The sequence below is a fragment of the Magnolia sinica genome, chromosome 13, assembly GCF_029962835.1.
Source record: "Magnolia sinica isolate HGM2019 chromosome 13, MsV1, whole genome shotgun sequence".
Classification (NCBI taxonomy): domain Eukaryota; kingdom Viridiplantae; phylum Streptophyta; class Magnoliopsida; order Magnoliales; family Magnoliaceae; genus Magnolia; species Magnolia sinica.
Window position 1 is genome coordinate 37,087,369 of NC_080585.1, and position 214,919 is coordinate 37,302,287.

A 214,919-nucleotide genomic window follows, 5' to 3' on the forward strand; every position below is an offset into this window, starting at 1 on the left:
GACCTCCCATTTTGGTGATGTATTATTCTTGTAAAACCATGATTTTATTTTAAGTCGCAACAGTGGCTAAGAGGGATTGATGGCCACGCCTTTTTCTATTCATGTATTTACAGCCTAATCTCAAAAATTATGGAGAACTCTTCGTTCTTTCCTTTCTTGTATTATAAGAAAACATATGATGTTTTTGTTTCATCTAAGCTGGCCTTTCTTAGGCTCCAATGCAAGGGTGTGAAAGTTCTTCCCGGAGTCTGTGGTTCAAGGACTGACAAATGGGGTATGGGCCTCCATTGACTTTTGAGTAGCCGGCTGCTGAACATGAGGTCCCGCTGCCTTCAAAGACCTTGTATGCATAAAAGAGAATCGAGGAAAGATTGTTCAGTGTGTGTTTTGGGTTTGTACAAGTGGGGCCCATGGATAATGGCCATTCCCACGGGCCCATGATATGAACAGTTTCCATCACTGAGATACGGGCCCCACCTATCCAAACTGAAAATTCTAGAGGTATTTTGAGCATTTCATAATACCTCAAAATAACAAGATAGTTGAGGCCTGAACTGGGACAAGACGTGCAGGGTGGTTTTTGTTTTGTTTTATTTTTTTAGTTTTTCCTGGTCTATAGCTTACTGTCTCTCAAGGCTACATTTGGTTTGAGTTCCCTGATTTCACTGACAATGGCGGAACCTAGAGCCAACGGGGTCTTTTTATTTTATTTTTTAAACACACACCCACGCATGCCACTGTGGGATTTCACCATCTATGGGTTTCGAATTCAAGACCTTGTGTTGAAACTCCTTAGAGTCCACCACTCAGGACCTCGTCTTGATTCCTAGTCCACAACCTTAAATGTAAATATGTAATTCAAAATGAAACAATCGAACAGACCGCCTTACTTTATATGGATCATAAACTAACAAGTAATTTGAAATTACATAATAAAATAGCAAAATTTGTGGACATCTAATTGGTGGTGTTTTTTTTATTTAATTTAAATTTTATAATGGTGAATTGTTTACCAAACAGGGTTCAAAATCAATATCTTGACGTGTTCAACATGCAGAACATTGCCTGCAATCTCATGCAAATTACCATACAAAATTTACTTTTATATATAACAATTTTGATCTTTTTATTTTCTTAACCGGGTCCAAAATTCTACTTGTATCCAAATAGCCAAACAGGGGAATTTCCTTGTCCACTTACTTGCCTGTGCACGTGCGAATATGCCAAATTGAATAAGATATGGGTAGTTCACTAGACGGACATCAAAATGTGACCCAACAAACAGGCAGTATCTATGCCAGCTGGGGGCCACCATGATGTTTGTGATAAATCCACTCTGTCCATCCGTTTTTCCGGATCATTTTAAGACATGGGCACAAAAATGAGGTAGATGCAAAAGTCAAGTGGGCTGCACGTGAGGAAACAGTGAGCATTGAATGTCCACCGTTGAAACATTCGCATGGCTATGTAAGTTTTGGATCAGGCAAATATTTTTGTATTTTCAGTTCAACCTTATGAATGGTTTGGATGGCATGCAAACATCACGGTGGGCCTCAGTGAGGTTTCAACTGTAGGCAATTCCCCACCTATTTTTTCGCGTGCGACCCACTTGAGTTTTCGATCTGTCTCATTTTTGGGCCTATGTCCTAACTTACCTTGAAAAACAGATGTGCGGGTGGATTCCTCACAAACATCACGGTAGGCCCCAGTTAGATGAATACGCGTCTGGAAATAGCCAAACTCGTGTCCCATGTATCCCTCATGAGTATTTCCAAAGCTGAAATGATCACATTGGTTCGAATGTAGGTGGTTATCATATGTACGAGCTGCGGGGGCCCACCTTGTTGCGAGTGCCATCCAACCCGTCTATTACATGTGTCCCCATGTTATGCTCAATACCAAATCAAGCCTTTTTCATAAGGGATTTTAACAAAAAAGGAAGGGAAACAAAAAAAAAAAAAAAAAAACAGAAAGAAAGAAAGAAGCAATGTGATATTTCTAAATGCCCCAAATATAAGAAAAGATTAAACAAATGTCCTGCCTAGCCACCTGACACATTACCCCCAGTAACTTAAGTTGAGCCAGCGTGACCACAAGAATTCAGATAGGATCACCGTTGTGTGGCCCACTATGGTGTTTGTGAGAAATTCACACCGCTCACATGTTTTGTCAAATCATTTTATGACATGAGCCCAAAAACTAGGTAAATCCAAATCTCAAGTAGGCCACATGATAGAAAATGGTAGAGATCATAAACCCATGGTTGAAACATTCACTGAGCTGCATAAGGTTTGGATCAAGCTAATATTTTTATTCTTTCCATCCATCCCCATGGTAAGGAGTTTATATGTATTTGGGCCACTTTAAGAACAGTTTGGATTGCATATAAATATAGCAGAGCCTAGAAAAGTTTGAATGGTAGACAATTCATTTCCACATTTCCAGTCATGTGGTCCACCAGAGTTTCAAATCTAACCAATTTTTTGTATAGTGTCTTGACATGATCTTCCAAAATGAATGCATGGAGTGGATTTCTCAAAAATATCATGGTGGGTGGAACATAACTTAAGTAAAAACTGCCTAAAAGGCTTTTTTACGGCGTCACGTAAGCAGATTGGGTAACCGGACCTATCTACATATAGATGGTTGTGTGGGACCCATTGTCATGTATATATTTCATCTACAATGTCTATCCATTTTGAAAGATTATTTTAGGGCATGAGCACAAGAACGAGGGATATCAAATGTTCATGTGGACCGCACCATAGAAAGTTGTGAGATTGAAAACCTACCGTTAAAAACTTACCCTTATAACATGACAATCTTAACCTTTAGCACATGAGATTATCCACCTTTCACATGACAACCTTAACTCTTACCACATTACAACCAGACCCCGAACTTTACCATGTTACAACCACGACCCGAATTACAACCACAACCCCAAACTTTATCACATTACAACTACAACTTTTACCACATTACAACCTCGACCCTTACCATGTTACAACCACAAACCTTGCCATATTACAACCTTGACCATTGCTATATTACAACCACAAACCTTGCCACATTACAACCTCGACTCTTGCTATATTACAACCACAATCCCGACCTTTATAATATAATGACCTCAACCCTTAACACATTACAACCATAACCTCGACCCTTAAAACATGAGAATATTGACCTTTCACATGACACCCGACCTTTATAACATGGCAACTTCGAACTTTAACACATTACAACCATAAGATCGACCCTAATAACATGACGAACTCGACCCTTATCATATCACAACCACAACCTTGGCCCTTAAAACATGACAACCTCGACCCTTTGCACGTGAAAATATCGACCTTTCACGTTACAATCATGACCCTTACCACGCTACAATCTCGACCCTTACTACATTACAACCACGACCTCAACCCTTATAACATGACAACCATAACCGTTAATACATTACAACCACGACCTTGACACTTGTAACATGAAGACCTCCACACTTAGCACATGACAATGTCAACCCTTCAAATGATAACTTATACCCTTAACACATGACTACGACCCAATCCCTTAATACATGACAACCTTGACCCTTAACACATGACAACCACAACCTAGACCCTTAATATATGAGAACCACAACCTAAACCCTTAACACACAATCTCAACCATTAAAAAGATATATATGCTCCTTTTCTTCCAAGATAATGCATTACAAAATTTAAATTTTATTTCTTTCATTGTGTTTCACATGATAACCACAACTATCCTTACTGTCACGCCTTAAACTCAGAAACCGGGCTCAAAATTTTCGATTGCCGAATTTGGTGCCGACAGCCTCCGTAGTACCCCATTATCAGTTCCTAGCGTCCATATGCCAGATTCCGATCTTGGGATCCTACAAGGAGGATTTTTTTTCAATATACGTTTAACTCGTAAGAAGCATAACCATAAGTATACCCAAATCACAAAGACAACATCATTATCACATATCCACTAATATAAAAATTTGAATACAATGCTGAAAGGGAAATACATATATCGAAAATTAAAACTTCAGAAGACCGATGCATGCTCCAAGCTCAACGCTGCTACAGCCTAATGCCACCTGCACGCATCTATCATTCATAAGCTTATAGAAAGCTTAAAGGGTGGTGTAAGTGTGTGAGAAGTATATGCGTGCTCAGAATATAATATCAGAGTAAACGGAAATACTAGTAAATCCATGAACCATACAATATCAGAGTACGCAGAAATACTGACAAGTCCATAAAAATATCATCATCCTCATTCAAGATCTGCGATGAAAAGACATAGTAAGGCAATGTCATATACTGAGAAAGTAATGTAAATTGGCTATGTAATGCAATTGCAATATGTGGTGCGAATGAAATGATTAAGCTGCAGTGTGAAGTCGGGATGATAGTACATGGTATTGCAAGCTATGAGGCCTATCACAAAGGACTTCTATCCAAACCAGTCTTATACCTAAATTTGGATATATTGACTCAATGTGGTAAGCTCCTGATCTCAGGTTAATCGCGCGTCCCAACCGAAATCCTAGCCATTGCGAAAGTACACATAATAATTAGTTGGGCACCACCAGCCCGAGTGGATAGTGAATGAATAAATGAATGAATATAATACTGAGTATGCAACTCCTGCTCCATAAATCAGTACTGTATATCTCTGGGATCATCACCGGGGTCTAGTATACTCTACGCCACTTGCCGCCCCATCAAGCGCATAACTGGGTAAATGGAAAAGACCTTATTATCGGCTTGTCAATATCAGACCCGACTCATCAATAGCGGACCCATTCCTCAAGCTGGTCAGACTCAGCCTAGTATTGCCTAATCCCTCAGGCGGATAAGGCCACACTCCTTTCCAACCGATTACGACACAGTAGGAGGCGCGGCTTATAGGTATAAGGCCCTCATGTAGTCATATATATCCACTCGGTCTCAACATTGATCGTCCTTTGGTACCAAGAGGGTTTAGGGAGTTTCACCCAGGGCCATTTATGGCGGCCCGATGCTAGTAACAGATTTTCGGTATCCCATCTGGCCATCCACGATATGCCTGTAGAGGCTACGGCCCTAATGTTGCTAGGGCGTACAGTAATCATGACACGCAATGCAAGATGCATGAATCATACAATTCAGTCATACATCAATCCCGCGCACACCATGCACTCATGTGAGACAATCTTCACCTATCAGGGAATCTCATAACGACCTGCTCAATGACATATGCAATAATCAACCACAACTCATAACAAACATGCAGATGATGCATATGGGCATGTATCATGATGTTATGCTGTCACATAGTCATAATCGGTATCGTCAATCGGCACCAATAATCGGTCTCGATAATCGGCCTATACAATTGGCCTCGACAATTAGAATCTGCCTCGACAATCAGAACATTTAACCATCATTGCCCATCAATGTGGACATTCAACCAACATCGCCCCTAAGCAGTAGCCCATATAGAGCCAAATGTAAAGTGGGCCCATGGCCTCACACAAAGGCCTAATATACATCACAATGGGCTTTATACAAGGGCTACATACACATCACTATGGGTCACATCACATGGTCCTAATACACATCACAGTGGGCTGCATCACATGGGCCTAATACGCATCATGATGGGCCACATCACATGGACCCCGAACACATCACAGTGGGCCTCACTCATGGGCCTCATATACCAAACGAGTGGGCCTTACACATGGGCCTTAGATACATCACACGGGCCACAACCCATGGGCCTAATACATCATAATAAGCCTCATTAAATGAGCTACAAAAACATCACAATGGCCACGCCATATGGGCCAGGAATACATCTCAATGGGCCACAACCCACGGGCCCCAGTACATCATAATGGGCCGCGACCCATGGGCCTAATACATCATAATAGGCCTCATTAAATGGGCTACAAAAACATCACAATGGCCACGTCATATGGGTCGGGAATACATCTCAACGGGCCACAACCCACGGGCCCCAGTACATCATAATGGGTCGCGACCCATGGGCCTTAAATACAATAAGTGAGCCGCATCAATGGGCCACACCAGTGGGCCTCATATACACAACAGCTGGGCCCTACACATGGGCCTCAAACACATAACATGTGGGCCCTACACATGGGTCTCATATGCATCGAATGGGCCACGTATCTGGGCCTCGAATACATCAAATGGGTCATGCGTCATGGGCCTAATATATATCACAATGGGGCTTACCTATAAGCCACGAATACATCACAATGGGCCTTGCCCATAGGCCTCAGATTCAAGCAGGTGGGCCCCATCATATGGGCCTTAAATATAGGGCAAGTGGGCCCTATCATATGGGCCTCAAATATACATCATGGTGGGCTGCATGGATGGGCCGCACCAATGGGCCTCAAGTGAACTTGGACCACACCAAAATCATTTCAATAGTTGAAGGTGTAATATGTGTATCACTGTACACTATCATTCTATGGGGTACATGACACTCTAATGATGATCAGCACTGCCCAAACATTGCCCATGTAAATCAACACTGCCCAAACATTGTCCAGCACGTCCAACCATTGTCCAGCACCGTCCGGCATAATCTGGACGGTGTGGATGAAGTAAATACATTAAGGTGGTGTGACCGGCTGGGATGGATGGTATTCATAAAACACATACACTAAGTGAAGCCACGTGGTGGCCCACCAATCCAACAGCTTTGGATGGACGGTGTTGATAAAACACATACACCGTGGTGCCCCAGCAGCACATAAGACACATACATCCCAGTGGGGTCCACACTGCCGTCCTGACAAGTGGACGGGGTGGTTATACAATATATACACCAAGGTCACGTGTCACATGTGTGGGGTGGCCCCATGTCCCAAATGCATGGACGGAAAGCATAAAACACATACATTACGCTGGCTCACTGCACCGTCCCAATGGACAATGCGGATGTAAAACAGATACATCGAGGTGGGGTCCCACCAACCCACACATGTCACATGTGTGGGGTGGGCCCCATGCGTCCAAATGGACGGACGGTACGGTAACTCATACCTCATGGTGGAGCTGCAGAACCTGTTGACGTCAATGCAGCTACATGCTGCAGGGACCCACCGTCCCCTAGACGGTCTGGATTTACGTCATAGGTGGGTCCAACGGATTGTTAATCACGGTGGAGTCCACACGTCCAGAGATTGGACAGTGTGGATATCTCACATGCATCATGTGGGACCCACGTGTCTGGACAACACACATCAGGTGGGGTGCATGACCGAGCGACCTGAATGGATTTGCATCGTCCAGTGGCCCCACCTCCCAAGTCTGGACGGATGGAAGGGATGTAAAACACCTACATCAAGGTGGGTCTGAGGACGGCAGAGATGAAACACATACTTCCTGGCGGTTCCATCGTCCAGTCCCTTGGACGGACGACCTGGATTTTCAACACGTGCATACAAGGTGGGCCCCACTAGAATTTGTTAACGTCAATCCCGCTAATATGAGGTGGGGTCCACATCAGCGTGACCCACCAGAATTTGAAACAGGCTGATAATTATGTTTTTCTTTTAATCAAGTCCGTCTAAACGAATTGTCGGGTGGGCCCACTCAGTAGACGGCATGGATAACATACATGTGTCATCAGGTGGGCCACACATAGAGAGAGAGAGAGAGATTGGTGAGGAAGGGAGGGACCCCGCTACTATGGGCCCTCCTTATATAATACATATATCTAGATGGATCCCACATATGTGGGCCCTCAAATCACAAAATCAAATAATAAAATCACCCACTTTTGATCTTGGACTTCTCCTTCCATCAATGCATTCTAGAGCTCCAATGGATGAGATTCAATAATCAAGATGAAGCTTGGATGGTGGAGATGGGGTGTAGGAATGTGGGCCATACCTAGCTTCTTTGGGGAGCTTGGACGTTGCTCTCATGGAGTTACTTGAAAATGGAGAGAGAGAATGAGAGAGAGAAAGAGAGGTGATGGGAGAGGTATGGTGAGTGATAGATGGGTGTACTTGGTTGTAAGAGAGAGAGTTAACTTTAGGGGAGGAGTGGTTGTACTTGGGGATGGGATATGATTGATTGATATGTACTCGATTGATGAGACATTTCTCTTGGGTTTTACAAAGCGTGGCGTTTTCCTCGAACTGAACGCGGGCCCACATCTCCTGGCCCGGGTATCGGATCGATGCGCGAGATGTGACATTGGAACCGCGGCAACGGCGTAGTCGCAAGGGTACAAGTCTCCGGTCGAGCCGACTTTGGAATACGGGATACGGCTCAGAATCGCGCGCAAATGCCAGTTACAGATTGCGGGTCGCTAAAATTCGACCGGGAGGACCACGGAAGCCTATGGAACGGTACGATATAGGATACAGGTCTTACACTTACCTACCTCAAATCCTTTTTGACAATCACTTCTCCCCATGACAACAACAACAACCACCACCATTCCTCTCTATCCACACCCAAAAGTAGCTTCCATCTATAAGAAAATGCTATTATAAGAAATAATAATAAAGAATTCATTTAAAATGTCTTTCCATATATTAGTGGCTTGCCCATATGCTAGAGAAGTTGATGGTGGTTGTTGAGTGAAAAATAGTTAAGTCATTAGGTTGACTTATGGAATGGACTAACTCTACTAAACAACACGAGCTCTTTGAGATCCAAGCCCTAAGGGGCATACACTTCCGAACACAGGCCGATCTTCAAGGAGGTCGGTGCAACTATAAGGACCCTCAAAGAGGATGCAACTATAAGTCCACTTAAATAGCCAATTGCCGACCTAACCTATAGGTCGACCATAACTCAGTTATAGGTCGGCCATAAGTCGACCAATAGCTCGGTCGTACCTCGACAAGAGCTCAATCATGGCTCGACCAGAGTTCGACTCTAGTTCGGGGTGACCTCTGAGAGAAGGCGAATGACGACTCCATGGAAAGCTCGATATACAACCTACCCAAGGGCCAATGGTCCAAAGATCTTTCCAACAGCCCGAAGATCCCTCTCAAGATCTTCGGGAGGATCGGATCAGATCCCGAGAACCTCGGATCGCGATAATCTTGCAAAGATCCTAGATCTGAACAGATTCATTTACAGCGTATTAGGAAAGACTCCTTACGCCACCGTCTTCTTTCCCCTATAAATAGAGGTATCCCAAACCAATGTGAGGTACGCACACTGACACCCTAATACTCAAGTGGTGACTCTTTTCTGAAGAGTTCTTACCCTACAAAAGACCCAAAGTCCTGACTTAGGCATCGGAGGGTCCCCTGTACAAGTCAAGGTCTCCTTTGTCTCTTGTTTCTCTCTGTGCAGGTCTTAATGAGTCGATCAGGGAGGGTTCGCCGGAAAATTGCATCAACAATTTGGTTCCGTCTATAGGAACGACGTCTTAAGTTGTTCCTGCTTTACTAGATAAACTTTAGGCAAACTATAATGGTGAGAGGGAAGAACCGAACTCGAGCCTCCCCAGTTGCAGCTCCAGTTGAACTTGGGCACACACCGCCGCCTTCAAAACCTGAGCAATCGAAAAATCACCAAGTTTCGTCCTCGCAACACTAAGCGAATTCCTGTTCTGGGAGATAGGGTCAACTGTCCTGTGTAAAGGGAGGTCGGCTGAACTCCCTCGAAAAGGAGGTCAAAATGCTCAGAGAAAATATGGGCTACATGAGACAGATGCTGGAAAACTTGCAGCCCCAGCATGTGCAAAGAGCCAATAGGGAAGATGAATAAACGGGAAATAACCCTATTCAACCTTCCTGCACGCGAGCAACCTCTCCGAGAAGTTGACCACTCTCTCAGAAGAGCCAACAACATAGCTTGACCAGGCCGATCCCCTCTCACATTTCGAAAACCGCGACCTTGCCCGCTTCCGACCTACGTCATGAGCTAGAACGGAAAAAGCGTGGACGTCTTTGTATGGTCTCATGAAGACATGCCTAGCATCAACTTCAAGATCATTGTACACTGGCTGAACGTCGACCCTTCATACCAACTAATTCGACAGAAGCATCATACACTTGGTCCCAGAGGGTACGAAGTGATCGACGGAGAAGTCGACAAACTCCTTAAGGTCGGGTTGACCAAGGAGGTTTACTATCCGGATTGGATAGCTAACATCGTGCTCGTAAAGAAAGCAAATGGAAAATGGCGGGTATGTGTGGACTATGCAGACCTGACCAAGGCTTGTCCCAAAGATAACTTTCCTCTCCCCCAGATCGACCAATTGGTCGATAGCATGGTTGGGCATGAGCTACTAAGTTTCATGGACGCATATTCTTGTCATAATCAAATTGTAATACATTCACATGATAAAACAAAAACCGCCTTTATTACCGACAAAGAGCTTTATTGTTACCAAGTCATGTCCTTTAGATTGAAAAATGAAAGTGCTACTTATCAGTGATTGGTCAACAAGATGTTTGCTCAACAGATAGGGTGAATATCAACGATATGCTCGTCAAGAGCATCAAAGCTATAGACCATATCGCTGACCTGGAGGAAATGTTCCTCATCGTTTGTAAGTACCAAATGAAGCTAAACCCGAGTAAATGTGCTTTCGGGGTTAGGTCGGAAAAGTTCCTCAGCTTCTTGGTCAGCCAACGAAGAATTGAAGCGAACCCTGAGAAGATCAAGGCTCTCCTTGATATGCAATCGCTAAAAACGACCAAAGATGTTCAACGTCTCACAGGGGAGAATCGCTGCCCTCAATCGCTTCGTGTCTCAAGCTACAGACAAGTATCTCCCCTTCTTCAAATAGTTGAAGGGGAAACAAGTAGTAGACTAGACAGAAGAATGCGAGGCAGCCTTCCAACAGCTTAAACAATATCTAAGGTTACCCCCATTGCTCTTTAAACCCAAGTAGGGGGGATCCCTACTGTTATACTTGGTTGTTTCTGATGCAGCGGTCAGCTCGGCTTTAATTAGGGAACATGAGGAAAAGCAACTCCCAGTATACTACGTCAACAAAGCCTTAGTTTCAGTCGAGACACGATATCCAACCCTAGAAAAACTAGCAGTGGCATTTGGTTGTCTCCTCTCGACGCTTACAGTCATACTTCCAAACTCACACCATCACTGCGCAACCAATCAGGGTCATCCACCCATTAGGAATCATCTGTCTCAGGGCCATATTTAGGAGGGCGAGCAATCGCCTCACCAAACCTTGTAGAGGAAGCCGTAGGCCGCACTGAAGGGCGACCTAGAAGATCACGATAGCTGCCTTTGGAGGCCGGTCTAGAAGCTCGTTCGGCGAAGGGAGCCGAAGAGTTACGGACTCAAGAATGTGATACTCGAGTCTGATCCAGGCCAGTTCCTCAGCTGTGAGAGGGCATAGGACCCCTCAGACCCTCCTCAGCAGACTCTTCCAGGTCATCTTCACCTAAAGGGTCATGTTCTATGCTCACCGGCCTCTCGACCGGGGATAGCTCCATCTCCCGGGACATCAGGAAGTCGACGTCCGCCATCATTACCAATGGAGATAGTGGGTTCAACATCACTCGGGGGCTATTGGCCCCATTTTCGCTACCAGAGGCGCCCTCTCGTGAACTACAAAAGTCTGACATTACGACTCTTTATGGATGTTGAGAGTCGCTGATTAAAAGAGAAAAAGAACGGAGGAGGGGGCAAGGAATTGGAGCTCACAGGGGAAAATGATAGACTTCCGAACGCCAGTGATTATAGTTGCCGAAAATCGCATCTCGACGCTAGGGAAGACGACTGGACGCAAAGGGCGAAATGCAAATGAAGGACGATGAAGGGTTAGGGCTTCCCTTATATAGGGTAGCCGCACGACGTCGCTTGAGTACGCCCATCAATGTTGGGCCGTACAACGTCCTTTCAACTACCACCTGCCAATACGTGGCGCGATGCGCTACTCGACACTAATATCGAGAAATAAGTCACGTGTTGCGCCTTCATTTGCTTGTCATCAAAACGACGGCCTGACGCCCCATGTGACCTCGAACTACGAAGCGACATGCCATGCTTAATTACTGACACGACTCGAGTAGTGTGCTGGCCATCATACTTGGCATTTATGACTCCACAACTCGACCTAATCCCGACCTAAACCACATTAGGCTTACTTTCTGAGCCACTATAGGTCAGCTCGAAAAGTAAGGGGGGCTTACCGTTTTGTGAAAAATAGTTAAGTCGGGCCCTTTGAGATTCGAGCCCTAAGGGGCATCCACTTCCAAACACAGGCTGATCTTTAAGGAGGTCGGCGCAACTGTAAGGACCCTCAAAGAGGATGCAACTATAAGTCCACTTAAATGGCCAATTGCCGACCTAACCTATACGTTGACCATAACTCGGTTATAGGTCGGCCATAGCTCAGTTATAGGTCAACCAAAACTCGACTATAGTTCAGGGCGACCTCTGAGAGAAGGCGAATGACGACTCCATGGAAAGCTCGATATACGACCTATCCTTAGGTCAACAGTCTGAAGATCTTTCCAACAGCCCGAAGATCTCTCCCAAGATCTTTGAAGGATCGGATCGGATCCGGAGAACCTCAGATTGCGATAATCTTACAAAGACCCTAGATCTGAACAGATTCATCTCCAGCGTATCAAGAAAGACTCCTTACGCCACCATCTCCTTTTTTGTATAAATAGAGGTATCACCAACCAATGAAAGGTACGCACACTCATACCCTAATACTCGACTGGTGACTCTTTTCCTAAAGAGATCATACCCTACAAAAGACCCAAGGTCCTGACTTAGGCATCAGAGGGTCCCTTGCACAAGTCAGTGACTCCTTTGTCTCTTGTTTCATCTCTCTGTGCAGGTCTTAACGGGTCAATCAGGGGGGGTCGGCTGGAAAATTGCATCAACTGTGGTGAACATATGCCAGAAAATGCATTCAAAAGGAGTGGTGGTGGGTCATGGGAAAACATTTTTTCAAAGAAAGAAGAAGTCCTAAGGAAAACTGTAAAGAAAGAAGAAAAAAAGCTGTGTACAAAGATCAAATTAAAAGGAGGAACATTTTAGTCCAAAACATTTTCAAATTTTGGTCGGATTACTGTCATGGGCTCCAAGTACCTGAAACTTCCAACCCTCTAAGTATCTGACACTTTCTATCCATTTACACATTCTTACCATACCTCAGTCCTGGCATGGTCAAAATCCCTTCCCATAGCGTAGGCGCGGCGCACCAGAGGGTACACTGGGAGGGGGACACCCACCGTATAAACCTACAGATGGAACATGAGGTCCGCAGTCTTGCGACGTATATATCATCCAACCCATGCATCAGGCCCGCCCTACCAGGATTAGAGGTGGGCATCGGTCCGGATCGGAGCGGATTAGGTTCAACCCGATCAGATCCGATATGACCATGGTTTGACCCGGACTCGATCAGATCCGGAATTAAATCCGGGTCACCTGACCCGAACAGATCCGATGCATAATTCGTCTGACCCGAACAGAGTCCAACTCGGTCAGAGAAACCGAGTCTGATCGAGTTAGGTACGATTCGGATCCGTATAAATTTAATTTAATTTTTCATATAATGTGGCCCACTTCAACTTTTAATATATGTTATTTTTTTCTCAATGCCTTAATTGATATGTCAAAATGGATAAATGGCTTAGATAAAACATATACATCAAGGTGGGCCCCACATGGCTATACAAAAACTATCTATTACTGTGCTTATGTTTTTACCGAACATGTATATTAACGTGCAGTGCACGAAAGAACTCTGACTTCTTTTTTTTATATATACAGTGGGTGAGGACTTGCTGTAATGAATTTAACAAGTTATGTGGGTCTTATCATGGGGTATGTGTTATATCTAAATCGTCCATCTATTTGGTAAGCTCGTCATAAGGCTTATGATGAAAAATAAGACAGATCTAACTATCAAGTGGACCACATGAAATATTTAATGGTGAAAATCATTCGCTGCTGCTACTTATGGTGTGGTCCACATGATCTTTGGATATTAATAATTTTTTAGATAATACCCTAAGATGATCTCTAAAAATATATGAACGGTGTCAATATAATAAATACATCATTGTGGGGCCCATATACCTTTAATCTCCTTTGAACCGTTCGTACAACTCGGAGCTTGAGGAGCGTCAGTCTCGTCCTTGCATGGAAACGGATTGCCTACTCCCCCTGCCACGATGCCACCGGCCATTGGCTGTTGGTCGGTGCTCTGTGGGCCCCACCATGATGTATGTGTTTCATCCATGCCTTCTATCTATTTTTATAGATCATTTTACGAAATGAAAAAAAAAAAAAAAGAGATATATCTAAATCTCAAGTGGATCACATTAAAGGAAACACTGTTAAATAAACGTTAACCATTAAAAACGTTTTGGGCTTAAAAGTTTTAGATCTAGCTGATATTTATTTTTTCCATCCATCTGGATCTTTATGACCTAATCAACAGATTGGATGTCAAATAAATAGTAGAGTGGACCTTAGAAGGATTTTAAATTTTTAATGGTAGATATTCAATTATTATTGTTTTCTTGTTATGTGGTCCACCTAAGATTTACATACCTATCATTTTTTTTATGAATCCATAAAATATTCTGTAAAAATGTATGAACGGAATGGATGAAACACATACATCATGGTGAGGCCCACAAAGCACTGACTAGGGGAGCAACCAATCCGTCCCTCGCACGGACTAGCCACCTAGCTTGAGGCTAGTGTAGCTGGCGTGTGGTAATACGGACTGGTTTACGTCCGACGAAAGGATGGGTTTGAGCGGAAAAAACGATAAATGCTACTCGACCTTTGCACATGCCAATCGGGCACGTGTATGCAAGCAGATGCAAGCAGATGGGCCTGATTATCATCTGAGTCAAAAGCAAGGTTACAGTCTACTATTTTTAGGCTTCGGGTCGGGTCTGATCGGTTCGGGTTGGATCCTTTTGGTTCGGGTATCTGGGTCGGATCTGTCCGGATCAACCTCTATCCGAACCTAACCCGAAATACTATCGGATCTGGGTTGACAGACTCGATCAAGCTGATTTAAGCCGTCGGTTCTGTTCGGAACGGTACCGAGTCGGGTCGGATCCATCGGATTGGGTTCAAAATGCCCACCTCTAACCAGGATGAAGGGACATACGGAAATTTAAGGTATTCCAAAACTTAGGTGGGCCACAACAAGTAAATATATAAGTTATAGAAATGACTGCACATTGCCGCTGTGGCGTGCCACACCTGAGTTTTGGAGCTGGACCAATCTTGGGATGTACAGTGAATGTGCCGAGGCTCATACGATGCACGATTTGGATTCCATATACACATCACAGGTGGGCCCCACACACCTCGAGCGCATCGTATGTATCCATTCACCTTTCCAAAATGGTGGTGAACAAGCACGGAGTCGTGTGATGTAGCAAGTAGATAAGAGAGAGAGAGAGAGAGAGAGAGAGAGAGATGGCAATGCGTGTAGACCAGTTATCTAGTTGCATATTCAAGCCTGGAAAATCTACACCACACGTCTCCGCCGTTCGTACGGTGAGAAGGAGTGGAGTGTATGCAGTTGCAGGTGGGATCCGAGAACTGTTACAATCGGGCACCGTTCGGGCCGTGCCGGCCAAGGATGCAGCCTCCACATTAAATGAGGAAGGCTTCCTACTCCTCGACATACGGCCCGTGTGGGAGAGGGAGAAGGCACGTGTGCCGGGATCACTGCACGTGCCGATGTTCGTGGAGGATACGGATGTGGGTCCCATCACACTTCTGAAGAAATGGGTCCATTTCGGATATATAGGGTTGTGGACGGGCCAAAAACTGACCACCATCAACGATCAGTTTTTAAGCCAGGTTGAGAGCTTGGTTCCTTCCAAGGATTCTAAGCTGCTTCTTGCCTGTGGAGAAGGCCTCAGGTCAATCTCTCTCTCTCTCTCTCTCTCTCTCTCTCTCTCTCTCTCTGAGTAAACTCTGTCGGGCCCACCGTGATGAATATGTCTTGTCCACGCCGTCCATCCTTTTTATCAGCTCGTTTTAGGGGAGCCCAAAATTGAATCATATCCAAAGGTAAGTGGACCACACCACATGAAAGAGTAATGACGTCCACCGTTGAAGCCTTCCTTGGGCCCGATTCATACCTTTTTCATGTGGTGTGGTCCACTTACCTTTGCATATGCTTCAATTTTGGGGCTGTTGCCCTGAAACGGAGTGGACAAGACATATACATAACGGTGGGCCCCACAGAGTTCACTCAGTACGCAATGGGCATCCACCCCAAAAGAGATGGGCCAATCTATTTAGGCCCGACCCTGGCCCTATGAAAAATTAGTCGAGCCCAAAGCAGGCTCAATTAGCAATGAGAAATGCTACAGTCCTTTTATACTTGTTACATTCGGACATTTAGTCCAATCCATTGATCTAGACTGTTCGTGAGGTTCGAAGAACATTTCAGGGGCTACCAGGAAAATATCGCATTAATCTAACAAATATTGACCATTTGATCTATGGCCCTAAATATGGACGGTCAAGATCATTTATATAAAAATATTTTGAAGCTAGAAATTGATCCTTCTATTTGTTAGGGGTCATCATCGATTGCTTATGATTCTAAAGCACCACCTTCGTTAGGCAATCGTAGCCATCCCATAAAAAATAGGAAGGATTTGTAAAGATGGATTGGATCACACGATCAGTGACTATGATAGCCCATGAAATGTGTTCCAAACTTAATGGACGGTTCAGATGGATCAATACGATCATCCAAGTGAACCGATACAACCAGGAGCACTTAACTTCTACGGCTCAGATCACTATAGTTATAGTGCTCCAACTTGCATCAGTTCACTTGGACAGTCTAATCGATGGTTAATCATTTTTTGTGTAATAATCTTGACCGTCTATGTTAAAGACCATTGATTGTCCCATGAAATGTGTGCTTGACCAAATGAACGGTCTTAATTGATTGTTTGAACTGTCCATGTGTCCCAATGCAACTAGGATTTTGCACTAAAACTTATGGTGCTCTGATATAACTGTAGCGTTTCTCCCCATAAAAACATGTGTAAATTGCTTAAGACATCTGAATACAGAGAAATGCTTCCGTGCTCCGGGGTAGTCTAAGTGATAGTGCTCCTAGTTGCATTGGGGCCACTTAAATAATCCAATCCGTTGATCTAGAATATTGGTTACATCCAGTGCACGTTTTACAGGCTACCATGCAAACATCATAGTGATATGAAAACTATAACCATTTGATCAATGGTCTTTAATATGGACGGTCAAGAATGTGTATAGGTCAAATCGATAATCTGATCCATCTATTCTTTAGGGGCCATCACATTTCGCGTATGATTCTAAATAATCACTTTTGTTAGGCAATTGTAACAATCCATCCATGGCTCGGAAAAGTCTGGCTGTAGAAAACAAGGCCAAATCAAAATCAAGGATGGATTGGATCATCCAACAAGTGAAATTTTTTCATAGAAATCTATGAAATATTTTCTACACTTAATGGACCGTTCAGATCAATTGATTGGACTGTAGGTGTTCCAATGCAACTAGCAGCAGTATAACTTATAATGCCCCCAGAGTGAAATGTATTTGTTACTGTCCGTCGAGCACCCATCTAGGGCAGAAAGTCGGGCGGGTTGGGTTGGGTCGGGTCGGTGCTCAGCCCTAGCCCAACCCATGGTTCCTGTACCTCAACCCTAACCCAATGCTAATATTTTTGTTATTATATATTCTATTATATGTCAATACATATTTCAATAGATGTCATATTTTTGGTACCTATGATTTTATTCATTATATATGTAGTTATTTATCGTAACAAATTTTATTTTTTCTAGACAAACTAACTAAAATACGGGACAATTACTCCTTTAAAAGTGGTGTTGTGTAGCACGCAATCCAATTAGGAGAGAGTAATCTAGCATATCTTGTTAGCTTTAGTCATTGAAAATGATGTAGACCAATGAGACTCGACGGCAATGGAATTTCCTTGTGCTTTCAACACAAACAATCCGCACTCAATTATAATTTATAAGTAACTTAAATATCGACTGGGTTTGGGTTGGGTCAAGCAACCCAAGACCTCAACCTGAGCCGGACCCAAGTTTTATCGGTTTGGTGTTTGTATAGCCCAAGCCTGAGACTGAACCCGATACATCCTGCCCGAGCTCAACCTAATGTCGGGTCGATCGGGTTGAACCCACCTAACTTTCGGCCCTACACCCATCCAAGAGCCAATGTGTTGGGCTTGCAACAGTGTGGGCCAAGTCTAAGCCAGCTTGCAAAAGAAAACCAAAATAAGAAATTTTACAAAATAATACCTAATTGATATGAAATTTACATTCTAGTACCTTTTGAAAAAGATTTTAAAAAATATACCTCATTAATCAATACCATTATCATTCCACTACCTTCCATTGCAGCAATAGATGTAGGTGTTTCAGGTGGGCCCCACTGGCGTTTACGTAAGATCTACCGAAAGGAACAAAATATGTGATATGTCACATATGTGCAGGATATATTATGAAAATGCCCTTCAAAGATCTAAACGAGCTGGTTGGGATTGTGCTAAGCAAGTGGGCCAACACACTAAATAAACGACCCACTTAATAAATGCCCTTCAACCTGAGTCAAGATCCTAGCTAACGTCTAAATCTATTTACCACATTTATAATTAAAATAATCATCTAAGATAATATTAATTACTATTGAAATTGGAATTAGAATAGTAATCTAAGAAATTATTATTTATTATTAATAAGGTGCTTAATCTAAACTAACCATTAAATATTTAAAAAAATACATTGAAAAACTAAAAAAAGGAGGTGTAACTTTTGAATTATCCATGAAAATGATGAAGAAGCCTGGCAAGGCTACAAGCCTTTTTACGCAACCTAATCTGGGCCTAGTTAATAAATGGGTTTTACTTTTAGGCCGAGGCCCAACTCTCAAGGCATGTATGCCAACCCAAATCCAGCCCAAATCGAACTCGGCCTAAGAGTCTGATGGGCCATCTCAGCCCATTGACAATCCTGCTAACTACACTACTACTAAGTTGACCCAGATGAAGATTGGTATGTTTGCTAGTTTTCTTCTAGATTAGAAACACAAACATAATAGAGAAAGACATAACTAAGAGTAAGAGAATTTTATACTTTTTCCAAACAATTTGGGAATCCAAAATGAAGTAGCTAACTTTCAAAACAATTCAACTTTATAATTTATAGAAATTGGTTTAAAATAATTTAGTAGGAAAAAATTAATTAGAAACTATTTTATTTTATTTTTATAAATAATAATTTAATTTGTAAAATAAATAAGGTGTGTGCAACATGACTCTCATTTTCGACCATCCTTATTTATAAAGTTGAAAATTTTCTTCTTCATGTCCAATGTAAAAAAATATAGGGGAATATTATTTTAAAAAACAAAAGTCAATATCCACATTACTACTTGAAAACCACACACTAGGGGCTGGTTTTGTGTGGTTTTGAAGCACATATGATAATTCTAGGATGCTATTATGATAAGATTAACTATATTATAAATACCACCCGCAATATGCCATCTTTAGAAACTTTCGTCGAAAGAGTGATGGTGGTCATTACTAGAATAGACGGTTTTATAATATTGGAAAAGAACATTCTCAATGTTCAACATTTAACGCCAAAAATTGAAACTTTAATAATTTTTGAAGTGTAATTATTAAAATATGTTTTTTATATGGAGGAATAGAGATGAATGACAATTTTAATTGTGTTATCATCTTATGTTGGCGATCCTGAGTCTCGAACATTTCTAATAGCTTTTCTCTTTTCTTTTCCTTTTCTTTTATTAGATCTATGATGGCCATCAAAAGGTTGCATGAGGGGGGCTATAAGAACTTGGGATGGTTAGCTGGAGGATTCAATCGCTCAAAAGACAATGATTTCCCAACCGTCGAAGGAACCACCAAGCTACGATATGCCACTATAGGTGGTGCATCCTACTACTTTCTCCAAGTGCTTCTACTCTTACAAGCTGTAGACAAATAGAGCAGTTGATTGCAGCTGAAGTAAATGATGTTTCATTGCATTTGTGTACTTGGGTTTTCTTCTCATTTTTAATTCTCTACTACCAATTATCAAAATATCAAGTTGTAATAATTATCGTTAATAGATAAAACTGTTTTATTTGTATCAGTAATGTTTGAATGTCATCACATTTGTATTGGAATTTTTCGAGAGGTTTGCAACAATGCATCCTAACATATTGTAATAGGATCCATTGTGATTATATCCATTGGACCTTGGTCATATTCAGTGATCCAAACAGTTTTTATAATGAGATGCACACGAATGGTGGTTGCTTCAAAACTTATAAAAATTATAAGATTTTAACTTTCAATTAACTATACACATAACAAAGGGTAAAGAAACAGTTCTTATTCAAAGGAATAAATAAATAAATGATCAAAGTCTTGAAATATTCTAATTTAAGAGTTTTTGGGTATCATCATTTATAGCAAACCCATAATATAAATGATTTAGATGATTGAAACATGATTTCAGAATCTTAGATTTAATGGCTATAGTCCCCACGTATTATATATATTGACTTCAATTTGATGATGTTATTAGCAACAAATAATCTCATGCCTTCGGGTTCTAGTCCTTGCCTCAGTGGTAGACTTTGAGGAGTTTCAACACGATGTCTTGGGTTTGAAACTCATAGGTGGTGAAATCCCACCACGGAGTGTGTGTATAAAAAAATAAAATAATAATAATAATAATAATAATAACAACAATAATAATAATCTCATGCCTCCTTAGTTTTCTATTTTACTATTTACTAGTATTATTAATAATGTATTATATAATAAAGTGTTGGGATGTATTGACTCTAATTTGATGATGTTGTTAGCGAAAAATGATCAAATATCTCTTTAATTTTCTACTTTACTATTATCTAGTATTAATAGTAACAAACAATAGCTATAGTGATAATAGTACTTATTAGTGATATCAACATTTCTTCTTCTTCTTCTTCATTTTTTATTGCCAATAGGACAATCAAACTACTTTCAGATCTATACAGAATCAATATTAGAGTACTCACACAAATTGACTTAATAATTATCATAATTAAATATATTTATACGAGTTGTGAATGTTTAAATAGTTATAGATTTAAGGCTGCTTGGGTCGTGTCATAAAATTGAGTGGACAATGTTGCCTGGATATAATTATTTTATAATGATTATAGTTGAACGATAGTAGCTACATTATGTGTTAGTGACAGTATAAATTAGCCTATTTGGATTGAAGGTAAATTAAGAAAATGCAAGGAAAGTAAAAAGTGACCTAAGTAGATGGTTAATTGACATTACTACTAGGAGAAGCAAACCCTTCACGTTGTTTGTTTTAATAAAAAGAAATGTTAAAAAATATTTTTTCTTTGAATTTGAAATGTTTGAATTGCAAAGTTAGAAAATAAAACATTATCTTTCTAAAATTACTATTTAAAATGTTAAATCAAAGACAAACTCATTTTTCCCTCCATTTAATTTTTTGTAAAAAAATATCAAATTTTCTTTATGAGGAGGGAAAAGTTTAAAAAAAATAAAAAAAGCTTTGCCTTTACATGGATGTTTCCCAAATAAGTGGAGATGTTTCGTCGATGTAAACTCTTTACCTTTTCCGGTTTACATTCTATCTAAATAGGTCAAAAAGGCCCTATCGCATGGATAGAGTAATGCATTTAATACTAGATACTTTTTTATTTCATCGTGTGCATGATGAATGAGTGCAAATTTTCAATTATGCTCCATCCATGGTTGAGTCAATAATTTGGATGGTCCAAAACACCATATAACCATGACACGTATAGTTTTCTAAGTGCTCTTCTTTTAATCATCATACTTCATCAACAATTGAAATCCCCTTCCCTTATCAACACATTAACCTGCACATGCATAGGGAACTTAAGTCCACATGAGAGGCATGACTTGTATACACATACGGAGGGACCAACTAATGTACATAAGATCTACATAGTCAATTGGATGTTTCATCTCATGTTTGGATGCAATCCAAAAATAGATTCAAATTAATCCAAAACTCAGGTGAGCCAAACCATAAGAACGGGGTAAATCATACTTAAAATGTCTAAATTCACATGGTGTGGCCCCACTTTAACTTTGAAATGGCCTAATATTTGGGGTGTCTTTTCATCATAGTAGGCTCATTACATGAATAGATTTGGCATCACACGAACAACAATCTAGATCCCACAAATAAGTAATGAAAGGAATCCCCATGTCAAATGTTCCCTATGGTGTGACCCACTTAGGTTTTGGATCAACCTTATTTTGGGATCCAGTGTGAATACAAGGTGTCTCGTGTCTGGTTAAGAAGTAGTAGCTTATTTATTTATTTGTAATCTATGTATTTGCATATCGTAATAATTATATTTGCTAACAATGTTGATAATAGTGTTATGGCATGCACTACACAGGCTCTTAAAGAATATAAGATAGTAAAACTAAGCAAGCAACGATGACAATTGTGACCAAAATTTATTTAGAATGTATTTTAACTAGCTAATACAAAATAGACATCGCATAAATTCTAGTACATAAATTTTCTTTTTAGGATGATCTATTAATTTGGAGACTTTTATATTTCTATTACTAATACACCATAAAGTTTTAACTACGTATCATGAAAAAATAATCTTTGACTTAAGATAAGCGTCAATATATTAGCTCATTCAAATGAAATGGCGAATTCATAATTTGTTCTCGTGTGAGAGATTTTGTAGTAAGATTTTCTTTGCATTACATACTGACTAAAGTTAAGTAAGCTTTAGTTATCTTCTATTTAAAGTGTAGTTCTTCAGCAACCTATTGAATAAATGTTAACCCTATTGATGATGTACGAGATAAAATCTTAACTTAGCGATTGGTAAATGAAATAAATCTTAACTTAGTGATTGGTAAATGAAATGAAAAATGAAGTCTCATTTATTCATATGATGAATGAGACAATATATGTATGAATAAAAAATTAAATAGAATTCCATCCTTGTGGAAAACAAATTAGACGTGCTTTCACTCTTACAAATAATTAATGTATTAAAATATCTAATTGTTCACGGTAATTTGTGATTGATATTAATTTTTCATAGACATTTATGGAACATTCACAGACATTGTTAACATACAAATTAAAAAAAAAAAAAAAAAAACGCACATAATCGAAAGGCTTTTATTAATGTAGATTCTCATTACATTCTAGACTATATAGTCTAGCACATGCTTTAATTATATTCAAATAAAAATATCCTTAATTCTAAGATAAAGCTTTAAAAAAATACTGTATGCATATAAAAAATGAGCATGCATGATACAATGGATGCATGTTATGCAAATATTCTTGTGTTGGAGGTCGTTTAACTTCAGTGTCAGATCATTCAACTAATTAGAATATGTTCACTACTTGGGCAAGTAATATCGAGTGCTACCTAGAAGACCAATGGTCACGTAATTTAAAGATTAGAGAGGTCATATATGACTTCCTGCATAATTGACTAGTATTAGATAATACTGATATATTTCAAGTGATGTTGGCATAGAGACATCACAATGGCAATGGAAAGGGTCAACGCATAACCTTGTCAGCATAAAAGACAAGGAGTATGTAGCTTTGTCATCTTGAATAGCATGGGACTTTGTGATAAGAAAGTCAAGGCACATATCTATTTGTTCATAGCCTGTCGAGTATTGTACCTTAATACATGAAAAAATTGTAGATTATTTTAAAGAGATTATGTAAAGATTATATGAGTGAATGCTAGCTTCCGAAGCTGTAGACTAGTCCAACAATGAGCATATAATGGCAAGCCAAGGTAGCGTAAGTCGTCTATCCAACATTGATAAAGTAAACATTTGTCACTCGAGCATTGTTGATGGTAAGCATTGTTGTTCAAATTCAAGGGAGATGGATCATCTAGGTCACGATGCTGATCCAAATGATTGCATTAGTTTCTTGATGAAGATTATTAAAAATGGAATATCATTTATCAAACTCTTTGATCAAATATACCGATGTATTTTATAGAAGTGTTATCTTTAGAGGAGCAATGACAATTACAAGTATTTTGCAAAGCAACCCACTATACAGTCTAACCATGGAGAAATGGGCATAAGCCTTTAGGGACATGAAAAGCACAAAGGAGGAAAGACATTATTCTTTGGGAGCCCAATCAACCTTAGAGGGTTATTGCCCTTGCACCCCATAAATGAGAATGGGAGGGGGCACCACTCCCTTGTATTTGACGAGTAAGAAAGAGAAGCGTTGCATCCTATAGCCTTAATATTGAGAAAGGAATGGTGTCATCCATAACAATCCCAAACGAGGGGAGATGAGAAGGGGGTTACACATATTTGCATTAATGGAAATGTAAGGATCTTCACTCCCTAGCTTCTGAAGACGCAATAGAAGGACGTCGTTCTCTGAAGGATGCCACTTCCTTGCAAACTTAGCGTGACAAGGAGGAGCTTTCCTTCCTCAAGTACTACAAGTTGTGCAAAAGGGAGAGAATTATCATGTTTTTATAATAAAAAATAAATTTCAAAAATAAAAATTTATTTTTAGTAAATAAATAAATATATTGATTATTAAAATTTTTCATAAATAGTTGTCTAGCTAGATGGTAAGAGTGAGTTTTTGCTTTTACAACCAGGGTTCAAATCTCCTTTAGGACTTCGCACTTCACACTTGTTTGTTATGCTACTCTTGAATCTGACATCTTGGTATGTTTTTTCTGAACGTCTTAAAGGCATACCGGTGTCAAAACTAAAGATCTATTCAACGCTTAAATGTGTGAATTTTTGTGTTGAAATTTGGATTAAAAGTTCATTGACTTAAAAGATAATTTGCAAATTTCTTTCGTTTGCACTTGCTGGAACTACCGGAAAAATGACAACAAATCTGTCTTGAGAAATTGACTATTCAAGTTGAGCAATGAACCTGATTGATCTGATTGTCTCATTATCTTTTTCCTTTATCCTCCATTGTGTACAAGATTCATCATTTTTTCAACAGGAATGTACCACCCTATTGGCCACATTGGGAGAGGAGGGGAGCAACACCCTATTGGCCAATACAATACCTTGAGGTGCCACTTTTTGAAAAACTGAAGCTATAGTGGGGCACAATATAGGGGCATTGCTCGCAGTTGTGAGAGAATGGGGGCTTTGACAGAGTGACGCCCCTTAAGTCCTGGAAAAGGGGCCATGTTGCCGACAGAGTCGTGCCTACATTTTCAAAGAATAGAGGGTGCCTATTAATTGGCGCATTAAAAATCCCAAGAATTAGGGAGTGTTAACAAAGTGGTGCCCCACTAGATTTGAATAATGAGGGTTGTAAGACAACTCCTTATTTTATAATTTTGAGAACTAAAGTGATGAAAAGTCCTGAATATTTCTCCCTTTGGGTTATTTATAGACAAAGTTGGAGGTAATCCGAAAGCTTCTAGGATCGGTAGTGCATCTCGATTGGCTGAAGGTGTGTGAAATAGCAGTAACACCCTAGTAGAGGGGTTGAGGTGGCAATTGTACTATAGTAAGGGAGGGCAGACATGTGGCGCACTTTGGTTGGTTGATTTCAGAGGACTACCTTGAAGTGGTCCCCATAACCCTTGACAACATCGTTCACAATAAGTTTTTTGTAGTTTTGGGAGAACATATCTCACTCGTTACAAGTCTGATCGAACTTGTTGGAAAGATAATTCGATAAGCTTTTAAACTAGTAATAAATCAATATTATTAGAGTTCATTTGACCTTTAAAATTTGGACCCAAAGTCTTTGATGATGCAACTCATGTTATTTGCTTGATTATATTTATGCACCTTTAGTGATCGGGCTAGATCTCCACCGATACTAATCGGATGGGAGTAATCTTGGACTTAGTTGAAAGACAGTTGGATAAACTTTTCAATGAGCCTAAGGTGCTCCCTTGCATCTCTCTACAATCGAAGAATCTTGACCCTTCTTTTGATCAATTGATTCAGTGCACTGACCAACTGCTAAGACTGCACGTTCTTGCAAAAACCTTAGTATCTGCTTCATTAAAACTTGGATTTGAATTATCTTGGATTCATCGAAAAAAAGGGCATTTGATAAGTTTTCCAACGAATTATTAGCCACTCCAATTGAAGATCAATAGGTCTACCATCATCCAACCTAATTCTGTAATGTCAACTTGCAATGAAAATGACAAACTTATTTTCCTAGTGTCAACACCAATCAAGACCTCTTCGAAGATGATTCAATCGATTTCCTCTATTTTAGCCTTCATCTTCAATCATTTATTGAGGTTTCGATCTTATTGATTTTACAAGTTGTTGGAATTCATACCTCATTCTAAGGGAGAAATGATAGTTTTGATGGGCAATGGGTGATAAACTCATTTCCATATATATACAATTCTTCTTTCATGTATATGCATATCTATTACATTTCATTTATTTCTTTTCTTGTATATATGATATAAATCCCTATATAAATCCTGTTGGGGGTAAAGCAGAGACATAAAAAACTATAGAAGAATTATCTAATTTCTCTTCTATTCGTTAGGTTATCATAGTATCATAGCGGTTCATTTATGCCTTTGTTACTTGAGTGAGATCTGTCATGGTCTTAATTGCCGCCTCCAGGGCCTTCCAAATGTTGTGGTCATCGGTCTGCTCCAACCCTACTGCCGCCCTGACCACCCTTACCCACAATCCATTCGGGTCTCTACTTCAAATCTACTCATCGAGGACCGTCTGACACGCCTGATCCAGCGGCCCCTTTCATTTATTTCTTTCTTTGTATACATAATGTAAATCCCCATATAAATTCCACTGGGGTAAAGCAAAGACATACATAAAACTAGAAATCTGTTGGAGAAGTCTCCAAATCCTCTTGCGTTCGTTAGGTTATAAATGGAAAAGTTAGTAATAACCAATTATTAAAATGCCAATTTCCATTAACCTATTCCTAAGCCCTATTTAAAATGTGATGTGATAGGCCTGTGGTTAAAAAACTAGAAGACTGGTTCAATCTTGAATAGAATCATGGTTAACCAAAACCAGTTTTTAATCCCTTCTCAAAGTAGAACATGGTTAAAAGTCTCAGCATCTAGGACCTACTCATTCAGTCCGGATTTGAGTTGGGACTGATTGGCCCTAATCGCTTGAGTCGAAGGTGACTTGGGTCATTGAACCGGACTGGTCCTAGCCAAGTCTGAGTCAACTCTACGAGTCACGTCAGACTCGTCCGAGTCTTGAAAACATGAGTATAATAAAAACCGGGGCTCAACTCAATCCACGGATCTCTTTCCTCAGGTGAAAATCCCAACTCACCTAACCCAGAAGTCCAGGTCTTGTGGACCAGGCCTGAAAGCCCAACTCAAGCCCAGCCCGTGAAAACACACACGTGGCCAACGTACAAATCGAATTGAAAGAGAGAGCTAACGGCAGCGGATTAGGTGTTGCCCGGACAACACGTTAGTGGGTGTTTCCCTGACCGTGGGGCCCACCTTTGTTTGTATATTGTATATCCACACTGTCCATCAGTTTTTCCAGATCAATTTAGTATATGGTTCCGAAAATGGAGCAGATCCAAATCTCAAGTGGACCACGCCATAGGAAAAAGTGATGATCGAACGACCACCATTAAAAACTTTCAAGGGCCCACCGTAATATTTATATGCCATCCAACGTGTTGATAAGGTGAGTCAACCCTAGATGAAGGTAAAACACAAATATCAACTTGATCCAAAACTTCTGTGATCCCCAACAATTTTTTAATGGTGAGAATTCAATCCCTACTTGTGGTTCATTGAGACTTGAATCTAATTCATTTTTGGAAAAATGTCCTAAAATCATCTGAAAAAACTTATGGTCGGCGTGGATGTAGAACATATACATCAAGGTGGGCCCCACGTTTAGAGAAAACACCCACTAACGTGTTACCCGAGTAACACATATTCCTCTCTTAGAGCGGGAGGTAACGGCAACGGCGGGAAAAAAGGGAGACGAAGAAGCTACTTCCACCACCAGACTCTCCCGCAAATGTCGCCCCTTTTATCCACCATTCCTCCTTGAATTCTCTCTCTTTCTCCTCAGAAAAGGAGAGAAGAACAGAAAATCAAGAAGAACATTCCCGTCTCTCTCTCTCTCTCTCTCTCTCTCTCTCTCTCTCTCTCTCTCTTCAGAAAACGAGAGAAAAAAAATCAGGAAGAAGAAGGTAAGAGAAAATGGGAGACTACACGATGTGCGTGTTCTTCACGAGGAAGTTCCGGAATAACGAGGCAGAGCCCCCACCTGACCTCAAGAAAGCATTCTTCGCCTTCTCCCGAGGCTATGACCAGATGACGGCACCTCAGTTCCAGCGCTTCCTTATTGAATTCCAGGGCGAGACCCAAGCCACCGTCGCTTATGCTGAGTGGGTCATTGAACAGATGCGCCGTCTCCGTCCCGTCCTCAATTTCGAAGATTTCATCCAATACCTCTTCTGTGACGACCTCAATGCTCCCATCATCTCTCAGGTCCTCATTTCCTATTTCTCGCATGCCTCTGCTCTTTTTCTTTGGGTGGGGCCTAATGTATGTGCATATTTGTTAGATCCAGTCCGTTCACTAGGTGGGGTCCATGATAGCCCAAAACTTAGGTTGGTCAATTGATCATGTGGGCCACATGCATATGTTGAGGATGGATCATAGATTGTAGTTTTCTAACCATCTTTTTTTTTTTTTTTCCTCCTACACATGTGTCCTACCTGATGAGTGGATTTGCTTGTTTTTGGTCTGGGGTATGTTTGGTGTGGACCTATCTTGTTGAGGGAAGGAGAGATTCTATTTGCAACCGCACGTCTTCCACAGGCCGGCATGAGTGTAGTGCTCATGTGGCATACACATGTGAGATCTGGGTTGTTTGATATGTGGCTCTCTAGTGAATGTGTCCTTGCCTAAAAATCAGGCTGGCCCACTCATCAGGTGGGACACAACATGCCTCATGTGGCGTATGTGCGGTAGACCCTGGTCATCCATTAGGTGGGGCAGATAATGAGCATGTGCGGGCCCGAAAATAAGGAGTCCGCTCATGTGCATGATGAAAATGGACAGTTAAGGTTTGTCCAATGGCCCATACACGATGGGTTGATTGATCTGATTTTAGAAGAGAGCATGTTTGATAACATGAAATGTGCTTCCCTGAAATTCCAAAATAAAAAATGCATATAAACAATGTGACATCAATCTCGATGTGTTTGATTTGCTTCTGGAAGACAATGTGCTGTAGCACTGTGATTGTCACAATTGTTGAATTGAAACAACAACCCCAATACCTAATTTGAATTTTGGGTTTGAAGTCGCATAAAACCTGGAACTCTTAGTTGAGTCACACCACTGATTGGAGATCGAATCCCCAAAGTTTGTCCGATACATGATTAGGGAAAAACAAAGAGAGCCTTTTCTTTTAATTCACTATTCATGGATCATTCATAAAAGAGTTTTTATATGTATGTATTTCCCAAAGCAAAAGAAACCCTAATCTATTCCTAACCATCTATGTTTCCAATCCCAACCATCTATTTTAATATAATATTAATAATGACTAAGATACCCTTAAATCCTATCACAAAATAGGGTGTTTATTATAAATTTTGAACTTTCTTGGAGCTATAAAAGAGGGTGGGCATAGAAAAAGCTCTTGCTTTCTTCTTTTTCCATATTCATGAGATTTGAAGAAACTTCCATGTGATTTGGAAGGGAGATTGGTGTGAGGCTAATCTTCATCAACAGAGATGCGAGGTCTCCATCTATCTCCACATCATCATCAATTTTCTCCTCCCTCAACGTATTTTCTTCAAGTTCTTCAATTCTCCCATCTTAAGCCATCATCTTCTCCTAAACCCATCTTTCCCTTATCTATCTACCATCCAAACCCTAACCGACCTAAACCCATCCATCCTACGCCACACGTGTGACTGTACGACCACACCTGTGAATCCTTCAGGTTGGTCGTACGGCTACACCTTGCCCCTTTTGGTTTTTCCATTATCTTTATATCAAAACCCCCTTCTTCCATTCCCAAAACCCTAACTCTAAATCTAAAATTTTATATATTTCCTACTTTCTTAAATTACACAAACCTTAATTTTTACTCTAGGTTGTATTAGGTCTTCTACTTTGAAATAGACTATACCCTATGCTAATTGGATGTCCCTACATCCATTAGATTCTAGTTTCCTTTTATTTAATGATCTTTTGTTACGATGTTGGTAGCTTAGGCTATGATTATGCATGGCGTTCTTTTGGTTTTCATGGGATTCATGATGACTATGGCAATGCTTTTTTTTCTTTCTATTAATTGTCTTAATTCAACTACTTGATCTCATATGTTATTTGGTTCATGGATCGGTCTTGCATCATAACTTAACAGGATTTCAAGTAGGACCAATTTTGTGTCATTTGAATGTCATTGGGTACCAAAAAGTGGTCTAGAAAATAAGGGTAGCTATAGATTATTTCCAAGTAAGCTAGTTTTTTCTATCAAAATAATATATGAAATAGTCCCACAACATGGACCATATGGGCTGATAAATCAAAGTGGACCATCATGTGGGTGAATTGAACCATCACATGGGCTGCACTAACTGATTGGAATATTTCATGGACCCAATCAATTATTAGATATCTTGGTCAGGACCACCCTTGGGTTGCATTAGGAGTTGGAGTGGATAATTGAAGCAAGCAATACGATTTTGCTTCTTGCTTTTCCATGAAATAAAAGATTACCAAGAAAAATTGAGAAGTCGATAGTAGATTATTGATCCATGACATCACCTGCCCAATCAACATCCACATAAGCTCATAACTAAAATCGAGAGGACGTGTAACAGTAAAAGCCTCCTAGATAGGGCTTCTTAAGTTGTGAATGATCTGGAGAATGGAAACATGATGAATTGAGGAACATAGTGTAATTGACTCATAATGCACATGACATAAACAATAGGGTCATCACCAACATGGTTCAAAATAATGGCCAATATGTTGCGTAGTGGACCATACTTATCGCATATTGGTACCTGCCTGTATGATATATTTATATGTGAACTGGCCATAGTCATACTTCATGCTGAATTGGTTTGATACAGATTGATATGGACCAATATTCAGTGTAAATACTTGTTGGGCCTTTTTTCCCCCCCCTTTTCTTCTTGTTTGGGATTTTATTTTCTGATGCAATCGAAAACCATCCAACTGAATTTGGAACCTTTCTTCAGCAGATCTTGTGCTAAGAATCCTTCACATTCTTCTGCATGTAGGAAATAGAAATAATGGATAACTAGGTGGTAGTGGTACTACTCTACCAATTCTATGGCATCACATGAACGGTTCCAATGACATCTCAGCAAAGATTAATAATTCTCATTGCATGAAAGGAAGAAGAAATACTCTACATTTACTAGTCAAAATGTTCATCAAATATCTTCTTACATATGGCCTTAGAGGACTTTATATGGGTCAAAATACAAAAGATAGAGACTTAAAGAGATCTTACACAAATTTAGACTTTATTATTTTGACATCCTCCAACATAATAAAATTACTAAAAGATTTGACACACGAACTGTTATTAAAATAGGGAAACAACTATTTAAAAGATATAAATCAAAAAGCGAAATAAGATAAACAAATAATGACTTGACTCTAAATCGGGAACTTTCCAAAATATATGGGTAAGTCCAAGTGAGATGTGTGTTTCATCAAGGCCTTGACTCGGGTTCACATATCATCCAACCCTTGATCTGGTCCACATTCCCCATCTGATCGGTTTGGACACTTGAAATAGACTGGATTAGTAATCTTTTTTTCTTTTTTTTTGAAAGGTAACACTACCAGGGACTAAACCCTGGATTACTCACACACACTACGCACTTGAAACAGTCCAAATTAGTCCAGATTAGTAATCCACATGGTTAAATGTTCCAGATCTTTAATCTGATTGTTGCATCAATCACATCAGTGACCTTGACCATTGAATGGGCTTGATTGGGCCTTGATATGTTTTCTGATGGCCTGGACTTTAATTGAATACCTTGTGTAGAGTGGACACATCCGTTAATTACTCATGTGTGTTCCCAGATCCATCAATTCTCCTTGGGCTTGAAAGAACTTGTCATCAAGTTGGAAACAATGTCAATCTTTGAATTTGTACCACCTCTTACCAAGTCTCCTTCCTCTTTGTTGGCAATTGGTGGTGTCACATCCAGTCAAAAGTATCAATTATCTAGTGGTTAATATCCAACACAAGTTCATACATCATTATTTAAAAGAAATAAATATAAAATGAAAAATTCTTTATTCTCGCAGTAAATTTTCAAGAGCACGCCTTTCGAAGTCATCACTCCACACATGGAGACTCCAGTTCATTTCCCTGTCTGGATGGTTTTCCAATAAACAAAATGAGCTAATAGCTCAGCAAGTAGTTGTACGCATGATTCACAACATAGGCATGATACAAGTGCATGTACAAGAATCTTAGCATGCCACATTACCACATAAATAATTTCTTTAATGAACAACCAGGGCCATAGCTGCGCAAAGCGTCCAGCCTGCCAACACCCATCCGACCGAGACCCATAGGAGCCCAACACGTGCAGGAGTTTACTCACATCCTGCACAAATGCTGGCTTGAGGTATCTCACGTATCGTGTGTAACTGTATAGTTTGACAATGAGTGGCCCACTCTAGAGATGGCCAAACTCCTTCCCCAGCCTCGACTGTAGTCTAAGGAAGAGGCCCTATTGGTACCAACTCGAGTTTCATTAGGAACTCTGCCCGAGAATTTAAGGGATAATTCGATCCCCAAGTTGTCTGGTGTTCTCAGAATGACACATTAAATATAAGCCAATTGTATACTTAATTAGATATCAACAAATTATAAAAGTTAAGCAAAAGTAAGCATGTAATGTTACGCAATGCGTGCGAGAAAATCCTTCCATGATAGTGACTACTTACCCAAAATGTTCATTCCTTATTTGACCATTTTAACCTTTTGATAATTTCTTCATGGATCTAATGACTGCATTCGGGTCTACGATCCATATAAAGTTTCCTTTTTTAGTCATGGTTAGAATATAAAGCATCAATTTAGTTTATTCTTTAGTGTCCATTTTCTTAAAAATCCTGTAAAAATGAGTAAGATCCTAAGATTGTTACATTAATCCATTAAATCAGTCAATCAAGTCCCCTAATTTCGTAGATCTAAGCCGTAGATAGTCCATTTACCATGTTTCTAACCATAGATCAAAGGTATTAATCTTTGTTTCGGATTGAGATCTACCTTAAAGACAATTGGATGTTTAGATCCATCATATCCGATCATTTATTTCTTTATTTTTCACGAATTTGGTCTAATGGTCTTGATTGATCTTTGATCAGATGATCTGATTTAACATTAGATCAAGTAGATTTTTAATTTTCTTAAATATAATCCCTTAATTAGTTTATTAAACCTTTGGTCAACGGTTGGATTGGACCCGATTGTCGATTTAACGATCTATATCATTATTATAATCTTTTCCTAATTTTAACAATCTGGATCTAGATTTATAAGGTCTTCAATCCATATTTACACTTAATGAATAAGATTTTTAAAGGTACAATTAATTTTATGTGGGGCCCACTTTTACACTAATGTCTATAATGGATTTTTCACTTATAGGATTCTAGCACAATATAAGATACGAGAAGCGCAAATGATTTATTATGATAGACATGATCTTGTGGTGGGGCCCACTTAGATTTGATCTAAAATATCTAAGATATATAGTATTAGAGCACTTGATAAATGGTTTGGATCAGAAGGTAAGCTCATAGAACTTATCTTTTAATCTCTTTCTCTCTCCCTCTTTCTTTGTGAGTGCTTACAAGAAGTGGTTTGGTATTCCTTATGTCATGCCCCAAACTCGGAAACCGGGCTCACAAAATTCTCGATTGCCGAATCTGGCACTGACAGCCTCCGTAGTGCCTCATTTTCGGCTCCCAGCACCCATATGCCAGATTCCGATCTTGGGACCCTACAAGGAGGATTTTCAATATGATTTTTTTTTTTTTGGATATAGGAGCGTAACCATAAGCATTACCAAGTCACAAAACAATATCACCACATATCTACTATATCAAAAACTTTGAGTACAATGCAGAAAGGGAAATACAAAGATAGACGAAAGCTCCAAAATGATCTGCCACATGCTCCTACCTCAGCACTGCTGCGATCCAACTTTACCTACATGCAACAGTCGTGCATAAGCTTATAGAAAGCTTAGAGGGTGGTGTAAGTATATGCGCAAGGTAAGTGTCAAGTATACAATATCAAAGCAATACGAAAACATGTTGGTAAGTCCATGAATGCAATCGGTCGTACCAAGGTTATACGATATAAGACATGAATGCTATCGGCCATACCGAGGCCATGCGATGCGAGGCCTACGTAGCCAAATGTTATATGCGAGATGCAATGCAAGCATGTCAATCCTCATCTGAATCCACATATCAATACAGCTCAACTTTGGAATATCACCGTGGTCTAGTACACTCCAAACCAGATTGCTGCCCTATCGCGTGCAACAAGGTGAGTGGAAGAGACCTCACTATCCGCCTGCCAATATTGGGCCCGACTCGTCGATAGTGACCCATTCCTCGAGCTGGTCAAACTCAGCCTAGCTTTACCCCATCATCTCAGGCAGGTAAGGCTGCACCCCCTTCCAACTGACCACGACACAGTGGGAAGCACGGCTTCCTGGTATTCGACACTTGGCGCTCATGCATCCACTCGTCTAGATGTTGGAGCAACCTCCTGGTACCATAAGGGTTTAGGGAATTTCACCCAGGGATATCTATCACACCCCATGTGGAGAAAGATTTCTGGTGTCCAATCCTGCTATCCACGATATACCTATAGAGGCTACGACCCTGATGTCGCTAGGGCGTACAGTAGTCATGTCACACAATGCGAGATGCATGAATCACACTATCCAGTCATGTAGCAATTTTACGCGTATCGCACGCTCATGTGGGTAACTCCTCCTATCAAGGAGTCCCATAATAATCCGCCCAATGGCATATGCTATGATCAATCACTCCTTATATTAAGCATACATATGATGCGCATGGGCATGGATCGTGGAGCTATACTAAGCATGTTATATGATGATGATGTACTCTCCTTATATCAAGGATGGGCCTAGACGGCCTACTCATATCAAGAATGGGCCTAGCACTTATGGGGGGGCCCAATGATTTGGGGTAGCCCAATAAGGTAAGGTAGTCATGGGCTTAACAACGGGCCCTAGAGAGACTTATGATGTGGTCATTTAACTACCATGGACATTTAACCACCGTTGCTCCCTAGAGAGTGTGTAACACCTCGGTCCCAACGGTAAGATATTGTCCGCTTTAGCTGGCACAATGTTCACCTTTACGGCTTTGTTCTCGCAGGTGGAAGCGGTTAGCAAATCACTCGTAAAAAGCGTCTTTCCAATTAAGGACAAAGGCTTACATTTGGCCCAGAGCTCTGATACCATTTGTAACACTCCGGTCCCAACGGTAAGATATTGTCTGCTTTGGCTACCACAATGTCCCCCTTCCTAAGTCAGAGTACGTCAGAGTGTGTCGTGTTACCATATCCCAGGTCCACTTTAATCCAAATCATGCTCTGATACCATTTGTAATACCCCGGTCCCAACGGTAAGATATTGTCCGCTTTGGCTGGCACAATGTCCACCTTCACGGCTTTGTTCTCCCGGGTGGAAGCGGTTAGCGAACCACTCGCAAAACGCGTCTTTCCAATTAAGGACAAAGGCCCACATTTGGCCCAGAGTTCTGATACAATTTGTAACACCCCGACTCCTCTGGTAAGATATTGTCCGCTTCGGGTTGGCACAATGTCCACCCTCACAGTTTTGTTCCTACATAGCCAAAGCGGACAATATCTTACCTTTGGGACCGGGGTGTTACAGTGCGGCCCATTAAGAAATCTAATATACAATGGGGCCCATGGCCTGAATACTACTTAAGAAACAAAGATGGGCATCACAAATAACATTTCATACATCATGGTGGGGTCACACATCACAATTGGGCCTCATCACCTAGGCCTCATATGCACCATAATAGGCCTCACACAAGGGCCTCATGTACATCACATTGGGCCTCATATAAGGGCCTCATATACATTTTAATGGGCCTCGCTTGAGGGCCTCATACACATCACGATGGGTCTCTCACACGGGCCTAATATACATCACAATGGGCCGCATACACGCGCCTCATGTACGCAATCAAGTGGGCCTCACACATACGGCCACAATGGGCCCTACACATAAAGTAGGTGGGCCCTGCGTGCACAGCAGGCGAGCCCTGCACGTCTAGCAATACGGACGAATGGCGTGGATATAAAACACATACATCATGTGAGTCCCATCGTCCATGGCTGGACGGTGCGGATTACAACACATACATCACGTTGGGACCCATGGTTGCTGAATGGCGTGGATGAAATACATAACGGTGGGTCCCACTTGAAATTTAGATCTATCTCTCTCTCTTTGTAATGCCACAAAATGATCTCTACAATGATTGGACGGTGAGGATATAGATCACCTGCATCAAGGTGGGCCGTTGCGGCTGCTAGACAGATGGTCCAGCAGTGTTCCACCTATTTGAACGGTGTGGATCAACGCATACATCATGGTGGGTCACACATAGATGGACGGTGTGGAGTAAAACATATACATCACAGTTGGGTCCTATGTCCTACCGACGGACGGTTAGGATGAAAACACATACCTCTTGATCAGACCCACAGAACTTGTTGACGTCAATACAACAACTATATTGCTGGGTGGTCCCCACCGTCCAGAGATGGACAGTGTGAATATACAATACAAATATTAAGGTGGGCCCACCCCCACATGTGCAGCACGTGTGGGGTGGGTCCCACGCCCTTAAAACGGACGGGCTATGTGGGCAAAACCCATAAATCAGGTGGAGTCCCACCAGATGGACGGTGTTGATGAAACACCTGCATCACGATGGATCCCACCGTCTAGCAGACTGGACGGTGTGCACATACACATATCATTAAGGTGGGTCCACGTGGTGGCCCACCAAAGCTTTGGGTCAGCTGATATTTGTGTTTTACCTTCGTCCAGGTCCGTCCAAATGGACAGCAAGGTGGGACTGTTGGATGGGGCTGGATGCTGGATACAACGCATGCATGGTGGGTCCCACTTGGGTGGACGGTGAGGATGAAAATACGTATGCATCGAGGTGGGCCATCAACAAGGAAAGGGGGAGAGAGAGAGAGAGAGAGAGAGAGAGAGAGAGAGAGAGAGAGAGAGAGAGAGAGAGAGAGACGTGTGGAGGGGAGGGGCTCCGCCACTATGAACCCTTCCTAGGTGGGCCATGTAATTACAATACATACATCAAAATGGGTCCCAAATCATGTGGGCCCTAAATCATAAAAATTAACGGTGGAGATCCTTTTCCACCAAAAGATGTAAGATCTAGATGACCTTTCCATAAATGGGAAAATAAACATCATGATAGGGTCCATGGAGAATGGCCCCATCATGGGATGATCATATGAATCATGGTGGGCCATCGGCCACACCTAGGGTCCAAAGTGAGATCCATACCATCAATCGGTAGGCCCCACTTGGCCCATCATAAAAAACACAATCTAACCTGCTAATCACCCACCGATTGCTAATCTTCTAGGCTCCTTGGAATGCTAAGCTCCTCGGCTTCGATTTTGACGGAGGATGATGGAGGTTAAAGGGCTAGGATGAGAGATGAGGGGGGTAGGAAGTGTGCCACACTTGGTTCTCTCTTTGGGAAGCTTGGACGTCCACTCTTGGTTGCTTGGAAAATGGTGGAGAGAATGAGAGGGAGAGAGAAGGTGATGGGATGAAAGGGATGGGATGGAGTGATGGGTGTGAGTAACATGAGGGTTGACTTTGGAGAGGGTTGCTTGTCTTGGGGAGAAAGAAATCATGGGTTGTGATGAGATGTGTACTTGACTAGTATTTGATTAATTAATGTGATGGATGGTAGAGATTCTCTCGGGATTTACAATGCGGGACGTTTCCTCAAAATAGATGCAGGCCCACAACTCCTGGCCTGGGTATCGCATCGGTACGCAAGACGTGGCGTTGGAACCGTGGCGAAGGCGCAGTCGCAATGGTACAAGTCTCGGGTCGAGTCGACTCAGATTTATGGAATGCGACTTAGGGTCGTGCATAAATGCCGATTATAGGTCGCGGGTTGCCGAAATTCGGCAGGGAGGATCGCAGGAGTCTAAGGAACGGCATGGACTAGGATATGGGCTTTACACCTTATATAGAGGCGCCAAAGCCCTCTTACATTAACATGTACATGTAACATGTGATAAACACATGTTAAGTGCATGTAACTCTTATCTTAATGGTGAGAGGTTTTAGGGTAAATGAGGGTACAACGAATGTGTGTATGTGCCATGGAGATGTAGGTCCCACAAGTACAGTCTTCTTAATCTAAGCGCATGATTAGATTTTTTATATCTTATGCCCTCTTGTAAGAATGATTTCTTGATCAAAATGATCATGGTTATTTATAAGGAAATCACAAGTGTTCATATAGGCAGCAGTGCACCAAAGATTGTACACATGCGTTCATATGAAGTAGGGTGTATTAATCGAGTGTGTACATGCCACGATCGTGTGGGCCAAACCAAAAGTTTTTATATCCAATCATTATATCAAAATGAAGCTTTTATTACAAAGATTATAGGAAAAATAATTTCAAGGTAAAAAAATTAATGTGTATAATACTATGGGCCATGCTCAAATGTATGGTTATAATATATCTGGATAATTTTTATGAATTTACATATACTAAAATATTTTAAAATCATGGTATTGAAGATCTACTAGGGTCATGAAATAAGAATCTAGTATACTCTACTATAGTCCACAAAATATGCTAAAATTAACAATTCAATAATTCTTGGCCTCAGATCTTAGCCTTTTATCCTTGTTTAAGTCAAGATTTTTATATGGCATTGTTGATATCGTGTCTAGGAACATATTTAACGATTGTCTATAGAAAGATCAAGTGATCCAATATGGGAAATTCTCAAAATCTTGATGATACATCTATTAAATGATAATTTTAACGGTAGATTTGAAAATTAATCAGTTTCTATTCAATTTGGATGGTTCGGATCGATAATTCATGGTTTGGATTGGTGATCAACAGACATATTATCAAAAATCTTGGTTAAAATGGTTAAAATGACCCACTTGATGATCAGTTGTGATTAAATAATTAGAAAGGAAAAAAAAATCCTCCCCCCGCCCCCCCCAAAAAAAAATAAAAAATAAAAAATAAAAAAAATTGTCATTATATTACAGGTGGTACAATTCTATGCATTGGCTAGGCACAACAATTGCCAGAGTCCTTTGTAGACGATATTGCTTCCACTAGTGCTTTGTGGGAGCCAACTCTTTTTTGCAACTTTAAATTCCTTCCTCGATCTTGAAACTTCTGCTCTATTGTTCGTGCCATACTCAATGTTCCCAAAGCTGCTTCAATTTAGATGTTGAGACCTATCTTCTTGTTTGCCAATGTAAATGTGGTTCTAACCATTCGTCCATTGATGTATCCATTATTGGTCCTGGTGAATTGAAGTATTGGTCCCAACATTACTATGTTGGTCAATCTAGTCATCAACTTTTCCTTTGACTCTGCAGGTCCATTGATTCATCTTCCAATCCATTTGATCCTTCAGTAGATCTATGTGGCTCTAAAGCGATTAAACGGTGGATTCCTCTTCTGATGGAAACACTTTCAAACTTGTTTCCCAATGATCTTTAGACCCATCCGATTGAGATCCAATGCTATCTTCCTTCTGATGTTGGTGATATATATTAAAATATTATCTTGATATGACCTGGCATCGCATGAGTCATATCGGTATCAATGGGAAACGGTCAAGAGTCAAGCCAATTTTGAATATATATATATATATATATATATATATATGGGAAACAGTACTATGCGCTTGACCTTACGAGTCCGTCCCATGAAGTCAAGCTGTGTGAGCTCCACCGTGATACGTTTCAAAAATCTACCCCATCAATCAGATGCACCATTCAATCGTGGGCCTAGGTGTCAAAAATCAAGTCAATCTATGACTTGTGGGGGCCACACCACATACAGAAAGTGGGGAGGGGCCGTGCACCATTAAAACATTAATAATCATTTTTTGGGCCCCCCGAGATGTGGTTTGAAAATCCAACCCATCCATTATGTGTGTCCCACTTGGATGAGGGTTCAGACCAAGTTTCAACAGCATTCAAAACTCAGGTGGGCTCCCACCAAGTGCTTTTATATGTTTTAACAGTGTCTTCACATGATTTTAGATGGTATGGCCCACCTGAGTTCCGTATACGGCTGATGTTTGGGATATCCCATAATTTAGAGGGGACCCATCAAATGCACGGTGTTGATGGTCGACATGCATCACGGTGGGGCCCACACAGCTCGACCTCACGGGAGCTTATCCTGAGGTCGAGTGCAAGCCAATTTTGAATATATATATATATATATTCAAGAGATTGTTTTTTAAAAGCCATCTCTCTCTCTCTCTCTCTCTCTCTCTCTCATTTTTGAGGGTTGATGAAGAGAAAAATACTTCAAGGGACTCTGTTGCCATCAATCACAAACCTGAGGGCACCTGCTACAAAAATCAAAAGGTAAGGGAGAGACGGAGGGTATCGACATATGTCACAAATAGAAAATTTCCCAATTATAAATTAATGTGATTCAGGTGATGGTAGTCACTTGCACTCTTGTAGATTTGTATACTTGTTTAGTGTGAGTGCATGCATGTGTGTGATAATCACTAGTCACTTACACTCTTGCAGACTTGTGTACTTGTGCACACGTGTGTGGACCTGTAGCTTATTAAAAGCATGCTAAAGACTTGAAAGGAGACTACTAAATCATGGACCCGAGATGTATGTAATCTTGTTCTCAGCAGACTAGCTCTGTTGTTGAGCATGACATTTCTATTCCTCTGTTATGAAATGTTTCTGAACCCTATCTCAGTGTGCCAATGGGTTGAGGGATATTATTGTGTGTTTCTAGGAGCTAAAACCTCAGGGTGCCACAATTCTTTTGATATTGAGTACTTCTCCTCCTTTTCTGCTCACTTTTTTACAAAATACATATCACTAACTCCTGTCAATTTTGGCTTTGCTGTCAGTTCTATTCATTATCTTGTTTATATTTTCATCTGATGCATGCACTCTACGTAATTGCTCCAATTGGATCTTTAGAAGTATTAGGAATCATTTTTGAGTGTCTCCTGATGGTTCCCTTTAGTGTATTCTCTGAGAATTGTTGTTTCATAGAATCTTTGTAAATAATAAAATAAAAACTCTTTTGTTGTTATCTTTGGAATCTTCAGAGATCTTACTCTTGTTGTCTATTCTCAATATTGCCATCACTTCTCTTGTCAGGCACCAATTGTTGAATGGAATGCTCATTCTGACAGTCTCCTCAATGATACTCGTCATCATGTATGTCTACACAAGCCAACTCCAGTGCTAGTGTATGGTTTGTACTCGAGAATGCTCTTTTTTCCAGATCACTATTAGAATTTTCTCTGTGGATAATTTCTCAATTAGGTGTATAGGTCTAGTTTGCTCATTTGTTGCTTTGTCTCACTTGTGTATTTGCATGTCATTGACACCCTCTTGTCTACCTGAGAATATCTGCATATTTTGATGTTTCGTTAATTTGGTTTTTATCCCTTCACGAGAAAGGTTATGTAGTACAAAAAATTGATTTAGGGTCACGTTTTGGTAGGAACATTTACTCGAAAGGTGCTGCTGTTACACTTTTTCCTCCGTTGGTTTTGTCCTTGAGGTATCAAACTATTGAGCCTTGAAAAGCGCACACACATGTGCAAGTTGGCTAATGCACACGCATCACATACGCTAGTGTTGCAGAGAGGTGAAATATCCAACCCATCCATCAAGTGGACCTCGTGTGCAGATGGTACTGCCCAAAGAGAAGGTAATGCAGGGGCATTTTCACACCGGGCTTGAGTGGAATGGCCTAGGGGATGCGAGGGCACACTCGGGGTGGGCGGCCCGTGTGAGGCGGGCCCCACCTGTGTGAGGCAAGTGGCTTGTATGAGGTGGAACCCATGTGAAGTGGGGCCCACGAGGGGGTTCAGCCGAGGACCTAACCCATGGGATGTTGGGCTTAGGCTATGAGATAAAGGGATTGATTCACCATGCACTATCAATTCAAGCTTTTAGATTAAGTGGTTAGTTTCCCGCGTCAAAGTGTTATCAGAGCAAGAGGTCTTGTGTTCAAGACTCCTCGCTGGGGGTGATTAATGCAAAGGCATTTTCACACCGAGTGGGTTAGCGTGTGGGATTCAGGTGGCTTGTGTGAGGCTGGGCTATGAGATAAAGGGATTGATTTGCCACGCTCTATCAGTTCGAGCTTTTAGAGCAAGTGATTAGTTATCCTGCGTCAGAAGGGTAGTCCTCTCAATAAGTGTGCCATGATAATAGAAATAAGTGGACAGGTTAGAAAACTTTGACCAATTTTTTCACAACCATACGTTTGTTCAGTTAATTGTGGACCGCCTGACTAGTCAACCGACTTGTTTATTGGGGTAGGGAATCTACATAGTGGTACCCTTCTGATGGATGGCTTGGATATTTCAACTGTGTGCCACACTGGCATATGTGGTGGCATGTGCATTAGCTGACTTGTATACATGTGTGGACTTAGCAAAGCTCCAAACTATAATATTACAAAAAAAATAACACTGAAAATTTCTCTATTTAATAGTTTTTCCATTTGTAACACTAAAATGCAATGAAGGGAAGACTAAACCTTTATTTTAAATTTTCTATTAAAATATACTTTATGCCCTACTACCACATAGACCCTTAGTTTGAAGGTGCACATGTTTGAAGCAACTTGATGTTGAATATTCAAAGATTAAATGTTGACATTGAGGGAGTGCTAGGCCTTTCTTTTCTTCCTTTCATGGCACTCGAAATTCTAGCTGCAAAATTGTGGAAGCCTGTGGGACAATTATATGAATGGATTTGCATTTGTAGTAGCCAACCCCAGTGAATGCATTTTCACCTTTGACTAGAATTGATCTTCACCATTGACTTGTGAAATGCCAAACCATCTTTTAGAGAGAGGAAAAAAACCCAATCTATTTTCTCTTAGTATACACTTATGTGAATTTAATGACCTGATTGCAAGTGAATAAACAGAAAGCATGACTAACAACACATACAACTTCCAAGGCCTTTCTTAGAGTAACACTTAAAGGTGGTTAATGTTTATCCTATGCCTAAGATTCCTCACTGTCTTCTACACTAACTTTTTAAGTTGGTTAATGATGATACTTGATTCCAAACATGTCAGTTGGAAGAGAGTTCGTCACTGTTCATGTAACTTCTATTGGTTCATCTACACTTATGAAATCACATCCTCCAAAAAACTAGAGCACCTGAATTGGATACTTGGATAATGATCCCCCTTCCTCTAGGTGTTAATTCCAAATCTACTGGGATTTTCAACTCTAGAGCTCTAGTTTAAATTTATTGGGTCACAACAAATTTGACTTGTTATGGAAGCATTTTAAGTTTTTAATATGATTTTATGAGCATTAATCCAATAAAGTCTTTGCCTGTGAATTTGGATTTGGAGGATATGCATAACCCATTTTTTTGTTTCTCAATACCCATACCCTAACTAGATAACATAGCTACATGTTAATCCTCACAAAGAATGAACATCTATTACAATAGTTCCCTATAAACCTTATTGACTAGGATTTTCAACTCCAGATCTCTATTTAGAATTTATCGTGAGTCACGTAGCATATGTCACTTTGATATTGTTTTGGAAGTATTTTAATATGATTTTATTTATGTGCAGTAATCCAATAACCAGTCTTTGCTTGAGAATTTGGATTTTGAGGATGATGCGGAGCCTGATTTTTGGGTACTCATACCCTTACTATTAACTATGATAGCATAGTTATACTTTAATCTTCAAGATTAAACAAATATTTCAATAGTCCTCTATAAACCTTTTACATGATGAAATGATTTTTAAAAAAAAATGTTTTGAGATGAAAGATTCATAGTAAGAGTCTAAGAGATTGGAAAGATGAAGTAAACAAAGAAAAGAGAAGGGAGAAGATAAGATAGAAGAAGAAAAGATTAGGATTTTAAAAATATCATTATTCTCTTATTGTAGGGACTAACCTTTTATTCTTTCACTAAATCTTTACATGAACAGAAATACCCTCAAAAGGAAACATTGTTACAGAAGTAACAATTTAGAACAAAAAGACTCTAATGCCTCTAATAAAAGAGAGCAAAAAAAAAAAAAAAAACCATTCTAACAACACTCCCCCTCAAGCTAGAGCATAAATCTATCATGCCTAGCTATTTAAGATTATTCTGAGTTCTGTTTCATATGACTGAATCAACAAGCTGGTCTTCACACTTAACATGAGGAATATGTATTGTGCATTATCTTGGCTGTCACCTTCTCCCTGATGAAATGGCAATCAACCTCAATATCTTTAGTCTGTTCATGGTGATTGCTACTTTATCGATTCTTGGTGTCACCTTCTTAGCATTATGAATTGCTACTTTATTATTACCATACAATTGTATAGGAAGTTTGACATCAATTCAATCAACAGGATGCAGGCCCACATGATTTCACACATTCCATGTGCAGAGCCCTATATTCTGCCTTTTCACCTAAATCTTGCCACAACAGTTTTTTTTTTTTTCTTTTACTCTTTAAAGAAACAAGATTTCCAACCCACAAAGGTGCAATAGCCCATTGTAGATCTTGAGATCCTATATTCTATTTGTGTTTTTTTTTTTTTCTAAAGAAATTGTTATTGGAACTTGGTAACTGTGGTCGTTATAACTATTTCTTACTTACTATATTACCATCATTCCAGGTGCACCATGATATGAATGCTCCGCTGTCCCATTATTACATATTTACAGGCCACAATTCATATTTGACTGGGAATCAACTCAGCAGTGACTGCAGCGATGTCCCAATCATAAAGGCATTGACGAGGGGAGTAAGAGTAATAGAATTGGATATGTGGCCAAACTCTACAAAAGATAATGTTCATATTCTTCATGGAAGGTATGGATTTAATGTGCCAAATCATCCTATTCATACCATAGTACTAAAACTCAGTGAAGTCAGTTGAGTCAACTTGACCCAGCCAGATTTTGAGTAGAGCCTCATAGAAACTTGCTGGCCAAACTCAACTTGACTTCTCAAGTCAGCATAAAAACTCACTGATTTGATACCAGTTAGTGTAACCTGACAGAGTCTCTGACCTGGTCAAAGGTTCTTTGTTTCAAAAAGAGAGTGCATGCAACAAGAATTGAACAGGCAATCTCTCAATCAAGGAACAAACATGTTACTGGCACACCATGCAATGTTGTTGCATACTACTAGGGTATTTTTATTATGTTATTAGTTCCAATGATTCTAAATGCACATTAAATACTAAATTATTAAAATATTGATTCAACTCAATTAAAGATTTGGTCGAGTCTTCAAGTTGACCCAACCAGGTTAGATATCAAACATAGTTGAGTTTTCAAACTATGATTCAAACATGGTGCTGTCCTCATCTAGTTGCATTTCCCTTAATAAATGAGATGCATAGTTACATTTTTATGTGCTTACCTTGAGATGGAAAGGAGCGCTCTAAGAAAAATGATAAACATTGACATTGGAATGTATAAACTTTACGCAGACAGTCAGGAGAGAGCCACTTATGTGAATAAGACTTGCCATTCATACACTCATGTCGTGCACAAGCTGAAGTCATTCTACACTTGATCTGAATCTATCAGCACTCCAGATGAACCTTGAATTCCTACCTAAAAATTAATCTTTAATACACAATATGTGATTAAATAAAATGAGATTAACTCATTTTAAGTTCACCTGAACAGGCCCTTAGGGTTGGAATATTTACTGAACAAGGCCTAAACCTAAAAGAGAACTTAACATGCTCATTAGTATAGCTTTGTTCCAGGCTTGTTCTGATTATGTATCATTGTCTTCTTCTTCATATGCTTTGTCCCAAACGGCTTTACAAATTTGATTTCAATAAGTACATATGAAACAAGATTTCTCATGATTACCAGGGCACCTTTTATCATCATCATCATCATCATAACCTTGTCCAAGCTATTGGATGCCTACTTTGCCAATCACAAGATTCAAAACAGGAATTCTCATGATTGATCAGCAAAAGTTTGGTGATCAGCTGCCACCTACATAGGGGAATGCTAAGGTCCCCAAGAAATGGGGATGTTAGTAACAACCCCAAACCCCAAAGCTTTTAATTGTCATGTGGGACAGCCACATCAATCCAGAATGTCTATTTGTTCCTTACCACCGTTGCAAGGTCACTGTACAAAAAACATGCTAATTGGATGATCCTAATCCTTGGAATGTTATTCAGTTTGTTACAACTGTCTGTTTTATATGAGCCATAGATCGGGTGGCTAGCATCATCCAACTAAATGCTTCTTGCGTAGGGCGTGTCACTCACGAGAACATGGCACACCTACATGAGATCTTAGACATCCTTTGGCATGGGCCAATCATTATATACCCTTCCTCTAAATAATAGGCTAACCTAATCATCAAGAGCCCCAGAAAAGTGGGCCTACTATTTTATTAATATATAAATAAAATGTAGAAAACGATATATGTTAATCAATGGGCTTACGTGTTGACGTGGTTTGACCATTCATGCCATCCATTTGGTGAACCTGTCAGGCTGTCACAATAAGCAGTTGAACAAACACCACATTGGCATGATGATTCTAGCCATCCCATTTTTGTTGTAGGCCATGATCCATTTTTTTTTAAAAAAAACCATCCATTGAAGCCGAGCATATTATGATATGATTTTCTAGCATTGGTGCATCATACATCCATGTTGGGGCCCACCGGAAGGATGCTCCAGATCACCGGACCTTGCACCTAAGTGCCTCAGCCTAGTCAAGCAATGGACCTCAACAGATCTTTCCAAAATGATGATTGCCTTGTTCTTTATGTTTGTCATTTCCCTGGTGAATTCGTCTTTGTAAAATGATACAAAGGAAAGGGACAACCATTCTTTCATACATCTACCTCAACAAAAGGGAAACAATTAAACCCTTTAGCACCACACCACTCAACACTTTGATATTTGGGTTTCTTCTCTCTTTATGTTCAGTTGCAGAAATTATCTACTATTTTAGTAGTATCAAGAGGGAAAAGCCAATCATATAAGGAAACTTAGTGGTTAAATGATGATGTATAGAAAGCTATTAATGAGAAACGTTCATATTTCAAAGCCTAGCAAGCGACTAGAAACAATGGAAACCTTAAACAATATAGAAATTTCAAAAAGATTGCTAAGATAGTAGTAAGTGAGGCTAAACTTGAGGCTTACGATGATCTTTACAATAGATTGGGGACAAGAAAAGGAATAATGCTTTCTAAAGGGGTTCACAAAGGTCTCTTCCAAGGTTTCAAGGTGGATAGGGGAGATTTCCAAGTGTCACATCTCCCGTTTGTGGGTGATACCATCCTCATTTGCGAGCCGGACGTGACTCAAATCGACAACTCAGGGAGGTGATCTTTTGGTTCAAAATGGTTTTAGGCTTACCAGTTTATTTTCAGAAATTGACGATTTTGGGTATTGGATAACCCAAGGAGGATGTGCAGTTTATCTCATTCGGGTGTTTGGTAGCAAGGTAGAATCGTTCCCATCCACTTATTTGGGCCTTCCCTTGTGCATTGGTAAGGTGAAAAAGTGCCTTTAGGATCTGGTTATTAAGTGTTTTGAAAGGTAATTGAGAATGGACATTTTATTGTTGGGAGGACGACTTACTCTTATCAAATAAACACTCTCCAACCTTCCCCTTTATTTCATGTCTCTTTTTAAGTGCCTTGAAGGGGTGCTAAATAGGTTAAAGAATTGAGACTGAACATTTTATTTTTTTATTTTATATATATATATATAAATATATATTTGGGGGGTGGGTATGAAAGTATCTTTGTTGGGGAAGTGGATTTGGAGATTTGGGGTGGAAGTCGACCACCTATGGAGGGAGGTCCTGGCTAGAAAATATGGGGTGGATCAGGATGAGTAGTGACCTAACGGTAGAGTTATGTATAGGGATTCGGGTGTGTGAAAGCAGGCTCGAAGATGTGATCCATATGGGTGTCGGATATAGGGTAGGTGACGGGGCAAGGATAAGGTATTGGAAGGATGTGTGGTTGGGGGATAAGCCCTTGTAAGAGCTATTCCCTAGGCTTGCTCAAGTGGCTTTGGATCCCAACTCTTTGGTGAAAAGTTACATCTCCATTCAAGATAACAAAGGATGTGGACTCTATGCCATAGAGATCTTAATGACGAGGAATATCAAGAGTTGTTTGCTCTTTTATCCCAGTTGGAGGGGTCTCTCTTATGGAGGGGGGGTGATGTGGCGCGTTGGCTCGAGGACAAATCTAGAATTTTCTCAGTTAAGTCTTTCTTCTCTATGCTCCTTGGAAGCTAGACCGAAGTCTTTAGTAATGACAGTATTGTCCACACTCTTTTCATTTGGTCTTATAGTCATCCAACTAAGGTAGCCACTTTTGCTTGGATAGTGAGCTGGAATAGGGCATTGACGATTGATCACTTGAGAAAGAGGGGCCTTATTATTGTCAATGCTTGCTTGTTATGCTGACAAGATGAGGAATCTGTTTGCCATCTCTTTTTTATGTGTCCTTTTTGGTTGGAGGTTTGGGTGCATATCCTGCAGTTTGTGGGTTCCTCTCGAGGTTTTCCTTCCTCGATTGAAGACCTCTTTAGACAATGGCACGATGATGGTCAAGGGAATGTGGGCAAGAAGAAGTGGAAGCTATTTCTCTTAGCTGGTTTTTGGGCCATTTGGAAGGAGAGGAATTCAAGATGCTTTCAGAATTCTAGCAGCAACCCACAAAGGGTATTCCTTGCAGCCAAATCCTTGGTTTTGGATTGGGCATTGGCTTCCCTTAGTGGTGGCTCATAGGAGTGGGCCATTTTTATGGCTCGTCTCTTGGGTGTTTTTTTATGTTCGTTTCTTTGTATTCTTTTGGCTTTGCTACTTTTTAATAAAATTGTCATCCCTAAAAAAAAAAGAGAGAGATCTCGTGGTGTATGTTGTTTATAGATGACCTAGTCAATGTTCAAAATATCGATATCGCGCAATGTATCGCACCCTTGGGATACAGATACGTATTGGTTATCACACAGGACAGATCGTTTCTATTGTTTAATTTATTGCACTTTTTGGGAAACATAGGGAAATATTAGGAAAATGGTTGAATTTTTCAATGAAACTTCAGGGATTATTAAAAAAGACCTTAATACACACTTTTAAATCATAAAATCTCAAAAAAGAAGTACAAAAAATAGGTTTCCTTTGTATAGAGTCCTAAGCTATGCGCTTTCCGATTGAACTAAAACAACTATATTCAAATATGACGCATAACATTTATAAATGTATCAAGACATGTATATCCACACCATCCATCTGTTTTGCCACCTTAATTTACGAAGACATCCCAAAAATGAAGCAGATCCAATTATCAAGTGGACCATGCCATAGGAAACAGTATTGATTGAAGGCCCTACCATTAAAACCTTCTTTGGGCTCACCTTAATGTTTTCATAGTGTTTATTTACCATCTAATCTGTTGATAAGTTCACATAAGCCTGGATGAAAGGAAAAAAACAAACATCAGATTGATTCATAACTTTTGTGGCCCATTAATAAATCACCACCTTTTCATTTGGTATGGTCCACTTGATAATTGGATGTGCCTCGTTTTTTGGATAATACACTAAAATGATTTGGAAAAACGGATGAACAACATGGATATGGAATACATATATTAAGGTGGGCCCCACATTAAGGGCCAAACCGTGTTGGGTGAGTATTGGGTCTCACCTAATCCACTCTCCAATTCCTAATGTTGACATCTTTACTTCCTTTTTTTTTTCTTTTTTTTTCTTTTTTTTATAGGTCTTGGCTCAAAAAATGAGGCAGATTGTGTGGGCCCCATGCATTGTGTCCATGTCATCCATTCATTTTTTCGGATCATTTTAAAGCTTACGAAAAAAATGGTGCAGATCGAGAGATCAAGTGGACCACATCAGAGAATGTACGTAATATGGTGGGACCTTGACTGTGGGGCCACCTCGACGTAATATGGTGTATCTACACCGTCAATTCATTTTGACAGATCATTTTAGGGAATGGGCCAAAAAATGAGGCAAATCCAAATATGAGGTGGACCACACTACATGAAAAAGTGGTCATTGAATGGCCACCATTAAATTTTTTTGGGGGGCTACAAAAGTTTTGGATCAAGCTAATATTCATGTTTTCCCTTCATCCAGGTCCGTTAGACCTTATGAACAGAATGGATGGCAAATGAACATCACGGTGGGCCCTAGGAAAGCTTCAATGGTGGATATTATTGCCACCACGACTTCCTGTCATGTGGTCCACTTGAGCCTTATATCTACCTACATTTTGGGCTTGTACCCTAAAATGACCTATCAAAATAGATGGACAGTGTGGATAAAACACATATATCATGGTGGGCCCTATAGTGCCCCTAACAGGACCGTCCGTTTCCAAGGCTCTCAATTTGCATCAAATGCGGATTTTCTACAAAACGCTTTCGTAGGAAGTTCTTGTGCGGGGATGCTAGGTGGGGCCCACTATGATGTTTGTGAGAAATCCACCCCATCCATCCATTTTGCAAGCTCATTTTAGGACATGCGACGAAAAATGAGGTGGATCCAAAACTCAATCGGGCCATACAAGAGGGACAACCAGGGAAAGAGTTTCCTACTATTGAAACTTTCTTGGGCTCCACCTTGATGTTTATATGCCATCCAAACCGTTTATGAGGTCATTCCCACTAGGATGAAGTGAAAACACGAAAAACTTATCCTGATACGAAACTTTCGTGGCCATAAAAATGTTTCAACGATGGTCATTGAATCCCTACTGTTTCCTCTTGTGCAGCCCACCTAAGTTTTGGATCCACCTCATTTTCGGTCGCATGTCCTAAAATGAGCTCGCAAAATAGATGGACGTGGCAGATTTTTCGCAAACATCACAGTGGGGCCCACTAGCATCCCATCGTAAAAAGCTTTTGCATGAAATCTGCGTTCGACCGCGCATGATAAAAAAGGCTCGGAAGCCTTATGGAAGCATAGAGGGTTCCGGCCTTTCAGAACCCTAAAACCCTAATTTCTTTCATATCCGGATTTCTCCGAATTTTTTCACATTATCTTTCGAAATCCATTCCATTTTCAAGCAATAATCTATTCGAAGAAAGAAGAAAAAAGGGAATTGGAGATTTTCTTTGCACTAACCTTTGAACAATGCACTTCAATTTGAATGGCCCACCAAATGCAACTTCAAATTAGGGCAATCTCTTCTACAGGTATGAAAATCCACCTTGTTGAAAGTTTCTCTCTTAAAAAAAAACAAAATTGATATTTAAGTACAATAAAAAATTGATTTTTTTTTTTTTTTGGATATTTATGTACAATAAAAAATTTCATAGTATCTTCTGACGGGTTTTGTATCGTTGGATTGCGATACCAATAATATTGACATTGTGAACGCTGGACCTAGTTTTGATTGACAAGATGAGGGGGGAAGGCATAAACATAAAGCTAAATTTTTGGAGGGGTGCTTTATAATGTAAAGGATTTAAAATTAGTAATAATAAAATGGAGTATATGGAGTGCAATTTTAGTGACAATATGAGTGGGAACAAGGAATTATTTAAAATTGTTGTCCAAGAAGTTCCGTTGACCACTTCTGATATCCTAGGTTTCATGAGAGTGGAGAGATCAAGAAGGATGTTGCCCGATATCTAGGGGGGTAGAAGAAATGGAGATATGCCTCTCAAGTTATATGTGATAATCATGTATCACTCAAATTGAAGGGAAATTTTATAGGATGACTATAAGACCAGCCATGCTTTATGGGACTGAGTGAGGATTCATCTTCCTCAAGATATGTACTATAGATCCGATCTTGATTGAAGATGAGACAACAAATATTACTCATCTTCCTCAAGTTCAATGTTCTAATTGTTAATAGTATCGGCCAATATATCAGCCGATATTATAGCTATAGGAGGTCATCGATACAAAATACTGGGGGAATTGTGAAATTACCCATATTGGTGGAATATCACATTGTTGGGATTTGTGCTGTGGAATCACACAGAGATGGATCTAGGATAGCAATCCAAGAGCACTAAGCAAATACAAGAGAACACACAGATTTAACTTGGAAAACCCTTTCAGGAAAAAAAACATGGCACAAAGCGACAGAAATCCACTATGAAAGCATAAATTACAAAGAGAGAGGACTTACCCGATTCGAACAACCTCGAATCTCACCCTTGCTACACCCTTTGCAAACCCTAAAACCCTTTTAGAAACCCTTAGAATACCTTTATTAAGCCTTAGAATGGCCCTAAGGACTCCTATTTCTAGTTTAGGAAACCCCACTTTCGCACCTTCCTGAAAACCGCCTCAAATTTACGCAGTCTGTGCACAATCCGTACACAATCTGCGTAACCTTTGACTAGTCGAGCTAGAGCTTCGACTGGTCGAAGGACCTTCAACTTGTCGAGCATGTCCTTCGACTCATCGAAGATCTCGGGAATTCCAAATACATAGTTGCTGGACTTCGATCCAAACTTTCTTAGGGCTAGTCAAACTTTTCCCGATTTAAGACATCTTTTAACAACACACATGTCTAGTACAATATATCATGATATATTGATATGTTACGAGATATATCACCCCATATAATGGAAGATATCGTCACCCTCCTTTATATAGATTCCCTAGTATTATCAATCCATGCAAAATGTATCCACAATACTTGGAAAAAGCAGGTAAAGGAGGAAAAAACCAAAAATATCGGGAAAAAAAAGCATATTTTCTCTCAATTTTCTAGGGAACTCATTCATGGTAGGATTTAGGAAACTCTATTTGAGTTGTTTTGGCTGAGATTGCAGTTTGGGTGGAGAAATCACGATCCAAGAGCATAAATGGGCCAAAAATCATTTTGTAAGAAATTTTTTATTTTGATTATTCATCTTCCATTTTTTAAAAAAAAATTATTATTATATGTATGGGTTGGGTAGAAACAGGTTAGAAACCCATTTCTGTGCATGTTTTGCATGCATTGACATGGATTTTATGCTAGTATTTCTTATTGGGATTTCTGCACATTAATAATTGGCATTTACAAATACCCACTTTAAAATTTATATTTTGCAAATAACCACACAATTACTTCCTTACTTTTGCAAAAATCCACATTTCTATTAACATTGCTAATGGTTGTTAACTCCCCCCCCCTTCTTTGTGATTATTTAAGGAGAGGAGTTCATTCTGTCTTGGGAAAATCTCAAATGTGTTTGGCTTATTTTACGATGATTTTGCTTTTGTTGGGATTTCTTGGGTATTGAAGATTGTTATTGCAAAGAAGATTTGGGTTTTCTGATTGGAATCTTAAAAATCTTCATTGGGTTTTGTTGTTTCTGTGATGAGTTTACTTTTAGTTAGCCTTTTTTTCCCCCCTTAGGTATAGATTGATGTTGCAGTGTTTTGATTGGCTTTTCTTTGCTATTTTGTGTTGGAATAATGGAAATGGGCTTTGTTTATTCATGATTTTGCTTTTCATTTGATATTTCTGGGGTCTTTTAGAGAGTTATTGTAAAGAAATGATTTGATATTTCTCCCCTCTACAATTCTTGTATAGTAGGATTGTTTTTACAAGTGTTTCACCTGTGTGTGAAAAGTTATTCAGATGCTTAGAAAAGTTATTCATGTGGCCTAGAGACCTATTCGCCTCCGTATTATCATGCTTATTGTGGGACCACTAGGTTGTGTGTATCCTATCCAACCATGCTCCAAAATTCAGGGCTATCTAATCATTAGGTGGGCTGCCATAGAAACAATTAACCACTACCCAAAAATCTGAAATTCATGTGGTGGGCCACATGATTGTTGGAATGGCCTGATTTTTGGGGCGTTCAAATTTAATGGTGGGACAACCCTTCTGGACAGGTTGGATGCTATATATGTTGTGGCTATCAATGGGTACCTGGACCCGTGGGCACCCAATGGACCCAAGCTGATTATAATGGGTCTGGGTCCAATTGTTGGACCCATCAAGAATAGGGTCGGGTCTGGACTCATCTTTTGGGGCTGATTAAATCCATGTCCAGTTAGGTTTAGGTCGGTTCCATCAAATAGGACCTGGTTAAAATCGGGCCAGGTTGGGTCAGATCAGGTCCAGATTGGGTCCGGTTAGTTTTAATAACGATCTGTGTCAAAGTGGCACATGTGTGTATGATCTAAATCCATCCATCAAGTGGGTGACCATGTAAATACTCCTTTTGACGTAAACCCAACTAGAAACCTATATCTAAAGACTTGATGGGTATTTAAACCCGATCAAATCTGGGTCCAGGTCTTCACGAACGAGACCCAAACCTAGCAAGATCTGAACCCATTTAACCTGGGTATCGGGTACTATAATACCCAACCTAGATCTGACCAGTTGACCACCTAATACACACACCACCCTTGTTGAATGAGCTTATTCTACTAGAGGGAACTTTGATACTCTGGTAGAGTGTGATGATGTTATGTTGTCACTTGGAAATTACTTAGAAATTACAGAAATGGCATACACAAATTTTCAAATTATGGTTCTACATTAGAAAGGGTGCCCCACCGTGGATTATCTAAGGATAAAACTTCACCTTGATTGGATGATCCTATCCATTTGATCGAGGGCATGCAAAATGGACAGTGATGGTGAATTGCCTATGTGCTAGTTATTTGGATAGGTTGATTCCTTAAAAAGGGGCACCCTATAATAGATCTTCCATGGTTTTTATTATTATTGGCTAATCATATCCATATGATCGTGAGCATGAAAATGGATGGTAAGAATGAACTGCCTATGGGCAATTAATTTGGACAAGATGATACGTTTGAAAGGAGCATTGCACCATGGATTATCTAAGACTAAACTTTCATCTCGATCTGATGATCTTATCATGTGATTGAGGGCATGCAAAATGGTTGGTGATGGTGGATTGCCTATGGTCCAATTATTTGGATGGGGTGATTTTCTAAAAAGGGGCTCCCCATAATGGATCGTCCATGGTTAAATTTTCATATCAAATGGATGACGGTATCAATAAGATTGAGGCCATGCAAAACGGATAGTAAGGATGAACTTTTATGGACCATTAATTTGGACAAGACAATATGTTATAAAGGGGGTGTCCCACCATGGATTATCTAAGGTTAAAATTTCATCTTGATTGGATGATGATCTTATCCACGTGATTGAGGGCATGCAAAATGGATTGTAAGGGTTGATATTCGTATCCACGTGATACGAATATCCCCTTACAGATAGCGACATCGTAACGCGCCTTAAGCATATCTTTAAGTGATTCAATTTTTCTATTTTCCGCCTTCAACAATAACATTGATAGTCTATGGGCAAGTTTTTTAGACTGGTTGATTAGTTAAAAAGGGGTTCCCCATAATGGATTGTTTTTAATTTCAATTAGATGATCATATCCATTGGATCGAGGGCATGCAAAATGGATGGTAGGGATGAACTGCCTATGGGCCATTTATCTGGATAGAATTGATACATTAGAAAGGGGTGTCTCACCATGCATTATCTAAGGTTGAAATTTCATCTAGATCGGATGATCCTATCCATGTAATTGATTGGGGGCATGCAAAATGGATGGTGATGGTGGATTGCCTATGGGCTAGTTATTTGGATAGGTTGATTTGTTAAAAAGGGTTGCTCCATAATGGATGATTGTATCCATGGTTGAAAAGGGGTGCCCCATGGTTAAATTTTTATTTCAACTGGATGATTGTATCCATATGATCAAGGGCATGCAAAATGGATGGAAAGGATGAACTGCCTTTGGGCCATTAATTTGGATAGGATGATATGTTCGAAAAGGTGTCCCACCATGGATTATTTAAGGTTGGAATTTCATCTTAATCGGATGATCCTATCCACCTGATTAGGCAATACAAAATGGATGGTGATGGTGGATTGCCTATGGGCTAGTTACTTGGGCAAGGTAATTCGTCAAAAAGGGGCACTCCATAATGTTAAGGATGAATTACATGTGGGCTATTAATTTGGATAGGATGATACATTAGAAAGGGATGTTACACTTGGATTATTTAAGGTTAAAATTCATCTCAATTGGATGATCCTATTCATGTGATCGAAGGGTTGCAAAATGATAGTTAGGGGACAACGAGACGGGGTTTTTCATTTTAAAATACTAAGGGGATATTTTGGTAATTTTCTAATAATATGGGCATTTTCATTATTTTCTAGTTGTACTTGACAAAAGTTTTGAAAAAGTAACAGAATGTGGTTATTTTTAATAATGAATGATTAATTATGTAGCTATTTGCAAATTTAATATTTCCATGTGGGTATTTGGCAAATACTCCATTATTGAAGTGGGGATATGTAAAAATAAATAAATTTAATAATAAATAAAATAAAAAATTTAAAAAAATCCCATTTAATTTAGAGAAAATGGAAGAATTTGGAGAAAACCCAATATTCCTCCATATTCACCTGCATAAAATGCAAGTATAGTGTCACAAAATTATATGACACTACTTGTAGGCCGATGATTGGCAACACTTTCTCGAATTCTCAACAAAATAATTTTAATTAAAATAGCAAAAATAATTCAGATTCAATTTTCTTTAAAAAATATAATGATCAACTATAGTTGGCTGATCTCTGTCTTTTGATGAGTGTAGTTTGATCTATAGACTGGCCACACTGTTTTGTTTTTGTTTTTTTTTTTTGGAAATAAAAATATTTTTTAAAATAATAAAAAATTTAGAAATTATTCTTTTAACAAAATGCACTGAAATCCAGATTCCAATTGTATCAATTAGTGTATTATTACTAATATATGATATCATTTTGAAACAATATTAGTTTTTAAAAATAGCCTAATAATTTGAAAACTTAAGAAAGAATATTGATTGATGTTTCTAACATTCTTATTGTTTTATTACTTGTATCGTAGGATATTTAGGATTTTGAATGATATGAACTCATTTTAAATACAACTGCATCACTTATGTTAGACGATGAGTAGTTTTGGCCCTATATATATTGAAATCTACTATGTGTACTTTTTTTCCCACATGTTTTGAGTTCTAAGTGTTTCATCATATATCTTTTAACATCTCTAGAAGTTGAAATTCCATCATTTTCCCAATGTTTCCCTTAGACAACTATACATCCCATAATACATGCGATGTGTTTCCATTTCCCAAGGGTGCAATGCATGCATCAATACCGATACATAAATCACTTCTCAGGATATCCATCAGAGATCAGATCTTGATCAACTTCAATATACTTCTTTATACATCTTGGACCTCAGCCCCCTTTTCCCTCAAATCAGATAAGAGGGTCCAGGCTTCTTTGATCTCCTCGTTAAGGCTCTCATGGGGATCCAAGTTATCTAGTCTTTTCCATTCCATAATTGAGATTGTGGAGATGGTGACTTCCTTGGTAGATCGATGGATTGAAGCCTCAAATAAGGATTCATCTAGTAGAAAGGCAAGAAAGAGAGAGAGAGAGAGAGAGAGAGGGAGAGGCAACACATGCACACTGAAAGATGCCTCGCCGGCCACATCCACGCCCTCCCTCTCCCCCATGTGGAAGCATATTCTGGCGCTATACCCGGTTCTTAATAGCCACATTCTATGGAAGGTGGGTCATGGCACCTTGAACCTATGGCATGAAAATTGGACAGGGAAGGGCTGACTAATTGATTTGATTGATCGTCCGATTCCCAACGACCTTCTATATATGTCAGTCAACAATCTGATCTCCAACGATGGCATTAATGACCGATCGCTGGCTTTCAACCTACTTCCATCAGGTATCAAGGAACACATTATCTACTCTGGTATTTGCACGTCGGACCAGCCAGATCGCCGTATATGGCCACTCGATCGGACCGGTTGTTACTCAGTTAAGTCAGGATGGACGGTATGTAGATCTGTTGGGCAGGTTTTTGACTGGGCCAAGCAAATCTGGCACCAAAATCTACCCAAAAAAATCTCTATTTTCACTTGGAGGTTGTTTCACCGGGCCGTCCCCACGGATGATAGGACTCAGGCGAAGGGTATCTCCCTGGCTTCTAAGTGCTGGTGCTGCGTCAGTGAGACAAATTACTCTCCTCAGCCGGAGACGTTGGACCATCTTTTCTACTCTGGGGCGATTGCCACCACCGTTTGGATAGAGTTCATGAATATTTTCGATATCCACCTGTCTTCCCCTTTTTCAACTGTAGATCTCTTCTTTTCATGGTGGAATTCCTCTTAGTCTGGTAGAATATCTCATCTTATTTATCGCTTAACTCTGTGCATCATTGTTTGGGAACTATGGAAGATGAGAAACTCAGCCAAGTTTGATGGGACCGTCCCTTCTAGCACTAAGGTTATCAACAATGTCAAATGGCTGCTAGGAAGGATGTTCCAGGGTACCCATGTTCCGAACTAGATCGCTCTCCACTCTCTGTCACAGACCCACTCCGCCTCCTTCAAGTCTTGTTGTTAAGTGGTCTAAACCACAAGCAGGCAGGGTGAAAGTTAACATTAATGGGGCTGCAGCTGGTAATCCCGGCCCGAGTGGGGGAGGGGGCATTGGCAGAAATGCCAATGGAAACCTTATTTTTGCGTTCTACTCGGGCTACGGTCAAGCTTCAAACAACAGAGCAGAATTTCGTGCTCTCCATGATGCGATGCAGCTTAGTATAGAACGGGGTCTGCAGGATGTGCACATTGAGTCAAATTCTTCCTTTGTGGTGGATGCCTTCAAGGGGAAGTCGGTCCTTCACTGGAAGTGGGATTACTGGATATCGAGAATAAATAATCTGTAAAAGGAAGGTCATTTCTCCATTTCTCTTATTCCCTGGGAAATCAATGGGCCGGCTGATGGGCTTGCTCGATTGGGAGCGACCAATCAGGGATCTTTCCAGGCGGATAGGCGGTCGGACCTTCCTAGGCTGATCAGGGGGCTCTGTTTCCTCAATAGAGTGGGTATTGGAGCTTTAAGGGAGATTTAATTTCTGACTTATCTCTCTTTGTTCTTTTGTATAGCCACACGATAGGCGGTACATGGCATCTTTTTGTCTGCCCGTGTGTGTCCGAAACCCTTTTCCTGTAACTTTGTTGATGATTATGAATGGATGATTTTCTTTTAAAAAAAAAAAAAAAAACACATGCAATTCAGATGGTGACAATTGGTGCCCTTTGTTAGCAATTTGGTAAATTTGTCAGTTGATTTCTGATAAGATAGTTGAACTTCGAGATCACCTTGTCACGGATGAAGTGGCAATCAAATTCGATATGCTTGGTGTGAGAATCATGATTTGAATTTTTAGATGGGGTGAGGAGTACCACTCATATTATTGGACCCCCTAAAAAATGAGTTTGTGTCGATGCAACCTGCAGACCTATAGCAATTTTGTGTACATTATTCTTCAAATGTCAAAATTCTTGAGATTTGTTATCATAGCTAGGGTAAAGTTTAAAAACCGCATCCTGATTTCTTGTTTATACATGAATCAAATTGATCGAAAATTTCCACTTCATTTTGGAATAAAAATTTCTGAAAACATTTGTATTTGATACTGAAAGCTATATACTTTGTACGAGTATCCTGATCTACATGCCTTCAATGCTTATTAGCTAGCCAATGAGTGGGCTGCTGTTGAAATCTGGATTTCAGAATTCTGAATGCAAATAACAGTTTTCATTGACTTTTACAAAATTTCTGAAAGCTTGAATAGACTTCACTGTTTTAGGTGTAATTTAGTTTGTCACCTCATTTTCAATTGAAGTGATTCAGATTTCTGACTAACTGTAGGACGCTGACTACTCCAGTGGAACTCATTAAATGTTTAAGGTCCATTAAGGAGCATGCATTTGTCACATCTCCATATCCCGTTGTAATTACTCTTGAAGACCACCTTACCCCATATCTTCAGGCTAAAGTGGCTGAGGTGAAAATTCATTTTTCTATGGATTTTTATCACCCATTTTATTTTGAGCTCACTTTTCTTTTATTATTACTATTATTGGCTTGAGTTCACCACCTAATTTTGTTGTAAATAAATTCATTTTTAGATGCTCACTCAAACATTTGGAGAAATGCTATTTTACCCCGGGGGAGATTGTTTAGCAGAACTCCCTTCACCAGAGGCATTGAAGAATCGGATAATTATTTCAACCAAACCACCAAAAGAATACCTTGAAACTAAGCCCTTTAAGGTGAAGTTGAAACAATCCCAAAAGGAAAAGGATATTTGGGATGAAGAAGAAATATGGGGGAGTGAGCCTCCGGACCTTGAAGCTGAATCTGATGCTGATGATAAGGTATCCTGTGAAATAACATTAATTGTGTAAATCTGTTGATAAACTTCAAAATTTACTCCATTTTCCAGAAACTGACCCCTAAGGTCCCACTTCATATTCTGCTCTATTTGTCTGGCAGAATGAGAACAGGAGTGAACAGGAAGAAGAAGATTTTGATGATAGTGACAACAAACTGCTTAAAAATTCTGCACCTCAGTACAAGCGTCTGATTGCTATTAGAGCTGGGAAAAAGAAGGGTGGATTGAAGAAATCACTGAAGACATGCACTGATGAAGTTAGGCGTTTGAGCTTGAGTGAGCAAGAGCTTGTAAAGGGTGCAGCGTCTCATGGAACTGATCTTGTCCGGTAATGTTATCGTTTCACAAAAGATTCACTTTACTGAGATTTGTTTGTGCACAAATTGGATCAATTACCTAATGCTTCATTCAGGAATAGTTTTTTACACTGAGCTAAATGGCCATTGAGATCAATTCTTAGAATATAAGAATTGAGCACAACTGGAGATAAAGTGCTGGTGCGGTGGCGAACTCCAGTGAGCTTGCTACCCAATTGGAAGTGGGGATTTCCTAAACACCAAGAAAAACTAAAGCCATGTTTAGAAACCATGAATTCCTTGTCAAACAATGGAAAAGAAAAAAAGGGTTTTCCTTTGATGTGACACTATGCTGTTTGGATAGCAAAGGAAAGGGTGGATTCCACCAAGCAATCATTACACTTTTCCAGAATTTGGATTCTTAGCACAAGAAACTAGGTGAGTTTGTGAGAGGAATATGAGATTTCCACTTACTACCCAAACATGAACTCAAAACTGGAATCCATGTTTCAATAGTTTCATGGAAATCATCATTGGATAATTATTGTGTTGCCTTGGATTCCGTGCATCCAAATGTGCCCTAAATCCATTAGGTGGCATTCAAATGGTCCACAAAAAGGATTTGTGTGTGTTTCCGAAATCATAGGCTAAGCTTTTAAAAGACATCACAACATGACATGTTAATGAAGATTCTAGTATAGTTATAGAGGAGCTTTCATTTGCTTTCTAAACCAATGCATGTTTCAGCTTCTATGTACTGTGAATGCATGTACTATATGGCTCTAGTCAACAATTTGTGCGTGTTCATCCAAGAGATTGCAATATGTATGTCAATAGATTGGTCTCATTTGTTATTTGTTTCTAGGTTCACCCAAAAGAATTTATTGAGGGTATATCCAAAGGGAACACGCTTTAACTCCTCAAACTACAATCCATTGGTCGCATGGGCGCATGGAGTGCAAATGGTCGCATTCAATATGCAGGTTAGCACCTGTGCTTCAGTATCCAAATTGTTACTTATTCTGAACATTTTTACAATGTACTTTTTGAGATGATCATAATCCGAGATGTCATTCATCACAATCTACACAATCAATGTTACACACAACAGTGCAGACTACTTGAAGTTTTAAGGGAAGTTGCATGTGGTCCTAACCAGTGTTCGAAATATCAGTATCACATTACATATCGCATCCTTGGGATACATATATGTATCGGTTATCACATGGGATATATCATTTGTATCGGTTAATTTATTGCACTTTTTTGGGAAACATGGGGAAATGGTTGAATTTTTTAATGAAACTTCAAGATTGTTAAAAAAAACCTTAAAACACTCTTTTAAATAGTAACATCTCAAAAAAGAAGTGCATATGGTAGGTTTCCTTTGTATAGGGTCCTAAGTATCTGATTGAACTAATACAAATCTATTTAAATTGAATGCATAACATTTAGAGTGTTTGTGTTGATCATTTCATCAAACCCTCCTAAATACTTCGAAATTGGTTTCAATTGACAGTTTGGTTGAATGCAAATTTTGAAAAATATATATTTTATTAGTATTTTATTAATTTTTAATTAAAAATGATTTTTATTTTCCGAAAATTGACAAGGACTTGAAAAATCAGTCGATCAGCCCTCATACATGCTTGATTTCATGTTTGGAAGCAATTTGGGAAATTTTGAATTTTCCCCAATTTCCCCAAATCTGACCACCTAAACTCAAAATTTAAACTTAGAGTCTATGTGATGATCATTTCATCAAATACTCCTAAACACTTCAAATTAATTTCAATTGATAGTTGGTTGAAGGAAAATTTCAAAAAAAAACATGGAGAACCAATGGATATCAAAATCAAAGCTCCAACTCCATGATTTTTCATGTTAAGCATGAAGAACCAATGAATTTGTAACCATTTGATGTCGTTTAGCATAATTTCAACAAAAAAGGGGTCGAAAATTGAAAATGCCCACCGAATCGAACATGTGGGATATATCGGCACTACATGTGCGTTTCGTATCGCATGGGTGGGATTAGTGTTCGAAATATCGATATCGCGTTACGTATTGCACCCTTGGGATACAAATACGTATCAGTTATCACGTGGGATATATCGGTTGTAGCGTATAATGTATCGTTGTTGTTGAAAACATGAGGAAACATTGGGAAATTAGTTGAATTTTTCAATGAAACTTCAATGATTGTTAAAAAAGACATCAATACACACTTATAAATCAGAAGATTACAAAAAAAAAGTGCATATAATAGGTTTTCTTTATATGGGGTATGATGGGGACATCACGTGCACACGCGCACTCATACCGCCCCCCCTACGCACGTACGTACGTAGGAGGACCCCACCATCGATCTAGCTCGATGATGACATTCAGGGAGGGCCTCCTAGCCAGAAGTCAAGTTTTGGTTCAGAAAAGTGGCCCGATAGTCAAGAAAAACCTACCATGGGATCTCATGATCGCGGCCCACTCGTCGGATTGGTTTTATATTTTAGGTTTTGCTTATTGTTATTATTTAGAACATCGTGAACGCTTTAGATTTCCTTGTTTGGTTTTTATTTTAGTTTACTTCATCGCCAAGTAATAGGTGTCGCACATGGTGCGAGTTTTTGGGTATAGGGTTCTCCCTATAAATAGGCACCCCTTGTAGTTCTTTTCATTGATTGAAGTTAATAAAAAAATTCCTGCTTTATTTTTCTGCTCTCTTCATGAGTTGTGGAAGAATTCAAAAGTGGGTGTGAAACCCTCCCTTTTCGAAGGGCTAACTACCGTGGTGCGAAGCCACATCGATCCCGATTCACCTCCATCCTCCATCATCTTTTTTTCCATCTTCCATCATCTTTTTTTCCATCTTCCTCCACCATCCGTACTTCGAATTTGTCCTTTTGTTGCATCAGATTTCTTCATTACAGCAGGTTTCCAGATTTCGGCTCGCAGGCGAGCTGAAACTTCGGCGGAGCATCACGCACAAACCGTACATTTGATTGAGCTGAAATTTGGGAGTTTTGGAGTCCATCCCTGGCCGACCAGGGCCAAGGTGGCCTTTTTTTGAATAGTGGGCCCCACACACGTGCGGCCGGGATCACACACACGTCCGACTGGGCCATTGTTGCTTTCCACACGCAGGATCATCTTTTGGCTCAGGTTTTTATCCTCTTTTATCCTCTCATAGCCGTTTTTCACGAATCCTAACCCTAGATTACATTATCCCTAATTAATTTGCCCCTTTTTATCACCTTAGGGTTCCTTGAATTGAACTTAGGGAATCCCTTGGATTAGGGATTGATTTTTATGCATGAGTAGTTGATTTTATTTCCCTTTAACATCGTTTGATTTATAATTTTTATTGGTCCAGTTCTAGCCTATGTCGGCTTGTACCCGCATAGATTCCCCTTTTTAATTGAGTGTTTGGATTTTCATGTGGGACGTGGAATTTGTGTGATTGTTTCTGAATTGGTAGGATCTAAGCCTGAAATCTTGCATATCATATTTAATTTTCCATGTCCTGCATCAGGGTACTAATCTATGCATTGTCTAATTGAATTGATGCAAGCACATTCAAAGTTTATTCATATAATTTATAAAAGTAAGAAGAAGTGTGGGAACACAAGAAATACATTCAAAAGCAAAAGAAGAATCACTAGATCAGGTTACATACATGTTTGATTTTATGTTTGGATGCAGATTGCAACTGATTTGCGAGAAATTGATTTTTTTTCAATTTTCCACAACCCGGCCCTTCTCCTCCAAATCTTGAAATTGAAGCTCCCAATCCATGATTTTTCATGCAAAATATGAAAAATCATGAATTTGTAACAATTTGACACTAATTTAACATGATTTATAGAAGAGAGAAAAAAAATGATCAAAAATCGAAAATGCTCATTGGATAAAAAATGTGGGATATATCGCACTACTTGTGCGTTTCGTTTCGCACAGGTGGGATACAAGATATATCGTGGGATATATCGGCTGATATCGTCGATATTTAAAACACCGGTTCGGATACAAGATATATCGTGAGATATATCAGCTGATATCGTCAATATTTAAAACATTTGTCCTTGCTAGACCAACTACCATTCAAACTGAGTTAAAACTTTGAGAGCCCCCATAGGAAGATTTTCAGTCTTTAGATACACATTTAAAAAGGTAAATGCATTTAAAGGATCAATGTGGGATGGATCTGAATGTGGACTATGCAATTAAATGGGGAAAACTAAGCTATCGAATGCCACTGCTATGAAGACATGTTTCCCATGATAAGAAATTGTTACAGAACTAGTCTATTGAGCAGTTCTTGAACTAGCCTCATTCAAATTATCCAAAATAATGCCTACTAAATAGATGATATGAGTTGGTATTCATAATGCCTTGTGTGACAGAGGGATGGTTTTACTGTCCAGTTCTTCTGGCTCTAACACATCATTTCACAGAGAAAGTAAGCTTCATTTCTTTTGGGGATAGAAGAGCAGGGAGTTGGCTTCTCACACAGGTTCACCTAAACAGTGTAATTTCACCTATATTACCCTTTTAACTGCCTAGAAAACCTTCTGTAATCCTATCATTTTGCATGATTTAGCTGTTTTAAAACTAATTGCCAAACAGGAAATCAACAAAAGCTTTTTATTTCATTGAAACTATAGTCGGTAAAAATTTCTCTACCATCAAAAGTATCACAGGCTTACAAGTCTAAAACTCTATTCAATTTAACATATTTTACTTGGCGGCAGCCCTTGTCTGGTATTATTTCACATTATTCATCTTCATACCATGTATTGATTTTGTTATAAAATGGACAAATATGGGTTCATTTGATCCCATGTTATAGGCAGATCATCTTTCTTGATGAGAAAAGTGAAAGAACAGTTCACTTTCCTTCTCCTGCATGTTGGTTTTGTGAGAAGAAATTTTGTTTCCTCATCCTCATCTTCAGTTGCGTGCATTTTTTTTAGGGAAATGTTTTTTGTTTGGATCTATGTTTTGCAGAAGTTTTGCTAACACACACCTTTTACATGCAACCTCATGCCAATCTGGGAGAAATCCAAATGGCGCATAAGGTGGCCCCCACCATCAAGATCACAACTTACAAAAAATCAGGCGAGTCCACTAATTAGGATTTGGCATTTTCTAGAACTTTGTTATTTCTGTTTAAGAGTGGCCCACCTACTTATTTGACCAAATCTCAATTTCTCGTATAGTCATCATCATATTTGGGGCCAACTTATGCATCAGTCAGATGTTGTCGGGCTGGCATATCTGCTGCATGTAAAAGCCTGTGCGCAGAGGTTGCACATGGGGCTAGAAAACATGTTTTCATAAAGATCAAAAGAAAAGAACACATTTTCCTGGCATAAGACTCCGCAGTTTGAATGTGTTTAAGTTTACTCATGATTAGGGAAAAGATTTTCCGATTGCTTAAAGCCTGGCTGTTAGGACCAAACTAGAAATTGCTCGCAAGGTCGGGAGTCTCACACAAGTTATTGACTTTGTTAAATAATTTGTTAAATTGCTCGCAAGGTCGGGAGTCTCACACAAGTTATTGATTTTGTTAAATAATTTGTTCTTAATAAGAAAATGTCTGTTATAAACAATTAACTGAAGCCTTCTTATCTTCACATGCTGAAATTAATTAGCTTAGAATAAATGCTTTTCTCAAAAATATGCTGGTGTTTAGAGTCCATATGGGTTTCGTCTGACAGGGATATGGCAAGTCACTCTGGTTGATGCATGGATTTTTCAGAGCTAATGGAGGGTGTGGTTATGTGAAAAAGCCTGATTTTTTGATGGAGAATGGTCCACATAATCAGGTCTTTGATCCTTCTGCGAAGCTACCAGTGAAGAAAACATTGAAGGTGAATCTACTGCCCACACATGACTGTGTCGAGTCGGCAGTTATTTCCTTTATCCAACACTGATTTGAGCTTTCCATGAGACTAAACAGGTGAGAGTGTATATGGGTGATGGGTGGCGTTTGGATTTCAGTAAAACACACTTTGATTCATACTCCCCACCAGACTTCTATACAAAGGTAAATTTCTAATAGTCAATACTCAATTGAAGATGGCTCAAGTGTCCACTTCTTAGTCCTTAGGTCTACATCTGGTTATCAACTGACACATGCATGCTTTCCTTGGTTAGTTGTGCATTTTTTGGTTGGTGTGGAAAAATTACATATACTTAAATCTCTCACGAATTTGTAGTTGGTGCCATGAAGAGGAAGTAGTTTGATAATGGGCCAGTTGGACATACCAAATATTGTGAATGGCCCCAGTCAGTGCATCAACTGCCCAGAATGAGAATGCAATGCCAGCGGTTCTAGGCCTTTATCATCACACCGCACTCTGGGGGTGGATTTTTCAGAGAGAACTGATCCCCTACAACCAATTGTAGGTTAACCTAAAACCATTTTTACAAGCATTTTGCCTTTGAAAATATATGAAATTTACAATAGAATAATTGGATAAGAAAATTTCTGAAGCATAAATATAGTTTGTAGCGGACAACTGCTTCTGGTTAATCAGTCCTTTTCAGATGCGAGCATTTTGCATCCTTTCATTGACACTCTGTGGGATACAACAAATTGCCCAAAAAAGCGCATCAGGTTTGGGCCTCATTCCATTCTATTTTCAATATGGGGTATATCCAAATGTCGATCCCTAATACTACAGGTGAGCAGCACTCACATATGAGAGATCAGAGCCACTCATCATGTAGGCCCCTGTGTATGTAACCTTGTCCAAGAATCAGGTCAATCAGATAATCGCACTAAGAAGCACTTTTTAATTGTCCTTTTTTTTTTTTTCAATCAAATCAAGTGGTTAGGATCATCCAACTAATCCATGTGATATCTGGACCGGGTAGCATCCCGGTGAGGCCCAGCTGATAAGCGGCTCAGAAGTCTTTGGGGTCGTTTGGATGCCTGTAATTTTTAGTTGTAAACACATTACACCTGAAAAGAGTTTCAGGTGTAATCGGTTTACATGCTATTCCGTCTGGCTTTATAAGTGGTAATCTGTTTACAGGTAAATAAATTGTGTGTTTGGCTAGCCTATAAAGTGTTTACTATAAATAAAGTAGGTATTCATACCATAGAACTTGGCAGGTGAACCCTCCAAAATCTGCAAATCACATAAGAAAGACTTGATTTTTTAGGGCCCTAAGAGAGCATTAAAGCATGCACACACTAAACGGATTAGATGTCTTCCCCCCATCACAGTGGGCCCCAAATGCAATCTAGAAATTTTTAACAGTGGACGTCCCATCCTTCCCTCGTGTATCCATTTGATAATGGACAAGCTGTTTTTTTAGGGCCACAGGAGAGCATCAAGGGACATACATGATGGATAGATTGGATGTACCATACTCATTACGGGGGGCCCCATGTATCATAAGTGTATATTAACCATTGTGTTTTAACATGTATAATGCCTTTTTAGCTGTAAAGACTTGTAATATGAAACATTTCATTTTACCAAGTTTCATATTACAGCTAAAAGCTATAATCTATTTATGGCCTATAAAGCTTTTACAGGCAAATGCATCCAAACACCTGTAATCCCTTTACAACTTAAGGACTTTACCGGCATCCAAACGACCCCTTATATGTGTACACTATCCAAATGTGTACCTGTATGTGGGTCCTAGTGCGGTATAAACAAACCTTCACAAGGAATATTTAAAATGTGAACTAAGATTGGACCTTCCGTATAAATAAATAAATAAATAGTAATAATAATAAAAAATTGTGAACATCTTGAAATGACATAAATTGAAAAGCTGGTAACCTGGAAGCCACTAATCATTCTGTCAACAGGTCGGGATAGCAGGAGTGCCTGCTGATTCGATAACGAAGAAAACACAAGTTATTGTGGACGACTGGGCTCCCGTTTGGGATGAAGAGTTTATATTCCCACTGACTGTTCCTGAACTAGCATTGCTTCGGATTGTAGTGTATGAGCATGATAGGTCTGACAAGGATGACTTTGGTGGCCAGACATGTTTGCCTGTGTCAGAGTTGAAATCGGGGATTCGGGCCATCCCAATTTATGACCACAAGGGAGAAAAGTACAATTCTGTAAAGCTTCTTATGCGTTTTGAATTTATTTGAGGTCTGCACGAAAATTTCAGTTGGTCAGACCTTGACATGATCCGCTAGAATGCTTGTCCTGTATCATAGTGTTCGCCTCAAGCTACCAAGGGTGCATGAATGTCATCACAATTCAAATACTGTAAGCCCGACATTGCAATTTTTATGACATGCGGATTCCAGTTTTGTAGTATGATTATTTTGCGACTCAAATGTACAAAAGGAATAGCTGCTATCTCAGTATTTGAAATTGATTCAAAGCTACCATTTGGTTTTTGTTAAAGACGTCTTGTTATCGATGCTGCCCCCTCATAACCCCCTTTGAGTATACATCTTCAAAATTTAGAAAACTCAACTCACTATCCAGCAGGCTTGGGTTGACTCGAAGACTCGGCCAGCTTCTCGATATTTAATAACCACATTAATAATATTTAAAGTAATATAAATCTGCTGTGTGTGTGTGTGCAAGTGTGTGCACGTGGCGCTGGCAGGTGTGATCCTCTTTCGGAGGGTCACAGGTTTGAAGCAGGTGGTTCCATCATGTACATCACTTCATTCAAAATTGAGCCAAGTCCGTTCATCAGGTGGACCACATTGTCAAAATTGCTGATGATCAGAGTCTTGACTCAATGTATAGGCGTGACCCACATAATGCTTGGATTGGCCTGATTTACATTGTAAAGCATTAGCAGGAAAGATAGGTTGCAGTGCTAAGTTAGCATGCGGCTAGCTATAGGTGGATCAGTTCTCATCTAATGTGATATTTCTAGCATCCACCACACCCTCCAACATAGTTTTGCCTTTTGGGTCAGAGCTAGTCCAAAATTCAAACTTAAAACTTCCGACCAATGTGTCTTCTGAATTGTAATCTCTTGAATAATAGCTTGCACTGCCGACCCATGTTTACTGCACAATACGATCATGTCCTCGCAGATCCGGACCATTCAACAAATTATTACTTGCCTCTTCGGTGGGCCAGGCCACCTTCTCAAAATGCCATCCATATGGCAACCCTAACGTCAAATCTATAGAAAAAAAATAAATAAATTATTATATGGACTATCAATAATGATTAAAAAGTTGCAACAGATCCAGTGGTTAGGATCATCCGATCATGAGATTTTTGAGCCATAGACAATTGAAGGACGTACATGGGTTAGCATGTTAAACAAGTGGGTCGTTAGAAAAGCCAGAATGTGTAGATACCATGTCAAGTGCAAAGGAATCTCAGATTTGAAATACAAGGTGAAAAAGTCTTCACTAGTTTTCCACCAGTGTTGTGGACATCTCAATATGAGATGTGGGTCCTCATTCTATGATTAGTAGGGCCCACACAACCAAAAGAGATTTACAGAGGGTTTTTGGCCTGAGAGCAAGCAAGGATTAAAAATCAAACGGTATCACCACTGAAACAGATTCGCATTGCTCTGTATTGCCATGTATCAGGCTGATACAACCACATCGTTCATGGATGAAACATGTATCTGGCTGATACTGATGATACTTCAAACCTTGATTGAGAAACACTAGCCAGAGATGCCAGTGCATCCTTCCTCCAAAGATACAGAAAATGCTTATCACCGATGATCATGTGACAGTGTAATCATCCATACATCCAATCCTAAGGTCCAACTGTCAACAATGAGTACTCTGATCAACCATCTAACCGTTTATCCAAATTACTTTCCACACTGTCAAGATATCTTAACAAATCCAATGGCTAGAAACCCTTCGCCGCTTTTGGTCTTAGCAGTGCATAGTGATCATTCAATGTGTGAGAAATGATGGTTCAAAAAATGATGGCTAAATATCTATACTAAACGAACACGGCCCACCTAATGAGTGGACCAGGTTGACCACCTGATAAATGCACAGAATTGATTTCTTGGACCAGGGCATGTTCGCCGTGGGACCCACCTCAATGAGTGGACAATTGAGTTTCTGGGCCAGGACATATTCATGGTGAGATCCACCTAATGGACGGAACAAACTTTCACAAATGCCTCATTAGCGTGCAAGCCTGACCGAATCACCTCTTTCATCTCTCAGCCTCCTGGTCCCATTCAGAGCCATCCTGCAGAAACAGGCAAATGCAGATCATGCCGGCCTGCTGAAACTGCTTTCGAAAAATTGCAGACGCCAACTGCTACAACCCATTGCCCTTGAGAAATCACCACTAAAATTCTGAATTATACCTTCACTTGGTCTGGGCTCATTAGAATATGTGAAGGAACAGTAAGTTCCGCAGCCATGCTGCTGCCGCCCCATACACTTAGCAGGCATTCACCATCAGTTCTCAACTTGAAATTTAAAGAAAATGCTATGAATTACCATTTCACTGAAAATAAATTTCTTTTTCCCTTGTCAAAACCATTTGTATTTGATACATTTGACAGCAAAATACAGACATCGACAAAACAAGATATGGGATACAATGGCCTTGAGAATCAAATAGAAAGATAATCACCTTTGGTAGTGGCTTTGAGAAGTTAACTATCATGAGTTTTGATAAGTTACACAAATTTACATTCTTGAAACAAACATTTCCAAACCCATCTGAACAGTACAAGCCATGAAACTACATTTGATTGCAGAATCGGAGAATAATCCATGGCCTTCACATAAATCTGAAGTGCGCGAGCAGAGGAACTGTAATTGAGGACCTGAATGGATACTCGTAAACAAACCCAGCCATTTGTAGATGATGCTGGCTTGTCATAGCTTCCACCATTTCCGAGCTTCCATGGTTTTGACAAGTTCATTTGCCATTGCTGCAAAGTTCTCTGCCCCACTTTCAAGCTCTGCAGTACGTCTGCTGATCCTCTGGTAGGAAAATATAAGGAATGATCGTCAATGGGTATTTTTATTATCAACTACTTGAATGAAATCTATATAATGGGTAGAGTACCAAAGAGGCTTTGCTGAATAAAAGATATTCTACAAATATCTTTCTTTAAGTAGCTTAGAAATATTTAAATAACTCATAATCTATAATTTACTCTCAACTTGTGAAAGAGAAGAATCAAATAATCCTTTGACCTGAGGCTATGAATATCATCCTTGGACCTTGAGTCTGTATAAGTGGGGCCAATGGTTTGCTGATCCAGAGTCTGATAGGCCCATAGTGGATAGACCATGTCAAAAAAAATCTCCCCCATGAGAGCTAATTCTCCCATTGATGATCACCACATAGAGGTGCTTTTAAGAAAATACAGCAACAGTTCACATTCAATTCAGAAAGGCCAATGATTGCATGCATGGCTCGGACCTTCCAATGAAGGAGACGTTGAGCATGGTCTATACACAATGGACCATCATATCAATGGTTTGGATTGCAAAAACATGGACAACTGACCAAAAAACGAATGAAGCTCCGGTAAAATATTAGGGAAATTTACATAGTTTTGTAGAAGCATGCGGATAAGCAAACTCTTCTGGAAAATAATTACAAATCTGAGAAGAGTGGAATGATTTCTCCTTTCAGAAAGCCTCCAAAAAAAAAAAATTTCTGGTAAGAAAAATCCCTAGTCTAATAATGCAAAAAATAGTATACCATCACTGGGAAATATTGTAAACTGAAAGTTCCGTGAGGAAAATCTGACTTCGAGGAAATTCCTGTTGAATTACACAATGGCAGTAACCAACAACTTTAAAGGAAATGTTCGTCAGTTTTTTATTTTTTCTTTTTCCTCAAATACTGAAGAATTAACTTTAGAAAGTTTCACAAAAACACATTGCACAAATTTCCCAAATAAATACACCAGTTGCTTGCTATAAATCTTGAAATAGCTTCATGAAAGGAAAAATATTTACAATACCATAGTGGGACCCACCTGAGTTTTGGATCAGCCTAGTTTTTTGGCTCAGGGCCAAACAAGGGAAGCACACCTGATGCACAGTTTGAATTCATGCACACATCACCGTGGTACCATAGAGCTTGACTCCATGATAAGTTAGCATGGCCTCAACTCCATGGACAAACATGAAAATGCTTTCCACACACACACACACACACACACAAAAATAAAAAAAAAAGGAGAGATGATGATGATGATGATTCTTCAGTCTTTGATATCACCATGGTCTCTAGTTTATTGGGACAACAAGATGTTTTTCTAGCGCTCACATTGAGTTTGCATGGCATCCAGCCTGTCCAACAGGTCGACCCCACCATGATGTGCAACCAGAATGCAAACACAGGCCAATTCAATCATAAGGTGGGCCAAATCATAGAAAACTATGGACAACCACCCAAAGGCCTCCAAATTAAAGTTTTGGGTCCAGATGGTATGTGCATGGCATTAAACTCGTCCATACCATTGCCCTACCATGAAGATTTGACTTCCCAAAAATCAGGCCAATCCAATGTACATCAGCCTAGTTTTCAGGTCATGACATGTACTTTTTGGGCACAACTGATTACCAGCCCAGATCCAGGACCCTTGCCAAGTTGACATGTGCTGGCAGAGTAGAGTTTGGGAACTCACCATTTTTGCAATTCTCTTCCAAGAAAGTAACCCAAATTCCACAAATTCTCTCTTTAAGAAATATCACGATGTAGACATCTCTGCTTATGGAAACTAAAAAGCATATTATTATACTTCTTTTTTAGAATATTACTATACTTACACAAGGGCATCATCTAATAATATTTAAAGGGTTGTTTTGGTATTTTGTAGCCAATTTCCGTAAATATGGTGACTTCAAAAAACCATCAGTCAGTCATTTTTAGCTGTTCTGTGTTTTCATGAAATATGGCAATGTTATCATCCTTCCAATCTAAAACATTCACCAAGATAAAACCCTACCTCAAGCTTTTCCTGACGCTGAACGAGCTTGTCTCTTGCATCTGCCGCCACAGAGGAGGCATCCTGGAATATATTATCATGTTAGACAACACAATGTGAAATAAACTGGCTTGATTGCTTACTGGATTACATATTATCTGATTTACCCCAGCCTTTCTATATTGGGCCCTGATTTCTTCAGCTGTTCTTAATCTGGGCTTCATGTCACTAGCTGTTCCATGGAACAATTTCTCTCTCTCCGTTTCCTCATCTGTAGCACAAAAGTAACAAGTCAGTTGAATTTGGAGTTGAAACAACATTTGGAAGAGGTAAAAAAGTGTTTGGTCTACCTCTTCTATCATGTTTTCCTATCGAAGATGAAGCTGGTGCAGTGGGTGAGGCTTCATCAATTTCAATGTCATCTACATGAAAGAAGAAGAAGAACAAGAAGAAAAAAAGATGTGATTAAAGTAATAAACTACATGAAAGGAATCTAGTGTTGTTGTGACTATGCTGCATATATAAAGAAACATATTTACACATGTAGGCAGAGTGAATGCATAAATACATGCATGGCAAGTGAGAGAGATTGAGAGAATTCTCATCAAAAGCAGAAATTGCATTTATATTACGAATCCCACCATTAATGATGGCAGTACCTATGTCAAGTTCCACACCACCTAGATCATCAGTGAGAGCCATGGATGGGACAGAGAATGGAACCCTTGAAAATATGCTCTCCAGATCCTCGATAGTACTATATTTAAGAAGACTTCCAGTAAGATCTGTCGTATGCCCCGCCTTTTCCCCTTTAAATCCCTTGATGATACCACCAAGAATCCCTGGGCTAGAACCCTGTAGCAACAGAAGTACGCTACAGAAGGGAACTCCTACAAAATTGCAACATCTGGCGATACAAACCTAAAAGTGTAAGAGAGTAAACCTGCTTTTTCTTCTGATATAAAGAGGCATTAATTGCAGCATCAGCAGCAGCTGCAAGAACTTTATCATGAAGGCAGGGCAGTGAATCTGGAATCCTAGAAGAAGCCATTCAGTTCTCTTAGAAACTACATGCCACAATTGACTTGCAGCTAAAGTCAGAACTAAACAACATAATGAAAGATACCTGAAGTCATTTTCAACAGCCAAAAGAGAGATGAAAGCCAATTCACACCCATTTACCTGTGAGTGCCTCAAGATTATATAAAGAAGAAGAAGAAGAAGAAGGAAGAAGAAGAAGAGTGTTAGAAGAATTTACATCTTAAGCAGGGAAGCCATACATTGTAGCTATGGACCAAATAAACAGTCACAGAATAATTTAGTAACACAAGTACATGTGCTTGTGTGTGAATACTCAGAATATTCTAGGGTATGGATCATGATTTCTTTTTTCTAAATTTCTCAAGAACTATGATAAAAATAATAAAGAAAAATATCCTTGGCTGACAACCAAGAAAAGATATTCCAGAACATATTATTTCACTTCTTTGGAAATAAGCATATGATGAAAATGAAAACCAAACAGATATGGCTGCTGTAATAGACCTTGGTTGCCTTCAAAATGTTCACTAAAAGATCAACCTTTTCATGTAGAAAAATCAGTTCATATATACATGGTAATAATTTATTTATTTTTTAATCTGAAAGAAAGATCTTTTTAAATCTGAAAGAAATATTGTGGACCACTCAAATATTTATCAATAACAGAAGTGGATGAAAATGGAGAGAATAAAAGCCAAGGAAAAAAAAAAAAACACTCTAGACATTATTTACCAGAAGACCAGTTTCCCCTAGCAAAAACCTAGGATTCTGGCTTTCCATTACCTCACACTTGTTTCATGATTCATGACAATCACTGTCATAAGTGTAGTTAAAAAGAGACATTTCATGCATTTGTTTCTCACATTGTTCCCAACATCTGTTTCTCACTCTGGGAACTATGTTCTAGACCAGCCCAAAGGTGAGAAAGAGAATTATCCACCCTAGTGCCTGTTTAAGTCAACAAACCAGTACATGTTTATGAAGGAGTTTTTTTGTATAGAAGATTTACCTGGATATTGGACAACAGTATGTCACTTTCACCAGCCCAAAAATAATATTAGTTTATGCATAAACCAATATTCCTTCAAAGTTGTTTGAAAGTGCACCGATTCTCAGATATTTGAAGGGCACTGTTAGAGGAAGTAAATATCGCCTTCACTGAGGAAGTCTTTTACTAGAGAACACAAGCTAGATTGTGGGATGAGTAAAGATTAGATGCGTTGTCATCAACAAATTTCGTAAGATTCTAATGATGTCAGTGTGGTAGAATCCTATCTCATTTAAGAGGGTTATTGATAATGATGGTAATTTTTTTTAGCTCCACAGCTTTTAAAGCGGATTGTCTTTACATTCATGTTTATCAAGGCATTTTGATCACAAAACCTTCATCCATTCTGCAAGCATTTCATTATTGGTCGATGGAAGATTGACTGAGAATTTTAGCAATTGTCTCAATCGTGGCATCCATCAACCTTTGACCATGGCCGCTCATGTTTTTGCCATCTTTGTCATCCTTAGGGAAATCAACCCAAGCCCAAATGTGTATAAGATTTATTTATTATTTTTTATTTTTTATTATTATTTATTTATTTTTATTTTTTTTGTGTGTGTGTGTATTTTTTCAGTTACAAGATAAAATGTCCAAGTCATTTTATTCAGAATCTACTATCCAGTCAAGTGAGTTTTGATTTTCAGCATTTCTAGGCTTACATTTAACTGAAATAGAAAAGCTTTACTCATACCAAGTTGCTCCTGGTCCTTTGTTTCAGGCTCTCCTTTACGGTGGGTTCGAGTCCTTACCTCAGCAGTAGACTTTGAGGAGGTCTTGGGTTCGATACCCATAGGTGGTGAAATCCAACTACGGCTTGCATGGGTTTGTGTTTCGGGTGCGTGTGTAAAAAAAAAAAGGCTCTCCTTTAGGGTGGATAAAACGCCGCTAGTATAACAAAAAGAGACGAGAGAAAATGTCAACATTTTTTTATTTTAAACATTGGGTATACATTAACAAAGATGGCCGAAGCCAGAAATTTACAAGAGAACTGAAACAGAAGAAAAACTGTTCAAATATTACATCCGAATAGATGAAGAAGCATTAAATTACAAGGCTGACCAACACTCCGGAAAACGACCCACCACCTTGGCCGCCAACGCCCACTCCATAACATTCCCTTTGGTCCTATTGAACACGTCTGAAAGTCGCCACGACCGATTCCGAAAATATCGGTTGTTCCTCTCTAACCATATCGACCAAATTCCACCCCCCCAGTAGACATAGCCGCCACACTTTCAAAGCTCTATTTCCATGAACTCCTTCATGCCTCATAAAGAAGAAATGCCCTGCCTCATAAAGAAGAAATGCCCAATTGAACTGGGCAGCGACGCAAGCAATTCCGAATAACTTAAAGAAAGACTCCCAAATTCCCCTTGTGAAATCGCAATGGATAAATAATTGATCCACTGATTCCTCACGCATACGCAACAAACAAACATTAGGAAGAATCATTTGACGCTTGTCAAAATTGTCCTCCGCAAGAAACTTGTTCCGGCCAACTAGCCATGCAAACGCCGCAACCTTTGTTGGAGCACCATATCACCATTCATGGGTCGTTTGATTAATCTCCTCGTACCTTGAACCTCCGGAAATCTTTTTAAAGAAAGATGAAACTGAAAATTTTCAGAACTTTTCTTCCCTCCAAGTGAGTGCGTTTGGCTCACTCAAAACTAGGCGAATATGAGCCAAAAGCTTTTGCAAGTTAACATACTCCTCAAATTCGACATCATCTAAATTCCCCCTGCACAAAGGGGACCAAACAATAACCTCGGCACTCGCTTCTCAACAATTCGCCACCCTTTCATTTATATTCACCACCACTCGACCTAGCCTTGGAAAAGCATCACTCAATTTATGCTCTCCCACCCATATATCCTTTAACCCATTTCCTAGCAGAAGACCTATACCTTCCCAAACCTTATTTTTTACAAGAGCTACAGATCTCCAAATAAAAGACGAGTCCTGAGTCCCTCCCTCCCCGTAGCCCATACTTCCACCCCACCACCTCCCTCCAAAGACTACCCTCCACCCCGATCTCTAAACCCACTTCCCTAATAATGCTACATTCATATCATCTAATTTCCACAACCCCGCCCTCCCTTGATCCCAAGGCTTAGATACCCCATCCCACTTTAACAGATGGAACTTGTGTCTATCCTCTGCCCCTTCCCACAAGAAATCCCTCCTAATTTTTTCTAACTTGTCCACCACAAATTTCAGGCATTTAAAAAGTGACAAAGTAAACTGGGAGGTTTGACATTGCCAACTTGATCAAGTTCAATCTACCACCCAAAGAAAGATGCTTGTTTCTCCATGAATATAGTTTGTACTGAAATCTTTCAATCACTTTTGTCCCACGAATGTTTTGGCAGTTTGCCCAAGCATAGAGGAAGCCATAGGTATGAAGTTGGGAAAGAGACTTCTCTACACCCGAACACCTCTACAAATAATCTCACGTCTTCTCTCGAAATGGCAACCCCCAAAAGCTCATTCTTAAAAATGTTTAAATTTAGCCTTGAAACTACCTCGAAACAGATTAATATCCTTCACAAGTTGTCTATCATTTCTTCATTGTCATCACAAAAAAGGAGGGTATTGTCCGCATACTAAAGATGAGTGATTTGAACGTCCAAATTGTCTATCGTAAAACCTTTCACTAAACCCAACTCTGCCCCTTTTCCGATCATTCTGCTTAACGCTTCCATCACTACCACAAACAAATAAGGAGACAATGGATTCCCTTGCCTAAAACCTCTTGAGGATGTAAAAAGAATATTTGGGGAACCATTTACCAATATTGAAAATCTAGGAGACTGAATACATGCTCGAATCCAACATCGCCATCTTTGGCCATATCCCAAATGATGTAACATATTGTCTAGAAACTCCCAATCAACATAATCGTAAGCCTTCTCAATATCTAGTTTGCAAACCACCCCTTTTAAGCCTCTTTTGTAACTTTCATTTATACATTCATGTGCCACTAGCGCGCTATCAACTATCTGCTTGCCTGAAACAAAATCCCCTTGAGATTTAGATATCACCGACCTGAATCTGGATGCTAGAATCTTAGTCATGATCTTATATGGCCCTCCTGACAAGCTTATAGGCCTAAAACCCTTCAAACTTTCTGCTCCTTTTTTTGGAATTAAAGCTTATAAATGTAGCACCCAACTGTGGTGCCATAGAACCTAGCTCATAAAATTCATTGACATATTCGATCACCTGTTTTTTCACCAACTCCTAAATTTTTTGATAGAATGCTACTGGAAATCCATCCGGCCCAAGAGCTTTGTCACCACCAATCATCAACTGCCCGCTTCACTTCCTCTTCTAAAAATGTTACCTCTAACAATTCAACCCCCCCCCCCCCCCCCCCCCCCAAGATAACCTATCAAATGACAAATTCTCTAACTTTTGGTCTTTTCAAATTTTCCTTTAGCAACAATTTCTTATAGAAACCCACAATCACCACACAAACTCTCTTCCTTCCATCATGCATTCCTCCACATCCGCTGAAGACATCTTATTAACCCTTACTCGCGCACTTGCTACTGCATGAAAAAACTTGTATTTTTGTCGCCTTCTTTTAGCCACAAGGCACGAGAGCGATGCCGCCATTTAATCTCTTCCTCCTGTAACCTTGCATTATGTTTCGCATTGTATATTTCTCTCCACCCTCTATCTTCTTCTGATAATTCCCAGCTTTCCTCTAGTATATCCAGCCTTTGAATTTACTATAGCAAATTGACTGACTCCTCTTCTCTGCTTCTGAAGACCTTCTGCCAGATTTTAATTTTGGCCTTTAACAACTTAAGCTTTTGAAACAATTTACTACCAGCATTACCTTGCACCAAAGATGACGACCACCACTCCCGAATCAATTATGGGAATCCCTCCATAATACAAGGGCATTTTCACACCGGGCTCGAGTGGGGTCGCCTGTGGGATGCCTGGGCACACTCGGGGTGGGCAAGGCCCACGGGGGAAGTCTCGTGTTCGAGACTCCTCACCGGGGGTATTAATGCGCATTTCACACCGGGCTCGGGTGGGGTAGCTCGTGGGATGTAGGGACACACTCAGGGTGGGCAACCCATGTGATTTGGGGCCCACGAAGGGGGTTCGGCTGAGGTCCTAACCCATGAGATGTGGGGCCTGGGCTATGAGATAAAGGGATTAATTCACCATACTCTAACAGTTCGAGCTTTTAGAGCAAGTGGTTCACTATCATGCATCAAATTGGTATCAGAGCGGAAGGTCTCGTGCTCGAGACTCCTCACCGAGGGGTGATTAATGTAGGGGCATTTTCACACCGGGCTCGAGTGGGGCCGGCTGGGGGATGCAGGGGCACACTCGGGGTGGGCAAGGCCCACGGGGGAGGCCTCGTGTTCGAGACTCTTCACCGAGGGTGATTAATGCGCGTTTCACACTAGGCTCGAGTGGGGTAGCCCGTGGGATGCAGGGACACACTCGGGGTGGGCAGCCCATGTGATTTGGGGCCCATGAGCCCACGAGGGGGGTTCGGTTGATGTCTTAACCCATGAGATGTGGGGCCTGGGCTATGAGATAAAGGGATTAATTCGTCATACTCTAACAGTTCGAGCTTTTAGACCAAGTGGTTAATTGTTCTGCATCACTCCACCTCCAACCAAGCAAGCTTGAATCTAAACGGATGCAGGCCCCACTTTTCTTCATCTATTTCCAACATGAACGGGCAATAATTAGATATGGGTCTAGGCAATGACCTTTGAGATAAAAAAGGGAACTTATCCATCATATCCGTTGATAGTAAGAAACGATCGAGCCTAGACTTTGTGGCACAGGCTTGACCATTTGACCATGTGAACCTTGCTTCCCCCATGGGTAAACCAAACCATTGCTTTCTATCCATTCTGAAAATGCCCTCATATTGCATGTGGTCTTACTCTCATTTGACTATTGAAATGGAAATCTTACCATATTGAAATCCCCTGCCACACACCAAGGGACCACCCATCGGCTATGACATGTGCTCAACTCATCCGAAAATTGAGGTCTTTGCCTTGTTCTATTTGTTTGGTATACTGGTGTGAAAGCCCACTGGAAACCTATGGAAATTTTTGTCAATAAAAGAGATATAGAATACTGCCCTTTGAAAGAGTCTGATATTTTCCAGATATTTGAATTCCATATCAGTAAAATTCCCCCTGCTTGGCCATCCACTGGAATATACTCCCATTCCTTCGTGTTACTACCCCACAACGCATCTACCACTGCCTTATCTATACTCTGCATTTTCGTTTCCTAGAAAGCAACCATCTTAATCTTATATTTTCTGCATAAATCCCTGATTTGAAGTCTCTTCTACACACACCCCAAGCCACGAATATTCCAACAGGCGATCTTCATTTAATTACTGGTCCCAAACTATCCTGCTTAATTGAATTGTAACATTATCCCCAAATTCAAATCGACTTGTCTTCCACCCCTGCCCTATCTTTATTTATTCCACTATCCTCATCCTTCCTTAATTGAAGCATGGTTTGTCTTCCTCTCTTCCACAAACAAGAACATGCCCACATAATCCTCTAGTTTGTCACCAAACAACATGCCTATCATTCTTGCAATCTCTTTGGTAACCCCTTTTATTCGTCGCATTCCTGGAGCCATTGACATCTTCTTTCCGTGCTTTCCAGACCCCCCGAATTTCGCAATTGAATCCCCAAATTTCTTGAGTCATGATTCGTCTTCCTTACTCATATATTTGGCCTGATCTTTGCTAATGGGCAAGAATCTTGGATTCCAACACATGCTATCAGGAAATCTGTTGATCCAAACTAGGCTATTCCCCCTTCCGAGTCCTAGCCCTAGCCCTGATTGAGCAGCTTCGATCATGCACATCTTCCTCACAAAATACCTCCATCATTCCCTCCGCATGTGACATCCTCGCGACTTGCCACTGCAGACTCTTATTATTTGGCATTGACGCTATCTCAGAGATATCCTTCACTCTAATGCCAGGACTGGTAGCACCTTTGGGACGTAAAGTCAAGAGAAGTATTTGCTTTCCGTCCCACGTGTTGCACCTTAGGGCCACATGTGCAAGAAAGATCACATCTTCCACTTACTTCGCATTCTTTGCACACGCACCTATGTTTGGAGATCATTCAAAATCTGCTTCGAGCATATATTCATTTTTGCATCAGAAACATCTTCTCCATTGACGAGCAATAATTCTCGCCTCCCTACCACAATGCTCTCTCTCCCACATGTCAAAAAGAAGAGTCGAAACATCCATCCGTTTCTCTGCCTCCCCTTTACCCTCATGACACATTTCTTTAAAAAGGATCGGTACTCCTCGGGCATGAACTCTGGTGTTCCATCTTCAACAACCGCCGCTTCCGCCCTTTGCATGTCTCCCGGAAACTCTTCAACCATGTCAGACTTCCCCTCTTACACCAAAGACACATGAAGTCTTATCTTCCCCACCCTAATACAGATGAAGCTCAATTGACAACAAGCATCCTTGCCCTAGAAGAGACACCAACTGCTAATTTGGAGAAATTGTCAAAACATCTAGCATTTCTTTCTTCCCACAACACCCGAAAATGACCACAGAAAACGGAAACAAGACAGGATGTCCACCCATATCGACCCCACAAACGGGCAATGCACAAACAGATGGTCCATCGTTTCCTCGTCATGTATACATAAAGATGCAAATATTGGGCAGCACCATACTTCTTATGTGAATATCATCGACTGTGAGACTTTCTTCCTCCCAACAAGCCAACCAAAAGCCGCACACCCTTACTATGCAAGTCGGCCCCATCCTGGAGGGGGATATTCCGAGTGTGAATAAGGGCATAAAAGGATCTAACCGAAAACCTCCCCAAACTCCCAACCTTCCAAAAGAGCTTATCCACCTCGTTAGGAGGAGCTAAGAGATGAATCCGGTCCAATCTAGTTCGGGCACCATGGCTCTAATATCATTAAGAATATAGTGCAGGCACCATGGCTCTTCACCATCTTTGGTCCAGCTAAAGAATCGAGATGCATGGCCTTCAACCACCGTCGGCATGATCTTGTGAAACAGTAAGACTCAAAGGGCTTCTCTCATACCTAGAGCCTCTGTTTTTGGCTGATTGCAATAGGGGACAGGACCATAGAACGTGAGTACCAACCTTCCTACTGTGTCCCTAAGTTTTCCCCCAATACTCACCTTGGATCCATCAGTACGTGAAAGGCCGCTGAAGTTCATTTTGAACATTCCAGGAGGTGGTGGACACCATGAAGATGAACTTCAAGCCGAGATACGATCACCAGTAACCAACTCCAACCAATCTTTCAGAATTTCAGATGTAGGCTACCCTTTAAATTTGGAAGAAAACACTGCCCGTTCAGAAATCGAGTCTCTAAAGAATCATTGAATATCTAATTGTTTCTTTCTTTCCATATTTCCCTACATATTTCAAAGGGAACCAGACTCCTAAGTACATGCTTCACGGTAAATGCCGTTATTCCAGCTAAAGAATTCCTCTTTTGCTGATTGTCTCATGGCCCACAACATGCAGAATTCTGAGATAAATTGGTTCCAAATGGAGGCCACAGAGCAATAAAGGAAGAGGTGAGATCCATCTTCCCCACTCACTGTACACATCAAACATTGAGTTAGAATGGCCATTGTCCTCTTTAATTGTTAACTATCGAGACCTCAAGAATCGGAAGCCATAGGAAAGCAACCACTCTGAAGAGCTGGGGATCTCCACAGAGGACCAGCAAATGGTTCTTTATCCTCTAATGTCAAAACATGTAAATGAGATTTCACCAAGAAGCCACCAGAAGGCTCGTGTTTCCAGATTCTGTAGTCTCCAACAGAGTAGTTGTTTCTGATTAAAGGCTCATGCTGACCTTTAACAACACTTGCAATCTCATGAATTTGCAGATAAAAATTCAAGCGGTTCATTATCAAATCAAGATGACCTAGCAATAGAGAACAATAAAGATGAATTGCTCTAGCATGTTGCATGCAACAAGACAAGGTAATATACTCACCAATGTAATCTGCCCGCTATCAGCAGAACTCATAGTTTTAACCATATTAGCCTTGAAACTCCATCTTAGAATTGACATTAAAGAGCTTTCTCCTACCACTTCTAAATCTGGCAAAGACCTGCTCAAAGACAGAAAATATTCATCATCTGCGAATAAATTATCACAAAATACTTCCATGGTCTCTCTTTTTTTTAAAAATTTTATTAATAAAAGACCAAGGCCAAAGCCGAAAGTTACAAATCAGGCTAACAAAGAGGAAAAGAAGAGATATCTCCCACTACTTGTGATGTTAAAGCCCATACCATAACATGAGACTTAGCCTTACTACAAATCTTTGTAGCCCTTTTGCTACGGTTCCTAAAAGAGTGATTGTCCCTCTCCCCCCAAATGAACCAAATTCCAGCCAGCAAAGAGAGCCACCAGATTGCCCTTCCAACTGTTCTCACTCCACCCCATGCCACGCTAGCAACAAATTCCCAATCGAGTCCGGCATCACCCATGACACACTGAATAAATCAAAGAAGCTTTCTCAAATTTCTTGGGTGAGCAATGGGTGAAGAGATGATCGACCGACTTCTCATTCTTGAAGCACATCACACAAATGTTTGGAAGCACCATCAACCTCTTTTGAAGATTAACAATGGTGAACACCTTATTCCATCCCATGAGCCAAGTGAGAGCAACAACCTTGGGTGGAGCCCCATAATGCCACAATGGGCGGTACATCGCCTCTTCCCTTTGGACGAAATATCGACCGTCAAGATTAAATTTTTCCCCACAGAAATCATATTGCGTCTTTCTCAATAAAAAAGCTTGTTGCTCATCAGTTGCTTCATCATGCCAATATCATTATTGCAAGCTGGGCAAGCAGAAGTGTTACTTAGTAAATTACCTTATTTCAAGCACTCCAGTCTGATACAGTAAAGCCAGTCCACATGCTTTCTCATTCTTCGTCTTAAAGGTTGTTGACCAACAACATGGCTTTACAAATTTCACTTTACGGATGGCTTTGCCGTCTCCCTTAAATGGAAAGAAATGATATTAGTTTGCAAAGTGAAAATATGTTGCCATTAATGATAAAATTACATCAGACAAATGAGGCACCTCCATCACTGATTTTAAAGTGTACAGGCGCAATGCATCCTCACAACAGAGTAAAATAAGTGTATTTGATAATCCCTCTGCTGAACATGTAGTTCCATCGGAGGAGTGTAGTTCAACTTCTTGTTGTTTATTTCCACCCGGACTCTTAGTTTGATCAGATCCCTTTTCGATGTCATGGTCCTGGGAAAACTGCTGTGGTTTCTTTTCACTTGTAACACCAGAGACTGAAATACTTCCATCTAGAATACACAAGGTTCCCAGTAAAGCACCGATCATAAGCCCGACATAAATATATAAACTTCAGCTACTATCCAGCAAATAAATTTCCATCACCAAGAGAAAATTTTACTTGCCTATGACATACATGGAAATTGCAGTTGACTCTTTCTTCGGGTGCAATGGTCGAGAGCAGGTCATTTTACCAGTAAGACTATCAATAGTGACAATACATGCATCCCTGAATAAAATAAACAGAACACCCTCAGCAGGGTCCCTTGGACTTTTGGGTTCCTGGTCCCTTGGACTTTTGGGTTCCTGGTCCCTTGGACTTTTGGGTTCCTTGTGCTTTGGACTGTTGACTAGGCTATCAATATGTGACAATTCTTTCGCAACAACAGAGATGACAGGGGAACTCGAGCCAGAACCACAGTCTGTATGAAACATAATGGAGAATGAACCCACATCAAGCATTGCTACCTGCAAGCAGGACCATCAAATTGTCGATCCTTATTAACAGTCTAGCTAGAATCACAACTAATCAACTCAAAATAACAAAGAATGAAGCAAAATTATGAAATAAGCTATGAGAAAAATTATTCAAACCTGACCACGTTCAAAACCCACAGCAAGTTTGGCTCCAGAATTTGCAAAGTGAAATGTTCGGATGGGCAAATTTAGGATCGAAATTACCGCCATGCAACAAAATCCTTTTCCATGATTCGTAATGTGAACTGCAAAACAAGTTGGGATGATAATCACCATGTTGACATAATATTGAGAATACTGACAATAAAAGCAGCACAAAACATGAACTTGCATGCAAGCGTAGAATAAACAACTTTTCAAGTGCAGTTATATTTGCAAACATTACTAATGTGATGTATTCATTTTGCCAATTAAAGAAGACTGACTGATGGGGTTTCTTGTAGTTTTCATATTTAGAAACAGTAGCTCGAAAATAATAAAGCAATTCTGTAAATAAATTTTTTTGAAAGATAATAATTCCATTAAAAGGCCGCGGCCAATATATACAAAAGAATAGAATAAGCAGAAAAACAGCAGTACTGCCACCCCAACAGTAATTGAAACAAAGTATTCGAACCCGACACCCGCTCTATTACAAAAATTTTAGCCCTCCTAAAAACATCTAACGCTTTCCCCTTTTTGTTTTTGAAGCATCGATCATTTCTCTCTAACCGTAATGCCCCCAAACCCGCTAGCATACTCAACCTCCATATCATTTTCCCTGTTTTCCCTAAACCCACTCCACGCCATGAGAGAAGAAAATTATCTATTGAACCCGGAAGCACCCAAACCACTCCAAAAAGCTGAAAGAAAAGGCCCCACACCTCCCTTGCGAAAGAGCAGTGAAGGAACAAATGATTCACTGATTCTGCATCTTGGTAACAGAGAAAGCACACATTTGGGAGAACCATGTTCTTCTTACAAAGGTCGTTGATTGTTAGCACCTTGTTCCTCTCGGCAAGCCATCCAAAAACTGCTACCTTCAACGAGGCACCATATCGCCATACATAGGATGTTGAAGGTATCCTTTCATTTGCCCCAGTTTTGGTTAGAGCCCAATACAATGATTTGACTGAAAATTTATCAGGTTTATCTTTTAACCATCTGAGAGAGACCGTACTTGAAACCGTTGGAGATACCTTCGCCAACACTTGTAGAAACCCTGTTAATTCATGAAATTCTTCTTCAATTAGAATCCTTCTGCACGGGGGAGCCCATATAACTTCCTCTCCCCTCCATGAGAAACAACTAATTACCTTCATATCTGCTTCCCTAGCTAACCCCGCTAATCTTGGAAACCTATCGCTCAACTTAGTATCTTCGAAACACCTATCCTCCTATAATCAAATGTTTTTTCTGTCCCCCAACTCAAAACCTATCCCTTCCCAAACCCTTTGTTTAAAGGACACCACTGACATCCATAAGTAAGAGGCTTGATACAAGGAAATAGATTTTGTCCACCACCCACTATCATCTACCCCGTATTTTCTTCCTATTATCATCTCCCTCCATCTAGCTCCCCCCTCCACCCCAAACCTCCATACTCATTTCCCTAGTAACGCTAAGTTCATCTCCTCTAACTTCCTCAATCCTACTCCTCGATCCCACAGTTTGCACACTTCTTCCCACTTCACAAGATGAAACTTATGTTTTTCTTCCGCTCCTTTCCAAAAATAAAAAATAAAAAAATCCCTCTTTTGCTTTTCCAAAACATTTAAAACCCACTTTGGACATTTGAAAAGAGAAAGTAAACTGGAAGATTCGACACTAACGCTTTTATCAAAATCATTCTCCCACCCATAGATAGATATCTCGATTTCCATTTGGATATCTTCCTCTCACAACGCTCGATGACTTTGTCCCACATGTCTTGTTGGTTTTCCGATACATAACGAAAGCCCAAGGTAAGTGGTCAAAAAGGACCCCTCCCTACAAAAAATCGACGCAAATTTTTGAATTTATTCTTTCAAAAGACCAACTCCAAGAATCTCGCTTTTGTTGATGTTGACCTTCAAACCGGAAACTGCTTCGAAACTAACAATAACTGAAAGAAGGTTTTGCACTTTGAAATATCAGCCTTACAAAAAGCAAAGCATCGTCCGTGTATTGAAGAAGAAAAATCGGAAAATTCAATCTGTCCACCCCACAAACTTCCACCAACCTAATCTTTTCTCCTTTCTCTATCATTTTGCCCAGGGCCTTAATACGAATAGATATGGGGATTGCCTTAACGCAACCCTCTTGAAGCTGAGAAGAAGCCATTCAACGAGCCATTAACAAGGATCTAAAATTTAGCTGTCCTAATGCACATTTGAATCCAAGCATGCCATTTGATCCCACATCTCGGCCTTCCTAACATATAGCCTAGGAAATCCCAATCCACATGGTTATATGCCTTTTTGATACCAAGTTCGCAAACAATGCCTTAGTCTCCTCCTCTCACACGAGTCAATACATTCATTGGCCAATAAGGAGCCATCGACAATCTATCTACCATCCACAAAGGCCCCTTGGGAAACTGAGATAACGTCCCCCAACATCATTCAAAATCTAGAAGCCAAGACCTTCGCCAATATCTTATATAGGCCACCTAGCAAGCTGATAGGACTAAAATATTTTAGGCTTTTGGCTCCCTTTTTGGGGATCAAAGCTACAAATGTGGCCCTTAATTCCACAATTATAGAATTTTTTCGTAAAATTCATTCATAAAGCGTAACACGACTCCCCTCACCACCTCCCAAAATTTTGTAAAGAACGCCAACGGAAAACCATCTGGACCCGTAGCTTTGTCACCACCCAATTCTACCATTGCTTTCTTGATTCTTCCTCTGAGAATGGTTGTTCCAAAGATATTGCCGCCTCTACCAATATAGAACGCAATTTTATAAATATAATTACATGATGCCCTTAAATGTGTTTCATTTTCCTTGAGTAGAGATGTCTCGCTCTTGAAAATAAAATAGCATAATGCACTTCAAGAAGACTGAGGTTCAAACATTGACATGGTTCGATAACATTATTGCTAGTGCACTTCATGGTGGAACCTTACTAATGAAATTTCATTAGTAGTGTACTTCCAAGCATTATGGGTTTCTACGAAGACTCACTAATGGTTTTGGGATCTAGGTAATATTGACATGACCAACCTGGTGACTGACATTTAGGCCATAGTTCGTGCATGGCATGGGTTGCCCAATGAACATGGATTCTACACCCTCACCACATGGGTAGGTGCAGGGAGAGTAGGAGTGAAAATCATCACAAGTAAACCCTGCAGAGGTCTTCATAAAAATCAACTTTCTTCGGGCGAAAAAAATCTCAAGATGAAAGTTTATGTGTTCTGTAAATATTTATCTTTCTATGAAACTATTTCAAGAATATCAGAAAGATATCTTTCCTTTTCCTTTTCCTCTTCTTATTTCGAGTTCAAAACCAAAATAAAAATAAAAATGTTTAGATGCATCTTCCCTTTTCCTTTTCTTATTTCGTGTGAGGATTTTGAGATTTTTTTTTTTTTTTTTTGAACTTTCATGTTGGAAGAAACTATAGTACGAAAGATGAATTTGTATGGAGTAAGAGATACAACAAAAGAGGCTTATTACAAAGAATGAACAATTTTCGGTGCACATATTTTTTAAAGCATTAGAAAATTGATTAATTCTTTTCATCCTATTTGATGGCCTCATAGTTACAGTTTAATGTGTATTTTTTTTAAGGGTAACAAAAATAAATAAAAATGCTTATTGATAAGCCGTTAAAGGAGGGAAAAAAAGAATACAACCCAAAAGAAGATATTACAATCTGAGCAAGGATTCCACTACTTCCAGCATTTACATCTTTAACCCCAAAAACCCAATCTATTACATTGCGTTTTGGTATCCACACTACCTCCTCCCAAGATCGCTGCTTAATCTGGAAGCACCACCTATTCCAATCACACCATACACTCTATAAGACTGCCATATGAATAAACACCAAGCCGCTAACTTGTCCATAGGGAGATTCATATCGTGCCAAGCCTTCGGTAATTCTTCAATTGATTGCAGCATTACCCAAAGCACTCTAAAACGTGCTAAAAAGGCACACCAAACTTTCCTCACAAAAACAGTGAATGAATAGGTGGTCAATCAATTCTGCCTCCCTCATACACATGAGACAGACATTAGGAAGAATCATAGCCCTTTTCTAAAGGTTGTCAATTGTTAAGATTCTCTTCTTCCCCACCAACCAAACAATAGTGGCTACCTTAGGAGGAACTCCATAAAACCAGAATTTTTGGAACTCTGACTAGGACGGCAAAAGGATGACTGAATCAACTTGTAGACGGATCGCATGGAAAATTTCCCAAATGAACAGCCTTTCTAAAACAAACAGTCTTTGGAGCCGGAGATTAGATGAAGGTTGTGAAGTTGATTCAACAAGTTGCAACTTCCACCACCTCTTCATCTGCAAGATCCCTTCGACATGGAAGGCACCACACACCACTATCCCCATTCCATGAAAAACAACTATCAAACATAATGTTTCTCGGCATAGCTAAATTTTCCATCAAAAGACAATCTGACATCAATGTTCTATCCCCCTACCAAATATCCTCCCAAAAACGAATCCAAGAACCGTCTCCAAGAGAAAATGCATATCTGAGCTTGAAAAGGGAGTTTCTGGCTCTCCAAATACCGAAGCCCTCCAATTTGGAAGCTATAAGATCTCTTCACATCTTGCCTTCTTCCAAACCAAATCTCCAATACCGTTTCCCATGCAAAGCCAAATTCAACGACTCCAATACTCTAATACCTGCACCTCCTTCATTGATCGATTTGCATACCTCTTCCCACTTAAGGAGATGGAACTTGTGTTTCTCTTTGGCCCCTCTCCCTAAGAAATCATGCCTTAATTTCTCTAACTTATCCGGAATTTATTTTGGACATTTGAACAAAGACATAAAATAGAGGGGAAGGTTAGAGAGGGCTGCTTTCATGAGTGTAGTTCACCCTCTTATTGACAGATGATGACTCTTCCATTTTGACAACTTCCTCTCAAATCTTTCCACCACCTTACTCCACAAGTGAGTTGCAGGCTTCCCCAAACACAAAGGTATAAGCGCAAGGAGAAGGTAAAGACCCTACTCCACAACCAAAAACATTTGCATATTCTTGAACTTCCTCCTTAGCCAAACCAACGCCTAACATTTCCCTCTTACTTATGTTTATTTTTAATTCAGAAACCTCCTCAAAAGCACCTCCAAGATTTTCCTCAAATTATCTACCTTTGGCACCTCTACATCACAGAATAATATAGTGACATCCGCATATTGTAAATAAGAAATCCTTACTTCCTCTTGGGATGTTTTGAAACCCGAGATAAAGCCCACCTCGGCCTAGAATTGTTTGATGTGTTAAGTTAATTGGTGGTTTCCATAGAATTGTTTGTTTTTCACTTGAAGCAACCTATACCTTTTCTTTAGATTCCATAGAAGGATAGTAGAAGTTTGAGTACAAAACTGCTTATCAAGAAATGAATGATCTTCTCCATAATATATATATATATATATATATATATATATATATATATATATATATATATAGGTTTCAAATTTGACAAGAATGGCAAAGTAGTTTACTGTTGCTAATTAACCTAACTGGTGGTTGAAGTACAGTTTGGAATGAAAACCCAAGCTTTTGAACACAAATGTTTGCTTGAAATATCAATGTAGCTGGCCGTCCAATTGACTGTGGGCTGCAGAGTTCAGTTGGACCATTGGATGGGCTATCCAATTGAACCTGTGGGCCTCTATCCAATCAAACAATGAATCATGCCAGATCTGAGCACAAGCAACAGTGGGGTCCATGTCCCAGTGTGAAGGATCAAACTGTCCATCAACAACAGTAGCCAGCAGAGCGAATGGGGTACTTCCAATATGAGAAAGATACCTTGAAAGAAGACATCCGGCTAAGAACTGCATGAAAACCTGCTGCATCCTTTGTCGACTATTGCACTAGATTTTAATGGACTTCATGAAGTAACATAGTTTCTTTCTCCTTTCCCCACGATATAAACATGTATGATAAAATATTTCCTCTTATAAAATAGAAGAAACTGTACTAGAAGATAAATCTCGACCATGATTCAAAGGTGTAGTACGAAGTGACAGCTTTTAAAAATAAATAAAGAAAGAAAGAAATTGAACCTCATGCCTTGCAGTAACAGCCATCAGGTGACAAATTATGAATACTATCTAGCATTTATATTTTTGTATCAGTTCCAGTTCAGTTAGCTAGCAATTACTTCTATCATTGTCATATTAGATTTTGACCATTTGTAAGTATGACAGATTTCCAGCTACTAGAGAGGCCTACTTCCATGCAGATCACCTTCGTGTTTAGCTTCAGTCACAAAGTGACAATTTTTTTCATTGGAACTCTCACAAAGTTTATAGACACAAACCTAAAAAAAAAAAACAACAGAAAATGATAGATGGTCAGATTTTACTAAGCCACCAAATCAGAAGAACGTAGCTATGGAAAGAACATCTCTCACCAGACCACATTCGTTTCCAACAGCCAAGCTCATAGTGATGGAACAGAAGTCCAGCGCTGATACTGGAGCACTTATGCCAGCCACGTTGATACCTGGTACCTGACAATCATATAATACATGTTGCTTTAACAGGCCATACTCCCAAATAACCTAACCATCACTTCTTTATCAACATTCATCAAAATCAAAAGAGAGCTATCCCTCTATTACATTTCAAAGATAAATATTTTATGGGTTGTCCATGATGAGGCTCTAACCTCCCCTCCCAATACAGATACAAGTGACAGGACTGGATATGTGGCATCCCATACTCGTACAGATCCATCTTGGTAGCCTGATATATATAGTCTCTTGACACCAATATCATCAGCAACGGACAAAGGGCTGGGAACGCCTCCAGTCAAAGGCCACTTCATTCCTGCAGAAAGAGTATGTGCTGCTACAGATTTCATAGCTGAGGACATCTACATGACAGGAGAAAACCAAAATCATGAATGGAGCTGAATAAAAAGATCAAGGACTTTGAAAGTCGAGACATGCTGAATCTTTAAGGACTGACTACATATCGAAATGAGGTACCTCTAAGAGAGCCTTTGAAGAGTTCCTATCTGAGGATAGTAAGATGAGCTTTGCCACAGTCATACATGGATCAACAGTAGGTATTGTCAATGGAAATTGCTCTGCACGAATGGAAGCCTTCTCCTCCTCAGATGTCACCTTAGATAACCTAGAACCATCATATACATTCAATTGTCCAGGGTTCGTCAATACAAAGAGAGCAGCGGTGGAATTATACTCCGTTCTCTCGGAATTTATTAAAATCATGTCTGCAAAAGATCCATTAAGAGTAAGGTCCACACGAGCAATGCATCTTAAAGTCTCTATCCCAGATGACCATTCCAGAGTCAAAACCTGTGACAGTCAGGTACAATATTAGTAGGCAACATTCAACGATAGAAGCAGAAATACTAAAAAAGAAAAAGATTGTGAACACTTTCAGCTCCACATCCACAGTATGCACTACTCATTCCAACTAAAAGAACAAATATTTTATTAGTGATGTTTCTAAAGTGTTGCTACTTGACAAAAAAAATAGCAGACCAAATGAACGCACCTTTAGGTTCTATAAATTTTAAGCTAAATAAAGGGGAAATTGCAGTTATGCATTTGCAATTTCCCAGAATGGCAGTTGTGCATCTACAACTCTGTTAATAGCACTCTTGCATTAACTCTTGTTCCGCAATTTCAGTTATGCATCTAGTCTAAAAGTCAAAGTAACTCAAATAAATCTTGGACATACTATTTCCGGCTCATTTGTTGCTTTTCTTTTGAAGTTCTATTGATTTTCCATCTTTGACTGTCCTTACTGCAAGCCCACAGTCTGGCTAGGATGTAGAGGAGGTTATCTGTTGTAGGATGGCATCTTACATGCAATCTTTGTAACAAGCAGTGTTCGAAATATCGGTATCGCACAATGTATCGCACGCTTGGGATACAGATACATATCGGTTATCGCACGGGATATATCATTTGTATTGCATAATTTATCGCACTTTTTGGGAAACATAGGGAAACATTGGGAAAATGGTTGAATTTTTCAATGAAACTTCAGAGATGGTTAAAAAAGACTTTAATACACACTTTTAAATCATAACATCTTTTTTTTTTTTTTTTAAAGTGCAAACAATAGGTTTCCTTTATATAGGGCCATGAGCCATACGCTGTTTGATTGAACTAAGTCAACTATATTCAAATATAATTTATAACATTTATAAATGTATCAAAACAAATGAAAACACAACTAAGTGGACCCACCACAAAAAACGGTGAGGATGGTGACACCCACCATTGAAACCTTCCTAGGGCCCACCATGAAACCTTCAATCACCACTATTTCTTTTAGTGTGGTCCACATGAGATTTTGATCAACCTCATTTTTGGGCTAATGCCCTAAATGATTTGACAAAATGGGTGGATGGCGCAGATAAAACACATACATTATTGGCTACTGGTACATAGCATTAGTAAGCCATCACATGAAACAGTGATTATTGAACGTTCATCATTAAAAATATATCAAGGCCTACTTTAAGTAGATCCTTAATGTTTATTTGTCATCCAAACGGTTGATAAGGTCAATCAAAGCTGAACGAAGGAAATATATAAAGATTAGTGTAAACCAAAACTTTTGTGGCCTATAAAATACTTTTAATTGTCATTCACCAGTTTCTCTGGTGTGGTTCACCTGAGATCTTGATCTGCTTAGTTTTTCATGCAACGTCCTTAAATTATATGAAAAGACGAATGGACAGCCTGAATAAAACATATACATCAATGTGGACCCCACAGAGCCCATGACAGCCGTTTGTTGGTCTCTGCGCATCCATTAAAAAAGTATCCAAATGGCATCCTACACAGCCTGTCTCCAACTTCGAACGGGCAACAGCTTTGATTGGGCACCGTGATGTATGGGTCTTATCCACACATTCCATCCATTCTTGGCATCATTTTAGGGTATAAGCCTAAAAATGAGGAAGATACAAGGCCCAGGTGGACCACACCACAGGAAGCAGCGGTGATAATGATTCTCACCGTTGAAACTTTTCTCGGGCCCACCGTGATGTTTATTTTCCATCCAACCTATTCATAAAGTTACGTAGATCTGGATGAATAGAAAACACAAATATCAGCTCCATCCAAAACTTTTGTGGCCCCAAGAAGTTTTCAACGGTAAGAGTTTAATCCCCATTGTGCAGTCCACTTGATCTTGGATCTGCCTATTTTTGGGTTTATATCCTAAAATGATATGAAAAAATGGATGGACGGTGTGGATAAGACCCATACATCACGTGGCCACTCAAAGCTGGGAAGCGGATTGGCTGGTGTACCACACATCGGCTATATAGCTAGTGTAGATACGTGTTGTGCGAAGACGAGCGTCAACGCTCCTCGAGCTCCGAGTTGTACGAACGGTTCAAAGGAGATCAAAGTTTCATGGCCCCACAATGATGTATTTATTATATCCACACCGTTCATCCATTTTTAGAGATCATTTTAGAGCATTACACAAAAAAAATGAATCATATCCAAAGCTCAAATGGACCACACCAAAAATAGTAGCGAGGATAATGATTTTCACTGTTAAAAATTTGTAGGGCCCACCATAACGTTTATTTTCCATCCAATCTATTAATATGGTCACAAATACATGGATGAAGAGGAAAAACAAATTTCATATTGATACGAAACTTCTATGACCCCCAAAAGGGTTTCAATGGTAGACATTCAATCACCCCCTTCTTTTTGCAGTGTGGTCCAACTGATCTTTAGATTTGTCTTATTTTTCGGCTCAAGCCTTAAGACGGGCTTGCCAAATGGATGGACGGTTAGGATATAACACATACCTCGTGATCGGACCCGCAGAACTTGCTGACGTCAATACACCAGCTATATAGCTGGTGTGTGGTACACCAACCAATCCGCTTCCTCAAAGCTGCGGCTCGTTTCAAGCTTCCGAAGATGGCATCCTCAACAGAGATAGGGTAAAATTCTAGAACTTTTCTAAAAAATCTCCCAAATCCCCAGAGTTTTGGCAGACAGCTACCTCTTGATCGAGTGGCCCCATGGTTCCAATCACGCAGGTACCGAAATCCCCTCTTATGAAAGATTTTCCCTCTTTTTTTTCTGATTTTTCGATAAATCTGCGGATACAACACGATAGTATCACTAATATCGGCGATTTCGCAAAAAAAACTGTGCGATATTATGCGATATATCGCACGATAAAAAGAATTTTGGTTTTTTTAAAAAAATAAAATTCCGAGGGTATCAGATGGGTTTCGTCTCGATGGGCAATGATAATAATAATATAAGCCGATATATCGGCCGATAGTATCGATATTAAGAACATTGGTAACAAGCAAACTGGGAAATTTGTAAAGATGGGTAGAGGTCAAGGAGTTATTCAATACTATGGAGACATGTAAGGCTCAGATCATATGCACATGTGCGAAGTTGGCACAAAGATGTGGTGTACGGGAGTACATTCCTACTGAGAAAACCTGTCCCCACCCCCCCAATTCAAGCCATGGAAACTCAAGTCTAAACATAATAGAACCTCACCATTCTTTATTCTAGCTGGGGATAACTGGGTGAAGATATGAAGGGACCTTGGAACCTCACATTGCAAAACCCCTGGATAATGCTCTTGCAACTCATCAGATATCGAAAATCTGTCCTATCTGGAGATAGAGGAGATCTCTTGAAAAAAAGAAGAAAATGGAAAATCAATAAAAATGTGATATGGATTTCAAAGACAGAAATGGCCTAGAAAAGAAGGGAAACATCAAACATCCCTACCTTATTTGGGATCTGAATTTGCTTAAGTATCTAGATTCTATGTTTGGAGCAATGAAAAGCTTTGGATCTGACACATGGCCACCACTACCTGGACCTTAAAAATCTGCATAAGATGGGTATGTGATTTATAGGAATAGAGATTTTGAGGGTCTGCAAGAGAGTTTAAGGGTACTTGAGCATCATTTTTTTCTTTCTGGCTTTTTCTCTACTTATTTATTTGAGGGAAGCGGAATGGATGAGAATCTACCGTCTTTTTTCTCCTTTCTTTGATTTTATGAGATGACATGTCCAGAAAGGAAGGGAGCTGAGATTTTGCAATTCATGAAGAATAAGATTAGGAATATCCACGGAATAGAAGACAGATCAGTAATAGAGTTCTGGGCAAAAGAAGATTCTTGGTTAAGCGCCATTGAGGTTGTGACGCCATTTCTCCACTGAAGAACTTCAGATCTGAAATTTGTGGAACTTTAGTTCTTCCATCGGAATCTCAAATCTTTCTTCTCTGGCACAAGTACTGCATAAGGAAATCAACAAATGTATATGAATTCCATCTATGTTTATTTTATTTTTTATTTTTTATTTTTGGAAAGGTAATGATACCAGGGCTTGAACCCTGGATCACTCACACGCACTACAGTCTCTACAAGCTCATTTACCCTGAATTCCATTTATGTATTGAACTATATGTACAATAAACATTTCACTTTTCCATAATTATGGAAGCTACTGTACTCTTCACTATCCTAATCATATTTAGAAACTAAACAATACTATTATTTTTTTGAAAAGTAACAACACTTGTACATAATATTTCTCTACCATCATAAGTTAATAATGGTTAACAGATTATTGTCTATTCGACAGGTTTCAGACACTCTGGTAAGTGACAAAATGAGCGAAATAGCTTAATCTTTGCATTAAAATGTACACTGAAATTCGAGTGCAAACCCTTTTTGTGGGTCAAAATATATAGTTCTATACTTATATTAAAGAACAATAGGAAATAGTAAACATGGTATATGCAAAGTAGCACAAGCAGCAGAAAGTCCATCTAGGCCATGCATTGAGGATATTAATTCAAAAACTGAAATGGAGATGGACGTTGTTGGAATTCAGCATAAAGTTTGATGAAAATTTGGGTGCCAAAATAGAAAAAATGGAACAATTAAATCAAGTAAAAGAACGCACTGTGAGGACTTCTTCTGATCCTATTTCATCACCACCATAAATAAAAAGTTGCCCCCCACGGTCATTATAAGATTTACTAATTGGAGACCAATGTAAGACAATGACAGGGAGCCTTCGCTCTCCAGAAGACAGTTGTAGCTTAACGACATTATTAGATGGTACTCCCACTTGTGGGCCTTTTGTGGATAAACTAGATGAAATGTTCCACAACAATACATCTCCATCTATGTAACCCACAGCAAGAATGGACCCACAAGTTGATGCCCAACAAAGTGAGCATATGACTTTCTCCTCTGCATAATCGGATGAATGGCCCCCGAGTTCGTCACCCACTTTGCTTGGTGAACCAACCATTCCCTCATCCTTCAATTGGAGATCCGTATAGCCTCTCATAAGTACAACCCGAGCCTCAGAAACATCCCACAGAACAATAAGCCCATTCTCATACGCAATTAGCACTCTGCACAAGGAAAATAATTTTCAAAAAGATGAGTAGCAGTATTTAAAAATTCTTCGTTATAAATGTTGGGCATTAAATGTGGTTGCAAACAGTGGCAAACCCAGCGATCATACGCACAGAACATATGTAATCCAGACTGTCTATATCATGAACCCATTGTGAATGGAGCATAAAGCCCAATAATCGAACTAATCCCGAGACATTAACCTTGCAAATAATAACCAAGGGACATCATAGAAGGATTAAAGGAAATGATCAACAATAAATCAGACAGTCAATTGCCCAATCAGTGTGACATTCGGGCTAAGTTCACCCACAATGGGGCCCACAGTTTTCCGTATTGCCGCCCATGCATACCACATACACAGTGGATGGGTTGCAAACGTTTAATAGATGGTTACAAATGCACGCCGTACAGATTCCTTTTTATTATGACCTATTTTCCTGTGGTAAACATTAAATTACATATACAGTCAAACCTACAAAAGCAAACTAAGGTTTAAATGGAGAGTCGTGAAGAGCTGTGAAATCCAAGAGACGAGACCGTGTATTACGACTACCTTGTTAGCAAGAAAAATGGCAATAGGTTATAGAAATCTAAATGGGTAACACTGGAAAGATAATTAAAGTTTCAACATAATAATCCGTATGCCTCCCAATGTAAACGGAATTTTAGGAAAAGAAAATAATTAAGGTTTAAATACAGTGATTAAAAAAATTTAAAGAATGGCGAAAATTTTCAAGACGAGAAAAGAGAACAGAACTAGAATAGCTTTTGTATCTTACCTATTCCCAGAGGTACAAGGTTGTGGGAGAATTCCAACAATAGATTGATTATTTGGCAACGAAATGCCAGCTGCTTCTGTCGAATAGTGAAGAAATGGCAGCAATAAGTATATGTCTAAACAAAATAAGATTTGCATCTGTATTTGATTTACAAAGAAAAAAGAAAAAAAAAAAAAAAAAAAAAGAATAAATGAGGTGGGCACATGAAATAAGAAGTAATCAGCTTCATAGGCCTCGAGAGGCAGCACCTATATCAACTTACACCATCACAGACTCTTTAACCCTTTAAAATCCACAGATTGACATTAATTAAAGTAAGATGTTGTATTGATGTTCACCCAAATATGAAAATAGCAACCATTAAACTTTTGGTACGTTTACCATAGCTTGGCTACCTAATATAAAAATAAAGTGAAAGAAACACAAAATTAACACAATGCAGCTCTTGAGCTTGGAACATTTTTAAACTCCATTTCACATAGATAAATGTACAGCATATTATAGGGGAGTCAAATGGTACATTGATTAAATAGCAAAATAAAAATAGGATACATTCAATTGATGTATCCTGGATAAGCACCATGTTGAATCATCAACTCTGCTACTCAAACACTCCAATGTTGGTATATTGCCTGCGTCTGTCACTTTAATTTCGAGTGTAAACTCATGTAACCCATGTTTCAAGACGGGAACCTAAAGTTACATACACAACTAACGAAACAAGGCACATTTCACAACATAAGAGACAAGGTTAGAGACACGGAACAACTAATTTGGCCCACGTGGAGAAATTTTAACAAATTGATTAAAAGAATAAAGTACATTATAATAATGTTACAACAATCTCAAGCAAGCGATCTCTTCAATGTTCAAGAAGGAAATATTATTGTGCAGAAATCCAAGGTGACTTGTCTCCAAGAAGATCACAAAGCCACTTTCTTCTATTGAATAAGTATCATTTAGGTTATAGATAAATTGTTGGACAATACTTGCTAGATGGCTAAAGATGATTTTATACAGACAGAGGCAAGACCAGTGACAATTATGGAGTTAACTGTCCTTTGGACTTAGAAAACTCATTTAAAATGTGCTCGAATTCCACCAGGCAGCTTTCTGGGTCCTTGGAGATGATCCCAAGCCTATTTTGTACATGTTCAGGACAGGATAGGACACCTTTCTGATGCTTCAGACTTTGCAAGGGCACGTAGGATCTGATTGAGTCAAGATTGGAATGGAATATTCAGCATGTGACAAAAACATGAGCGAATTAAATGGCACAGATAACTGAACGTGAGATCTAGAAATGATTGATGGCTTGATTACATATTGTGATGTCTTGATGACATCTTCCATTAGATGGGGAAGAGAGAGTTCATATTAAATGAATCAAATTTTCTATTTTAAAGTTTACTCTCATTAAAGCAACTCTTTCAAATTTGACTCTGTACTCTGTTCCTTTTCAAGTGCCCTAAATCAGTGTTGGTCAAGCTGGACAGATTAAGGCACAATTTCCTATGGCAGGGTAATGCAGGGGCATTTTCACACCAGGCTCAAGTGGGGTTGCCTGTGGAATGCAGGGGCACACTCAGGGTGGGCGGGGCACACGAGGGAGGTCTCGTATTCGAAACTCCTCACCGGGGGTGATTAATACGCATTTCACACCGGGCTCGAGTGGGGTAGCCTGTGGGATACGGGGACACACTCGGAGTGGGCGGCTCGTGTGAGGCGGTACCCATGTGATTTGGGGCCCACGAGGGGGGGTTCGGCCGAAGTCCTAACCCATGAAATGTGGGGCCTGGGCTATGAGATAAAAGGATTAATTCGTCATACTCTAACAGTTCGAGCTTTTAGAGCAAATGGTTAATTGTCTCACATCACAAGGACCAGAGGATAGGCAGAAATTCCATCTCTTGGGCTAGGGAGAGGTGTGCAAGCTGTGTGAAAATGGCATTCGGGACTTGGAGATGGCAAGTCTAGCACTGCTGGGAAAGTAGCTTTGGAGATATGGGGTGAAGGACTCCTAGTGGAAAGAGATCACCGCAAATAAGTATGGTTGTATGGTAGGGGGCCGGTGGACAACGGATTTTTCCTTATACCGGGCATTAGGGATTTGGAGGGGGGTGTCAAGCTTAAAGAAAAAGTTCAAAGAAGTAATCGGGTTCTCCCTTGGCAATGGGGAGAGAATCCGATTTTGGATCGATGTGGACAAGCAATACCACTCTTCTAGTTACTTCTTAAGTTCTGGAAATGCGGTGGTGTGGATGCCTCATTTGTCGTAGGAACTTGACTAGGAGGAAATCGGGGAGTTCGTGTCACTTCAAAATCAACCCCAAGGCTTCTTCCCATCCGTAGGGGATCGGGACAAGATGATATGATTTAAAAAAGGAAAAAATTGGGTCAGTTTTCGGTTTGGTCATTCTATTCGATGCTCTGGTCCCCTAGAGAGGAAAGGAGGATGCCCACGACTTTCGTGTGGCACTATAATGCCCCCCCAAAGGTAGCGGCCTTCACATGGCTTGTCGGCATAAAAAGGGTGTTGATCATTAACAACCTCAAAAAAGGTCAATGGTTTTGCCTAATGCATGTGTCATGTGCATGGAGGATGCATCATTAATTGATCACCTGTTTTTGCATTGTCCATTCACTCGCAAGCCATGGGCAAGGCTCTTTAGGATCTTCAACTCAGCGTGAGTGATGCCGAGGTCCATGGGAGACCTAACATGGGCTTGGCACGATGTCGGCTTTAGGAAGAAAGATGCGTGTGGAGGTTGTTATTGTTGGCGACCCTTTGGGTGATTTGGAGGGAGAGATGTTTCCGTAATTCTATCTCTTTAGAAAGGGAGGGGTTCAACAGCGCGAAGTTATTTACAAGAGATTGGGTTTCATGTGTTAAGTCTCCCATGGATTTTTATTTTCCTTTTTTGCTCCGTGAATAGTTTAGTGCACCATCTAGGCGCCTCTCTTAATAAAATTTCCTTTGCCTTTTAAATAAAATAAAAAATTTAAAAGGAAGGAATTTTGTGGTTAAATTTGACTTATTAAGCAGTGGGGGTACCTTTTCTATCAATACAGCAATTTCTATTAAGAAAGAAAACCTGAAACGGCACAATACAACCCACAAGAGGCAAAGCACTCACACAGATTAACAGCATGGACCAATCTCTAAAGAAGTCACCCTTACGTACCAGCCCAAAAAGAGGGAAAAAAAAAATCCAAAAATGAAAATGAAGCCTAAACAATGTAAGAAAGAAATTTCAAGGCTAATATGTTGTTCAATCAAGTTCAAATTTTCCGCTTCCAACATTGTGCGCCTTGTTTTGGTGCACCTTGTAGGAACTTTGATGGCAATGATTGAATGCGGTGATTCTTAGAAGGCCAAATCCTTGAACTATTTTTCTTGACAAAGAAAAAATAGTGAAAGAATTTTATGTTATTACAAGCATCGGACCACCATGTATCCAAATAACAAATGAAACTTACGCGCAATCTTGTTTATGCCAATTGCCGAGGATGCCAAAGATGATAATGCCGATGGTCATGATGTTAACCATTAATGAACGTGTTATTTTGAAACCATGATCTAGTTTCCTTGGGTGGATTGACTAGATTGCTTAACATACAATAAGTTTCTAATGAACACATTTTTTCTCGATTTTTCATAATTTTGTAGCTATTCTGAAGTAGTTTGAAAAAATATTGCCTAGATTTTATTGGACTCCCATGTTGATTTACAATCTGAATTCAATTTCTAAAACATGGCCACCAACCTAGATTTAAAGCTACACAAAAAATGCCCCTAAGGTCCTCCTAAGGAGTAACCACATGGATCTTTCACCAAAATTTCTTTGGTTTTTCTCATACTATACGCTAGAGGTGAAAACTGTAGAATCATGTTTGTTATTTCTATGTCCATTTTACTTTGACTTAATACTTTAAATTTTCTTAATTTCATATTTTAGCATCCATTGGACTCCTAATAAAGCATGAATTCAAAAATCATTTAACCCTATCCTTCCCATTTATAATCTTTGTATGTTCTGCATTCTAAATATTACTTTGTTCAGCACTTTTTTTATGACGTCAGGGTGTTCCCACCCCATTTTAAAGCAAGACTATCCTTCCAACTAGCGTTTTCAAAATCCTACAATTCGAGATTTACGATTTACGATTTGAGTCGAATCTCAAGCAAAACGATATGAGTCCCACCTTTGAATCCCTTTTTATATGAATCTTATGATTTTATGATTTGAATCCTACGATTTACGAATCAAATTATACCTATTTTCTTCTATTTTAGGCTATACTTGGCTTTCATTTTATGTTTTTAAATTGGAGGGGGCTTTAAGAATCATTTAGAAAAAAGCCTTTAAAAAAATGAATCATTTAGAAAAGGTAAATTATTTTATTTTGTTCTTTATAAGAGATTAGATGATATATATTCTCTTTAATGTTAAATCGTAGAACTTTTTTTTTTTTTTTTTTGAGATTTCTTACTTCTTAACTGCGACGCCGAAACACCAAATTGATTTATGACTTATCTGGAATGCTTTTATGGATGGTTACGATCATGTTGACTTATATGCATTGTGGAATGATGGTTAGAAGTCAAAATATCATAATCAAATGCTGCTATTCCAATATGATTCTATATTCAAGAAACATAACAAGAACATAAATTATTAAAGGATCCTTGACTGGTTTTTTAAGGAAATTTTCTTGAAAGACAAGAAAAAAAAAAGAAGGTAAGAATCCTTTAACACTATCTCAACATGGTATTACTTGGTGCATATTGATGGCAAAAGGATGATTGCTAAGTTTTTTTTTATTTCTTTTCTGATTTATTTATATTTTTCACATTTTTAAGAAAATCATTTTTTAAAAAATCTTACGATTTTCGATTCGATACGATTGAACCCCTATTACAATTTGCGATAAGATAACAATTTTGACAACACTGCTTCCCACTTTGTTCAGCACGTTTGTACTTATAAGATTGCTCAATCAATTGCCCTTGCAAATTACCACATTCAGAGTGACAGACTACAAATCTAGACGGCAAATGATGGGGACATCATGCGCACACGCATGCCCCTCACCCTACGCACATACTCAAGGAGGAGGAAGGCCCCACTATTGATCTGGATCGATGACAACATCTATGGAGGACCTCTTAGTTAGGGGGCTGTGCTATGAAGCATTGGAATGGACCTGATCATCATGTGGATTCCACCATTGGATCTCATGATCATGGCCCACTACCTTAGATGATCTAGGATTTTGAGTTTTGGTTATTATCATTATTAGAAACATCATAAACGATTTTGATTGCGTAAATTAGTTGTTATTTTTGTTACTTCATCTCTAAGTATTAGTGTGCGCACATGGCGCGGCTTTTGGGGTTTAGAGATTTCTTATAAATAGGCAACCCCATGTAGGTATTTTTCATTGAAGTTTATGAATAAAATTCTGCATTTTTTCTTCTTCTCTATCCCTCTGAGTTGAAGAAGCTATTTAGGTGCGAAACCCTCCCTTCCTCGAAGGGCTAACTACCGTGGTGCGAAGCCACAACCATCCCAAATCGTCTCCACCTCCTACACCCCACATCCATCATCTTCCACAACCCTCCCATCTTTAAATTCGCCTTTTTTGTACCCAAGTTCTCTTCCACAGCAGATTTTCAGATTCTAACCCTCCAAGGGGCTGAAACTTCGGCGGAGCACCACGCACACACCAGGCAGCAGATCGACACAAAAATTGTTGTGAGAGTGGGCCTCCACTGGCCAACCAAACCCTAGGAGTCGTTTTCCGATTCCGTGGGCCCCACACACGTGCGGACAGGGACTCACGCACGTGCACCTAGGCCAGGGTGCTGTCCACACATGTGGATCGTCTTAGGTTCTGGATTTCTTCTCTTTTTCTCCTCTCTCGCCTTAAATCCCCAACCCTAACCCTAGATAATTCCAAATTCTAAGTATTTTCAACTTATGCAAACCCTAGATTTTTCCCTAATTGAAACATGGTGAATCTCTTGAATTGGGGAACAATCCTTTGCAAGATTGGATAAATCTTACACTCCTTTGGGTATTGTTTGGTTTATAATTTTATTTGATCCAACCCTAAACTTGTGTAGGCTTGGACCCCCATAGATTCCCCTTGTTTCATGTTTGATCGCATGTGGGACGTGGAAATTTGTGATTGTTTAAAATTGGTATAATCTAAAGCTTGAAATCTTGCATGTCATATTTAATTTCATGTCCTGCATCAGCAAAACTCAATCCTCTATACCCTCACAGCACTTAATAAACATGATCTGGGAACCACAACTAACCTCATCAATAAAATCTGTGAAGCACAATTAACTATGAATAACAGAATATACAAATTGCACCATTTGTTTCATTTCGCAGCATTGATGGTTGCTATTACAAAAATGTTACCAAAGAAACTAGAAACACTTCAGTAAAGCAAAAGGAAATATTTTTTTAACCTATCAACCACAAATACACTAAAAGCTACCAGCAATAACATTTGCAGGAGCGTAATACGGCAACCGCAAAAGCTTTCCTTCTTCAGTATCATATTTCACTACAGACAGCAGCCCATACTCATCTCCAACATACCTATATGCAATTACATATAGTGTTATAATGGCATGTAGCAACTTCTTTTATCATTTCCAAGAAGCTAATAGATTAAAAGAGATGCAATAGACTTGTTTAATGTTGCTAGTACATGAAATAGGTTCCCTGAATTACGGAAAAAGCAGTTATGTTGGCATCCCACTCTAAACAATCAGCAGCACGCCTTTGTTCCAGATCCCAAACCTACCAAAAGTAAGAGCTGTTAAACCAATGGCTAAACATCATCAACAATAGGGGAAAAAACTATCACTACGATATGCTCAACATTTTTATTGAAGAAATAATTGTTAGATGGTTCTGATTATTATGAAATGCAAACCAGGAAAATGAGAATGCCCAGAGAAATTTTATGAAAAAATTGAAATTAAATTCAGATGAATAATGTTGTCAATTTAGAGGGCCATTCAAATGTCCCCAACTAGTCTCGAAATTCATGTAATGTATGATGGCATTCATCCCACTAATGCATATCCCTAAGCATTTGGCATCACTCCACCCAAGTAATTATAAGAAAAATAAAATAGAATAGAATTCAGATGAATATATTCGTCAATTTGGTGGGCCACTCAAATGCCCCCAAATCAGCCCCAAATTCATGCAAGCTATAGTAACCATCTCACTAATACATATCCCTAACAATCTGACATCATTTCCCCCAACAAATTTTAAGAAAAAATTGAAATTAAATTCAGATGAATAGCGTCGCTGATTTTGGGACGATTTGGGGGACCACTCGATGCCCCAAATCGGCCTCAAATTCATGCAATCTATTGGCACTCATCCCCCTAATGTAATTAGCCCCCTGATCGGTGGACATTTATTGGCCGGTGAAGAATGAAAATATCCAATGGTCCTATTTTGAAAAACAAGTGCCACAAATCAACTGTTAAAATCGTTCAAACAATTTGATTTTTGGGATTGTGACTTAGCAACAATGGGTCTCATAATTTAATTGGTTAATTTTCAGTTAATAAATGCCACATGTACAATTCTCTGAGTGCAAGTGTATCAAGTGTTATGCTCCACCAGAGTATCATATAATGAAAAAAGAAGCCTCAAGTGAAATAAGTTGGATGACAATGTACGGTCCACCCAACAAATAACTTCTAACTAGTTAAGTGCATGTGACATCCAACCTTTCCAATATATTGGCCCTAAAATGAGGGTCACTTGGTGCAAATTTCATTCGTATGTACTCATCAGGTAAGCCATACCATAGACAAAAAATTCTAGCCATTGATAAATTGCAAAATAAAAGTGTGGTCCACTCGATGAGTGGATATGCTTGAGTTTTGCAAAAGGCGGTCCTTGTGATTGGGCCCTGTTAGATGGATTGGATGTCTCACATACATAACCGATTGTACCTTGTTGACCATCCAAGACATAGGGCCAACTTTAATTGCTCATCCCACCTAAAAAGCATTGCGAGCTAATGACCCTAACCATCCTATCAACAGATGAGAAATGTACAATCCATATCCATTATACTAGAAAGGTTAGATCAGTGATTGGACTGTCCATCATGTGGCCACCTTTGACTGCCCATTCCTCTTAAATGTCACTTTGATTAGATGATCCTGACCTACCAATCATGGCTATGAAAAAGACAGTCCATACCATATACTAGAAAAGGTCTCATCAGTTACCTAAACTGTCATTCATGTGGAGCAACCTATGATTGCTGATCCCTCTTAAAATTTATTTCAATCTGATGATGCTCACATTCCTATCAATGGATAGGAAATACATAGTCAATATTTATTAAACTAGACATAAATATAGAGTATCCATCATGTCGGTGCGCACCATTGATTGTCACTTGATCGGATGATCATAACCATCCAATCAATGCTAGGAAAATGGACAATCCAAACTTATTATAATAGAGAATTTGGACTCGATGAGCTGGACCATCCATCATATAGAGCCTACATTTGATTGCTCATCCTACTAAAAGTGACTTTGACCATCTTAAGTGACTTTGATCAGATGGTCCTAATCATCTAATCAGTATCTAGGAGAATGGATGGTCCACAATCGATATTGATTATAATAAATGTCATCAATGATCAAGATCATCTTTCATGTGGGGCCCAATTTCAACTGTCCTCCCTCTTAAAAGTTACTTTGATCAGGTGATCCTAAACATTCCAACAAATGCAACCTAAAGTAATAGGATGGGGCAAAGTATAAAGGTAAGAAGAGCAATAAAACTGATTTAATATTGTTGCTTATATTATTTTACTACAAGCATTGAAAAGATTGACTAAGTTTTAGTGAAAATAGAAAAATGTAACAAACGATTGAAACATTAATTGATTTTAATGTTGCAATGAAAAATAGCTTGTAATGTGAGCCATGTAGCATGTAACGTAAGGCAACAGGCGACTTAAGCTACTTTCAAGAGCTATGTAACATTAAGGCTAAGCTACGCTATGTAGCATAAGCTACACGCTACATAGCATGGCTGTTTAAAACACTGATTATAATAGAGAAGGACCAGCCATTGATCTGGACTGGACCATCCATGATGTGGGCCCATCTATGATTACTACCTTAAAGAAAGCGAGGTCAATTATGATGGATATAGAGGAGGATGTATAGAAGAGAAAATAGAAAAGGGTAGAAAACGGTGTTGAGAGAATATATTTCCATAATGAGTTTAAATTACAATTTGAATTTGAATTAGGCTTCCAAAAGTAATAAATAAAATGCATTGTGACATGTATAATAGTAGAAATGGAGAGAGGAGAAAGGGGGAAAAAGGAAAAGCAGTGAAAGAGAAGAGAGAGAGAGAGGGAGAGAGAGAGAGTTTAGGCAAAAAGACTATTGTGTTAGCCCCAAATGACTAACACTACATAGTTTATGAGGAATAAAAACATATGGTACTTAACAGGATTACAATTGCAAACACACTCACGCACGCATGCACATATTTGTACGTACCCCTCCTAGAGCATGGATATCAATCATGCCCAACTTGGAAGTTGGAACACATGCGCAGCAAATGATGACAACCAATCCCCTCAGTTAAAAAGTCAGCAAGCTGATCATCAGATTTCTGATGCAAATATCCTTTTATGTCACCTTTTCATGAATAAAATGGCAATCAAACTTGAAATGCTTGGAGCATTCATGATAAACCGGATTAGAGATGTGAATCATGTGAGATTGTCACAATGAAGCTTCATAGGTGAAGAAACAGGGAGACCTAACTCTGTCAATAAGGTCATCAACAAAAGCAGTTCATATGCACCATAAGCCACAGCCTTACATTCAGCTTTAGCACTAGAGTGGGCCACAATAGATTTTTTTACTTTTCCACATGACTAGATTCTCTGTGCAATAACTACAAGTGGAGCAGTGATTGAAAAGAAAGCTGCCCAGTCCGCATCCTTATAGGCCTCAACATAAGGATGATTGTTCTTGGAATAGAGAATCCCCCGTCCAAGCTGGGCCTTTGAGGAACTTCAGGATGCAAAAAAAAACAGCATCTAAGTGACTAGTGCCAGGCACTTCAATGAACTAGCTTACTACGCTAACTACATAAGCCATATCTAGACGAGCAATGCTCAAATAGATGAGTTTGCCAACTAGTCATCGATACAAGCCAAAATCAGCCAAAGGTTCACCACTATCAAGCTCTAGAAGATGATTTTGCTCAATGTGAGTGTCAATAGGCTGAGCAACAAGGAGACCACTATCACAAAGGAGATCAAGAGTGTACTTCCTTTGGGAGATCACAATGCCATGCCTGGTCCTTGAGACTTCAATTCCCAAAAAATAGTGGAGAGATCCATGATCCTTAATATCAAATTGTGCACCACGGACTTTAAAGACTGGATGACAGCACGATCATCACCAGTTACAATGATCTTAACCACATATATAATGACAATAGAAAGGCCCATGGCATGCTTAAAGAAGAGGGTATGATCAGCACAGCTCTAAGTGTAGTCGAACTTCAGCAACGCATGACAAAAGTGCTCAAACCATGCCTGTGGAGATTGCTTGAGATCATAGATGGCTTTGTGGAGCTTTCACAGAACCCTTGCCAACAGTTGGGAGACAACCAAGAGGATGAGCCATATATACTTCTTCATGCAAATCTCCATGGAGGAAGGAGTTTTTTACTTTAAGCTGATGAAGAGGCCGTGAAAAATTGTCAGCTAAAGAGAGTGCCACAAGCACGTATTCGACTTGGCAACATGAGCAAAAGTCTCATAGAAATCACCACCTTGCGTGTTTGGGTAAACCCCTTGGCCACAAGATGAGCTTGTAGTGTTTGACCTCTCCAGTGGGTTCATATTTGACTATGAAAACCCACTTACATCCAATGGCCCTTTCTCTAGGAGGGAGCTGAACAGCATCACACAACTGATATTTTTTTCATCAGCACTCATTTCATCCAACATAGATTGCTTCAATTCAGGAAACATCAAAGCTTGGCAAACACTAGAAGGAATTAAGACAGAAGACTTGTTGGAGGGGAATGCACAATATGAAGGTGAAAGGAAACTACTCTTTCCTTTATGCAATGCAAATATATATATATATATATATATATATATATATATAGATATATCAGAATGTGAAGCGAAACTTAAGTCTGGAGCAGCAGATGATAGAGAGTTCAATGAGGGAAAGACCGGTATCCTATCTCTTCCATTGATATATGTTTCTAGGCCACCAGAGGGTTGAGTTAAAGGAGATTCACATGGAGGAGGATACAACATCAACGAAGGACAATGGAGAGGAAGATTCAAGTGGGAAGAGGTAAGCAAATAACCATAGAAAACTTCCCCTTGGAGAAACGAGAGACTTTCCTTGAGATGATAAAAATGGAATATCTTCAAAGAAGTTAACATTCATTAAGACAAACCTCTTTCCCAGGATTTTAGGAACCAAACATTTAACTTAAGAAGATACATTTGATTGCCTTGGCATTAAGCTTATCTTGATGGAATCCATGAACATGAACAGAGCACACACATCCAAAAACTTGAGGAATAGGAAAAAGAGGTCTTATCCAGTTCCAAAGCTTGAAGGAGTGCCTTGTGATAGCGGAAAACCAACCAGCGCACCAAAAGCTCCAGCGTTGATGGGGAAGGACTGATTTATCCCTATATCCAATCTCTCCCAGGCAAATCCAAGTGAGACCTCCCCGTGAGCAACCCTTGCGTCGCACGGGTCTCCGAATCACACGGTCCCACAGTGGGCCCCACCCTGTGGCCATTCTGCATCTCACAGACCCCACCTCGTGTGCCACCCACCCCAGTGTAGAGATACAGTGCATCATTGGATGTCCACACCAAGATGGCCATTAGATTCCTCGTGGGCATCTTATGAATTAAGTATGCAACACTTAGGACTACACCAACCCAAAGGATCTTGGGGACATTCATTTCTAGGAGGAGCTTTAACCACTTCAAGGAGGTGCCTATTCTTTCTCTTAGCACACCATTTTTTATTTTTATTTTTTATTATTATTATTTTTTTTTTTTTTGGTCAAGTATAAGAACATGTGGTTAGAAATTCAATACCATTTTCAAGATAAGTAGTGTTGAAATGCTGATGAAAGGTATTAACTGCTATTATCAAAACACAATATTATTATTTTGGCCTCCAATTGATTGGCAACCATCTTATGAAAAACCCAAAAGATGTAGAATACCTAATCCTTAGAGTTCATAAGATGGAGCCCAGAAGTGTAGTGCAGGTGCAATCATCGATGAAGGAAAAATAATATCGGTAACCAAAAGCAGAGGTAATTGGAAAGGGATCCCAAACATCGGAATGAATAATGGTAAAAGGCACATTATATTTACCATTAGTGCTACTGGGATAAGAAGAACAACAATGTTTAGCAAGTTGGCATGTTTCACAAAATATTTTACTCATAATGCTAGACCTTTAAAAAAAAAAAAAAAAAAAAGGAGCTTTACAGTCATCAGAGTATCATCAAGTGGACCATCAGATCCCATACTAATCATGAAGTGGACCATCAGATTTGGGTCATCAAATTATCATCAAGAGCAATCAAAGCAGCTTTAATGGATAAAAAGAAACTTCAAGATTGTTTTTGGACGCAATTCCGCTAAGCTTATACCCTAAGGACCCAATAGGCGGTATTAGAGCGGTCTCGTATCGCAATATCCGTTAGTTTTTGAATCAATCAAGCAATTCCATCGACATCTTGTCGCGATGGAAACCAATCAGATTGTAGTGCTCTGGATGAGGATCCCACCGGTTTTCGTTTCGTGTCAGTCGGATTTCTAGATTGGGATATCCAGCCTGTCAAAGTTGACACATTCGAGTGCATTCTTTTTAGATCCGATTTTTTGCATAGTTTGGATTATCATGTTTTTGTGGCCCATTTGAGATGGTTTTTGCATAGGATGTATTAAGTTGATTGCCCTATTTTGTGGTGTCCTTGGATTATATGGGTTGGCCCTGGATGGATGGTGATGATTGGTTCCCCTTTTTATGTTTCTCATCCACCTGATGAAATGAACCATTGTTTCTAACTATTTTGAATGTATATGTGCTAGATCTCATGTGGGCCATCATGGATGACCCGGAGTCAGCGGGATGCTATCACAAATATGAGATTTAAGATGGCGAAGTCCATACTATCCATAGGATCAAGGTCACATTGTTTTGAATGAGATTGACAAGAATTAGTGGAAGAGGTTTCTGACCGTGAGGAGAGTCTACAATATAGGTCTCGTCTATGGTGGCAAGGCTTCCCCTTCTCTGTTTCTGGTGGGGCCTACCATAAGGACAACACCGTACAATTCTTTTTGTGTGACTTGAATGGGTGACATATGGCACCCCCTTCCATATGTTTTCTACGAAGGAAACTTCTTGCACAAGGTTTCCCTCTGACCAGTTTCTGTTCTAATTAAAATAGGATTCCTTGCATATCCCAATTGATTAATGTCATAATTGTAACGGTTTCCTCTATTAATTAATTTAGATATTGCTATAAGTCCTCTTGTTTTGGGATCCCCTTGATTTAGGAATTTTTTATACCTTAGAGAGTGGAGATGAAGTCCCCCCGAACATCTTTTCCTTTGGTTGTTTCCTCTTTTGACTTGACTTCCTCCCTCTCTTACTTAATGCCTAAGCAACCACACTATTTAGAAATTTCTCAATATCCTAGTGCGATTAAAATATTTTAATAAATGAAAAAACTGGATTTTTTTTGGATATTTCCAATTTTGGGAAATTTTAGTTAAATTTATTAGACCATGTGCCCACCCTGCGATCACGACCGTTCATCTTGATATGCTAATGATGGCCCACTTTTGTGGGAGTTTTTATTGAACGCCATACATGATGGGGCGTGTCAAGCCCACCCACGAACAGTGGGTGTTGGCACCATGTGTCTAGCCCCGTGTGGCAATGTATGCCCCCCACTTTGTGGGCATGCCCTCATGATCACGAGATCTCGATCGTTGGCTGTTGGATAACCGTTGAAAATGTGGTTACAGGCTAGGCCAAAATTATGTGATCGATGGATGGATGATCCAACGCTAGATACCATGATGTGTGGACGCCCAATTAGTGTGTTGGACAAATATTGCACAATCCAACTCTTGTGATTCATCAGAACTTGATCGGGCCATAACTTGTTCGTTAGAGGTCTAATTAACCCTAAATTTCACGTGGTGCCTTAAATCCACTTGATGAAGAGAATTGACGGAATGGATCTGATCTTAGAGGTCTTGGTCCATCATGGATTAAATCTAGAAACAACTTTTGATAGATTTTAGCAACCCAAAAGTGTGTTGAACGGATTAAATCTAGTGACCACTTTTGACGAATTAAATCTAGAGAGAGGACGTCATCTCCACTCTCTAAGGTGTAACCCACCCCAGGATTTTGACGAAGCTAGTGCACCCACAAGCCTATTCAAGTCTAGGCCAAGGTGTTCCGTTGCGGTATTGGTGGGCGTAACGGTGGCCACCATTACCGATACGGATATGCCCCGTATTGGCAGATACGGGGCCGTAACAGCCAATACGGGGTGTGTAACGGTGTAATTTTTTATTTTTATTTTTTGGTCAAAAAATTATAGAAAAATATCCATTAAATCCGAAATATTCTAAATATCCCAAATATGCATTCATTTATAATTTGGAACATGTTTATGGTGGCATAACGGTCCTCTCTTTGGTGAGAAGTTGTATCAGATTGCCTAATGAATTTATGAACCTGACAACCTAGTATTGGCAATAGATCTTTTATATTTAATTAACTATATAATATCTATATGAATTGATTAGAATGAATCTACTACCAAAATATCTCATATTTGTAGGTATTGTTGTATTACATACCTTGTGACTTGTGTACATTTTATTTCAACATACAATCTAGGGACTGTATGTCCAATTATGTAATTCATATATCTAACAAATTAATATAATTTTTCCCAATAAATCTTAAGAAAAAAATTGAAATTATATTCCAGTAAATAGCGTTGTTGATTTAGAGTTGATTTGGTGGACCATTTGATGCCCCAAATCAACGTTAAATTCATGCAATCTATTGGCACTTATCTCACTAATAGATTGGTGGATATGTATTGAACAGTGAGGAATGAAAAATATCAAATGATCCTATTTCAAAAAAACAAGTATTTGCAAATTAACGGTGAAAATCATTTAAACCATTTAATCTTGGAATTGTGACTTGGCAACAATAGTGCCATAATTTAATTTATAAATTTTGAGTTAATGTATGCCTCATGGACAATTTTTACGGCCATGTACATAGGGCCCACCATGATGTATGTACTGTATATCAATGACATCCATCTGTTTTATCAAATCATTTTAAGGCATGGTCCAAAAATGAGGAAGATCCAGATCTAAGGTGGACCACTAGTGGGTGAGGCCTTGAAATTGGGGTCCACCTTGATGTATTTGTATATCCGTGCCGTCAATCTATTTTGCCAGCTCATTTTAAAGCATGATCCAAAAAACAAGCAAATTTAAACCTTAGGTGGACCACTAGTGAATGACGCCCTGAACATAGGACCCACCTTATGCATTTGTTGTATATCCATGTTGTCCATCCTTTTTGCCAACTCATTTAAGGGCATGGTCCAAAAAATGAGGCAAATCCAAATCTTTGGTGGACCACACAGTAGGGATTGAATTCCCTCAATTAAAACTTCTATTATTATTATTATTTTTTTATTTTATTTTTTATTTTTAAGTTGCGACCTATGTTTTCCTTGATCCAGGTCCATGCAACCTTATCAGCAGTTTTGATGATAAATAAACAGTACAGTGGGCCAAAATAAGTTTTTAACAGTGGGCATTCAATCCTACTGTGCGGTCCACTTGAGATATGGATCTACTTCATTTTAGGGACCATGCGTTGAAATGATCAGGAAAAACTGATGGGTGGCATGGATATATAATACAACACATAAATCAAGGTGGGTCGCATGTACTAAAATAATGCAACTGCACAGTGGACATTCAATCCTACTGTGTGGTTCACTTGAGATCTGGATCTGCTTCATTTTAGGGACCATGCCTTGAAATGATCAGGAAAAACTGATGGGTGGCATGGATAAAAAATACAACACATAAATCAAGGTGGGCCACACGCACTTAAACAATGCAAGTGCACAGTGGGCATTCAATCCTACTGTGCGGTCCACTTGAGATCTAGATCTGCTTCATTTTAGGGACCATACCTTGAAATGATCAGGAAAAGCTAATGGGTGGCATGGATATATAATACAACACATAAATCAAGGTGGGCTGCATGCACTAAAACAGTGCCAGTGCACTAAGCGGCATGCGCCGCGGACGACTTAACAAAATAAGATAGCCACGCCACCTGTTCATTTTTTTCGAAACAGAGAGAGGGGGAGAGAAATGAGAGGGAAAAAGAAAAAATGAGAGGGAAAGAGAGGGAAAAAGAGAGAAGGAGAAAACGAGAGGGAACAAGAGAGGGTGGAGAGGGAGCCGCACCAGAGGGGAAAGAAGAAGAAGAAGCAAGAGGAGTAGTTGCAGCAGCGCCGCGGGGAGTTGCAGCAAGAAGAAGAAGAAGAAGAAGCTGCAGCGGCGCTGTTCAGATTAGTTTTATTTATTTTTTCTTTCTTTCTTTTCTTTTTTCTATTTTCTTTTAGGGTTACTACCCGTAACAGATGTTACGGGCCCGTAACGGCCGTTATGCCTTGTAACGGCTGTTACGGTCCCCGTAACAACCGTTTCAATTCCATTTTCTGGACCTCCCTGATTCAGCCCCGTATTGCGTGACGGTAACTGCCGTTATCGTTAGACGTAACCGATTTGGGACACCCTGGTCTAGGCATGTCTCCCAATCTTGATACTTGTAAGTGATCCATGCCTATGCAAGTGACCAAATGTCGAATCCAGGGAACCATCCATGGGCCATTTACACACGTGGGGTAGGGATGGAGGCAATCCGACACCAAGTCGGCCCCAATGGGCGAAGACTGTCCATCCTAACACCAAGCCAGTCCCATCACATGAGATGACATCCAATGATGACACAGGTATGCTCTGGAACCTGTATGGTCATTACTAGGGCAATGAGATCCATGGCACACAACTCTCCCCTGGCTACCAAGCCATTGTCTAATCTCTAATGCCCAAGAGCATCAAAGGCGATGCCTCTCAACCCACACAAACATGTTTTATAAGAATTAATTAAGAATATTTTTTTAAAAAAGTGCATCATATCATATATCAAGGTCAAATAATATTGGTTTTTTAGGGCGCAACCCTAACAATCTCCCACTTGCCCTCAAACCAATTAACTTCCACACGTAGTCCCATACTATAAACATGGGCATTAAAAAGACGATTAGGTAAAGCCTTAGAGGGTCCGCAATATTATCTGTGAAAGCAATCCGCAAAACCTCTATCATCTTGTCCTCAACAAATTCTCGAATTATGTGGTACTTGTGGTCAACGTGGTTCACTCTGTTGTGATATCGTGGCTCCTTGCATTGTTCAACTGCACGTGTTGTCGCAAAAAAATAGGCAACGACCTATCTACCCTTGGGACAACACGAAGTTTTGAAGCAAACTTCTTGAGCCATGCGGCTTCCTTGGACATTTCGCTAGCAGCCAAATGCTCTACCTCCATAGTAGAATTCATGATGCACTTCTGCAGTTCTACTTGCTACGTTAGCTCACAGCACCACTTGTCATCGAGATGTACCCACTCGTTGAAAGCCTACCATCAGCATCTGCCAGAGAGTCTGCATCAGTGTATCTGACTTAAGACAAATCCTCATGCCCATAAACCAGGACAAGTTCCTCCATCCTTCTCAAGTACTTCATGATATGTTTCAATGTCGTCCAATTATTCATTTCAGGATTGCTTTGATATCGGCTCACGACTCCCACTACAAAAGCAATATTAGGCCTCATGTACAACATGAGATACATCAAGCTCCATGTATCAGATTTGCAGGGAACCCCAACCATGGCTTCTCGCACCTCTAGGATCTTTGGGCAGTCGTTCCCTGAGATAGAAATAGTGTGCCTGAAAGGCACATCACCTTTCTTAGAGTTGGTGATGAAGAATTTTGAGCACTTTCTCGATGTATGTCGCCCGGGAGAGGCCCAATAGGCGTGAAGCTCGGTTCTGATGGAGTCTAATACCAAGAATATGAGTCACCTCTCCTAAATCCTTCATATGAGAGCCATACCTTAGCCTCCATCATGAATCCAATATCATTCTCAATCAAAAGAATGTCGTCAACACAAAGGACTAGGAAACACAACTTCACTCCAGTAGATCTGAGGTAGACACATGGTTCTTCAAAATTCATTTCAAATTCGTAAGAATCAAAATGACGATTCTAGCTTCTAAATGCTTGCTTGAAGTCATATATCTATCTCTGGAGCTTGCACACCTTTGACTCCTGTCCAGGCTGGCAATATCCCTCGGGTTGCTCCATGTATATCTCTCCCTCTATGAAACCATTAAAGAAGGTTGTCTTCATGTCCATCTGTCAAATCTCGAAATCCAACTTGGTAGCTATGGTTAGTAGAATGCGGATAGACTTAATCAATCATTGGTCTCTTAATAAAGTATTTTAGGATGAAATTTGAAGACATGAATTTTGACAAATTTTGTAGACTTCAGTGGGATGAAATTATTCACCACAAAATTTTAGGATTTACTAATTCTCTAAAAGGGGGAAAAAAGATTCAAGTATGAATCCCCATAATTTGTGCATGTTTTGAATTTTAATACTACATAAATCTTAAGATTTCAGCATCATATCAAATAATTCAAAGGAAGATACATTCACATCCAAAAGCTCTTGGTTTGACATTACTTTTGCATTAATGAAAAAAGGAGGAATTAAAGACTTTCATGATGTTGGAAGCAAAAATACCAATTGTAGATCTAATACATGTACAAATACCTGGATATCATTTTCGTTTGAGACGCTTACAAGGTATCCTTCATTATGTAGGAACTGCCATAAAGATCAGACATGAAATAAAAATGAATTAAGCTTCATCCATAATAATGAAAAAGAGAGACACCACATGTTTGCATTGAACTAAATAGAATTTAAGTCTTTCTTTATGGGACCCGCAGAAATTCATTACTTCCATTACACTTGGTTTTATGCTTATTTATCAACTTACATGTAGCAATAATTATCTTTCCACATTCAGATTTATGGTCTCTCAAATTGGTTAAATTACATACTACAATTTATAATTGGAATTCAATGGTAAAGGAAGCTCAAGATAATTCGTTCAAAAATCTTCGATGTTAAACGGATACTTGACCTATTTGACATATCGGAGTATTGTAGCATAAAACATTTGAAACCCCAAAACTCAGAATTTTCTCAACAATGCTCGGGGTAATTAAGCTAAATTTTTGGGGAGATATTTATAGTAGAAATTGATGAAACTGTCCCACAACCAAGTTGAACTTTTCAGTTGGAGAAATGTAAAATAGTTTTCCCAGCGAGATAGAATAAATCACCCTTAAAAGATTTCTAGGAAATCGTAGAGCTTATCGTTAACCACAGTTTTGATTATTAAAAATATTGTATATAGCACCATGCAATCAATCACATCTACTTCAACATACTATATATAGAAGCACACAGCCAATCACATCTGGTTCTCAAATGCTTCAGAAAGATAGTTTAACACAATTATTGATTTGTCATTACATGTTATCTATTAGTTCACAGATGCATGACCACAATGGTCAATGAGCCTGTAAACCAAAGAAACACGAAGCGGGGATCAGGATTATAGTTGCATGAAGCATGAAGCATGAAGCATGAAGCAAAGCAGCAACGCGTTCAGGTGCAAGAGCAGGGAAGCATCTGATGCGGACATCAGGCCATTCAAAGTATATCAACACAAGAGGCGTGCGTTACCCGTGTCAATGTGGTTAGATGACGGATACGAGTCAGGTCTCTAGAGGTTGAAGACCTTACACGTGTTCGTGACATGTGTAAGTTGCTTAAAGGAGACATTTGAACCGTTGGATCGCGAGGATGGTGTGATCGGACCGTTGGATCGTCATGGCCCACCTTCATTACACCACCTTCACGGCACTATCATCGGGGCCCATCGAGATCTTAAATTTGAATTTAGTTTATGAACATTTGGTTTATTTTAGTTTTGAGACAGTTTGCGCACAATTTTTGTGCGAATTTCTTTTTTTTTAACTTTTTTTAATAGAGGTATTTTGGTAATTTCATGTAATTACGAATTTATAAAGGTTGCCCTAAGCCTAAAGCATGTGATGTTGTGTATATGAAAGAAAAAAAAAAAAAAAGCTTTTGGCTTCTGACGATTTCATCTTCGACTTCCAGTAATTGGAAGAGGGCGTAAGGCCCAGGCAGTGTTCAAATTGTCGCCGAAAAGTCAATAATATCGACGATATTATCGGTGTCGCCAGCCCTGCGACACCGAAAACCCCTTTTTTCGTTTCTCTCTTAGTTGTCGGCGAAATATCGGCGATTTTTTTTATATGGGCGATATTATCGAAATACGGGCGATATTATCGGGGCCGCGTGAATAAATCAGAAGAAAATTCGGAATATCGAGGCTGAAATTGCATGAATATGTAAAAATTGGGGAAAAATTCGAGTGATTTACGTACCTGGTTAATCGGAAGTCGGAACAGGAGGATCTTCTCGAATCTCGATCGACAGAGCTGATACAAATTTAGGGATTTGAAATCTCCCGCAAAACCCATCGCATCTCACCGTCTCCCCGCAAAACCCTCTTTCGGGTTTTTTTTTTTTTTTGCTTTTTCCCTCCAGCGAAAAACCCTCTGCAGTCGCACTGGCCTTTTCTAAGGTTTTCGTGGGAAATCGGTTACCAAGTACGCTCTTATCGTACTGACTAAACTCAGTTGGGCCCACCTTGGATGTATGTGGTCTATCTACACCGTCCATCTGTTTTTCCATCCACTTTATGGGGTTGAACCCAAAATTGAAGCAAATCCAAAGATCAAGTGGATCATACCATACGAAATGGTGGGTATAATGATTTCAACCGTTGAAACCTTTCTAGGCCCCACCATGATGTATGTATTTTATCCATTCTGTTCTTCCATTTTTACAGATCATTTTAGGGCTTTATCCCAAAATCGAGAGGGATACGAATCTCAGGTGGACCACACCACAAGAAAATAATAGTGATTGGATATCCACCATTTAAATCATCCTAAGGCCCACTGTGCTGTTTATTTGACATCCAATCTGTTAATTAGGCCATACAGACCCAGATGAAGGGAAAAAACAAAGATCAGCTTGATCCAAAACTTTTATGGCCCCCAAAAAGCTTTTAATGGTCTAAGTTCATTCAACATTGTTTCCTGTAATGTGGTCCAATTGAGATTAGTATATACCTCATTTTTTTTTATCATACCATAAAATGATCTATAAAAATAGATAGATGGCATGGATGAAAAACATAAATCGTGGTGGGGCCCACAGAGCACCGACCACCAACCATCCGCCAGTGGCAGTAGCCAATCTGTTTCAGCGGATGGGCGCGCGGATCAGGTACTACCCGGTCCATTCGAAGCTCGGTACAAGGGGAGGATCCAAGGGCCACTGAGGGACCACCGTGATGTATGAATCTTATCCACACCGTCCATCCATCTTTTCATATCATTCTAGAGTACTAGACCAAAAATAAAGCATATCAAAGGCTCAAGTGGACCACACCATAGGAAGCAATGATGCTAAGGATGCCCACCGTTGAAACCTTCCTAGGGCCCACTGTATTGTTTATTTTACATACAACCCCTTGATATGGTCATAGACACCTGGATGGAGAAAAAAACAAATATAAGCTTGATCTAAAACTTCTGTGGCTCCTAAGAATTTTTCAACGGTATTAATTTAATTACCATCGTGTGGCCCATTTGAGATTTAGATATTATATATTTGTTGGATATGTTTTAAAATAATATGAAGAAATGAATGGACGGTGTGAAAAAAGTTCATAAATCACGGTGGCCTTTCCATGGCCATCGGATCCTCCGCGCGCGTGGGATACGGTGAGATCCCGAACTCGAATGAAAGCGGTTGCGTATTGAGTTACTCAATACCCTCTTATGGTACTGAGTAAACTCTGTTGGGCCCACCGTGAATTCATGTGGTTTATCCACACCGTCCATACATTTTTACAGATCACTTTAGGGGTTGAGGCCAAAATTGAAGTATATCAAAAGCTCAACTAGACCATGCCACAGGAAACAGTGGAAGTATTGATTTCCACTGTTGAAACCTTTCTGAGGCTCCCAATGATGTTTATTTTTCATCCAAACTGTTAATAACATCAAAAAGATATGGATGAAAGGAAAACACAAATATCATCTTTACGTAAAACTTATGTAGCCACCAAGAACTTTTCAACGGTAGAATTCAATTCACACTGTTTCCGATGGTGTGTTCCACTTGAGATTTGGATATTCTTAATATTTGGTTTAAAGATATAAATTTATATGATAAAACGGATGGACGGCATTGATACCATGCATGAATGACGGTGGGCCCCACAGAGTTTATTCAGTACGCCTAGCATACTAAGTTACTCGGTACGCAATCCGCTTCCGAAGTGGATTGGCTGGTCTAACAGAAACCAGTGTGTTGACGTCACCAAGTTCTGTGGGTCCCATCATGAGGTATGAGTTATATCCAAACCGTCCTTCCACTTGGTGAGCTCTTCGTAAGTCTTGATCTGAAAAATAAGACAGATCCAAAAATCAAGTGGACCACACTGTAAAAAGCAGTGGAGGATTGAACGCCCTGCCATTGATACCTTTGTGGGGTTCACATAAATTTTGATGTGGGAGAGTTTTGGTGCATGAAGCATCGGTGATGAGGCCCATCAAATAAACATTTTGGATCACCGAATCATGGGACACCAAACAATTACAAACTAAAAGAAAAATAAAATAAAATCTGAAAATTGGTCAAAAGTACAAATTCAATGGGCAAAATCAAACAGTTAAGATCAACTGGATCTATGCACTTCCATCTGTAATTTGTGTACATTAAGGAGCTCAAATGGCACTATATGTACCAGCATGGCAAATTTAGATGAGATCCAATCCATCCATCATGTGGTCCACTTGAGCTTTGGACATCCTTTTGGCACCTATTAAATGGAAACTTATCATTTAATGCATTCTTTTGGTAATTTTTTTTATTCCTCAATATGTAAATATGTGTATTCAGGCATGTCCTGAAGTTTCACTGAAAAATTCCACCATTTTCTCTGCATTTCCGGTTATCGGCGATAACGATATTATATCTTTATCTCTGCCCAGCGAAACTTGTAGCGATACCGACAACTCGAACACTGGGCCCAAGGAAGTGATTTCTCATCCCCTACTTCCTTCTCCTTCTTTCTTTTCTCAAGGTACACTTTTTCTTTAACCCTATTCTCTTCTTTTTCTCCTAAAATCTTTAGATCTAGAAGCCAAGCTTGTTTCTTTTTATCTAAATCATTAGATATCAAAAGATTTTCAGCCCCACATAAAACCCATCACCCAAATCTAAATTTGAAGAACCACCAATTCTTTTCTGAATTTTTCAGATTTCCCAATCCAAGAAATTCCTATTTTTCTGGATTAGAAAATCCACTTGGATCGTTAGACGGACCTATTGCAAGACGAAGTTCTATCTTTCACAGGATCCAACTAAATTCCGATTTTAAGATTCAATACTTCGTGTTTATGATGGATGGCCATAATCAATGCTATATTAACCTTATTTCTTTCTTGTGTTTATGACGTATAAGGCTGATATTTTATTTGTTTTTTTTTAAGATTGCGTAAATCTGCCCCTTTCATATACCATGCTCATTTGAGGTTGGATTAGGCCGTCCTACATCAATTATTGGTATCAGAGCCAAGTTTCTTGCATTGGGTCGTCTTAGATCGAGTTATCAAGAGTCTAGATTTTTATTTTATTTTTTTCTAGGGTTTCATGCATTGCATATAGTCTCAATCTAAAATTTTCAGATTTGCATTGAAAAAAAAAAGTCTAGATCTGAATTTTTCCACAGTTGCATCATTCTAAAGGTTAGGATCATCGGTGTCCATAGTCTTGTGTCAAAACAATCTCTTAGAGTCGTGTTTTAGGAAACCTACGTTGAGTCTTATTGTGTATGCCCACTCGCACTGGTAGAGGATTTGGTCTACACCTGATTTTCAATATGGAACAGTTGACTGAGATGATGAACACGATCAACCAATGTTTGGCCGCCATTGAGGCGCAATCTAGGAACACGAATACCCGTATGAATCAGATAGAAGCGTCCCTAAGAGAAATCCCCGAAATTGGAGGGGATGAACAGTCTCAAGTAGGAGTAGTTGAGGAACAGGTAGGAAATCGTGGTAGAGGTCGTGGAGCACGTGGCCGAGGGGTAGGACGTGGAGGGGCGCGAAATCCGCAGCCCGCTGTCGAGTATCAAGACCGTTATGATGTCGATGAGAGAGTCTTAAAGAGTGTTAGAGTAGATGCTCCTAGTTTTGATGGGCGTCTTGACCCAAAAGCATTCCTTGATTGGTTAGCGGATATGGACCATTATTTCGAATGGTATGAGATGTCTGAGAACTGACAAGTGCGGTTTGCAAAGATGAAACTTGTGGGTCAAGCTAAATTATTTTGGACAAATACGGAGCGTAGGATCGAGAGATCAAGAGGTGTCCCAGTCGCGCATTGGGTAGAGATGGAGTTATTAAAGGAAAAATATTTTCCTCTCTCTTACCGTCAAAAGCTCCTAGATCAATGGCAAGCATTACGCTAATGATCTATGTCGGTTGCAGATTACATCGCAAAATTTGAGTATATGATGCACTGTGATATTCAGGAGGATCCCTTAGTAACACTGGCGCGTTTCAAGGTGGGTCTTCGCATGGATATACAGTATGAGCATATGACCCATGCAGTGAGTGACTTGGATCAAGCTTACCAAGTTGTACAAGAGTTAGAGCTTTACCTAAGTCTCTTGTCACGAGGCACTTTGAGTCCCGAGACTCTACTGTTAGATCTGGTTTTCAGGGAACCAAACCTAACATTGGAAGTCAGCGTAGGGTACAGGCTAGTACACCGCCTAAGCCTAAGGATGATAAGGGCAAAGGTGTCCTTGGTGCCAATCCTGGCAGTGGTAGTCACTTGAGATGTTATGAGTGCAGAGGTATAGGTCATTTCGCATACCAATGTATGGCAAAGACTCGCGGGAAAGCCTTAGTCATAGACGAGTCAAATGAAAATGCGGATGACATAAGTGATTATGAAGTTGAGGAATATCACCCATAGAGGTGCCAGTGATTATGAAGAAAAAGAACTAGAGACTGCACCACTAGCTGTAATTAGATGTGCTTTAGCGCAGGCCAAAGAGAGTGATGATTGGCACAGAAGCATAATTTTCTACATGTTTATCAAGAGCGGTGACAAAAATTGCAAAGTCGTCGTGGATAGTGGTAGTTGCACCAACGTGGCCTCAGCTAGCACAGTCACTCGTTTGGGTTTCAAGCCCATCCCTCACCCTCAACCCTACAAGGTTTCTTGGGTTGACACGTCTTCTATACCTGTGTCCCAGCAGTGTTTAGTCCCCATCCAAATCGGTTCATATAAAGACATGTTGTGGTGTGATGTTTTACCTATGGATGTAGGTCACATCATTTTAGGGAGGCCGTGGTTATACGATGGATATGTCACGATTTTTTATCGCTCGAACGTGTGTACATTCACGCATGAGGGCAAGAAAATCAAGATTAATCCGTTGCCACCCAAGAGCCACATGGACAAGGCTAGGGATGTGAAAACGAGTGAGTCAAGGAAGGATGTGAGGAAATCTATTCCGAAGTCTCTACATATCATAAATGCAAAAGAGTTTGAGAAAGAGACGGGATGATTCAACGGTGTACGCCCCAAAGGCTAGGGAAGTTACACCCGAGGTTCAAGTAGAATTACCCCCTGAGGTGACTTCGGTTCTTGAGGAGTACAGTGATGTATTCCCTGAGGATTTACCAGATGAGCTTCCACCTATGCGAGACATCCAGCATGCCATTGATCTCATCCCGGAGTCTTCTTTACTGAACCTTCCTCATTACAGGATGAACCCTGCAAAGCAAGCAGAGTTGCATAAGCAGGTAAATGATCTCCTGCAAAAGGGTTTCATCCGTTAGAGCATGAGTCCGTGTGCCGTTCTAGCGCTATTAAAGCCTAAGAAAGATGGTACGTGGCGGATGTGCGTGGATAGTAGGGCCATTAATAAGATCATGATCAAGTATCGATTTCCGATATCGAAGCTTGATGATATGTTAGACATGATGGCCAGATCCACCATTTTTTCCAAGATAGACCTCAAGAGCGGGTATCACCAGATACGCATACGCCCTGGAGATGAGTGGAAGACAGCCTTCAAGATGAAGAATGGGTTGTACGAGTAGTTGGTCATGCCCTCTGGCTTGACTAATGCACCCAGTACTTTTATGCGTATGATGACCCAGGTTTTGAGACCCTTTATGGGAAAGTTCCTAGTGGTTTATTTTGATGACATACTCATATATAGTACCACTAAAGAACTGCAACTCGACCACTTGAGGCGGGTCAATAGTGTCCTGAGGGCGGAGAGGTCATGTGCGAACCTTAAGAAATATTCGTTCTTGTCTGATAGGGTTGTCTTCTTAGGGTTCATAGTGTCGTCTGTAGAGATTTGAGCAGATCCAGAAAAAGTCAAGGCCATAGTTGACTGGCCTGAACCACAAAACATACATGAAGTGAGAAGCTTTCATGGCTTAGCCACATTTTATCGTCGGTTCATTCGAGAGTTTAGCACTATTATAGCTCCCATTACTGATTGCATTAAAAATGGAGAGTTCATATGATCTAAGGCCGCAGCTAAGGCATTCAAAGATATTAAGGGCAAGATGATAGAGGCTCCCGTCATGCGTCTTCCAAATTTTTCTAAAGTCTTTGAAATAGCATGTGATACTTCAGGCGTAGGTATGGGAGGAGTAATAAGCCAAGAGGGTCATCCAGTTGCCTATTTCAGTGAGAAACTGAATGAGGCAAAATGAAAGTATTCCACCTATGACAAAGAATTTTATGCGGTAGTGCAATCGCTACGTCATTGGCGTCATTATCTTCTACCGCAAGAACTTGTCTTATTTTCTGATCACGAGGCTTTGAGGTATTTGAATTCCCAAAAGAAGCTTAACCCAAGGCGTGCCAAGTGGGCAGTGTTTCTTCAGGAATATTCATTTGTCCTGAAACATAAAGTCGGGATCGAGAACAAACCAACCGATGCCCTTAGTAGGAGAGTGACATTGCTCAACTTCTTGAGTGTAGAAGTTGTCGAGTTCAAGCAATTGAAAGACGAGTATCCCATGTGTCCAGATTTTGGAGGAACATATGTGTCACTCTTAGGTGCCCAACATATTTCGAGTTCGTGCTGAAAGATGGTTTCCTTTTCAAAGGAGACTGACTTTGTATTCCCTGCACCTCCCTCTGGGATTTCCTTGTTTGGGAGCTTCATGCTGGAGGTATTGTTGGCCATTTTGGTCGAGATAAGACCATCGCCCTAGTGGAGGATCGATTTTATTGGCCAAGTCTCAAGCGAGACGTAGCCAAAATTTTAAGGCAATGTCGAACATGTCAATTGGCAAAACAGAAGAAGCAGAATACTGAATTGTACACGCCATTGCCAGTGCCACATGCACCGTGGCAAGACATTAGTATGGATTTCGTGCTCGGACTTCCCAAGAGAATTAAAAAGCACGATTCCATTTTTGTGGTCGTGGACCGTTTCTCAAAAAATGGCCCACTTTCTTCCTTGTTCTAAAACCTCAGATGCGTCCAACATAGCTAAGATTTTCTTTGAGGGGGTGGTTGGATTACATGGTTTGCCTAAGACCATAGTGTCTGACAGGGATGTCCGGTTTACTAGTTATTTTTGGAAGACATTATGGCATATGATGGGTACGAGACTTCAGTTCTCGTCTGCCTACCATCCTCAAACTGATGGCCAAACTGAGGTTGTGAATCGAAGTCTCGGAAATCTACTGCGATGTTTAGTGGGTGAACACATTAAAACTTGGGACTTAGTCCTGCCAGTCGCCGAGTTTGCACATAACAGTTCAGTTAATAGGTCTACGAGTATGAGTCCATTCGAGATTGTTAGTGGATATAAACCTAGACTACCCATAGATTTGTTACCTATGTCAGTCACCCAAACGACCTCAGAGTCAGCCGAGTTGCATGCAAAGATTAGGAGGCGGATAAATGCTGGTAATGAACAATACAAAATTTTAACTGACTTACATCGTAGAATTCAAGAATTTAATGAGGGTGATTATGTAATGGTTAGGATGAGGTCAGTGTTAAGCAGAAAACATCCGTAACTTTAACTGAGATCACTGATAAAGACAGTCAAATCCATTGATCTTCTCCAACAACCTTAACAAACCTGATCTACAATCTCTTTTGTATTTTAAATTTCAAATCAAATGTTTATTAGGGTTTTGTATTTTAAATTTCAAATCAAATGTTTGTTAGGGTTGTTATTATGTTGTTATTTTCCTCTTTGTTTGTAAATTCAAATCTCTTGTAACCTACAATATCCTAAGTGTATATATATACAATATACCTCTAGGATCTGGTCATGAAGCCAGAATTCCAAACAATTCAATCTCTGTCATGGTATCAGAGCCCTTGACTCACGTCTGATCCATATATTTTCTCTTATCCTATCCTCATGGCTTCCTCTTCTTCAAACTCTCATGTTGTTGCTTTTGTTGCTCCTAACCTGAGTCAACTTGTTTCGGCTAAGCTTGATGGGGAGAATTATCTCATGTGGTTATCACAAATTGTTCATGTACTCAAAAGTAATGATTTGATGGGCATCGTGGATGGTTCAGAACTGTGCCCAAATAAGTTCCTCTCAGATGATCAGCGAAGACAGACCTCTAATCTCAATCCAGCTTTTCTTTTATGGCACAAAAAGGATCAGTTTGTTCTTGGTTGGATTAATGTCACTCTTTCTCATAAGGTGGCACCCTCGGTTTATGGCATCACTTCTGCAAAGGCTGCTTGGACTACTTTATCCAACAAGTTTGCCTCTCAGTCCAAATCTTGGATTGGCCATCTGAAGAGAAGACTTCAGTCCCTATCTCAAGGCTTTAGAAACTGCTCCACCTCTCTAGATAATGCAAAGGAGATTGTAGCAGAACTTGGTGCAGCCAGGAAACACATTGATGATGATGATCTAATTAATTATATTGTCTCTGGTTTGAATCCTTCTTTCCTTCTTTTTATCACATCTCTTTCTATTGCTTCTCGAGATAGAACTATCTCTTTGAAGATTTTCAAGCTAAACTACTATCCAATGAACTCTTACTTGAGCACCAACTCAAAACCATTTCACCTGACACCAATAACTTTGCCTTCTTTGCCCGAAAACCTCAGCATCAAAATTCCCAGCAAAACAACTTTCCTCCACGCTCCAACCAAAATTCCCAGCACCAAAACTTCACTAACCGCAAGCCCAAATATCCTGGAAAATCAAACCGGCCCTCATTGCAAACACCTTACCACTCTCCAACTCCTCCTAAACAGTCCAACCAGCAGCCTTATCAGTTTCCAAAACCCAATCAGCAACAGCAGCAACCATTCAGCACCCCCAGATCACCCTGTCAGATCTGTGGCAAGTCTAATCATAGAGCTCTTGACTGCTTCCACCGCATGGACTATGCTTACCAAGGCCGACATCCTCCAGCTCAACTGGTTGCAATGGTTGCACACTCTAATGCCACACAAGAAGGTGAAGAGACCTGGTTTGCTGACAATGGAGCTAATCAGCACATCACGTCCAATCTTGAGCAGATGACACTCCATCAACCTTACACTGGTCAAGAGAATGTTGTTGTTGGTAATGGACAAGGTTTGAGTATCTATAACACTGGCTCTACCATTTTTCACACTCCTACTTCCAAACTTAAACTAGATCGTGTTCTTCATTGTCCTCAAGCCTGTGCAAATTTACTTTCCATCAATCAATTCTGTCTAGATAACCATTGCTTCTTTATACTCACTAGAACTCACTATTTTGTTAAGGACAATCACACGGGGCAGACATTGCTGGAAGGCAGGAGTAGTGGTGGACTTTATCCTCTCAAGTTGCAGAATTTAGATCTCAATAAGCCGCTTGCTATGGCAGCCATTGTAGAAGTTAAAGCACCTATTTGAGTTTGGCATTCTAAATTAGGGCATGCTTCCAATTCAGTTGTATCGTTTTTGTTGAACAAACACTCTCTTCTTTTTGTTGGTTCTTTAAATAACTCTGATGTTTGTGAACCTTGCCAATTTAGCAAAAGTAAACAACTTCCTTTCTCTAATTCTATGCGAACTTCTAACTCTCCTCTTGAGCTTATTCATTCTGATGTGTGGTCTTGTTCCACCAAATCTCTTGGTGGTTGTCGTTATTATGTTATATTTATTGATGATTTTTCTCGTTATTCTTGGCTTTATCCTATTCATAACAAATCAGATGTATATGTTTGCTTTGGTAAATTTAAACTCCTAATTGAGAATCAATTGTCCTGCAAAATTAAGCAACTTCAAACTGATGGAGGTAGGGAATACATGTCCAAACACTTTCAATTGTTCCTTCAAAACAATGGGATTCATCATAGAGTCACCTATCCACACAAACCTCAACAAAATGGAGTGGCTGAGAGAAAACATAGACATGTCACAGAAATGGGGTTATCTTTGTTGGCTCAATCTCACTTATCTACTACTTATTGGGTTGATGCTTTTCTTACAACCATTTTTCTCATTAATCGGCTACTTACAACTAGTGTTCGAAATATCGGTTATTCTAAGTTGTTTGGTACAGATCCTGATTATTCAACCTTGCGCTCTTTTGGCTGTGCATGTTATCCTCTACTACGGACTTACTCCTCTAACAAACTGATGTTTAGAACTAAGAGGTATATTTTCCTATGTTACAGCTCCAATCAAAAAGGGTATAGGTGTCTTGACCCTTCTTCTCACAGGATATGTGTCTCGGCATGTTGTGTTTAATGAATCTAAGTTTCCTACAGCTGAAGAAGTGCAATCCATCTCTACCTCTAACAACATGTCTTCCTCGATAGGTACATCTCCTCCCATTCCTTTTATTTCAAATTTTGATTCATCTCGTTCTCCTCCAATTTTTTCTCATCCTAATCCTTCTCCTACAGTCACTGAAACACCTTCCTCTACCGAATCAGATTCTCCTCCTACCAATACATCCACTTCTGACCCTCCATCTCAATCTATTCCTTTGTCCATTTCAGTTACCCCTGCACCTAGCATACCTTCATCGCCTCCTATAAACACTCAACCTCCAAAATTGCATCCTATGACTACTAGATCCCAAACGGGCACCCTCAGAACCCGTGAGTTCCCTAATTTCACCTCCTTCCACTCCACTAAACACCCACCTATTGCTCTAACCAGTACTATGGTACCTCTTGAACCTAGTTCTTACAAATAAGCATCTCTTGATCCGGCTTGGTGTCATGCCATGCAAGTGGAGTATGATGCTTTGATGGCCAATAAAACCTGGGTTCTCTGTTCTAGACCTGTTGACCATACTATTATTGATAACAAGTGGGTTTACAATGTGAAACAAACCTCAACGGGTGAGGTTGATCGATTTAAGGCAAGGCTGGTAGCTATTGGCTATCAACAAGAAAGTGGCATAGACTATATTGAGACTTTGTCCAGTCATCAAGCCTGCAACTATTCGGATTGTTCTTACTCTTGCCATTAAATTTGACTGGACTATCACTCGGCTGGATGTTTCTAATGCTTTCTTACATGGAGTGTTACAGGAGGAAGTATATATGGAGCAGCCTAGAGGTTTTGTTAACTCAGAATTTCCTGATTATGTCTGCAGACTTAAGAAATCGCTTTATGGCCTGAAACAGGCTCCTCGGGCCTGGTTTATGAAGCTGTCCCAATCACTCTTGGAATTTGGTTTTACCTCATCCACTGTGGATTCCTCTTTGTTTGTTTATCACAACAATGATGTTCATTTGTTCTTTCTCATTTATGTTGATGACATCTTATTGACCGGGACACATTAGACCATGATTTCTTCCCTCATCAGTCAGCTCCAGCTTCAGTTTAAGATGAAGAACCTTGGTGACTTGCATTTCTTTCTTGGCATTCAAGCTCACAGGGACTCTTATGGTTTACACTTAAGGCAGACTAAATATATTAATGATCTTCTCCATCGCACTAAAATGGCAGGAGCTAAACCTTTTCCCTCACCATGTTCATCAGGACTTCAGTTGTCCCTTACTATGAGCCACTTACTGCTGATCAAGTGACAGAATATAGGCAAACGGTTGGGGCATTACAATACTGCACCCTCACCCGTCCAGACATCTCATTCTCTGTCAACCAACTCTGCCAATTTATGCACTGTCCCACTTCCTCTCATTGATCTGCAACCAAAAGAGTACTAAGATATCTTAAGGGGACTATTCATCATGCCTTATGGTACACAAAAGGTCCTCTGTCTCTTCAGGCCTTTCGTGATTCCAACTGGGCAGGGAATCACAATGGACCCTGACTTACATCATAGAATTCAAGAATTTAATGAGGGTGATTATGTAATGGTTAGGATGAGGTCAGAACGGTTCCCACAAGGTACTGTTAAGAAGTTACAAGCACGCAGTGCTGGACCATTTAAGATTCTGAAAAAGATTGGGTCCAATGCGTATGTGATAGATCTTCCACCTCGCATGGGGATTAGTTCAACATTCAATGTGGAGGATCTAATGCCTTATTCAAGCCATCCCATAGACCCTAATTTTGTTCCAAACCATTGGCCAATTTCTGAATTTTCTTCCCAACCCACACCACGTATGCCTACTATACCTGAGAAAAGAGAAGAAATTAAAGGAATTATTGTTTCCACTCAAGACGGTGGATTTCAAAAGTACTGGGTGAAGTGAAAGAACAGACCATCATCCGACTGTACATGGTTAACGGAAGCAGAGTTGCAGGGACTGATGCAGATTTGTTAGAAAAGCACAAGAGTTTTATCTCACCGGAGTCAAGATCTTCTCAACCAAGGGGAGTTGATGCGGACATCAGGCCATTCAAAGTATATCAACGCCGGAGGCGTGCGTTATCCGTGTCAATGTGGTTAGATGACGGATACGAATCGGGTCTCTAGAGATTGAAGACCTTACACATGTGTTCGTAACATGTGCAAGTTGCTTAAAGGAGACATTTAGACCATTGGATCGTGAGGATGGTGTGATTGGACCGTTGGATCGTTACGGCCCACCTTCATTACGCCACCTTCATGGTGCTATCATCGGGGCCCATCGGACATCTTAAATTTGAATTTAGTTTATGAACATTTGGTTTATTTTAGTTTTGAGACAGTTTGCGCACAATTTTTGTGCAAATTTCTTTTTTTAAAAAAACTTTTTTTAATAGGGGTATTTTGGTAATTTCATGTAATTATGAATTTATAAAGGTTGCCCTAAGCCTAAAGCATATTATGTTATGTTTATGAAAGGGAAAAAAAAAAGAGTTTTTTGCTTCTGACGATTTCGTCTTCGACTTCCAATGATTGGAAGAGGGCGTGAGGCCCAGGGAAGTGATTTCTCATCCCCTACTTCCTTCTTCTTTTTTTTCTCAAAGTACTCTTTTTCTTTAACTTTATTCTCTTCTTTTTTTCCTAAAATCTTTAGATCTAGAAGTCGATCTTGTTTCTTTTTATCTAAATCATTAGATATCAAAAGATTTTCAACCCCACATAAAACCCACCACCCAAATCTAAATTTGAAGAACCACCAATTCTTTTCTGAATTTTTCAGATTTCCCAATCCAGGAAATTCCTATTTTTCTAGATCAGAAAATCCACTTGGATCGTTAGACGGACCTATTGCAAGACGAAAGTTCTATCTTTCATCGGATCCAACTAAAATCAGATTTTAAGATTCAATACTTCGTGTTTGTGATGAATGGCCATAATTAATGCTATATTAACCTTATTTCTTTCTTGTGTTTATGATGTATAAGGCTGATATTTTATTTGTTTTTTTTTTTTTTAAGATTGCATAAATCTGCCCCTTTCATATATCATGCATCTGTTCCAAAATGTAAAATTAAGTATAAATGGGCAGGGAGCATGAGCAGGAGAGGGAGTCCGAAGCATGATTCAAAGCAGGAGCAACGCTTATTTAGAAGGATCCTACAACTAAGATCAGGATGTTGGACTTGTCAACAATTTTAATTTTTACGACAACGTACCTTTGATTTTGTGGCTTGACCCCACAAGAATACATTCCTCCAATGGAAATCTAAGATAACCATATACTTGCAAAAGCTCAACTGACCAGGATAGACATGATACAGTGCCGATACTGGTACGGATACTCACGCAACATTTCTAGGGCGTGTTTTAACCAAAGCATGTTGTAGCGGATGTTACATTTTATCAGGAATGAAATTCGTTACAAAGGGGAAAATACAAAGCATTCATCCATCAAGACAACGGATAGATGCCATCACACCACAGAGGGTCCATGAAAACCCTCCTCAAGCAAAAAGGGCCTGTTTGATTTGTTGTATTAACATGGAATTTGACTGGAATTTAGCATTTATTACTTACCTTGGAAAATCGGATGTAAAATGTTGACATCTTTGGCAGGCCCTCACTCAAAAAACAAGACCCTCATAAAACAAGACCCTAAGATAATAGGTGGCAAAATTGTGGGCCCCACCATGATGTGTGTTTTATATCCATGTTGCCCATGCATTTTTTCGTATCATTTTACAACATGAGTGATGAGGACATCAGAGCACCATTCAGGGTCTACCAAAGGAGGAAATCATCACCAGTTTCCCTCTGGATGGATGACCACTACACGGGCCAAAGTGGGTCGAGTGGACCATTTAGAAGACCCCACATGCATTTGATGCATCTTTGAAGACCTTACACTAGGAAGATGCATGTGGGTTGCATTCTTGAGGAGTCAGAACCGTTGGATCAAGTGCACGCATCGATCAAACCATTGGATCGCGCGCAATGGACCGTCTTGATTTTGGATTACCCATTTGGCCACGAATAGTTTAGATTTATTTGTTTTGAGTATTTTTTTGTCATTTATTTTATTATCTTTGGAGTTTTACTTGAGATAGGGGTTTTTTATGAGAATTCTTTCCTGAGAGACATTTTTTGTAAAAGTCTCTTTCTAAGACTATAAAAGAGAAAGGGGGTGTGTAAACCTATCTATGTTGTTGTTTCATGATATTTTAACGTTCCTTTTATTTCTTCATGCGATTTGAAGGCTTCTCCATACGATTTAGAGATTAGGTGTGGTGTGATTCCATTCCCATTCAACGGAAGTGTGAGCCTTCCATCTATCATTTCCTTCTCTCTTTCTTTCTATCAAAAACAAGGTATTTCCTCAAAAACTTCATTTTTCTTCTTCTCTTCCCATCCAAAACCATACAAATCATCTCTTTCTTCAACTTTTCATCATCCAACTTCAGCCCCAACTGAACCCAACCATTAAGAACCCCAAAACCCTAGCCAACGACCCACACATGCGACCGTATGGCCACACGTGCGAGCCCCTAAGCTGGCCATACAGTCCAGGCCTTTTCCCTTTTGGATTCTCTCTTAACCCACATCAAAACCCCTAAATCCCTCTCTAAAACCCTAACCCTAGATCCCCTACCTACCAATTTTCCTCAAATCTTCCAAACCCTAGAATCCCAATTTCCCTAAATAACTTAAAACCCCAAACCTCCACCCACTCAAATCCCTAATTCTCTTCATTAATACCCAAAATCCCTTAGTTAATTAAGCCGTCAAAACCCTAATTTGTCTTTTTTCCCATTCCTTGAACCTAGGTTAGCCCACATTCTAATTGAGTAAGCCCTACATAGTAATAGTTCTACCCTTTTGAAATAAGCTTACTCCTATGTTATTTAGGTATCCTCACATCCATTAGATACTAATTTCTAGTATTCATTGATCATGTGTGGCGTAGTTTGTTAATTGTGGTCTAGACTATTCATAGTTTCATGTTGGATTCTTGAGATATTTGATGATTTTGGCATGATTTGTGATTTTGATTATTTAATATAATTTGTTAACTGATCTCACTTCACCATTTAGCCATATGCATGCATCCTACATCAATGAGCCCAAAAAAATCCAAAACTCAGGTGGACCAAACCACAAGAAACCGTGGGAATAATGACGCCCACCATTGAAACCTACGTAGGGCCCACCGTAATGTTTATTTGAGATCCAACATGTTCATAAGGTCACATAGACATGGATGAAGGGAAAACATAAATTCAGCATGATCCGAAACTTCCGCGGCCCCCAAGAAGTTTTCAATGGTTATCGCTCAATCCCCATTGTTTTTTGTGATGTGGTCCACTTAAGCTTTGGATATGCCTCATTTTTTGGGCTCATGCCCTAAAATGACATGAAAAAATGAATGGACGGCATGGATATAACAAATACATCATGGTGGGGCCCAGGGAGTTTTGACTTCGAAACATGTATTTCGAATTTGAATTTCACCTGATTTTCAAGGTGGAATTCCACCTCCCTTCCAACCTCTTTTGGAAAAACCATAATTATGTTTTTAATCCCAATTCACATGAATTATGGCAAATCAAACAGGCCCTAAATGGAATTGGCATCTCCAGAAAGATGCCTAAAAACTATTTGACACCCAATATGAGATTCTTGATCTCATGAACAAGAAAAGAGCACTTCCAAGGGGAAAAAATAGATCCAAAGTCCAAGAAATCACTTGAGACGAATCGCCTGACAACAATAGGCCAGGAGGATCTGTTAAGGACAATAGATAACCCAATTTTAATAGCGAGCAACTCGGCATTGGTAAACCTCTGCTTTAAATCAGCCCATGAAGGCGAGGGAATTATCGTCATTCATATCTCTGAGAACACATCCCACAATGGACGAGTGTCTTCGAGCCCAAAAAAAAAAGACCGTCTTCGAGCCCAAAAAAAAAAAAAGTCAAATTAGGGTTGGCTAGCATTCATATATCACCATATACTCTACAGTAACCACAATTAGATCTTAATAAATTGCCATACAAAAAGCAAATGCCCCATGATAAGCATCTTCTACGAAAAAAAAAAAAAAAATCAAAGAGAACAAATACTCAAATGAAACCTTTCAAATACAACAAAAGAGACAACAAAATGGATCTCAAAGGAAAATCAAGACTTTAAAAATAAAAATAAAAAGACAACCCCCCCGCCCCGCGCCCCCCCGGGGCTAAAAAGAAAAAAATAAAAATAAAAATTTGATGATAGGTTTCTGTCAATGAAGAAAATGATCTCAAGAAAATATTTTATATATATATATATATATATATATATATATATATATATATATATATATATATATATATATATATATATATATATATATATATATATATATATATAAACCTATGGCTTGCAAGAAAATAGAACACAAGCAGGATAGAAAAGAAAAGTCGTCATGTACCCTCCATAGCACTATATAAATTGAAAATTTACAATATGGACAATGCATCATTATGAATTCAATAGAGACCTAACAATATTTTGTAGTAAGAAAGGGGAAAAAAACGTGTCTGAGACATGCTACAACCATATCCTTATTCATGTTCTGGATTTATAGAAATGGGATTTGTAACATTTCTCTCCACATTGTGTTTGTATGAGCATCCACATCTGGGAATCATATGGGGCATTGATTACCGACAGACGGATTAAAGTGAACTAAAATACAATTAGATGATTGATAGTGAAGGGTGTCTTTCTATAGATATTTTGCATTCTTGAGCACTGAATCTCTTCAAGGACAATACATATATGCACAAGGTAAAAATTATAGCAATAATATTAAAAAATGGTGCAACCATGGAAGGGTCTAGGGTGCAGCATTAAAGGTGTTTATTCTCTCTTCCTTAAACCCTGCCTCTTATTTTGATGAATTCAAATCTTTAGGGCCCACTTGGATGTACCCATATATCAAGAAGGATGCCTTCTCAGCAGGATCAATCCACTTTTGTAGCTGGGGCCATCTCAAAAAAAATGAACTCGTACTAGGCAAGTTTCTATTCACCACTATGCAACAGGAATGGCTGTGAATCGTTCTTATCTCACTACTGATTTAGGAAAGCGAATCTCATCCACTGCCAAAAGCAAAAACATCCAAGTATGCCCTAAGACAGTAAAAGAAGTAATAAGTCTCTAAAGATATCGATAATGGAGATATGGTGTTTATAGTATCACTCATTAAGGCCTAGTTTGAGAGTGTTAAAATTCTTTTGTGAAAATTTTTGAAATCTCTAAAATAGTTTTTTTTTCCAGAAATACCTGGAAATAGAAATGGAAAGGATGTTTGGGAGATCATCGATTCCTAGGAAACTATGACGTTGCCGCATCAAATCATGATGGCATTTCCATTGCGCTCGTTGCAAGATTTCTTGCAGGCCATGTTTCAAAACCAGGAAAAAAATGTTGGAATACTTGTGGAAATGGAAATGTGTTTTCCATGGAATTGTGTGGAATGAAAACTATTACGACTATTTGTTTTCATAAGAAAATTTTCCATGAAAATTCGTTTTGCTTACTCCACTAGAAAGTCACCACAACACCCACCTGTCGCAAGCCCATAATTGCATTAGCCATGATTGTTGCCACGAAGCTCGCAACCAGTGTTCGAAATATTTGTATCGTGTTACATATCACATCCTTGGCATACAAATACGTATTGGTTATCTCACAGGATATATCGTTTGTATCGGGTAATTTATCGCACTTTTTGGAAAACATGGGGAGACATTGAGAAATGGTTGAATTTTTTAATTAAACCTTAGTGATTGTTTAAAAAAAGGCCTAAATACACACTTTTAAATCATAACATCTCAAAAAGAAGTACACATAATAGGTTTCCTTTGTATAGGGTCCTAAGCTACACGTTGTCTGACCGAACTAATGCAACAATATTTAAATTGAATGCATAACATTTAGAGTGTATGCGATGATCATTTCATCAAACACTCCTAAATACTTCGAAATTAGTCTCAATTGATAGCTGTTTAAGGAAATTTTCAAAAATAATTTTTTATTAATTTTTAATTAAAAAATGATTTTTATTTTTCAAAAATTGACAAGGACTAAACAAATTAGTAGGCCAGCCCTCATACACGCTTGATTTCATGTTTGGAGTGCAACACTACAAGCAATTTAGCATAAATTGGGGAAATTTCGAATTTTCCCCAATTTTCCCAAATTGGACCACCTACACTCAAATTTTGAAATTAGAGTGTTTGTGATGATCATTTAATCAAATACTCCTAAATACTTCGAAATTAGTCTCAACCAGTATTTTTATTATCGACAATATCAGCCGATATATCCACGATATATCTTGTATCCCACCTGTGCGATACAAAACGCACAAGGAGTGGGATATATCCCACATGTTCAATCCGATGAGCATTTTCGATTTTCAATCATTTCTCTCTGTAAATTATGTTAAATCCGTGTCAGATAAATCATGGTTTGGGAGCGCTTCGATTTCGAGATCTAGAGGAGATGGGCTGAGTTGCAAAAAATTGAAAAAAAAAAATCCAGTTTCTCGCAAATTGGTTGCAATCTTTGCATCCAAACATAAAATCAAACATGTATGTAACTTGATCTAGTGATTCTTCTTTTGCTTTTGAATGTATTGCTTGTGTTTCCACACGTCTTCATACATTTATAAACTATATGAATAGACTTTGAATATGCTTCAGTTAGAAAACGCATCGATTAGGACCTTATACAAAGAAAACCTATTATGTGCACTTGTTTTATGTAATATTTTGATTTTTAAGAGTGTGTTGATGTCTTTTTAAACAATCATTGAAGTTTCGTTGAAAATTTCAACGAATTTCCCAATGTCTCCCCATATTTCCAACAACAGGGATACATTACGCGATACAACCGATATATCCCATGCGATAACCGATACGTATCAGTATCCCAAGGGTGTGATACTTAACGCGATACAGATATTTCAAACACTGGCCTCAATTGACAGCTAGTCGAATGAAAATTTCGAGGAAAAAAAAAACATGGAGAACATGAAGAACCAATGGATATCGAAATCAAAGCTCCAACTCCATGATTTTTCATGCAAAACATGAAAAACCGATGGATTAGTAATCATTTGACATCAATTTAACATAATTTCAACAAAAAAAAAAAAAGGATCGGAAATTGAAAATGCCCATCGGATTGAACATGTGGGATATTTTGGCACTACCTCTATGTTTCGTACCGGACAGGTGGGATACAAGATATATCGTGGGATATATCAGTCGATATCATCAATATTTAAAACATTGTTCGCAACAGCCATGATCGATGCAACTTTGGGGGGTGGCAATCCTCAATGTATCAGTGGTAGTTGTCAAATTATTGGCTGATATTATTGGTATCACATGGGCAACGCAAAATTAAAAGTATTCACAAAATCCCATGTATCGACAACAATATCATCGGTACACACAGATACACCCCAATGTTTGCGATATTTTGCTGATGTATCGTCAATATTTGGGTGATATTTGCAGTATTTTGACTGAAACAAGCATAAATCAGCAAAAATAATAAATAAAGATAAGAAAAAACTATCGTTTGCCCAAAATTATCTATAAGGATACTGTTTATTAACTATTTATATCCAGAATGATAGAGTAGGTTGAACAAAACAACAGCAATTGTTAAACTTATGAACAAAATATTTACAAACCTCTAAACTTTTGTAGGGCAACTTCTTTGGAGATATGAGAAGACCTTCAATATTATCACCACCAATCACTTTTATTCTACCATCCCTGTAGTCAGCCAGCCAAGAAAATTGTCATACAACTACAAAATTAATGCAAGAAAGCTGCCAAGCAGTGATATATGTGCACATGTATGTGTGTGTGTGTGTGTTATTCGTTGACTCCAATATGTAGGAAATTTTATTTTGGTAGTCTTCTCAAAAAAGACGGAAATAAGATTCCGAAGTTTCAACTTCTCGTTCGCACAGTAAGCTCCGTATTAGTTCTATTAGAGTTTCTCTTTACGGCAATATGGTTCTATTAGAGTTTCTCTGACTTCAATTATATTTGACATTATTAACACCGCTGTAAACAAGATTTGCACCCAAATATCCTTTTCAACGGGAGCAGAACATTTTGATGCCTAGCGCACAAGGTCTAGCAACTAGTGCGGGCTAGTTGCCAAGGTTAGGACCATTGTATTCCGTAACAGTACTGTAATGACTGTTACGGCTTCTTTTTTTCTTTTTTCTTTTTGAAAAAAAAAAAAAATCCTGCATCGACCCCATAACGGACCATTATGGGGCAGTTACACCTGTTGTGGGGCCATTACAGGGCCATTATGGATCCTTTACAAGCTGTTTTTTTTTCAGTAACAGCCATTACAGCCATTACAACCCTGTAACGTGTAACGGTGACCACCGTTCCCTTCACATAATGTTTGTAACAGCCGTAACATAACCGTTTTTTGCATACCTTGGTTAAGGCCTCATGCAGTAACGAGGTTCCAAGGCTAAACTAAAGTCGTGACTCTTGATCGTCACTCATCACGTAAAGGTCTTTGTGCATGTGGATGCGAATGAAGAAGTGAAACGGAACATGTTCCAGTCGTAGCACCTGCTGTTGGTATCAGAACAGGGTTACCGCCTATTTCCAGGGCTTCTGCACCTGTTTTTCAGGGCCTCCGATGCAGAACAAGGTAGCGCTTGTTTTTAGGGCCTCTGTGGTAGAATGGGGTTAGCGCTTGTTTTTCAGTGCCTCTGCCGCAAAATAGGGTTAGCAACTATTTTCAGGGCCTCTACAGCTTGTTTTACAGAGCCTCAGCAGCAGACATTGAGCTTTCTTTTAGGTGAAGCTTGCAACTAACATGGAGAATGTTCTGGCTTAGCAAGGTTGTCCTTAGCAAAGGAGGAGAATATCACCGCCTAAGGTCCCCAAAACATCCACTCAAAGGAGACTCAAAAGGGGTATTTATAGGCTTATATGCTTGATTTCCAGCCAAAAAGGTAGTTAGGCGGTTACGCTGACGTGGTGCTCCCTGATTGGACTAGAGGAAGCCAATTACTCTCACTAGTGCTTTGCTCTGCTCCTGCGTGAGTTGCCCTGCATCTGTGGCTCTATAGCACTGCACTAGTGGTTCTGTGCCATTGACTTGGCACCAATGGCTCTGCGCCATTGGTTATGCCAACACTACGCAGTCTCAAAGAAATGCCCGAATATTCCTCGTTACAATTTGAATTCGAGTAATCTTGGGTTTGTTGCAAAGATAATTTGACAAGCTTTCAAATGAGATTAAAATCATTTCATTTTGATACCATTTGGTCCATTAAAAGTAGGCCCAAAGTCCCAAGTCACATGACCTACACTACTCACATAATTGGCCCTGCACACCTTTGGTAAATTGACCGGATCTCCCTTGTTACATCTCGGATTTGAGTGACCTTGAGTCTGTTGCAGATATCATTTGACAAGCTTTCCAATGACACCAAAATCACTACATTTAGACACCATTTGAACCCTTAAAGCTGGCCAACAGTCCCAAGTCATATTTTATTGTGCGACTTCGCTGTCAACAGTGCACGGGAGAGAGTAATGCTATGGCTATAGAGAGTCAAGGGGATAGGGACTAGTTTTTAGAGTCTTCTGAGCTCATTTGGCATGTGTGCAAATATGCATGCCAACAATGGGTGTATAAGTTTATAAACTTCCTGTTATATCCCTCCCTCTTTAAATATAAATCCTAAAGATGTGCAGGACAAAAGCTTCTTATAATAACAAAATATCAATCATGAATTGACACCTATGCTCCCTAACTTTACTCTAAAGTAACCCAGATTTAGACCCTTAATAGCAAAAAAAAAGTCTTTCTAAAATAGGATGCCCCATAAGTCACAGAAGACACTTGCTCTAATTCAATACTTCCTAATTAATGCAGGGGCATTTCATACCGGGCTCGAGTGGGGTAACCTATGGGATGCGGGGACACGCTCGGGATGGGTGACCCATGTGATTTGGGGCCCACGGGGGAGGTCTAGTGTTCGAGACTCCTCACCGAGGGTGATTAATGCAGGGACATTTCACACCGGGCTCGAGTGGGATAGCCCGTGGGATGCGAGGACACACTCAGTGTGGGCGGCCCAAGTGATTTGGGGCCTACGAGCCCATTAGGGGGGTTCAGCCGAGGTCCTAACCCATGAGATGTGAGGCCTGGGCTATGAGATAAAGGGATTAATTCGCCATACTCTAACAGTTCGAGCTTTTAGAGCAAGTGGTTAATTGTCCTGCATCACTAATTTCTCTCCTATAGCACTTGTCTCCAGCCTTTTTAGGCCTTATAGCTTCATACGGATGGATACAGAACCTAAGTCCCAAACAATAGCCTCTTTTCTTTTCTTTTTGAAAGATAACACCTAAACAACAGCATATACATCATCACCGTCATGGCGTCATCTGAGCCTCATCCCAATTGGGATCCTTTCGATACATACATACTAGTTTTAAATCTCTAAACAAAAAGCATTATGCCTCTTTTAAATCTAAAAACACTTGCAACAAACCTGTTTTTTATCGATACTTTTTTTTAGAAGATTGCAACAATTTATTAAAAATGCCAAGAGATGGAAGGCAGCACAAGACGTAAAGAAAAAGAAAACAATGAAACAAAAACAAAAGAAAACACAAAAACAAAATAGAACAAAGATAATGATAATAATAATAATTAGTTCAACTATACAACAAAAACAAAATCCTAGCAAAACTATACAACTCAAAACTGGGCATAACCCAACTATACAACTCAAGCTTGGACAGAATCCAAGCCCTGACCACAACTAGCAGGGGAGAGCAGGAGAATCTGAGTCTGGGAGGCTAGACATCCAATCGATCACATCACAGGAGATCGGCTTTTGGGGGGGGGGGGGCAGGCACCAGTATGCCTTAGAGATCGCACCTCCACATCTTCCATGCCAGAGAAAGAGGAGATCGCGAGCTTCATGGGCATCACCTAGGAGGTGCAATCTATTGAAGATAACAGACCAAATCTCGCCAGCATAAGAACAATGGACAACGAGGTGGCTGATAGATTCTGCAGTTTTCTAACAGAGGGAACAGATGTCTGGCAAAACCAAGCCCCGTCACTGCAGATTGTCGATAGTTAGGATTCTTCCCCTAGCCAAAAGCCAGACAAAGGGGGGGTTGCTAAATTCCAAGAAGGATGGATGTTCCTTAGCAGCTTTAGCAGCCCGATAAAGTCTCCCAACTCCAGCTCTGACATAGACATCCTTTTATATCGATACTAACAACATATTTCACAGTAGGTTTGCTCCCTATAGGTGAGGGTTCGATTCCCCTCTTCGGCTTTACCCGATACACGTGGTTGTGGGTGATTGCATGTATCTGCAAGGATTAGTCTCACTTAAAAAAAAAAAGAGGTGGGGACACCCTGTGTCTTCAAAAAAAAAAAAAAAAAACAGCATGTTTTGTTCATGACTTCCAAAAACTTTCCCACAACCTGTTGCACAAAACTATTTTAATTTGTTTCATCGCATGACTTGTATGAGGGCCTATTTTAACAGTCCAAACTTCCTCAAAACTCATACACAAGTCCTTGAAATCAGGTAATCAACCAAGTTTTTAAGACTTTTTTCGTTCATACAACTTTGCCCACTTTTGATTACAAACTCTTCAATGCATAGAGCAGGGGCCTTTTGGGCTTATTTCTTGTGTGCGAAGGCCTCTAGACTCTAGAGCCCACAGGAATGCGCCAAAGAACCATAGCCAAGTTTTTGGAGACCCATTCCATGGTCTTGAAGTTGCATCTCCCATGTACATTAATGAAGACTAAAAAATTTAGTGTGACTAAAATCTTCTATTAGACTCTCATCAATCAATTTAAAGCGTTAAATTTGAAGACCAAATGATGGAGGAGAGCATATTGCAAGTGAATTGGCTGGCTCATATATGCAACAAAAGGAGATCAGATCACGAGCTTGTCCTTATAGTCCTCAATACTGCAAGGTTATTGAAGGAATAATCCTCAAGTTCTAAAAGTCACACATACTTAGAAGAATGAATGCACCTAAATTCTACCAGTGTATTGCGTTATTTCCTGCAGGATTCTTTAATTGAATGCCACATGACCAGTACTTAATAAAGATCCAAACCAAAACTCTTATCTTCATTATACAACTCCTAGGGACTTTGGTAGTACTCCATTGGAGTGACATGTAATTTTCAAGAACTTCCGAGAGTATGGTGTGTGTAACTATGCCCAGCTACTTAAGTTTATGATATCCAAATATGACACACACACAATGGATGAGAATGGATATGAGGTGATGAAGATTTCACACATAAGACTGAAGCATCAGACATCATAATATGGTTACGTTGCCTATTAGAGCTGTCAATTGGTACCCAATCTTGGATACCCAAGTCATGACCCCGTTAATTGTTAAAGCTTCCATATCCGACCCACTTTAATCGTATTTGGGTCCAGATTTCATACCTAACAATTGGGTCAGATTTGGGTCCATAGACTCGAGTCCGATGACAAATCCAATCAGGATGGATATTGGACTCTAATCTGATTTTATTTTTTTAGGGTTGATTTCTCTTAGTATTATCCCTTATTTAATCATATTATCATTTAAAAATCATACAAAACGCAAGTTTATGGTATGGACCTGAATCCAGATTAAACCCAGTTCTAGACCCAATTTCAGATCTTAACCCCATTGCAAATCTTAATTTGTGTTCAAAATTAGACCTGCTTGGACCTGATAGAAAACCTGAATCTGATCATATTCGGATCGGTAGACATATTACAGTATTCAAACCTGATAGGACATGAACCTAATTCCCTTAGTTTAGGTCCACATACATGTACACTAGTATCCAACTCAAAACCAACCAGATGACAGGCCTATTACCAATCTTTGCGATGCTGGCATGATAGCCAAGGGAACATTGAAAAGTATGGAGCATGGTTATCAAAATACTACAATTTGCGACTTATGGTTTGAGTCAAATCTCAGGTAAAAAGATTTGAATCCCACCTTGAATCCCTTTTTATATGAATCCTACAATTCTACATTTGGCTTTACACCGATCCATAGCTCATATGGTATACTAAGTGAGAATAACTTTGTTTCAACACTGAGGTCTTGGCATCGATTCCCAAGTGGGGTGTGGCTAAAAGTGGGGTAAGTACTAACTGTGGGGTGTGTATTAACATGCTAACCCAAAAAAAAACACATTTGGCTTTCATTTTATGTTTTTAAATTGGTAGGGGATTCAAGAATCATTTTGAAAAGGTAAATGATTTTCTTTTGCTCTTTATAAGAGAATAAATGATATTAATTATATATTCTCTTCAACATTACATGATGGAGCTTTTTTTTATGAGTTCTTACTTCTTATTTGGTGAAACACTAAATCAATGTACGACTTATCTAGAATGTTTTCATGGGGATGGTGACGATCATGCTGACTTGTATGTATCATGGAATGATGGTTAGAAATCAAAATGTCTTTTCCCGTCGGTCTACAGAATCAATTGTTGCTTTTCTAATGTGATTCTACATTGAAGAAAGGTAACAAGAACATAAATTACTAAAAGATCCTTGTATGTTTTTTAAGGGAAATTTCTTGAAAGATAAAAAAAATAAAGGAAAGACGAGAGTCCTTTAACACTACTAGGATATGGTATTACTTGGTGCATATTAATGGCAAAAGGATGGTTGATGTGTTTTTTCATTTTTTTCTGATTTAATTATATTTTCGGATTTTTTTTCAACATTTTAAGAAAATCATTTAAAAAATAAAAAATAATAATAAAATTTAAAAAAACTAACAATTCACGACACAATTTGTGATTCGATACAATTCAACCCCTATTACGATTTGTGACACGACTACAAGATTCTTTCTAAGATCTTAGAGTTGCGATTTAGAGGGGTCTTTTCCAAGATCATTGTTGAAAACCGGGGGGCATTTGTTTCAGGAAGGCAAATTCTCGATGGTGCCTTAATCGCACACGAATACATAGATTCCCGCCACAGACAAAAGATTAGCAGAGTGGTGTGCAAATTGGACTTAGAAAAGATGTACGATCATGTCAATTGGAAATTCCTTGACTATATGCTAGAATGGGTAAAGTGTAGCAATAAGTGGAGGGGATGGATGAGAGAGTGTGTGTAGTCTGCTCACTTTTCAATTTTAGTTAGCGGGGTGTCTCAGGGCTTCTTCAAGGCTTCAAGAGGGTTAAGGCAAGGAGATCCCCTCTTCCCCTATCTCTATGTTATCAGTGGGGAAGCGATTAGAAAAATGTTACACAGGACGGAGGAAAACAGGCTCATAAAAGGTTTCAAAGTGGCGGAAAATGGTATTCAAGTCAGTCATCTTCAATACGCAGATGATACTCCTCTTATGTGATGTGGATCTTACCTTTGTAGACAATTTGCGCAAAATGTTGGTTTGTAGACAATTTGCGCAAAATGTTAGTTTGTTTCGAAGCTATCTCCGGGCTGAAGATTAACGAGTCTAAAAGCGAGCTGCTAGGTATTCATGTTCTAAATGAAGATTTATTGTATCTTACGGAAGTTTTCGGCTGTAAAAAAAGGTTTGTTGGAGTTAACCGGCTCTTCTCTCACACCACTATGATGTAATTCCAAGCCATAACAAACCCGGATCAACCCTAGGTATTAGAAATTTGGATCTAACACCATCGTTGATCCTATGCTTTATGGAAGCATGCTCAACGAAGATAGAACAATCAAAATAACCAAAATGACCAAACAATCAAGCAAGCAAACACATAGCACACCGATTTTACGTGGAAAACCCTTGCGGGAAAAAACCACGGCACAAAGCGACAGAGATCTCCACTATAATCAAAAGCTTTAGAGTTTGCACCACCCACCTTCTCCGATTACAGAATCACTCGATCTCCCCTTCCGATGCGCACCTAGGAAAACCCTAGCCCCTTGAGAAAATCTCTTCTCAAGCCCATATAAGTGGAGAGAACCCTCTCACCACGCAAAACCCTTGCCCTTAGAAAATAATCGTATTACTAAGCCCTAACTGCAATTAGGCTTAAATGCTCTGACTTCTGCAAAATCGCGTAACTAAACCGGAGCACGTTGGTCGAACCGACCGCACCATCAGTCAGACTAACAGAATATTGTTTTGAAAATGAGAAAACTCGCACTCTATGGGTTGGACCAACAAAGCCCTATATTGACTCTCAAATTGGCAGAATCCAAGGCATCCTGCACAACAAGGTTCCTTGCCCTCTTCGTACCTACGACTCCCTCTTTGCATAGGGAAACCTGCCAAACATATTTGGGATAAGGTCGTCGAAAGAATTGAGAGGAAGCTTTCTTGGTGAAAATGTCAGTACATGTCCTACGGGGGCAAATTGTTACTCATTAAGTCAGCTTTTTCCAATATGTCGATTTATTTCCTCTCCCTTTTCAAATGCCCTAAGTCAGTGCTGGATAAAATCGATAAGCTGCAACGAGACTTCTTCTGGAAGGGCGATAAGGATGGGCATAAGTTCCACCTTTTAAAATGGGGAGATGTTTGTCCACCAGTTTCAAAAGGGGTGCGAGGATTAAGGTCTTGGAACTTACTAATGTCGTTCTTTTGGGAAAATGGCATTGGAAGATGCAATCTTCTACGAGAGGGCTTTGGAAAGACATTATTGTTAACAAGTATGGGCAGCAGGAGGGAGGATGGTCAGTTAAGCCATCTTCTTTGTACCGAGCCTCGACTGTGTGGAAGGCTATAGTGGCGATAAAGCATCTTTTCTGTTGTGGTGTAGCATTTGATATGGCGAACGGTAATCGGATCCATCTGGATTGATGTTTGGTGTGGCGGCAGACCATTGCAAGAGGTGTTTCCAAGGATAGTAGCTTTGACTCCAATCTGAAATGTTCAAGCTCAGCAATGCTTTTCTATGTCTGGTAATGCAGTTGTGTGGAGTCACGCGTTCTAAAGGAACATGACAGAGGATGAGATTGTGGAATTTGCTGCCCTTCTGGACCTTCTCAAAGATGTGTCCCCCTCAGGCGAAGAAGTTGATAGTACGAAATGGTCGATCCATCCCTCTAGCAAATTCACGGTCCGATCTTTCTATACTCTTTTATCGTCAGGCCTTTGTAGTTCTACCCTTCCTCTTCCTCTCCAGCATTGGCTCTATGGCAATCCCCCGCAATTGGCAGTGTTTGTGAGGTTGGTGGCGAGAAAGAAAGTGTTGACTTTTGATAACCTTCAGCAAAGAGCTCTCGTGCTCCCAAACATTTGTCTCATTTGCAAGGAGAGCGCAAAGTTGATTGATCACTTATTCATTCATTGCTCCTTCGCGTATAAGGTGTGGAGTCGTGAACCTAATTTCTTAATATGGCCGACTTGCCTTGGGCGATGCCTCAATCGGTTGAGCACCTTTTTGTGGGCCTGGCACGGTAGAGTTGGGAACAAAGCAGAGAAAGCAATAGGGAGAATCCTTTTGACGGCTATCTTCTGGGCCATTTGGAAAGAACAGGGTCATTGGAAATATCAAGGGATTTCTTTTTGAATGGGCTCCATGTGTAAAAGCAATCAAGAAGGCATTGCCCTTGACGTCCTTTTTCCTTTAGAGTTGTTTTTATTCTTTTTCTCTTTTGCTAGTTTTAATGAATTATTTGTCATCTCTCAAAAAAAATAAAAAATAAAAAATAAATAACAACATTCGTCTAGAATATGAGACACGTCATGATATGGTTAAGTACTTACATTACCTATCTTAAGTATGTTGGTAAGTTTGGGACTAAAAAAAGGTACGGAAACTATGTAACCCATCTACTACAATGCATGGTGCAACTACTATGTATAATATTTTGTTTTTTAATAAAGTTATGAATTGCTCTAGAATATTCTCCCTACGGTATTTTTTTTTTGAACAAAGTAATGAATTGCTCTTGAACCTTGTTAAAAGAGAGAAATAAATGGACGGAGAAGCTCTCTGCAATATTATGAAGTCATAAACACCAATATTATATACTAAGCAGTAATCAATAAGAAAAAGCACCAAGAGATGATTTTTGAACTCACAATGTACCGATAGCCAAGAGGCGCTGGATGGGGTCAAAAGCCAAAACAGATGCAGTAGACGGTATACCATAGTGGTAAGCAATTCGTGGATCCAAGTCTGTTGGGGTCAGAAGCCCATGTTGCACATTATACTGGTTAAAGGATAAAAAGGAAGTATTTAATTCATCTTTGAAAAAAAGAGATAGAATCTATGTCAATGTAAATAAATATAGAGAAGAAAGACATATAAACTAATTAACATGTATCTAGACCATGTGAACGTTTTTGTTGTGAAGATAAATGGAATGGAATCCAGATGAAATATTGCTAGAAACAAGAAATGCATTTCCAAAAAAGTAAAGGGCCACCAAAAGAAGTCATAATCAACTCTTTTGTAATTTATAATGGTCACAGAATATTTTACAAAACATTTAAGCATATAAATTTATAGATATCATCTCTCATAATTAAAATAGCACAAGTATTAGGATATACAGGTTTTCCAGTTTTTTTCAATAAAAAAAGAGATTGTACCAGTTGTTACAGCCCGTATCATAAAGGTAACAGTGATGGCTGTTACGGCCACCATTACCATTACGAAATACCTTGACTCCAACACATCATCATCTAAGCCTCATTCGAAGTAACTGGGATCGGCTAAATTGATCCTATTCCTCTCTTCCACTCTATCAAAGGCCATAACTTCAGCTAGATAGTTAGTCATCAAAGTCTTTTCTTACTACCTTTGCCCACATCCTTTTGGGCATTCCCCTTGTTCTTTTAGAGCCTACAACTTGCACTAACTCACTCCTAATCAACATAGGTTTTGGTCTTCATTGCACATGACCAAACCATCTAAGTCCACTTTCCCGTATCTTATTACATATTGATGCTTCTCCTAAGTTCCCTCGAATGCATTCATTTCTAATTCTATCCTTCCTTATATTGCCACTCATCCATCTCAACATCCTCATTTCAGCTACACTCATCCTATGAAGATGTTGTTCCTTAACTGCCAACATTCTATCCCAAATAGCTATCCTTAAAATTTCCCCTTCAATTTGATTGTTACACAACGATCACCTAAAACTCCAAAAGCACATCTCTATTTCTTCAACCCAACTTGAATTCTATGGGGAACATCATTCTCAATCTCTCCGTTCTCATGAATTATAAACCCAAGACATCAAAAGTGATCATTTTAGGACACTTCTTGATGAGGACATCGTGCACACGCACGCCCGCACACCACCACCCCTACGCACGTACGTACGCAGAAGGAGGACCCCACCATCGATCTGGCTCGATGACGACGTCCAGGGAGGGCCTCCTACCTAGAAGGTAAGTTTTGGTTCAGAAAAGTAGCCCGATAGTCAAGAAAAGCCCACCATGGGATCTCATGATCGTGGCCCACTCGTCAGATTGGTTTTATATTTTAGGTTTTGCTTATTGTTATTATTTAGAACATCGTGAACGCTTTAGATTTCCTTGTTTGGTTTTTATTTTAGTTTACTTCATCGCCAAGTAATAGGTGTCGCACATGGTGCGAGTTTTTGGATATATGGTTCTCCCTATAAATAGGCACCCTTTGTAGTTATTTTCATTCATTGAAGTTAATAAAAAAATTCCTACTTTATTTTTCTGCTCTCTTCGTGAGTTGTGGAAGAATTCAAAAGTGGGTGCGAAGCCCTCCCTTTTCGAAGGGCTAACTACCGTGGTGCGAAGCCACATCGATCCCAATTCACCCCCATCTTCCATCATCTTTTTTTCCATCTTCCCCCACCATCCGTACTTCGAATTTGTCCTTTTGTTGCATCAGATTTCTTCATTACAGCAGGTTTCCAGATTTCGGCCCGCAGGCGAGCTGAAACTTCGGCGAAGCACCACGCACAAACCGTACATCGGATCGAGTTGAAATTTGGAGGTTTTGGAGTCCATCCCTGGCCGACCAGGGCCAAGGTGGCCTTTTTCTGAATAGTGGGCCCCACACACGTGCGGCCAGGATCACACGCACGTCCGTTTGGGCCATTGTTGTTGTCCACACGCGGGATCATCTTTTGGCTCAGGTTTTTATCCTCTTTTATCCTCTCATAGCCATTTTTTCATGAATCCTAACCATATATTACATGATCCCTAATTGATTTGCCCCTTTTTATCACCTTAGGGTTCCTTGAATTGAAATTAGGGAATCCCTTGGATTAGGGACTGATTTTTATGCATGAGTAGTTGATGTTATTTCCCTTTGACATTGTTTGGTTTATAATTTTATTGGTCCAGTCCTAGCCTGTGTCGGCTTGGACCCGCATAGATTCCCCTTTAATTGAATGTTTGGATTTTCATGTGAGATGTGGAATTTGTGTGATTGTTTCTGAATTGGTGTTATTTAAGCCTGCAATCTTGCATATCATATTTAATTTTCCATGTCCTGCATCAAATTTGGTATCAGAGCCTAGGGTTCTTATAGGGGAATTCACCACATATTTAGGGTTTAGTTTGTTTGAGTCCCTCATGCATTCAGTCCATCATATATAGCTGAATTTTAGTAACAGTGTGTAGTCTCCTTCATATAGAATCTCGTAGGGTCATTTAGTTTTTAGACGCATATAGTTGTCATAGCAAATCCTTAGGTTGAGCAAGTCAGTGTATGCCCACACGTACGGGTCGCAGCTTCGATTTGCACCCCACACTGAACATGGAGCAACTACAAGAAACAGTGGCCAAGTTAGCCCAGCAAGTTGAGTCCTTGAATAAGCATTTGGAACAACACATAGATAAACGCCTCAAAGAAATAGAGGCCTCCTTCAGGGCAAACCCCACCACTGGGGAGGATGCTCAATCTCAGGTGGTTGGCCAGGAGGTTAGACCAAGGAATGGAGGCGGCCAAGGAGCTAGTCATGGGCGCGTACCTGTGCACCCACCCCGTGAGGGACATCATGATCAATATGACCTAGATGCACAACTTCTCAAGGGAGTTAGGGTAGATGCTCCTACTTTTGATGGCCACTTGGACCCTAAAGCTTTTTTAAATTGGTTGGCGGATATGGACCACTATTTTGAGTGGTATGATATGTCGGATGCTCGACGAGTCCGATTCGCCAAGATGAAGCTTGTGGGTCAAGCAAAGAGGTTTTGGGCGACGGTTAAGCGAAAAAAAGAAAGAGCGAGGGAACTTCCAATAGTCCATTGGGGAGAAATGAAAGAAACGTTGAAAGAGAAGTACCTCCCTTTCTCTTATCGCATGCGGTTGATTGAGGAGTGGCAATCTCTTCGACAGGGTTCCATGAGTGTTGCTGACTATATTGAGAAATTCGAAGAGTACTCGACCCGCTGTGAGGTTGATGAGGACCCCGTACTCACCCTTGCTCGTTTTAAAATGGGCCTCCGTCCTGACATTAGGAGAGAATTGCTCGCCAAAGACATAGACACTATCGAACAGTTGTACTAACTAGTGTTAGATGTCGAGCAATACCTTAAAGCATCTGTGGGGAGGCGGTTTGACTTTCGCGAATCTGGTACTAAGGTCAACCCCTCTAGGGCTAGACCTAACACAGAATTCCAAAACAAACCTTCCCCTAATGTTCAACCCAGACCTAAGGATGATAAGGGTAAAGAGATTGTCGGGTCTAGTTCACGTGGAAGTGGGGCCACTAGGTGTTTTAGGTGTCAGGGGTTTGGTCACTTTGCTCACCAGTGCGGCACGAGAGAGGGCACCAAAGTACTCCTTATTGATGGGCAAGTAGAAGTAGTGCCCCCAGAGAGTGATAGTGAGGAGGAGGAATATGAGCCAGTCGGAACCCCTAGTGATGAGGAAGAGGGAGCACAAGAGTCTTTGACCCTCGCAATTGTGCGTTGCGCCCTAGCTCAAGCCAAGAACACTGATGACTGGCGCCGCACCACGATCTTCTACACTTATGCAAAATGTGGGGAAAAGAGCTGTAAGATGATCGTGGATAGTGGTAGTTGTGCCAACGTGGCATCGACTAGCACTGTGAGTCGTTTGGGCTTGAAGCTGGAAGCCCATCCTCAGCCCTATAGAGTCTCATGGGTTGATGAAACATCCATTCCAGTCTCGCACCGCTGTCTTCTCCCTATTCAGTTCAGATCTTATAAAGACACAATTTGGTGTGATGTTGTTCCTATGGATGTGAGCCATGTCATTCTGGGTAGGCCGTGGCTCTATGACAGGGATGTTACCATATTTGGTCGTTCAAATGTGTGTACATTCTGGTTTGAGGGCAAGAAGGTCAAGCTAAATCCTCTACCACCCAAGAATACAACTGGACAAGAGTTCACCACACAGAGTGGTGTGAGCGGCCCAAAAGAAGTGAAGGAGTCGAAGTCCAAGTCCAAACCGCTCCATATTTTGAATGCCAAAGACTTTGAGCGAGAGACGGAGGCGGACTCGATGATATACACCCTTGTGGCTAGGGAGAGTGTACCAGATACTAGCGTAGAATTACCCACTGAGGCCATTCAGGTAGTACATGAGTTTCATGATGTTTTTCCTGATGATTTACCGAATGAGCTTCCCCCTATGAGGGATATACAGCATGCCATTGATTTAATCCCTGGGGCAACTCTACCAAACCTCCCACATTACAGAATGAACCCGAAGGAGCACGCTGAGTTGAAGAGGCAGATTGATGAACTCCTAGAGGAGGGTTTCATTCGAGAGAGCATGAGTCCGTGTGCCGTGCCCGCCCTTCTTACACCTAAGAAGGATGGCACATGGAAGATGTGTGTTGATAGTAGGGCCATCAACAAAATTACAATCAAGTATCGATTTCCCATACCGCGTCTTGATGACATGCTAGATATGATGGCTAATGCTACTATCTTCTCAAAAATCGACCTCAAAAGTGAGTATCACCAAATCGGTATACGCCCTAGTGATGAGTGGAAGACGGCCTTCAAGACGAAGGATGGGCTATATGAGTGGCTAGTTATGCCTTTTGGGTTAACTAATGCCCCAAGCACTTTCATGCGTGTGATGACCCAAGTGTTGAGACCCTTCATGGGGAAGTTCCTGGTCGTATACTTTGATGATATCTTGATTTATAGCATGACTAAGGAGCAACACCTCAACCATTTGAGGCAGGTTTGTGGGATCCTTAGGGCCGAGAAGTTGTACGCCAACCTAAAGAAGTGCGCATTCTGGTCTAGTAGTGTGATCTTCTTAGGTTTTATTGTGTCAGCTGAGGGCGTATCGGCAGATCTCGAGAAGGTCGAGGCCATCGTTAATTGGCCTGAACCCCGTAATATTCATGAGGTGCGCAGCTTTCATGGCTTAGCCACCTTTTATAGGCGGTTCATTCGAGGCTTCAGTTCCATTGTGGCTCCCATCACGGACTGCATAAAAAAGGGAGAGTTTCAATGGACAAAGGCCGCCTCGAAGGCCTTCAAGGAGATAAAGGTCAAGATGACAGCAGCTCCAGTTACGCGACTTCCAGATTTTTCAAAAGCTTTTGAAGTCGCATGTGACGCGTCAGGAGTCGGCATAGGGGGAGTACTTAGCCAGGAAGGGCACCCTGTCGCCTTTTTTAGTGAGAAACTGAATAAGGCGAAGCAAAGATATTCCACCTATGACAAAGAATTCTACGCGGTAGTGCAATCACTACGCCATTGGCGACATTACCTGTTACCGCAAGAATTCGTCTTGTTCTCAGATCACGAGGCCTTAAAATACTTGAACTCTCAAAAGAAATTAAGCCCCAGGCATGCTAAGTGGGTTCAATTCCTTCAAGAGTACACTTTTGTGCTTAAGCACAAGGTCGGTGTAGAGAATAAGCCTGCCGACGCATTGAGTCGTCGAGTCGCATTACTCAACTCCATGAACGTTGAAGTTACGGGCCTTGAGCGCATCAAAGAAGAGTATTCTGAGTGTCCAGATTTTGGAGTTGTGTATACGTCTTTATTAGAGAGTCCATCAAGAGCTAACAGTGAGTGTTTGATTTTGGACGGATATTTGTTTAGGAGTGACCGCTTATGCATACCACGCACTTCCCTTTGCGATTTTCTTGTCTGGGAGTTACATCCAAGGGGGTTCGCGGGTCATTTCAGTCGTGACAAGACCATTGCCTTAGTGGAGGATAGATTTCATTGGCCAAGCCTCAAGTGGGACGTGGCCAAAATTATAGGGCAATGTCGTACTTGTCAATTGACAAAGCAGAGGAAACAGAATACAAGATTATATACACTTTTACCAGTCCCATTCATCCCTGGCAGGACATCAGTATGGACTTCGTGCTTGGACTTCCCAAGACTACTCGAAAGCATGACTCCATATTTGTTGTCGTGGACCGTTTCTCTAAAATGACCCACTTCATTTCTTGTTCTAAGACATCCAACGCATCTCATGTTGCCAAGCTGTTCTTTAGTGAGGTCGTCAAACTGCATGGGTTATCAAAAACCATAGTGTCTGACCGTGACGTGAGATTCATGGGTTACTTTTGGAAGACACTATGGCACATGATGAATACTAGGCTCCAGTTTTCTTCTGCCTACCACTCTCAGACTGAGGTGGTTAATAGGAGCCTAGGGAGTTTACTTCGATGTTTAGTGGGGGAGCATACCAGGACATGGGACGTCGTACTACCCATAGCCAAGTTTGCATACAATAGTTCTGTCAATAGGTCCACAGGTCTAAGTCCTTTTGAAGTCGTTACTGGTTATAAGCCTAGGAAACCTATTGATCTTATCCCCATGTCATTGTCTCATAGGCCATCAGAGTCTGCAGAGTCTTTTGCGCATCACATACATTCATTGCATCAAGAAATCAGGCGAAAGATCACTACTAGTAATGAGCATTACAAACTTTCTGCAGACCTACATAGACGTTTCAAAGAGTTCAATATTGGGGACTCTGTGATGGTCCGTATCAGGCCCGAGCGGTACCCTCCAGGGGCCGTTCGTAAGTTACACGCGCGTAGCGCTGGGCCCTTCAAAATTATAAAGCGAAACGGTCTCAATGCGTATGAGGTAGATCTTCCACCTTCCATGGGAATTAGTTCCACATTCAACGTGGAGGATCTAGTTGCTTTTCAGGGACCCACTGATACTTTGTCCAGCCCTTCGCCCACCCATCCTGATGTCCCAACCTTACCCTTTGATCCATGGCCTCTTCCCGACCTTTCATCCCAGCCTCTGCCTCCCATACCTAGCCTTCACACACCCAGAGAGGAAATAGAGGATATCTTGGACCATGAGATAATTTCCACGTCGGATGGCGGGTTTCAGAAATACCTAGTTAAATGGAAGTCACGCCCAACTTCGGACAGCGCGTGGCTCACTGAGGAGGAGCTTCAGAGACTTGATCCAGACATCCTAGAGCGGTTCAGGAGTTTTATTTCGCCAGTGGCGAAATCTTCGCAGCCGGGGAGAGTTGATGAGGACATCGTGCACACGCACGCCCGCACACCACCACCCCTACGCACGTACGTACGCAGAAGGAGGACCCCACCATCGATCTGGCTCGATGACGACGTCCAGGGAGGGCCTCCTATCTAGAAGACAAGTTTTGGTTCAGAAAAGTGGCCCGATAGTCAAGAAAAGCCCACCATGGGATCTCATGATCGTGGCCCACTCGTCGGATTGGTTTTATATTTTAGGTTTTGCTTATTGTTATTATTTAGAACATCGTGAACGCTTTAGATTTCCTTGTTTGGTTTTTATTTTAGTTTACTTCATCGCCAAGTAATAGGTGTTGCACATAGTGCGAGTTTTTGGATATATGGATCTCCCTATAAATAGGCACCCTTTGTAGTTATTTTCATTCATTGAAGTTAATAAAAAAATTCCTGCTTTATTTTTCTGCTCTCTTCGTGAGTTGTGGAAGAATTCAAAAGTGGGTGCGAAGCCCTCCCTTTTCGAAGGGCTAACTACCGTGGTGCGAAGCCACATCGATCCCAATTCACCCCCATCTTCCATCATCTTTTTTTTTTCCATCTTCCCCCACCATCCGTACTTTGAATTTGTCCTTTTGTTGCATCAGATTTCTTCATTGAAGCGCCGCAGGCGAGCTGAAACTTCGGCGGAGCACCACGCACAAACCGTACATCGGATCGAGCTGAAATTTGGAGGTTTTGGAGTCCATCCCTGGCTGACCAGGGCCAAGGTGGCCTTTTTCTGAATAGTGGGCCCCACACACGTGCGGCCGGGATCACACGCACGTCCGTTTGGGCCATTGTTGTTGTCCACACGCGGGATCATCTTTTGGCTCAGGTTTTTATCCTCTTTTATCCTCTCATAGCCATTTTTTCATGAATCCTAACCCTATATTACATGATCCCTAATTGATTTGCCCCTTTTTATCACCTTAGGGTTCCTTGAATTGAAATTAAGGAATCCCTTGGATTAGGGACTGATTTTTATGCATGAGTAGTTGATTTTATTTCCCTTTGACATTGTTTGGTTTATAATTTTATTGGTCCAGTCCTAGCCTGTGTCGGCTTGGACCCGCATAGATTCCCCTTTAATTGAATGTTTGGATTTTCATGTGGGATGTGGAATTTGTGTGATTGTTTCTGAATTGGTGTGATCTAAGCCTGCAATCTTGCATATCATATTTAATTTTCCATGTCCTGCATCACTTCTTGCCAAGACTCTTAACTAATTCTTCATTTTCACTACCATTGTCACTAAACTTGCACTTCATATACTCTATTTTAGTCTAACTAATTTTAAATCCTTTAGATTCTAAAGCACCCCTCCATAAACCTAGCTTTATGTTTACGCCCTCCTTCGTCTTGTTAACCAAAACTATGTCATTTGCAAACAACATACACCATGGGAACTCTACCTACAAATGCCTCATAAACTCGTCTATGACCAATGCAAAATGGTATAGGCTCAATGTCAACCCCTAGTGTAAGCCTATAGTAATTGGGAACTCACTTGTCATCTCTACAAGTAGTCTTCACATCTATTACTACTCCTTCATACATATCCTTAATCATATCAATATGCCCTCTTGAAACTCATCTCCTTCCCATCACCCACCATATTAACTCTCGAGGGACCCTATCGTATGTTTTCTCCAAGTAGATAAAGACCATGTGGAGATCCTCCTCTCCCTATATTTCTCCATCAATTGTCTAAGTAGGAGAATAAATTCAATAGTAGACCTCCCTTGCATGAAAACAAACTGATTTTCTGATATATTTGTCTCATACATTAGTCTTTGCTCAATCCCTCTCCCCCAAAGTTTCTTTGTATGGGTTAGAGCTGTACACGGGTCGAGTTAGCTCGGTTAGCTCGCTCAACTGGACTCGGAAAAGCTCAACTCACCTCTGCTCGAAACTAGATTCGAACCGAGTCGAACTGGTTTTTGGAGCTTGAAAAACTTTCGAGCTAAGTTAGAGCTTGCTCGAGCTCGACTCGAGTTGGCTCGAACCCCGACTCAATTTGACTCGGATCGAATCGGCTCGATGACTTAGTCATTTTGATCTTGATGTTGCTCGCCGAGTGTTTGATGAAATGCCTCAACGAAATGTTGTTTCTTGGACTGCCCTCATAACAGGGTACTCCCAAAATAGGTATTCGAGGGAAGATTGAAGAAACAAAAATAATAATAATAATAATAATAAATAAATAAATAAATAAACTTTACAGTATAGGATTGCCCTCGTATCTTAATCTTGATGCTGCTCGCTGAGTGTTTGATGAAATGCATGCAAAGTGTTATTACCGATTTGCATTCGAAGTGTGGGAGATGGAAGATGCAATCTATGTGTTTCAAAAAATGTCGCACAGGCTCGAACTCGGCTTGAGCTGGCCTAAGCTGTTGACCGAACCAAGCCAAGTTGGCCAGTCAGGCTTGAGGATGTTCGACTCGTGTACAGCTCTAGTATGGGTCATAAGGTTAATCCCAATATAGTTAGTGGTGCTCTGTATATTGCATTTATTATTATAAATAGATAGGTACCACAGCACTTTTCCACCATTTGTCTTCAATCTTACTAAACAGCATTGTTAACCAAAATAACCCAGTATCCCCCATGCACTAACGAACCTCTACAAGTATACCATTTGGTCCAAGTGCCTTTCCTGTTTCCATCTTCCGCAAAGCTTCTAGCAAATGCCAAAGTTCGTGGCCTAGTGCTTGCGGAAGGGTAAAAGGTGAAGATGCTATATGGATTGTCTGCTAGTATAGCATATGTTAACAAGACTTGTCGGCACAAGACGATAGATCTCTGGCATGCACAGTGGGTCCCCTTTTTTTTTTTTCAAAGTGACGATTTTATTAAGAAGTCGTTCCAAAGGAGATGGAAAAGAATACAAAAGCAAACAAACAAAAAGAATTACAACCCTAAAAGGGCTAGAAGGACAAAAGTGTCAAGATCTTTCATCCCAAAGGCCCAATCGACCACCCACGTCACAAACTTCCGAACAACCAAATCAGTAGATTCAGATTTGTTTTCAAAGTATCTTATATTTCTCCCACCCCAAATAGCCCATAAGACTCCCGTGGCTACAAGACGCCACACCATCTTCCCATCTTTAGTGACACCCCCTTTATGCCAAGCCACCAAGAAGTCTGCAATCAAGCCCTGCATCACCCAACATATGTTGAGCTTGAAAGTGAAGAAATCCCAAATCACCCTTGAGAGGGGGCAATGCATAAATAAATGATTTATCAACTCTACATCCCTCTCGCACAAGATACAAATATTTGGAAGCACTAGTTCCCCGTTTTATGAGATTGTCTACGGTTAACACCCTATTTCTCCCAACTGGCCAAACAATAGTTGCAAACGTTAGGGGAGCCCTGTACTTCCAAAATCTGAAGTTGTGACTTGGCGGCGAGGAGAGGAGGTAAGCTTCTTGTAGAAAGAGCAAACAATGAAACTTCCCAAAGTATGGCTCCGCGACACCATAGAATCCTCGAAAGATTCTTCAGACCAAGCTAGAGAGAGTCTTTCCAAAAGACTAATCAATGTCTTAGCTTCCTCATCCGAGAGGCCTCTTCAACAAAGGGGAGGAAACCATCGTCTCATCATATCTACTAAAGCACAGGGCCATATCAACTATAAACAACTAAAAGACTGTGTGCGTCGGGTGCCAATTTAGCAAGGTGCACAAGTTGTCGTTCAAAGAGTCGGAGGCATTCACTCAGATATATCTAAGAGAGTGTACTTCAGATATCCTAATCCTAAGAATGTATTTATGGTCTCTGAGTTTATGATTCCTTCTATCCCTATGTTTCTAAAGTGGTTGTCATTTAACAAGTTCTAAAAATAGCTTTCTCACCTTCAATTGATTCCACTATCCTTGACCAATACCCTCTACTCATCACTTATAATGCATCTAACATGATCCGCACCCCTCCTCTCTCATGTTTGCATGTTTTGAGACATCTTTATCACCTCTTGTCCCAAACAATTGTAACGATCGTCATAAGCCTTAAAGTTAGCCTCACTTACTACTTTATTAGCAAGCTTTTTGGCATTTCTATTTTGTTCTAAAATTTCCTCGTCTCAATTCTCTTTCCGGGCTTTGAAACTTGAACCTTTATCACTAATAGCTTTTTTTACATCATTACTCTACCACCAATTTTCCATATATCAGTGGTTTTTGCCTCTAGCTACTCCTAAAACATCTGTTGCTACTTCTTATTGCACTCAACCATCTTATTCCACAAAACATTACTTCTTCCTCGACATTCCACTTTCCTTCTTCCGTCAATTTATTGCTAAATAACATTTGTTTTCACTTCTTTTAAATTCCGTCACTTTGACACCTATTAATTTCACTCCTTTTCTTTCATCTCTTAATGTAAACATCCAAACCATTAACCTAGATTGAGGGGTCAAACTCTCTCATGGTATAGTTCTTACATATTAATCATACAAAGAAATCTATCTAGTTTGTATATGACCCACTTTTGGAAGGTATTAAATGTTCATCTCTCTTTTTAAAGTATTTGCTTGTTGGAACTAAATCGCATGCCATACTGAAACAAATGATCAAATCCCCCTTCTCATTCCTTTCCCAATACCATATTCCCCATGTTCATCTCTTTTTTCAAAGTACATGTTTATTAGAGCCAGATCATATGCCATAGCAAAATCGAGGATAGCATCCCCCATCTCATTCCTTCTCCCAAAACCACATTCTCCATACACCCTCTCATATTCCTTGCTCTTTTTCCTACATGACCATTTAAGTCTCCTCGTTTAAATATCCTCTATCCGTCTAAAATTCCTTTCATCAGTCCGTCCATAGCTCCCAGATTTGTTTCGTGATCCTATCCTCTTAACTCTACCTGCAGCGCACATACACTAAAAACATTGATCATCCCCTCTCCCAACACAAGTTTTATTAATAAAACCCAATCAATTACACTCTGAACATCTATAGCTTTATCTTTTAAATATTTGTCCACCATTATCCCTACCTTATTTCTATTATTGTCCTTTCATAGATACCAGAGTTTATAGCCATCAATTTCTCTAGTTTTTGCCCGTTTTCACTTAGTCTCCTAAATGCAAACTATGTTAACTCTCTGTTTCATTGCATCTACTAACTTCACACTCTTACTTGTCAATGTTCCTACATTTCTAGGTTGTAAATGTAAATTTGCATGACAACTTAATCTATCCTAGGAGTATAGAAACATAATTTCGGATCGGAAAAAAAAACCGATCCGAATTACAAATGACACATAACAGACTGCAAATAAACCATAATCCGATCATGGGATTTGGTACACAAAACGTAGGCAGGGTTGGCAATTTAAGTAAACATTAGTACAATCATGTTTCAAAATGTCTTTTTTCTTCTTCTTTTCTTCTTTTTTTCTTTTTTTTTTAGATGTGGTGGATGTTACCAGCACTATCTTTTCTATATGAGGAAAGGCCAATACAACTAGGAGGGGGACATCACAACCTTACCTCCACATAAAATCTCAGTTAACTCTTTCCACCGTGAGAGGAGATTTGTCAACAACACTACCAGTTTGGAGAAACTACTCATACAATCTTATTTTAACTCTTTGCGCCAAAAGTGACAAGTTTAAGACTACCAATGCATACGCACCCATAAGCCTCCTTTACATCATTAAGAAAACTATCTGATTATCCGTCCCCATTCCTCTGTAGTTGACCTCTCTCCCTCTTTATTTGGCGCCATCCCATTCAAGAGAAATGTGATGGCTACTCACAGGACAAGAGTAAAACCCTACACTCCACAAATGTGCCAATGTGAAACGCATGCCAATGGATCTGGACAGTTCATCATGTGGGCCCCACCATACATTTGTAATGGTTATCAGGCGGATCAAGTCATTCGGTGAAGCAGACGACGGGAAAGAATCAACCAACGGTCTACATTCAACATAAAAACAGCACCCCACCTGATGATCAAACCGCGGACACGTTCAAGCCATTTGACATACACAACACGGCCCACATGACGAACGATCCAGATATCCTACTATAAAGGTGCCCATCGGTTAGCCAATCCACATGCGAATGGGAAACAACCAACATGAATTTCATCGTCCTATAGCAAATTGATGATCGTTCCAGTTTAACTTGCGATCCAATCACGACATTCTTGGATTCATGTCCAGAAAAAGCAAATGAATTTATATCAGAAAATTCCCTCTTTTCGTCTTCCCCTCTCTTTTTTCCATTTTTTGTAGTAAATCAGGTATCAAAAGAAATTCCAAAAAGAAGATAGGAAGTGTCATGTAACTACGAATAGGAAAACATGAGGTAACTGCAGATCATGCCATCTACAAAAGGCAGGAGAAGGGACGGCTGAGATTGTTTACCTGATGGGGCATGGCCTTCTGCAGAAGGCGTTTGGCAAACATGGCCTCTCTCTCTCTCTCTCTCCTTCTTTCCCAAAAGGCAGTGGAGATTCAAATGGAGGGTGACTGTTGTTTTGTTTTGATGGTGGAAAGGAAAGGCGAGAAATGAGATGAACGGTGGATTTTGCGTTTTGTTCTTCTCGTTGAATACGGCGACTCTTTCTACTTCCAGAAAAAGCTTTGATACTCTGGTAGAGTGTGATGGTTGATACACATGCATTTAGAAATTAATGAGAAATTGCTTAGGTGGAATATTAAGTAAACTTTCCAAATTCTGGGTCTCAGCTTAGATGTATCAAAACCAATTACAGTTATTTGCTTCTCATATCATTGGATTGGAACATTTATTGGACGGTTAAAACTTAAATGCAGCCCACGGTCCTTTTTCAAAGTGTCCATAAATCGGAGGTTAGGATTGTTCCACCAATCTGATTTTGGACCTGTGACTTAGCAACACTGAGATTCAAAATTTATACGGTTCAAAATGATTTAATGAATGCTGAGTGTATAAAATCCAGGTGCCTGAGTATCAAGTGTCACGGAAGCCGGAGTATCAAATAACTACCCTTCTTCGGATGAATCATCAATTTCAGGGTGGACCATTACACCTGGTTAGTTTTTCACCGCTTAAAAAATGGTGGTGACTCTTCAACCGTACACATTGAATGGTTATAAGGAAACGCAGACCGTCCAAATCGATTATGCAACTATGGATGGATCATGATCGAAAAGAAAAATCTGATGAGAAAATCTCAACCGTAGATTTTCGCTTTGAATTCAGACCATTATTTTTTGCTACTTTAAACCATTCCACTAAATGGATGTTTAGAATCTCTTGGTCAGTGTGATTTCAGACATATGATCCATCTAAAATGGGACCCTCAATTTGGATGGTCTGGATATTTGTATATCCGTTCCACATGTGAGGAATATCAGACACCACTATTTTAAAAGTGGTGCTGATTTAACATTGGAGTTTCGTACTACCTTGCTCTTTTTCTTTTTCTTTTTCTTTCTTTTATTCATTTTATTGAGAAAATTAGTGTATGCGCTTGTAGAGTATAGAAATCGGTAATCACGCATCTACCACACTCCAGACCTTCTAAATCATGGATTCCATTGCAGATGGGTCTTGACCCAAAGTGATATAATGAAGGAATGACCGTAGGTTTCCTTTTGGTGTCCATCTGATGAATGTCTGAAATGAAGATATTAAGCAGCCCAAATTCGACAATAAATTTCAATTTTTTGGAGTTCTGATGAATCTTATTTTTTGGACCAACGCCATATGAAGTATTTTACATGACTTGGACAGTCTGGATTGAAGTATTCTTATGTTTCAATTACAAATCTGCGTGCGTGCAAATGGATCTTCGTACACTATCGGAGTATATGTAGTTTCAGGTTCGCGGGGACGGCCTAAGAGCGCCAGGTACGAAAGGTTGGATGGCCGGTCTCGTTCGGCAGGGAGCGGATTAGGTGCGGCCCAAGCCTCACCCAAGACAGTGCAGCCCTTACCGTGGGGCCCACTTCATTGTATATATATGATATCCACTCCGTCCATAAGTTTTTAAATATAAATTTATTATATTAAAAAAAATTGAAACAGATAAAAATCTCTAGTGGAGCACAACTTATGAAACAGTCTTGGTTGACCATTAAAAAATTCTTATGAGCCAAAAAAAAAATTTGGATCAAGATTACATTATTTTTTACCTTTATTCAGAATTTTTTTGCATCATCAACAAGTTGGATGGAAAATAAAAATTAAGAAAACATTATAGTTGTCCTTAGGAAGTTTTTAATGGTGGATCATTCAATAACAACTTTTTTGTTATAGTATGGTCCACATGAGGTTTGAATCTTCTTAATTTTATGGATCATGTATTAAAATGATCTTTAAAAACGGATGAACGGAGTGGATATAAAATAAATAAATCAAGTTGGGCCCCATGGTAAGGACCGCACTGTCATGGGTGAGGCCGGGCCGCATATAATCCGCTCCCTTTCGGCAGGCGAAAGTAATACGAGGAATGCTGGTGTGAATCGCGCGAGGAGAGCTCCAAGCGGCCATTCCTCGGAAGCGTGCGCAGCATCATACGCACGTGCAAGATACGTGCAGGTCATTAGGTGGGGACCCGGACTGCAGACTGACTATGAGTAAACTCTGTGGAGCCGTCGTGATGTATGTTTCTCATCCACGCCATTCATCCGCTTTAACGGCTCATTTTAAGGCATAAGCTTAAAATCGAAGCATGTCCATACCTCAAGTGGACCACACCACAAGAAAAAGTGAAGATAATGACATCCGCCGTAGAGATCCTCTTAGGCCCACAATGATATTTATTTGTCATCATCCAATTAGTTCATAAGGTCATGCAGACATAAATAAAAGGAAAATATTGATCCTAAACTTAGTCTGCAAAGAAGTTTTCAACTATAGCCATTTAATTCCTACTTAGACCAATATATATATATATATATAGATGATATATACAATATATATATATATATATATATATATATATATATATATATATATATATATATGATACCAGACTTAAGAATATACAATATAGGTAAACTCTGCTTCCATCTCTTTCAATTCCATTTTAAATAGCCCAAGTTTTGCTCATCCCTTAATCCAACTTGGTACCATTATTTTATTTTATTTTTTTCTCTGTTCCCATATATTCATGGTGTTTTTGTATTATAAAACTTAAGCTTTTATTCTCCATACCAAGCTAAATGTTTTATTTTTTGCTTGGATTCTGGCTGGGCCCAGAATAAACAAATCGGGCCGGGCTCAACCTAGACAATTTGGCCCACCACGGACAGGGGTCGGACATGGACTATGGTTCAAAATTGTGGGTTGGGCTTAGACAGAGCCTGGCCCAGCCCTACCCTAACCCGGCCCATTGACACCCAAATGTACTGCCCCATCGAGACTCGGATTCGATAGTGGCCCCTCAAAAACCCAAGTCTCAATAGTAAATAGTGCTTTGGGCCCTACCATGATTTATGTGTTTTATTCATATTATCGATCCATTTTTCCAATTCGTTTCAGGGCATGAGCCCAAAAATAGGGTAGATCCAAATCTCATGTGAACCATACCACAAGAAACAGTGGTGATTGAATGCTCGTTACTAAAAATGTATTAGGGCCCATGGTACTGTTTGTCGGTATCTAACCCGTTGATTATGTCACGTAGGCATAGATAAAGGGAAAGCACAGATATCAACTTAATCTAAAACTTTTATGGCCCCCGATAAGTTTTTAATGGTCGGAGTTCAATCACTTGTTTCTTGTGGTGTGTTGAGATTCAGATCTGCCTTGTTTTTGAGCTAGTATCATAAATGAGCTGAAAAAATAGATGAACAACATAGATAAAACACATACATCATGGTGGACCCCATAACACCGAGGAAGATCTAAAGCTCAAGTGGAATACACCACAAAAATGTGAGGATAATGATGCACAAAGTTGAAATCTCTCTAGGGCCCACAATGATTTTTATTTGCCATCCAACATGTTCATAAGGTCACACCCACCCGCATGAAAGGAAAACACAAATGTCAGCTTGATCCAAAACTTGTGTAGCCTCCGTGAAGTTTTCAATGGCTGCTGTTTAATCCCCATTGTTTCCCATGGTGTGGTCCCATCAAGCTTGGATCTGCCTTATTTTTTGGGCTTATGCTTGAAAATGAGCCGGCGAAATGAATGGATAGTGTAGATAAAACACATACATCACAGTGGGTCACCAGGTAATCTGCCTCCATGTGAATTGGTTTCCCATCAAATATCCTTTGAATCTCACAGCTCGCTTTAGTAATTGTGCTTTTTGAATCATGGATTACTAGGCCCATTATTTTGCATCTCTTTCATTATTACAAGCACTATCTTTTTTGCCTCCACATCTTACAATGCTCATGCATATTTGCAAGTGAAAATTCTCACCATTGGATAAAGCTTTTGAAACCTATTCCAAGCAGAAGAAAATGGGAAATGGATATGTATTACAAAATTTCTTATAAAATTGAATTTTACAAAATAATGTTTCTAAGAATAATTGTGGTAGGGAGGGTAAGTTTCAAAGAATGAAAATTGCTCTCATTTGTTTATTGAAGTGATGAAGTTAAAATTTGTGAGGCTCATGTTGTATGCGTGTGATATGCAACCACAACAATGGATCTGGAGCTCGGGCGCTTCGTTCCATAACTCCACACATAGATTGTTTCTACACATATCAATCTTGTGATGGTGGCATAATTTATATAGGTGATGCTAGCACATGTAAAATTGTGAGAATTAGAGATGTCATAATTAATGTGTTTGATAATATCATATGTATACTTTTTAGTATGCGACAGGTACCAAACCATTGGAAGAATATTCTATAATTGGGAAAGTTCAATGAAAATGGTTATAAAATTTCTGATGAAAAGAATGAACTGAAATTTATTAAAAGGGCGATGGTGGTGTCGAAAGGATGGTTAATAAGTGGTTTATATTGTTTGATTGGAGATATCGTGGTTAGTGATGTTATCGTTGCCGATGTCGTAATAGACTATGCTACAATCTGACATAGGTGGTTGGGCCACATGAGCAAGCAATGACTAAAATATTTATTGATTAAAATTTTCTTTTTGATTTAAAGTATATTAATTTAAATTTTTGTGAGAATTGTCTATTTGGAAAGCTCCATAGAATTCTTTTTCTTTCATCCATTACAAAAAATAAGGATATTTTAAATTTAATTTATTCTTATACTTAGGAAGCTTTAGTCGAATATTTAAGAATTTTGAAGTGCTTTGTTTTCTTTATTAACAATTTATATAGAAATGTATGTGTTTATATATTAAGAAAAAAATTTGATGCTTTTATTTGTTTATTCAAGTTTAAAGTAATAATTGAAAATCAAAATGAAAAGAAATTAAATATCTAAGAGTTAATAATGGAGGAGAATACACATTGAAGGATTTTACGCACACACACACACGCATTTGAGTATGGTATTGAGAGGCACTTCAAGGTCATTGGTACTCCACAACAAAATTGAGTTATAGAACGTATGAACTGTATAGTTAGCGACCGTGCTAGGAACATACTGAGTTTGAGTAGGCTCAAGCAATGTTTTTGGGTGGAAGATATTAATACGACTTATTACTTGGTAAATCATTCTCCTACAAATTGTACTAAATTATAAGATCCATAAAGAGGTATGGTTTGAAAAATCAATTAATTATTCGTTCACTCGTAGTTTTGGTCATGATGCTTATATATGGAATCCGAAATAAAACAGGACTAAGCTGGATGCGAGATATTAAAAGTGTGTTTTTCTTTGTTATGCATATGAAATAAAGTGGTACAGATTATGGGACCCTACTATTCACAAGTTAATGATTAGCCTAGATATGACTTTTAATAAAAGAAATTTATATGACTCAATCTAAAGGATTTATTGAAAAAAATAAGAATAATCTAGTTTGTCGGTTGAAAACATTGTTTTACAATTTGAAGTAGTGTCAAGGTAATGGTACAGGTGGTTTAATTCATTCATTATGAGCTTGAGATTTCAAATATATGAAGCAAACCATTGTGCCTGTATTTGTACTTTGATAATGGTGGCTTTATTATCTTGTTATTGTATATGGATGATATGTTGGTTGCAAGTACTAGTAGAGATACTATTGCAACATTAAAAGTTTATTTGACGAAGAAATTTAATATGAAAGATTTGTGTGTCATTAATCAGGTTATTGGAATCATCACAATTAGAGATAATAATAACATGAAAGTTTGGATAACTTAGAAGGGATTGCATTAAAAGAGTTTTTTGTTGTTTTAACATTCACAATTCTAACCTAATCAGTAAATACTCCATTGCGGCATGTTGGCTGAGATTAGTGTCTTGGCACAGAAGCGGGAAAGCAAATATGTATCAAGTACTATATTCATTAGTGGTGGGGAGCCTTATGTTTGCCATGATATGCACCATACTAGACATTGCACAATAGTGTGAAAATGTCCCTATATTAATCATCCCTAGTAAGGAGTCTCGAACACCAGACCTCATGCTCTGATACCACTTTGATGCAGGACAATTAACCACTTGCTCTAAAAGCTCGAATTGATAGAGCATGGCAAATTAAACTCTTTTATTTCATAGCTCAGACCCCATATCGCATGGGTTAGAACCTCTGTTGAACCCCCGTTGTGGGCCCTACATTACATGGGTACTACCTCACACAAGTAGAGCCCGTCTCATACGGGCAGCCCACCCCGAGTATGCCCATGCATCCCACAGGCCACCTCACTCGAGCCCTATATGAAAATACCTCTACATTATAACCAATGTAGAAATCATTAAACTGCTGTAAAGTGGATCTCTAGTTACTTGAATGGTACTTTTGGAATGATTATTTGTTATAGTAGCCAAAATTTAGAATTGGTTAAGTTTCTGAATACATATTTATGGGAGATTGTGATAAAAAAAAAGAACTACTTCATGTGATGTTTTTTCTCTAACCAGCGATGCAGTTAGATAGAGTTGGATATCAAGACCGCAGTTAGTGGTAGCCTTGTTTACTACAGAAGCAGAGTACATGTTACCTATATAAGCATGCAATGAAGCTATTTGGTTTAAGAGGTTATTAAAAGAATTTAAAATTCAAGTAGAAAATTATGGCGATTTATTATTGCAATCAAAGCGTATTACACTTGGTTAAAAAATCAGTATTTCATACTCAAACCAAACATATCGATGTTCAATATCACTTTTTTCGTGACGTGGTGGAAGATTCTCAGATCTCATTGCAGAAGATTCACATCGTCAACAATGTAACAAACACGCTGACAAATCCTACTGCAAGGAAAAAGTTTGTTTGGCGCACGACTTCTCTTGGGCTTGTTGTTACTTAGCTAATTGTAACGTTTGAGTAGTTGTTATTAGGAGTGTTTTATACACTTTTATAGAAACTAGCCTTCAAGTGGAAGAATATTATGGCGGTGATAATTTCTCATCATGACACATTTCTTAGTGAGAGATGTCTCACTCTCTTTCCCTCTTCTTCTCTCTTTCTATCACTTTATGTGTACAACCATACGTACGCCCATGTACTATGAAGCATAGTTGGAAGGGGCTTGGTTATATGCTCTCCTGAAGGTGTGGTTTATATATAGGAAACTATAGTTAGAGAGATGTATTCCATTATATCAATCTCTTAAGGTATTCCTTGGTGTGAGATTCTTTATACAAGTGGGAGAGAGGTAAACATAATATTTTTGTTTTTCTTGTTTCCAGTGAAGGAGAAAGCTCCATGTTCCTACCCTATGAAGTATGTATATTGTCGAACCATGTAAATCCTTTGTGCATCTTGTCTCTTATTTTAGTTTAAACTTTTTGACTTTTATTTAACCATTTTTTCTATTTTGGCTTTACTTATATTGATCACGTGCGGGCATTTTTTTCGCAATAATCTACTTCACAGTGGATAGATCATTTATGCCAAATATTTGATGGTATTATCTTTTAGTTCGGGGTTTCTTTCTTTTCTTTCACTACTAAGGTGATTTGTTGAGCTATTGCCCTTTCTTTTTTAGAATTAAAATATTTGTTGCAATCAATTACGACGTTCATTAAAAGAGCGTTATGTATTTCAATTATTACTAGTAGATATGGAATTTGAAATTGTCCATAAACTTGGATTATTCTATAAAATAAAAAACTATTATGCCAAATTAAGTATGAATTAAGAAAACAAATAGGGAAAGAAAGAAAAATCGAATTCAAATTATCTAAAATTGTAATTAGTCATTTATAAGGTGATGTTTACATGACATGAAGCTAACTTGTTGAGTTAGAAGATCTGAAACCTTGTATTCAAGAAGGTACTCATCAAGTGCAAATGATAAAATTTTCACTTTAAAGAAATTATGTTATTTAAAATATAATCCTTTGAACAAGATGTCAGAATCATGACCTACACATGACATTACCCATGTGGGTAGTGGAATGGACGATTTTGATGATTAGAATTGACATAAGGCGGGCCCCACATGAGTGAGTGTATGGTCTTTGGATACATCTATGGAGCATTGAAATGACTTGAACTTTTGAGTTTCTATATGGCCCAAAATCCTCTCTATGGGGAGAGGCACAGTGAAAGATTCTAGCGCCCATCAACCTTATAAATATAGGGGTTTCGGTCCCCTCTTCAATCATGTGATTCAAGTGTCAAAAACCCCCATCGATCATTAGTGAAACGAAGTGGAAGATTTTGAATCTCAAGTCTCAATCCATGTTCTTCATGCATTGCATGGATGGTGGTAAATGATTTACATTGTAAATGATTAACCAGTAAATCATTTAAAGGCTTTTACTTGGCTTTAAGTTGTAAATGATTTGCTAGTAAATTAATTTCAATGTTTGAATAGCCTATAAATGATCTATATCCTGTAATTGTATATTTACACTTGAGATAGTTTAGAGAGGTAATTGAGCAAATAATGATCAAATTACATATGAGAGTGAATGTTAGGGTGGATCATTTGGTTAAGCCCATCTTAGAAAATATTAGGGTTAATCCTCACATAAAACTAAAAATTAGGCGAGCCATCGAAGGGGGCCCATGAATTCAAGTGCTCTTTTATAAGGCTAAACAATTGCATAGCCAATTAAAAAAAAGAGCCATTGCACCCTCTTTGTTTGCAAAGCATTTACTGGCAAATGAAATCACGTATTTTTATTAACAAATGAAAAGGGGGCAAAGTTAGTAAATTATTACAAGTAGTAAATAATTTATTAGAAATTCAGGGCATCCAAGCACAAATAATACATCATTTACTACTTGCCCCATTTACCACTATCCAAACAATTCCTCTGTGAACTTCCACACAAAGTACATAGTGGATCAAGCACACACCATTAAATCCAAATCCCTATGGACATATGCATAGATTCAACTTCTACAAGTGGTATTAGAGTTCGAGTGTGCATTTGACATGGCGGACTTGGTATTTTTTTTTTTTTTCCAAAGCCCTATTTCTCTCCTCTCCATCTTTGGTAGCACCAACCATGGTGGGTATAGTCGTCCGTGGTTGCGACGCTAGGAAGTCAACTTCCATGTCTATGGCCTAAACCATAATCATGGTTACCTCAGCAGGCCTGACACAACGACAGTCAAGTTTACCGTCGTTGTTGGTGCTATTAATGTCAACAGTAATGGTAGATATTGTTATTGCAGTGAATAGAAGGAAAAAGAATAATGGAGGAAGATGAATAGTTGTGGACGCCGTATGCTTTGTGGTCCACCCATAGTGCTGGTGTCCCTCAATGGATGAATGAATACTGAACTTAGGAGGAATTGCAAGGCCCTTATTTGTTTGATGCACAGGATTCTGTACATGTGGGGCTGTGGTTTGGACCACCTAACTTTTGATTTGATGTGATGAATGCTGACTGGGGCTGCCTTAAAATCTAGGCATGGTGTCCAATCAGACCGAGCATAGGCTAATGATGAAAGGTTTGGCTCGGCCCTTTGGCCCAATCCAACCATCAAATAAGCGAGCATTATATAATAAAGATGGACAGTTTTAAGACTATTGGTAGTTACCATCCACCATACATGTGACAGTTGTTGGATTTGAGTCATATTTGAATGATCCAGTTCATTTATATGATGGGACTGTCCTTGATGGAGGATGCTCAAAAAAGAATTCTTTAACCAGGGCTGTCAACAAGATGGGCTTGGATTGGTCTCAGCCCAGATTTTGAACTGTTTTGGCCTGGCCTGTCGGAGTGGGCCTATTCAAAATTCTCATTTTGTGAGGCCAAGCTCAGCCCACTGACACCCCTACTTTTAGCTAGAATGCCTTTAAGCCATTGATCATTTAAATCCTTTTCCTTATAGGGCTGCCCTAAAAGGGACGCAGATTGCCTACGGATGATGCATATAGAGGTGGCTACTAGACAGTGCTCCGTGGCTCCACCATGATGTATGTGCTTTATTGTCTCTGTCCATCTTTTTTCCTGGATCATTTTAGGGCACGATCCAAAAAATGAGACAAATACAAATCTCAAGTGGACCACACCACAAGTAAACAATGGTGATTGAATGCCTACCATTAAAAAATCCTAGGGTCTTGTCAACTTGATTAGGGTTAGGGTGAGGTCAGGGAAAGAGTCAATGCAAAGGATCAACTAGGACTAGGCTAGCCCAATCGAGCTTGTCCTTACTAACCTTACTTGAAGGCGAGCTTGTCCTTACTAACCTTACTTGAAGGCGTTAAGGTCAGAAGAGGGTAAAGACGGCTTCAATAACAAAGGTGCTGAAAATATGAGATATCTTTTGGATAACACACATTGAAGGTAAGGCTGTCAGTTTGGATTATTGAAACATTTCCAAGAATATCAATGGGACAGATTTGGACCATTGGGTCTCTGGGCTTGACTTCCTTTACAACTCAGGCCAAGCCGGTGCCAATTTTTCGGGAGGTCTCCTAGTGCCAACTCATCTTGGCCTTAATCATTTTCCGATGGTTCGAGCTTTTAGAAAAAGTAATTACTTGATATGGTATTAGAGCAGAATATCTTATGTTTGATTTCAATAACAAAATAATAGAAATATTCCAATGATTGTTAAGTTCTTACGGCTGACCTACTTTGAAACCGGGCCTAATATTAAACCCTTTTGTTTAACTTTCTCATCTTAAGTTGCATCTAAGAGCCCATTGGCCTGGCCTGTTTATGGTTTCAAGGGCATTTCTATAATGTATTCTGAATGGTGGGGCATGAATAATGAACAGTCAGGATCTTGCACAAAAGTGGTAGGATAGGCTTAGGCTTGGGCTTGAGTGTGGGCAAGTTTGTGTTGTCCTTTTATGGGCCCCGGCCAAGCTCCGGCCTGACATTTACGTCGTGGGCCGGTTTAGATGGGCCTCAGCCCGACCCATTGACAACCCTAATCTCCCAAATATTACACGTCAGAAAATAGTACATTTGATAATAAGCATGGCCCTGTAATTCCTCTTGGACCATCACTACCTCTTGAATTGAATAGATCCTGGCCCAAAAGCAGCATCCTTTGGATTATCATGACCGGTACATCATTTAAATTTTGGGTTGGAGAATCCTCACGGTGGGACCCACTTGATGGATACGTTGGAAGTAGGAACTTTCAAACTTATGCCACATTGGCACATGGGTGGGGGTGTAGATGGGGCTTTCTTATACAACTGATTGGGCACACCAAACCTGAAATTGGATTGCGTACTAACTCAATAAGCTTTCATTCTACTGACTAGACTCTGTTGGGCCCACTGAATTTCTGTAGTTTATCCATGCCTTCCATCTGTTTTTCCACCTCATTTTATAACGTGAGACCAAAATTGAAGCATATCCAAAGTTCCAGTAGACCACACCACATGAAACAGTGGGAATAATGATTTCTACCGTCGAAACCTTCCTAGGGCCCACAATGATGTTTATTTGTCATCCAACCTCTTCATAAGATCACATAGACATGGATTAAGGGAAAACCCAAATATCAGTTTGATCCAAAACTTCTGTGGCCCCCAAAAAATTATCAACAGTAGACGTTCAATTCACACTATTTCCTATGGTGTGGTCCACTTGAGCACTGGATATTCTTCATTTTGACCTAAAATGGATGGATAGAGTGGATAAAATACATAAATCAAGGTGGACCCCACTGATTATACTCAAGTCCTTTCTAAGAGGCCACTTATAAACTGAACAATCACACGAATCTACACGTTGTAATACGAACGTTTAGGAAATCAGTACCGTAAAAACTATAGGTCGATTTTCTCTATAACAGTGTGGCCCACCTGATGAGTGGATTGCCTTGATTTTTGTACCAGGTAATATGCATGAAGCGGGTAGCTCATCACTTCAATGGTACAGATCTTCTAGAGAAGTAGAATTACAGCGGGGTAAGATGTTACCGTACCACACATTGTGGTACCTTGCCTGTAGGTATCATTCTGATAGAACATGGCCCATCTACCTGGGTCCCACAGCTATGTTTACGAGAAATCCACTCCTTTCATCTGTTTTTCCTGCTCATGTCAGGACTTTAGCCAAAAAATGAGGCAGATTCAAAACTCAAGTGGGCAACACTACAAGAAACATAGGGATGGAAATGACCACCGTTAAAACCTTCCCGGTCCATCCATGATGTTTATATGCCATCCAAACCGTTGGTCATTCCCACTGGGAGGAAGATCAGCAATATTACTCTGATCCATGACTTTTGACATCTGTGAATGTTTTAACGTTGGGTATTCAATCTCCACTGTTTCTTATCATGTGGCCCACTTGAGTTTTGAATGTGCTGCATTTTTGGGTTCATCTCCTGATATAAACTGAAAAAATAGATGGATGTGATGGATTTCTCACGAACAACGCAGTGGGCCATATGTAGCTTAACTGAATCTCACGTGTACACAAGTTCCTCTGCAACGTTTGCAGGAGGCCCCTCAGTCCGTGATGTATGAATTCTATCCAAACCGTTCATCCATTTTTTTCATATCATTTTAAAATACTGGACCAAAAATAAGGTAGATCAAAGGTTCAGGTGGACCACACCACAGGAAGTATCAGTGCTAAGGATGCCCAACATTGAAACCTTCGGGGTCCACCGTGTCATTTTTTTTCCATCCAATCTGTTGATATGGTCGTATGCACTTGGATGAAGTGACAAAATAAATATCATCTTGATCCATAACTTCTGTGGTCCCTTAGAATTTTTCAACGATAGGAATTTATTTCCCACTGTGTGGTCCATTTAAGCTTTTAATCTATCTTATTTTTGCTCCAATATTCTAAAATGATATGGAAAAATAGATTAACGGTGTGGATAGAAGTACTGTGATTTATGCATGACATCCAGTCCATCCATGATCATGTGCGACCCTCTAAAACTGACGTTGGAAACAACATGTAAAATCACGCCTAAAACCTCCAAGATCACTCGGTATGGCCCACCCAAATTTTACAATGTGTGTCCATCCTTCGTGCATCTCGGTGGGCCAACATACTGCTTGGAAAGTTTTTATATTGATCTGTCTCCATCCCAATTATTCCCTGTGGTGTGACCCACCTGTCTTTTGGATCAGCCTGATTTTTGGGCCAGAAAGTGAAATTTAGGGGACGCATCCAATGGATGGAGTGGATGTGGGTCATACATCAAAGTGGGCCCTACACACGTTCAATAAGCTTATTATACAAACAGAAAATCACCACACATGGAGTGGAAAACCGTTGATCAGACCATACACCTAATGCGCCTAACAAGTATGGCCCACTTTTAGAAACGTCAGCCAAAAATGATATTATCAAAGAATCGATTGGTGGGCTTCAAATGGACGGTGAAATGCAAACAAAATAGCTGAAGGTTGCAATTCAGGGATAAAAGATGGGAGAAAGGAATACTATAGGCCATCCAAGACAAAACTCTCATTTTGAACGGTCCTGATCCACCGTCAAACCTTCCAAGTGGACGGTGTAATGTGGGTCGGCTCTATCATGGGAGACACATGACTGTCCAACGCGTCGGTATCTTATTTATACGCACTTTCACTAAATTTCCTTTCTTAATTTGGATATAAGTATTAAATAATCTATACCTACCAAAATAAATTACTATAAACTGACTTAGAGATTGGATTATCTGACTTTTTGCAACGTGGTATGTGGACCGTTATCTTTGTTTCATATTGTCTACGTAAGATCCTCACCTAACACGGTGCGGCCCTGATCATGGGGCCCACCTTGATGTCTGTATTGTATATCCACACCATCTATTTATTTTTATAGATCATTTTAGGTCATGCGCCCAAAAATAAAGGAGGTCCAAATCTCAGGTGGACCACACCATAGGAAAAAGTAGTGATTGATCACTAAAAACTTATTATTGTAGGCAACAAAAGTTATTGATTAATCTGATATTTGTTTTTTTTACCTTTATTCAGGTTTGTGTGACCTTATCAACAGGTTGGATGGTAAATAAGCATTACTGTGGGCCTTAGGAAGTTTTTAATGGTGGGAGTTCAATCACTACTGCTTTCCTATGGTATGATCCACCCGAGATTTGGATTTACTTCATTTTTGGGTTCATGCCCTAAAAAGATATGGAAAAACGGATGAACGGCGTGGATATATAATACAAACATCAAGTAGGTCCCACGGTCAAGGCCACACCATTTTGGGTGAGGCCTAACCCGCTCCCCCAATCTACGGTTAAGATTTTCCCTGCAAAATCCTGGCTTATATTTAATCTGTTCCACGTCTTTCTCCGTGTGAGTAGGCCGCAACTTGCTAGTAAACCCTAGCTGTGGACTCCCATGCTAGTTTGCCACTATTAAAATACTCATAATGATCACGTGCGGCACGAACGCGTGGTTGATATTTTCTTCTCGATTATGTTCCCCTGTGAGTTGGCAAATTGAACTTTGAATTACATACAACCGTGCCATATGCCATGCCTGTTTGAAGAGTCATGGTATTTTTAAAATGGTGCAAAACTAACAGTCTAGCAGATAGGCGCTTATATACATTTTAAAAATCAGCCGTGCGGAAACGACGCCACCTCACAAAACTCACCTGTTTTTTCTCCCATTGCTCACTACATAACATCACTTTTAACTCCTCCAGCTTCCTTGACCTCAACTTAAGTTGCGTGTAACATGATACTGCAGTTATATACAAAAGATCGAAGGAATTAAGGGAAGCGGATTGCGTACTGAGTAACTCAGCACCCTTAGAGTACGGAGTAAACTGTGTGGGGTCCACTGCTATTTATTTATTTTATTCACTCCGTTAATCCATATCAACAGATAATTTTAGGACTAGATCCCAAAAATGAAGCAAATTAAAATCTCAAGTGGACCACACTACAGGAAACAGCTTGATTGAACCTCTACCATTGAAAATTTTTTGGAGGCCAAAGAAGTTTTGGATCAAGCTGATGTTTGTGGTTTCTCTTCATCCATGTCTTTGTGATCTTATGAACAGGTTGGATGACAAATAAAAATTAATTTGGACCCTAGGAAGATTTCAACGGTAGAAATCATTATTTCACACTATTTCCTGTGTAATGGTCCACTTGAGCTTTGGATTCACTTCAAATTTGGTATCAACCTCTAAAATTATCATTAAAAATGGATGGACGGTGTGGATAAACCATATACATTAACAGTGGGCCCAACTGAGTTTACTCAGTACGATAAAAGCGTACTGAGTAACTTGGTACGCAATTCGATTTCGGAATTAAGGAAGTATGACTATATCTTAAAATGGAGTAATTATGATCAAATAAAATTTTAACTAATTAAATACAATTATTTATTTAAAAAATATATAAATTAAATTAAGTAAGACAATTAATTATAAGACTTATAAGTTAATAGAGAGTTCAATCACATATATTACAAAATATGTGACATTTAAGCAACTAGTTTATATACGATGGTGCACATGTGTGTATGGGATGCATAATCTATTAACTCCTTACATTCATCTAATCATATATGCATATAATTAAACATTCAAGCATAATCAAATAATCACTCAAAGACAATCCCAAATATAAGCATATATAGTGGTTCGATTTCCTTACTCTTACTTCTGACGGACTCAATTAATGCATGAGTGTGATGGATTTCACTATCAGAGGTTTTAAATCAGGTTCACTTCAAACTTTTACAATCCCATATAAGGATTAGTTCCTACAGGAGACTTTACGTGGTTTTCTATATGCTTGCCACGAACCTTTATTTTACATAAAGACCTACTGACGTATATTCCTGTCGGAGGCTCCCACAAGAAACTTGAGTTGGTTTTCTATACGCTAACCAACAACATCGGTCCTAATATCCAAGGACTTACGTTTACTTTTGTTGGAGGCTTACACAGAGACTAATACGAACGCATCCGTGTCTAGTGAATTCTACCCTACACAAGAGCCTAAGTCCAATACAAGAACCTATTCAAGTTTTGGTCACAGATTCTTAACCTCAATCCTACACAAGGAAATAGAGTATGTATTCACTTAGTGACACTTATCAAATTAAGCCCCGTTGATGCGTCATCTTGGGTTGTTTAATTGATGCTCTTCCGTGCTTCAATCAACTCCCATTTACTCCCTCGATCATGGTGCCGATGCTTTGCCAAGGCTTCGGTTCCAAGATTAAACACGTTACATGTAATGCTCCAATGTGGTAAACAAGGTAATTAGTGTCGGGAAGAATCTTTTATAAATAATGAAAAGTTGTAATGCCTATGAGATTTACTAAAAATAGTCTTCTAAGGGATTTAGACAAATCGTATATCAATACGATTAGGTCTAATCTATAGAAAATAGTAAAGATTGAGTTCATCTTCAACATGGAAGTTGGAATTATCATTAAAATGTTAAAGCTCAAGAAGATGAATCAAATTTCATAGAGTATGAGGCTTAAGATGTGGAATATAATTGAGAATTTACTTGAGCTCATTTACACCAAAAACCCTCTTAAATGTTTAAAGACCGGATCTCATATATAAATGAATTAAGTTCCAACAGTAAAAAAAAGGGTAGAAACGACTATTCTTCGGTCGCATTGAATGTAGGTTCGGTCGCACCGAATTTAAACAGGAAAGCCACTAGATAGACTTGAGCGCTTTCGGTCGCATCAAAGGTGGTCTTTGGTGAAATTGAAGGTGGCACTCAGTTGTAGCCTAATAACTCAGAATTTTGCCTCAGCCTGTTGTCCTGTTTTAGTAGTTTTCGGTCGAACTGAAGGTGGGTTCGGTGGGACTGAAGGTTACTCGAATTGTGTAGTTTTTCCGGCAACACGGGACCTCTAAAGTCAATTTAAGGACGACCAATTTAGGCTTATATGGCTTAAAAGATGGTTAATAAAATGCATATTTATTAGGTTTATGATTATTTAGAGGTTTAGTTATTTTTGGTCGAGGTTAGGGTCACTTAGGCATCGCATATGCTCGTTCTTTGCTTTTTGATGCTCCGCCTTAACATGTGTTTTCGGTTTTCCACTTCCAATCGCTTAACCAATTGCATGACACAAAGACTCACGTGATTGACAAATAAGGTATATAAATTAGTGTATTAACACCAATATAATCTATATGTTAAATGCACACTATCTATTATTTTTTTTGATTAGTCTAGAACATGAGCCTAAAAATGAGGTACATCCAAATCTAAGTAGACCATAAACATAGAAAGTAGTGGGGATTGAACGACTACTGTTAAAACATTCCTAGGGTCTAATGTTAGATTTATTTACCATCTAATCTCTTCACAAGGTCATATATACATAAATGAAGGGAAATCCCAAATATCAACTTGATCCAAGCTTTCTATGGCTCCACAAAAAGTTTTGGACACTAGGCATCCAATTCTCATTGTTTCCTACAGTGTGGCTCACTTGAGTCTTGGATTCACCTCTTTTTAGTCTTATGCCATAAAATGAAATGGAAAATTGGATGGACAGTATGGATCTAACACATACATCATGAGAGCCATGCAAGTTTCATTGGTAGCCTTCCTGTGTCACTGAGTGTGTTGTACCAGTGTTAGGAACATAATTTCTTGACATGTGAAATTTATTTAGGCCCTACCATCTTTTTTTCTTAGATCCACACTTCTCATCCATTTTTTTCATATCATTCTTGGAAGCAATCCCAAAAAATAAGTAGATCCAAAGCTCAAGTGGATCACATGGGAAAAAGTAGGAATTGAATGCCTACCATTGAAAACTTCTTGGGACCATAAAAAGCTACCATGAAGCTGATATTTTTGTTTTCCCTTCATCCAGGTTTGTGTGATCTAATGAACATACTAGATGACAAATAAATCTCATGATTGGCCCCAGAAAGATTTCAACGACACTTCATTCAATCCCCTCCGCCTTTTGTGGTGTGGTCCGCTTGAGCTTTGGATGTGTCTCATTTTTAGGATCATGGTCTAAAAAAATTGATGGACAGTGTGGATATGACACATAATTCATGATGAGACTAGAGAAGTTCCACTTATTAAAAGTTATGTTGTACTGTGCGCAATCTATTCGAAATAGGGTGTTCCCTGCATTAAAAGTTATGTTGTGCAGTGCGCAATCCAATTAAAATAGGGTGTTCCCTAAGCGGGTGTGATCGCAGACCACATGGAACGATTAAAAGCAACGACACAGGAATTTTCAGTGCCTTCAATGTAGAAGATAAGCACTTTCCACAGTTGGGATGTTAGGAAGGATTGCACATTGAGTAACTCAGCACGCTAAGTAGACTCTGTGAGGCCTATTGTCATTAATGTATTTTATCCACCCCGTTCATCCATTTTATCATATAATGTTTAGGCTCACTTCAAAAAAATGAAGCATATCCAAAGTTCAAGTGGATCACAGCGCAGTAACCAATGTGAATTGAGCATTTGCCATTCAAGAATTCTTGAGGCAATCCACGTGTTACAGGGATGGGATGCCTGAATGTATTTAGGCCTACCGTGATGTATTTTCCTTACATCCACGCGGTCCAACCATTATGATAGATCATTTTAAAGCAAGATCCAAAACTCAGTTGGACCATACCACAGGAAATAATAAAGATTGACCATTAAATTTTTTCATGGGCTACAAAAGTTTTGGATTAAGTTGATATTTATGTTGAACCTTTATTTAGGTCTTTTTGACCTTATCAAAAGGCATGGATGCAAATAAACATGTCGGTGGCCCCTAAGAAGTTTTTAATAATGGGGATTTATCCCCACTTTTTCATGTGGTGTGGTCCACCTAAGATTTGAATCTGCTTCATTTTTGGAATCTTGATCCAGAATGATCTGTCAAAACGGTTGGACAGCGTGGATCTAAGGATAATACATAGGGCTGTCAATGGGCTAGGCCGTCAGGCCAGCCCTAGTCACTCTGTGCCAGCTGCATGGTACATAAAAATTACAATGGGCCCAATAAGCTTCCAATAGTGGGTGTTTCCATTCCCATTATTTCCGTAGTGTGGATGATCTACCTCATTTTTTAGGCTCATGTCTCAATTTAAGCTCCTGAAACTAATGGACGGAGTGGATGTGAGTATGGGGCCCATTGTGATGTTTGTGCCTTATCCATGCCGTTCATCTGTTTTTCCAGCTCATTTTAGGCATGATTCCAAAATTGAATCATATCCAGGGCTCAAGTGGACCACATCATAAGAAACAATAGTGTCGTTGCAACCTTTCTATGGCCCACAATGATTTTTATTTGTCATCCAACCTGTTCGTACGGTTACACATACATGGACGAATGGAAAGCACAAATATCAGCCTGATCCTAAACTTCTGTAGCGTCCTGAGGATTTTTCACCGTAGGCATTCAATTCCCACTGTTCCTTGTGGTGTGATCCATTTGAACTTTTTTACTCATGCCCTAAAATGAGCCAGAAGAATGGATGGATGGATGGTGTGGATAAGACACATACATCACGATGGACGCACTGAGTTACTCAGTACACAATCCACGCCCTCTGTTAGATGGGCTCCCCCAACTAGAGGTAGGAAATTGCCGTCCAGGGGCCCTGCAGATATATACGTTTTTTTTTAAAAAAAAAAAATCCAAGCCGTCCATCTATTTTTTCAGATCATTACAGATCATTAGCCAGATTTGGATTCCTGATCAGTACAGATCATGAGCCCAAAAACGAGGGAGATCCAAATCTCGAGTAGACCACAACGCAAGAAAAAACTGGCGATGTAATGTTTATTTGTCAACCAACCTATTGATTAGGTCATGCACTCATGGATGAAGAGAAAACACAAATATCAGCTTAATCGAAAACTTTTGTGGCCCCTAAGAAGTTTTTAATGGTGAGTGTTCAATCACCACTCTTTCATGTGGTGTGGTCCATGTGAGATTTAGATATGACTCATTTTTGGCCTCATGCCATAAAATAGTCTGAAAAAAATGGATTGATGGCATGGATAATGTGTGTTATTTTATCCATAGCAATTCATCGTTATTAGTAACTATAACATTTAGATATAAAAAATGTCATTATTCTTAGAGATCTAAAAAATGAGACTTATATAAACATGTCTTTAGGGCGTGTTTGTTTTTTTAAAAGTGTGGTGAGTTTGCTGTAAAAATGGTCATCATGACCCTTTCGCTCGTTTGACAGGTGGGAAGGGCAGCGTGCAGGAACGTATGGGAAAGAACAATGTAGCGCCAGAGATTTCACTGGAAAATCACCAGGCGATCCGGGCGATCTCACAGACGTCTCGAAGACAGGATGACAGCTACTGTGGTCCGTGAGAGCACGCTCAAGTATGCCACCATGTCTATATAGTCGGTCATCTTCTCAAACGGACGACTCCGTCCCTCTCAAAGCTCCCTTGCAGGTATGAGCGTCCAACAACATATATATATATATATATATATATATATATATATATATATTCTTCCTATCATAATGTAATTTTTCGCCGACTGGACCGGAGGACGTGTATGAATCAGGTTATTGATGATCAAGTTGACTGGACAGAAGGACATGTATGAAGCAGGATTATGTGTAGTACACCAACCAATCTGCTGCTGCACGTACGTTTCCCCAGCCTGTGGGTTAGCGTCCAAAAACAAACGCGTGCAATGCATATGCTTGGGCATTTGTAATCCCACCCGGCTATTTTAAACGAGAAAAATTGTGATTTTGTCTGGTTACAATACCAAGGCATTTCTCTGAGTATGTAATAAATGCTCAGGGAGAGTGCAAACCCGAAATGAAAAAACAAACATGCCCTTAAGAATTTGGTAGAGAAGATTTATATGAACATTTCCTCTAGAGTATATGGACTAAAGCAATCTTCTCATGCTTGGTCTGAGGGCTCTATCACAATTATCTTACAGTTCAATTTTGTTCACATTTTTTCTTCTAATCACTCAAAATTTTTTAACACAATGTTTGGGACGACTATTATATATATATATATTAATGATATTATTATACGAGATAGTTCATAATATTAAGAATTTTCTTGCCTTATTCCTTAAAGTCAAAGATCTTAACCCATTACCTATTTTCTTATCATAAAAGTTGCATTTTTCTTAAGTTAGAATATTTATCTCTAATGGCAAGTGTTGAGGTCAAAATCTAGACCACCCTCCGCTTAATGTTGCGAACTCGAAACGGACCCACAGAAAGGTGAGCAAAGGAGACCCTGACTTAAACAGGGGACCCTCCAATGCCTAAGTCAGGCTAGAGAATCTGGGTCTAAGTCGCGTAATATAGAGAGAGGGTGTGAGATATTGTATACCTATTGCAATGGGGTCCCCTAGTATTCATACCTGTGGGTCAGGCGGATCGTGTCCGTCAATCTCGGTATGATCTACTCAATCAAGCGGATATTGCAATCGTGGTGATACTCCACAATTTTTTGGATCGTGTAGCACATCGTGTCTTAATGGAACGTATCTCCAGGTGTGATCTTCGGCCACGTCCACATTCGAACTGATTTTCCAGCTCAGTACTCGGAATATCTTCATTCGGGCTTAGACCTCGTTCTATCCGGGTCTGCAGCTGAGTATCAGTAGTCGGAATTCATAGTTGAGTCATTGAGGTTGGAGTCTGTTAGACATGCTTATTCAGGACTTAGCTCTCGGCCTTTAGGTCGAGGATGAGTCGGTTGATCCAGGACTGTAACTTTTTGGATGAAGACGAGGACTTGGATGGAGACGAGGATGAGGACGAGAGCTCTACTTGGCCAACCTTCTTCAGATGAGGATGAGGATGAGGATAAGGATGAGGACAAGAGCTCGGCTCGGCCAACCTTCTTCGGATGAGGATGAGGATGAGAGCTCCTCTCCCTCAGCCTAAGGTCATAGTCCAGAGGTCCGCTCAAGCCCGTTATGATGTTCTCCTTCCGAGGCCCTATTAAATGGTTCGGATGGCTTGCGTCAACCTTGTTTGACCCTATCCAGATTTCTCCATAACAGAAGCCTCCTACTCTTTTAGTCCGAGCTCGAACTTAGAGAGTAAATGCCTAGGGAAATGGGGTGACGCCTTCACATCTCTGCTTATGATGACGGTTGGGATGATTGGAGTGCAATCATTGCAACGATCGCGCTTCGAATTACGTGTGCAGTACGATGGCTATGACTCTTCGTGTTTCGATCTCTAAACAAAGGACACGTGGTGACGGTTACGATTCGTAATTGGTAGAGCAGAGGAAACGATGCCACAAGCTCATAGAGAGGTGAGAGGCCGCCTGTGCCATAAATAGCTTTTAATGCCGATGAGACTCGGACCTGGGAACACGGACTCGAACTTATCAACTCCCTTTAAATGTTCCCTAATGACAGTGCGCCTCTTCGGCTTTGGGGACAGCTGTCCGCAATGATGATGCTGAGTGATGGGAGGGTTATATAAACCCCTCTCGCTCTCATTCACATTCTCCTTCTCCTGCATTCTAGCTCTCTTGCTTCCTATTCCCTTGCTATTTTCGAATCGCCTCTGCCGAAAAGTGGTTTTTTCTCGTTGGATAAAGGGTTTCCAATAACCAGAGAAGGGATTTCGCTTTGAGGAAGTTGCCGGAGTAGAGGGATTTTCTGCCAGAGCGAATCGCCTTCAGCGCAGTGAGTCTTCCACCATTTAGACCTTTTCTTTTACTATGTCGAGCAACTCTGATGAAGTTGAGGAAGTCCAAGGAGCGGAGACAGACTCCGAACCGGGGAGCACCGACTCAGGGCCCGGGGACTCTGAAGGTCCCTTTGAGGCCATACCGCTTAACCCCTCGACCGAGAGAATTGCGGGTCCGAGAACTGAAAGTCGAGGCAAGAGGTCGAAGAGGGCACTTAGAGATCATGTGGGACGGCCGAAAGCAGGCCCATCGGGAGGTAGACCAAAGCCATTGGTCCCCGGGGGCTCGGTTCTGGTCAAGTCAAGATGGCCCAGATTCGCGAAGACTACCAGATTCTGAACTCGATGCACATCTGAGCTCCTTCTCCCATTGATCAAGCGGGTCTTCCTATTGAGGGGGAGATTGCTGTATTCACTGGCGCCCGTCAGTGTGGGCTCCAACTTCCCATCTATCCATTTATACACGAGCTTATTGCACAACTGAAAGTAGCCCCGGGCTAGATGGCCCTGAATGCCTGGCGGATCATAGTCTCCACATTCATCATCTAGTACTGGGTGAAGAATCAGAGGTTGACGCTGGACGAGTTCTTGTATTTGTACATGGCTAAGTACGATAGGAACGAGTTGTCACGGTATTACTTCTCTGCCAGACCCCCATGTACCCCGAGTTTGGTAACCCAACTCCCCACTTCCAACAAAGATTGGAAGGGGAAGTGGTTTTGGGCCTCGGGAGAGTGGGAGGCCCCTGCCTCTGAGCTGGGCAGACTGCAGCTGACGAGGTGAGGAGTATTCATTTGAAATGCCGAGCCCCCTACACATGTCTCGAAATCTGTCATTATCGAACTGCTTCCCATTGTCAGAGACAATGGTGTGAGGGATTCCGAATCGATAGATGATATTTTTTTAAACGAAGTCAGTCACCTTCTGCTTGTAATCTTTGCTACGGGTTCGTCCTCGGTCTACTTGGTGAAGTAGTCGACCGCTACGATAACGAACTTGACCTGTCCTTTCCTAGTGGGCAGAAGTCCGATGATGTCGATCCCCCACTAAGCAAACGGCCACGACCCGCTCATGGGGGTCACCTCCTCCGCAGACTGCCTTAGTATGACAGCGAACCTCTGACATTTGTCGCACCTTCGGACATAGTTCTTGAAGTCTTCTTGAAGGATCGACCAGAAGTACCCCTAACAGAGTATCTTCAGAGCTAAGGCATGGCCACCGAAGTGATTTCTGTAAATTCCCTCATGAATCTCTTGGATCATGTAGTTTGCTTCGTCGGGTTGGAGACACTTGAGGTAGGGCTGTGAATGCCCCTTTTTGTATAGGATCCCGTCCAAGACTATGTATCGTGCAACTCTGACCTTCAGACGTTGGACCTCTAGCCTGTCTTGGGGGACTTCACCAGATGTGAGGTAATTGTAGATCGGGTCCATCCAACTCGGAGTGCTCTCCACTGGATTAATCATTTCTTGATTAGCCCGGTTGATGCTCGGATTATCCAAAAATTCCATAGGAATGATCCTAGGAATCTTTCCTTCTGCGGCTGAGGCTAGCTAGCTTTGCGAGGGCGTCAGCCTAAGAGTTCCTTGTCCTCAGAATCTGATTGATGATGCAGCTCTAGAACTTCTCTATAAGCTTTCGGGCCTCGGAAAGATAAGCCACCATTCTAGTTTCCTTGGCCTCGTACTCGGTGGAGATGTGGTTCACAGCGAGTTGAGAATCGCATCGTACCTCAAGAGATTGAACCCCCAGACTAGCTGTCAATTTGAGTCCAGCCAGTAAGGTCTTGTACTTTGCTTCGATATTAGAAGCTTTGAAGTCGAGCCTGATAGCATATTGGATGGAGGTTGAATTGGGCGCGACCAAGATAATCTCTGCCCCGACGCGTTTGGAATTGGACAACCCATCCATAAAAAGAATCCATCTGTGCTCTCCGTCTGACTCCATGTCCGGGATACGCGGGAGAGATGGCGGGGCCGCGGGAACTGCCTCCGCACCCGCGTTTGTCACCTCTACATTCGGAGTAGTGAATTCTGCTATAATATCGATCACAGTCTGGCCCTTGATTATAGTTCTCAGACGATATTGGATGTCTAACTCCCTAAGTTCTATTGCCCACTTGGTCAGTCGACCTAACACCTCGGGCTTTTGAAGGACTTGCCTGAGGGGGAGTCAGTCAGGACAACAATAGTATGCGCCTGGAAGTACAGACGCAGCCTTTGTGCCGAGAAGACTAAGCTGAGTGCTAATTTCTCCATACTTGGGTTCCTGATTTCGGTGGGTACCATTGCTTTGCTCACATAGTAGATGAGGTGTTGCCTACCCCCCACATCCCTGATAAGTGTAGAGCTGACAGCCGAGGCAGAGACCGTTAGGTATAGGAATAGGGGCTCGGTCTCTTCTAGCTCGGATAACAGGGGTGATGAGCCCAGGTACTGTTTTAGCTGCTGGAATGCCTGTTCACACTCTGGGGTCCACTCGACCTTCTTATGACCTTTCAATTCTTGGAAGAAGGGGAGACACTTATCCGTGGCTCTGGATATGAATCGACTGAGCGCTCGAACGGTGAGACATTGAATTTCCTTTGTGGTCCGAGGTGAGCTCATGTTAAGTAGTGCCTTGATCTTCTCAGGATTTGCCTCGATGCCCTTCTGACTAACTTAAAAACTGAGGAATTTGCTGGAGCCGAATCCAAAGGCTCACTTTGCGGGTTCAACTTCATACGGTACTCTTGAAGAATCAAGAAAGTTTCACCGAGGTCCGCAATGTGGTCGGACACCTTGACGCTCTTCACTAACATGTCATCAACATAAACCTCCATGGTCCGACCAATTTTCTTGGCAATCGGAAATGTTGCTTCGGCGTTCTTCAGGCCAAAGGGCATGACCCGGTAACAATAAAGACCTTTATTTATGACGAAAGTCGTCTTCTGCTTGTATGGAGGATGCATTGTGATCTGATTGTACTCGGAGTAAGAGTCCAGGAAGGATAGCAGTTCGTGTCCGGCTGTATTGTCCATCGGTTGATCAATCCGAGGCAGGGGGAAGCTGTCCTTAAGGCAGGCCTTGTTCAGGTTTGAGTAGTCTACACAGACCCGCCACTTCCCGTTGACTTTCTTCCCAAGGACCATGTTTGCGATCCAGTCTTGATAATGCACTTCCTGGATGAATTCGACGCTGGGGAGCTTTGACACTTCATCTATTATGGCCGAGTACCTTTTAGGGTCGAATGCCCTCCTCTTCTGTTTCACCGGTATATGATCTGGGTCCACATTCATCCTATGAACCATAAACTCAGGAGAGATGCCCGGCATGTCTTCGTGCGACCAGGCAAAGACGTCCTTGTGCTGCTGTAAGAAAGCCAGCATCTGAGACCGTTGCTTGAAATTCAATGACGATCTGAGCAGAACCATTCTGCTCGGGTCGGCTTCTTCGAGTGCGACAGTCACTAAGTTCTTTGTGGAGGAATTTTCTTTAGGAGCTCTGGAGTCAAGGACGTTGACGGTGAGGGCCTGCTTTATCGAACCCTTTCTCACCGCCATAGCGTAACATCGCTAGGCTTCGCGCTGATCTTCTCGGAGGTATCCGACTCGTCTCTTGGCCGGAAACTTTATCATGAGGTGATAAGTGGACACGACCGCCCTCATTACATTAAGGGAAGGTCGGCTCAATATAACATTGTGCACTGACAACACGTTCACAATGAGGAAGTTGACCAGAAGTGTGACTTGATGCTGCCCTTCCCCTGCTATCACGGGGAGGGAGATGGCTCACTTGGAGATCACCTTATCTCCAGTAAAGCTGTGCAGAGGGGTCTTTAGAGGTCGGAGGCATGACCTGTCGATCCCCATTCTCTCAAACGCCTCGGAATAGATGATGTTGGCCGAGCTTGCGGTATCGACCAGGATGCGGTAAACCTTGTGGTTAGCTCTAGTTATAACCAATACCAGGGCATCGTCGTGTGGATGCTGAATTCCTCGCACATCGTCTTCTGTGAAGGTCAAATTGCAGGGGCTCACTCGGAGTTGTTTCCTTAGCCTTTCAGTCAGGTGGGCATAATGCTCGGGGTCCGAGCTCCGAGAGTAAGCTTTGCGAGCCCTATTCGAGTTACCTCCACCGGATGAACTGCTATAGATGGTGCGGATCTCGGCAGGCTCTTCCGCAGTCTTGCTTGGTTGCTCTTCTCTCCGAGACTTCTCTTCCTTGGTGTATCGTCGCAGATAACCCTTACGGATGAGGGTTTCGATCTTGTCCTTGAGATCCACGCAGTCGCTTGTATTGTGACTGTGGTCACGATGGAAATGGTAGTAATTGCGTTTGTCTCGTTGTCTTGCATCGACCTTCATGCAAACTAGCCATTGCAGGAGTTTCTCTTCCTTGACGTCTAATAGGATCTGTTCTGGAGATGTGTTGAGGGGGGTGTAGGAGCGGAATTTGCTCTTAGGCCTTCTGCCCGGTCGACGATCATGAGATGCTTGATCGTCTGGCTTCTTGCTGGATGATTGAGGCTCTTCGTTTCTCTATCTCTTCTTTTTGGATGACTACTCGGCAACTTGGACATTCTTGCGGGAGTTGGAGAACTCCTCGACATTGGTGTATTTCTGAGCTCGACTGATGAGCTCGGCTAAAGTAGTCGGCGGATTCTTCCCAAATGAGAAGATGAACTTCCCCTCCCTGAGTCCGTTAAACATGACAGAAAGTGCCATCTTGTTGTCGTAGTCGTCCACTAATAACGCCTCTTCATTGAAGCGGGCGACGAAGTCTTCAATGACTCCTTGTTCCCCAGCCTGAGGGTAAACAGATGAGTAGTCTGCTTTTGACTCTTCTTACCAGAGATGAACTAGGTAAGGAATAATCTGCTGAGCTCCGCAAAGGAGCTAATTGACTTTAGCTTAAGCTGCCGATACCAACTCCGAGCAGACTCAAAGAGGGTTATCGAGAAAGCCCTGCACATCATTGTATCCGTGACCGACTGGATCTGTATCCACGAACGATAGGACTCCACATGTTCTGATGGGTTTGCAGATCCAGAGTATTGGATGACTGGAGGCATCCTAAACTTCCGCGGCATCACCTCATCCATGATTTTTGAGGTGAAGGGGGGCTCAGTCTCTTCCATCATCGCCTGGACTGCAGTCGGGATGGACGTAGGCTGTTGGTTCTTCTGTAATGTCATGATTTGGTCGTGGATTTCCTTAAGTTGAGCCTCTCAAGGATTCTGATTCTTAGCTACTATCTCTTGGGAGGCCTCCACCACCTCGGGCGCTCTACCCTGTCTTCTCCTCTCCAGCCGATGGCGGAGGTCAGTGGGGGCCAGAGCTAAAGTTGCGGACACATAAGATGATTCCGTATCCTGAGTAGGTTCTGGTACTCGGGTGGACCGATTCTGAGACACTGCATTCTGTGTAGGGTTGGGAGCTTGTGCGGACTGTGCCTGAGACCCCCTGACCCAAGAATTGACTTGCTACGGTCGTTCCTCGGGTGCCCGGGTGGCTTCCATTATGTTAAGAGGTAGTTGCTGGTTTTGTTGCATTTTCATTCGGCTGATTTCGTCCTTCAACATCTGGACTTCGTTTTGTAACTCCTTATACTTTCCTCCTCAGCTTCGAGTCCGCTGGGATGGCCCTATCGGAGCCGATTTGGTATGTAACAACGAAGAAGATTGATGTTGTCCGCTAGGTTCTGTAACATCCTTGATTTTCACTGTTTTGGATTTTCAAAAAATCCATCAATTTTTATTTATTTATTTATTTTTTATTTAATTAACCTAAATATTACTTAATGACCATTAGCACTAAATGTCAGTTTACACAGGGTGTACCAGTGAAGAACCGCATAAGTCCGGTTAATCATGTAACGTCCCGTCCAACCAGAACAGTGTACTGAGGCGTCCTCACAGGATTTGCCGCAGGACCGTTTGTTTAAACTACTCATGGTTTGGTGCCATAACTAAATTAAGTTAGGATTAGCCCATTAGAGTAGACCAGTCGGGTTGTGATTGGGCCAAGTGCGGGCCGTCAAGCCAAATGGCCATTTACACTTGGCAGCAGCCCGTGCGGGCTATACCGCGATATGGGAAGGTCAGAAAATTATAAAAATTGAGGGGAGCATAAATCTCACTGGGCTTGACGTCCATCGCGGGAATCGGACCTGGGTACGGTCCAGAACCGGTCAACTTGAGCCGAAGGACGAGTGCATGAGAAGTGCAAATACCCTAAAGGAAGGAGTTGGAACTTAAGTGAATTGAGTCGTCCACTCTTATGCAAAGTTGAGGATTTCGGACCGTCAGTTTGTGACCAAACTTTACCCATGGAGTAAGGATATTTCCCTGCTCATATCCGTATAGTCGCGGCCCTGATCGACTATCGGTGACCGTTGAACAGACTTCGTATCATATCTGTCGATCGGCGCATTCAAATGGCGGGCCGATCATATCCATACGTAGATCATCATTAGGGCTAGCTATCTTACGGTGTATATTGACTTGTACACCCTATAGTGGGCCCTAGAGCTTAGAAAGACCCTCTCATAGGTCTAGTATAGTGAAAACCCATCCCTTAAGGCCATTTACACCAAACCTGAGACTATATAAAGGCCTCATTTGGGGCACCCCTCTCCTCATACGAATTTACCCTAGAGAAAGGAAAGAGAGAAGAGAGAAAAGAGAGAAAGGGAGAAGAGGAAGAGGAGAAAGGAGGAGAAAGAGAGAGGAAGAAGAAGGGAAAGGAGTATGTGGTAGGAGATGGGGCCCAAGGAAGCTCAACCTTGCAAACTCTCTACCCATTCTCCAAGGAAACCTCCACCAAACCCACCCATGCCAAGAAGCGGAGGTAAAAATGGTATATTTCCCTTCAATAGAGTAACTTATTGTAGATTTTTAGGCATTAATGTTGTCTTTCTTGATTTTGATTTAGGAAATGGTGGTTTTACCCAAATCCCCAAATCCTAAGATCTCAAAGAATGAAAATCTTCCCTTAAGGTGCGGACTATTATCCTTAGGTGGCCTAACACCAATTATAGTTGGAGTTTAATGATTTTGTTTGCTTGGTATATTGTATGGAAGAATCTAGAGGAACCTAGGGATAACATATTATTGGAATTGTATGAATGACATGTTTATTCCTCTTTGATGTTAATCTTGCCTCTCTCATGATTAGTGTATGGATGATTACATGCTCATGTTTGGTTGATTTCTTTTCTCATATGTGTTACTTCATATTGTGTATGAATCATTTGCTCTATGTATTTGATTCCTTGAGGTGTAGGAAGTGCTTAACTTCCTCACCAACCCACACCACACACATACACCTTAATCATGATATTAATAGTTTGCTTGCTAGAAAAATTTGAGTTGTATGTTGAACAACATGAGAGCATGGTGTTGAATATGTTTAATGTTATATTAGTAGTTGGCATGCTATGAATCACTATTCCTACCCCTGGGTTGGTCAAGAACATGAGGAGAGCGAAGGTGGTTCCGTTGGTAAGACCACCTTGAGGCTAAACCCATGGGTTTGGACGAGTACGTGTGGGCGGCAGTAGTTAGGCTACATGGGTCGCTTGTACCCGATGCCGTTCCGCCACATACTTGCCTGAGCTCGTGCGGTTCAGTCCACTGGCTGACCCACCTAGTTTGTTAACCTTGTTTGCTCACACATGTATGGAATCTGGAACACCCCACCACCGTGTAGCCTATCGATACCGGATAGAATATTGATCCACAGTCTCGTGAGTAGGGCATGGTGGAATGGGACACTATGTCCGAGCTGTCGGCCACGCGCCTCCCCGTAGTGACCGCGAGCGACCCCACATTCAGCACCCTCCATGTGCTTGAAGTCGGGGATGGGGGAAACCCGACGGGGTCAAGGATCGCGGGGTCTCGGCCTCACACATTGGAGGGTCTTGGCCTCGCAACTAGTTCATGGCATTTGATACGTGGGGTGTATCAGATTCCCAAATCTGCTGGATGAATGGACTTAACTAAGAACCTGGTTAACATCATCATTGCATGACATTAGCTAGGTTGGCGACTCGGCAGTCGAGGTCGCACTGAGGGAGTGTTAATGGAGCGTATCTCCAGGCGTGATCTTCGGCCACGTCCAATTCGGACTGATTTTCCAGCTCAGTACTCGGAGTATCTTGATCCGGGCTTAGACCTCGTCCTATCTGGGTCCGCGGCTGAGTACCTGTAGTCGGAATTCATAGTCGAGTCATCGGGCTCGGAGACTGTTAGACGTGCTTATTTAGGACTTGGCTCTCGGCGTTTAGGTCGAGGATGAGTCGTTCGATCCGGGACCGTAGCTTTTTTGATGAAGACGAGGATGAGGACGAGAGCTCTGCTTGGCTAACCTTCTTCGGATGAGGATGAGGATGAGGACGAAGACGAGAGCTCGGCTCGACCAACCTTCTTCAGATGAGGATAATGATGAGGACGAGGACGAGGATGAGGACGAGAACGAGAGCTCGTCTCCCCCAGCCTAAGGTCGTAGTCCAGAGGTCCGCTTGCGCCCATTATGTTCTCCTTCCGAGGCCCTATTAATTGGTTCGGATGGCTCGGGCCGACCTTGTTTGACCCTGTCCAGATTTCCCCATAACAGCAAGTATACTATTAATTTTCTTCGTGAGACTAGTATGCTGCGATCTCAAATAGCTGAGACCCACATTGAAGTGAACTATCACCTTCACATAATGGAGTTTGCTCCTCTTAAAGATCTTGAGCCATATCGTTGCCTCGTGGGTAAGCTAATCTATCTCTCGACATGATATTGCCTTTGCAGTTAGCTCTTGAGTTGGTTCATGCAATCCCCTTACCCCCCCTTTTTTTGTTAGCTTGTTAGTAGACCCCGCTGTCAGTTCACACTTCACTGTTAGCCACCCCCACTAGGGATCGATACCAGATACTCAGTGTTGAAACAAGGTATCTTTCACTCAGTCTGCCACTTGAGCTATGCAATCCCCTTACCTTTGTCACCTTCAAGCCATTTATCGTATTATGCAATCTAAAGTCATTTTCAGGAAAATGGTGTTCTTTAATCATGGGCTCTACTAGTAGTTATTGTGCTTTCATTGGTGACGAACTTATCTCATGAAAAAGTAAGTAACAGTTTATTGTCGCTCGCTCCCATATAGAAGCCAAGTATAGCTTTATGGGTCATGCCCACGTGTGAGGATAGCCTCATTTGCTTTTTTCAGAATTTGGAGTTCATGTGTCCACTATGACATATTTCTTTTGTGATAATCAATCTACATTGCTTTAAACTCTGTCTTTTGTGAACATACCAAACACATTGAAGTTAATTATCTTTTGGTTCGTGAAAAATTTGTTCATTGGTTTCATATATGTACGTATCTCATATTTCTTCTAAAAATCAATTGGCTTATGTTCTTACAAAAATAATTAATTCTTCAATAATGTAATATTATTTTTAGCTAGACATACTTGATATATATATGCCTAATTTGAGAAGTAGTATTAAAATAAGCAGGTCTATCTTTTTGTATGATCAAGATTAAGATTATTTTCCATATTATTATAAATAATGAGTGTGAAGAGATATGTGCTTTTTTTTTTTCCTTTGCTAAATCTAAACCCTAAAATTAGAGGGCTGAACCTTTTTTTAAGACTATTAAATATTTTTTTTTTTGGGTTAGCTTGCTAGTAGACACCCAGGTGTACACACACTCCATGTTAGCCACCCCCACTAGGGATCGATACCAAGACCTCAAGTGTTGAAACGAGGCCAAGACCTCAAGTGTTGAAACGAGGCATCTCCACTCAGTCTTAAGACTTGGATATGTCTTAACCCGCAAAATTAAAGGCTTATTTGGATACTACCAAATAAGTTACTTTTTAACTTATATTAAGTAATTAAGTTGCTTTTCTTATTTAAGCCACTTTAGTAAGTATTACCGTGAAAGTTACTTATTAGCTAAAAGCTACTTACCAATAAAATATATTTCTTTTACCTTTTCAACTTATGGCTTTTCTACTTTTCATCTCATGGTCCATGTCAAATAAGGTTCTCTCTCACGTCCATATCAAAGGAGGCCCTACATGGTGGGCTATTTACATCAAAGGTGGGGCTCACATGGTGGACGGTCTATATAAAGGTGGGCCCCACATGATGGATGGCCCCATATTAATGTGGGCCTACATGTGGATGTTTCACATCAAAGTCTGACCCATAATGATAAAAAGCCAACATCCAAAGTGGGTTGACATGATATATGACCCACATTAAAGCTAGGCCCCACATGATGAATTATCCACATTAAAGGTCGGCCCCCTAATGACGAATGATCCACATCAAAGGCAAGCCCCGCATGATGGGCAACCCACATTGAAAGTGGGACACACATGATGGATAGTCCACATCAAAGTTGGGCTCCACAGGAGGGGCAATTAGTAATGGTAGGTCTCACGTGATAGATCCACATCAATGTGGGACTCACATGATGGATGACCCACAATAGAGGTGGGGTCTACATGATGGATGGTTTACATCAAAGGCAGGCTCTACATGATGGGTGGTGGATATTGAAGGTGGGCCCCAAATGATGGAAAATAACATTGATGGTGGGACCCACACGATAGATGACTAATATCAAAGATGGGCCCTACGTAATGAATGATGCACATAAAAGGTCAGTCCACATTGATGAATGACCCACATCCAAAGTAATCCCTGCATGATGGACAACTCACATTAAAGGTTGGGCCCCCACAACTAAGCGGTCCACATCAAAGGTTGGCCCTATACGATGGATGATGGATATGAGGGTAACTAACAGATTTGATGGATAATTACTTATAACGTTGGAAGCCAAATAATTTTTCTACTGTTTTAGCGGGTGAGAATATTATTTACAAAATGTACTAGCTGGTTTAATAAAAAGGAACCGAGATAAAGCTACTCATGCCATAACTAACTTATCTTAAGTAAGCTATTATGCAAATGCCACCACTTACCACAGCAAAAAAAAAGACGGTAGACATTTCAGTACGCACCCTTCACACGGGCCAATGTAACGTGTATGGAAAAGATTCAAGGCGCTCATTACGTGTCTTTGCCAATTCAAATCGTTCGGTCAAAAAGTAGGAAAGTCATTCTCATCAGGTGGCCCACGTGGATAAAATGGAAATGGATGGCTGACAGAAGTTAACCAGTGATCCGTATACAATGCACACGTGTAGCCCAGCGGATGATATTTCTGGGGTAATGAATACAGTGACACACACATGATGAGTGGCTTCGAGCAAGCACGTGTTTATCATGTTGGCACGTGTAAGAGGCATACGTAAGGAAAGTGTGCTCCACCCGAACTTACCAAAGGATCACACTCCACGAGGGCACATGAGTTTTTCTCATGGACGGTTCGGATACACCAACCGCAAGCCACGTGTCCGACAGTGCGTGGCAGATGGATGGACCACACCAGAACAGGTCTTCTGACGCTGCATGTGGGTATTGTCCCATGTTTGGGGAGGCGCACTGAGTAATTCCGTACGCTATAGCGTACTGAGTAAATTCCGTGTGGCCCACCGTGATGCACGTGTCTTATCCACACCGTCCATCCGTTTTACCAGCTCAGGCATGCGACCAAAATTGAAGTATATCCAAAGCTCAAGTGGACCACATCATAGGAAACGGTGGGGATAATAACATCCACCGTTGAAGCCTTCTCAGTGCCACGTGTTTCCTATGGTGTGGTCCACTTGAGCTTTGGATATACTTGAATTTTGGTCCCATGCCCTAAAATGAGATTGTAAAACGGATGGACTGTGTGGATTAGACACATACGTCACAGTGGGCCCCACAGAGTTTACTCAGTACGCAATCCGCTACCCATCTTGGGAGATGGATGGGCCCACCAGAAGAGGTCTCCTGACGCTGCATGTGGTTTCAAATAGAGGGTCATACCGTACCAGAATACGGCAGAGGCTCTCATTGTAAAAAGGGCAAACGGTTCAAAATATACGTAGATCAGATGATCCTCGCCAACCAATCAACGGATTTTGAAGCAACGGTGGAAAATAAATCCAGTTAATGGTGGAGATGGGTCATACCATACGTGTGATATTGGGAACACGAAGCATCCATGATAGGTGCCCATTAGATGAGCGGTAAAGTGCTTCCTGATTTGGATGGTCTGGATTGATTGATTGCCTGCAAACTCCTACGTGCGTTCGGTGCCAAGTTCGAAATCTATTCCACGTCACATGCAGCGTACAAACAGGTACTCCATTCAGGACCGTCCAAATCATGGCCGCCGACGTTGATTAAGTGTAAAATAATATTCAGACTAATTAGGTGACTTTAACTGTATGATTTTGCCGTTGGATTTGGCAATTGACCATTTTCATCCTGACCGTCCATTTTGATGGTCATCAGATGGAAGATTCTTGGCATGTGTTCCATCGATCTTGGGGCCAATGATTTCAACCATCCGGATTGTCATGCATGCAGGCCACGTGCCACGTGGACGGCTTCCTCATTCTATTGAATTGTAGAATTGTGGGGTGGCAAACGCACAAATTAGTTTCTCGACTGCCATCGCACGGCGCCCCCGGGCCCCCACCGAGCAGCTTTTCCAAAAATCCAAGCGAAACATTTGTAAAGAATTCAGGGAGTTATTTAATACTCCAGCTGCATATTACGCTTGATATGCATGCACTCAGAAATTGTACACGTGGAATAATTTAACTCATATTAAACCGACTAAATTGTGAAAATCACTGTCATTAAATCACTTTCCTAAAAACATACTCGTTGAATAATACTAACCTCTGATTCATGCATACTCGTTTGTTGAAATAGGCCAGTGGATTATTTCATTTTTAACCGTCCAGCAAAGTCCACCAATCCGATAGATAGATGATGAAAGTAAATTAAATTTTGGTCTATGATGTATCTAAAGTGGGACACTTAATCTGTACAGATTAATTTTAATTTTTTGTATTATACAATTTCTAGATAAATTTCTAAGTGCCTGCGTATCATCCAGCAGACTCCGCCTGAGTATATTTTTTTTGTTTTTCTCGAGGAATTTGATACTCTGGCAGAGTTGAATGCTCACGCGCGTGCACAGAAATCGTAAACAATGTCAGATATGCAGCTTGAAATAAGCCGTTCAAAAAGTGGGCCCACTACAATAGATGGGTGAGATAATCTAATGCTCACAAGGAAACCTATTATTGGCATCTAATGGCTTGTTAGAACTGCTGTTCTGTCAAATTAAACCGTCCACAATGTGGGGCCCACATAGATGAGTTATAACTACAAAATGACAATGAGCCCACGATGCCAACGGTCGAATTGCTGGGAGATAGGATGCTATCAGCGCCGCGCCAGCTTAATCTTGTATTTACTTATTAGAACACCTTTCAAACATGCTTTGCAGGGGGCCTAACTTAGACTGCATCCCAAGTCTTATCAAATCTCAGCACATTGTGCTTGTACCAAACACACACCAACCCTAGATTGGCACTTGATCCCATGATTTAAGTGTTGAAACAAGTCTATCATTAAGCCATGAAGCTTTATACTAAAGATCATTTGGTATGAAAATTCAGGCTATTCTTAGCCATTATCTGGGCGTGGATTGCCTAGCAAAGCTATCAGCTATTAGATGGTGCTATGTGAGTCCCACCCATAATGTATATGTTTAATGGTATCTTTTCTTCATTTTGCAATCTCATTTTAGGACACAAGCCTAAACAAGAGGCCAATCCAAATCACATGTAGACCGCATCAATAGAAATAGTATTCATTGAACAGCCACCATTATTAACTTCTTGGGGTGACAAAAGTTTTACATGAAGTAAATATTTTGTTTTCCCTTCGTTCATGTACGTGTACGTCCATGTGACTTAATTAATAGGTTGAATGACAAGTAAACATTACAGTGGGTATTAGAAAGTTTTTAACGGTGGGTATTCAATCACCACTATTTTCTTGTGGTGTGCTCCACTTGAGATACGGAGAGCTGTAATTTTCTGTCTCATGTCCTAAAATGATAAGGAAAAAACAGATGGATGGTGAGGGTAAAAAACATATATCATGGTGGTGCGCACAGAGCACTTTCCATTAGCAATCTCTCTGCTGCCCGCATCCGTAGGCAATCCACCGTCCCCATCAACTGGAATACATTACAAGAAACATAGGAACAGCTAAAATAAATCCTTACCTGTTCGTTTCTGCGAAGTGCGGCCCACATGATGCATTGGCTACCCTGACTTTTGATGCAGGGGCCCCTGACTTTTGTTGCAGGTTGTTTGAGCCTCATACAAGGTTTGCTTAATACATACGGGACTTAAGATGTTGGATTTGAGTTATTTCTTTCAATGATCCAAACCGTTTATTTGATAAGGCTTACCATGGATTGGGGATCCTTAAATAATTGTCCGATTGAGCCTTTAAAACCCATTGATCTATAAAAAGGCTATCATGACAGTTCATATCAAAGAAAAAAAAAAGCCGTTAAAGTACTCCAACTAAAAGCTTTTATTTGTTGAATTTCCACCGTACAGCATGATAATCGTCATATAAACGGTTTGGATCATGCGAATATGACTCGCATTAAAAGGCTAAAGTCCCTCTGTAACTTATTAAATATACCTCGCGATGTATTCTCGCAAGACAATGCTGCGCTGATAGCGAGAACAGTACGATGGGGATTTTAATTTCCAACTGGCGCTCATTTCTTAACAGAGCTTTGCAAGGCCCACGCGCTCGTACAGGTAGGCTAAAGTACAGGCCACCACATATGCCAGCGTGGCATCAAGGTGAAATATCCAAGCCATCCATCATGTGGATCTTACCTTCTAGATGCTACATCCAAAAGATAAAGATGGTTAAATGATTAGGAATGCCATGATATTAGAAATACGTGGATGCATTAGTAAACTCCGGTTGATTTTTTTCACAATGTACATTTTTTTAGTTAATCGTGCCCCACCTAACTAGTGGACGGCTGACCTGACTCTTGGGGTTAGGTAATCTACATAGTGGTAGCCTATTAATGGATGGCTTGGATACTTTCCCCATGTGCCATGCTGGCATATGTTGTGACATGTGCATTAGCTGATTTGGACACGCATCTGAGCTTAGCAAAGGTCTCCTCAATAATTAAAATCATTATTAAAATGGGCCCCTCCCATGCACCAAAAATCTCGCATAAAAATTCTCACTGCTTCCATGAGTTGGCAACAAAGAAAATTTGGATAATTGTAAGAAACTGCCCTAGTTTTTTACAATTATAAACACCTCCCTGCTTATTTGAACTATTGAAGTACTTAGCATGTGATCTTTGAAAAATTAAATGTTTCACTCCTATGAAGTTACTAGTTGTAAACATGCAGGCCCACCACAATGCCTGTATATATGCCAATTTTTGACCCATTTAACATAATCACTCGGCCTACCTTAAATGAAAAACCTTAAAATAATTCTACCCTAACAAATTGGCAGCCCACCACATGGATTTGGCCCAATTGATGATTAGATTAGCTTGATTTTTTATGAAAAAACCCTTCAATATTCACGGAGGGACCTTGTTGTATAAGTTAGATGCCATTTATATTTAACACAGTACTTCCCACAAAAGTAAAATAAACTTTTAAAATAGGGGTATTTTTTGACATTTGGTATGAAATTCTCAACCATACTCTACAGTAAAGGGAGGTATTTGTAATAATCTACATCGAAAGGAAGGTATTTACAATTACAAAAAAAGCAAGGGGAAAGCACTTACCATCATCCGGTGAAAACATTAAAAGGAAAATAAAGTAAGATTCCCATATAAAAAGTTACATATTGGAAACCCAAAATCTTTGAACCAAATACCATGGATTTTGGATTTTAGATCCAGCTGTCATCAAATAGGAGGCCCATCATGTCAACGTTTTGGATGGATCACTGAACTATGCTCCTTGTCATGCTCATGCTCATGCTCCTACACGTACAAAGGGAAAACCTGATCTATCTGTGGTTGTATAGGATGACTGTTGTAGTTATACAAACATCTCTGTATGAGTTCATTGTGCTGTTTGTCAGACATCCTGTCGATTCATCGGTTGCAACACCTCCTATTAGGATTTGAGCCCAAAAACCTGGGCCATCCACAAAATTAGGTGGGTGTTGGGCCACACCATGTGTAATGGATGGGAATGCCTGCAATAGAAACTTTCACAGGTTGCATCCAATCCATTCATCCAGAGCTCGATCAGGATGAAGAGACATCTCAAAGTAATCCTGATCTTAAAACTCAAGTACATTGGCTTCTTCAAGTGATATCACATTGTACCCGTGCAGTGGCCTACTTGAGCTTTGTATCAAGTTGAATATAAAGATTCACAACAGATGGACGGGTAGGATGTCATACCTACATATGTTAATATTAGATGTTTAACGCAAGAGAATTTGATTTATCTATCTCAAGTTTAAAATAAATTTGAATAATTTAAAAAAAAATAAAGTTTAGCAATTAAGAATAAATTGCTTAGATATATAGGTGACTTTGAAGTAGATGGGTTTTATAAAGACAAACCACCAGGTTAGATTTTTCAAGAATTGAATGAGATTGAAAGGGAAATATCTTGTGACACTTTAATATTTTAGAAAATAAAGATAAGGTGAAAGAAGATAGCGCCAATGTGATACAATCTATGGAAGTTGAGTGTGATAAGGATGTTGATGTTAAAAATACTCTTTTCTTTTTAAAATGGGAAAGCATGAAATGTGGAGAGTCTAATAAACTTATCAAAGAAAATTTTGAAGACATAAAAAGTAAATACTATGATCATGTGATCTGAAATTTTAAAGGTGTGTATTATTAAGTTTGAAAATATTTTAATTTGTTGAGCTTCGATTGCATCAATTTTGATTGGATGAAGAGTAATAATAAGTAATAGAGGGTTTTGTTGAGAGAAGATAAGGATGAGAAAAGAGTCTAAACTTAAAAAGTTTTATAGATACAAAAATAATAATAATTTATTAATCGGTTTTTATGTGATTTTGTAAATGAAATACAACATATTGAAGTAACAAAATATGGAGTTGGAAAAAATTTGATTTTGAAATTGATTGGTGAAAATGTGAAAGTATATGTGGATGGGAAAAAGCTAATTTTTAAAGATAAAGGGATTCAATGATGCATTTATTATATGAAGCCAAAGGTCAAAATGGAGCATATACCAGTTCAATTTTTGACATAACATGCGGTTAACATGAATTATTATGTGATTACATAGATGAAATGCGATATCTTAAAGCATCAAGATGTGAAGTTGGAAAATTTTTAAATTTGAAATTGATAGGTGAAAATGTGAGAGTATATGTGGATGGAAGAAAGTTAATTTTTAAAGATGAAGGATTCAAAGATACATTAATCATATGAAGCCAAAGGTCAAAATGAAGCATACACTAGTTCGAATTTTGGCACAATATGCAGTTAACATGAATTATAAACACTGAATATGGTTCATGCTTAGTTCAGATGGCAATGATAGTTGTTGCATTTGATATAACTCAAGTAGAGCTTATATTCCTTGAGTCTAAAGATCAATAGACCCATATCTAACAAATGAAGGTTCCATGAACATGAGAAAAGCTACTATTTCATTACAAAAGTAAAATATCAGCTATCTTATATTCATAAGTCCTTAAAATATAAGGTAATCAGTTTTGCAAACCTAAAGTCAAATGGTGGATATCTTTCTCAGGTAAAAGACTGATAGGGATGAGTGAAAGTCAAGATTAAGGAAAGCTGTTAAAAATCTACTATACTTAATTTTCAAGTCTTGATAGAATTAGGATTTAAATTAGTAGTTATTTTATTTTTATTTTTTGCAGATTTTATTTCAAGTTTTAGTTGAAGTTAGCTTTCTATTTTCAAATGTGAGTAATATTGCCTTAAAGAAATTATAAAAGAAGAGATGTAGAGATGTAAAAGTAGAAATAGATAGATGGAAGAAGGGAGTTGAGAAAGCAATAAAATATATATTTACTCTTTTTTTTCTTTTCTCATATGTGCTGCGAATTATCTTAAAACTAGATGCATGGCTCCATTAGAGTTTTCAAAGGCTATATAACATGCTTCTTACAACATCAAGTGTTGCAGGGTGGGTCCTTACTCTTACTCCAGTGGTAGACTCTTAGGAGTTTCAACACCTGGTCGAAGGTTCGAGTACCCATGGGTGGTGAAATTCCACTACGGTGTGAGTGTGTGGTGGTGTGTGCGCGTTTGTTAAGAAAGTGTCGCGGGGGCATTTTGGTTTGCGACACGACAACCGGTGAAATATGCATACTACAATGGATCCCACACACACAATATGTATGATTTTAATGGTGAGACTTCTCATCTCAATCATTCCCCTTGGGGTTGTCCACTTCACTTTTGAATCCACCCAATGCACATTCAGTAGATGAGGTAGATCTTATTACTTTGAAGTCCGTACGCATCAGCGAATAACAATACTCCCACACGACTATGCTTTCATTATTTTAAAAAATTAGGTGATAGAAAGCGGTACAAATCAAATCAAATAAAAAATATAGGTACTCACTCCTAAAATTTATTATTTTAGGTGGTTTTGTCAAAATGGTGAGTGGGTTTTCATAAAAATGTAACCTTATTCAGTTTCTCATTAATCTCTGCAAGCACGTGTATCATCTATCACACTCTAAAAGAGTATAAAAGTTTTTCTTTTCATTTAAAAAGACCCTATTCCTCTCTCTCTCTCTCTCTCTCTCCAATCGATGGCTTCTTCCTCTTCAACCCAAACCAATCACCAACTCCTCCTTTCCTCCTCATACACGGCCACACCAGCTCCACCACCCACCCCTTCCAACCAAAACCTCCCTTCCTCCACCGCCTCCGATGCTCTCTCCCGCCTCCTCCACCACCACCTCCTCCCACCTCCCCTCCTCTCTCTCCCCTCCCGCCTCCGCCCTTCCCCTCCTCTCCCTCGCTTCTCCTTCCACCCCAACCTCACCCAATCCCTCTCCACCACGTGTCCTCCTCCCTTCTTCCAGCTCACCCACCACCCCATCCCCTCCCACCTCCCCAAATCCGCCGACCTCCACTCCCTCTCCCTCTTCCCTCCTTCCCACCAATCCCCTCCCGACACGTGGCCTCTCGGACACGACGCAGATGGACGGTCCTTCTGCTTCGACCCCGCCTCCTCATCCTCTCCCTCCCTCTCCTCCCTCACAGAACTCGCGGAATCTCTCGAGAAGGTCGGCCTCGAGGTCGTCGAGGCGCTATCGTGCGCCGTGGGATTCGATAACCCGCTGCGGGAGAAGGGAAGGGCTTGCTCATTGATGTGGGTGTCGTTACCCAACGGACCCGAAGACGACGAGGATGGGAGCGCGAAAGCGGGTCTGAATCCGGGTCGGGTTTATCCGTACGTAGTCGGGTTGCAGTATCAGGTTCGGCGGAGGAAGTACTCGCTGCTGGCTGACTCGGGTTGGGTTTCTGTCGAACCGGAAGTCGATTCGGTACTCGTCACCATCGGCGACATTGCGCAAGTACGTTTTTTTGTCTTTGAGCTTTGATCAGTACACGCGCGTGTACAACTCGCCTAATGTACACGCCACTAAATACGCCAGCTCGGCACACGGATGGAATATCCAAGCCGTACATTATGTGGACCTCGTTGTGTAGATGTTTCTATCGAAAGATAACGGTGATCCACTCAGTAGGTGGGCCACGATAGGGGGCGCTCAAAACTAAGGTGGGCCACAGTAGAGAGAACGATCTCATCCCTGAATTTCACTGGGACCCACCTGAATCATAAAACCTGTTGGCATGACCCTTCATCTTGACTAGAAGAAGAGTCTGAACGGCCTTGATTATATATACACAATACGGTGGGCCCACATGCTAATCAAGGGTCAGCGTTTCCTCTCAATGTGTTAGCTTTGTTTTGGCTCATTTGAGTTTTAGATTGGGCTGGTTTGTAGGGGTTTTCTAAGGGGATGCATCTTTTGAACGGATGGGATTCCCTGAATATATCACTGGGATGGGCTACCTACATATTGGATGGTTTGGATATTCGGCAGGTGCGGTCCACGGTTTAGCTGGCCCATCTAAGGTTTTCTTTGGCCGTACATGTTTTTATAGCGGGGGCCACGTCAGTCGAACTGGGTGATTTTTGGGCCATCATGTTGGCAGGTGCGAGCACGTGCGAGAGGCTCGTGTGTGTATATACAAGGGTTTGGTTAGGGTGCGGTGTCAGTGTACCACCGTACCGTACGGGCCCGTTCTCGACCCCCTTATTGCATATTAAATGATGATCTGAACCGTTCATTTTCTGGATTCTATGGTACCCGAGTTATCGGGAGAAGGTTGAACCGGTGCTACCTCATTTTTTGTCTCATGCCCTAAAATAATATGAAAAATTGGATAGACGGTGTGGATCTGACATGTACCTCATTTTTTGTCTCATGCCCTAAAATAATATGGAAAATTGGATAGACGGTGTGGATCTGACATGTACATTATGATAAGGCCCATGGAAGTTGCACATGCCAACACTCCGAGTTCTCCTCTTAACGTGTGAAATTTACATGGCCCCACCATGATGTATTTCTTAGGTCCACACCGTCCATCTATTTTCTCTGATCATTTTAGGTATGAACCTAAAAACAAGGTAGATCCATGTATCAAGTGGACCACACCATATTACAGAAGACTCTAATCAAGCTAATAGTTGTGTTTTACCTTAATCCAGGTCTGTGAGCTTATGAATAGGTTAGATGGGAAATAAACCTGCGAAGGTTTCAATGGTAGTTTGTTCAAACCCCACTGCTTTTAGTGGCATGGTCCACTTTGTCTCATTTTGGGACTCGTGCTCTAAGAATGATCTAGAAAAATTGATGGATAATGTGGATCTAATACATAAATCATCATAGGCCAGAGAAGCTCCACACGGTAAAAATTGTGATTGTGTAGTATGCAAGCTATTCAGAGTGAGAAAATCAATGTGTTTTGTGAGCTCTGTCATCAGCAATGACGTGTACAAATGAGAAGAGGCCAATGCGGATTTCTTGTTAAAGGATCTAGGATGCTAAGTGGGGCCCATTGTGATGTTTGTGAGAAATCCTCCTGTCCACCCCATTTTCTGAGCTCATTTTAGGGCATGTGACAAAAAATAAGGTGGATCCAACTCTTAGGTGGATAATACCACGTAAAACAGTAGTCATGGAAACAAGCACCACTGAGATTACCGACTTCTCAAGTGTTTGTGCTGAAAACGTTGTAGGCCTTATCATGATGTATGTGTTATATCCATGCCGTCCATTAGTTTTTCTAGTTCAATTTAGGGCATGGGCAAAAATTTGAAGTAGATCCATATCTCAGGTGGACCACACCACGCAAAACAGTTGTCATTGAAATGCACCATTAAAAACTTCCCAAGGCCCGCAGTGACGTTCATTTGTCAGATAGACCTGGATGAAGGGAAAACATAAACATCACCTTGATCCAAAGCTTTTATTGGCCCCCAAGAAGTTTATAATAGTGGTCGTTCAATCACCACTATTTCGTGTGGTGGGATCCACATGCGATTCAGATCTGACTGATATTGTGGGCTGATTGACTAAAATGAGTTGGCAAAATGGATGGACAGTGTTGATCACACACGTAGATTAAGGTGGGCCTCATCAAATTTTCTGCACGCCCACTCCTTTATAACAGGGTATAACAGTAAATAATAAATAATAAAGGGTGTGAGGGGCAATATGTCTTTTTATACCTCAAGTGTACTTTTCTGTCGTTCAGGGTTTAGGGTTTAATTTTCAGTATTTGCAAAGCATGAGCTTATTAATTTAAATATTTCAAAATCGAGCAATTACAGTTCGATGGCCCTAAAGGTGCGGTGCCCCATGGTCAGGGTACCACACATTGCTGGTTCTGGGGTCCCAGCCAAGTTGCGCCCATTGCACCCTTTGGTGAAATTAACACAAATTAGTAAGAAAATTACCAAAATATGTATTTACCTCCTCCATAGGGTTCCCCCAATTTCATGGAAGTGACTTCAATCCATCAATGTGGCTCCTAAAACAAAGTTCCCCACTTTAAGAGGAGGGTGGAAAAACCTAAAACCATGAAAAAACTACGAAAATATAGGTTTTGAGTGTGTATATCAGTCAATATGATGTCAATATGACCATACACATTGGCGATATACTGTCAATGGTGGAGAAGGATTGGTTGTTTTTTGCATTGGCTTTTGAAAATCAATGTGCACAAGCTGATATTTTGAGCCATGTTTACCACTATGGCTGCTTTCGACGGCGACACAGGCGCCCTACCTGACTCTCATGATTGCCAACATACATGTGTGCGAGATGTTGAAGCTGCTCATGAAGTGAGTTCCACCAAGTGGATGTCTTGGCCCAAAGATCATTTATCAGGCATGCAAAGAAATTGATGGTTAAAAGAAATTTACCAACAGTCCACATGCAATGCATGAGTGGGGATTTTCTAGTGAGCAGGTTGGATCTAGCACATGAATGCAACATTGTTGAATGTGAGTGGTGAGTACCAGAAAAGAGTACTCACTTCACATTACTCTTTTAGTTTTTTTCTTGTGTTCGATGGAAATGGAAAAGGTTTTCCATTGATGTGATGGTTTGGGATGTTTCGATATAAAATAAAAAGGGAAGATTCCAGAAAGCAATAGTTGCACTTTTCTATAGTTTGTACTAATTAGGTTACCATTCGCTAACAAATCTCTGATTTCTACTTGCTATCCAAACGAAACTCTTAAAAATGAAATCCCTTTTCCAATATTGTTAATAGAAATAATCTTTGGCCTTATGGTTACCTTTTCTTTTCTTTTCCCTTGGTGTATATGATCCAAACATCGACTAAAGGATCTCTTGTGATAATGTGTCTGGTTTGTAGGTTTGGAGCAATGGGAAGTTGAAGAAGGTGAGAGGGAGACCGGTGGCGAATTTGGGGAAGGAGGAGAGTGTAGGATCCTCTTCTTCATCTTGTGTATCCATGTGTTTGCTGGTGACTTTGTCGATGGACAACATCATTTCCCCACTTGTTCCATTGGCTGCGATGATGTTGGAAGATAGCCAAGGAAAGGATGGCGATGGTGATGGTGATGGTGATGGTGACAAGACAATCAACAAGTTTTGTGCATTTTCTTTTGAGGAATATGCATGGAGAGTCTACCATGAGCGTTTTCATTTCAAAGATCCACTGGATAGATACCGCCTGTGATGCCATACTTGGCTTTTGAGTGTTATATCTTGATTAAGGACTGCTACATTGATTTGTGCAAGGAGAGATCAAGGATGCGAATCGCAGCACAGAAGCCAACATTAGACGTGTGCTAGAACCAGGCCAGAACATTAGGTGGGGCCAACTAGAACATGCCCAGGTATGTAAATCAGGCCAATACACTCATGGGTGGGCCACATTCATTGAAAGAAAATCATCATCGGCCTATATTCAGTGACATGTATGGCTTTTCTGATGAGTGGACCAGCTCTGGACTGGATCTTCATGTGTATGCCATTTTGGACGTGCTGCAAGCAACACACCCGTTTGATTGCTCCTAGGGCAAATCACTTAGGGTCTCTCATCTTTATTTTATGGTGATTTTATAGTGTTGGGTGGGATATGTTGTATTTGTTTTGTACACATTTTGAAGAAGAGAAGGAAACCCCTTGGTGTTTGGCAAACAGAGTTTTCACTTGGGCTAGCTTTCTTGTGATTAGGTCCCATCATTAGGTGATCTAGGCAGTTTCATTTGGTGGGGCCTCCATTAGATGTGTCATGTACCGAAAATCTCCTCTCTTGGACAATCTCAATGCTTCAAAGGATATTTCTTAACCAATCAAGCTATTGTTGCCACTATTTGTTAAGAACCTAACAAATAAACCGAAGGCCCAAGGACTGATGGAGCGCATCAAGCTAAGCTCTTAAACCATTGGGATCCTTCCTTCTAACTGGGTGCTGCTCCCACTTTGAATCCCCGCTTCAGACTCACTCTTGCTCCCCCTTCTTACCTATTTATACTAGTTTACATTTTCAAAGGAAGGATTCTCTGCTCCTGCACCCAAATTTGTTGCTGCCAAACTTCACACAACCTAATGATTGCATACGCCTGATTTTTGGGCCATCATATTTTTATTATCGAACTTGGACTTTCAAAACCCTATTACACCCTAAAATAGGTTTAGATGTAAATATCTGCCAAAACTAGCGCAACGATCTGAAATTGTGCTAGCATTGTTTCTCCCATGTATGCCCTATAAAAGGTCAAGGTCTGAAATTGTGCTGGCATCATTTCTCCCATATATGCCCTTAAGGTCAAGGTCTGAAATTGTGCTGGCATCATTTCTCCCATATATGCCCTTTAAAAGGTCAAGGTCTGAAATTGCGCCGGCATTGTTTCTCCCATGTATGCATACATTATTTACCTCAAGCTTTTGTCTACCCCAATACCAAAGTTTTAATTGGAACTTGAATTCCCAACTCTTCAAAAGATTTTTCCATCAAACGGGCTATTACTGTTTTGCTTCGACATTAAGATCTTGTTTGGGTGCCTCTTAAAAATGAGTTCAGATCATGATTCTTGGTTATCAAAATTATGTTTAATCCGCACCAAAAAGAAAGATGAAATGGTGCATTTGGTTGCACAAAATATGATAAGATTTCCTGATTAATCAGTCTAATTTTGTGCAAAATATCATAAAATTTCATGATACTTGGTGTAGCCAGACACATCCTAATACCCAATTGCAATTATTAGACCCTGTTTGGATAATAGGAAAGGAAAAGAAAAGAAAAAAAAAAGGTGGGAGCACACCACCTGAAACTTTATTGGATAAACAAAAATTTACATCTGTTGGTGGGCACCAACAAAAGAAATGGGCCTCGCCTAACACATACCTAACCAAAACCGAGCTACATAAGCAAAACTAAAACATAGGCCATACCAGAAACTACCAACAGAAGCTTAAAAACTAAATATCAGGGTCATCACTGGCAACCAAAACTCTGTGTGACCAGCACCTCCCCACGCAAAACAGAGCTTACTTCTAAAACAGCCGAAGGCTAGAAAATGTCATCGAATTAGCTCTATATTGAGATCTGCCAGAGACAGCTCTCTTCATCCTACAGATATTACAAACATGACTTGCCTGACACAACACCTCACAAATGCCATCAAGGCATGCCATCATCACTCCATACCACACTACCCACACCAAAATCAATGGAGGCAAAACACTTTAAGCAGGCTACCATGCAGAACACTGGAACATGGGGAAATCAGCCCCACAATCCTGAAACACGCCCGCCATGCACATCAATGCCCTCTTCATTGCTAGTAAATTCCCAATCTTTTTCTCCAAGATGAGACCATCCAACAAAAGACACATCCTAAAGAGCCTCAGCTTCATCTGGAGCAATAAGCCATGACATCACAACACCAAGACTACCACCAGGCTATCAACAGAAGAGAAGCTGCAGCAGCCTCAGTAGCCGCAGCATCCTACTGCAATGGCGACAGCCTTCGGGCCACATATAACAATGCACCACACCAATGAGATGGGCTGTACCTCCGTCTTTTACAGCAGGCGAAGCAGCAACCGCGAGTCAAAGCAAGCTGCCAGACAAACCCCTATTGTAGTACAAACCCAGGAAGCTGCTCAAATGAACCTTTTCCAAATGCGGCCTATGCCTGCGTTCTCCATAGCCAAGATTGCTCTCCTCTCTTGGAGGGTCAGCCCTGCTTCTGAATAAGACATTGCCTCTACCCAAGCTCCCTAATCTGACCAGACTGTCCATAGCAGAATTTGCTTCCCTAATGATACAATAAATTTTATAATTTTATCTTATGGAGTTCTGATTCGATGTCTCCAATCAAGTACCAGATGTGCCATGGGGCAGAGGAGGGGCAATGAGATAGGATCTGGGTCAGGACTTTGGAGTCTGATTCTATAAACACATTTTGGATTGACCTTGTTCAGATAGAAAGTGGAAATCTCGTAAAGCTCTTAGAATAGTTACCCCATAACTTTTATACCTGAGCAATTGACCATAGTGTCTGGGTAATGATTGCTTTTTGAAATCCAATTCAACCTTTACCATAAAACTAAGTGAAATGTCTCTTCACTAAAAAAGGAATCCATTTTTATTTTATTTTTTTTCTGACTATTTAGCACTTGTTTGTTGGCAAAGAAAAAGAAAACTCAAGGGTTTTTCATTGTTTGGACTTTTTTGCATTGATAGTAAAGGGGGAAAAATAGATTAGAAATAGAAAGCATTAACCTTCTTCATGGTCAAATTCTCATGCACAACATTTAAAGTAAAAACTATTAAGAGAAATATGAGGTTCCCAATTTCTTATCCAAACAGGACCATCCAAATAGAATCCATGGGAATACATCAATGGATAACCAACCATTACAATTTTTTTTTGGGTTCCCCTTTCCCACAACCCATCAACTAAAATGAGATTATCTCATTTTAAGTGGCATGCAAACTGACTCTAAATTTCACCAATTAATGGAAAAACAGAGCATGGTAATTTCACGCAAGGTCAAATCGAGATTTCATGGCGGGGGAGAGTAGCTCCTTAATACAAGGGAGTTTCAAGAAGGCCCTTGTATCGGCAAAGTGATCAATTCTCTTCGTTTCATTTGAAGCATGAATGAATGATACAAAGCACTTCCCCACTTAGTCACGAAATCAATAACAGATCACAAGCATCAAAATTTGCAGCAAATTCCAAGAGTAAGATCCCAAGTCCCTTGTGTTCCTGGTGAAATGCCGATAGATAATACTTCTCTGTTACATGATTGTTTACTATACATAGCTACATTGATAAAATTTGGGTGATTGGTATGTGTTGATTCATGAGTTTCTCTTCAGCAGACTTAGAAACAACCTTCGATTGGTGGGAGTTTTCATGGCAAAGGCAGAAAAAGTTGGGGAAAGAAATGTTTATGCTGTAATAATTTTACATGACAGGAGATACTTCTCTTGAAACATGGATGAATGGAAGAAAGAAGCACTTTCCGAAGCTTCCTGTTATTTGATCATTTTGTTTATTCATTTCCTACACGTGAAGTTAGGACATTAATCTTCTACGGTCTGCTTACTCAGGAATTATTTGCAAGATGGTGAGAAGATTTTTTTTAAAAAAATTTTCATTTATTTTTAATTGATGCTTTACATAATGCTCAGGCTGAGGGTTTTTACAGTATGTTTGGGTTTTTGGTTTGTACAAGTGGGGACCATCACTCACTGATCCAAATTCAATATGATCAGAATCACTGTGGATGCCCCAAACACCACAGGAAATCCCTTAAGAGTGGAAGTTCCTGGCTATAGAATATATGGCCTTTCACCGGTTGAGTGGGAGCCCTTGCTGTATCTTATTTCTCAATTATGTCTCTGTTGGCTGCCTATTCATGGACTTGATAAATTTCCATCTAGAGCATTTTTGGTGCATGGACAATTCATAGTGGGCCCATTATATAGTTGGTTCGGATCACCAAACAACAGCCCCCACTTAACCAAACTGAAAAAACTGCCCAGTGGCATGCAATCATTCACCCAAGCATTGTATAATCCTTCTTTCCTTTTATTGAGATAGAGGGAGTGGTTTGCAAGACGTGGGAGAGAGGGTAGAGCAGCAGTTGTAAAAGTTTCGCTTGTTATGGGGAGTAATTTGATATTCAAGAACTCTAAAGCTGCACATGCGGCATACGTTAACTCAACTACAACCTTACAAGCTGTTTGACCCACTTTAGCTAGATACTGATCCAAAATTATATTTGTTTGAATGTTGAATTTGGGCGATTCGTTGCCTCCATTTTGACCATGCATTAATAGGGGTTCAACTTGAGCAGGTAGGATCAGGTTGAGGGTTAACCTGACCCAATCTGAACCCGAGAGGACTTGACCTGACTCGAAACCCAACCCGACATGCCCAACTTGAGCCCAACACAAATTCCTCTAACCCGACCCGACCCAAATACATGTGATTATTCCCAACCCGACCTTACTAGACCTGTATTTGTTCAACCCAAACCCAACCTGATGTCAACTCAGGTTGGCATTTTCCAACCCAAACCCTACCCAAGGAACATGACAACTGACCCGACAAGACCGAACTCTGGGTCGGGTCAATCAGGTTCGGGTTGACTCAAACCTAAGTTGCAGCCCCATCCATTAAATACCCACAAATCAGCCTAAAAAATCAAATCAAATAATTCGTTTTGTTAGCCATTCAAATCAGGGGGCCCCAGTTTGTTTGGTTCATTTTGAGTTCAATCCTTGCCACATCTATAATTTCTTAGGGTTCGTGTATCAGTCTTACTTTTTCTGGGAATTATTATCTGCCAACGTAAATGACCTAAATTGCCATTAATTTAAGTTTAAAACCCTTCCCATGTTCTTCAATAATGCAAAGTTGGCACAATTTGATTGCCGTTTAAAAGTATGTATTAGAGGTAATAGTCTATTTTTATGGGTTATCAAGATTATTTTCAATCCTCACCAAAACCTCCAATAGATAATTACTGTTAGCTAAAATGAGATGAACTCATTTTTAAGCAGCAGCCAAGCAAGGCCTAGTCCAAAGAAAAGTTTGTGATGTTAGCTGCCTCCTATTGTAAGGACTTCCAACTTTCATAAATTAACTTCTGCATGAGAAAAATTCTTCTACTGCTTTGACTCTACCACCCATGTAAAAAGAATTGGCATCAAGCGATACAGATTTTTGTAAGCAGACCGTAAATTATTATAAGTGAGCATGTTAGGATTTAAAAAAAAAAAAAAAGAATAGAAAAGAAAGGA

General features: G+C 40.1%; 4 protein-coding genes across 8 annotated transcripts; 3 read left to right on the forward strand and 1 right to left on the reverse strand.

Moving 5' to 3' along the window:
* The first annotated feature begins 15,422 nt into the window (after nucleotides 1-15,422).
* Nucleotides 15,423-20,199, forward strand: LOC131223594 (rhodanese-like domain-containing protein 10). Its single transcript, XM_058219028.1, has 2 exons — nucleotides 15,423-15,907; nucleotides 19,840-20,199. Exons 1-2 carry the CDS (start codon nucleotides 15,456-15,458, stop codon nucleotides 20,033-20,035), a joined length of 648 nt encoding a protein of 215 aa, XP_058075011.1. The 5' UTR covers nucleotides 15,423-15,455; the 3' UTR covers nucleotides 20,036-20,199.
* An 8,011-nt stretch (nucleotides 20,200-28,210) lies between these two features.
* On the forward strand, nucleotides 28,211-69,440 carry LOC131223595 (phosphoinositide phospholipase C 6-like). 2 transcript variants are annotated; one of them, XM_058219029.1, is made up of 10 exons: nucleotides 28,211-28,577; nucleotides 41,603-41,662; nucleotides 45,112-45,308; nucleotides 60,230-60,365; nucleotides 60,490-60,738; nucleotides 60,857-61,083; nucleotides 61,917-62,034; nucleotides 66,769-66,921; nucleotides 67,011-67,097; nucleotides 68,883-69,440. In XM_058219029.1, exons 1-10 carry the CDS (start codon nucleotides 28,287-28,289, stop codon nucleotides 69,174-69,176), a joined length of 1,812 nt encoding a protein of 603 aa, XP_058075012.1. In that variant the 5' UTR covers nucleotides 28,211-28,286; the 3' UTR covers nucleotides 69,177-69,440. The 2 variants fall into 2 exon arrangements, with proteins under 2 accessions (XP_058075012.1, XP_058075013.1); XM_058219030.1 differs by having other exon boundaries at nucleotides 28,490-28,577; nucleotides 41,603-41,694; nucleotides 68,883-69,439.
* A 2,033-nt stretch (nucleotides 69,441-71,473) lies between these two features.
* Nucleotides 71,474-163,564, reverse strand: LOC131223597 (uncharacterized). 4 transcript variants are annotated; one of them, XM_058219031.1, is made up of 24 exons: nucleotides 163,405-163,564; nucleotides 149,652-149,782; nucleotides 140,264-140,348; nucleotides 118,324-118,377; nucleotides 105,979-106,070; nucleotides 105,763-105,866; nucleotides 99,247-99,322; nucleotides 98,001-98,460; nucleotides 93,033-93,365; nucleotides 92,711-92,917; nucleotides 92,454-92,552; nucleotides 92,288-92,360; nucleotides 85,995-86,122; nucleotides 85,526-85,868; nucleotides 85,173-85,411; nucleotides 84,961-85,088; nucleotides 84,069-84,186; nucleotides 75,069-75,124; nucleotides 74,886-74,979; nucleotides 74,602-74,797; nucleotides 74,293-74,364; nucleotides 74,110-74,213; nucleotides 73,964-74,026; nucleotides 71,474-71,978 (listed from the first exon to the last, which is right to left on the reverse strand). In XM_058219031.1, exons 1-24 carry the CDS (start codon nucleotides 163,444-163,446, stop codon nucleotides 71,871-71,873), a joined length of 3,405 nt encoding a protein of 1,134 aa, XP_058075014.1. In that variant the 5' UTR covers nucleotides 163,447-163,564; the 3' UTR covers nucleotides 71,474-71,870. The 4 variants fall into 4 exon arrangements, 3 of the variants coding, with proteins under 3 accessions (XP_058075014.1, XP_058075015.1, XP_058075016.1); XM_058219032.1 differs by lacking the exons at nucleotides 105,763-105,866; nucleotides 118,324-118,377; nucleotides 140,264-140,348; nucleotides 149,652-149,782; nucleotides 163,405-163,564 and having other exon boundaries at nucleotides 105,979-106,037; XR_009160575.1 differs by lacking the exons at nucleotides 71,474-71,978; nucleotides 73,964-74,026; nucleotides 74,110-74,213; nucleotides 74,293-74,364; nucleotides 75,069-75,124 and having other exon boundaries at nucleotides 74,660-74,797.
* A 41,237-nt stretch (nucleotides 163,565-204,801) lies between these two features.
* Nucleotides 204,802-209,943, forward strand: LOC131223598 (uncharacterized). The gene is made up of 2 exons (XM_058219034.1): nucleotides 204,802-205,615; nucleotides 208,998-209,943. Exons 1-2 carry the CDS (start codon nucleotides 204,845-204,847, stop codon nucleotides 209,322-209,324), a joined length of 1,098 nt encoding a protein of 365 aa, XP_058075017.1. The 5' UTR covers nucleotides 204,802-204,844; the 3' UTR covers nucleotides 209,325-209,943.
* Nucleotides 209,944-214,919: the final 4,976 nt, after the last annotated feature.

What these genes read in the sequence shown, in the direction of transcription:
- LOC131223594 (XM_058219028.1), top strand. Translation starts at nt 15,456, where the DNA reads ATGGCAATGCGTGTAGACCAGTTATCTAGTTGCATATTCAAGCCTGGA. An exon ending in GCCTGTGGAGAAGGCCTCAG is followed by an intron (nt 15,908 to 19,839) that starts GTCAATCTCTCT and finishes TTCTTTTATTAG; the next exon opens with ATCTATGATGGCCATCAAAA.
- LOC131223595 (XM_058219029.1), top strand. Translation starts at nt 28,287, where the DNA reads ATGGGAGACTACACGATGTGCGTGTTCTTCACGAGGAAGTTCCGGAAT. An exon ending in TCAATGATACTCGTCATCAT is followed by an intron (nt 41,663 to 45,111) that starts GTATGTCTACAC and finishes CCATCATTCCAG; the next exon opens with GTGCACCATGATATGAATGC. An exon ending in CACCAGACTTCTATACAAAG is followed by an intron (nt 67,098 to 68,882) that starts GTAAATTTCTAA and finishes TTCTGTCAACAG; the next exon opens with GTCGGGATAGCAGGAGTGCC.
- LOC131223597 (XM_058219031.1), bottom strand. Translation starts at nt 163,446, where the DNA reads ATGTTTGCCAAACGCCTTCTGCAGAAGGCCATGCCCCATCAG. An exon ending in GATCAGAAGAAGTCCTCACA is followed by an intron (nt 93,366 to 98,000) that starts GTGCGTTCTTTT and finishes TGACTGTCACAG; the next exon opens with GTTTTGACTCTGGAATGGTC. An exon ending in ATAGCGGGCAGATTACATTG is followed by an intron (nt 75,125 to 84,068) that starts GTGAGTATATTA and finishes AGGCACTCACAG; the next exon opens with GTAAATGGGTGTGAATTGGC.
- LOC131223598 (XM_058219034.1), top strand. Translation starts at nt 204,845, where the DNA reads ATGGCTTCTTCCTCTTCAACCCAAACCAATCACCAACTCCTCCTTTCC. An exon ending in CCATCGGCGACATTGCGCAA is followed by an intron (nt 205,616 to 208,997) that starts GTACGTTTTTTT and finishes TCTGGTTTGTAG; the next exon opens with GTTTGGAGCAATGGGAAGTT.